At 41.1% G+C, this 275,731-nt stretch overlaps 2 protein-coding genes across 4 annotated transcripts; one reads left to right on the top strand and one right to left on the bottom strand.

Moving 5' to 3' along the window:
• Positions 1 to 33,673: 33,673 nt before the first annotated feature.
• unc5cb (unc-5 netrin receptor Cb) lies at positions 33,674 to 194,340 on the top strand. Of its 3 annotated transcripts, none has more exons than XM_053476365.1 (17): positions 33,674 to 34,304; positions 107,086 to 107,313; positions 121,060 to 121,203; positions 133,202 to 133,305; positions 157,722 to 157,902; positions 159,903 to 160,070; positions 163,083 to 163,247; positions 167,296 to 167,355; positions 171,932 to 172,123; positions 173,438 to 173,785; positions 177,315 to 177,402; positions 178,158 to 178,326; positions 185,405 to 185,638; positions 186,323 to 186,472; positions 186,596 to 186,760; positions 192,539 to 192,717; positions 194,142 to 194,340. In XM_053476365.1, the coding sequence occupies exons 1-17, from the start codon at positions 34,184 to 34,186 to the stop codon at positions 194,299 to 194,301; spliced, it is 2,856 nt and encodes a 951-aa protein (XP_053332340.1). In that variant the 5' UTR covers positions 33,674 to 34,183; the 3' UTR covers positions 194,302 to 194,340. The 3 variants fall into 3 exon arrangements, with proteins under 3 accessions (XP_053332340.1, XP_053332339.1, XP_053332341.1); XM_053476364.1 differs by having other exon boundaries at positions 107,083 to 107,313; XM_053476366.1 differs by lacking the exon at positions 167,296 to 167,355 and having other exon boundaries at positions 107,083 to 107,313.
• Positions 194,341 to 197,789: 3,449 nt separating this feature from the next.
• Positions 197,790 to 220,141, bottom strand: bmpr1bb (bone morphogenetic protein receptor, type IBb). The gene is made up of 11 exons (XM_053516033.1): positions 219,991 to 220,141; positions 208,087 to 208,237; positions 206,636 to 206,738; positions 206,451 to 206,553; positions 204,615 to 204,711; positions 203,644 to 203,782; positions 203,072 to 203,264; positions 202,690 to 202,987; positions 201,895 to 202,070; positions 200,634 to 200,764; positions 197,790 to 200,193 (listed from the first exon to the last, which is right to left on the bottom strand). Exons 1-11 carry the CDS (start codon positions 220,094 to 220,096, stop codon positions 200,068 to 200,070), a joined length of 1,623 nt encoding a protein of 540 aa, XP_053372008.1. The 5' UTR covers positions 220,097 to 220,141; the 3' UTR covers positions 197,790 to 200,067.
• Between the last annotated feature and the right edge of the window lie 55,590 nt (positions 220,142 to 275,731).

The raw sequence follows: 275,731 nt of genomic DNA, 5'->3' as shown, positions 1-275,731 counted from the left end.
ACTTGGTGTATCCTTTGTTGAGAAAGTTTTCGTGATGATTATGCACTTAATGACCGCGTGCGGTAATCTGTCATGGGACGTGCAATCGGAGCCGGCGCCATCCTCGCTCACTGTTGCGTTCGGAAGTTGTTGTGATTAATAAAGTTAGACCTCACAGGCTGCCCTTGACACACTTTTCCAAGGTGGGCAGTATGTTGACCTCGTCAGCTGGCGCGGTGCAGCTCCCCCAGGACAGTAAAGCCTCGCGCCCCTGCTGCATCGATCTTAACGCTCTCACCGCTCTCACTCCGACACCCCCCACCTTCAAACGCCTTGGGCTCACCTCCTGCTAACACCTTCCCCGGGTTTGATTAATGCATGTTTACTTCAGCAGGTCAAACCATTCATTCGTAATGTTGAGGAGAGTAAGTATTAAGCCAAAAAAAGAAAAATGAAACAGAAAAAGGGAAAGTGCAATTACTCAGGGTTTTGTGATGGTTATAGGAGAAAGCCACTTTTTGCAACAAGCGGTGAAAACTCATTTCTAAGGTACAGATGGCTTGAATTGTTGCCCCCCTCGCCCCTCCAAGGTTTCACAATTTCCCCTTATAGAAGCGTCTCTGCATTGAAGAAGGTTTTCTTTCCTGAATCAGAAGGAAGCTTGTTTTGTGCTGGAAGCGTGTTTGTCGAGTGTGCATGTGCGTACGTGTATTTATATTGGTAAGGGATCGAGGGAGATATTTGGACAGCGTTGAGGAGGAGTGAGCAAAGCCTGTGTGCCAGCGTTTGTGTGGGTGCGTGCCGCGGATAGGAGAATAAACAGAAGCTTTCATGCTCTTAAAAAGGTTACCGAGTGAATCTTTGATAGTGACTCATCCTTGACTTTTGGAGGCTGAAAGACGATCAGGTCCTCCACGGGCACATGGCGATACGAAAATGCCTTCTTCTGTTCATTGTCATTGGAGGTCTGTGTTCGTACAGTGTTTATCCTCAGGCATGTTTTCAATCGGTGCCGATATCTTTTTTTTTTCTTCCTGTTCAGCACCGCTTTCACTCACTCACTCTTCTTCTATACCGCTTTATCCTGTATTCAGGGACGAGGCAGGGTACACCTTGGACAAGGTGCCAATCCATCGCAGGGCACACACACACTCACACAGTCTTTCACACACTACGGGTAATGTGGAAACGCCAATTAGCCTAACCTGCATATCTTTGGACTGTTGGAGGAAACCGGAGTACCCGAAGGAAACCCACCAAGCACGGGGAGAACATGCAAACTCCATGCACACAGAGACGGGAATCAAGCCTGGCCTGGAATCGAACCCGGACCCTGGAGGTGCAAGACGCTTCATCCGCTGCTGTTTAAAATCGCAGGCTCCTACACGACGACATGATGAATAGCAGCGTATCGTTACAGTGGACATGGAGCCGCGTAGGTGTACTAGACGAACGTTATGCCACACGCCACTCTCGTTATCTCTGATAGATGAACACGGCACAAAAACCAGGGAGCCAGCTAATGATGTCCGGCTCCTTGAAAACAGAAAAGAGGTGACCTTCGAATCCTCCCACGACACGTTTACAAATGACTAGAGCGCCAATATACTCCATACATTCAGCACTTTGAAGGGAGCCAACGAGCATCGGAAACATGCTTTCCAGCTTCTGCCTGTTGTATTGTCAAATCCCAGTTTTATGGCTGATGTGATCTCTTTTACTCTTGTAGTTGTTACAAATTAAACTATGTAGCTGCCTCCTAAAGTTTAGTATCAGCCTGCAGTTGAGTTTCAAGAATGTTAATAAGCATATTGTGTGTCCTGAGACGCTGTTCTACTCACCATGGATGTAAAGAGTTATTATTTGACTCTGACTGTAGCCTCCCTGGTATCTCAATTCAGAGTGAACATTCTCCTCTGGTATCTCTAATCACGTGATTGGTTTTTGTTTTTATATAATCTCTTGTGCATAAGAATCATCCGCCAAAACATGGTATTGGTGCTAAAAAGTGACCAAACTGGGTCAATTTAGATTTCACATGAAAAGACATAAACGTGAAAAAGGTGTAGTATTCTAAAATGCTAAATTCTTAAGATATTGCAACATGAATTTGACATGGTTACGGACACTACAGATATTATTTTTTTATTTTGCACAAAATGCTTTGATTTAATTAACAATATTTACAGGTCAAAAGCTTCTAGAAGAAGTTTAGTATCAATAGTAATAAAGAAATATATAAAAAATATATAAAATGATCTCTCCAAAACGGCTAAGTTAGCTACTTGATATTTTTAGGGAAGCAAGGTTGGTCCCTTCCATTCTGCATAAATGTCAGAAGTACAGTAGCTGCTTTGGCACACAAGTTTTCTGTATTATATGTATAACATAAAAGAATCAGCACCGATACTGTGTTTTAAAGCATACACTCATCAGGTTCTGAAATAGTCAAATCTGCTCATGTGATCCCAGCCGTGACATTCAACAGGCAACATTTTTATGATCTGATTTGATGATGGCATGAGTGGCACCGCGGCTTATTTGTTAATATTGTCACCTTGCACAATGTCAGCTCTAAGTCAATACTTTTATGTTCTTGTAATCAATGAAATCAATAACCAATAATGTTTTATTAGAATGTAATTAGACACATGCAATGAGGATAAAGAAAAGTAAGCTGCTAAGAAGTCTAAGGAGAGACTGTGTCTTAAGTTCAACAACGGGTTGTTCGGGTCAAACTGGGACTTTTGATTGTGGCTGACTAACACAGTTATGAGAGTAAAACCAGCATTTATTTCTCTATATGATCCCCTGTTACGCTAATGCACTTTTCACCAGTGCTTGAATTGATTTCTTAGTACGCCGGAGCCATGATCAGGTCTGAAACGCTGGCCTCCCAGGACCTCCTTTAACACCCAAACATGTGGAAGTGTACAGTGGATGTGGCGATAACTACCAGCCGAGTTCCTGTAATGTGCAACTGGTGTCAGGAATGATTTATGATTATTTTGTCATATCCCAATAAATTTCATAACAAGTCCCTGTTTGATTTGAACGAAGGGAAAGTTCAGAATTGGCTTAGGCATGTGCCTTTTGTCAAACAGAGTAATAATTATAGATAATATAATGATAAAATGTCTGTGTCAAAAAAACAAAAGAAAGAAAGAAAGAAAGCGCGGACGCATCGTCTACAGTATGCCTCATGGAACCCTGGGGTAAATCAAAAACCTATCCAGCTTTTAAAGAACAAAGAATTACGACACGCAGTTTAATTCTACATCTGAAAGTGTTGATTTATTTAAATGTCCTGTATTTAAAAGGCTGCGAGGCAAATCCCAAGATTTATTTTAATGCACTCCTTAGAATGCGTTGCTGTTTCTATAGTAACAACCCGTTCACAGGGACTGCGAATCGACTTAGCGAGATATTGGCGGGATCTTCTCAATCGTGAGGCCTACACGAGATGAGTCGTAGCTGTGTGGCTTTTGTCTGTGCACACGTGCCCTCTCTCGGGTCTAGGAGGCTTGGCAGGTGACCTGGAAATGGCGTTTTGAGAGACCATGATTGATGACATCATTTCACAGGCAGTGGCCTCAGCTCCGGCGGCTTCTGTTTCGACGGTGATGGCGATGATGCAGAAAAAAAAAAAAAGAAAAAGAAAAAATTTTGCACGGTGTCCTGAGAGGATCTGTCTTCCAGGCTCGTATATCAAACTGAAAATCTCCTTGTTTGTTGGAATCTTCAAAGCAAACAGAAACCAAATGCCACGGAGGTGGCTCGAGGCAACTGATATTCCGGGAACAGGAGGAAAGATCTGTCAGCGCGTCTGTCTGTCACTTTCATGCACATGCTTTTGCGTTTGTACAGTCAGGAATATAGATGAAGGCTATCCTAAGTGAAAACATGTCCTCCCTGGTTGGTGTGTGTGTGTGTGTGTGTGTGTGTGTGTGTGCGTGTGTGAGGTCCTGTGTTAGGTTTCATGTGTGCTGACCTTCTTCTTTTTTTTATGAGTGTGGTAGAGCTTTGATCCCACTGCTGGAGCTGTTCACGCTGGACCTGCATCATGACGTTTTTAAATGTAACAAACTGACAGCAGCCCGGATACAGCTTATGGGTTTTGACGTATCACACAATAGCGATAAATTATACATTAACTTACTGTAAAGTTCAAAAGAAAAACGTTTTTTCCTAAAATGGCAAAGGTCACATGGCGTTGTTGTAGTTGGGTTTTATTGCTACAACATCACAGATGTTGTCCAGCATCTGTTTGGCATCTAGTTAAGCATGTTTGCATTATAATCATTATGATTAGATATACAGTACTGTACTCCATGTAAACGATGTCCAAGCTTTTTTCATTCATGCACTTTATAGCTTTAATCTATAATTTACTTTAAAAACGAGTGCATGTCACATGGCTCTTAAGTGCATGTGTCCTATTAAGAAGAACACAACTCCCAAGAGCACTACATCCACATTCCTGAGTTGCAGGAGTACACTAGTATTCCACTCACTCATTCTTTATAACTTTCATCCTCTGGGCACAAGAAAGAGGGTAGACACTGAACTACAGGGGTGCCAGTTCATTGCAGACCACTACGGCCGTGGGGCCTTGAATGGGTTATTGGGAAGGTCAGAGGGTTCGAGTCCCAGCACCACCATGTTGAGCCCTTGAGCAAGGCCCTTAACCCTATTATGAAAGAATCTCCTGCTACAGTAATGTACTTATCCTAGTGCTTGGTTTCCATCAAGGTAGAAAGTTTCCTCAATACACCAGAGCCGTGATCAGACTGAAGAAACCCTGGCCTCCCAGGAACTCCCTAAATGGTGAAAACATCTGGAAATGACTTAGATGGAGGTCATGAGTCTAAGTGGGATGTAGCAATAACTCCCAGCCGAGTTCCTGTAATGTTCACGCGGTGTTGGTGAATGATCGTGTGTACACTTCCAACGGACAGATGCGTCTCTTCCGCAAGTCGGCAGCATCGATTTTTTTAAGGCTCACGCGTTCCAGTTGCTGAATTTTCACAGGAACAACTGCAGTGGGCTCCGAGCCACCTTGTTATTCAACCTTATTTGCACCATTTGAGGCAAAGCGTCTCATCACCGTACTGTGCTTGAAATCTTCTGTAAATAAATCGCTTTAACGTCTTCATTCACAGGAAGTTTCATCACAAATCCCGGTTTGACTTGAACGCCCTGTGTGTGGGTTGTTAAATGCATAACTATTGAATTAAATTAAATTACGGCCATAATTGCTGTCAACGCTGACTCAACTACCGAATAAACACCTTCTGGCCAATCAGATTCTCGTACTGAACGTTGTCCTGGTAAAGGACGAACACACAACTTACCGGACTTTTATACAAACATAATGCACGCCGTGGGGGTGCGCTGCATTAAAAAGGCGCACGAGGGGAGTACCCTCGCTACACTGCTGCGGTTTATTATTTCCGTATAAGTGCGCAGTGTGTTGTGTGTTATTTCACTTTAGGATTAGGATGTTTCATTTATTATTAAACAACACTTTGTGCATTTTAACAGTTTATAGTTAGATTTAATGTTGTGAAAGTTAGTTCCTGTTATCACTCCTGTTATAGCTGCGATAAACAATCATTCCCTCAGTAAACTCTCTCTCTTTCTTTCTTTCTTTCTCTCTCTTTCTCTCTCACACACACACACACATACTAAAAAAGCACAGCCTGTCATTTTACCAGGAAAACAGAATGCGTAATCGAGACTGAGAGTGCTGAGAGTGCAGGAGTCTCACTTTCCATAAATGTTAAATAAACGTCTGCGAACAAAAAGATTCACCGCAGTAACGATTCTCCGAATTACTTTGTTAAACAACACGTTTGTAGATCCATTTATTATGAGTCGATGACGATATGTGGCGCGTCTGCTGTGCAAGACTCTGTGTGTGAGCTGTTACTATAGAAACAGTAAAGTTTTAGAAAATGAGGGCATGAATCTTAACCTTAACACCATACTACAGTGTTACTATGAAAATAATGCACACCTCGTAACCAATCATATGGGCAAATTTCGGAATAAATGGTTTTAACATAGAACATTGCCCTGGAAAACTTCTGACACCAGGGTGACTGTCTGTATAAATAAACCAAGGTTTGGTCTCAACTCACTCTTTCAATTATATCTTTACTTTTCATGCATCGGAGAAAAATGTTCTGTCTGTATATCTGTATGTCTGTCCAGCCAGATTTGTCACGACATCACGCAAAACTGGATGAGCAGAATTTATTAACTAAAAAAGAAAAAAGTTAAACTTTTGCAAAACTTTGATATTTAAACCTGCACCGTAAATGAAATTAAAATGTTAATTAGAAGTGAAGTAGTCATGTTCCAGATTATAAGCCACAAGTTTTCACAGCGTCCTGTTCATGCGTCAAACTGTGGGCACGTCTTAAATCCACCGCGGGACAGAATTTAATGGAACTTTTGCAGTACTTAGATATCGACCTGAAGTTTAACCTGCACCATAAGTGAAATCTGAATGTTAAGTTAAAGCGATGTAATGAACAGTTATGTGTCGGATCTACTTTAAAATAATCTACTACAGTAATGCGCTACTTCCTCAATGTAAACAAACACCTGCGTTAATAGATATTGATTAGAAAAGCTAAAGTGAATATTTTACTGGGATTAGTTCATATTTTCACTTTGGCTGAAATAACAGCGCTGAAGTGAATTTTAACACGCTGGAGTTGTTTTAAAACAAAACTTCATCTTTATTTAATCGATTTTTTTTTATTCTCTGTGATTCACTCTCTGATTACCGAACATGGAGTGTATTTATCTGACGACGAAAGATGAACTTAAACAAGGCGTGAGATACTCAACCTTACAAAAGTTTATTTCTTTTTATTAATAACTTAGAACCTGAATTAACAATTTCAAATAATAATATCACTGATTACATAAAAGCTGATCAGATTATTTTAAGCTTTAACCTTTTAACTGTTTCTAAAAACCCTTTAACCGTCCATGACGTTTTACTTACACTATTGTTAAATATTTATAACAGAATCTTTGAATGGCATCATTGTGCATTTCTATTTCTTCCTATTTTGCTTTCTAGCTACGGTCATTCACATTTACAGCAGACGTCCTGTAAATACACTGTGGTGTGAATAAGAAGTACCATACACTTTGTTTTTAGCATCTGATCTGCCCTTAGCCAGTAACACCACGTCTCTGGAACAGTCTGTGCCTCCTCTCTGCTGTTTTTATAGCAAAACTTTAAATATATTCCTATTTTCAGTTTAAATCGAGCCATGATGCTTTCTGTCTCTTTGGCAGTAACAACTTTAACAGAACGTGTTTGTAGCGTACATGAAAAATGGAGCGAGTGTGAGAACAGAACATTCATATTTGAAAATGTACTGAGGGTTTAAATCGGTTGAAATAAATAAATTGACTTGCCTTTGATTAAATAAAATGTCACTGAATAATATTTGGATTCTCTATTATATGCGAATTACTAGGTGTTAATATGTTCCCCTTCATTACCTATTTCATTTAGACACTTAGCGTGTGAGGCTTCGCAGAAAACGGCCGAGTAGTACATCTTACAATATTAATAACGAAAATATAATAAGAGTGAAGTTAAAAAGTATTTCAAAATGGATATTGCATGTACAGCTGGATATTGCATGTGCAGCTGTTCAAGTCAAACTCTTTTGATCGAGCCAAATTAACAGAACAGTTATAGGAGTTGAAACTCCCTTTATTTCTCTACAGTGTATAATACTCTGCTACACTAATACACTTATCCTAGTGTTTCACTAGTGCTTGGACACAATCAAGGTAGAAGGTTCTGTCACTATGCCTGAGCTTTATTTCTGAAACCCTGGCCTCCCAGGAACTCCTTTAATGTCCCAAACATGTGTAAATGGCTTAGAGCGAGATCAGGGCTGTATAGAGGACGTGGTACCGTCTCCCAGCTGAGTTCCTGTAACATGCAAGTGATGTTGATGAATGGTTTTTGTACAGCTTCCACAGACAGATGCGCCTCTTTTGCAAGTTGGTGACAAGGATCAGGCGTTCCACTCGCTGAGTGCTCACTGGAACAACAGCAGGGGGCTCCGAGCCACCTCGGCTGGAATCATCATTCATGGAAGTTCAATCTTCTTCTTTTAAATGTTTGCACTATTCAAATGTCAAAATCATTCGCCAGAAATTTTTATCACAAAGTCCCAGTTTGACTTGAACGCCCTCACACTTATTTTTTCTTTCACAAACCATTAAAAACTGTTGCACCGTATGCTGTGTTGCTTGTCCACGTTCATTTCACAAGTGATTTATCAATATCAATCACTACTTAAGAAGCGAAATGTGTGTAAACATGTCCTGATTTTAGATGATGTCATCATGCACATGAGGGAAAATATATTAAGCAATATTATCATGTCATGTTTCATCTCCCTGTCCCTTTACTATCATCAAAAACTGTTTTGTGCTGAAAAAAAAATAAGTTGAGGTATGTAAGATAAATGTGTTTTGGTTTTCTGTTTCATGTTCTCTTCAAGCAAACAGTTTTTCTCATAAAAACTAATAAATAATTGTTGACATAGTGAAGTTGTCAGTTTTATTTGATATTATATGATATATCTAAATATATATACAGTGTATATATATATATATATATATATATATATATATATATATATATATATAAAACGTAAATTACCCAAAAATCATATTTGCATGTCTCTAGCGTCTTTTTAGTGTCCAAATTTAAAATCTAAGAAAATGTTAAGATATTTAAAATTTGTTTTACCTCCTTTATATTATATTATTCATAGATTTTTTAAATAATTTCCTGGTTTGACCTGAACACTCTTAAAAAACATAATAACATATAAGCAGTATACATTTTTATATGATTTTGGTAATTTATAAAACATATTTCTTAAAAAATGGCAAAATTCAGAGTGCACTGTTAAGGCAATGTGTTTTTAAATAATTTTCGCGTAATATATTATATAAATGGATAAGAAATAAGACACAATTGTGTAAAAGCAAGATAAAAGTAGGTAACAAATGAATTAATGAATGACTCAATCAGTCAAATCCTTTTAAATCTAAGCTACCTTTCAACACTTTACATCATCATTATTATGAAATTAAATCATTGATCGATGAAGAAAATAGATCTTTGTCCTGCTGTGCTTCTCATATTATTTCTAAGCTCCAGTATCTCGGGTTCGATTCTAAACTCAGGTCAGTGTGTGTGTGTGTGTATATATATCGCCAGGCACACACATACACACACTCACAGGCTCATTTACTGACATGTGCATGTCTTTGGAATGTGGGAGGTAACTGGGGTATCCAGAAGAAACCCACCAAGCACGAGGAGAACACGCAAACTTCCATACCCGAGGCGGGAATCGAATGCGACCCTGCAGGTGCAAGGTGACAGTGCTAAACACTATTCCACCGTGCCGCCCAAATAAGATCACAACAAACCAATTAATCCCATTTCTAATCATCTAATCTAAGCAAAATTCTCTGCAAATAAAACAAGTAAAATTTTACGCTCAGAATTTTAGACAGAAGCAAAGATAAATAAACTTTATAATCTTCACTTGCAAGTATTCTTACTGAATATGAATGAATGATGGACGTTATTTGTTCTCTGAAAGTCTCAGCAACTTTAAACATCAGAATTATTCCTGCTCACAAATCTTATCACAGCTTAGACAGACCTCATAAATATATATATTTTTTCACTAATGCATCATGACATCATGACATCATGACTTTGGCCACTTTTTTGACACATTAAACTGATAAGGAAGTAAATCGATACTTTGACTTTGGCTTGTAAGTATTTTTTCCTTATAGGGCGTAATGGAGGAGGACAGTAAATAAGTGGATTGTGTGTTGGGGGGGGGGGGGGGGTGAGATGGGGGGGGGGGTGGATTCTTGACAAATGAATCCATTAACATTTTCCTGTGTCGCCTGGCACGGAGATTTGCCGTTTATGGGACAGAAAAAACAGGCCCATAAATCTGAGCTGGCTGTGTGCAGAAAGAGGCATGCGCGCTGCTGCCCTGGAATACACCAGCCCATGATGCAGCACTTTATCCCACCCAGAAATGGCATCTTTATCTGCCTAAATTAAGTTTTGATTCCTTGCCACATACGGCACCGCAAATCACTTTTAACACCGATATCAAGAGCTGCAGTAAAATATGCCTCGGGCAGTGGGAAGGGTGTGCTCGAGGGATGGGGGGAGGGAGGAGGGGGGGGGGTTGTACTGTAGGTATATTTTCTTTCGCATCTGCTTTTGTCTCAAGCCAGAATTCTCGCAGTTGCGCCTTCTTCTCATCTTCCTTCTTCTCACTAAGGCAAAAAAGAAGAAAGTGTCAAGGTTTACAGCCCGAATAAATTCCCAGTTTAAATTCGATTCAAAGCCCCCCCCCACACACCATAAAAAAGCAGTATATCAAAAAATAGGTTAGTATGACTTCTGTTTCAGTTGACTGCATCGTGCGCCACGCGCCAGCTCGGCAGTTTTGGGCCCAGGAAGATTGATGGAGTGTGTTCAAGGGCGCCGATGGCTCGCGCAGATTGTTAATGTCTTTGTTAAGTGAGTTGTGGAGTGATGGGAAGACTGACTGACAGGTCTTTCATCATTAAAAGGCTTTTGAGTGGCAGGTGATGTTAAAGTGCATGCCGGAGTCTTGAGAGGAGGCAAAATAGGCTTTATCAGTACAATATCAAGTTCTGAAGGAATCGCTTCAGGTGTGTTTTTTGTTCTGTGGGAGGCTGTCGAGGGCGAACACTCTAGTAAAACTGTAAAAAAAAAACAATCGTATTCAAGAAAATGCATCTCTAATGGTTATCTGAGTAAATGCAATAAGGTTTTAGTCCTTAATTCCACCTTTGACTCGTGTACACAGAGCTGCATCATCGCAAGCTACGGGGATTTTACAAAATGTATCTAGAAATCTAACAGGAGCATCAAAATGCACACAAACATTCCTGGCCAGAAGGCAAGTTTACAAAGGCGATTTTTTTTTCAGCTAATTCTTTTAAATAATTTTTTACTCTAATAATTTTATTTCACTAATAATTAAACTAAACATTTACATTTACAACCCCGGTTTCCTCCCACAGTCCAAACACATGCAGATCAGGCTAAATGGCGTTCCCAAAGTGCCTGTTATGGGTAAATACGTGTGTATTTGTGTGATATGTGAAAGATTAGCACCCTATCCAGGTTTACCCTGCCCCGTGCCCTGGGATAGTCTGGGATGGGCTCCAGATCCCCCCGCCATCTTGTATACAGGAAAAAGTGGTTGATGAGTAAGTGATATTTTCATTCATAAAATTTCCAGTGTTAATTTAAAACTTTCAGAGCTCATTTTTAGTTTAACTGAACCTGTATAAGCGCTGTATGGTGTTAATTCAACACTGAAAATTTTGCTAGGTACATCCACTAAATCCATACAATATAAGGTTGTATAAACTTTGGAATATGCAGACAGATAATGCGTCCTAAACTAATATAGAAATAAAATCTAAGCACAAATACATATAATAAATTATTACATAAATAATTTATTAAATAAAAAGTGTATATCTATTCATCCATCCATCCATCTAGGAACCTCTGTAGTCCAACTAGGGACCCTGGAGGCCAATGGACTGTGGGACGAGAGAACATGCAAGCTCCATGCACACAGACCTGAGACAAAAATATAATATATTTTAATAAGAATATATTAAACAATCAACAGATACACATACAGTAAAGATAGCAGCATTGTATTGCACTCCCAGATATGACCTGGTATACACTTTACTTAACATGTTAATGCAAATGTATAATCTGATTTGTCATTATTTAGCTACTAATATGAAGAGGTTCTGTTGTTAGAATGTTTTAAAGGTTCCGCGGTACCATTTCGGGTACAGTCTGTAGGCTCAGTCTACAATACAGACGTAGATTTACAAGCTGAATTCATTGTAGTAACAGATATTATATTAATGTGTAAAAGCTATGTGAGGCATTAATCCTTTTTGGAGCGCATACTCGTGGTTTCTGTAGAAATGTTTGTCCTTGTGTTATAACACGACTGCGCTATAGAACAAGGAATTACTTCTTTCATTATTGACTAAAAGGTGTAATGAGATTGTCGAACTCGTGAAGAATTGTATAAACTGTGTCAATATTAGGGAACGAGCCAGTGTGTGTTAGTGGTGAGATGGTGATGTGAAAGCATATGCAAGGTTATTAAGAGAAAGTAAAGCCGTGTGTATCACTATGATATCAAGTTCAGAAAGAATAGCTTTCAGTCTGCCTGCATTATTGCTCTCTCTCTCTCTCTCTCTCTCTCTCTCTCTATGTCTCTCTTCTGCATGTGTCTTCGTCTGATTAACGCTGGCACAATTCATTAACGTATAATGGCCCGTTAACAGGTTTACCACCGCATCAATTAAGGGAAAAACTTCCCCTAAAAGGCAATATGCAACAAGCACTTTGTTTTATTTATGCATGAGTGTCTTGCTTGTCTGGATGCATTTTATCTTTCCTCTTTTTATATCGCCGCACCTCCATTATGTACTAAAGAATCGGTTGATGCAGTTTTAATATGGTTCGTTCTGAGGTTGAACACTCAAGAGATGCATGAACTCCATTCTTTTACTGTAAAAAATATTTAATGAAATAGAACTGTCTCACCCAATAATCGGGGTTTATAAGAGTGTAGCCATAACCTGCTAAAAAAAATCTCTGAAATTGTCATAAATACTGGATCCCACATGTTTATGATGCATAAACTGATCAGCCATCATATTATGACCACCCGCCTAATATCGACTGGGTTTCCCAAGTTTTGGAGATGCTCTGACCCAGTTGTCTAGCCATAACAAGATGGCGCTTGTCACAGGAGTTACAGTTACCATATCTCATTACAATGGCACCTGGGAGTGTGTGGGATATATTTGGCGACAAGTGAACCTTGAATAAAATGGGCAAGCATAAAGATTTGAGTGACTTTAAAAAGGGCCAAATTGTGATGGCGAGACAACTGGGTCAGAGCAACTCCAGAACTGCAGGTCTTGTGGGATGTTCCTGGTCTGCAGTGGTCAGGACCTACCAAAAGTGGGCCAAGGAGGGAAAACTGGTGAACTTGTGACAGGGTCATAGGCAGCCACTGATGCATGTGGAAAGTGAAGGCTGGCATGTGTAGACCAGTCCAACAGAAGAGCTACTGTAGCTCAAATAGAAAAGTAAAAAGTGGCAGAATGTACCAACTTAATGTTAGGTGGGTGGTCATAATGTTATGGCTGATCAGTGCACATACATACAGTACAGGAAGCTCCATTACTGTAGCAAAATAAGCAAAAAGTTCACTCAAATCATGTACATAGGTTTATAATTTAATTATTTTTAAGTTGTCTGAAACTGCAAAAAAAAAAAAAAAACAGGTCCAGGTTAATTGGGACAGCCTTAAACAGGATTTAAATTAAAGTAAAACACACTGACATTAATCTAATATATTCTTGCCCTCTTATAGCATAACTCATTTATTGCATAGTTAAATGGCACAAAGGAGGAACAGCGAGAGACAGCTTACGAAACAAGAGGGGAAAAAACGCTTATGCACCGAGATTTTTACTTTGTGTATTAAGTTCATATAATTACAGAGATTTATATTTTTACTTTTTAATCCTGTAATATGCTGCTACTGCAAGGATTGAATAATAACAAAAAAATTACTTACCTTTTTGTGTGTTTTTCCGCTGTGATTTTAAGCCTGTGAGCTCTTATTCAATTTAAGAAGAAAAATGTGTTTACTTTGTCCAACATTTTAATATGTAGTCATTTTTATTTAGATGACCATGTTCTTACAGTAGTAAAATATATATTTTTTTATTTTTTATTTTATTGAATTTTAATGTATTTATATTATGAGTAAGTATCCTAATTTGTGTTTATAACCTAAAGACAACCCTTTTAAACTCTTTTTTTTTATTAAACATGGTTAAGATTTTAAGATTACTAAATTGGGAATTATGTTTTATTTTATACATCTGAAAAATCATCTGGGATTTTTTTTTTCTGTGACATACTGTTCAAAATCACCAAACATACTGTCCCATACTGTCCCAAAGCACAAAACATACTTTCTCATACTGTCCCAAATCACCGCATACAGTATACCGCCCCATACTGTATCAAATGACCAAACATACTGTTTGAACAGATTAATATTGTTTTAAATAACCAAATGACCACACTTACTGTCCCATAGTGTCCCAAATCACCACACATACTTTCTCATAGTGTCCTAAATCACCACACATACTGTCCCATCCTGCGCCAAATCATTACACATATTTATCCCCTGCTGTTCTAAATAACCAAACATGCTGTCTGATGCTGCCCCAAATCACCACACATACTGTCCCATACTGTCTCAAATCACCACACATACTGTCCCATACTGTTCTAAATAACCAAACATACTGTCCCATATCACCACACATACTGTCCCATACTGTCTCAAATCACCACACATACTGTCCCATACTGTTCTAAATAACCAAACATACTGTCCCATATCACCACACATACTGTCCCATACTGTCTCAAATCACCACACATACTGTCCCATACTGTTCTAAATAACCAAACATACTGTCCCATATCACCACACATACTGTCCCATACTGTCTCAAATCACCACACATACTGTCCCATCCTGCGCCAAATCATTACATATACTGTCCCCAACTGTTCTAAATAACCAAACATACGGTCCCAAATCACCACACCTACTGTCCCATGCTGTCCTAAATAACCAAACATATTGTCCCATACTGTCCCAAATCACCAAACATACTTTCTCTTACTGTCCCAAATCACCACATATACTGTTCCATGCTGTTCTAATAACCAGTCTACTGTCCTATGTTGTCTGACATCACCACACATACTGTCCCAAATTACCAAACATACTGACAGTATGAGACTGTCTCATACTGTTTTAAATGGCTAAACATACTGCTGCAAACCAGCAAATTCAATATTGTATACTGTCGTAGACCTTGGTACCCAATTACCAAACACTGTCTATATTACCAAATATGATGTCCACAACTGTCCCAAATGACCTAATATACTGTCCTCAATGACCAAACATGCTGTTTTATACTGTCCAAATGTACCAAATAGGTTGTCCTATCCTGTTCCAAATGATAAATACCATATGATAAATACTGTTCCAAATATACTGTCCATGGGTGATTCAATGTTTCCAACATCCTGTCCCATACTGTTCCAAATGATGAAACATACTATACAAAATTATCAATACTGTTGTAGTTGACCAAGCATAATGTAAAAAATTATTAATAATGTTCCAAATAATTGCTAAATTAATTGCAAAATAAAAAAATAAAAAAATAAATAAAGATCAAACTGTGCCAAAGCATTCTTACTCATAGTGTCTCAACTTACCAAACAAACAGTTCCAAATAACCAAACTGATGGGAACAGATTCAACATTGTCAAAAATTACTGTACATACTGTTTCAAAATACCAAACATGTTATTAAATTGTTTCACCCTTCTCCTTCAAGTTCTGGCAGAAACCCTAAGCATTTATGAAATGTATTGTATGATGTGTTTGGGTATTTGTTTTTACCCAATGGCAACAAGGCTCATGCAGTGTGGAAGTTCTAAACCTGTCCAGTTGTACAGTACGGTGCCGTAGACGTGTGTAAAGAACTGCAACGCGGTACATTGTGCAGTTTCATGAGGGAATTGACTGTTAAGAAACTTCATCAACTTGATACTGTTCTTCTGGAGATTTTGACTAATAAATTTCTTTTCTTTTTTATGGATAAAACTTAACAGCCAACATAAACTTCTTTTTGTCCGATAAGTGAACTGTTACATAAAATAATACTTGCTTCCTAATATGATACTTCCATGTACTGAGCTTTGCTGGCAATATTTCATTTTGGTTAGAAAATTTTATATATTTTTTGTACTAATATTATGATGCAGTAGTCTTAAAATAATAAACGTTAAGGATAAAATTAGTATTTTTAAAAAATGAAGTTGATTTACATGGTACTGTATATTCACTTTAGTTTTATATTAAATTTACAATAAAATTTTTAATTAAAAGCTTTAATTCTGCCCTCTAGAGGTTTAGTGCGTGGGAATGCAGTTTATGCACGCTGGTAGTGTCTCATTCTTCATTAGCAAACCATATCTCATTTTCATTTAGATGTAAATAAATATGTTCACAGAGCAATAAATGTGAGGATGAGCTTACACCCACTGTGTGTATTAAGCAGCCTCTGATGCATCAGTATGCACCCACTGCTTTTAGTCATCCCAGGGCCATAAAATAAACATACACCATCTTTTTTCGGATGGTGTTTCAGATATTATCCCGGCGTGACATAACTGCATTGTTGCTGAATGAGAGAAAATAACACCAGGAGCTCATGTAATGATCGGAATTATATCATGATACAAACACTAACTCTAAAAACAGTGTAACAACAAAGGAATCTGAAATTTGGAAAGTCCTTGGGGATCAATATACTGTAGTTCCTACCTATTAACATCAAGCAAAGGAATTTACTGTTTTTTTATGTCAGAAATTCTGGCACATAATAGCCTCTTTAAATGATTTTTATTTATTTTTATATATTTTTTTGGTTTACCAATGTAATGAGGATGTCGGACCCACCATACACTCAGTGTCCACAGCCCCATCACTGGCACAGCGGCAAAGCAATTTCCCCCCGTGGCTCGTAATTCAAATTGAAATGCCAGGGAGATGTCAGCCACTCATCGACATCATTGTTCGCTTCTCAAAAAATAAAAAAAATAAAAAAAGAGAGCTGATGAGAACACCAAGGTAAATTGCAGTTCCATTTAAATACAGCGCAATTTAGCATTCTGCCTTGTTAGTTGTTAAACTGACTACCACCCACTTGCTTCTAAAATCATCATCAGGAAGACAATAGAGAGTATATTTATACATACAGTATATGGTGGTGTTAATGTTATGGCTAATTAGTGTGTACAGTATATATATATATATTCCATACATATTCATCCATGCACCATAACCCATGTTTATCATTGCACTACTGTCTATTCCACACATATTTCTTCTGCATTCTGTAAATTATCTCATACTGTACATTTACATTACATATGTATTGTGTTTAATAAAGCATTTTATCTTCTTAACATGTCTTATACACTGTACAATGTTTGCACAGTTATACTGTACTATAACTACATGGAACAAGTACATGGGTCAGGGGTAACTCAGTGGTTAAGGCATTGCCCTACGGTTTGGAAGATGGCAGTGGTTACCACTGGTGGGGCCTTGAACAAATGCCCTTAACTCCTCACATGTATAATAAGATATATAAAAAAAATGTAAGTCATTCTGGATAAGGGTGTCTGCTAAATGTATGTTGCAATGAAAATACTCCTCATTTACCGTTCCACATTGTTTTTTTTGTTGTAAATAGACCACTTACACACTTGTTTTTAGATGCTAACTGCATTTCATTGGATCTCTACATGTACATCCATCAATCCAAGAACCTCTGTAGTCTGACTAGGGACCAGTGGTGATTAGCATTGTATTTATTAACAACCGTGGTAGGACCTCCAGTCAGCGTCCACATGTGCATTAGGCAATTATACAGGCTATTTGGGAACGCCAGTTAGGCTGATCTGCACGTCTTTGCACTGTGGGAGGAAGCCGGAAAACCCGGAGGAAACCCACCAGTCTCGGGAAGAGCATGCAAACCGGACCATGCACACAGACCCCGAGGCGGGAATAGAACCCGGACCCCTGAGGTGAAAGGCGACAGGGCTTAACATCAGCCATAACAATAAAACCATTAATGTTAAAAACATCTAGGTTTTGGGTTCCATTTGTTCCACTGTGAAAGCTCTGTCTCCTCAGGCTGTGTCTCCGTACTGCCTCTGGGGGTGTCCTGTGCAGTCAGGGACCAGGACATTGGCAGCAGATGCTTTGTGTGCTCTAGGGTGAAGGGTGTGGCCTCTGTGCATCAAACTTTTCAGTGGCCTTGGGCTGTTTGCTTGCTGAGCCACATGTGGGTTCTGCTGTGATGCACCGGGTGTTCTGGTGTCTTTCTATCATAGCTGGCATTGTTTTTTGCTTTTTTTAACAGTGTTTTTTGCTACATTGGATTTTCTGTCGTAAACCTTTTTGTAAATGTTCTTCCAAAATCAGGACTGTAATCGGTTTCCCTAAAAGCATTGTAAAGTTATGATCATTTTACCTACAAGAGGAGAAATGCATCTTTGGGGCTCTACCATTTAACAATGACCTTCGCACTGAGATGCTTTTTGGGAGAAGTTCATGCGTTTATGTTTCACTAAGATGGTTTCTTACATTTTTCAGACCCTGTATACAAGATACAGCGATATAGACAATGAGTGAGTGAATGGATTTGAATTGAATGAATTATTAACACTGTGTGTTAAGGTTATGGATGTGTCATTGTTTGGAATATAAAAGAAACAAAAACAGCTGTATGTATTAAAATTTTATACAAAGCATTACATGGATAAGCAGGCGTTCAAATGCCATGGTTAACTTCCTTACAAATCCAGTATTTCTCTTGTGTGTTTTTTTGCAAAAAAATGTACTTCTAGACAGTGAAGATTCAAAGGGTGCACTTAAATATAAAAATGCATTACCGTCCCAAAATGTTTTACTCCTCTCATACATATGAGGCCATATTGCCATCATTAATTTTATTCCTTCCATAACACCATGTACTTCTTATCCATTTATAGTTACGTTTAAAACAGTCTCTACATGTTATCATTTATGCTATGGCGTATAAAACCCCTTTAACTCTCCCGTTTCCCCCACCAGACTCCAACCTCTTGTTTTTTTTCTCCTCGTAATTTAAAAACGGCAGCTTGTCATATTACCAATAAACCGGAAACCCCACATCCTAGTGCAAAAAAGCAGCCTCCTTTGGAAAAATGCTCCATAAACGTCTCCTCAATGAAAACTTTCCATATTTTCCCTTATGTGGAGCTTATGAAAGCCAAGTCGTTGTGAATGAGCTGTTACTATAGAAACAATAACACATTCAAAATGAATGCAAGCGCAATGCTGCACCACTGTCAGAGTTGCTGTTGCAGAAAATTAATCAACACCTTCTGACAAATTGAAAGCGAAATTCACAATTGTTCTAAAGACTTCCGAGCATTTACATTCCAGTCTAGTCCCAGTGTAACAGCTCTGTCCTTCACACTCACTTTCTGTACTCGCACACAATAGTTATACAGACTATATCACACTGCTTCACGGCTGCGGCTGCTACCCTTTAGGACACACAACCTTCAGTGCACACTTTCTGATTACACCGGCTGCTACGAGGATATAAAGTGGAAATTGCACTAGATGAAGAAGACAGATTAAAGGAGCCTACCTTCGCTCAGTGTTCTATCCTCCTTCTTATTGGGGACATTGAGCAGAGGAAATGATGTCAAGGCGAGTCACCTTTAGTGTTCGCTGGGACAAAAGCGAGGCATTACTCAACAAAACACAGTACACACTCCTCCCCGTGTTCTCATCAGGGTGCTTGCTTCCTAGTTTTTGAAAGCCAGCAGGTCAGTACACACTGGCTTCATGAGCTTTAGTTAACATCTGCATACCACAGCGCTGGTCAAGAAAGTGTTGATTAATGGCAGCTCATGGGTTCAGAGTTGTGCACTCTTTTTAATATGTTACTGGTTCCATGGTAACAGCTGATTCACAGGGACTCATGTGGCACATAAACCAAGTCGTAACAATGAACGGATTCGAAGAAAGAGAAAAGCAGGACATGAAGCTCTTTGTGAGGAGACATTCAAAATTTATAAGACTTCATTCATTGTCAGCGTTTAATGTTTCCACTGTAGGAGAAGTCTTTGGAATGATGGAGTTGCTGGAGTTGCTTTATTTTTATTATTTTTTTTCGTACTGGAACAAAATCCCTAATAATAATCATTATTTACAGCAAATGTCAGCACAGCAGGACAGGCAGGTGGGATCATCGCAGGAATAACGCTAATCCTAGGTGTTAAATCAAGCAAAAATCAGACCATGGCACTATAAACTGGAATGCAATGCTTATACAGAAAAACAAATGACAAGAACAAATTGCAGGCCCTGGTTCGGTTCTCGGCGGGGGACAAAGTAGGTTTAAATGCTTACTTGTACTATATAGCCAAAAGGCAAAGAGAATAAACCATGGAGGTGCTGGACAGTCCTGTAAATCTTGTAGGTTTCTCTTTATGTCTCCACTTATTCCACTTTAAAATCCCCTTTGTTAAGTTACTGTTTCAAGGCTGAATCCCAAATAGAATCAAATGGAAAGCGAGCTTTAAAAGGTTCTTGACTCACCTTACGCTTTGTTCACTGTTAAAGTGAGCTACAAGCTAACAAGTAAAATTTAACATCCAGAAAGGATAAGGGTTTATATATATATATACGGAGTCAGCCCAAAAAAATGTATACACACTTCAGGCCATGAAAAATAGAATTGTGTGTATTATATTAATATAATATTAATTAAATATACGTATATAAAAAAAACGTCTAGCAATAAATTTAGTATTAAAATATTTATACAAGTCTTTACTTCACTTGTATACATTTTCTCCCTGAATTTAATGACACTTTGTCAGTACTTCGGTATCTGTTTTGGTATATAAGTTTAACCTGCACCATAAACAAAATAAAAAACGTTAGGTAAAAGCGATGTTCTGAACATTTATGTGCCACATTTAATAATCTACTTTTAAAAAAAAGTTACTAATGCACTACTTGCTCAATATAAACAAACACCTGCACCAATAGATATTAGTTAGAAAAGCCAAACTGAATATTTTTCCTGGGATTAGTTCATATTTTCACTGCTGAAATAACAGCGCTGAAGTGATATAAATGAATTAACTTTTTCGATTTCTGTGATTTCACTCTCTGATTACTGAACAGGGAGTGTATTTGGCTGATGACAAAAAAAAAGTACAACTTGGCGTAAACAAGATGTACTCAACCTTACGAAATTCATTTCTTTGTAGAGAGTTCTGTACAAAAAGACAGACAGACACGTACATGGCCTTTAACTTATTAAAGTTTATTAATAAACAATAATATCAGCTTATTTTTATCTTCAGCCTTTTTACTCTGTCTTTAAACTCTTTTCCCATCAATGTTGGATACTAACGTCACATCATATATACTGTATACCAAAACACTTACGTAAGATGTCCAATCTCTCGTTCCACACGTGAAGTAGTTTCCTTGTTCAGCACTTAAAGAGAGATTTGGAATTCAGCCGTGTGTTAGTGGCGTGTTAGTTTGTAGCTGACTGTAACAGTGAATGAAGGTGAATCAAGTTCAAAGGCGAGTAAAGAACCTGTGGACACGTTGGCGGAAGCTCGCGCTCACATTGATGAAAGTAGGAGTGATGAAAGCTCAAAATGCGTTTCAGATGCAATTCAGAAAGACATCGAAGTGATTACTAAGTAGACAAAGTGTGGTTGAAGATGATAATTAGAAGATGTTTTCTTGCTGTAAGTGCTACCATGACCAGTTTTGGCAGGCAGCCGCTCTCTGCTCTTCCTAGTACTGCGGAGTGTACCGGTCTACTTTCACCCGGTCTACTTTCACCCTGCCAATGCACCAAAGCAAGTCCCTGTGTTTGCACAAGTCAGTGAACTTATAATACCCAGCACAAGTGGGTTTGCTTAAGGAAGGGCATGCATTAGATAACAGATCACAGATGATGCGACCAAACCAAACGTGATAAAAACCAAAAGTACATGAAGACATGAAATACAGGTACACAACCAAAACACAAAAATTTAGAAAACTGAAATACATATAAAGTTGGAAATAAGTCTCAGTAACGTACAAAACAATCAATAAAAGCAACGAGAAAGCAATAGAAGGGTACGAATACACAAACAAATTATAGACTAAACCCAGAACAGGTACCCGCTTTAGGTAATGTGAACAAAAAGCACACAGAGTGAATGCAAAGCAAGACATAATAAAGTCGTAACAGTAACTTTAGTGCCTTATTCTTTAAGATCAGTTCTAACTTGTTGCCTTGGTAATATTTCAAAATGCAACCTCTTTCAAGACGCTGTGCTGCTCGAAATGTAAAAGTTTATTGTAACACAGTTTATATATATATATATATATATATATATATATATATATATAAACACAGCGAATATGTTATAATGAAGGTCTAAGTAGTTTTGACAGCTTCCATCACTTCATGAATTCTTTTCTAAAACTATTGTGTCAGTTGCCTAGGACACACTGTTGACACATTGATTCAGAAGCAGGTCAGATGGTATTGCATGTTAAGTGGTGGGTTTAAAAAAGTGCCAGGAAAAGTACATGACTATAGGAACGTAACTCATGACCAATGCAAAAAAAAAAAAAAAAAACAGACACAAAGGTTCTCACCTTAACAAGACTTAACAAGACAAAGAACAAGTGTGGACAAACTACACACCGGTGGAAACAATGCTCACAAGGCGTGAACAGGGAGAGACACAGCTTTTCTCAAAGGAGAGGTATCAGCTTTGTCTTAGATTTTGTGCACCTTTACTCCTAATTTAAATGCTTGAGTATTATGCAAGTGTGTACAAGAATCGGCACAAAGTTTTTGAAGATTGAAGATAATAAGAGTAAATAAGTAATAAAAAAAAATAATAATTTGTTTTTGTAAGTAACCTGATAACTTATGTTCACTTATGTGCATTCAGGGTATGAATCCTGTGTGTGAGTTTGCATGTTTTCCCTGTGTGTGTTGGGTTCCTTACAGGAAAAGTCATGCTTCTTACTTGCAAAGTCATGTAGTAAATAGCATTTACAAATTGTCAAATGTATGTGACTGTGTGTTGGAGTGGGTGCGTGTACCCTGGGATTAGGCTCCAGGTCCCCCATGACCCAGTACAACTGGTATAGACAATAGATGGATCGGTAGGTGGAGGAAAGAAGTCTCCAGTGTCAGCACTTTAGATCAGTCAGAAATAAAACTTTTTTCCAAACCAAAGCCTTTAGGATTAACTAGCTGTTTTATAACACAACAAACTTGTCTTAATTATTTCGAAAGAGTGGGGGAAAAGAAGCATTTGTAGAAACAACTCTTTAATGCCATTATGAGCTAAGTAACAAGAGGCATAAACTCATATGCCTACAGACGCTCTATAAAATGTAATTTACAAGGGCCATTCAAGTCAAACCGGGACTTTTATTTTACAGAATAACAGAAGAAGTAAAATCTACCTTTATTTCTCTATGTAATCCCCTGCTACACTAACACTTATCCTAGTGCTTGGATACCATCAAGGTAGAAAGATTCCTCAGTGTGACAGAGCCATGAGCGGACTGCCTGGTTCACGGCTGAAACGCTGGCCTCCCAGGAACTCCTTTAACGGCCCAAACATGTGGAAATGGCTTGGAGGTCAGCACTGTACGGAGAATGTGGCATTAACTCCCAGCTGAATTTCTGTAATGTGCGAGTGGTGTTGGTGAATGATTGTGTGTACAGTTCCTACAGACAGCTGGGAAGTTGCAGACAAGTTATTTATCGATTTTCAAGGATCGATACGGTCTCCTCTATAACGTTTGCGACATTGAAATGTTTTACTGCGGCTAGGCGTCTCATCATCGTACTGTGCTTGAAGTCTTCTGTTTTACGTCTTCATTCACAAGAAATTTCATCACAAGTCCCGGTTTGGCGCGAACGCCGTTCATTACTATAAATGAATAAAATGTATTTTTAAAATGTCATTTAATTATTACGTGTTGTAATGATTGGCAATTTGCTGTGGAGTTAAAGAAGTAAAATACTGACCATTATTACATGTAAGATTGTTTCATTTCTTACATTACAGAGTAAATATTGTTATTTATCTTTTGAAAGGGAAGAAAAGGTAAAGAATCTTGTTTTGGGCTACATAAAAACATATTGACTTATTGCTTAGATGATGACAAACCATATGTATTTACAGTAACAGTACAATAAAATTTACTTAGGTGAACTCATTGCCCTCTTTTTTTGTGTGTGTTTGTACAAACATTTTCTTAACTGTATGAACAGAAGGCAACCTACAGTACTGTACATGACTCAAGACGACTGTTATTAGGCAAGTTTCCTGACAGATTTTATAGCAGAATGTGAAATAAACTGCATTTTTAAAAGTTCAAACATCCCATATGCACACTCCTGAAGTTTTAATTAAAAGGAATAGCTTGGCCGTATCATGGCATAACCATGGAAACCACTGCTGAGAAACTCAATGTATTCCGCGCGCTGAGTGCCACGTCTAGCATTATACAAGCAGACCACCCATGATAACATCCGCCTTGTGTGTAAATGTGCTTTTGGAGTTGTCACTTATAAAGATTAAAGGAAGTGCTATGTTAATTGTCACACAGTGAGAAGGAGACTCTCTGATCTGGGGGCATGGCAGAGCTCCAGTGGCTAATATGTAGAAAGGCTGGCAGGAGAACTTATCTGTGAACATGTCCAGCATCAAAGAGTGTCATGTCGTGAGTTATACATAATACAAGAGCAAGTCGTGGCTTTGATTTTATGGCTTTTGATTTTTGTGTATTTGATAGGTCTGCCAGACATTAAAGCTATCCATCAGGAATTGCTAAAGTAGGACAAGGCCTTTTTGTTCAAGACAGGGTTCAACAGAAGAGAACGCCATGTGTTATGAACACACTCTTGGACAGTGTAGCTCACTAGTGAAGGCTGTCGGTTCAAATACCAGACCTTTTTTAAATCATAGTGGATAGCGCTATTAACTAGCACCTCCAGCATTGGGGAATTCGGGGATTGAATGATGATCGATTGATGCGTGGAGTTTGCATGTTCTCCGTGGGCTTGGTGGGTTTCCTCTGGGTACTCCGGTTTCCTCCCACGGTCCAAAGATATGCATGATACTGTAGGTTATTTGCCATTTCCAAAATTGCCAGTGTATGATTGGGTGTGTGAATGTGTGCGCACCTCATCTCCAGGCTCCAGGCTCTCCACAACCCAACAGAAGATAAGCAGTATAGATAATGAATGGATAGATGGTAGTTTTTACAAAATATTTTCTTTACTTGTCCAAGGTCAGGCCATCATAGTGCAATGTTGACCTACATGTCTTTTAGCTAACACGGTTTACTACCCCAAGGCCATGATATAACAGTTAAATGCAGGATGAGATATACATTCAAATTGCTTTAAGGCATTTGATTCTGAGTTTGTATCAAATCTTAAATGTATAATTTACTTTACAAGACTTGATCGATTGCAGAATATAGACCCCTACAGCCAAAGCCATCCCAGAAAACATTTCAAGTAGAATCTCTTAGCCTATATAACACTTAACAAACCAAAGACACATTGATGAATGCATTTTCAAAGTTGTGCTAGCATTAGCATGTGGATCCCATCCAAAGATCCATTAAGGAAACCTTATCTATCTAAAGATCTATTAAGAAACCCATTCTCTACAAGTGTAAAAGTACAAACAATGATTTGTTAGCATTAAAATGTGGCTTAGATTCAGGCAGACTATCCAAAGGACGATTGAGGAACATTTAACCATGCAAAGAAGGATCCATTGAAAAACTTTTTTCTTCTAAAAGTGTAGCTGTTCAAACTAACTTTTCTTAATATTAACATTCTGTTAGACCAATCTAAGCACCATTAAGCAATAAGTATCCATAGATCTAGTGAATATCCATTAACCATGATAAGATCCACTAAAGATCCAAAGATCTATTGAGAAACCAATAACTACACAAAGATTCATCACTTACACTATTTGCTTTATGTGTAACTTAAAAGTTGTGTAAGAATAAGTATTTGGTTCCCATTCTGTCAACCCATTAAAAGACCAAGATCACCTGAGGAACCATTAAAAGATTCATAAGGAAAGCCCATTATATTCTTTTTTTTTTTTTATTAACATTGGCATGTGGCTTTCTTTCTCTTAGTCCATCTCAGTATGAAATAAAGAACCCTTACCCGTCTAAAGATCCACTGAGGAACCCTTAACAGTCTGGAGGAAATCGTTTTTTCTAAAGGTCTGGGCACTGGTAGCTCTTAATGCTCTGGGGTAGTGATCAGAAAGTCAAGGGTTTAAGCCCTAGTTCCGCCAAGCTGTCACTATTGGGTCCTTGAGCAACACCCGCTCTGCTCGAGGGGCACCATATTATGGCTAATCCTGCTCTCTGATTCCCGCTTCCTAACATGCTAGTATATGAAAAGAAAATAATTCCACAAATAATCCTACGCGTAGAATAAGTACACACGTGGACAAAATTGTTCAATAATAATTCGGTCAATGAAAGAAAATTTTAACAATGGTCACAGAAATAACTTTAATCTGACAAAAGTAATAATAAATAAAAATTTTATGAATGTTAACCAATGAAAGTCAGACATTGCTTTTGAAGAGCGCCTTTTCCAGGCGGCATGTTTCAGCTCCTTCCAAAGATGCTCAATAGGATTGAGGTCAGGGGATGATAGAAGGTCACTTTAGAATAGTTTAATATTTTTACCCATGACCTGCAACTGAGACCAACTTTCTGACACTGGCCAGTACATTTCTTTCTAGAACCTCTTGTTAGTCTTGAGATTTCATTGTACCCTTCTGGACACCCTGTGCCAGATGCAGCAAAACAGACCCAGAACATAACAGAGCCTCCTCCATGTTTCACAGTTGGGACAGTGTTCTTATCTTGATATGCTTAATTTTTCTGTCTCTGAACATAGAGCTAATGTGCCTTGGCAAAAAGCTTTATTTTTGTCTCACCTGTCCAAAGGACATTCTCCCAGAAGCTACATGTTGACAAGCCACAATCTGGGCTTTTTACATTTGTTTTCAACAATAGTGTCCTCCTTGGTCGTCTTCCATGTAGTCCACTTTGGCTCAAACAACAACGGATGGTGCAATCTGACACTGATGTTCCTTGAGCATAAAGGTTACCTTAGATTCTCTTAGAACACTTTAATGCTTTAGAATCTCTTCAGAAGTCTTATTGGGCTCTTTTGTTGCTATTCCGATTATTCGTCTCCTTGATTTGTCATCAATTTTCCTCCTGCGGCCACGTCTAGGGAGGTTGCCTACAGTCCCATGGATTTTAAATTTCTAACTAATATGTGCAACTGTAGTCACAGGAACATTTAGCTGCTTGGAGATGGTCTTATAGCCTTTACCTTTAACATGCTTGTCTATAATTTCCTTTCGAATCTCTTGAGACAACTCTTTCCTTCTCTTCCTCTGGTCTGTTGAGAGTGGTACACACCATGTCACCAAACAACATAGTTAAGACCTGGAGCCCTATACAGTGTATACAGTAGGCGCACTGACTGATTACAAGATTGTAGACATCTGTGAGGCTACTGTATTAAGTGGACACACCTTGAATTAACATGTCCTTTTGGTCACATTATTTTCTAGGTAACATCATTTTTGTCTAAGCCTGTTCCATAAGTTTTTTAAACAATTCCGTTGAAGCGTGGTTAAAAAGCAATGTCTGACTTTCATTGGCTAACATTCATAGAATGCTCTTCCAAGATGGCGCCGGTGAGGTCGGCTGCCGTCACTACTGCTTCGACCACCTTTTCTTTGTTTTTGTTCTTTAAGTTAGTTTTTAGCGTTTTAAAACCAGTCAAATTACCACCATGGAGTACATTAGTTATGATAGAGACACTCTTGTTTCTATTGGTATACAATGTACTCACAATTCGACGTTTTTAACTCCGGATCCGAGCTGGCCGAGTGAGATCCTGAGGGAAAACAAAGGACGCAACGCGAAGCGGCGGCCCCGAGGGAAACGAGCCCGTGCACACCGCACACCTCTGCCTAGCATCCTGCTCGCCAACGTCCAGTCACTGGAAAACAAGCTCGATGACCTCAGGGCCAGGATAAAGTTCCAGAGAGACATTCGGGACTGCAATCTCCTCTGCTTCACTGAGACATGGCTGAACCCAGCGGTGCCGGACCACGCCATCCAGCTGGCCGAGTTCTTTTCGGTTCACCGCATGGACAGGACACGGGACTCGGGGAAGTCAAGGGGAGGCGGTGTGTGCTTAATGGTGAACAGCAGCTGGTGCAACAGCGTGAGCGTTGTTCCTCTCACACGCTCCTGCACACCAAACCTGGAACTACTGTCCATCATGTGTCGTCCTTTTTATCTACCTCGGGAGTTTACATCGGTCATAATCAGCGCTGTTTATATTCCACCACAAGCGGACACGGACACTGCCTTATGCGAGCTGCATGAGGCACTCACACAGCACCAAACACAACACCGGGACGCTGTGCTTATTGTGGCGGGGGACTTTAACAGTGCCAACCTCAAACGCGCAGCGCCGAACTTTTATCAGCATATCACCTGCCCCACCAGGGGCGAAAGGACACTGGACCACTGCTATACAACTGTCAAGGACGGCTACAAGGCACAATCTCGTCCACCGTTTGGTAAATCCGACCACGCCGCCATCTTCCTCATGCCAAAATATAAACAAAGGCTGAAACAGGAAGTTCCGTTTCAGAGGGAGGTCGCGCGCTGGACGGACCAATCGGTGGCCGCGTTACAGGACGCACTCGATGACGCAGACTAGGACATGTTCAGAAACAGCTCCTATGGTGACGTCAGCGTGTTTACGGAAGCAGTTGTGGGATTCTTGGGGAAACTAGCGGATGATACCGTGGAAAAAAAGACTATTAGAACGTTTCCCAACCAGAAGCCGTGGGTGGATAAAACCATTCGCAATGCTCTGAGATCTCGCACCGCTGCCTACAACACGGGACTCGCATCGGGGGACATGGAACCGTACAAGGCTGCGTCATACAGTGTCCGGAAGGCGGTGAAAGAGGCGAAGCAGCGCTACGGGAGAAAACTAGAGTCACAACTCCAACAGAGTGACTCTAGGAGCCTGTGGCAGGGATTAAGGACAATAACGGATTATAAAACACCAACAACCGGTATGACGAACGCGGACGCGACTCTGGCAGACGAGCTGAACACTTTCTATGCTCGCTTCGAGGCTGCAGCTAAAGACGCTAGCGATGCTAATGCTAGCGGCGCTAACGGCTGCAGACAGGAAGTCACTGCCAGCACCGGAAGCGTGTTCAACATCACCGAGCATGATGTGAGGAGAGCCTTCAGGAGAGTGAACACCAGGAAAGCAGCAGGACCAGACGGCATCTCAGGCCGTATCCTCAGAGCTCGCGCAGACCAGCTAGCACCTGTGTTCACTGAGATATTCAACATCTCTTTATCTCAGTCAGTGATCCCCACATGCTTCAAAGAGTCCATCATTGTTCCTGTCCCAAAGAAACCACATCCTGCTTCTCTTAATGACTATCGCCCTGTAGCTCTCACTTCAGTAGTGATGAAGTGCTTTGAACGCCTGGTCAGAGCCTTTATCATTTCTTCACTACCAGACACACTGGACCCGCTACAGTTTGCATACCGTCCAAACCGTTCCACGGACGATGCAATCTCACATCTCCTCCATACATCTCTCACTCACCTGGACACTCGGAGGGGGAATTATGTGAAAATGCTCTTCATCGACTACAGCTCTGCATTTAATACCATAATTCCCTCCACACTTACCACCAAGCTGGAGCACCTGGGACTCAGCTCATCCATGTCTCAGTGGATCTCCAATTTTCTGACTGGCAGACCACAGGCAGTAAGGATGGGCGGACATGTCTCAGCCTCCATCACTCTCAGTACTGGAGCCCCCCAGGGTTGTGTTCTGAGCCCCCTGCTGTACTCTCTGTACACCTATGACTGCGTGGCCACTACCAACTCCACCACCGTCATCAAGTTTGCTGATGACACTGTCGTGGTGGGCCTGATCACCAACAACGATAAGACGGCCTACCTGGAGGAGGTTGGAAATCTGGAGAACTGGTGCCAGAGAAACAATCTCCTCCTGAACGTCAGCAAGACAAAGGAGCTGATAGTGGACTTCAGTACAAAGCAGGTGAGGAACTACCAGACTCCCATCATCAACAGGAGCCCAGTGGAGAGAGTGGACAGCTTCAGATACCTCGGTGTTCACATCACGCAGGACCTGGCATGGTCCTGTCACATCAACACTGTGGTAAAAAAGGCCCGGCAGCGTCTCTACCACCTCAGACGCTTGAGAGACTTTAGACTGCCCGCCAAGGTGCTCAGGAATTTCTACTCCTGCACCATAAAGAGCATCCTGACGGGAAACATCACGACCTGGTTCGGGAACAGCACCATGCAGGACAGACGAGCTCTACAGAGGGTGGTGCGATCAGCTGAGCGCATCATCCGCACCGAGCTCCCTGACCTGCACTCAATCTACTTATATCTTACTATAATAAGCTTTAATTCTTTTTTTAAGGTCACTGGCGGTCGTGTAAGCATTTCACTACATTTCGTACTGTGTATGACTGTGTATGTGACAAATAAAATTTGAATTTGAATTTGTTTATTTATTATCACTTTTGTCATATTAAAGTTACTTCTGTGACCATTGTAAGTTTTTCTTTCATTGACCGAAGGGTACGAACAATTTTGTCCAGGTGTGTATATGATTTTTCTTCTGCATCAAACAACCCCACGAGTCAACCCACAGTTCTTTAACCATCTGAAGATCTATCAAGGACCCCATAACCATCCAAACAGCTACCAAGAACTCTTCTTCCTTAAAGCGTAGCTGTTTACAAACAATGTTCAGCATTACCATGCCAATTCCATCCTAAGAACCACTGAGGAACTCCAGAATTTACTAAAGAACCCACGACTATATAAAGCATTACCAAAAACTAACGATAAAAATAAATTCCACTAGTGTAAGTCACAGGATGGATCCCCTGTCCTGTATGTTTTAATGTTTTCCCTTCTCTATCACACTTGCTTTGGTTCATAAAAGGCTGTTAATTTGCTGATTAATTAAGTCAACTGTGTTTGGAGTTGCGAAAACACTAAAATGTGCAGGGCAAAGAGTCCTCCGGGAATCTGTGGCAAGCGAAAGCTTTTCAGGAAATCAAGAAAAAGTCTCATGTCTTAAAGCTTATGGAAAAAAGTAAGTTTATGTACATTTACTGATTTATTTGTCCTTATAAACTGTGTGATCAGCATTGTGGATAAATAAGTTACACTATTTTAATTACAAATATATATATATATTTGAGATTAAAAAATAGATAAAACAGTTTTTTTGAGCGTTTCATAGATACACCACTACTGTTTACCCAAGAGCAGATGGAATTTGTATGTTTAGTTATGCAATGCAGCAGTTTCCCCCCTTATTGAACCATAAAAATGTAACCTGCCCCCAAGATAGCAACGATTGATGAGGCCATATTGCAAGATACACCTTCTCTTATCACGGCTTCAGACAACAGGCACCAAGGCCACGGGGCCAAAAATCTGCATGCTCAGGTTATCTAGGCTTGTGTGTCTCTTCCTGCCATAATTATCGATTTTGCCCCGTGACCCGAGAGCACGTTTTCCTCAGTTAGCAGGGTTGAATGAATATCAGGAGAACAACGATAAGCAGTGCAAATGTACTTAAAAAGGGGCTTTGGTGATTAGATTCCTGACAGTCCCACTTCATCCAGCCTGCTTAGTAATCCAGACGTGGCTTAAAGGTGAAATATTAACATGATCATCGTTTCCGCGTTTCCGTCTTAATGTGACTGTGCGTTTTTTTTGTCTAACGCTCTGGAGAAATTAGGTCAAGAAAACAGTTGTTGGAAGCAGGGTGCAGATGTAGAGAGGGACTGCTAGACTTTAACATCTGTCTAGTTAATCTATGGGAAAAAGGTTAAATAATGATGTAAACAAACATCTTCTCTGCTTGCTAACTGTTGAGCCAATCCAACTTCACTTTATTTTAGCTAATCAAGGCATACAGTGTGTTTGTGTGTTAATTATACATTATTCAGTTTGGGTGTTACACAGTAGTATTAATAGTATGTATGTATAGAAGTAATGAAATTATTCAAAATTATAATGCTAAGCCTTCTGTTCTAAACCCTTTAAGTATCAAAAAAAAAAAAAAAACTGCTGGTACACTACCTCTTCAAAATTGTGCATGAGTGTGTGTGAGCATCCTGTACCATGTGTGTGTGTGACCTCTCCTTCACAACCAGCATTCCAGGAACAAAGCTGCCATGCACTGACACCAACAAACAAATGAACGAATGAATGAATGTATACATTTAGTTAAAATATTTGCACGTGAAACAGCACACTACAGTGGTACCTTACCGCACCTTAAGAACTACAATTTTGCAAGAAATTTGGCTGGGTATGAGAAGCATTTTGGGCATATGAGTGACTGAGCGGATCGCGCATACGTCCGTTTGTGCATACTTTTTACTTAAATTGGTAACTGGCGGCATGGCGGCTTAGTGATTAGCAGGGTCCGGATTCGTTTCCCGCCTTGGGGTCTGTGTGCATGCAGTTTATATGTTCTCTCCATTCTTAGTGGGTTTCCTCCGGGTACTCCGGTTTCATCCCACCGTCCAAAGGCATACAGATTGGGTGTTGCTAATCTGTATTCCCAAATTTCCCATAGTGTGCGAATAAGTGTGTGTATGTTGACCCATAACCACAGTTGTGAAAATGGAAATGAATACAATGGTCACTATTAGCCTCCATGGTCCCCAGTTGGACTACAGAGGATTCTAGATGGATGGATGGAAGTTGGTGAATTGGTAATATTTTTGGGAGGCTGGAACAGATTATCTGTATTTACATTATTTTTTATGGGAACATGCATTTTGCCGAGGTTTCTGTCCTGTTTTTACCAGTCAGTAAATTTAATACATTTTAAAAAAAAAAAAAAAAAAAAAGTGCACATTGCATTAAAAAAGGAATTAATAATTAATTTGCAATCTTTTTTTTTTTAATCTTCAGTTTAAACTTCTGTTTACTTCTAATTAAGTGCCCAATTCGCCTAATCTGTGTGTCTTTGGACTGTGTGAGGAAACCGGAGTACCAGGAGGAAACCCACCAAGCACGGGGAGAACATGCAGACTCCATGCATCGGAAATGAAACCTGGACCCTGGAGGTTTCCTACAATGTACCAAAAAAAAAAAAAAAAAAAAACCCCTGATATGCCACCTCCTTGAAACTGTGTACAAGTGTGTGAGCATCCTGTACCATATGTGTGTGTCTGTGTTTGTGTCCTCTCCTTCACAACCAGCATTCCAGGGACAAAGCTTGTCATGCACCGACATGAATGAATAAATAAATGAATGAAGCAATCTGGTGAAAATATTGGCACCCTACACCTAAAAAACAGCCACTACTCTGATATACGGGAACTTAGAAATGTAATGAATTTGAAAAAAAAAAAACGTAATTAAATCTTGATTTATTATAATTATTATTATTTGTATCTACATGGAATTAAGCAGCTTGTGTGCGGGCTGATCATCCGTTCCGTTATGATGATGTCCGCATCGGGTTTTCTCCTCGCCTATATAGTGTGTGTGTGTGTGTGTGTATATGTGTGTGTGTTCGTGCGCGCGCGCGTGTGTGTGTGTGTGCGTGTGCGTACGCGTGTGCGTGTTTTGGATTGGTGGAAGCGGCATGGAGCTGGCGGAGAGGCGCGCGCGCTGCTCGCCTGCTCAGGCACTCGGTTCAGAACGCGAGGCGCGCGCGCTTGACTCGGAGGTGCAGGGAGCTCGTGCGACAAACCGGATGAGGAGCAGAACTTCAGTGTCTCACCTTCAGCGGTGCCGCTGCTCGTACTGAACATGATCACGGCGCTGGACGGCTGATATATATATTTTTTTTTTCGTCGAGAAAAAAAAAATAAAAAAATAATAAAAAATCAACGCAGACGAGAGCGCGGAGGATATTCACGCTGAAGCGGTTTATATGTTTCGAGCTGCGGCGTAAAGGAGCCTCCTAGCAAGAGTGTTTTATACATACATATAAATATAAAAAAAAACAAGAACTTTTGGGTTCGGGTTTGCAAACCGTCCACCATTTATCCGATTTTTTTTTGCACTGCAGTGTAAAGTTTTGGGTTTGAACCTGACGCGCAGCGCGACTCCTCAGTCGAACCCGGCTCTGACGCGTCTCCGCCGGCGCGGTCTCTCCCGGTGCTGTCATGGGGAAAACTAGTGCAAAGACTGCGAAAGGGGACAGAGGGTGTACTGGATTCTTAGTGTCTCACGTCGTTCGAACGATTTTTCTCCTCGTCGCCTTCGTTGGTAGCACCAGAGCTCAAGGTAAGAGAGAGAGAGAGAGATTTCGCTTTTCGCTTTTGAACACGGACAGGCGCGTGCGGAGTGACGCGCGGTGTGCGTAAAGCGTTAAAGCGCTGATGGAGCCTGGCGAGGCGCGAGGGGCAAACTTCACTAGTGCCCACTGATGGAGGGCTGTCGGGGCCAAAAAACCCCAAAAACGACTATACATTACAAATACCACAAGTGAACGGGTGTCAGTTAAAGGAATGCGTGCTTTTGATCTGATTAGATTCACTTTTGATGTGATTGTTTTTTTTATAAACATGCATGTGTATCTATCTATCTATCTATCTGTCTACATACACGCATATATTTATATATCCATACTTATATATACAGTACGTGGGAGTGCACACACACACATACACACACACAAAAATTTATATATATATATATATATATATATATATATATATATATATATATATATATATATATATATATAGTCTATTTATTTATTTATTTTGAAAGAACTTAATAACAGTAAAATAAAGATGGCTGTTTTTTTTCCTGTTGGGAAAATTTTCTCGGCTGGTCTGTAAAACCTAAAGACATTTTTTAAACAAAATCCATCCATGCTAGACAAATATTATTCTATACAAGCTATTTTTATTATTATCATTATTATTATTAATAATAATATTACTAGCAGTAATGTCTTATTGCTTTTGGACTTGCAACTTATATTTTGATTATTGTTGTTATTATTCTTGCTTTTGATCTTGTAACCTATTTGTCATCGGAATGACCCCGCTGGTGCTCCTCACTTCTCTTCCTATTGTTCTGATTTTGCTCATGTATACAGTAGACACACATCACTTCTGTACAGCTCAAAACCTCCTTTTTGCCTTGTGTTTTCCCTTTTTTATCATACACGGTAAAACTTTTGAATAAAGCATTAGTGTGTGTGTGAGAGAGAGAAAGAAAGAGAGAGAGATAAATAGTACTGATAGGTGAAGTGTAATGACTTCGGAGTCATTAACCTCAATTCGTTCGCTACTCAGACTTAATGATTTTTATATTATATGTTCTGTATTTGAGCTGTGAAGCGTAAAATGTACTACCTGAACAGTTAATTGAGTTAATGTAACATTTAACATGTTTTAAGTTATGTGTATTAAATTTAGGATCACACAAGGCTTTGTTGGCACACACACACACACACACACACACATGCACACACATACACTCATGCTGCTTTGGAATAAGTGTTCACGTACATTCTTTTTAGCAGTTCAGTTGTTGATTTCAGGTCTCGGGTTGAACCTTTAAGTGTACGGTCCTTGAACGTCTCATTATTGAGACAGATGTGCTAGAGTGCTTGGATTACATTGAGACTCTTAATGGTTTGTTCTACAAACAACAATTACTTCCTACACTTTCTTTATCAAACCTCCAGATATTTGGGTCTGAATATATTTGATTTATAGGAATTACACATAAAAGATCAGAAATTCATATTCAGGTCTCAGGCATCGCTGTGTTCACTCACTTGGCGTATTTTCTACCTGTTCTCATTAATAATTCAGATGTGAAACTAGTTTTTTTGTTGTTGTATTATTTTAAAGCTGGATAGGATGGCGCGTCCCTCAGTTGTCTGTGCTTGTGTTTGTTAACTTTCAATTAATCTTGCCTATAATGCTTGACAAGGTTTTACATTTGGTCTCTTTGTGCTTCTCGTGATGCTCCAGAGTCATGTCTCTCTGCCTGGTATGTTCCAGATGTCACGTTAAGACACGAAACCGTCACGTCTTCATTCTTTGCCATTTAAAGCAGACACTGCAGGGGCCTCAAGGTTTAAGGGGACGGAGTCGATTCTTATCTGGGTAAACAGTCTCAGTCATCTCGTTGATGTCGAAGAGATAACGTAAAGACCCTCTCCTTCCATTAAAAGCCAGTTTGCTTAAGCTCTACTCTGGCAAATGTTTGGAAGAGGCTTAAACTGTCCCAGAGTGGAGCTTTCAGATAGGTCTAGTGTGTATGTGTATGTGCTTTTTTTTTATTTTTTTTTAGCTCAGTGCAGGTGGCCGACTTTTTGCTGATCTGGTAGTTATGACGATCACAAAGGGAATGTAATTATGCTCGACCAAATCCAGGACAACGAAGTGGGGTGGCGGGGTGGGCTAGGTTTACACAATGCTTGCGTTGTTGTCGTTAAATTTCATTTCATTCTCAAAAAAAAAAAACAATGTGTTGGAAATTGAATATGAAAATGAATAACCCTGAGCCAAGGCCATCGCTAGGACAGATAATATTTGCGAGAAAAACCGAGCCAATTCTAGTAGGTTCGCATGGTTAATGCTTAACATGGGAAAGGAAGAAGACTACCCAGCTCTGGTTTCTGAAGGACACTGCAGGATGACATAATCCTTCCATTCCAGACCCAGTGGCATCGACTACAAAGGAAACATGAACCAGGTTGCTTCGTGTCCATTAAGAAGTCAATATTCACTGAAAACATTGTTTGCACCTAATTAATGGGCTGGGCGTTAGATTTTTTTTCCATGTTGCCAAATAAAAAAATCGCTCAAGATGTCTTTACAGCACAAGGAGTTCTACTGGTCTCCTAACTGTAAAGGTTCTTTTTGCTCATCTTTTGCCCTCCTGCTCTGCTCCTCAGCTTTTCCATCACCCCTCTAATTTTCCACTCACTATCCACTTGTTTTAATCAAGTATCCCAAATCCAGTTTACGGTGGCTCAGAAATTGAAGTGCTCAATCCCAGATTGTCTCGGTGGTCTCCTGACACTGGTAGTTTCAGCTTGCCATGGAGAGAGAGAAAGAAAGAAAGTGAGGGAGCAAAATATATATATATATATATATATATATATATATATAGAGAGAGAGAGAGAAAGGAAGATAATAAACTAGGGTGGATCTAAAACTATAGAAAAATAACTGATATGTCAGGCAGAAAATGTCTGAATTTGAATGAACGGCAAGTCAGAGAGAGTTAGACGGAGCGAGCCGACTTTCTGTAGAATTTCACCAATCTCTGAGAATCCTTCATGGAAATGCTCGATGGTTGCTCTGGCACCCAGATGGAATGGCATAAGGATTTGGGGTCTAAAGTAGCCCGGCTGTCTGTTTGAATATGTAGATCCTCCGTGAAATCTGAAGACGCCAAATGTGTGTAAACGCTCCTTGTAAAACGTATTCGGGCCCTCTCTGACTCTGTGCTTAAGCTGTGCCTTCTGGTTAGCTTCTTTCTTTCATTATTCATCGAACAGTGTTATAAAACCTTCAGGAAGCATCGGGGAAAGCTGCGCGTGTAACGTTCTAGACAAGGGCTCCTTGTACGTCCTCGGGGCGCATAATGACCGCAGAAAGTCGAACCCGAACCGAAAGCCACAGAGCCTGCCGAGTCGGTCGTGGCATGATTTCACTTTTTCCGCTCCTCTTTTCTTTTCATATTTTATTTAAGATTTGCCCTTTGAGCTTTTGTTTACGCAGCCTAATTGCAATGAAAATATTCCCGCCACAAGGCCACGCATGCAGTCTAACACTCACTAAGTGTATGAACATCCGAGTAAGCATGAATGTTATTGCTATCACGTTATTACTCCTAGTATTTCCCTCGTTGCAAAAGACGTTGGCGTCTCTAGGGCACTGCTAAGGTTACAGCCGTCGCACAAAGCCGGCATTGTGCGCGCAGAAGACTATCACGCAACGGCCTAGCCTAGGTAATTCCCAAAGGATGACATGATGTAGGACCATTTTTATTCTCAGGTTTGGGAGGCCACGGGTGGCGCAAAGAAGGAAATGCCGTCACTAGAAATTTTAGAGCTCAGTCTCCTCTCGAGCTCTGCCTCCCTCTGCGAGTGTGAGTGTAAGTGTGGCCTGCTTGTTCCCATGCTGAGGAGATGGGATTTTTTTTTTGGTGATAATTACTGCGAAAAAGTAGCTTGCTGAGTTTGCAACTCTCTGTCCTGACGTCACATGAGGACTTGGGTATTACCCGATGCAAGAAACTAGCTGTTTCGCCGTCCAGCTGTGCAGGTACAGTAGGTTACCCAGGCGAAGGAGAAGGTAAAGGAAGCCGTCTCCTTTTCCTCGGGTCTTTGTTACTGAAAAAAAAAATTGGAGCTGAGAGAGAGAAGGACTGAGTGCAATTAATCACCCACTGTCACTGCCGTAACTACAGGGAAGGCATCAAAGTGCAAGCCTTCAGTTCTATTAGCAGTCCATTAGCGGAGGCCGGCACAAGTACCAACACTTCATGCGAATTCCAGTGCAGAAGTAACTGACCTGTCTGTCAACACTGCCAATTCCTCTCTCTGTAATGACTCCTCTATCTTCATTCATATACACCAACCTCTTTTTTTTTTTTTTTTTTTTTTTGAGGATGCTACATGAAACAGCACTGTGTGTGTTTCGCACCTGTCTGATGATTGCACAAAAAAATCACAGCCTGAATGCCTCTCTCTGTGAAACCCATACGGCTCTTTGTTGCTGCCCGCTTACGCAGGATCCTGAGCTTCACCGAGGATCCTCGGTGCCCAATTACAGGCATGGATCAGAGGAAGGTAATTGATGGTCTTTACTCTGCGTGAAGAGGGTAATTGTGACCAGGAAGTGGAGAGAGATGTGAGAGGTATTACCACTTAAGAGGCCTTTTTTCTTGGGGCCAAAGAGAAGACTGACATGGTTCCTGTTTTGGAGACAGACCCGGTCATTCACTTGACAATTTTTTTTCCCCTGGAATGTGACCACAGGAATTCTACATTGTATATAAAATACATCCTCGCCATTTATTTTTAGGGACAGACCGTGAGAATGAGCACATGCAAGATTTGGTGATGATGCTACTGTATAATGTCAGTATGTCACAGTACGCTTTTCTGAGTTATCATGCATCTTTTGAGTCATTTCTTATTATTAAATATTATATTATGTAAATATTTTTAAGATACATTTAAATATAACTGATTATTTACAAAAAAAATTAACAATTAAACCTTTTAATTTACCTTCAAATATTATTTTTTTTTTTTTTTATAATTCTAAAAAAATAAATAAAATGATTTGTGTAGACACTAAATGAAAATTAAAATATATATATATACAGTATACTAATGAAGTTTATGGTAATACTGTACATATCACATAGGATATAAATCCCTTTAAAAACCATCACTTTTAATATATTTTTGTCACATTGTCCAGACATGTATTTTTTTTTTTGCTTCTTCTTGAACCCCCCTGTAGTGAAAAGCCAAGCAAAAAGCTTGACCTGCATGTCCTGTACATTTCTATTGCGGATTGATTGCTAATAAGATGCGGGCGAACAGGGTTAAGAGTGTGCTGCATATTGCTTTGTTGAAGCCTGAAGTGCCACTAAAACAAGTGCTACGCTTTTATTCTCTCCTTCGCATCCTCCGATGGCACTCTGGCTACACGGTCTTTTGAGATGTCTACAGGGATTGCATCACTGAGTGGCACAGAGTGGTGTTAAAAGCAATTTGTTCTCCAGCCTACCTCACTGAACTGTCCCAAACCCGCTTAATGCACAGAAATAACACGGCTCACTAGACTGTTTTTCGCAGACACCTGACGTGCCCTTCAGCTGGATGGCTGGGTGTCGATTTAATTTAGATCAGTATATTTATTCAGTGCAAAGCCTCTTAGTATAGACTATTACTATTTCCTTTTTAACTAATGAGTTGCACTTGAGTGCTGGCCAAATTGAACCTTATTATCTGGCTTCATGTTGCATAATGATTAGCGGCATGAACCTCAGACGTCTACATGAGATGATTTAGATTCAGTGATTTCTTATTTAACGCCCTCACTGAATCGGCTATGATGTGATATGATGATTATATGATTTAATTAGGGCTAAAGCACTATAGGGTGCACAGGACTCTCTTCTTTTTCTAAGGATTTTTTTTTTCCACTCAAAGAAATAGAATTTTGTAGGGTTTTTACATAATGTTGTTTACACAGGTGAGAAATCCAAAAAAGTAGATAAAGATAAAGATTCGGTTTTCTCTTTAAACGACTCCAGCTTGTTAAAATCCACTTATACCACTTCAGCGCTGTAAAATTATTCAGGTTAACTTCTCGTTTTTTTTTTTTAAATGCTCATGATGCTAACATGCTAATACTAGAACTTAACTCTCATAAGACCTCATTACTGAGAAATATAAGAAAAGAAAACCACTGTTGTACTTCACTAATAAATAAAAATCAGTTGAATTTTGTGTGTTTACAGGATTCAGCATACAACTTTACTTTCAAGCAGCTAAATGGCTAATCATATAGCTAAACATTCTAATGTTGCTAGCATGCTAATACCAGAGCCTAAAGCTGAAGACGCAATTGTAAAGAAAAAAAAAAGAAAGGAAATTTTTTAATTCAAGAATATATATTTAATATATTATATTAAATGATATTATATTTAATTATATATAAAAATGATCTTTTAAGCAGCTTAAAGCAGTATATGCTAGTACCAGAGCCTTAAAACTCATTAAAAGGAGAAACAGGAGAGCTGAGACACTCTTCACTATTCATTTGGTTGAAAGTATGCAATGTGAGGGGGATTTGAGTCAAGTTTAGCATGGTTATCATTTTTAGCATTGTTATAACTTGGCTGAATGGGGCTGAATGGCTTGTCATGTAGCTTAAACGCTAGCGATGTTAACATCCCCTGTTGAAAGGCTTCTGTAACAAATAGACACTGCTGTTGTTCACCTTCCAGGAAGGCAGGGTAAAATTCAAACGATCTCCCCCCATGGGGCAATTGGAAACCCGAGAAGTTTCCTATCTCCAGTTTATCAGTGTGTGTTCCCTCCACCAGCCCCCCGTCTCTGTTATTCTTCAGCCCTGCTGACGGAAGATGAAAGCATAGCACAGATAAATGTTTGCGCTTTCCTGTTTTTATGGGGCTTAAATAAAGAACATACATTTGTTCCACTACTTTGAGGTTTTTCTCCCCCCCCCCCACACACAGCTCGTTTAAGTCCTGCTTTCCATTAAGGACATCGTACAGGTCTGTGATGATAAGAGGACAATGTTGGTGCCCCTACGGGCTGGACCCTGAGGTCAGAGCTGTAGAACGGCGATTGTGAGTCGGGTGGGTTTTTTTTTTACGTGCTATAGGCCAGGCTCTGTGGGATAATGTTGTGTAATTAGAGCAACCCTGCCTTCAGGGGGTGGGCCTGTTTGGCCTGATTGTAGTCCGTGTACGGCGCAGAACCTCAGGGCTCTTATTACTGCCAGCAGGTGCTTTATGGGGAATGTCAAAGCCGTTTGGGGGGAAATGCTCGGTTAACTTTTGGGGCGAGGTAAATGAGGAGAAAGGCTCTAATGTTTAACAGGCCTCCCGTGAGACATGTGCGTGTATGTCACGAAGGTTACGCTGAGGGTCTGCCTGGGCTTCTTCCTCTAATCTAAAGGCTCTGCATCTGGACTGTATCACTTCTCAGCCAGAGATAAAGCACTGCTGTCACGTCCTCCAGAATGGGGCTGACAAATCCAGGCAGATAAAGGCGCTCAAATATTTCAGGATCGATTTTTATAATTCCCTTCATAAATCTCGTTCTTGGTTTATGTACAGAAACAGATCTTTAAACTGCTGTGCAGGCCATTAGCAGACGACTTCACTAAATGTGTGTCAAAATGTAAATGATTCTTTTTCTCCCCCCCCCTGTCTGTTAAATGAAGTGCTAAATTAGAGGCACATTGTGTGATCAATTTTGTACAGGGAAGATGTGAAAAAGCTAGTGAAGAGGATGCACGCCGCAGTTCTTTTATCCTTAATTCATGTTTTCTCACATCGTTGCCGCGTCACGTTCATGCCGTCACTACATTTTCAAAATGGAAAGTCTAAACGAGAGTCTAGAGAGCCATGTGTTTATGTTTCTGCTTTTACACTCCAACGCCCTAATTTGCTTTTTTTTTCTTTTTTAAACGTTTTGCTGAAATCCCCTCATTTTTCTCGCCACACATATGCTCATCCCGGGTCTGAAACGCTGCCCTTTCTTTTTTCAAACCAGGCATTATCTTTGCTGCGGTGGCATTTTTGTGTGTTTGTGTTTCCTGCATGTGATGTTCGCTGCATGTTCGCTAAGCCTTGCACTCAGCACATTCGAGTACAGCCACGGCTCCACGTTTCGGTCTCCAGGGCTCGAGGAGCCGGGAAGTGCTTAACTGGGCCATGCTCGCTGGGGCTAATTTTACACGTGCCTGGGCGACAGTGGCACACTAGCTATTGCGTTTCCCTGATGAAGGCTTTCTGCATGACTTGCCTCAAGTTGTACCGGAGAGATGTGCTTATGACTTCAGTCCTGCGTTTGCATGCTGCCCGTAAAGGGACCAGGGGAGTGAGTGCAAATGACAAGCTGGCCGAGGCAAAGCCTTCATTGAGAGAGTTAACCACTGTTAATCACGACCGTGGGTAACGAGGACAGTTTACAGCGACTGGGACGCTGTTAATTCTGACCTTCCCTGTTAGCATTAAATCCAAGCCCGGACGGAAAAACACCGTCCTCGTCCTGTGATTACGGCTTGAAGGAAATTAATAGCAGGAGAAGAATCCAGAAGAATACGATGAGCAGATCTCTTTCTAAGCAGCAGTAGTTTACCAGCCCACACAAGGACCTCCAAACACAACGGAAAGTGGATAAATAATAAATCCTGTACTAAAGTACTAATCTAATGGATATGTTGAGCCCTGTGTAAAGTTGAGACTCAGCAGTCTGCAGCGGCTGGATGGGGACAGATAGCGAGCTTTTTTTTTTTTCTTTTCCTTTTCTTCCTTTTTACAGACTCAGAATAGCAAGCAACCATCTGCAATCATGTGTGCAATAGCTCACTACCTACCTCCCTGAAGTGCTTTCTATTTGCCACATATGCACATCTTTCCATTTAATATTAACTCCAGTTTTTTTTTCTGTTCAGAAATGCGGGCTTTTTCAAGTCAGGGGTCATAAAGTTGACCGTGTGAGGTGGAACACATGAGGTCTGCGAGGTCTGATGTAAACTGATATGCCATTATGCAGAGCGTTAAACATTCCCCTTGCTGTTCTTTCATCGTGAAACAAATGATTCACCTACAGTCTATGAAACATATGGGCAAGGGGGCTGCCGCTTTTTGGCCGTGGTCCGACTCGAGGAAGAAAAAAAAAAAGGCCAACAAACGTTCGCTCCATTCGCAGGTTTGATCTGTGGTAGGGCCTTTCTTACCAGGGAGTTGTCAGATTTGAATTACAAGTCATGAATGCTCGCTTTTAGTAGCCAAACACATAAATCTGGGCTCTACACACCTCTCTTATGCCTCTCATTTGTGAGAAAGGGCCTCTGTAAATCTCGCCGTGTTAGTTGTTTCAATAAACCGCCGAGAGTTCCTCTCTTTCAGTCGCGTTCCGTGTTTTATCAGAGGTATTTCAGTGGTTTATTGTGCAGGCTCGTGCCAGCACTGACGAGCCTCGCCAGAAGAAGCACCACTTGGGCTTGGAGGTAGAAGGGAGGGCTGTGGGTGTGAAGAAGAACAGAAGAAGGGGATGATAGCGATAGCACGGGCGCTCGTGTCTTACCCATAATCCCTGTAAGGAAGCACAGATTCGGAGACATTAACTCCAGCTATTGTGGATCACTTTGTTTCTGGTGCTCTGCTTTGTTTGCTGCAAAAGAACCTTTAAGACTGGAAGGAAAAAACAAAAGCAGAACGACATTAGCTCAGTCAGCATAAGCGAGCGTGTATTCACTGGTGGCAAACGTAACGTTTCTTTTCTCTCCTCTTGTCATGTGCAAATGATTTTGTATGGAAATCTGATCTCTTTTGTGCTGCTTATGGGGAGATTGGAATACAAGGGGCCTACTGTTTGCGGGCCTCGCTATGATTTGTCATTCTGGCAGTTGTTTCCACAATGATTGGATTTCAGGGACGTGGACTCGTGAAATATGGGCATAACTATTTACATTTTAAGGCCCAGACCTTTTACCCTGTTTCTTCTGTTTTGCTTCAAGAAGCTCTGGACAGAATGCAGGGTTTATGTCATAGAGGGCGTACAAATGATCGGACATCGAGAAGGTTCAGTGCTGATGAAAGTTGGCAAAACATAAAACGTTGTTAGTAATCATGGCTAGTCATGTACATGTCTCTTAGCATTGTAGCAAGATATAAGGCAACTTGTATGTACTGTACGTACATTATTTACATATATTGTGTTCAGTATATGACACGATAAAAAGCCATTTTGGTGAATCATTATTCTCTGAGAAACAAGGTTTAACTGTAGCAAAAATTTTAATTTGTAAACTGCTATATAACCTTATTTAAGAAGCTTTAAACATCCACATTTTTGTGGCCATCCAAGCTTGCAGATTTTCGAGCAAAAACCCATTAGTGTCATACGATCAGTGAAGAGAAGGAACTTCCCGAGCTACATAGAGGCTGCCATTAGTGGTTTAAATGTATAAAAGGGTTTTTGAAGAATGATGAAGCTAAGAAAGGGACCTTTTACACTCCAGCAGTCGAAAATGTTCTCATAAAAACTTAATCAACATATTACTGATACTAAATTGTATACTTAAATATCCACAAACATACCTGCGGATTGATTTATTAATTGCGCCAAAAACTGCAAAAGATGGATTTAAAGCATTTTGAAAAAAATTATGCTTTTAAACTTAAACAATTTTAACTATTTTTTGACGTTTTCTTTTTATTACTCATGTGACCAAAAATATTGTTGGTTTGTGATACTTCTTGTTTCTTCCTAAAACTGCAAAAATGAAATGATCTCATTTTGCTGTCAACCAGTTCACATATGAACAATTTAAGGGTGTTTTTTTTTTTTTTTTTTTTTTTTGTAATCACACCACATCTCTGCACTTAATTTAATGTATCTCGAAAGCTAAATGGCTGTTGTGGACATCTTGTTTAAAAAAAGAAATGCATCAACATTCAAAATAAAATAAAAAAAAAGAGAGAAAGATGGCAAGTCGATGCACTGATGAGTTATACGATCTTTCTAATTCCTAAGGCAATGTCGCATCTCATCTCGCCTCCCCTCTCTCTGTCTCTTCCTGTCACTTTTTCTGTTTGCTTTTATCTTCCTGGAAATCTCACCAAGACATTACAGACAAAGCGGATTTTTTCCACAGTTATTCTGAAATTATATCCTCAAAAAGCCCTAACAGACTTGGCACGACTCAGTGCCCCTTTTTTTTTTTTTCCAAAGTGCTCTCTGGTTTTCACGAAAAAATGACAATCAGGTCTCATAATCTCCAAATGACTATAACGCTCCCGAAACCGTATACGGTTGTACTTGTGTTTCGGTGCCATATTGTTCAGATTACTCGTGTGGGTTGATGTTCTTGCTTTTATGCGAAAACAGTAGCCCCATTTTCTTTCGCGCTTAGCCTCTGGAGAAAAAGAAAGAGCTTTTGCTTGAGCCACCGTGGGACGAAATAGCTGTTTCCGTTTCTCTGTGAGATATGCTAGAGATGAGGCTAATAATGATTTGCTAACTAGCACCACACACTGCAGATTGCAGCGAGCTCTCACGTCCCATGAGGTGAAACTTTTCAGCTTAGTAGTAAAATGCCGGTAATTGATTTGGACTCGCAGTGTGGCTCGTTATTCAAACAGACCCTTCTATGCAATAATGGGTTTGGAGTACAGATTATGTTTACCTTACGCTTTTTTTTTTTTTGAAAGAGAAATAGTAATGTAGGCCATATGCAGATTTCCGTTTGCATCCTCCGTTTTAACTTAAGCAGTAGGCGCTTTAGATTTTACCGCCTTTATTCTTTCAGTATCACTCTCTCTCAATTGGATCGAGTTTATAAGTAAAGGCATTTCATGGGCTGTAACTGGTCATTTTCCCCAACTGTATCACACTTCATGAATTTCTTCCCTCTCCACCGATCCAGTCTTACAGTAAGCAGGGCCGGGCCTCGGATTAGCCTAAGGTAGCTTTAGCCAGAAAGGCCCACTATTCTTCCCAGATCACAATACATTAGGTGAGAGGAGGACGAATTAAGGCGACCCGGCTTTATACATCATTCTGGTGGTCCCGAGCCAGAAGCCTTGTCCAGAGTTGTAGTGCTGCGTGGGGCTGCATGAGAATCACGCAAGTCGATGCCATTTTCCCTTTATTAATCTCATTCAGGCCTTGCTTTGTCTCATCTTTTTTTTCTTCCTTGCCCTTTTAAGATAAATAACCATTCAGCAAAAGGTTTCGGATGGTAATTGACAGGCCATGTTAAATAAATCCACTTGCCCTCTGCGGGTGCCTCCTCTTCTTGCCTTCCCCTCCTCGTCTTGCCCCATCTAATCTAACTAATGCTCTCTGTTTGTGTGCTGGAAAGTGAATTAAAAACAGCCTGACTCAATACCTGATCTATATCGCCCCAGCTAGTTGCATGCACATTAGCTGTTTCTCCACAGCTCCTGTAATTGCATTACAGTACTCCGAGGCTGTAACTATTAAGGACTTACACTGTCTTGGCTGTTGTTAATCATAGCCTCCGCAGGCCTCAAGGCTCTGATTAGGGGACTGATGGAGGGAGGGAACGGGGGCCAGGAGCCTGCCCCCAAAGCGCAGCAGAACTGTCTAGATGTTTCTGGGAAGTCTTGCTCTAATCAGCATCTTTCCTCTTGCCACCATTTTTCATTCCTTTTGTGATTCTCCACCCAACAACATGGACTGTTTCCCTTACTATTTTTTTTCTTTTTCTTTTTCTTTTTCTCCAGCTGCCCCTACTATCCGTCTTCATTCCGGCATCAAGAACATTCTCTCGACCACACCGTGTTTTTAAGCTTTTTTTGTTCCCCTGTGTGTTTTTCCTATTTTCTGATTTTGATAAGTGAAGGCAGATTTTTTTTCCCCTTCACTCAGGAAACGGCTCTGAAACTGTCTATTAAGTAGAAATATATCTCGAGGCACTCTCTGCAGTTTGACGTGCATAAGAAGTTGTTTTGCACCCGTATCCGTATTGGATTTCAAGAGAGGAGACTGTTTTAAGAAGGCTGATAGTGTCTGACTTAGGCGGGGAGGGTGGTGGTGGTGGTGGTGGGGCGTGTGGTGTATGCGACTTCTCACTGTAATCAGTAGATTGCTGCTGGGAGTCGTCTTTCATCATGCTCCCTGTGCGTCCTGCAAGGAGATGCGTGGCTCGCCGAGGATCCGCTTACACATTACAGACCCTCTACTTTTTTTTTTTTAGACTGCGAGGCAGTTTAGGGATACGATTTCTGGGTGTATAAACGTTTCTACTCCCCCACTTTGTTTTTTTTTTTTTTGTCGGTTGTATGTAATTTATCAAATAGCACTGATTTGGGGTTCGAGTAGAGTGAAGAATGAACATTCTGCTGCCATCAGTTTTTGCCTCTTTTATAGAAATATTGAAGTGACCCCAAGGTGCAGTGTTTTAAAATTTTATTACTTTCTAATTGTCTGATTTGTAATGATGGGCAATAGGGGGAGTCGGAGAGGAAAAGAATATCTGTCAATACTAGAATAGAGTGAAGAGACTCGCAGAACAAAGGCATTTCTTTCTTTTTATCTTCCTTTTTTTATTTAGTGTCCTCTATAGAAGCACAAAGACAACTCGATTATTTTGGTGCAGTCAGAAAGGGCGAAAGGCTGCAGCTCCGTGGCCCTGACGCTGCAAAGCAAACAAGCGCGCCCTACATGCAAACTCCCATGCGACCCCTGCGCCTGCTCCCCTGACCTCCACAAAGTCACTTAAATTATTATCTTCCCAGCCTTTTCTTTCCCAGAGAGCACAGTTGGTCTACCTGCCAGCTGACAACCCGTGATCAATTACAGCAGACAGGGGTATCTGTGTCTGGGAAGCTCCCCGGGGCCGGATTTGTCAGAGATCAGGGCAAGGGGTGTGGGGTTGGGGGGGTGTTGATCAGATATGCTTGTGAGGAGGGATCGCGGAAGCGTGGGGTCGGTCAACCATCTCACGCAGTCAGACAGACGGGAAGGTTGTTTCGTCTTTGGCCTCACTCAAAAACTTTTTTTTTCTTTTTTTTCAGTTATCATCTCAAATTATGTTTTTCTGGTATTTTGTTTGATCTATAAGTTTGAATTTTACATGGTTTATTTCTTTATTCGCTGTTGGATTTTAAACGTGGGCGTGTACATTAATGATGTTGTTTGACTAGTGATGCCAACCGATAATCATCAGATCATTTATAATAATTCGATTGTTTTGCATAATATTTCTCCGTAGCTTACAAATCTATTCATTTATACACCACAAGAGGGTGCACTTGCTGTTCACGTGGTGCGTCTGTTTGATTCAGTTGTTTAATTTGTCTTAAATACTGTAGCAAATTTGTTTGGCTTGTGATTCTAGTTTAGAGCGAGTGTCTAAAAAAAAAACAAATAATGTGCATCTTGTTATCATTTATTACTAATGATTTATCGATTTATGATAATCAAAATGTTAATAAACTTTTGTCCAATTATGTTATGCGTTCCATTATTTTTGACACCAGTCAGAAGTCAGCAACAGGTTTGTTTGCATCCTAAAATAAAAAATCTCAACATTACAAATGAGGATTAAAAACGAGGTTTGGAAAAAGACAGCTTAGACAGATTAAGGAAGCGATTTCTGGTCCAAAGACATAGAAAAAAAAAATCTAATAAAGTTAAAGACATGACGTTCGGTGAGTCAGTCTGGCTTTGACAAATAATCCCTCAGTGAGTGAAATCTTCGGACAGATCTGCCAGTGAGACGTTAATCCTCCGTGTTCATGCTGTTACTAGCCGTGTTCTCTCAGTCAGGTCAGGAGAGGTGGCCAGAACCTTCACTAACTACACCCCACACACATACACACACTTCTCGCTCTCTAACACCCCCCCCCCGCCCTCTTCCCTCCTCCATCATCTTTGCGTCTCGCTTCTCAGCTGTTCGAGCTCCCCACCCCGTCCACGTCTCGTCTCGGCACCCGTCTCCTTCAAAGGGCTGTTTGTTTTTTCCGCTGAAGTGTTTGCTTGACATTAGCCTTCAGTAATCCGGTTGAAAAGCCCTTGCCAAGCCGGCACCATTTTTTGCTTTTTTTTTTCCCCCGGAAATCTCAGAGACGGATAACTCGTCTGCCTAATTAAGCTCATTAGCATTGCTAAATCTCATCCTGTTACTCCTTATGACTAATTTCACATAGGTTGGTATAAAAGCCTGGTTGTGGTGTCATGTTAAATTAAAGCAGCTCCGGTACATACACTTGGCTGACGAGTTGGCATTTCCGTGCCTCCGTCGTTCTCATCCTCCTGATTTGATGCAGGTGAATGCCAGGGGAGGAAAGCGTACAGCTCCGTCTGACCCGTGTCCAAATGTTGTAATTAAATGCCTGAATACACTCAAGACTTTCTTCCGTTGGGAGAGAAGGACTAGAGACCTTCATCACTCCTGCGCTTGGATTACAGCGTTCAGGAAACCTGTTGTTTGTCATCGAGCCTGCCTGTTTAAGCCTGGTTCTTGGCTTGTTTTCACTTGGTACAAGGTGAAATATTCATCTTAGAATAAAAAATATCATCGCTATCACAGGATTAATCTAAACCAATAAAGACAAAGATAAAAAGTCGTGAAATATTTATTCATCATTTATTTATTAATATTTATTAATGAAGTCGAGCAAAAGACAAAAAACAAACAAAATCACAACTCAGACTTGTTCTTCTTTTCATGGGTCACAAAGATATTCATGTGTGCGCTTGTTAGTCAGTCACATGACCGTGATACATGTAGGGTAAGAACTCATTTTTCCTGACAAGTCCTCTTGAAGGGGACCTATTATGCAAAATATTTTGTTATTTTCAGACATTCCCACAGATCTCCAGTCTGCATGAACACCCCAAAAAATGTCAAGACAAACAAACATTCCTTGCTGTTTGTTGTTTTTCTAATTAAGCATTGGCCGGGGCTTAAACAAGCTCATTTTCAAGCAGATTTTCGACCCCATAACATTAACAGCACATACAGTGCATACATTAACATTGTTAATTAATTATATACTGCACAGTATATAGTAAGTAAACTGGTGATAGGGAAGCCTATCCCAGGAGACTTAGGACACCAGGCGGGGTATACCCTGGACAGGGTGCCAATTCTACTTTACTTTTATTTTTCTATTACTACAGGCAGTTTGGGGAACCGGAGTACCCGGAGAAACCCCACCAAGCACAGGGAAAACAGGCAAACTCCATACACAGAGGCGGGAATCGAACCCGGACCCTGTAGGTGCAAGGCGATAGTGCTAATCACTAAGCCACCGTGCCGCAGATTTATGCATGTATATGTATATTACATAACAAGTATTCATACCCCTTGAACTTAACACTCCTCTTGTCAGCTTTGCAGTTGTGCCATGGGCTTCATGATGCTGTCTGTTCACTAATGTTCACATCACAGAACAGCTTTATTTATACTGAAATTAAATTACGCACAGTTGGACTCTATTTAGGTGACTTATACTGGATGTGGTTAGGTATATCGGGGTAAAGGGGGCTAAACACAAATGCAGGCCACACTTTTCAGATATTTGTTGGTATATAATTTTGAAAACCATTCATCATTTTCCTTCCACTTCACAATTACGCGTCAATCACATAAAATCTGCATAAAATGCATTTACTTTTGTGGTTGTATCGTGACCAAATGTGGAAAAGTTCAAGGGGTGGGAAGACTTTTGCGAACCACTGTATGTAACACATTGGGAATTTCTGTGAAGGTCCCAGACATGGACAGTTCCAAAAAAACTTCTTCAAAGGGTTATTTGGGGGCGATCAGCAAGAGAAACAAAGAATTTCATATTGTATATACCAGATTGAAAAAAAACTGAATATGTGACCTTTAAATGCTGCCTGTATTTTCTTGTTTTAGTTCAACTGTTTTAACTGTTTTGTTTTTTGGCAGTCAAAAACCACTTTCTGGAGTGTCTGAAAAAAAGAGAAGAACACAAAGGGGATGCGCAGAGATTCTTACCGCAAGATATTTTTGAGTTTTTTTCCATAAAGTCGTTCATTGTGTTATTTATCGCGTCGTCATTATAAGATGACACGGAGAACTAAAGAAGCTAAAAGTGTAAAATGCAGTAAGTCAGGATTCAGGCAGTTGTTAGATCACTCAGCATGTGACATGGTGACACTGTAACACTCCTACTGGTGCTAAAAGTGGTTCGTAGCATGAATAATGTTGGATGAGTTACTGCAAGTCTTTTAGTGTGTGTGTTTTTTAGAAATTATTATTATGAAGAGAAACATGAGAAATGAGTGAATGATCCCTCAAATCCTCCACAATGGCTGCTTTTGTTTCACTCGTGATAACATAATTGAGCCCCAGGTACAAGCCATGCCGGCAGGAATTGGTTTTCGCTGTGTGAGGTGTAGCGAGATTCAATGTGCCATGTAGTAGCGCAAAAAAAAAAAAAAAAAAAGGGCAAATTTGCACATGGTCTTTCCCGTCTTTGCGTCGTTCTGGCCTTCAGACGGGAAAACGAGTCATACGTAAACAGGCCTGTTCTTCTCGCTACACGCATCTCTTAAACACATTAAAGCTGCAGCAAAGGCGCTGTGTTTGCTGTTGTTTGTATCAATTTGCCTGGTTTCCATTACATATGACTCTACCCACAGTCCACTCCGGGGAGACTGACATACTATACGCCACCACAAAAGTCACTCTGCAATCAGGGTCTGTTTACCAGCTCCAGGTCAAGATGCTCTTGATGGCGTCCCCCCCCCCCTTTCCCCACCCACCTCGCAGGCTTTCTGTGTGTGTGTGTGTGTGTGTGTGTGTGTATATACTGCTGGACACGCACGCAAGCTCTCCGTCATGCGCAAGAACGAGGTTAACCGGCTGCTTAAGGTCACGGCCAGTCGTCTCTTTTTCTGTAAATAAGAGCGAAACAAAAGGGCCCTTCATCAGCTTTTAGCGCCTCGTGGGCCGAGCTGCCCTCCAGCCCATTACCTCTGCCCGGTGTTTGTTCTTCCATTCCAAATATTGTTTTATCACTTTGAAGGAAAAACAGCAACAGCAAACCGAGGGTGTCTTAAAAGCCTGTCGTTTTTTTTTTTTGGAGGCGGTCTAGTTCCTCCAGTCCACGAGGCTCCTCACTGTATGCGGAGCAGGCACATTCGCTCTCTTACACACAGCTCTGAATTGGGCTTTTGATGCTGACTGCCCCTGACGTAAACAATGTAGCCTTTCACGGTATTTTCTCCCTTATAATTAACTTACTGAAACTCCCCCACCGCCCCGACGTTTATTTTCCCGGGCCCGCCTTCCACCAGGTCTGGAAAAGCCACAAAAAGACACAGGGAGAGCCTCCATAAAGAGAGAGAGAGAGAGAGGGTGTGTGAGAGGAATTAGACAGGCCGAAAGAGAGAAAGAGCCCCTATTGAACTTTCCTCGTCTCGTGCCCTTCCTGCGCCGCCAAAGAAAAAGAGAGATGACACAGCAGAGCAAGGTACCGGCACTCACAAAGTTATCTGACCCCAGTGTGCTGACTCCAAGACCCTCAATTCTTGTCTTTCTAATGTAGAGCAAACAGCTCTTGAGGGTGTAACCAAAAGGAAGAGAGAAAGAAAGGAAGGAAAAAAAAATTCAATACTGCAGGCAAGCTGGCGCCTCTAGAGCCTGTCATCTGTAATGCTCCCAAGAAACCCACTATGTCATACAATAATTGTGGGAAGACTTGTGGAGTATTTATATAGCGCTTCCTGGAAACAAACGAGAGACAAACGGCTTGAGTGTCCAGTAATAATGACTGGAGAGTCCAGTAATGGAGGAGAGTAAAGTATTTTAGTAGAAGTGTGTGTCTGTGTCAGGGAGTTAGCGCTGAAATTATTGTTACATACACACACACGTACTATATATATATATATATGAACCTTAATAAGTTTTGTGATCATACAATGGCAAAAACAAAAAGTCGCACATTTTCTAATCCCCTTAACATGGTTAAGGTTTCCCATGTGGCCCAGAAGACCTTTTCTCCCACAGTTAGAAGTGAAGCACAGTGTAATTAACCCTATAAAAATATCAACCAAGACGGTGGTAGTGCCAGAAGTTGAGCATAATTTTATTTAATTTTAGTTCTTACTTAAACTAGCCTGTTAATCTATCTGAGTACTACTAATAGTGCACTTGTATGTGTTGTGCATAATGTTAGATAGATAAAAAAAAAAAACATCATTGACATGATAAGGCACTGCTCTGTCCAGAACGATCCATTCACAACAAGTTATTATTATTATTATTATTATTATTATTATTGTCTAAATTGTCTGTTACGAGAAGCACAACAGATTAAAGGTCCCATATTTTACAATTTCTTTCTATAAGTTAACATAGGTCTCAGATTCCCACCAAAGTGTATCAGGTAATACTTCAGCTGAAATATTTCTCTAACAATGTTATTTTGTACATGCATTCCTCAAACTCCTTCTGGTTCAACTACTCTTCCAAACACACCATTTCAGTGTCTATATAGACATAATTAGCGTCTAATAATATGAGCTACTTGTAGCCCAAATGGAGGAGGGTTTCTCTCATATGAGGTCACATTAGCTGGAACATGTTATTGGCTTATTTAGGCTCCAACAAAATTAGAAAAAAAAACAAACAGCAATAAATGTTTTTTTTTTTTTTTTTTGTGAGTTTTGATTGCACATGTCCACCAGAGACCCAGCTAACTGTCTAGAAATGGCTAGATGAATTTTGCACAATACGCTTTTTTACATGCACTACCATTTACTTTATGTACATTGCCGGACAAACTTGGATTCTGATTGTGATTAATGGTCGGAAAACTAATGTAACTGGTGCCTTTAACAGAATGCGTGGCCCAGTCCTGGTGCTTGGTCCAGAGCTGCCACTTAATGTAATATCTTTTCCTCTGCCTCCCGCTTCCTCCTGTCAGAAGCATACTGTCTGCTCTGCCCTTTTCCTTTTATTCACAATTGATAAGCTTCATTCATTTATCATAGACCATACACTATAGCCACAGACCACAAAATAAGCATTATCGACGCATTCGCCTTCAGTAATGTGTGTTTCCGCACCTCTACACGACCTCTGTAGTCCTCCGCTGCACCACACTCCAGTGAGCCGTCAGCCTTAATTATCACCACCATTTACCTATCCGGCCACATCGGGATTGCGGATAGTGCTCTAACGTTTACTCGCTCTGACACGAGTCCATACTCCAGGCAAATTATTGTGCAATGCTAGGTCCTTTTCACGCGGGGCCTATCCACAGGGACGGCATGATTACTATAGTTTGCGGTCGGCAATCACTCACTCAACCAGCCCCCGACTCGACCCAGCGTCATGAATGTGGCTCTTTGTGTGGACAGCTTATTGTTTTGTTCTGAGATGTGAGGTAAGATATGACTTCATTAGGATGACGTGTTGAGACGTCTAACCATAACAATGTTTCATCTTGGGTCGAGTTGGTAAACTCCTCAGTTTTATGAAGACCTTTGATGAAAGATCAACTTAACAGGTTTGGCCAAATCATAATCGAGATGAGAAGACCTTCATTTTCAAAACTACCGCATTAAATTGTTAAAAGTGGTTCTTCCACCGGAGATTTGTCTCAATTAGATGCCACTGATTACCTTCTAAGATTCCTTCGCCCTGCTTATGTCCCTTTTTTTACCTAGCCGAGATGAGATGTCTCAGCCAGCAACTCTGTACAGCCAGTGCTGATGAATTATAGTTGACAAAGCTCTAGTACTGTTGCCCTCCCACCCCCATTTTTCTGCCATTTGCTTTAAAGAAAGTCTTTAAAAGACCTGTGAGGACAGCTCAGGGAGCGGCGCATTCAGGCAGGATATAGCTTCCCCAGTAGTCCGCTGATGCCAAGCCAAGGTGGTAGTTATCCTTGGGAAAAGACATTTCAGGATGCTGCCAAAAGCCATGTAGCTTTAAGGTAGGAGTAGCCATCACTGCGGACAGAGCCCTTGCGAGAAAAATTGGCCCTGAGAAACGTTTGTCAAGGGCAAGGCGATGGTGAAGTTCTCAACCCGCAACACCATAGCTAGGAGTGTACGCAGGGAGTCTTGAAATAAATTCGAGCCGATGTCTGAACTGTGTGGTGCTTTCAGTGGTACTTCAGTGGTTGCTGCTTTTAAAAACCTCTCACATGAGGTGAGAAAAGAAGAGCTCTGGACCTCTGAACCTGCTGAGAGTCAAAAAAAAAGAAAAATATTGCTTTATGGTAGCCTCAAACCTATTAATTTGTACCTCTGATTACACCTTTAGAGTGCTTTCACAGCCTCCGCCTGGGCAAAGTTCAAGCAAAGCGAAATTCCAGCTTAAAATAACCAAGCTTTTAATAGTGCCGCAAACTCCGCCATTAAGATGAGCATTGTTGAATTTGTAATTTTAGACACCCCCCGCACCACCTCCCTCCCTCCATAGAGCTTTCGAAATGTGAGAACGGGACTTCGCCAAAGAGATGCTGAGAGTTATTAGCAACAGTAAGTACTTAACCTCATCCAGACCTTCTGGCTTCCTCCCCTCTGGCTGAACTACTTACCCTCTTTTGCTTGGGGAACATGAGAAGAGTGGTCACCTTCTGGAACCCACTGCTCTAAATGATTGAACAGGTCTCGGTCTGAGAGTAAGGAAATGAAAAGCAAGGAGCGAGCCAGCGCTCCTGCACGGCCTGAACCGCACTACCTCCTCCCTACTCGCTGTCAAGCTAACTGGGAATGAGCTGAGCTGAGGCATCGGAGAGGGGTTTTGCCGTTGCCCTGAGCACCCGGTGTCAGAGATCAGCTCATTGTTTCCCCAAAAAACAGCCCGCTGTGCTACATCATAGACCTACCTGCTGTGTGAGGGGCCTCGGTCACTTCTTGGCGGCTCATGTATTTTTTTCACACTATTGTTTCGTTCAGATATGGCATGGTATAATGAGCCTGAATAACTTTGATAACAATGCCACTATTTACTTCATCCTGGAACACTCAGAACCCTGTATAGGAGCCTTTCGTGAAGTTCCTAAGTGAAGTCCATTCTTTTGAATCCTCACCACAAATATTCTCATCATGTTTTTTTTCCACGTCTGTGGTTTAAATTTGTTTTTGTAAGAACTTGGCTTGTGCACTGGGCACCAATGATTTGAAAGCTCCCGCCCAAGCACATCATCCATTCAGAGAGCTAAGCATGAGAAAACTAAGTGCAGCTTTTGGAAAAAGGTCAGATCTGAATGCTTTCCAGTTGTTGCAGCAGACTTGGGCCCTGTGCTGGCACTCATATATTCAAGTCACTCTGAATGGAGGCGTCCGCTTTGATAGTCTGACCTGCTTACCACCCAGTGCCTCCACGGCCCACTTTGATCAGCTCCAAATGAACTGACCAGTAAGGGAAATATTTATCATCTGTGTTCTCAGTTGGCCTCTGTTACCATTGCTTGAGAAGGTTTTTTTTTCCCTTTTTTTCCTTTTTTTTCCCCAACCAACCTGTTTTATCTTGAGTAAATGTTTGCTGGTATGTAGCCCTAAGAAATATTTCACTAACTTGCAGAAAACTTTCACCAAACTTTATACGGGGGATAAAAAAAAATCAATGTAGTGTATTATGCTAATCATATGGATGTGGAAGCCCAATGCAAATGAAGAGGATCGAGGGTTATTAATTTGCGGTGGTATTCTTTCTGTCGAGCCTTATGGGAACGTGAGTCCGAGAGTCCAAAAGACACCATGGCTTGACCTCGTTTTTTTTTTTTTTTTTAACTTCAAAAATCGTGTGGATTTATGAGTCCTCGGCTTCCCTTCGCACATGGGCTCCGAAGTGTATTCTTTTTTTCTTTATAATACCTTATTGTTCTCTTAATCCATGTGTTGTTCATGAATGTGCTCCCTGCAGATGGTATTCTAGGCATATGTAATTTATAGACGGTGTGGCACAGCCTCCACGGTAACGCTGAAACACTGTGCAGTCCCTATCAAGACCCCTTCCTAACACTGAACTGATTAATAGCCTCCCATCGCTGTGCCATTCATCATCTTTAAAATGGAGACAGGGAAAAAGGACATGAGAGTAAGGAGAAGCACAGAGCGGGGAAAAAAAAAAAGAATGCGAGATAGATCCTTTAAATCACCCTTTCTGTCCTCTTTTCTGTATCTCACCTTCCAATTTCTTTTCCAAGTGTTCTTGGTATCTTGCTTTTCCAGACACGGTATAATTGTTTGTCAGTGCGAGTGCGGTGCACCGGCACGCTGAGAAAATGCACCGTAGCCTAGAATAAGAGCTGGCAGAAAGGTGACTCACATATGTTCTCAGCCTGAGATGGAACTCTAGGTATCAAGGTCAGTTAGAATTTTTTATGAGGCGCATCCAAATTCCTCTGTTGTAGTAAGTCAGGGTTCATATGCTTTGGCTCGCAGTTATCAAGAAATAAAGAGGCTCGTTAGAGCAAATCTCAATTTATGCCTCTAATTTATTTTTCACTGCTTAATGTCAGCTTTCAGTGAGGTTATATGGCAGCCATCAGCGGTAGGAGTGGAGCAATTACGACTCCCATCTCCTCAAGGAGAGAAGATAAGAATGAGAAATGAGAAATCTACAGTATCAGACTTCATCCAGAACCGTTTCTTTCTTAGTGCTCCTTCCAAGTTGACCGGGGGAAAAAAAAAATGTAGGATTGCCCGAGCGCTCTAAAAAAAATTGGCTGAGAAGTGCTCGAGCTGACAGATCGTTCTTTTCAGGGCTCAGCTTGTCACAAGTATGTCCACATATCCAGTGCCCAGCGTTGGTGGCTCTGAGCTTGGCGCTGGTTCCAAACCTCCTCTGTGCTAATGCTACCCGAACTCCATCAGCCCAGTGTGTGCTCTGGCATGCCGTTGCAAATGTGCCTCCCCCATTTCTGTCCATGCCTACGCCACTGCAGGGCCAGACTGAGAACCTCCGGGGCAGCTGGTCTGCCTGATGGGTCCAATTCATCAAACTGGTGAAGGAGGGAGGTCCAAGGGGGCCCGTGAGCCGGGGGCCTGTTGTTGACTTTATTGTGATAGTTATTAAATAAACCCCGATTAGAGGGCAGCGATAAGAATGCTTTCAAGTTGCACAGTTGGGAGGTGCGTTCCAGACCTGGGCCCCAGCCACACAGGAGGAGATAAAGAATGAGGAGCGCATAGAACATGCTGAAAAAAAAGGACAAGGGGGGACAAAAAAAAAAGACGGAGAGGGAGTGTTAACAGTTATCCAAAAGACGGATGACTTGCCCTAGGCCTGGGCTGAATGTCAGAACACCCCTCACGGTGGTGCGGTGCAGCGTCCAGCCCCCCGGCATATACAGGCTTTCATTCCCTCAGCAGGAGAAGGGACAGCTGGGAAGGAGGAGGGGCAGGAGTAGGCTGACTCTTCAGTCGAGGTATTAACCAACAGCCAACAGTTGGCATGTGAAAATCAGTTCGGTTGTTCCCCCCGCTGCTGCTCACAATCCAGACTGCATTGTAATTGCAAGTCGCCTCCAGTTCTACAGTCCCCGCTTTCCACGCCCTGCCACCCAGCTGCTGGAGGACGAGCAGGCCCAGGCCTAGGAAGACCCCAGGGGTAAAAAGATGGCAGAAAATTTGGGACCAGTCCCCTCAATCTAGATAACAGCAATTGTGATTTGGGACTGTTTATTAGTTGTTTATAATTTTTTTTTCCATACAAGCATTTTAAATGCTATTTCTGTAAACACTCCCTGGACGCTTATTGTGTGTTTATTCGGAGAGTTCACCCACGTTGCTGAATGCCAAGTTCCAAGAAGACGGTGCTCCGGGCATACGCTGTGAGACCGGGATTGAGACAGCTGCTGAATAAGGAGTGTTCTCCGGTTCTGCTCCAGGGGACAAGGGCGGGGGCAGATTAAATGCAGGTCGGGGGTGAGTGGGTGGGTGGGGGGATGGGGGGTTCGTTATGCCAAATTATTAGTGTAGTGAATTACCCGTGTGGCGCTTCATTACCAATAAACAAACCTCAAAGACCAGTGAACACACACACACACACACACGCATTAAAAGAGAACTCCTCCCTCTAGCTTTAGTCTAATTGTCTGCTTAATTAAAACAGGATGGACAATGACAAAATCGTCTGCCATAATCAATTCATTCTGTCTCTTATTTCCTTTACATTAAATACATAAATCTGTTTTTTTATCCAATATCCCTTTTATCCAAATGCTTTGTGGACTTCCTCATTTTTCCATTTTGAGTGGTATGCAAGTCCTCAACAGTACAGGAAAATAAAGGAAAAAAAAACCAGCCCTTTTCCCCATAAGAATCTTGATCGAAGTATGAATAATAGTGTTTCAGAGACGCCAGTTCCACGTGGGAGCACGGAGCACAATGGATTCAGTAAACTACATTACCGAGCTTCTGTTTGGAAAAAAAGATGCATGGCTTCCTGTCAGCTCCAACATGGCGTTGTCATGTATCTGCTACAGCTATTGAGCGCCAATGTGAAACAAGAGTCCCTAATGTCTGTCTTAACGGCGCGAAGCAGTACGACGGCATTAACACACAGTGCAGGTTTGCGTGAACGGGAGGCTTGTTTCCCACATTTACAGTTGTGCATCTAAACAGGAAATAAAGAAATATCCAAGAATGTCAAGGAGTTTGGGTATAGACTTCAAAACCTGTATTGTTTAATTCAAAAATTGTGCTAGCTGTGCTAGAGTCACTAATAGGGTCTATGATCTGCCTAAGGCGTTTTCTATTGTTTTTGGAACTTTTTTAAATTAATACTTTTACCGGACGCCAAATAAGGAATAATGGTCCTGCTTTTTTGCCCTTTTCCCTTTTTTTTATTTTTTTGTCTTGGCTATATTTTTTCCTAATGTGATCTCATATAAGGTTGACCCCTACGACGAAAAAGGCACAAAGCGCTCCCCTTCCCCCCCAAAAAAGTTATTACCATCATCGTTATTTTTATTTTTATTCCACCTACTTGTAGTAATGAAGACGGGATTTAAATGCCCTCCAGAGAGGTGCGAGTAGCATTTGAGAACAGAAATAAATATAATGGGGAGCAGTGCTAGACCGAGGTAACCTTTTAAAACGTGTACCTGTCTGCCTTCAGTGCTTCGACCCAATAACAATGACAAGGTTGTTCAATTTCAGAGATCCAGTACTGGCCTAACATACAGCTCTATACAATCAAATACCATGGTATATTGAGAACAGTCAGGAATGTAATGCAATGCAATGCAAGCCAGAAATAAAATAAGTAACGATAATAATAATAATAATACTAATATTATTAATAATAATATTATTAATAATAATAATAATAAAGTTGATGTAATAAGTCAATTTACGTTTGCTTCAGAGTTAATTTGTTACAGTTATTTTTGTATGAAAATTATTTTAATTGTAATTTCCCCGGATAAAAGTCTGGATTAAAAAAAAAACTTTATTAAAGGTGGCCTATTATATATTGTTCACCTTTTAATAATTTCCATTAAGGGTTTCCAGTGTGTGTGTCTGTATTAACCACAAAATCGTTGCCTGCTTTTATCCTTTTTCTACTTTTGTATTGTTCAGGGTTTAAACAAGCAAATCAAATTTTCCCTCTAATGTGATGTCATATAAGAAAATCCCCCCCCCCTCCGTTGCTGCTGAGGGGCGTGGTTAATCAGTAGCTCATTTACATACACAACAAAACAGTGCATTTACAGGCGGAGTTTAATATAGGTCAGTTTAATGTTATTTAAAAAAAATAATAATAATAGAAACATATGGGACCTTTAAGGGTTATTTCGTTTGTTGGAATAAGGAAACATTTAGATATGGAATAAAATGCAATGAAAAGTTATAGTAACTTCACTGTAGGAAAAAAATCAACGACAAAGTGGTGTGGTGGAGCTTGATGTAAAGCGAAGGTACTGATGTTACCACCCTGAAGTCGTTTTCTAACACAGCAGTTGTTAAAAATTGTTCTTTTTAAAAAAGACACGTCTATTGTGTTGCATTAAATGTTGCCATATCTACAAAAAAAATGGCTTCTTTTATTACTTACGTTATCAACGTTAAACATTCCATCACCAGCCAATGTTTTTATCTCCCTTGTGAAATTAATGACAAAAAGTTATAGCTCTCTCATCCGACTCTTTTAAAGCACTCATAATTGAGAACCCTTCTAGAATTGCTAAGTTAAGCTCTCCTTACACATTACCATATCAGCAGCGTTACACGTTTTTTTTTTTTCTTTAATCGTCCTGAGAGTGCTGACAGTCCGCTTTACCAGTAAGATGTTGCTATAGAAACGATAACGTGATCGGACAAGAACATTAATATAAACCTGTGATTTGTCTTGCGGCTGCACCGCTGTCAGAGCCGCTGTTGTAGAAAATCAATCAACACCTTCTGATGAACCGGAATGGAGAATTCAACAGCGCTGTCGAGTTAAAGGTTACATATAGAGAGGAGATCTATGACAGAAAGAAGGATGTGCTTTAGGCAAGGGTTCGCAAGTAGGTCCTGTTTAGGAAAGGATGTCAGAATTCCCATGAGACCTGAATTACCATCGATAATAATAATATAACAATAATTATAATCAGAGATTGGAATCACTAGTCACCACCTGATACGATATTTTCACGATACCTAGGAACCGATTCAATTAATATCACGATTCAGTAAGCATCACGGTTTTATAAATATTCCCATTTATTTTTCTGATTTTGTTACAATTTTAAGACATAAAAATTATTAAAATTTTAAATTATTGCTGGCCTTTTTTAAAAAAAAAATTAAGTTTTATACCCTAGCTTTGTTCAACAGCTCCATAACTGGATTAAAATGCAGCCAGTTTAACATTTCATTAATTAAGTTACACAAAAAGCTGCATTTTTACTTTTTTGAGCAGCACTTATCTCTGTCCTCTGACGTAATTATTATTTCTAATTAAACTTGGCGAATAATTCACTCCTACCACATGGTACGCCAGTGTGGAATAGTTTAAAGCGCCACCTGTAGGATTATAAACAAACGTCAACAATTTTACCGCCTCAAAAATTGTTTGATCTGGAAGCCGACCTTAGGTGACCAGAAAGGCGCCTATATAAATAAAATGCATTATTATTATTATTATTATTATCAAATGCCTCCAAAGTCTTGAGCAATTTTGAACCCGTAGCTACGCGAGGCGCGTTAAAGACTTTTTAGCGCTCATGGCTGTATTGAGACTGGTGTAAGAGTGTGTAACGAAAAGGCTCCAATTTGGTCGTAGTAGTAGTAGTAGTGGTAGTAGTAGTAGTACGGTAGAGGGATTTTAATGAGATGAATGAAAGCCAGGGATTTAATCATAACCGCCTATGAGTTTATGATTTCGAGTCCCAGTTGAGGTGTAACAGGCTAATAATAATACGCTGTTTTTGCTTGTTTAAGGCAGCCCTGCTGAGTGAATATTATTTCTGGCTAGTTACTTTTCCGTCCGACTACCACTGCCGAGTTTCCCTCTGGATCTTCACGGCACAGACTCGACTCTTCTCTGGCGTTCGGGTGGGTTTTGAAAGGCTTTGTTCTGACGTTCCCCCTCTCGGATAAAACAAATCTCCTGTGCCAACTCGCTCTCCTCCCACTCCGCCGGGTGCTAACTCGCTGTAAATGGATTACAGTCGACCGACTCGTCTCGGCTTTTCGTCAAGTCAGATATTTAACAAAACATGTCAGTTTGTGCATGTGCATGAGCGAGGGAGGGGCTGCACTTGAAGGTTTGTGTGTGTGTGTGTGTGTGTGAGTGTGTAAGTGTGTAAAAGTCAGAGACGGGTATAAAGAAAGAAGGGATTGAGGGAAGGTTGTGTTTCTGTATTATCCATGTGAAAAGAGCTAGGGGGTGACGTTAGTGCAAAACTGTGTCCCTCTCCTCTATTTTAGTTCCTCCCCGACCGCCTTCGCCATTTTCCACACGGAGCGGCGCGCTCGCGAGCCCGTGCCTTTGAATTTTTCAGCGTTTTGTTCCGTTTGCATAACCTCCCTGCGCACTCTGCGCCGTTGTCAGTCTCACACGGTGGACCAAATCCACCCCGCACCTTCTGCTTCTTCTCCTCGTGCACTTGACGAAACGTCTTTGTCACAAATGTAATTACTGGTGATGGATCTGATTTCAAATGCAGTGTGGACGGTAACGTGCTTCACATCATCGCCGTCCATGCACTCTCTCTCTCTCTCTCTCTCTCTCTCTTGTTTTTGAACACTCTCTCTTTTGTAGAATTTTCAATTTCTAGGCTCATTTCAGCAAATCACCGGTTGCATTTGCATGCGCTGCAGGTTGTAGAGTTACATTATGATGAATGCGAATGAAGTTCAGCCCTCGCATAAGTACTGTTTGACTCGCACGAGCTCGAAATAAATAGGCATTTTCGCGCGTCCTGTTTAGCCGGGAAACACAATTTGTACGAATTTGCATTTGTCGAGAGGGGGAAAAAAACAACACGTACACACACACACACACACACATGCACAAACACGGTGACATTCCGTGGTTGTTGCTTAAAGTAATCTGATTACAGTTCCCCATCATGTGGGTTGAGAATATGAGAGGAGAAAAAAAAAAAAAAAACTGAAATTTATAATGCAAAAGAGCTCGGGAGGGAAAGGAAAATATAATTGAGGAGGCAGCGGGTTTTGGCGCTTTATCAATAATCCGTTCGCAATTACCGAGCATCATTTCCTCGGTATCGCGGCGGTCGCTTTCGCCTGGAAGAACTTTGCACCGCTGACAGCTGTTTCAACATAATTACCGCAGAGGTGAAAGACGTTTGCTGATGAGGTTAGGCTTCAGATAGAGGTAACGAAATGCAACTCAAAAATGATGGAGGTGGATGAGAGAGAGAGAGAGAGAGAGAGATATTCAGTCAGCGTGTTTTTAATATTCAGGCTGACATCTCACATTTTCAGAGTTCAGAGGCCATTTAACCCCGCGTCTATGCCTGGTGCAATATTAATGCTCTTAAAACACAGATGAGGCGAATGAGGGCATGAATCGCATGGGACTAGTGAGCAGGGATCATGACTGTACACAAGCACACACACACATGCGCACGCACACAAAATGACTTGCTTGTGCTGAGGGTTTTATGATCACGCTTTATTGTGAGGGGAAAATTTGGGGAATATATTTCTGCTCAGTTGCCTCACACACACACACACACACATACAAGTCAGGGCGGACTCAGCAAATTACTGAGAAAACACGTTAGCTTAGGCAATTTGAAAAACTCGTTTGGCTGGAGGTCAGCGAGTTTTGGAAACTTTTTTTTTCCAAACCTTATAATTTCTGCTGCAGTTTCTGTAAAATAGAGTTAAAACTGCTTTGCGTTACCAAGCAACAGCTAATCACTTCCAATTGTCTTATTTATAACCGCGAAACACCGTAAGGTAGCGCTTGTCTCCATGCAGACAATTCGTCTGATCTTGGTTGCTGGTCAACGTCTTTGTAAATGTTTTTTTTTCGCCCAGAGTTCCCCCTAGTTTAGTCGTATCCAGTCTCTTCCACTCGTCACATCAAGACTACAACTACCAGACAGCGAGCGAGGGCAAAGACTATTACGTGCCACGTCCAAGCCACATGATACGGCTAACCGCATCTTTTTGAACTGCTCGCTTATCCACTGGCGAACCCACTCGGAGAAAAGCGCTATCCGTTCCTTCCGCTTGCGTGAGCTCACAAATGCCCACGATTGGCTGTAGAGCCGTGACTGATGTGAAGCTATAAGTACTTCCCATCCCTCCTCTCCGAGACAGCTCGGCCAATCAGCTCTCTCTAGGCCCCATGTTGTGAGAAGCTACAGTACAGCATCACTCATGATTCGAACTCGCGGTCTCCGGATGATAGTCCAAGCACTTTACCGCTGCGCCACTCGGGGGCCCCGTCTTTGTAAACTCTCACTGAACTCGTAGTTGAACTTTTACTCCCTCTCTAAATCCTCCATCAAAAGTCGAAACGCGTGTTCTGAATCTCATACTCCGATACATTTCCTTTTTAGAAAACCTTATCCTTTTTGCTTCGTACCGCGTCTCAAAGAAAAGCTACACAGATCCCGACGCTCATGCACACATGCTGTATGTACAACACATAAATATCCGTCAAAATGCAATCAGTCACATCACTCAAACAGAAACCCACACACTCACTCACACACACACACACACACACAAATCCTGATTCATAATTATACTTCGCGGGTCGTCTGCAGTTACAGGCATGTGCTTTTGAAACAGAATCTAGCTTAAAGGAGATTAAAGGATAAAGGTGTGTTTATTTGAAATTCCCCAGCAGCCCCTCCGAGTGCGCTCCACTTCCCAAAAATTCCCCTTAAATACCTGCGCGTGTGCCAGAGGCTCTTGGAAGCGGCGTGGAATTTTGATCCGCGGGGAAATGGCAACGCGGATGCAGTTGGGGTGAGGGGGTGGAATCTGAATAATGAATAATTGGGAGGGTGTTGCAGTGTGTGGGAGAGGGAGGAAGCGATATGCATGTGAGGAAGGTAAAAATTTCTCAGACCTGTGATCATTTCCAAGAACACTTGACCCCAAAGTTTGGTTCATTTTGATGGGTAAGAACACGAACGTTCCAGACCAGACTCGGGAACTGTGCGTGAGTTCGTTAGATGATCTCAGTCACAATGCAATGTACTGATAGCTGACCTAGCTGACCACAGAAGTAGATCGCTGTCTAGATGCGACATCATCAGTGCCGTCTGTCTCTTCCGACATCTCCATGATCGGGAAGCACGTGTGCACCAATCTCATCCTCTGCCATAGGCCAACCTTATCGTTCTCTTCTTCTCTTGGGTTTACAAACCATGTGGGTGAATAGTGCCACCTGCTGTTTGGGAGAGTAAATGTTTCCTGGCCACGGTACAAATCAATTTTGCTTAAGGTGAAAAGTTAAGATATAGACTGAGATGGACAGAGAGAGCGATACAGCACGGGTTGGATTATGTGAACCGTATAAATGACAACAACGTCGACACCTCCTTCACCCCGGGAATAAAAAGAGACCTTGTTGATGCACGAAAGAAATCCTAACCAGCTAACAGGAGCCTTAGAAATTTGAGCTCAGGATATATACAGTTGTGTACAGTTTAGCTGTAGCTTTTCTTCTAAGGAAACTATGGGAAAGATCCTAGGATAGTAATATGGACCAGGGAAGCACATGGAAACCTCAAACAGTAACCCGAGCTCAGGAGACAACCGAAAACATTCTGCTAAACTTAATTCTGTAGTTTGGTTTGGTGTTCGATTAATATTGATGTAGGGTGAGGGTTTTGGGAAACAGTTAAAAAAACAACAACCCGTTACTGAAAGCAGAGACAAAATAAGACAAGATGACGACCAACACCCTGAGAGATGATCCGTCAGTGAGTCCACTTATCATCAGCCAATGACATCACCAACCAGACTGATCCTTCTGTCAAAGAGCTATATAAAATCATGAGTAGTGGTTGGTCCACTGAGACTCCCCCCACACACACACAAACACGTCTAGCACATCCCAGTTCCATTATCACCTTCTGATGGCTCAGCCATAATGGAAGTGACAAACAGACAGCTAATATCGTGCATTAATATTTCATATGTATATATATACGTGCTGCAAAATCTATATGCGTCTCGCTCGTATGTCTTTGTCTCCCACGAGCGTCACATCCAGCCGTCGGTCAAGCTAATGAAGGCGTTTCGGGGTGACAAGTAGCCGGGTTCCGTTTTTGGAAAACGCAATCTAGTTTTCCACTTTGGGCTTAAGTGTAGGTGGCCACGATGTCAAATCATCTCTTCTCCTACACCACTATTCATAGACAGTGTGGCTTAGTCTTCGTAATAGGTATTTAGGATTTATGCTTCCCAGAAAGGCTAAGTGCACTGTTTTCTGTGGCCGGACGTGGGCTGGGTTTGCAATCCTTCGCCAGTAATTGCACACTGACTGGAGAGATTGGTATCTCCTACCGCCCCTCATTTTCGTTCGAGAAAAACGGCAAGCTTGACAAAAAGACAGCGTGATTCTTGAGGATAGATTCCGGACCGTGCTGAGAGGATAGGCAAGAAGAGTAGGATATTATAACAAGGAGGGGTAGAAATGGTCTGTCTTTTTAAGACCTGGCTCTTATTTAAGATTCATTAATCATTCATGTCCCCCCTTGCATGCTGGCTGGGATGACATTGTTTGCGCTGGGCGCGTTAACCCCTCCTGAGCTCTAAACACCGGCGGGGGTTAAGTGTTTGTCTCTCGAGCACTCTCGAAAAAAAGAGGAGAGCTATTAGGCAGAGAGGGCAGAGCAAGATGGCAGCTGCCAGCCAGATGACAGAAGTCACAAAAGTACAGGTGGACCGGCTCACTCTGAGACTCGCTAATCCACATCCTGGTCGAATTTCTTAACATTCCACTACGCTAGCTCCAACCCTTTCTTTCAGCCAGTGCTTGGCTTAAGTTGAATTAGCACCGGGTTGAATTTCTCATCAATGTCATGTTTAATGTTAATGGAAACTGCATGTAGAATCAGACTGTTGTCACTTTTTTAGAGAGCGGTTTTAACTGTGCTAGCAATAACATCGTCGCACAATCATGGAACCATGGAACAAAAATAAAGCACTACCCAGCAAACAAGCACCATTTAAAACTTTGCAAATATTTCAATATTTTCAGGGTGGGGTTTTCCTTCTTTAACAGTGCTTTAACTTTTTATTTTATATACCTTCAGTCTTTTTTTTTTCCCCCTCACTGTCTCCCACTCCATCCCTGAGTACAGTGTTTTTCAGCGTGCTTGTCGTGTGTAGGCTGGAAACAGGATGTGTGCTGTTGCGATTTGTCAGCCTGTTTGAGCGACAGAGCTCTGATGAGGCCTGTGCCTGCGTGAATTGCGAGCGGCGAAGGAAATCATCACAACGATATCAGGAGGAGAAGGCGAAAGGAAAAAAAAAAAAACTATCATGAGTAATATGACCCAATTTCCTGCCATGCTTCATTAAAAAGCCAACGTAACATCTCTGTGATCACATTAATTTCCTAACAGCTTTATTTAATAAAATGGGACAAGGACTCGTACAGCTATTAGCATAATATGGAAATCCTGGTCATTACCGTCACGTAATGTATGAACCGAACCGAGCGCCAAATAAAGAAGCAGCAGGGAGTGCAGGAGAGGCGCTGTTGATCCAATATTGAGAGCTGATTATCAATAGGGAATTGGAAATTAGCCTGAGAACCAGCGTGAGGACGGAAATCAAGAAACGGAACGCTCTCTCCGTTTGGCAAAAACGCTGAAGCCGTAAGAAGCCTGCCTGGCTCCGCGAGCCTGCCGTATGGGCCGTGTAAATAACTAATTAGAGCCAGTAGCAATTTCCGTGATCTGCAAATGACTGGACGCGTAAGGGAGGGGGGAGGACACCCCGCTGCACTCCACCTCCCTCAGCTCTTCCTTCTACCGCTCGACTTTCATCTCGCCTCACTTATGGAGACATCTCATCTGGCTCCCTGCCTCTCCCCTGTCCCCTTCTCGCGCTATCGTTCTCGTGCACGCAGTCTTCTCATTTCCGCACTGCTTGGTCCCCACTGAGAAGAGCAAGATTGTTGCCTATTGCGCATAAAGAAAAGGTTGAAAAATTGCAGGCAGTTGATAAAGCGGTAATGGAAAACCTTCCTCACACGGGACCATCTTCATAGGGCACACAAGCACCCGAGGGTCATCACCGTGACGTAGGTTTTTGGTCTGTTTTGGCTTTGTTTTTTTTTTTAAATGAAATATGTTTACTGCGGGATGTTGTGCTCGAGCCATTGGTTTTTATGAGGCGTCGCTCATCATAGAGAGATAAAAGCACATCTTTGTAAAAAGTATCGGAAACGGTCTTTACTTGTAAAGGACATTCATCATTTTCTTGACGAAGAATGGTCCAAGGTTTTAAGAATGAACCATAATTATTAGCATTCTGTACTCAATTAACCATCCAGTTACTTATCTAGATGAATTCTTGGAAAAATTCCGATGTTGGCCCCAATGCCACAGTTTTCACCTTAAATGTCACCATAAACCATCGGGCACAAGATTTAAGTCGAAATTGTGTGGTAACCTATTGGCCCATAGATTTAAGACTAAATGGCAGCATAATCTAAAGGGCCACATATTTAAGCCTACACTGTAGTCTATAGGACCATATATTTAACCCTAAATGTCACAGTAACTGCTTGGGTCAAAGATTTTAAATCTAAATTGTACTGTAATCTATCAGGCGACATATTTTTCTCCCAATGCCACGGCAACCAATTGGGCCACAGATTTCAACCTAAATTATACTGTTACCTATCCGGCCACAGATTTCAGTCTAAGTGGCATGTAATCTATGGGGCCACAGATTTTATCAGGAGTGACACTACAACCTATCGGTTCACAGATTGCCCCTTAGTTTTTACTGTAATATATTGGAACACAGCTCTTGGCCATAATGATACCACTGTAATCATTTGGGCCACAGGTTCCAGTCAAATGCTACTGTAACTAGTAGTCCTCTGGCTTCCAGGCAGAATATCATTGTAACCAACTGGCCCATAATGCTAGTCAAAATGTCACTTTACCTTGTCAATTGATAGTTCCCAGCCCAAAGGTCGTTTAACCAATTGTGCCATGGTTTCAAACTGAAATGCCACTTTAAACAATTCAGCGCTGCTTGACAGCCAGAATGCCGTCATATTTAAACGAGGAATAATTTCTAGCCCACATTCCACTCTAACCAGTGAGGTCATAGTTTCTATCCAATGTCATTTTTAAACAGTTGGTAGATGGAATCTAGCTAAAATGCCACTTTACACAATCGGGCCATAGTTGCCACTTTAAGAAACTCAGCCCTGGTTTCCAGACAGAATGGCACTGCATCCAAGCAAGGATTAGTTTGCAGTCAAAACACCAGTACAGTATAACCAATCGGGCCATTGTTTCAATCCGAATTGCCACTGTATACCATTTAGTTCTTTTTTCCAGCCGGAATGTTGCTGTAACCAGTCTAGGCCCAGTTTTTTGTTTTGTTTTGTTTTCAACCCCACTTTATAGCGAAAAATTATCTGCTATCAATGAATCATAGTTTGCAGCCAAAATGCCTCTGTGACCTGCAAAGTGTAAGGGCCTGAAAAGCATTGGCTGCTTATCAGGAAGGAATTATGATTTGCTGTTTGGCAGTAGTCTTTAATCACTGTAAATGTATTTGATGCATTGTTCGATAAAAGTTAAACAAACATTCATTCATAAATCTTTCTATTCAATCATGATGCTGCATGATGCAATCACTAGAGCCCACTGCTTTAAACTCTCTCACTGAAGCGTCATAATGATTTTACAATGCTGTCGGGTAACCAAGCAAAAAGCTTTGCATTTCTTCTTTAATTGATTTCTTTACCTGGTTTCATGTAGTACACCAAAAAATATCGCTTTCACAGTGCTTTTGCATTAGAAGGACTAGCCAGTGATCCATTTCTCTTCGTTTATGATCAATGATGAGCTCTCTTAGCGAGGAGACAGCACTGCTGTTGGTGATTTATCGATTTTGTTGGAGCCATACCGCGTGCATGATAATGAGCGATTTAATACGTTGCAAAGCTGTGAACGTTGAAGTGTTCTCAAATTATTATAACACCGCCTCAGTGCCTTTTCATCGACTTCTCCTTCCCAGCTATCTTTTTATGTGGTTCGTGTGTCGAAAGCCACACTGGAATTACATCCATCTGTTTACAGGGGCTCGGGCCGGTGGATAAACAGTTAGCGGATTAGCATGTTGGCAGCAGCCAGACGAGTTAACGTGTCGGGAGTTTTAACACTTTTTATGGCAAAGAGGGTGTAAATGGTGGTGTAGGTTGTCAGGATATAGTATGCACATGTGTAAAGAATTTTTTTTCTTTCTTTTTTTGGACTTCGACCGATACTTTACTCTTATTTTACCCCTACTTTACAAGTATCTATTTAATTTGAAGTGAATAACATAGCATTGGAATTTTTTCGACCGCATGTTTTCATCGGTGTTATTTCTTTCGACTTTGGCGCTATTTGTCTAATATCCCTCGTTGTGGAGAGGACAGCTTGTTCTGAATTAATCCTGGTGAACCTTGGCACCGTACATCCAAATAGAAGGTCTTGACTGACAAATGCATATTTATAACTTCTCCGGTAATGCTTCTTTTTCTTGCCTGAGGGCTTACATCTACGCTTTGATCTTGCAATGTCTGTAGGTGCTAAATCAATAGCACAGTTCGACAGGACTCTGTTTCTGGGGCATATTTTATTTTCAGATCATCCGAATCTAATGCTGTTTTCAAATTCAAACAGTTTCCTGCCGTTACTGTACATTGCGGGAGCAGATACATTCTCTGCCAATTCAGGTCTGAATGTATTCAAGCCACTTTCCCCCTGCTTGACTAATCCCTATTGTGGGCAAAACCTCTCTTTCCTGCTCCTCTCGTCATGGTTTACTTTTGTCTCTTACCAAAATAAGTGAACGTCAGAAGAAAACCAGGTGACAGGCTACAGACCCGAGGACTTGTACTAATTACCTTGTTTAAACAAACTTGACATGGCTTCGAAAAAAAAGCTTTCAGTGCTCCCCCTTCTTCCCCCCCTTTAAAAAGCCATTACCAGGAAGGCGGCAGGAGGACAGCGAGGGGGCCAAACAGCTGTGTCACCATTACTGATAGACAGAGAACGCATACCTCTGTCTTCTCCTCTTTTCCTTTAACTCTCTCTCTTTGCTTCTACCTCATCTTTTCTCCTTTGAGATGGAGTGCTTTGAAGACCCAGAGCTAGATTATATGGTGCTTAGGGGTCAGGGCCTGTCAAAAACTGGGAGCTTTGTGAGCAGTTCCAGACTTCTGACAAGCTGACCTTTCATCCCTAGTAAACAGGAGCCAAATTTCAATGTTTATCACTCTGAGAGGGTCTGGGGAAGCGAATGAGGGAGGGCTAACACAGCAAAAGCAGCCAGGAAAAGGTGAGTGTATACCCTAAGGCCTTCACTTGAATAGGATAAAAATGGGAGAAAAAAAGGCCCCATATGTGCTCACCTAATTCTGATCTTCTGCAGTGTTTTACCAGAAGGAAATGTCCACCAGATAGAACGTGCTCGTATTTGAATATTTGCAAGAGCACGATGATAGAGATGTTCGTATGGGAACGGGACGAGATGGAAGTACCGAAGCGCCGCAGCATTAGGTAGAAATGAAGCGGATGTTGATTGACACTTGAGTGACATGTAGGAAACACACCAACTACAAAAGGACGCCCCTGAACATCACACATTTCCTGCACGCGTCCTTATAATTTTCTCATTAGTACTACCTACAACAGGGAGAGAATAAAGTGGGAGGAGAGGGGATGGTGGAAGGAGGAAGCGCATGAAAAATGATCTCATGAAAGTGGACTGTGTTCTTTGCTAGGGGAAATTACATTACCGTTATTGTTGACGCTGCATCAGTAAAGGCCGTCCCAGCTCCTTTGTTCCCACAGGCTTTTTTTTTTTTTTTGCAGCATGCTCTGCATCTTAACCTTTATTCTTCTTCAGCGAAAGACCTTGCTTCCTCCAACGACCAACCTTGCATTTGCAGTCACAACACGATAATATCTAGTCAGCTCCTGTAAATGATTAGATACGGTACTCGGTCCAACTAACTCGGCTAACTCATTCGCGGTTTGTTCCAGGTAAATTACGGCTCAATTATAGCTACTAGATACCAGGAGAACGCCGAGTCGCAGAGTCAAATGAGCACTCTGCCAGGCGTACGTGTTCGAGTCCTGCTATTGAAGCCTAATAGAGACGTGACAGGCGTAAGATTGAAGCTGAGCGTGAGAGAGGCCGAGGGAAGGACCTTTCGCTCTTCAAAGGGAAGTGGTTCTGAGGATAGCGCCAGGCGCAAGCGATCACACATATTGTAATTAGAGAAAAGACCATTATCTCACAAAGATGTTTTCCTTCACAGGCCAGCAGAATATTTGCCTTGAGGATTTGCTGCCGTAAGTTAATAATAGAAGTGTTCAGGTTCATTAGCGAATGCACTTCCAAAGGGCTAGATCTGTAATAGGAAAAGTCTTTTCAGCTCTCTGCACACATATATTCCAAGTCATGCAGCACTTTCTTTTTTCTTTTCTTTCCTCTCTCCGTCTTGTCACACTCACACTTGTAATCACTTTCTTTATATGCACTTTCTTTCCTGAGACCGAGATTAAGCCTTCTAATGAATTTCGAGTCTCTCTTTACAGTTAAACGTCAGAGCGACTGAAGAAATTAAGTCAGGGCAAATTTATCTCCAGTGATGTCGCTGTTTCTGCCATTTGGAATTAACACATTTATTAAACCAATGATCTGAGACGTTCCTTATTAATTGGCGAAACCACTCAAAGGCGCTGTTGGGAAAGCACACAGCAAAAGCTAGAAGCGAAACCCGGGGCTGTTAATTAGCAACCAAAAATCGCCCACTCGGTCTAAAGCCCCATCATCACCCCTTTGCAGTTGCAGATTAATAGCTCTAGCTCATAAAAAAAAAAAAAGAAGCTCATTTCGCATCTAGCCGTAATAGCTGCCGAGATCCTCGCAGGCCCACCGAGGGAAGTCTGGAAACAGTCGCAGCTGCACCAGGAGGCACATGGTAGTATCCAAGGTGGGGGTAGTGGGGGGTGTTAAGGTTTGCGTCCATGGGGCTTGGAATTAGTCTAAGTGCTGCGCTAGATATGGGAGGTGCTAACGAGAAGAGCAGGCCGCCGAGCTCTGATTGAGTTGCAGCTGTCAGGCACGTCAACGGCAGTCACTTTGGGCTGGACTCGCCCCCTGCGCGTGCAAACCTAGCCTGGGTGGTCACATGGCTTTCATTAGTCGGGGCAACATGCACACCGTGGAGTTAAACTGAAACAGAATGATTTTAAATCGTGTGCTGTTTGTCAACAAATTGATGAGCTGCCAAAAGGAATCGGTCGAGGTCACAGGAATGTATCCTAAGGATCGGACTCGAGTTACTTAACAGCAAAATGCGGCAGTGTCTCTGGGTTCCCATTCTGATTGGTAGTTTGATTGGACTCATTACCCTCTATTTTGTTTGTTTGTTTTAGCAAGTACCCCTTAACATCACCCTCTCCTCTAAATGATCCCACTCCACACCTCCGACCTGCCACCACCACCACCACCCCCAACTCACCCCTGCAGGCTGAGCAGTCATCTAGGCTAATGGAGGCACTTACCGACGCTTTTAAATCCCAACAGTTCTGCTTAAACCCTTATTGATGCTTGCATGCTCCTTGGCCCGTGGGCAGTTGAGGGGGGAAAAAACCATCTGTGGGGCTGTTTTTCACATTGTCAACCAAAAGCAATAAAGCAAAAACTGTTGTAGCAAAATGCCGTTATCTACTCAGACTCATAAACGGGGTTCGGAGTAGGGCAACGTTGTAAAAAAGTTCACTCCTGAACTCAGTTTAACAGGAGAAATTAACTACCTGAGGAACAAATGAAGTCCATAATGGCTTTCCATTATGTTCCCTAAGAAGACAGGGACCACTTAAAATGTTTAACAACATCAAAGAATTTAAATGTTTACAATAAACTTGCATTAAAACATTTATTTATTATTATTGTTTTTTTGGTCCTCACTTTGAGACCTAAGAGTGAAACAGGGACAATGATTCCTAACCAACTTGGCATTGATCCTTGTGGAAGGGTGACCCCCTGGAACGAGTTTCAAACGTTAATAATAATAATAATGAGACGCTGCTGCATTCCGACTGCCTGTACGTACAGTACACAGACTGACGAATCGATAAGCGGCGCAGCTTGTGGCGTGCGCGAACAATAAAAAGCTGTCACAACCCAGTGACGCGTGCTAACTCGCAAACTCAAACGCAGAACTTAAACATTCTTAAGGCTTTAAGGTGTAGGTTATTGACGGAGCATTGTTTTTTCCCCCCTTTGGGAAACCTTTAAAACATAATCGTACAAGTTAGAAGTTATGAAATTGTGAACCTTGGGAAGATTCAAGCATCTGAAATACTAGTCGTTGCAACACATAGCGTGAATATGAATATGCTTAGGATACATCTGCAATGCAAATAAGTCTCGTATATCAGCGCGATATAATCTATCAAAGATACGTTAATGTTTATGTCATCAGGATGCGCACCCGGTCCCTAGCGTTATTAGACAAAGTGGACATGTGTTCCACGTTAGCCGGCTGTTAAATTAAAACCTATAAATCATGCAAATGGAATCAAATACAGGGAAATAGGTTTGAGCATAATTCAAGCCAGTTCCTGTAGCACATGTTTCCTCTACAGGGAACGGGATACTGGAACATGTGTCCTGAACTGCAGAAGAAGTGTGTGTGTGTGTTTGTTAGGGGGGAAACGGGGACTGATGTACAAGCGTAAACACCCGTGTGTTTTGAATTTGCCACTGACCCGTAGCTTACCTCAACCTGTCACTTACAGCATTAATAGTCAGGATTTATGACCTCATTCGACCACGTTGTCGCTAAGAGAAGCGTTTGAAACATAAAAACGTGAAGTTTATTTTCCAGAAGCCAACGCTAAACTTGTTTTTCTAACCCAAAGGCCCGGCTTGCTCGACAGCCGTGCTGCGGGCTCATTAATTTGCATTCGAGCGCGGTCAAAAAAGCGTTCGTTCTTAGGCTGGAGTTTCAAGACAAAAGGAATAACACACTTTGATTAGAAACACGCCGGCAGTTGTGCTCATTAAGGCATTTAATTGCTTATTTGCATGGATTGTAGCGACGGAGATTCTTCGTGCGCAGCGCGAGACTCGTTTTCACATACATCACACAATAGCGAACAGATTTATGGAATCAGGGCTTTATTTTATTTATTCATTAAAAAAAAAAACAACACAAACACATACAGCCGCATGGGATGTGTTCAGGAAAAATGAGAATGAAATTGTTACGTAACATTTTGGTTAACTGGGAACTTTACATGATGCATGCAAGCAGGTTTGCAACAGAGCTGATCAGTCGAGTCCAGCACCTTGAATACGAGTGGTGGTCTGGGAAAAAACCTTCATATGGGGAAACTGGGAATTATATAGTATAAAGCGAACATTTTTAATAAGGATAAGTTTGTAAGGAAAAATGGACAAAGGTCACTTAAACCAGTTCACAGTTTACTAGCAACAAATCTGCTTTCATGAAATGGTATGTATGCCGTGGCTGTTCGAGTCAAACCAGGACTAGTGATAAAATTTCTCGTGAATGAAGCCGTAAACCCAGTTGGATTTTACAGAAGCACTGTACGGTGATAAGACTCCTAGTCGCAGGAAAACATTTAAACGGTGCAAAAGTTGTAAAGAAGGCTGTAAGTTTGTGAATGACGATCCCAGCTGAGCTGGCTCCGAGCCCACTGCAGTCAATCCTGTGAACATTCAGCAAGTGGAACGGCTTGATCCCTAAAAATCTACGGATAACTTATCCTTAACCTGCATCTGTCTTTCATATTACAGGAACGGAGCTGGGAGTTCCAGTACAGTCCTGCCGTCGCTCCCAGACATTTCCACATGTTTGCACCGTTTAAGGAGTTCCTGAAAGGCCGGTGTTTTGGAGCTGAAGCAAAGCTTTCTACCTTGATGGTGTCCAAGCACCAAGCAGTGAAATACTGGGATGAGTGCATTAGTGTAGCAGGGGATTATATACAGAAATAAAGGGAGATTTTACTCTCATATCTGTTATTCAGCACAATCAAAACTCCCGGTTTGACCTGAATGACCCTCCTGCATGTACAGTATATCTTTTTGAAGGAATAGTGTACTGTAAGTATATTCTAAAGATACAATTCATTACTTTCTTCATCTTTGGCTACACCCGTTAACGCGCGCCATGCGATCGCCGGACTGTTTTGCGTGTCGTAAAGGTGACGGAACCAGTCACCAGCCCGGCGCAACCAATCATACACCACTATATTCGATTTTATAAACAAATCTTTCCAACGCAATTCAAGTACTTTTATTTCAGGACTGTATGATCATCAAACGGCATCACGCTTTAATGTCTTGCGTCGACTGCAACAATCGTTCCCTTCACTTTTCACAGCCAACAGAAAATCAAAGCTTGACTGCTCTTCTGACAATTGATTCAGCTTCAGATCACAGTGTTTGTGCTGTGATCTCGCCAAGTCGAGATAAAACCGTGAAAAGTACAACGTACATGTGAGAAAAAAAATAATAAATCCTGGAGATTTCCAGTCCCGGTGTTATCCAATCTCGAGACGTTCCGACCGAGGCGACAGATTGATGCATGTGCGACTGTATTACCTGCATTAGCTTTGACATCCACCATCAGCCAGGAAGCACTTCTTCATTTTATTGATTTTTTTTTTTGTCCCTGCATTTTCAGCATAATGACCATTTGGCGCATTACTTGATAAGAGCCTTATTGAATTGCTTGTCAGAAATCATATGCATAAAACCTGCTGATGAATTAAGCTAAAGAAAATAGAGAAGAGCTTGTAGTAGTTGACTGCCAGGATGGAGTTAGTAATGGCTGTGCTAATGGCATTATATGGTTTAATTTTTTTTCTTAGGAGTAGAATAAACTTACTTGGTTCATTTCATTATTGGTGTTGTCCTGAAACACTGACATTCTCAAATGCACAACAGCTTCATCAAAAACGTTATATGCATTAACAACACTTAGTGATCTCCATCAAGAGAAATGAATCCATTTATTGGCATCATACCCAATCAATCACTCCTGGCAATTTGGAAATGCCAGTCAGCGTCAGGGAACTGGAGTACGCAGGGGGAACCGGCCAAGCATGTGGAGAACTCCATGCAGCCAAACGGGCAAGATTCGAACCCCCAACTCTGGTTCCTATGCTGTTTAATTATATAGATATAATTATAAATAATTAATATATAATTCATAATAATCATAATTGCATCAAGCTTTTAACTGTATATACAGTGGTAGACATCAAAGGCAGGATTGTAGCCATTTTTACACACAGAACCCACAAATTCGTTGTTAAGCCAGTTGCGTGTTTGCTTTCAAACAGCATGTGGCTTTTCCCTATTGTTTACCACCATGGTGTCAGCGTCTAGTGTGAAATGTACCACATGCAGTGGTGGCGCAAACGGTTAAGGGTCTGGGTTACTGATTGGCAGGTTGGGGAGGGTCAAGCCCCAGCACTCCCAAGCTGTCGCTATTGAGCCCTTGAGCAAGGCCTTTAACCCTATCAGCTCCATTATTATTGTTCTTCATTGTCGGGTATGTTTACATATTGTCATCCTCTGATACAGCAGAAGGCAGTATGGACCCAGTTCGTTGGCGAGCCACCATTAAACACAAAGAGAACTTTAAGTCAAAAAAAAAAAAGCCAAGCGCAAAGCTCTTGTGTGCCTTCCTAATTTATCAGATATGGTTGTGTAGGTCAGAGGATGAGATTTCGGAGAGGACAGATGACACTGATGACGTCACGTCCACTTCTGTGTTCAGGTACGAATCGGGTTCGATTCATGCCCGAGTGTACTCTGAATCATTCTCGAGACCACAGATACGGTTCCCGAGCACGAAACACTTGCGTTCTTACTGATCAAAAAGAACCAGCCTTCGGAGTCAATGACCATCATGACCACTGAATCAAATTCTTCTCAAAGTCAAGCTTCTGCTTTGCATGAATCATATATTGCGCCAATGATGAGGTTATATATCCTACAAGAAGGAAAATACAACAAGAACATTATTTTAACAAGCTCTCTTCCCAGACCTAGGCTAATACCCAAGGTAGGATGACATCTAAGTGCAAATGCCAATAAATCCAATAAGCCCAAGTCAATACAAAAAAGATCTGGAGACATTCTGGAGACTTGAGTCCTACAGCTCTATATTGGAATTCTAAATCATTACTTGAGTCTGCTGCAACTGTGTACAATAAAATCAAATCCTGAAAGGGAACTTCAGTATGAGAAGGTTGTCACAGAGTGTCGAGTTTCTATCCCTGCCTGAGTTTGAGTCAGGATTGTAGATGCCTTCACACGCTCTGTTATTTACTACGATCTCTAATCCTTCATTGAATTTTCCTTGTTTTAAAGTCTGAAGCAGCATGAAATCCTCCCACCAGCTGCTCAGTGCCTCAGGGTCACCTTCATGGAGCAGAGAGTACTCTGTTTAAAGCTCATAGTTGCACACTTTTTTTTAACACAATAGATCATGTATAAAAGCATAATTGCAGAGCATTCCAGTCTGAATTACTCACTCATCATCATCATCACCGCTTGATCCTGTATTCAGGGTCGCAGGGGGCCTGGAGCCTACCCCAGGAGACCCAGGGCACAAGGCGGGGTACACCCTGGACAGGGTGCCAATCCATCGCAGGGCACACAGACATACACATACTCGTTCTCAAACTGCCTGTAGTGTGTGAAATCAATTAACCTATGCTACATGTCTTTGGACTGTGGGAGGAAACCCACAAAGCACGGGGAGAACATGCAAACTCCATGCACACAGAGACGGGAATCGAGCCTGGCCGGGAATCAAACCCGGACCCTGGAGGTGCAAGGCGACAGTGCTAACCACTTCACCACCGTGCCAACCTAGTCTGAGTTTTTATTAAAACAACATTCCACTTTCGAAACATCTTAAGTGGCGAGACGTCCACTCACACAGCTGGTCTCCGTTCGGCAAGTCGTATTTCTCCGTTTAAAGATTTGATATCATTATTATATTCAACCAATATGGGACGAGGCAAAAGAGAAGAGAAATGTGATATTAAAAGAGATTAAGAAAGGTTTTTGATTCAGTGACAGCACAAGCAGCAGAAAATCCTCCCACTCAGCTGCTTTGCTCAGTGACCTTTCCAGGGCATGAAATTCTCTGCTTAGGAATGATGATATTAAGGTTTAAAAAAGATTTTATCCAAGAGCTGATACAAAATAAAGGAACGTTTTTTATTTTATTTTATTATTTTTTTTTTACAACCTTAAATCCTTCTGTTTCTGTCAGGAGGAGCCCTTGGGTGTATTATAAAGTATCTCCCATATCCAGTCGTCTTGATAACAGAATTACGACCACTGGACTTTTTAAACGGATGACTGAAAACAAAAGCGCTCATCTGCGGAGATGCGCTCGAGTGCGGAAAGAGATGAATGTCCTGTATGCTGATGAGAGGATGTTGGCTGGAAGCGAGAATTTGTGGGAAGCGGCGCACGACAGACAGTCCGATGTGGATTGCAGCTCCAGGAGCAGGGGGAAAAAAGCCCGCTGACCCATGGCAGGGTTCAATTAGCATTTGCAAATTACACCTGGTCTCCATGCTGCCGCGGTGAGAGTAGAGTGCCCGCGGAGCCGGTGGGCACAGCAGGGAGGGGGCGTGGGTGGCCGGTGGGGTGAGATGTTGTCGGTGTTATTGCATGGGTCTATGAAATATTAAAGTGGCAGCGCTGGCTCTCAGAGTCTCGTCGCTCATCAAAAATAGAGCATGGAACGAGGGGGGCGGTGGGGGGGAGCATGAATGCGAAGGCGAGAATGAACCAAAGAGAAAGAGAATGCCGAGGGCGTCGCCACACCACCCGAACTATAATGAGTTTAACCTTCGCCCTCATCCTATCCAGATACCAAATGACCTAAGCAGCTGTTCTTCTCTTGACTCGTGGAGAAGAAAGGTAAAAAAAAATAAAACAATGCTTTATCAGGGATTCTGAAATCTCAGCTGGCATTTGTAAAGCCCGCCTCTTGACTCTGCTCAGCACACAGGCTGTTCTTTAACGATAATATATTTATGCGTAATATATTAGAATTGAAGTCTATCTTTTTTTTGGGGGGTCGTCTTGTGCATACTTTATAAATGCGGAAATCAAATAGCAGCCCCTTAATTAAGCAGAGCGTGGACTTCAAAGTGGACAATTTGTTGTCTGTTTCTCCATTTACTGCTGCTCCGGCTCACATGGCAGACGAACAGACGATGTCTGATGAACCGTTTGAAGTGAAGAACGTGCTGCGAAACGCCGCGAATGAACAAAATCAGCGATGTAATTATCGTGCCGTCAGCGTATCATTTTCTGAAATTGGAAGGCAAACAAATTGTTACTTGAGGTACTTCCTCATGTGTGCCCGCCCGAGAATGGAAATGGCACTTAAACTGCGCGGCCTGGCCGTACACATCCAGACGCTGTTTTGGATTCAAAGAGGCATGCTGGGAAGGAAGCCCATATTTCCTTTTGCAGTTCTGATGTGGCTTTTGTGGCTATGAGCAAACCAGTTTTGTCATGCACAGCCTCTGTATGTGTACACTGGACATCCTATTGAAGCAACCCCTTTGGGGCGTCTTTGGTGGGAAGACACCATATGGCACCAGATCATGTATCCCTGTTTTGAATCATGCTGAATTTGCATTACATTACTAAGCAGAAGGGCAAATATGTGCGGTTGCCTGGGAAAGGCATTCACATGGGTTTAAAACCAGTATAGTAAACATGAAATGAGAACAGACAAACACAAAATTGCAATGAAAAAGACATAGCATGATTAAGTAGAAACAAGACAGTGATAACAAAACATTGGACTATGGTGTGGAAGGTTCCAGGTTCAAACCCCAGCATTACCAAGTTGCCCTTGTTGGGTTTTTGAGCAAGGCCCTTTAACTTCTCAGCTGTGTAATGATGATAACCACCCTTCTTAACATTTGGGAGAAATCTATGTGTATTTTAAAGAGAATTTATCAACAAAAACCCCAAATTTTGGTCATTAATAACTTCCTAGCCAGCTTCTTTAATCTTCACGAAAAACTGTGGAGGAAATGAGATTAAAGATAATTTGTGGTCTTTTTCTTGTAAGAAAAAAACCCCAAAACAACATAAAGCACTTACGAAAGTCCTGTGCACTATTTTTCTATGTGTGTTCCTGGTTTGTTCCCTCAAGAGGCACGAAGAGTGTAAGAACAGGAGGGGCATGTGTCCTCTGAAGGACAATTTTCCTGCCAGGCAGGATGGAGGTTTTAATGGAAAACGTCACTTAAGCTCCATTTGTGATTTTAGGCTGCCGGATGGCACCTGGGCATTGGGTTATCAAGTGGCACCACAGTGTCCGGCCGAGATGTCGCATTCTCACCTCAGAGAACACAGATGAGAGGTAACGTCAGGTCACTTTGAAGGACTCTCTAACACACCCTGATAGAAAATGGGCTCACTTTGCAGACGAACTTCATGTGAATATAATTCCCAGAAGCCGAGCCCTTTCCTCCCCCTCAGCCCCAGTCATTTCTTTCTTTCTTTCTTTCTTTCTTTTATTTTTTCATAGACACTCTACGTTTCTGTCTCATGGCACAGGGCTGATATGTGAGGCCTGCCTCGCAGAGGAGAATGGTTAGTAAGGACATCCCAGGGCGCTGCAGCCTTTCTCCCCCCACTTGATTAGATGTGTGGTCTTCGGCAGCCTGGAAATCTCGAAGGCCGCCAGGAGACGCGTTCGGGTAAAATTGCATTTTTACTGCGTGGCCTTTTGGAACTCCGGAGTGTCCATCATCATGTACAGGAGTAGACTTTTGCTCGGGTCTTGATGTGAGCCCATCCGTTGCTACAGCCCTTCTTGGCTCCAGCTGCTGTACTGAATTATATCAAGCCACAAATGGCTCAGCGTGGTGATGATAATCACAGTACAGTGGGTCACACGCAGTATAAACAGTTATAGATCCTGAAGGACCCTGTCACGAGGTGTGGGCTGTCTTCGGCAGCTTGTTCTATTGCCTTTAATACCATGGCGGTGAGATAGTGGCTGTGTGTGGGAGGACTAAGGGGAGCAAAGCCTATCGATCAGCAAAATTACAATATAACTGCGACTGTAATCTTGTGCGATGGCTGTTCGGATGAAATATAGTTCCTTGCCGAATGTATATTCTCTTTGTTGCTGGGAGGAAATATGATTTCACGCTCGTGTGTAGTGTTTGTGCGATTGTGAAACAAGCAGTCCATGTGGTACCAAATGTTTTCAATCCTCACATTTCAACCTTTTTTTATTTTTATTTTTTTTTATTTAACTCTAAAGCAGGGATCCCTTGACTTTAAAATAATAGATTATATTTATGATCTTAATTCCGATATAGAGCTCACTATTTTAATGTGTACAATAACATTGCATTCATTTCTATATTACATTCATACACCATAGATTTGTTTTGTTAAAGACCAGCTAATGTCCAGAGACACCGAAGTGGCTGGATGAATAGTGGAAGGGGCTCAGGGCATAAATCTACTCTCCCCCCCAGTCTCTGTCTGGCCAGTATTCTTTTTGCGATTAGAGCCCGAAAGTTATGATAATGTTTAGCGCATTCGCTGCTTGAGCTGTTCGCTGGAGCAGATAGTGCATTAATCACAGCTGTCTTGGCCGCCTGCCGCTGCCTGCTCGTGTGTCTCCCGCTGCAACTCAGGCTTGCCTATCAGAATAGCCCCACTCCGCAATAATTGAAGTCCCAATGCCCCACCGTCACCGTCTGTCTATCACAACGTGTGCGCGTTTGCGCACATGTGCATTTTTCCCCGAGATCCGCACCAAACGCGGGCTGTTTCAGGCTTGACTCATGCACATGAAGTCAGCATTATTTTAGACAGATGCCATCACACCGGGTATCTCCCAGCACGCAGGCTTTATCGGAGGAAGCGCGGGCGTATATGCACTAGTTATCCATTCCCAGGTTCCTCGATGATTCAAACACCGAGTGGCGAGATCTCTTCTTCACCGAGCCACATAAATATGCAGGGCGGCGACGTACGGCACCTCTCAACTTCAGCGTACTGCAGGAGGTGCTCGAGGACATCGAGGATCGGAACTTATAGCATCATTAAAGTTTTTGCTTCAGGACCTTGACACCTTAACTCATCTTTGCTTGATTCGTGGCATACAGATCAACGAAAGCACAGTTATGAAACTGGGACATTTGGGTGGGTTTCTCCAGACCAAAACTTCCACGTTTTCAACTTTGAAGGTGCGAGTAATGTGTGAAAGAGAGATAGAGAAGGAGAGTAGTGAGTGCGACTTAGTGACATCAAAGAAAAAAAGTGTGAGGCACCAAAATCCTTACAGGGCTCGGTTCAGACTTTAACCCATTTCCATGGCAACATGGCAAACCCGGGTGGATGCCTTGTGTCAATTAACCAAAAAATTTCCATGATCAATTTCTCATCAATCAAAAGTCTTTACAAATCTGTGATTGGTGTAAAAACTGCTTTTTGAGTTAAAACAAATGTCAAGAGTGTTTTTAATTTTTTCAACTGAGCCGTGTATTCCATTTTCATGGGACCGACTCTATAATCCGGTATCCGTCTCTTTCATGTGTTTCTTTCGTCAGATAGGCCTTTAAACATCTCCTTTGAAAGAGGAAATAGGATGACATGAAAGATGTCAAGCCAGATTGATGGATAAGTCAAATATTTGGATACATGAGTAGAGATTTGGTTTTCTGATTAGTGAAGTCAAATGAGGCATAATTAATATCTACAGGGATTGGGTGGCGGGACGATTAACCCCACACATTGAATTTGAACAGCCAGTTCCAGGCATGGTCTAGCAGGAGGTTGTTTTGGTGTTTTATAAGCAGTATGTCCCAGTGCTGATAGAATATAGATTATACAGAATATAACAACAATATCTATTATCTGTATATATTCATATCCGTATCTTTATTTCTGTACAGCAATTGGACAAAAGTGTGACTTGTAAGCAAGATCTTCTACCACTAATTTATGGAATCGGTTATATCTTTGGATTTATTAAGTTACCTGCTGAAACTGGAACTGCACCATAGCTAGTTTGTGCAGAAATCCCCCCATTGCACCTTTTTTTTTTTGCACAGGTAACAAATCAACATGTAATACCCAGTCCCTATTAGCTTCTTTCCACCTCAAACAAGCCCTGGCTCGAGAGGTGCTTCTCCATAGCCTGGTCTTATTGGTCTGAGTGTCAGTGCGTCCTCTAGTCAGCCAGCCAGCCAGTCAACCTGATGAGAATGGCCTTTCCTTTCCCACAGAGCCTCTTAATGAGATGGTGGTTGAAATCCCTTGCTCAGTATTTCTGCTGCAAAGATTATTCTCCTTGCAGCCTGAAGCCAAATGTGAAGGAGAAGAAAAAAAAAAAAACAGAAGAAGCAAGAAAACCACAATTGCCAACATGATTGGCAACAGAGTCTTGGGAAGCAGTGGGTTCGGTATGCTCCAGTGGGTTCGGTATGGTCCAATGAGCAATTTTCTTTGCAGGGAAAAAAGACGGTTTTAGAAACCGAATAAAATGGTGGCAAGTCTGGGCCTCTGTGTCTATCTCAAACCACCGTTGTGGCCAGACATTTACCCGCTGAACGAGAGAGGGAGTGAGACGGCAGCGTGTTTTAGTGGCCGTCTGTTCCAGGAGCTCCGTTCTCCAGGCAGCCGATCACGTCTACAGGGAAACGTCTTACAAATAAGTAGGAATGGATGCTCGAGTTTTAATACATTTGAGAGCACCTTTTTGCTAGCGAGACTGTTGACTGGTTATGGGTTGTATATGAGTCTGGAGACTCGCTGCACAATTCGGACGTGGTTCTGCTTGTGCCAGCTTTGTATTCACTCGGTGCTGATTCAGCACCTGTCTGTTCAGAGTCAGTTACGAAACAAATTCACCTTGCCGCCTACGACTGACTGCGATCTTGCTGCTTACAGTATGTTGGGTACTCAGTCTGTTTTGGGCTCGAGCTCCAAATATTTCAGACTGGATGGTGAAATAGGTTGTCTCAGAGTGGCCTTAAAAACCCCTGGAAGCAGCAAATGGTACAGACCTTTCTACTGTTATAACAAATCGACAGGTTTGCTGTACATCAAGCTATAAATTGGTGCAAAGTTTAATTTTTTACAGTGATACAGAAGCTATGATAAAAGTAATACGTATAGGCATTCGGCAGATGCCCTTATCCAGAGAGACTTAAGTCTCCGAAGTTGCGTCTCTGTTGTACCACTTTGAAGTTCGTGCACTCGACACAGAATCGGTTATGTCATGTCTGATCAAGCCAACTCCAGTCACAGCTGATCGACTGGTGTATATTTATTATAAATGTAATAAGTCTATTTTTAAATCATTGTAGCGAAACATGCATCGTCCCACAAAGAATCGTGATTCCTAACTGGATCATTCTTCCCCCCCAACATTTCTATTGTGTAATGTTTTGACTCAAAAACTCGTTTTAAACTATACCTGGGATCTTGACGTGGAGCAATAACAGATTTAATAATGCTGCGGCTTGAGCTCGGGTCTTCCGAGTCCAGCTTTGATATTACCATCATGATCCAGTTCAGGTTATTCCAGCCTGCTTTGACATTTCTTGCATACATAAGGTGTTTCGGGGCACAGGGGGCACGTGCTTCATCAGAAGAACCCTTCCTCAGGATAGTCTCGCTGTTCATGAGTTATGCATGAGGAACAGGATCCTCTGGCACTAAGAAGAGCTGGAGAAGGAAAGAGAGTGAGAGCAGGCAGACGAGAGAGGTCAGAGACAGACGAGAGGAAGCGCCAGGACGGACGCAGTGGCCTGGAAAGCAGCCTTTGTTTCCCGGCCACCGACGAGCTCCAGTGAGCCCTGCCTGGTGGCGCGGAGTGGCTGATACGGGGTTTGTTTTCTTTTACCCGCTGCTCGAGCCTTGCATCGTGGCAGGAGCTCAAACGTGACACGAGACAACTCGCATCTCTGCTCGGAATAATCCTACGTCTGGATGTGTGTTTGTAGAATAAAATTCCTAGCATTTGATTGTGTGTGTGTGTGTGTGTGTGTGTGCATGCTTTCAGACGTGTGACTCATTGTTTGTGTTCACTTGTCCTTTAAGTTTCTTGCGAAAAAGCAAATAGGGAGGTACAGGCAGTTTAATGATAGTGTATGGTGTTTATGGGTACGCATGTGCATGTGTGTACAGTATGTGCCAGAGTGATGTGTGTGTGTGTGTGTGTGTGTGTGTGTGTGTGTGTGTGTGTGTGTGTTTTGTAAAAGAGACAGAGCGGGCGGCCTGTAGGGTGTTGTGGCTGGCTGAGTGAGTGTTGTGACTGGCCAGTGATGCTTGCGTCTCCATCAACTCTCAGCCTCAATAGGGGATCCAAAATCTCAGAGTGTCTCTCTGTCTTTCTCTCTGAGTCTCTCTTTCTCTCTCTCTCTCTCTCTCTCTGTCTTAGTACCTGCTGAATCTTCTTTTTTCATCTCTATGTCTCTTTCACACCCTCTGTCCCTATATTTCCCTTATTGCGTCTCTTTATTTCTCTATCTGCCTGACTCTCATACCTCTTTGTCTCTGTCCCCTTTCACTCTCTTTTAAATATATCTCTTTATTTTCTCTTTTTTATCTTGCCCTTTCTCTTTTTTCCTTTTTTTCACATTTTGTCTCTGTATTTCTTTGCTGGTCTCCGCTATCTATCTGTCTGTCCGTCTGTCTGTCTGTCTGTCCGACTCTGTCTCGACCCCTTTCAGTTTTCTATTGCCATTACTTTGTACTCTACCCATTTTTCTTTCCCTGCTCCTTTCACTCTCTCTCTCTCTTCTATCTCTCTTCATACTGTATATCTATCATTTTTCCTCTTTAACAGTTTTTCTCTTGCCATTGTCCTTTTTCTTTTCCCTTTTTCTTTGCTATGATCCTGCTCTCTCTCTCTCCCTGTCTCTCTCTCTCTCTTTCTCTCTCTCTGTCTGTCTCTCATGCCTCTCTATCTCTTCCCTCTTTCACTCTCTCACCCTACATCTTTGTGTATCTCTATCTATTGCTTTCTCTCTTTTTCTCTCCCCTCTTCCTCTTCTTCTGTTTCTCAGTCTCTCATGCTCTTCACCTCTTTTCTGTCTCCCTCTCTCTCTTTCTGTCTATCATCTGTCTTTCCTTGTTGCTTACTCACTCTCTCTCTCTCTCTCTCTCTCCTTTTCTGTATCTCTCTGTACCCCTCTCTCTATCTCCCTCTCATCCTTGCTCTCTTCACCTCCTCTCTTCCTCTGTCTCTACACATTTCGTGTTCTGTCTTTCTCCTCTCTGTCCTCTGTCTGTCTAGTTTCCTCTTCGTATCTTTGTTTATCCCTCTCTCTCTCTCCCTCTCTCTCTCTCTCTTGCTGTATTTGTCGCTTCCTCTTGCTCCTTTCTCTTTTTGTTCTGCTCTCTGTCAATATCACTTGCTCTGGCTCTCTCTTCGTCTGTCCGTCTCCGTTGCTTACTCCCACTCACTCTCATTCTCTCTCTCTCTCTCTGTCTATTTTTCTGTACCACTCTCTTTCTCTCTCCCACAGTTTTTCCTCTTATTCTTGCTCTTTTTCTCTTTTTCTTCTCTCTCTTTCTTTATCTTTGTCTCTCTCTCGTCTGTCTGTCTCTGTTTCTTACTCCCACACCCTCTTTTTCTGTATCTCTCTTTGTTTTGTCTGTCATTGGTTTGATCTTTTCCTTGCTTCTCCCCTCATTCTGTCTCAATATTTCTTCATCTGTCTGATGTCTGTCTGTCCGTCTGTCTCTGCTTGCTTATCTGCTGCCCCCCTCCTCTAATGGCACTTTGCCCCTCTTTGCCCTTCTGTTATATCTGGTTGACCTACTTCAACAGTGACCGAACGACTGAAGAGAGGCCAGGTCTTTTGACTCCAGCATCTGTGTGTGTGTGTGTGTGTGTGTGTGTGTGTGTGTGTGTGTCTACTCCAGCCACCTCCCCTCATCTCCCGTCCACTCTCGCTCTCATTTTTACACTTAACACCTCCATTACTGGCACACACTCGAGCTCACTTCCTCTCGCCTTTCATCGTTTCACGCTGTACAAACAAACACCTTCGTCCTGAAACGCACACAAACACACACACACACACACACACACACACATATACACTCACAGGTGTGTGATGAACAGCATAAAAGATGGCGTCCCCCCCCTGACAATGACAGAATGAGGTGGAGCGGTTCTGCGGTCTCGCCCGCGGCTCAGATCAAGCGGGTCGTCTCATTAGCTTAGCTCGCTCTACCCCGAACCTGCCTCTCCCCGTTCCTGCGCTCACTTCCTGCCTGCTTCAGGCTCAGATTTGCCACTCAGGCTCTCACGTACAGCGCGTTGCATTAGCACAAACATCAACACTCTCCTCTCAGCTACACAGCCACCTACATTGTCTCTGATGAGTCTGAAGTGTGCTTAAAATCCGCAATCCTCTGATTTATCCAGACACCCCCCCCCACCCCCCACCCCTCCCCTCTCGCACACACTTCATCCACACAGACGGCCCGGGGTATTAATTAGAGTTGAAAAGAGAAAGCGGGGGAAAATGGGTCTTTTCGAGGTCGGGGATGATCTCTCGCGTTTTTTTTTTGTTTTTTTTCCTTCATGATTTTTTTTTTATTTATTTTTTAGATGGGTTTAGGGAAAAGAATGTGTGACAGAGAGAGGATTTTCAGCACACTTTTTTTTTTTTTTTACACTCGCTTAATTCAAACCGGAATGAATTTGAGATTGTGGGAGAAGAAGAGGGACAAGACACAAAGAGAGAGAGAGAGAGAGAGAGAAGAGAAAACGATTTGACTCTCTTGGCAGTGAGACTGACTCTTCACATTAGGCATGATTGATTCGGACTGTGCCCAGGAGCTCCCCCTGCTGGCCAGTGTTTACATTGTTGTTTTTTTTCTTTCCGTACGCGGGTACACTTGCGCGTCTCCGATACAGCAGGTGGCAACACTCTTACGCACCTTCCTTCACCATCAGCTATGGCTGTGTAGGTCAGAGGATGAGATGGGCGCGTATTACGTAGTGTTATTCGCGTATTGAGGAGTGAAATTACGTACAAACGGTTTTCAAAGGAGACCGACATCACTGATGACGTCACATCTAAACGGAGATGTACTTTTGTGCTTAGGTACGATTGGCTTACATATCTGATTCGATCACGCGTCCCTCAAGTTCCCGAACCTGGCACGATTGTGTTCTTACTGATCAAAGTGAACCAGACTTTGAGGTCAAGTGTTCTTGGAGACGACCCCAAGTCCCTGATGTGAAAAACGCCCAAAGAGCGTACCCGTCTCCTGCTTGATACATGACACATTTGGTTCTCGGCGTCCTACAGCTCGATTACAGTGACAAGCTCTGGCACATATGTCAGAAAGAGTGTGTGAGAGCGTGTGCGGGAGTGTGTGACGGGGTGTGAGGTTGTGCTAGGGGTCAAAGCTGTCTGATATACATGCTCGATTAAACTGTTTTGAGTTATGAGAGTCGTTTCAAGTTCAAATTGAATGTAGAAGTTGTAGAGATGTTAGCGTTGACGTCGAGCTCGAAGATCCAGAGGACAGTGCAGGTACATTCCCCTAGATGGGATATAAATTTTTCTTTCTTTTTTTGTTCTTTCTTTCTTTTTTCGTTATTTGTAAATATATTGACACTTTTACCATGAAGTGACATCTCAACCGTTTGGAAGAGGACAGTGCAGGTAAATAATCCTGGCTACCTGGGGATCAATGTATAAGATGCCCACCGTGTTTACGTAGACATGAAGAAAAAAGCAATTTACACCCCTGCTTTTATGAAAATGCATAACAACAAAGTATTAAACCAAGTGAAAATATTGCTTAACCTACAAACCACCAAACGAGCCTGAATATTTAGATTTCTATTACAAAATAAATATCAGAATCCACTGAAAGTAATGGTAATTAGAACAAGTGACGCGCGTCATTCATGGTGGATTGTTTCCTTCATGGAATGTCTCATTTTTCATTTAACTGACAAACCAATTGGGAAAAAAACATCTTTGATATAGTATTACAGTAAATGATCCTTATCAATCATTCCATTCCAGCTGTTCTTCCTTATTGTTATTTGGAGATTAACATCTGTCTTTTATTTATTTATTTATTTTAAGGAAATGAATGTGATGCCCAGACGCATACTGAGGCAAGGAGGTGTGAAAATCAAAAAGTCTGACGTGGTAATCGTTCTAATGAAGTTGAAGAACACTGACACATCTCTCTTAATGCCTGGTGATGTTCTTCAGATGTGTCTGTCTATATATATATATATATATATATATATATATATATATATATATATATATATATATATATATATAGACCGACACGTCTCTCTTAATGCCTGATATATAATTTATTTATATGTGTGTGTGTGTGTGTGTGTGTGTGTGTGTGAAACTTCCGTCCCTGATGAGCAGGCATGTTTTGCTGACTTTCATCTCCTCGCAGTGGCCTTTTGATGCCGCGGGTGAATTGGTCATCGCTAATTGCCTCCAATATTTAGCCTTCGTTTGATTTGCAAATACGCTTTAAACTTTTGCTCTCTCTCATCGCCGGGTAGAATACTAAACCCCAAAAAATGCTCTGATGCTGGTGGGCAGACCAGTGCCGAGTCATTCTGCAATCAGACGCGGAATATAAATAGTTTAATTAGGCTGTTGGTTCTGCACTTGGTTGGTTGGTTAAGCTCTTTGGGAAATGCATAAATCATAAACCGTAATATTTCACTTGAATGTGGTGTACAAGGTGGCGCATGGAGCTCACATCTCCAGTGACAGCATCGTTTTGTTTCCTCGTCTCGATACAAATGGTAATGCCAGTGATCATTACAGATCCAAATGCAAATATCAATACCACAAGATATGCTACAAGATATGCTGTAATGTTTTTTTTTTCATAGAGACAGATGATGTGCAAAAAATATTATATAATATTTTAATATTCATGGAAAATTACAAATGTTCTGCATGCATGGAATGCAGGAGTACACTACTGCATGATTCAGTGACAGACTGGTGTGACGTGAATTAGTTCCTCTTACTACCCTGAAGTGCTTTATTTATTTATAGTACAGCAGTTTATTTTCCAAAATGTCATTGTTGTTTTCTTTTGTCATTATTGTTTTTGTTTAAAAAATGTTTTCACCAAAGAAATGTCTGACATTTGATCCCTCTCTAGTTGCATTTAACGCTTTAACATTCCGCTCGCCTTTTTAGTGTCGCAAAATTTTGAGGCACTATAATTATACATGTTAAAAACTAACCTAAATGAGCCATCTCTACCATTTGGTTGAGATATGCAACAGTAGGGTGAAAACGTGTCTCATACCATGAGAAATAAAGTTGATTTAATGCCCAAAGAAATTCTTTCTTTCTTTTTTTCTTTCTTTTGTTGTATTCATTAATATATTGACATTTTCACCATGAAGTGACATCTCAACCGTTTGGAAGAGGCCAAAACAGGGGTCTGTTAAATGAATAACTAAATAAATTAATAATAAAAATTTGAATATTATAATTGTCCCTAAGAAAAGAAAAAAAAATTGAAGTGAGGATGTTAAAGGGTTAATATTGTGATCCTTCGGTAATCACTTATTATGACGTATTATAGCAGCTATAAACACTTCCTCCATCAACGGCCTTTTAGTTTTCTTTCTTTAAGTTAATCATTATAGTTGTTTTTTCCTGTGGACTTTCTCGTTGGATAAAGTTTATTTCTTAAAGTGTTTGTATTTCAAAAAAGTACAAATAGCAGTATAAGTTGTAGACATGTACATTAAAGTATGTATAAGAAGCACCAGGTTGCATTATATTCTGAACCTGGGTTACATTTTTAAATGAAAAAATGACCTATGAAAGGAAAAAAAAATACATATAATTGAAAAAAAAAGCTTAAAAGGGGTAAAATATTGAACAGAATTGTAATATTTTTGTTGTAAAACTGCCATCATTTAAACTGGCCTTTTAAACAGTAACCTTTTGTGTGTTCGTGTCAGTTCTCTCAAAAAAAACATTAAAAGCAGCCACTGCATTAATTATCTATTTTATCACGTGTGTCTCCATGTGGCCTGTTTTTTTTTTTTTTCATTCTTGAGATGCAGTAATGAGCGCCAGCTCGCCTCGTCCAGCCGACCGGGCCGCTAGCAGAGGTGGAGTCGTACAGGAGTACCACTCTCGCCAATTAGCAGCTGGCGGCTCAGTGGGCACAGTGTGAGGTCACAGGGCACTAGACGGTTCCTTCGAGTCGCTCGGCTCGGCTCGCTGTAGGAGCGAGACATCTCTCCCTCTCTCGCCACCCCCCCCACGCTGCAGCGCCGGCGTGACATGTGTGACAGGTGATGAGACGGCACGGGGGCAGTCCGGGTGGGGGGGGTTGCGGGAGGAGGGCAGGCTGCGAAGCTGTGGCTGGCACCATCATTAAATCCACACATCAGTCAGGCCGTGACCTCATGGCTCGTCTTCTCAGCTGCATTTTAAAAAGCTTCTGGGTGGAGCTGTCGGCTTTGTTTGTCAGCGAAGGCGACGCTAATGATGTTCATGTTTTACCGGCGTTTACCGACAACCACCCACGACCCGGAGAGATCAAGGTTCTCACATGCTCTGGCTATTATCGTTTATTTTTTAAATATTTAAATAAACTCTTTTATCTGTTACCTGTTAAAAGAGAAAAAATTGCCGTTGTTTAAAAACTGACCTGCTTTAAAAAAAATCTGAACAATAAATTTATTTATTTTGTTTTTTTTAAGGTCGCCCAAACATTTTGGTTTTTAAGGAGGTCGAATTAAGTGCAGATACAAAATTTTAAAAAAGGCTCCTTCTGAGTTTATATTAGGAAACAGCAGTAGACTAAACTAAGACTAAATGAGACTAAACAATAATATATAAATAGCGAAGACAGCCATGAGGCGCGGCAGGGCCAGAAGTCTGTATCGTTCTGTGTGTATAGAGTTTCATCGATCGTGTAGTTGATGGTGATGCACCGGCTCGGGGAAGTGCGCTGCTCAGCAGTACATCATGAAGCCGAACTCTCGAGCGGCAGACAGACAGGAGTCAGAGATGCTCGCGTGATCGCTCCGGATCTCTGCGTGGCCTGCTACGCCTGCGTACGTGCGACCGTAAATTAGTCCCAGGCGGTGACACGCTGCTCGCTGGGTAATTTGGACAATGGGGCATTTGACAGCCCACCCATCACAGAGACTGCGCCCCAGGGAGTCACATCCCTCTCCCTTGTTTTTTTCCCCCCTTCGGGTGATGGTGCCACGCTCTAAGTAGCAGCATCATTCTCCAATCAAGCAACAAAATAGCTTTTCATCCGGAGAAACCGAGCAGCAGTGAAGGGAGATAAAGTAGAAAGCAACAGATTTTCATATGTTTCCTTTCCCTCTGTTGTTCATAAGCTTCCCCGGATGCCTTTTATAGCCGAATCTCTGCGCGTGTCTGCCACAAAGTGAGACGCGTAAAAAAAAAAAAAAAAAAAAACATCCTTTTGCAAGGCTTCAAAGAAGAATGCCCAGCTTTGCAATTCCGTGCAACAATGCAGCTGTGATTGTACAAGAGTTGCGCCGAGGTTTATTTTGATATCATGACAACTTTGAGCTACTTTCCTCATCACAGTACGCGTTTTGTTTCCATGACACCCCAGGAACGGATTTTTCCACAGCGAGCGATGCGAATTCCTCCCAGTGGTAATAATGCAGGAATGTGTGTCCTTTTACGCCTTTCTCTCTCTCTCTCTCTCTCTCTCTCCGAATGGAGATCGCAGATACTGAAGGAATGTGATACGTGCGGTAATGTTTCTCTGCACGGAGACCCAGTGTGTATTTTTCGAGCATATGGTCCCAGCAGGTCACACACTGGGTCAGAAATGAGCACACGAACCATGGACGGGGGTGTCCTTGGAATGCCCTTTTCTCAGTTTAGACCTCTATTGCTTTCTGCCAGGTACCTCATCTCTCTCTCTCTCTCTCTCTCTCTCTCTCGGTCACTTACTCTATCACTCTATTGCTCCGTTCCAGGCCATGTAAGTCCCAGCCTTTTTAAAGACGAAGCGTCAGGCTTTTTTTTTTTTAATCCCTTGATCCTAAGTGAAGATGGAGCTCCAATCCCGCGTTTTCCCCTCACTCCGCCTCTGGAGAGACGCCAGCTCTGTGATGGCTTTCCTCCCTGTAAGGTCGCCACCTATCAGCAGAAGCTCCCTAAGAACTCGGGTTATGCACATTTCCAGGCGAAGGTCGAGCTCTTAACATCCTCAGGGGAAATGTGCCACACATCTTTCTGCGTGATCCGGTTTAAACTGGGTTCTGATTCAACGGGAACGAGTTGAAATCAGAATAAACGTCATGGCCATCCTGTTTTTTTTTTTCGCCTGACATAATCATCTCTGAGGAGCAAGCTCTCCATCTCTGAGGTCATACACCAGGCACGCTAATCACATGGCTTAGCTCTCTCCAGACGACCACACACACACTCTACTGCCCACACACACACTAGTTCTTACCTCTGGCTTTAACCACACAATTTTCCCCCCAAATAAACAGGTTTCCTATTCTTACCTCTGGGGTTCATGTATATATGAGGGTGAGTCAAAAATTATCCGCAGTCCAGATATATTAAAAACTTCTGTTGGTCGCACTGTCTTGTCAGAGCTTTCCATTCAGGGCTTCTGTTTCCCCCCAGAAGCGTTTGGATATTGGCAAATAAAACTTCAAATGAAGTGAATCAATACTGGTGACGAGACACGGATTCGTCACTACGAGCCTGAGAGTAAACGAGAGTATAGAAGGAAACATCCTCAATCACCGACCGAAAAAAAGTTCAAAAGTCACTGATCAGCTGGGAAATTATGCTTCTCTGGGATTTTCTGGGATTCTCAAAGGCCGTTATTGGAATATTATCAGGAAAAATGTTCAACAATCAACAGGACTGCTGTTCAAGAACGTTGTGATCTTCCATGACAGTGCACATCTGCAAATTTCAGCAAACTAGGTTTTCAGGTGTTAAATCATCCTCCCTATAGTCCTTGTCTCTTTCACCTGTTTGGTCCCCTGAAAGCAGCCCTACGAAGACAAAGATCCACTTCTGATGAAGACGTGAAGGCAGCGGTGCGTTCGTGGCTCGAATGTGAAATACGAAACCTTGTCGATCATCGACAGATTGAAAAGCAAGGAGGTTATTTAAAAAACAATGCTGGCCTTTTGTAAAAGTTAATTAAAAGGAATTCTGCGGATAATTTTTGACTCACCCGTGAACCTTTCCCTAAATACCACTGCTTTAACATTTGCAAGGAGGACTAAATCAATTTTTGCACATTAATCTTGTTCATACTTACCTACAGTATGAGAGGTGTGTGTGTGTGTGTGTGTGTGTGTAGTGGAATTTCGCAGTGCACCTCCACCATTACCACTTCGACACTGAACCCTGTTTGAATAATTCATTTTGTTTTATTTAACTCTGCGGGAGAATCCGAGGTCCCGTTAGGCCGGCCAGTGTAATGGAATGTTTCGCCAAGGGATTGATCGGACCCATCTCTCGGTTAATGATGCTGCCTTCTGAGTCTTAACTTTCTGATAAAGGGAGTGGTGGCTGGGTGGACACGTGTGTGTGTGTGTGTGTGTGTGTGTGTGTGTGTGTGTGTGTGTGTGTGTGTGTGTGTGTGTGCGTGTGTGAATGCACGTGTACTGTAGTTGGGCTGCTTTTTGCACAGTAGAAACAGAAGCGTGTAGAGGAGGGGTCAGCCAGATGCTAATGATGGTCGATAAACATTCGCATGAGTGGGTCTCCTCCCTGTTACTACTGCAAGGCATCCCATAATAAATGTCTGTGTTAGCGCTCGGAAGCCAGCAAAGAGGAGATTAAGATTTTAACTGGATTACTTCGCCCTTCAGCCAGCCCCCGGGCTCCGGGTTGAAGGCGAGCATATGTTTATTTATGAAACGGGTCATGTCGCAAGGCCGAGGGCACGCGCGCGCTTCAAAACGCATCATCTTTCATCTCGGCTGTATACGTTATGTCCCGTGCATCGTAAGTTCATCCTTTATCACTTTCTCTCTCTCTCTCTCGCATTCTTTTATTCTCAGCCTCTCTCTCTCACTCTCTGGGACAGGCACGATTTATGCTCGCGCCCATCCGCATTCACGCTCGACTGTCCTCAGATGGCAGGGGAAAACAGCAGCTCGCTTGATACACTGCCTTCTCGGGAACGATAAATCTGGTGATAGAATGGAGCTTATCTTTTACAATGTAGGGAGTGTCAGGGAGGAGCATCCTCCAGCTGCTGTCACAGCTGTCTAAAGCATCGGGGAGCAAAAGAAAAAAAAAGAAACAGGTCTGCAACTGTGGGTGTCAGGAGTGCAGCATGGAGTTATACAGGTATACGTACGTGCACTATAGGAAAAAGTACGCCGTAGTGCGTCTACGCAGTGACACGCGCTGTCCTGTGATTCTGATTGGTCAGAAGGCAAAGATTTGTTTTGATGTAACAGAAAAAGGAAGGTAGGTTTCTGATTCCAGTGTCAGAGCTAGAGATTGGAACATGGCACAGTAAGACTAACCAACTCCACTCCGTCACACCACCCTGTTATGGGTGTTAATTTCCTATAACGGCGCAAGCGAAGCGTTTTATTCCTCGCTTTTATTTCCGACCGCGCGAGATCTCCATCTGGTATTCCTAAAGCGTTCGACGCGATTTTCTTTCAGAGTTTAAATCAAACACTTAATTCCCGTCCTTCGTCCACGCTAACCTCCCGGAAAGCACTCCCAAGGGTGCTATCGAAAGTCATGGCCAAAAAGAAAAAAAAAAAAAAGGCAGTTTTCTTACAGCTTTTGGTGTTCTATCCTGCTCTCTGTGATGTGCTTCAGATGTAAAGGCACAACATCAGAAAATGCGTATTAGATAAACTGCTGATATTTTATTGCAGCTGTTGGCTATTTTTTTTTTTTTCCACTCTGAGAAAATCCATCGATGGATTTAAACCCTCTGAGATAGGTGGACGCTGCTCGAGGGAAGTCTCCCTTCAAGTGAAAAAGTAATTAAGCCCGATGACAGCGAGGTTTTGTTTCTGAGGTTCTCCGCTGAACCTGAACTAAGAGGCCCTGACTTCGACGGTTTACTCTGTCTGACCTCATGTTAGAAGAGTGTTTGTGTGCCTGTGTGTGTGTGTGTGTGTGTATTTTAAAGACGAGTATTTGGCCTTTGAAGATTTCAGAAACTGAGTGAACTACAAAGCCCAGACAGCACCACTGATCCCACCCACCCACCAAGTGCATCGTTTCATCTTAGAGGTGTAGTGTGGGGCTTTGTGGGCCTTGATCTGCATGGTGGCGCTATCAGTGTGATCATACCCTTACTCTGGGTGGTTATCAGCAGCTTCATCAAACCCATAGCTCCAAAAATTATCACACCATCCTTCCCTGTTTGTTTTTTTTTGGCTTTTCAGGGGAACAAAAAGGCCCTGTCTGTGCTGTGTCGCCATTCTGGCACTGGTTATGGTAGTACTAGTTTCACTGACACAAAGAAAGCAAACATTGGTCATGGTTTAAAGCCTGCGTGTGCACTTTGAAAGCGACGCTAATCGCTTCAGATGTTGTTTAGAGGAGAGCTGCATCTAGAGCAGAAGGACCTTAGGAGACTGTACTTCTCTGTAGTGAGATTAGCCCGATTGGCCTCTATATTCAGGACTCTGAAAGGATGGCAGCTTTTTTAAAAGTATGAATCATTCCTGCAGGAGCTATTCTGTTTTCATATAACCCTTTTAGACAAAGTCGTTGGACACAATTTTATAGCATTTCTCTCTCTCTCTCTCTCTCTTAAGTTAGGGCCCTAATTACAGACCTGAGGTACCCCTTTGGTAACATCGCCCGGATTTGGTGTTTCGATGTTTCAGATTGGGGAATGTAAGCTTCTTTTGGTAGTTTTGAATACAACTTTAATAAATTTTTTATTAAATTGTTTTGTGGCATGAATTAACGGAGCATGATGGTATACAAAAACGAAAATGTGGTCTTGACATTTATCCGTATTCATCACACACTCTCTACACTGACATTTGCAATCCAATTTAACCTCTCATTCCTTTCCCTCCCTGTACTTATATACTGTAGAAGTGCTAATTGCTAATGTGCAATTTGATGTATACTAGTTTTTGTGCCTGTACCATTTTCACATATCTGAAGTGAGATCTGAACATTTTTTGTTTAACATTTTTGTTGGTGTTCATTAATGTACATACTGTAACGTACCATTTTTTTTTTTTTTTTTTTTTTTTTAACTATGAAATAACACATATGAAGTTAGGTAATTCAGGAACTAGGAATTAGTAACAGCTACAACAACACCAGTTAGTTGTTATTTTAAGACATGAAGACTTGCAAGTGTTGTCATGTGCGTTTGCAAAACCCATCAAGCACCATGATGAAACTGGCTCCATCTCAGAAGACCATCTCAGAAAACGTACCTCTGCTGCAGAGGAAAAGTTCATTTAGAGGTTCCATCCTCAGAAATCACCAATTAACAACCAGCACCTCAGATTAGAGGCGTTATAAAGCTTTACAGAGCAGAAGTAGCAGATACATCTCAATATTAACTGTTTAAAGGAGATTATTGCAAAGGTTAGATGTTTTCAGTATTGTTTTACAGTGTAGAACGAAATACGAATCAGGAAAGACCATGGAATTACAAGGTGTCCAAACTTTTGACTGGCAGTGGTTATTATGTGAATTTGATAAAACGAATTATTGGAGGAAATCCGCAGCACTAGTTAATGCTAGACTGTATTCAGCTTCGTCTACCCTGTGTCTGGTATCTTCCTGTACCGAATAGTATGAGTTCGAATACAAGTATCATTACACCCACACAGTCCCTTTATTTACCAATACCCATAGTATACAGTACGGTAGAATGTTCTTCTAGCAGACCAGATCTATGGTTATGGTTTATGTATTCTTATTCACATGGACTATCTTTAAAAAAAGAAAGTAAATTGCAGATCTGAGGTACAGCCACTCTGTAACTGTACTGCATCGTTTGGATCTTTGGCTCAACCATAATTTTAGAAGATGATCAGTTATAAGGACCAACATTGTGCAACAAAACTTCTCTTTTCTTTCTCTTGACATATACAAAAATGGAAAGTAAAGACCCTGGAGGGTATGTTGCTGTGAATCTGTGGCAAAGGTGGCAAGAACAAAAAAAGAAAAACCTGTGTTCATAGTGTCAAAGCAACTCTGCGGTTACCTTTTATTTATTTATTTACTTTTACAAGCCGAATGAATTAATATAATCTGCTTATGCAGAATTGTGTAAACAGCAAGCACCCACATCTAAGGCCAGATCATTATTAATGACTATATTTAGCTGCAGAAAGCACCAGTTCTTAGACGTGAGGATAGAACATATTGAGAATAGGTGTGCATACTGTGATAATTTTTCATAAAACTTGCGAAATTAGATTTAAATGCCGACACGTTTGCAAGCTGCTGTTTACCGATTAATGGAAAATTTCAGAATTGGACATTGCTGGGAAAAATATGTAGTCTAGTGTAGATTAGTTCAGTAAGAGCAACTTGAAAAAACAAACTGCAACACCAACAAAAACCTTAAAACCTTCATCGCTGTAAAGCTCATTGTTCACTTTTTCAAATAGCGTAATTAAGACTGCTTTAAATCAACAAACGCGGTGCTAGAAGGCAAAACCTAGCACTGTGCCATGGCTATCTGGCCACAGTTTACACCCCAGGGCTCAGATTCTTTTCTGCCTTTTTTTATTTGTTTAGGAAGAAAGCAAGCTGGCAGGCCCCGTGTTAAGAGGGTGAGGTGTGGTTGAGTTCCAGTCTGACTGTTCCAAGATGGCTTTCGTGATAACAGGCCCCACTCTCGAATTACATCCCAGAGCGCCCCATCAAAGAGTGGCAACCTAGCATGAAGAAACACTCACACACATGATGGCATACAGATGGGGTGCAAAGGGTCCGCATGCCTCTTACTGCCAAGCCTCCTTACTCGATGGAGGTTGTGTGCTTTGTATCTGTTAGCTCCCCTTCCTTCCTTTCTTATACCTAGCCTCATGGGTGTGACAGGACTCCCTGACAGTGCGGTGACAGTACGGAGACAGTAGTGCAAGCTCAGTTGTGGTGTCTGCAGTGGAAACATGCCTCTCTTTTTATCACTGTCTATCTATACAGTATATCTCTTCTCCTTCTCTGGAAAGAATGGGCTGAAAGAAGAATGCAGGCTTGCCAACCCTAAAAAAGAAGAATCTATGTTCCTGCTGATTTTTAACTCGGTACCCAGTTATTGTACACACAACACTTTTTATATAGTCTTTTTACAACTTGCTTTTAGTAAAACTTTGCTTCCTTTGTGGAAACCTTGAGATGGTTTCACTGGGCCGACAGAAGAACAGAGCAAAGAAACAAAACTATAAGAGACAAAAATAAAAGTTAAACAGACCTAGAAAGTTTTAAAGGATTTTAAAACACGGAAATGGACTTGCTTGCTAAGCTAACAAATGTATAAGTAGCTCTAGATTACACATAAACAAGCTTAAAACAAACTTAGCTAGCTAAACATGTCCCGAACCTTCAAGTAACGCTTCAAGTAACATTAGACGCTAGACTCTAGAAAACTGGTCCAAGGTGACTCTCATAATAACGTGTCCCAGAGCACCCCGTGAAAGAGTAGCAACCTAGCATGAGTGAACCTCCCTCAGGTCAAGTTACTAAAGCAAATTAAGTAGTTAACTACTTTTGGGGGGTCAGAAGTAGCTTAGTAGTTAAGGTGGTGGGCTACTGATCGGAAAGTCCCAAGTTCAAACCCGAGCACCACAAAGTTGCCTCTGTTGGACCCTTGAGGACCCTTAACCCTTAAATGTTCTTACATAAAATGTAAGTCGCTCTGGATAAGGGTGTCTGCCAAATGCTGTTAAAGTAAAGCTAACTTTTATCTTTGTAAATAATGAATATTCACCTAAGGCAATGCATTTAAATATAACATTATGAGGTTTTCAGACGTTTTGTACAGTACAAACCTAACAGGAGGTACTGTAATGTTAAACATTAACAACATGTTTCCTAGTGGTCCAGTGGTCAGGGTGCAGTGCTATGACCACAACGACTAGGGTTTGACCACAGGTTGGTTATTAAATTGGCTATAAAGTCATTTTTGCACCATTGTGATGGGGCATTCATGCAAGGATATCCCAACATCATGTAGTCATTAATGTTCAGATCTCATTTCAAAAAAAGTAATTCTAACTTCAAAAAACAACCTAGTACCCACTGGTGTCCCAACGTCCACAACATTGTCAAATTCGCGTCATAACGTCTTGACGTCTTGCTGCTCAGATAAAGTAAGAAAATCGGTTTGGGAAGGGAGCACTGGTTGAAAGACTACTAATGTGAGATAATGAGAATGGGGGGCGGGTGGGTGGTGTTCCATGAATGTCTGTTTATAATGGAGAGTTCAGAACACCAGTGCATCTGTTTCATGTCGTTGGTTCACTTTACAGTTTTTTAATGGTAACTCAGACCAGCATACTCCCATGTTAAACTGAATGAAGGTTGGCGGGTCGGAAAATCTTCTGATTCCCACTCTTTTTTTCTCATAGAGCATGTTTATTTCAAAATAATGTTTCTGCTGCAGTGGAAGCTGGTGATTGCAAGTGCACACAGAATCCTTTCATGCGGCTGTCTGATCTCTGATATAGTTAAATGATAGGGAAGGAATGGTAGAGCAAGGGATAGAGAGAGAAATGAGTGTGCTGGGTTTTTGAAGGCAGTTTCTAGGTCAAGGTCTGGGATGCGGCTATAAAATTTTGAAATCTTTATCTGAGTAATGCAGAGGAAAGGACACTGTAAGGACACAGTGCAAAAATGTTTTCATTCACACATATGAAAGCTCTGGCACATCTAAACATTTTAATAGATGGCATGTATTTAAAAAAAAATCTGTAATTTTTTTTATTAATTATATTGTAATCTGTAACAAAAAATATATATTTAATCTAGGCACACTATTGCAAACTAGGTCCAAAATAACAAGCTTATCCGATTAGCTGAGGTTTGCAACAAAAACTTGTTAGCTAACTCAGCTAATAAATATTCAAACAGTCTTATTGCACGCTAGTCTTTGTTAGGAAAATTGGGTAGCTAATAAAGCTTATGATTATCCAAGTTTCTCTCGACAGTATACTCAAGCTATCAGGTAATGAGTGAAAAACATACTATAGCAGGCTAAATGTGTTAGCCAATGATTGTTCCAGTAATGCTAGATGATACATACAGATACAGATGCTAATGTCAAATGATGCTAGCTACTGTAATGAATGCTCCAGTAACTTAAGCTAACATCAGATCACTTTTGAAAGCTAAATCATTAACTTAGCTCATTATCCTTTTTTTAAACCTTTAAAAAAAATGTTTTTTTTTAAGTTACTTCCTTATTAAGGCGTCATACTAAATAAGAAAATGTTTTGTCCTAGCATTTTTTTTCCTCCAGAGGATATCATTAGGTAGAATTTAAAACAAAAAAAATCAGCTAATTCTGTTAGCTAATGAATGTTCAAGTAATTCTTGACGAAATGTTTACAAGTTAATGCCAGATAACATTAATATAAGAGAAGAACACTGGCTAACTGTGTTAACTAATGGTTGTTTATTTAATTCTTGGCAATACACACACAAGCTAACATCAGGTCATTTTGAAATGAAAACTAGTTAGCCAACAAAGCTATTTATGTGTTGTTTTTTGTTTTTTTACTTGTATGTGATACTTCAATGCAAAAATAATTCCAGTGCATATAGAAAGTATTTATTATCGTAATGTTAAAAGATACAGTTGGTTAGCTAATAAATGTTAATGCAAAGCTAGACTAACACACATGCTTACGGTACATTAGCAGACTACAGTAGCAGGCTAACTTATAGTTGCTAACCATCCCTTTTAATACTTATATCTGAGGAAATATTTTGCATTTAATGAGTTTAATTTTGCAACACAAGTTCTGTTATATAAAATCTAAAACAAATTTGGGTAAAAATGTTACGTTTATACATTTATACGTATGTAGAGCAACATCAAGCATTAAAGAGTCTGATATGTAAATATGTGGATTTACACAGGAATCGACAAGTACTGTGTTTAAAATCAATACTTGTGAGCACGTGTTGTTGTTGTGTGTTTGTGTGTCTTTAAAACTCTGTGTGGTGTGTCTGTATGTTTATCAGTCTGTGTATAATAATGATCGGCTGATGGGGCCAGCTGTTTTACTGGGTCACGGTTCTGGTCCAGGGCTAATAGCTGCAACCGAGCGTAAATTTGATAAAAACGTGCTCTTGCATTTTCCCAGATCCTGATACCCTTTTGCATTCTCGGGCATGCGGAAAGCTGATCCCCCCCCCCACAAACTCTGTTTCATACGTTTCAGTAAACATCAGGAAGCCCAGCAGGATGTTTAACCTTATCTGTAATATATAAATGCTGACCTGCTTTGGTTTTATACAGGCATGGTTATATTAGTTATATTAAAATAGCACAGTTAATACTCGTTATAATCATCTAGTTTATTAGAGAGATAAAAGTATATCAATTAAAAGGAAAAAAAAACTTCACTAAAAAACACATCCAAAAGCATGGCAGGTGTGTGGACAGATGTGACCGTAAATAAGAAATGAAGGGAACATGACGAGATAAAATCCTGTTTTCTGTTTAATATTTACCAAAAAAAAAAAAAAAAACTGAGCATAACCAATGTCATATTTATTAAATCTTCATTAGTGAAATTGTGTGTATTACATTTGGCGTAGGTGGTAAAAATCGTTTTAGCACTGTTCTGTTTCAAATTTAAAATGGCCAATTTTACAAGATAATACCACATAATGATTCAAATAGAGCTTGTTTAAAGCATCATTTTAAATGCATTTCCTGTTTACGATACAGTAAATTCACCCTTTCCTCGTATACCGCAGATCAAATACCTGTAACTCGCTCATATAAGTACATCCATTAAAGTTCCCATATGTTTCTATGATTTAATCAAGTTAACATAGGTCTCAGAGCTCCCTCAAAGTGTGTGTTAATGATCCAGGTAAAATAACTCACAGCAGCAAGCCAGGGGAGGGGATATTCTTATATGAGGTCACATTAGGGGATGATCTAATTGGCTTGTTTTTTCTTTAATTCAAGTTCTGAATGTCTAAAGATGACTAAAGTGAATTTTTGCATGACAATAGGGTTGCTTAGTTTAAAGGAATACTCGGGCACATTTCAAGCATTATCTCTGATCGCCTCATTTGCAATTACCACTAACAAGAACTTTAACGTGTTTCTTTGTACTGTAGCTTTAAACAAATCAATGGGAAACTCATAAATAACAGAAGCCTAGGGGCAGTTGTTGAATTCTGTTGAAAAAGTTTTTAAGTTAAGGTAAATATGAAGTTATTATTATTAGAAGATTTAAAAAAGGGTTTTATTTACCAAATCTGTACTTAAGCTCTTGAAATCTAAGTAAATTGTAAAAAAAAAAAAACTGTAAATAGTTGTTTTTGTTAGTTGCGTACATTCCTGCACGGGTATCCCATAGTACCATATTTTTGAAATACCAGTCAGTTGAAGATGATTTAATCAGATCTGGAGCTTCATTTTCAAATACCCTCGACTAAGGAATTAATAAAAGCATTCTCCAGGATTTTCTTTATTCAGCATCTGCCCTTAGTCTTCCATTATAGACTTGAAGGTATGACTTAAAAAAGTCTCTTAGGATTATTGCTTTGATAGCTGAATATATTGCTGCAAAGACTATGGCTCTTCCTTGTTCTTCTTCTCTTCTGCAGTATACACATGCCCTAAGGCTACTATAAAGCCTCAGCCTAGGGGTCAGCTAAAGTTTACCGCTCCTCTTCAATTAGCAGATGACTAGAGGCTGATGACAGCAAAGGTGTGATCCCACAGCATCCTGTGATGAAAAAAAGAACGAAAAAAAACAGACTCGATGCCTGGAGCGGCCTCGACGCTCCTGCTCTCCTTCCACCTTTTCCGTTGCATCTTATGCACTCTGCACTCTTTAGCCTTGCTCTCTGATTGTACGGCTGCACGCACCGAAATAGATCCTGACACACAGACATGGCTGTGACATCACAGGCCATATTGACACGATATTGTCTTCCTGCCCCGACAAGATTTGTTAAGACACAGTGAACTTGAGGATTGAAGAGCGAGCTGGAAAAACAAGTCGGTGGGGGGGTAAAGAATCGCCCATGCGGTGATTTAACCTTTTTGCCACAGGAAGTGATGCGCCTCCCTTCCAGACTCGTTCCTATTGGGGGGTAAATAATTGATGTCTAGCAGTTGGGTGTTAGGAATAGAAAACGGAGCAGAGGTGACAAATGGGCTCTGCAAATGGGTTTCCTCCCCCGTCTGCAGAGTCAAAGGCCGGATATTGAGACGGGCTGACAAACCTTGAGAGCCATCCTAGTGCAGATGTGTGTGTGTGTGTGTGTGTGTGTGTGTGTGCACGCACATGTGTAACATATTTAAGAGAGATTTTTAAGAAGCCTTTTGGCTGGTGTTCTCTGATCAAGAGGGAATTTCGAGAGATTCTTTGGACGTCCAGCGCCAGAGATTGAGTTTGTAAATGGGCTGATAAATATAGGTGTGCGTTTGATGGGGCCAGACAGCAGCCTGACTGAAACAGGCATGCTGATGAAAGAAAGCCTTAATTACAGAGGGCTTAACCATCTGCAGCCACCCAAATATCTGTGGAATTAAGTACACCAGAAGCCCCTAGACCGCCTGTGAAAAAAAACTGGGCTCTAACCGCAAGTGGCCTGGTTCGGGGGGAAATATGAAAAAGGTGCACATTTCATTTCTTAACAGCCAACACTGTCACTGCTAGTGGTTTCAAAGTGCTAACGGTAGCTGCGGTTCAGGGTGGATAGAGCAGGAGCTCGGAGCCAATGTGGAAGCCGTCCCAAAACCTCTCCGTGCCAAACCTGCTTGTATAAACATTCGCCTCAATGATAAATGAGCTGTGATGTTGCTCTGTAATGTATGTATCAAGTTTATAAGGCTGATCTTTATCTCTCTCTCTCTCACCAGCAGAAGATGACTACTTGGGATTGGGCGAGCTTCCCGAGACGTTCCCTTCGGACCCGCCCGAACCCCTCCCCCACTTCCTGATGGAGCCCGAGGAGGCCTACATCGTCAAAAACAAACCAGTCAATCTATACTGCAAAGCCACGCCCGCCACGCAGATCTACTTCAAGTGCAACAGCGAGTGGGTTCCCCAGAAGGAGCACACGGTGGAAGAGCGCGTGGACGAGACCTCCGGTCAGTACCACTAAGCGGAAAGTGTATTCATGATAAAAAGAAAGCATCCTCATGAGTTTAATAGAAGCAAATCATAATAAAAAAAAAAAGGCAAATTAAATCGTTAAAAAGTCGAATAAAAGTTTTATCTTGAGAAGAGGTCACGGGACACCGTTTTCTGTTGCACGATGTCGGAAAACTTTTTACGATCCACTTCGCCCGTAATGAGAGTGGAATTTCTTTGCAGGCTTCTTTAAACTAAAACGCCAATAAAGCTTGCGTGAGGCTGCTACTGTGCTGTTAAACACGATGTTTAGGTTTCGTGTCTGGTTCTTGAGACATCATTAAAGCTCAGACAGTGCTGACACTGAGCTCTTTCGTCTGACACAAAGCTACTAGTAGCAGACACACTTGGGACTGAGATAGAGAGAGAGAGAGAGAGAGAGGTCCCAAAAGTAAGCATAATGTGCAAGCTTTAGGGGAAAAATTTAGATTTTGTGTTTTGTTTAGTTTTTTTTGGAGTAATGTTTTAAATATAGAAGTCTAGTGGAGTTGAGGTTTTTTTTTTTTTTTTTAGGGCGGTGTTAAAAATATTCATTTAATAATGCAGTTCTAAATATAAAATGTTTTGTGCTTTGCTTCTTCACTTCGGCGCTAATCACAAAATGCTGCCAAAATAAGACGGGTTTACTGGAATAGTGTCCAAGTATTAAAACAGCATCCAGTTACGCTTTCTAACTTGTAGCTACTGTGAGAGTATTGTACGGTGTCACACAAAGCACTTTTTTTGTCATGCGATTTCACTTGACGATGGTTCACTTCACGAACTTTCCATAAAGAGTTGAATCTTTACAGTAAAAAATATTTCATCATACAGTACAATCCCGTAGGCAAGTCTGATTAGGAACTTAATGCTAATCCGCAAGCTTACTGTACTTAGTTAGTGATGTATTAGAATTGCAGTTCCAGCCATGATTTCTTCTGGGTACTAAACATGGTACGGTGGTACCTCTGCATAAGAACGCCCCGCCTCAAAAGAACTAAAATTTTGCAAGAAATTTGCCTCGGCATACGAAGCACTTTCAGCATACGAGCGCAAGAACCGGGCCAAAGCGACCGCCGGCATGCGTGCACGTCCGGTTTGCGCTTACATTGAGTTTACGTATTTTTGGTCGGTTTCTTTTTGCATTTTGTACGATCATCAGAAAAAGAGGCAACTTTCAGTTTCGCATTTACATTATTTCCTATAGGAAAATGTTTTGGAATTCAACGGAACAGAATAAATCCGTATTTTTATTCTGTAAATAAAAATGTTATCATTTCATTCAAACAAAAACTACTTCATCTACTATTCATCTATGTGTGTACTTTGCTTGCACGACATTTGCTTAACGAATCTGTTGCGCTGCGCTAGAAGAAAGTTCAAAAAAGATTTTTAGATAACAGCAAATAATCTGACCAAAATAAACATAGCCCTGGTAGGACCTTTCTCTCAAATATCTTTAAATCCGTGCTACAGCTTAACGAGAATACGCGCAACCTCATATAGTGCTAATACAATCTCATCTTCTTTGATTTGATTGGCTGACTCCCTCTGATAAGGAACGTCACACAGTAATATCTTGTAAAGGCGCTACTCCTGTGTAGTCCAAGTGGCAGCCTATTTTCGATTATTGTGCAAAATGTTATCTAAACGGCTCAACGGAGGCCATTATTTGCCGAGGGAATCTCTCTCTTTTTCTCTCTCTCTCTCCCTCTCTCTCTCTCTCCCTCTCTCACTCTCTCTCCCCTTTCATCGCCCTGTGATGTCTCTTTCCTGTCTGTGTATTCACAGGAATATTGACTAGCGAGTCAAGTTCTTTCTGGCTTGTGTCTCTTTTCACATCGCTCCCTCTCCCTCTTTCTTTTAGACAATGACAGATCTCAGTCGTCATCTGGTATCTCGCCGACGACCGACATTACGTCGATTAACAGTTCGTTAAAACCGAGCTGCCATCCTGTCGTAACGTGTTTAGCCCCTGATGAGAGTGGCATGTTTTTACGGCTCTTTCCGTGAAAGCGTCGTGAGCTGAATGCAAACACGTGCTTCTGCTTACTGTCTGCGGGCTCTTAATAACCAGCAGCTCAATAGTGTCTTCAGAGCACAGATAGGAAAAGAAAGTGCTTGGGAGAGTGGCGTGATTGCTACCTGTGGGCTACAGGGACAACTCAATTTCCCTCTTTGGCAGCTGAATGCAGCCAGTCAAATAGAGCCTGTTGTCTGTAATGGTTCAGAAGCCCTTGGGGGATTTTATTCTTTATACACTGTATATATATATATATATATATATATATATATATATATATATATATATATATATATATACACACACACACAGTATGTAAACTGGAGCACACTCGCGCTTAGGTAATGCAGACTAGAACACACAGTCATAGACACACTCACACTTTTGGATGCTTGTTAGAATTTCACCATTAGTTAAAATAAAACAGGGTAAAAAACCATTGTTGGAATAAAGTAAAGCATATGGCATATTGCTTTTTTTTTCTTTTTTTCTTCTTTTGGACGACAGATAACACAAAACATCCAAGCAGTGCTGGGAGGATGCACACAATTATATGTCTCTACAACGCAGCTAGTTTTGCCATATGCTGTATTTTAGCACCGTAAATGTACACTTATGATAAAATATAATGTGTAATATATATATATATATATTTCTCACACATTTATGGCAACAATAAGTGTCAGGAATTTCATGTTATCTTGCAACTAAGAACATCAAACAAACTATCAATTAAACGCCACCATGCTTTGTTTATATCAACCCTTTTTCTTTCTTTTCCCTAAATGTCTAAATGTTTGTTGTTCAGGTCGATGATGTACAGGCCGTATTTCCCAAACCAAATCCTCGTTCCTTATCTATTTCCTGTTTTTTACAGTAGTACAGGCGCAGGTGATTGACAGGTGCCACCAGCAGGTTGCCATTTTTGGGCCCTTGATTTATGCCCCTTAAACCTCAACTGCTCAGATGTACGACGTGATGACGATACGACGTAACGATGTAAGTCGCTTAAGATAATGGAGTCTGCCGAGTGATGTAAATGGCCATTCTTTCACAATTTATAAACAAATTTACGATTTACTACAAATTACTATTCTTTCAGATTTTAATAACGCGTCGGATAGTTCTTAACTCGAATCCGGTAATTTCACATTTCCATAGTTGTTTTCTTTGCTTGATGCACAACAGTAATCTGACCTTTTGGAAATGGCGGCTGTCTTCCAGGTCAGGTAGTGTAATTAACTTTTTATTTTATTTATTAATTTATTTTTATGGAAGGAGTCTCTCCGGACAACATTAAACAGAACTCTAAATCAGAAAAACAAAACTGGTACAGGAAAATAATCAGTGCCTCGGTGATGTGATGCTTCAGGATGCGTCACGTTGGTAAATAATTTCCCTAATCAAGCTGGAACATTTGAGTCGTTTATGAAATCTTCACTCTTACTCTGCGATAAGAAGATTTATCCAAGGTCGCCAAGACCACCAGGAGGAATAATATCGGTGTAAGCTTAGCTCGGAGCATATGATTTAAAAAAAGAAAAGAAAGAAACTGTAGTAGTAATGCCTTCCCAATTAAAAACACCTCCTTGATGTGGAGCTGCTGAGACGAGGGCCGCACGCTAATTTGACGCGAGTTGAGATGTGGATCGTTCTTCTTCTCCGAATCTCTCTTCGCTCACTTGCTCTTCCCATCTTTGTCTTTCCCTCCCTCTGTTCTCTCTCTCTCTCTCTTTGCTCTTTCGTCTCCATTCCTTTTCCTCGCGCTCCGTTTATCTCCCTTTATTTGGGCTCTGGGTGCCTCTGCCCACTCCACTCCTCTCTAATTTCCCCTGATTGACAGAAAAGAACCGCAGATAGAGGCTGGTCAATAGCCATCCAAGCCGGCAGAAACATGATCCAATGCCCACGCTCATCCTCTCCCCCTATCCTATCCCCCTTTCCCTTTCTCCCACTGTATTGGGCAGGGGAGTAGATTAACAAGCATTTAGGCTAGCAGCGGGCCGAGCTGGAGTGTTATCTGCGCCAGGCACCAGGCTCCGTGCTTCAGTCTTTCCCCTCTTTCCTCCTCCTCCTCCTCCTCCTTCTCTTCTGGAAAAGAAAGAAAGAAAGCCTATGCTTGTATGCAGGATCATTATCTCCCTGCAAATGGATTTTTTGGAAGTGGCTTCAAGGAGAAACACCTACTCAAATGTTCCAGCATCGATTCGCTCTCTCTCTTTAACCACCACCCCGGAGTCAACAAAAGGAGAAAGAGGTTTAGATTCGCACGCGATTAAGGTCACGTTTTGAAGGAATAATCGGATGGATGTTATTCAATTTTGTAACAGATTGTAGTAATTCTGTTACATCAGGTTTTTTTAGGAAATTACGCTGTTTTTTTTTGATAGAGCACTCATAGTAGAGTCGGTAATTCCATTACCCGGGACACATTTGGGTCCGAGCAATAAATAACCACATGGATACTCCGATGGGTGCTTTTAGCCGTGGAGCCAGCCTGACTCGAATATGTTGTGCACTTATCCCAAACAAGTGGGACGATCTGATGCTGAATGCTCTCTCTCTCTCTCTCTCTCTTTCTCTCTCTCTCTCTCGCACGTCCCCCAACACTTAGGCGCTGCCCGTGCTAATCTCCAGCCGGCCCATTGATCGCTACAAATGAACCTAAGTTAATTATGTCGAGTTGCAGTGGTGTAATGCACACCGTGGACATACTATCACCGCCCCCTCCGAATGGAAGGTGAAATGGAGCAAGTTATTTTGGAAAGGCTGGTGTGCAAAAAAAAAAAAAAGTAAAACGCCCTCTCTGTCTTCCCTTTTCTCCCTCCGTTCTTCTCTCTCTCTCTCTCTCTCTCTCTCGCTCTCCTTCCCTGCCGTCTCGTCTGCCTCTCGCAGATCAATAACATCCTAAAGCTAATAATGACAACCATGCTAATAAGGTATCCGTTTTCAGCAGCCAGGCCCACAGGCAAGATGTGAGAAATTACGTAAAAGCGGATTCAATCGGGAATCGTATCCGAGGAGCGTTTTTGAAAAATTCATAAGCGTGCCATATTAGATGACAGTTATTCCGTGGTGATTATCTCTTGGTTTTATTTAGTATAATGCTATAATGCTTTAGATCCAGACCAGGGGTATGATGTAATATGTGGTAAGAATATACTCGTACTCAGTGGTTTATCATTCATTTTCGTACTGTATCACTCACAAAAGGTTAAATTGCTACGCTGAGGAAGTTCTCGAGCTCCCGTAATGAACGTTGGCGCCGGTACATAAACAAGGTCAATTACGCCACGTCTCAGCGAACAGGAAAGACAGCTGCTCTTAAGAGAGTGTTGTAAAAAGTGACCCCCAGCACAGCGAGCGCTTCGCCCCCCCCCCCTCTCATTTCCAGCCTTTCAGACGTCCTCTCCGTCATGAGAGAAACCCGCGCTGCTCTAGTTAGCTGCATGTCTCTTTTAAGTCTTGTTCACGGGTTTGAGATCCTCCTTCTGGAGCAGATAAAATAATATGAATGAATCCGTGTGTGCATGCATGCGCGCACCTGTGCGTGTGTGTGTGTGTGTGTGTGTGTGTGTGTGTGTGTGTGTGTGATCATGCTCTCATTAGACGAGCCTTGATGTCCTGTTTTGTCGGATCAGAGCACGGCTACATCATCAACGCTGAAATACTGGAAGATAGCCAGGGTTTGAATTATAGCGAACCTCTCAAGGGGCCGTTTTCAGATTGGAAAAATAGTTGACATGACTTTATGCATTTAATAGGCTTGCATTAAAATTCATCTCTCTCTCTTCTTCTTTTTTTTTTTTTTTAAATAATTAAATCATTGTGCTTCCATTACAAATGATTCTGTAAGTATAAATATGACTTCGCGAAATAATGTAATTAAAAAACAAACTTTATTCTTGAACTCTGTTCAATCACATATAATAATAATAATAATAATAACAATAATAAATTCCCTGAAATCATTTTACAACAATATTTAATAAATCAAATAAGCCGCGTGACAAACATCTGATTTAATTACCGTTTTTTTTGTTTTAAATCTATGATGATAAAAAACAAAAACAATGCACAATAACCAGTATATACCAACGCTTTAATTAATGCCCATTTGGTAGTTAATTTTACCCGAAGACCTGAGATTAGATCGTTATCACCAATTAGAGACGTGCTGCGGAGTGATTCGCGCTCGTTTGCGTGGACTTGTTCTACTAAGCCCCTGGTTCGTCTTGTCTTCCTGTTAATGATGTTCGTTAAGTAACGGACACAGGGATGAAACACGCGAGGACGTGCCGTTACATATGGAAATATGGTTCGTGGTTGATTGGGGGGTGTTTGGGGTTGTGAGATCTATAAGTCCATATTGTCGCTGTCACTGTTGTCTCATGTCTTCGTTGTTTCTCGTCTCGGATTTCAAAATAATTTCTGCATTAAACAATACGCTTTTAAAGCATTTTTAACTATTAGTCTTAAGATTATTTAGAACAAGACCCCGTGTTTAAGCTGTTATACGCTGTATAAGAACGAACACCATAGTATTAACATGGTGATTTCTGAGGCGGGTGACTCCAAATGAACTTTTGTCTCTAGACGTCACGAGAGACAGTTTCATTGTGGTGCTTGATGGGTCAATACTGTTCCAGAACTGCTGAGCTTTGTGTCGTAAAATACTGTACAGTAACGACTGATTGCTGCTGCTGCTGCTGTTGTTTATACTTAATTACCTAATGTAGAAAATGAATCTAATGTTGTGTCCAAATGTTTGACTTGTTACTGTGTATACAGTTGCCAGCCTCATCATCAGATTAAAGCCGTTATGAAGGCTTTACAGAGCATGAGTAGAGACACATCTCAATATCAACTGTTCAAAAGATTATCGAATATTTTGGTAGAATGAAATAAGGACGTAGAAGGTGTATCCAAACTTAGTGGTGTGTAAAAACCTAGTGGGGAATATACAAGGAGGTGGTTCAGTTTTAGGGTTAGGGTTAGGGTTCTGAACCCTAGTTCTGAATGGCCATTGGTATTGCCATCATCACTCCCGCACTCGTTCTCTGTACCCCTTTATCCTCTGAAGCAAATGGTGAAGCAAACCCAGTGGAAACCCAACAAGCATGGGGAGAACATGCGACTCCACACACACACACACACACACACAAGGCAGAATTCGAATCTTTGACCCCGGTGGTGCGAGGTGACAGTGCTATCCACTACACCCCCGTCCTGTTCTCCAGACTCCAGTGTCTCAGTGCTCTATCAGTGAGAACTTCTCCGAGGTCGTTTCCCCTCCATCTTATTAAGCTCAAGAGAGGAAAAAGAAAAGCTGCTAGCGCATATGATGTATCGTAACATCCCTCCAGACATGTCCTCATATGTACAGTGTGGATTAAAGTCATTTACATACGCTCGGGGTGAGATTAGAGTTAGCTCCTATGCTTTATCGTCTTCACGTGCGACAGAAGATAACAGTCTGGATAACAAATTAGACGCGGGTGCGGCAGATAATAGTGTACTGTATATAACTGTAATGGTGTTCTACATAGAGCTCGTATGGAACAGCGAGGAGGCTTTTTTTTTTTTTTTTTTAAGTGTGTTTTATTTCACGAGTCTGCGTCATAGTTTATCAAGCGAAGTATCTGTTCCCTATACGCACACCACCCGCTGAGCTTTTACAGCTGTGAGCGCGCAGTGCGGCGGCCGCCCGCTGCAGTGTCATCGCACATTCGTAACTTTTGAGAAACGATCACATTTGTTTATTTATTTATTTATTTATTTATTCATTTATACCTAAGGTTATAAATGAGTAAGTAATAAAAAAGCTTACGCGAGAATGTTTTGGTGTAAGAGGCAACAGAAATGAAACCTAAACACATTTTCTGTACGCAAGATTACACATCTGGAATCGTATAAAAAACCTTTAGTTTCTAGGCCTAAGAGAAAGAAAATCTCCACCATCTTGGGTTCATGGAAGACGCATGTAGTTCATATAGTAAAAAAATAAAGTAAAATTTGTATTGTACTACATGACAAAAAAATTCCTGGCCTTACTTTGATTTTACTCGAAGTTCTCTTTAAAACATACAGTGCTACAAAGTTCTACACTACACTACATGCGCTTTTCCTCTTCGCCTCTCTTGCCTTCGTCCTACTCCCCTGTTTAAAGCGACGCCTTCTGGCTGTCTGATGCCGAACATGACGGCAAACACACCGGGGGGAAACCTTTCAGCTTGCCAGCAGCGAAGGACGAGCCGTGAGGATGGTGTGAGAGGTGGAGGAGTGGAGAAGAGACAGAGTGGAGAGGAAGCGCCATTTGCATGGAGGATTATTCTGGCTTTATTTCTCGGGCTGCTGTCTCTGGCTCTGCAAGCCAATCAGTGCTGGAAGCCACCTCCAGGGCTCACTGGGCACCGAGATGTACACACACACACACACACACACACTGCAGGACTAGGAGTCATGCCACCCTTTGCACAGTTTTCCATTTCGAAATAACGAAAGACAAAGAAAGAAAAAAGCGAGAAGAGTCAGACTCGGAGAGATAATGTGATACTTAGCGTTCCTGATTTGTTTAGCGATATCAAACCCTCATTCACGAATCGCTCACCTCTACCGCTCTAATCCGCCATGATCATATATAAATGAGCCTGCAGAGGGATGGAGGGATGAGAAATGAAGAAATGAGCGCATCTCTGATCTGGCCTTCATTCGATCGGAGGCCCAGCTGAACAGTAATCACCAGGGTTAGCAAACGGGATTCCGGCTCCAAATCCGGCTCCAGAGGCCCCGGACATCTCAATCATCCTGGCATCCCGGCGGATTGCAGGCTTCCATCCGGCTCTGCTTTATGAGCGTCGCGTTATTGCGGGCAAACACACCACGCACGCTGCTAATGATGGATGGATCAAACGCAGTCATGCGATATCTCTGGGTTTTTTCCCCGATAACTCATCTTGTTTTGCAATTTTATTTTGCTTCTTCATCCTTCCCTCACGCACTAAGCCAATTACGTGACGTTCCGCGCTTCCGAGCCATGACCCCGGAGTCCACTCTGGGAAACGTCACTTAAACTTCACCGCATGTTGTGTTAAAATGAGAACGATCCCATTATGTTTGTAGACAGGGTTTATTTTTAATGAAAGTTTGTCCATGAATCACAAACAGTCGATATGTTTTTTTCCATTTGCGGCGTTTGACAGACGCCTCCTTATCCAGAGCAACTTCGATTTTTATCTCATTTAAATCTGTGCTGTTGAGGGTTAAGGGCCTTGCTCAAGGGCCCAATAGTGGCAATTTGGCAGTGCGGGGGTTTAAACCAGAGACTTTCTAATCAGAAGTCCAACACCTTAACCGCTGAGCTGTCCCTGTCCCTGTTTGTGCTTATTTAGCTTTAAATTGGAGCTCCAAGTCAAAGGACACACACCACATACAGAATATATTGTGCAAGTACAGTAAATGCTGAAATACTTTCAACAATCAAACTTAGAGTTACGACTCCATTTCTTCCTGATCCAAGATGGCCGCCATGATTTTGAACTCTTACTGCATCTAACACGGTATGATGCATGGTATGCATGCATTTCTGATTTGCCATATTACATCATCTGGGGTGGACATTATACTGTACACTCCATACGCCCACTCGTCCTCTATGCTATGCATCTTAAATCAGGATTGAAGATTTGCAGACTGCTTTCTTTACCCGCACATTGCTTTTGCATTAGGCTGCAACACGTTTCTTTTATCCCAGTTATTTGCTTTAAAACAGGCTGGAGTTGCCATGGAGAAGGCTCGGGTCTGGTTCCCAGCCAATGGCCGAACAGGCAGGGGATCCATAGTGTCTCTACCAAATCTCAACAAATTGAAGGGGTTTCATCAGGATAGTCATCTGGTGGAAAAACCTGCATGGATTGGATGGTCTACTGTGGCCACACACACACACACACACACCTCACGAGTTTGCTTTAAAACAAGATCTTGGTGTCTTTTTAAACTGGTTCATAATTACGCTTTTGATGCGAAAATGGCAACCCTGACAAATACACAAAACCTCTTTTTTCAGGTTATTTTTTATTAAATTCAAGCAATCAAGATGTCATTGAATTGTAGACCTTCATCTTTAATTTAAGAGCTTTCACGAACATATTACAGTAACAATGTATGAATCAGAGCCTTTTATTTTTTTACAAAGTCTCCCCGTTTTTCTAGGTTCGAATGTAATTATACAATTGACTGATTGGCAGTTTGATGGCCATTTGTGGCCTGTTTCTTTGTTATTCCTCGGCAAATTAGTATATTGAGATAAAAAGCATGGTGTTAAGTTTGGCATGTGGCTGTTCATGGGAACTCTCAGTATGCAGCCCAAAGAGGCGTTGATGGAGTGATGGAGGCTGTTTCAACAGCCTAAAAAACAGAGAGAGAGAGAGAGAGAGAGCAGTGTTTCTTACAGGTTGGGAATACACCGGAGTGGGCTGGCATCGCCTGGCCGCACAAAAGTGGTCTACTACAAACAACAAATGCATATGACCTTCAACATAAAATATTGATATATTTAATATTTCTATTAACATTTCTGAGATCCCACCTACTGTACAAACCTTTCCCTCAATCTCCCCATACGTGAAGCAGAAGACCAAGTAAAAAAAAACTATATTAAAAACTAAAATAAATGTTTGCTGTACAGACATGGCACTGTAGCATGTAGCCCTTAACAACCAGAGCATTTTTAGCCTTTTTAAAAAAAATATATAAATATATATGGGGTCAGGATTGTGCAATATATAGTGACATGCTTTTTTTCTGCAAAACGTAGGAAATAGGGTGAACTGAATTTTATTTTAACTATACAAACATGACTGAAAAAAAAAACACATACTGTAAAGTTTTTTCTGTAACCAAAAAACAATAATCAGTTTGTGAGTTCGACATTTTCGCGAGGGCATTCACATATTCCGGTGGGAGTAAAATTTACACGTTTTCTACATGACGTATCAGAAACACAAATGCACAGTGAGATGTCTGAAACCTCCCCCGTAGACACCCACCGGCAGAACTTCCATATAAACTTTTTTTTCTTTTGTTTTTTTTAATTGACCAGTGCTTTGGATCCGTGCTCCCTCCCTTACTTTCTCCAAACTCCAGCATGGATCTGTGCGGCTTGAGTTTTTATTTTTTTCTCCCAATTTTCTCCCTAATTTAGTCGTGTCCAATTCCTCCCCGTCACTAGGGGGCTCCACATTAAGGCTACTACTACCACTCAGTCGGGAGGACCGAAGACTATCTGAACCATGCTCACGCACCATTGACGGCGGCGCAACACACTCGGAGGACAGCGCTATCCGCTCCTTCCGCTTGCGTGAGCTCACAGACGCCCCTGATTGGCTGTAGAGCCGTGATTAATGTGGGAGCACGAAGTCCCTCTCGTCCCTCCCCTCTGAGAGAGCTCGGCCAATCAAACCTCCGGCTGCGAGAGGTTACAGGATCACCCGGGAATCGAACTCCGGATGATAGGGCGAGCACTTTACCACTGTGCCACTCGGAGGCCCTATGTTTCTCTGCAGAGCATGTGCGACAGTCAGTAATTACTTCTTATTCTTTTTATGGCAGCTGGCATCTATTGCATTTACTGCCTCTCAGTACACACGCTCTGGCAGAATAAACAGGTACAGGAGGGTAAATGGATAGTAGTTAATCGATTGCTAATGCCGTTGTTCTCCTAGACAAAAAAGGGTGGGCAATTATACTTTGGCAGGAGAGAGAGAGAGAGAGCGAGAGAGAGCGAGCAGAAACTCTAGTGGCCAAATCAATAATTTGGCAAGTTCTTTAAAAGAAGGAATACACTGGCGAGCTCATAAACACCAAAACTAAGTGAAGGCCACAGAAGACCGAAATCCTTTACAAGACCTCACCAAGTCAATAATACTCTGATATTGATGCATCACTGTCGAAATCTACAACCAAGACACGTCTCAATGAACATAAATGCAAAGTAAAAAAGATTCAAGCTAAAGTTTACCCAAGTCTGGTACAAGATTAGTTTGTATCGGAATGATGAGTAGAGAAGAGTGTGGAGAAGGAAAGGAAGTGCTCGTAAACCAAAGCGTACTGTATCACATCATCTGTTAAACATGGTGGAGGCGATGTTATGGCGTGTGCTGAAGTGCACAGAGCTCCACAGTGCAGATTTCTGCTCAGTCGAACGCTGCAGTACGGACAGGACAGAGCGTCCATGCTTTACAGATAGATAACGGGTGAAAATATACAACAAAGCGACCCAGAGACAAAGAAATGGAAACGTCCCAGTTGAATTTCGTCCCACTTTTCACTTACTGAAGACAAAATTTCAAGAAGGAAAGACTGAATTAAAGCTGAAAGCCTTGGCTTCCTCCACACCTTCATGGCTTGATTTCTGATTCTTTGTGGCCGTGTGGTGGTGGAGGCTAAAATCCCCTCCAAATTCTTCTGGACTTGGAACGGCCGTATGTGCACATATGCAGTGTTTAGTTGAATAGACGGAAATGGAGCGAGCTTCTCACTTTAAATTGTCTGCTGTAAAAAAAAAAAAAAAAGCCTCTGACTCGGTGGCGGTGACAAATGTTGATTTAGTGACTTGCAGTGAAGCGTTGCAGTTTTTCGGTTCCACATAAACATCCTATACAGAGCTTTTAATCTGCTCTCAGTGCGGCTGCTGAATTATGTACTGACTCTCTACCTCTGTTTTCTCTCCTTCTCTTTTCTCCTTTCTCTTCACTTCCCATTTTTGCCCAACATCGATCAGTATTTCTCATTTCCGTGGTTTATCCATCACTCTTTTTCAGTTTTTTTGTACTCCATGGCCACATTCGTGTCTCTTTTTTTTTTGTTTATCTCTCTTTTGTCCCTTTTTCTTGTTGTCTTGTTTCTGTTCCTTTTATCTCTTAATCTCTTCCATTCCTCCTGCCCTTTATCTTTGTATCTCTCTATTCTCTTTTTCTTTTTTCTATCTTTGTGTATTTTTTATCCGTCCATTCTCTCTACTGACATGCCACTCTTTTTAACTCTCTATCTGTTTTTCCCTTTTCCTCTCTCTTTAAATCTTACTTTCCAATCTCTCAGTCTCTTCATTTTTGTCCCTCTTTCCATTTTCGGTCTTATATATTGCTCTCTCTCTCTCTGTTTCTTTCTCCTCTATCTCTCTCTCTCTGTAGCTCTCTCTCTCTTAATCTTAGTCTCTATCTCTTGTCTTTCTTTTTTCTCCCACCTTTTCTATGTCCATCATTCGTTTCCCCTCGTTGTTGTATGTGTTTTTTCATTCTTTCTATCCTCCCATAGCTCTCTTTTGTATCCTCCTTTGGTTTTTATTTTCTATTAATAGTGCTCTTTCTCTCCCTCGCTCTCTCTCTCTCTTTCTCTTTGCCAGTCTTTCACTTCACGTTTGTTTATCTGTCCATCTCTCTCTTGCCCTTACCTCCATCTCAATATCTCTGTCTCTGTTCATCTTTCCCTCTCTCTGTCTCTCAGGCCTGTCTTGCCACCTCTCTCTCTTTCTCTCTCTCTCTCTCTCTCTCTCTCTCTCTCTCTCTCTCTCTTTACACTTCTAACAGGAGCACTCTTTTTTTGTTGCTGTTGTTGTTTTTTACTCCACCTAGAATGATGTTATATTCTTTAAAGGGGTTTAATATCATTTTTTTAAATGATAATGTCTCTGTGTGTCTCTCAGGTCTGGTGGTGAGGGAGGCGAGTATCGAGATCACGCGGCAGCAGGTGGAGGAACTCTTCGGCCTGGAGGATTTCTGGTGCCAGTGTGTGGCCTGGAGCTCAGCCGGGACCACGAAGAGCCGCAAGGCCCACGTCCGCATCGCCTGTGAGTCTCATACACACACACACACAAACACACACATGGAAAGCTCTTCTTCAACCACAGTGGAAACAGTCTCCGAGGATTTCTCTCGTTCGGAGAAAGAAACAAGCCCGGGGGCAGAGAAATGGCCCACACACTTCACTCAGGCTGAACAGAATGTGACCGCGTCCTCCTGTGCTTACATTCTTTCTTTTTTTGTGTATCGCCTGTCTGTGCTGAGGTCATACAGGAAATACACAAAAACCACAAGCTATTGTCTGTTAAAATGCCACGCTTAGAGGGCGGCTGCAGAGAAGCCAGGCTTGTGGATACGTTGCTTTATATATATTTTTTCCTTGTTTATGTAGTTGCATATGTGGCAGTTTAGCAAATGTAAAAGCTCTAACGTAATTAGAGAGTCTTGTAAAGGTTTCGAAGGGTTCGAAGACTCCATATGCAGAGTTTTTTTTTTTTAGTCTCACAAACACCCGAACATGATAGAGAAGGAAAAAGAGAGATAGATAGATAGATAGATAGATAGATAGATAGATAGATAGACAGACTTTTATTGATCCCAAAGGAAATTACAAACATCCAGTAGCAGGGATGTTAATACAGTCGACCAGATTGTCAAACCATACTTTAATTAAGATAAAATGTAATACACAATGTATAATATATAATATACAAAGAAAAAATATAATAACATAAAAAAACAATTATGTGAATATGTGCAAAATGTGAGTGATTGAGGATCCATAATCAGGGGACAGACGAGTGCAATTTGACTTTGACGATTAAAAGTGACAGCAGTGCAGAAAGTGTGTGGTGCAAGACTCGTCTACCCACAATTGCCCGCAATTACCCCCAAAGCACAATTTTTTCTTATGGCTGCTCAGATTTAAGATGTTTTTTTTTTCTTTACAGAATGTATAAAAGTTTTTTATCGAGGAAAAAAACTATTCAGGTTCAGGTGAAAGCACTGTAGTCTATTTATAAATGTTATTTATTATAGTTTATAAACTATAGTTTATAATATAGCATATAAGGTCAAAAACAATGTTAGCTCCCTGCGTTGCCCACGGCAACCCAACATCCAGCTAGAAAAAGGTTATGAATTGATATGGACCATTTGCATGTACAGCTTTTATTAATTATAAATACTCTATTTGGTTGTGAACTTTTGAGAAAACTGGAGAAGAGAGTGTGTGTGTGTGTGTGTGTGTGTGTGTGTGTGTGTGTGTGTGTGTGTGTGTGTGTGTGTGTGTGAGAGAGAGAGAGAGAGAGAGAACAGGATGGTCACCGCAAGAAGAGAACAGAAAGAACATGGAAAAGAACAATAAGAAAGTGTCGTAGTGGTAGTGATCAGCACTGTGTCTCTGCAACTCTAGCGTCTGGGTTCGATTCCCACCTCAGGTCTGTGTGCATGGAGGTTGTGTGCTCTTGAATGTTCTGCATGTGCTCTATGATGGATTGGGTGTACCTGGGACTTATGGGATACGATCAAGTCCCCTGTGATCCTGTATATAGAATAAGTGGTATAGAAGATGAAGATTTTCTTAAGATAAATAAAAACAAACATTGTGACAAATAATCGTGTTACTTGAGCGATTGTAGTATTGGTGTTTACTAAACTATATTTAAATATAAATATGTGTTAATAATATTAACAATAAAATAATGATTATTATTATTAGCAAGATATTATACAGTACATGGTCACTTCTCGTTAGGGGATCGACCCCCCTAAAGTCAGATCAACAAAAGCAGGAACAGCATGGAGTTATTAGTGAGAAGTTTTTAGAGCTTTTAGAAAACAGTGTTGTCGCAAAAGCAGCTTTATATAGTAGGGAAAAAAAACGTGTCCAGACTTTTGACCGGTGGTGTATACAGTATGTAAGCAGACCATACAGTATGTGGCGACCCTCAGCAGCGGTTTGACAAGACCTCCAACCAGAAGTGAAGCATAAGGCAGGTCTGGAGGGCAGAAGGGGTCGAGATCACCGGTAACTCAAGAGTACTATGTGGAGCTTAATAGATAACTTTTTTAAAAAGTACAACTTTTTTTTTTTTTTGGTACATTCACCTTTAACTGTTGCTGCATACCGTCAAGTTATCTCATGTTGTATATTTCTGTCTGTAAGGTCACGTTCACAGTATCACCCTGAAGTGACTCACTTTTTTTTTTACCTCAATGTGATGCAGATCAGATTTTTTTTTCTTTAACCCTGTCTGAAAGCACAAACCTAATGTTTTTCAGGTCTGATCTGAGTCACTTTCATTTGCGGTCGTAGATCGGATACATAAACGATACGCGACCTGAATGAGAGGGGCAGATCGGAATTCATGTGACTTTTTGCCTCTGCGCATGAATGAGTCGCTCGCTGACGTCAGTCAGCACCAGAAGTGCTCAAACAGCTAAAGTGAGGTGTCTGGCTTTCTTCGTTCTTCTGGAACTTAACTAATACAGCCGACTAACCGCTTGCTGTCCTCCGAAGCAAAACCCCAAGCATATTTTTGCTGAAATCGAATGAGCGCTTGCACGAACTCATGATAAGTTTTAAACCAGATGACACGTCGTATCGACATGCAACATATACCTCGTCATGTTTCGAAGTGAAACGTTTCACATTATTACTAATAAAACGACTGATCTGTATAGCATGATAAGCTAGCTAGCTAAATATTATGACTTGCAAGAGCTGCGGTGTGTGTGAGTGGTTTTTTGGCGGCAGTATGTTGGCAAAAAAACTGTACATACAGTATACTGATGCTTTAAAGACCTGAGGGTTATGCTAGAAAGAATAAAGTATCTTTGAAAGAAAAACAAGTAAACAAATAATTCTTATTAGAAACACAATCTTAAGAGAATTAATAGTACTGGCAGGACTATTGTCCTAATATTTTTGCACTCCATATTTAAGTAAACTGTCAATAAAATGCACTCATTCCACCTAAATATGAAATAATTCATGTGTTTTTCCAGCATAGATGGATTGAAGACGAGCCCAGACCTGTTGCTGAATGAACATCCTTGCGATTGCTGTAGGGGCTGAATAACAAAACGGCCGATCGGTCAAAAGGTCTCACTCGGAAAAAGCCAAAGGCCTTGAATCTGGATGAACAAATATTAAATATAAATGCTTTCATGATCAACCTACAGTGTGCTACGTTCAGAATTGGACAAGATGAAGGAATTTCTGTAGGCGTTCCAGCATCCTGAAATCTACACAAAGCTAAATCCCTGTCTCTGAGTATCGCCTGCGTCGGCTAACGCGGCGTTGTGGGGACTGTTATAAAGCTTCAGCGTTGTCTGAGTGTGAGCTTGTTAGCTACAAAGACCTAGAGCCAAGAAGCACAACCTGATGATGTAAAAAAAACTCATCCGTACGCAGCAGGTAACAAGCATCAGACAATTATTCTGGAAGACGAAGTGGGTCAAAACAAAGCCTGACAGAAGCGGGAGTGTTGTAGGCACGGTGTGGGCGAAACAGCTGCATTGTTATGCGTCATCCCGTCTTTATCTGCGTATCAATTCCACTGCAGGTAAAGCCGCTTGCGAATCTGAGCGTGTGGGAATCCGTGTTTATACCTGACCGTGCCTAATGAGCTGGTGTGCGAGACACACACGTGCTCCCTGCTCTCTGTGAGATGAATCAGTCATGCTAGATAAACTGTTCTGAGATGAACGAGCCTTCCATGCAGGCTTAGATTTATTGTTTGGTTCTTTCTTTCTTTCTATTTTTTTTTTTTTAGTTTAGTTTAGTTTTTTTCCATCTCTCTTCTGTCCTTGTGCCGAGTGTAGACAGTGCTCAATCCGGGCATTGTGTTGTAATCAGATTTCCGCAGAACAGCTCTTGTCTTGTTCTAGCACTCTCCGGCTACTTATGGAGAGCGCCGTTATCAGAACTGGGAGGCTTACAAAGCGGGCTGATGGAAATGTCAAAGATGCGGGACATCCGGTGCTGAAACATGAGACAGTCTTGAAGCTTGGAGAACTTACAGTAGTCTAAAGTCTTAGCTGTAGACATTTGGCATTGACATTTTAAACATTGTAGTATTGCTACTTTAGCGCCAGAACCGACCAAATCCGACTTCCCAGTCCTTTCGTCACACTAGCGATCTTTTAGCTTAGAACTAAAAACAGTTTATATTGCTGTTTACAACATTCATTTTCTTCCCTATATCGGCCATATGTTAAGACAAGTTGCGGCATTTGTTCCTTTAACCACCTGGTGAAAAAAAAGAGTATACAGTACATGCACACTCCAGTTTCTACCTTGTGATTATTTGTGAAGGGTTATATTAAAAATATACGCCAGTCCTTAATCAACTTTGCATCTTAGTCATGTCTAAATGGTTTCTCCAATGGTTGCTTTCGTGTCCTGAAGGTGCCAGCCTGTGCCAGGGCGTCCCATCCGAAGCCGACACTGACAGGCAGCTCTTTGTCCGTCTTCTTCCCTATGATCTAAGACCGGTTTTATAGCTCGCGCCGGAACGTTCACGTCCAAGATGTGCCTCGCGACAGCAGGAAAGGGCGCTCTCTAGTGAGGGATCGCTTGCAGCCTGTCTCATCTCTCTAATTGGCTGTGATCGGCTGCCTGCCATCACTAACCTTTCCTTCAGATCTGAATAAATTCCTCATCCGCTCCTATTAAAATCTCCCCGAGAGTCTTACAGGGGGAAAAAAAATATTGAGACGCTCTGTCCGTGTCGGGAAGACGTTTTAATTAGCGGCTAAGCAACACTCGGTGCGATAAATAAGCGTGCATTTGTTGTTGAGGAATGGTGATCAATGTTAAAGCTATAAAGCAGGGAAGCTGTAAAAGGGCAGCAGCAGTCGGATGGCGGTTATTAATCGGGGGCGTGATTTGTGGGGCCACAGGCATCTGGGCACTTTCAGGGTGAGTTATACGAGGGTGCGCCGTTCGATTATTCGGTCGGCGGGAGACAGAAAGGAATGTGCTTTCTTTACAAAGAAAAAAAAATGAGATTGGTCAAACTTGACTGGTTCTGAGAGAGGAGAGAAAAGGAGAGAGAGGTGAGCGAAAGTGACAGGATGACAACAAAAGAAAGTCGACGAAGACGGAAAGGAAATGACAACACGAGAGAACAGCGAGTAACAGAATAGGACAGAAGAAGGGAGTGAAATGAGAACAGGTTGTTCAGTTGCAAGCCATTCCAGGCGGGACGCATGTAGGAAAGCGCAAAGTGCGCCGATTACCAAGTGACTCACGTGGGGAAACGATGCCTTGTCTGTTTCTTTTTCTGCCTCTGCACAAATGACTCAGAGTTGCTCTTGAATGTAGTGCGGCGATTCATTTTTAAGAGTCAACGTGCTTTTGGAACGGCACGCTTCCTGATTAAAAGTTAAACATTTATTTATGTCACTGAGCGTTTTCTTCTTTTTCCTTTCGGAAGTCACAAAACTGCCCGAGCCATATAAAAGCCTGCCGTGAAAACCAGATCGGAGGAAGAATCGGAGATGCAGAAGCTAAGACGTGCTCGAGGCATTTTGAGAGCTCTTATTCTGAAAGAGTTAGGTTGTAAAAAAAAAAAAAAAAAAAACTAGAACCCTGTGCTGGCACTTTTCACGGCAAGAATGTGGCTCTGCCCTCGAACCAGCTATTACCACTTTTATTGTTCTGCAGGTAAGATGCCAGCATGCTTCCATTCTCCACAGTGAACCGTAACGGTGCCAAGCCTTGTTTTGCAGCATCAGGATCAAACCAGTGGGTATAAAAAAAAATGAATGGAAATGGCCTATAATTCAGCAAGCTTGTGTAATTTACCATGACAAGTAGCCAAACACATCCACTTAGGGTAATTGTCCTCATATGTGGAGACTCGGCCTGGATTTCTGCGGTGAATCGAGGTAGTTCCACAAGAATGTATCCTCGGGCCTCTTTTTTTCCTTTCTTCCTCCAAGCTCCTTTGTCTCGCCGGGGATCATGTATACACAATTTAGGAGGTGAGCTTTCTTTCACAGATTAAGAGCTTTCTCTTTCTCTTTTTTTTTTTTTTTTACTTATTTCTAAACATTTTCCTTCTTCTGTCGCCCCCACATGCAGATACACAGCTACACCGTGACACAAACCTTTTCTTCATCTTGCTCATGCCGAAGTAGTCATTTTGTTCCTCGCATCTTGGCTTTTAATTTCACAGCACAAAGGTAGCTTTTAGCATAAAGGTATTATTTCAGCAGCGATGTAGAGGGAGGTTTTCCTTTTTCGAAGCCACATGGGTAGGTCAAGTGAAGCAACTTTCGTAATATTGTGTCTTTGTGTACTTTTAATCGAAGTTGGTTTTATTATTCACCCTTTTCCTTGGTTTCAAATTGATGCAGCTCGGCTGAAACCACCGAGGCTGAAAACGCTTTACAATAACCAAATGGCCCTCTACATCATTTGTCATTAATTTGTAATGGCAAAAGAACTTTGTGTTGTGCCACTACATATCACCAATGGCATTGTAATGCATTTTGTCCATTAGAGTAAGTAATAAATCCAGTGTTTTTTTCCCCCCGTTTGCTTATTTCCACTGCCCCCCTTCGTTCCCTTGAACATTATTCACCGCTCATATTTCTTCAAACTGCTGGAAGTGCACAAAAATACGGACACCACTTCTTGGAGAACCCCAAAGTGCTTTAACACGGCAACAATCTGGCTCCACGTGCCACAAAATGCGTCACTCACTAGAACTCCGGCCAATGGCATCATTTTCAGTGAAAGCAGGACAAAAAAGAGCGAATTAGGGGCTATTGAATCAGGGGAAATAACTGTGCTGATCAGACAGACATGCAGCTTCCAGCCAATCAATGATTTGAGTAAACTCCTGGAAGAACCGCGGGTCGAGGAGAACGTGCACATACTGCAGAAACTTTTGCATTCTTTTTCGAGAACTGACTCAAACTAGGCAATTAGTGCTTAAGAGATAATGTTTTCAAACCCAGCAGACAACTCAGTAACTGCCTACGTGTTATAAAAGCATCGGACTAAATAGATAAAAAAAAATGATAAAAACTCGGAAACCCAACAGGCGCTTCATTCGCAGCAGCTTCTGAGCTCGCACGTGGAGCAACACAGCCAATTAATTCCACCCACACTGGTCCGGGGGACCGCTAGAGGCCCCCGGGGGAGGAGGGGGCTGCCGGCGGAAGGCCATAATGGAATGAAAATGCTCGTAATTGGAGCGAGTTGTTTAAAGTGCCAATCCCAATGCAGTGCCGCAGCCGACTTGCCCAGACGCCGTCGCCGCTTTAAAGTGGGACCTACTATGCGTTATTACAGTAATGGCCCTCGAACCATGTGGGCAAACGCATTTGAGTAGACGGAGGTGCGTGCGCGCTCAGTGTTTGCCAGAAAGGATGGCGCTTTGTGACAGAGGACGCCATTACGATTTAACTTTCAATCTGACAAGTTTCAGATTGCATCATGGGATGACTCACGGTTTCAAAACCAAGTGATGGGGCAGCTGGTAAATGAAAGGGAGGAAAAAGATCTGGGCTGACATCCCACACAAACACTGTTTTGTAAGCAGAAAGCCGCAAGTCACTCCTTTTTCCTTGTATGTAAGGATAAATGAAAGTCACGGTCCAGGCTCAGAGATAGAAAGCGCGCCCAGGCCTGTAGTGGTGTCACCATTGTGTCAATGCAATTAAAGTGAATAGAAAACGTGTGAGCTGCTGCAGGAACAGTGACTTCTCTAGCACCCCATCTTTCCCTCTCTTTCTCTCTGTCTCTCCCTCTCACACACAAACACACACACACACATTCTTCTCTGTGTATGTGTGTGTGTGTGAGGAAGACAACCAGGCACGCAGTGGACAGACCCCTACAGGGCCACGTCATGTCGCTAGCTCAGTCTGCACAGACAGGCTGAGCGACCCGCTGTTTATCAGCGCCCACACACTTTCTCTCTGACTTCTCTTCCATTACACAGGAAGCCAGAGGCATCGCCGTTCGATGCTAAATTAGCCTTTGGTACAGAATTTCGGCGTGTGTGCATGTCAGGGGTGGGATACTCGACAACACTTCGAGGCATACCATATGTTATCACATATTTATATATTGCAAGTAAGCTGCCGGTGTTGCATGTCGTGAAAACCAATCAGTAGCTTTTTAGTATGGTATACTGTATATACAAATATTTGCAGATATAGCAATACTCACAATATTCCACAAACAGTGTATTCGGACAATATTTACTGCAATACATTGTGGTGGGTTTTTCTAGTTTATTGAGAACTACGATGATGTCCCCACAAGGATCTGACCGCTGTAACTTTGTGGGGATGTTTGTCTGGTCCCCATTAGGAAAATGCTTTTAGTAAAAAAAAAAAATAACAGTGGCAAAAAGTTTTCCTTTGGCTCCCTAAAATTGAAGTTTAGATTTAGATGTAGCTAAACATCAGTTAGCTGCACTAATAATTATGTCATTGGAAGGTCCTCACAAGGATGGTCAAACAGGAATTTGTGTATATATATATATATATATTTGTGCCCTTCCTGACCCAAGAACAGGTGCAGCAAGTGCACTTTCACCACATAAAGTGGGAGCCCATTTCCATGTCCCAGCTGAGACCATGATGAGGCTTCCAGTCACACTTCTGTAGCTGTGTTTTAGGAATATGAAAGATGACCCCTGCTCACGTAGCCATGTAAATCCAGAGCCAAAATGATAAAAACATTTTTAACAAAATCTGCTCTGTCTTAAGTATTAAGCTAGCACAGGATAAATACTCTAACAGCACTACGCAGGAATTCTGCAGTTGTAACAGTTCTCCAGCCATGGTCCCTAGGGAGACTGGATGTGCTTTTCCCTAGAGGACAGAAACTCACTTCTGAAAGTGTCCTTATCTGAGACTTTTTTTTTCCATCTTGTTGAAATAGCAATTGGAAAATAGTGATCATATCACATTTTTTACAGCAGTTACTGTGCTATGTATATAAAAGGCAGCCGGTGCACATCCAGTTTAACAGTAACCGCTCAGATCGAATAAATCACTCAGATATTAGGATTCCGGTTGATCAGATGATCTTCCCTAAGGCTGAACTTGCATGCTAGAGTGAACTCGGTCGAGTTTTCTTTATTAAGAAAGCCGTGCTTTTGTTGTAGACCCCATGCTGGTGTGAGCGCAGCCGGACCCAGCTTGGTTTATTGCGGAAAGGTGGAACTGATTGGATGGCGGCCCGCTGCGTACGTCGATGTGTCCACAGCACGCTGGTAGGGATTAGTAGCAGCAAGTTCCTGGCTTTGTTTTTCCCTCGGCAGCTTTACGCCTAATTCTTCAAGTTTGTGCGAGGCTTCCAAGCAAGGCTGAAGGACATTATCTGTGCATACTGTACGCTCACCAGCGTCATTATTAGTAATACTTGTGCACCTGCTCATTTGTTGAATTATTCTGTCAGTCAGTCATGTTGCATCAAGGCGGTATATACGTGTCGCGTGTTTCGGTTAATGTTCACATCATACAGTAGACCGGGGGAAATTCGGTGATCCTAGTGACTTTGACTCCGAATGCAATCGTTGTCGAAGTATCTTGAAAATTACAAAACGACCAAAAACATTCAGCAAGCAGCAGGTCTGAAAGATGAAAGAAACCCAGACTGGTTAAAGTGGGCAGAGCCACTCATTACAAACATGGTGAGCAGAAAAGCATCTCAAGACTGGTTGAACTTTAATGCAGATGGACTACAACAACAGAGGACCACAACATATACTGTAATGCATAACCTTTTTTTTCCCATTAGTCCACTTCCACTTCTGATTCCGGATACAGATAGTTCCTGTGTTACACACCTAGCGTGCATGAAATTCTTCCCGGCTTCTGTACTTCTTTCCAAAAGAATTCCGATCCAGACAGGTAAATCGTGCTCACACAGTTCTGGCTTTCATCAGACAGGCCGAGTGAGAAAGAGCCTTTCAGGTTTGTGGTCCTAAACAGGTTGCCGTAGGGCTTTACTTCGCATGTTATTACCTCCTCCTCCTCACGTCCTGACACCGCTCTCTGCCTACAGAACATAATATATATGTAATGAAGCCAGAAGCTAGCGGAGTGAGACTCTCTTCTTTGCTTGCTCTATTCTCCTGCCGGCCTCTCACCTATTTCATCAAGTGCAAGAAAGGTGGGGGGGAACTATTGGATTTTTATTAGAGCGGCGTAAGAAATCCTTCGCTTTCCCGCTAGGCTGGCGTGGTTGAGCGCAGGATGGGCAGGCGATGGAAAGATGGAAAGATGGAGAAAACCCGGAGGTGTCAGCGCCAGCCTCGGTCATCCATCACTGTCGGCCAAACTAATTCATACGTGAGATCAGGTTTGAGGCCCGAGGTGACTCCAACTGCCAATCACGCTGGCGGACAGTAAGATCAAGTGCTAGCAAGGAGACAGTTCACGTCTTCTGAAAAAAAAAAAAAAAAACTGCCTCCTCAGTAGCGCTATGATTTGCTCTAAATGGTAATTCAGCGTGCTCTTATGTACAAGTACCACAAGAAGTGACTCAATGAAGTCCTCATTGCTCTCGACCTGTCGTAAAAACGGTTTCTGACCTGGTATTCTAACCGTGTCACGAACGTTAATCAATCATTTTCCTCCAGTGGGATTACACCGTCCTGAATGTTCAGACAGGCAGCGGTATTAGTAAAAACCTTGCTGAATCGTTCACCGGTTGCTATCAGGGAGAAAGTGGTTGGAAGCCATTTGTCAAGCTGATCCCACTCTGCTCTCGGCGATAAAGTGAATAAAAGTGTCAGCAGATAAACAGGAAGAGTAGTCCTTAGAATTATTAACGTCAGATCCCAGTGTCAAGGCAGCAGTGCTACAGAGCTTGGATGCAGAAAACGTTTCCTTTCCTCACCTAAACGTTTGGGTTAACCTTAATTTGTCTTCGCGATCCAGGTCCTCGTCATACCAAAACAGTCTTCCAGAAAACCCATGACTGTAAATAGCTGCAATCAGTATGTTCTTCCTTTTTCTCCATCCGTACAGCAGTGCTGTACTGGAGCTGAAAGTCAAATCAAATATGTATCCAAGGAACCGGGGAGGCACAGGGCGGCGTGGTGCATCCAGAGTGAAAAATATCGTCATTCCAGCAGGTGCAGCCGCGCCCGCGAGGAAGCCGAGGACAGATTTATGAGCACCTGAGAGGGAAAAAAGGGCATGTGGATGTAAATATTGGATCCGTCTTCACCTTCTAATGACACGTTTCCAGAGTATGGCATTCTTAAAGGGCTGAGCTTTCCTGTTTTTTTTGTTTTTTTTCGTTTTTTTTTCTTTGCAAAAGTACGACATTGGCATTTGGCGTACGTGTTCAATTACAACCTTGATTTTCAGGGCATGAGAAGCAAGCGCTCCAGAGAAGAGTGTTCCGTGTGAATCGACAATTTAATTGCATTCCTGATGGGGTCAGAAAAGAGAATCTAACACATCTCTGGGAATATTTAATCGAGTTCAGATGAAATATGCGGGGAATAAGCATAACGAGTAGTTCTTTGAGTCGACAACGCTCGTGGTGAGACTCGGGTTTCTTTTATTGTGTGGGTTGTTTTTAAGCAGAAGGATTAAGAATCTAAAGTCATGTTAACCTTTAGGAAATGTACTTTTTCAAAAAAAAATTAGGAGTGCTGTTGCATCACAACCAATCATGTTCTGGTGTGCAAACTGCGGCCATGCAAAAGGGTGCAATCTTATCCATTGGTACATTGGATATATCAGTTAACTCTGACGGAGTTGGGTTGCGCACAGAAGGAGCAAAGTTTGTTTAACTTTGTAAGTGAAGTACGTTTTCATTGTAATTGCGTCTGATGATGACCGATAGCAACCGATTGTCGAGATCACAGAGCTGCTGTGCAGCAATGATCATCTTGCTTTGAGTTTCATGGTTCAATTTTTTTTCTCATTAATCGTCCAGTTCGCTGTCACCTGTCCAAACAAAAGGAAATGTGAGCCATATCAGCCTGATTCACAATCCTAATGTCTTTTTTTTTTCTTCTTCTTCTTCTTCTTCTTCTTCTTCTTTGCCAGATCTCCGGAAATCCTTTGACCAGGAGCCTTTGGGGAAGGAGGTGTCTCTCGAACAGGAAGTTCTTCTCCAGTGCCGTCCACCTGAAGGCGTTCCTGCTGCAGAGGTGCGTCATCTTGACCTCGTCCGCTCCCGTAGCGTGTAACAAAGCAACACTGCAGCACTCTGCTGATGAAGCTTATATCAAATTAGAGACTGGCTTTTGTTAGCGGAACAAAAGGCAAGCCAAAGTCCATGCTAGCAGACGAGCAGATAACTAAATCACTAAGCCTAAATGTCAGACATTGTTTAGAAACATTTGCCTCAGTGGCCACCTGTTAATCTGTATTTAGCTGCACGGGACATATTGATCTGGACATCGATTGTACCTGCAGTGGACTGTCAAACGAACTTGGCCTAAGTATACCAGAAAGTTCGAGCTAAATAGGATTAATACACGTGTCCTTTTATTTTATTTTTTTATTTTTTGCTGCAAAGCTTTCTATTTTCTTTGAAAAGGAAATAATAGGAAAGAAAAGAAAAGCCCTTAAAAGAAAGGCATGCATCTTTACGATGACAAAAAAAAAGAAAAGATTTAAACCCCTCAAGCGTCATGGCGAAAGGCCACGCCGTACCCCTAGAGTACAAATTTATGGAAAATCCATGAACTAAGCGTTCCGCAGGCGGCTTAACCAACCAAACAGACAGATTTGAGAGGATGGTTTACCGTTACATTCTCGGGCTGATTTTTTTTTATATATTTTTTTTTACTTCCCTCTCTGTCAGCCTCGTAAACATCTCAAAACGTGTCATTGTTAACTTTATCCGGTGGACTGTAGAACCCCGCTTCATCCCGTAACACTGGAATGCTAAATGGGACTGTGTGTCTGTTCAAAAGACGGTGACATTCTGCATCACATTAGAGTTCTTTATGTATGATTTCTTTTAAAAGGTCCTTAACAGAAAAGGTTTTTATTATAAAGGGGAAAAAAAAATAAATTGCTGGCTCAAGGCGCACTTTCTGCAGTGGTTTAAACGGATGGCTCGGTGCAGATAAGAAGCTCTTTTAAGTCCTGGTGCAGCGTTTGAAATGTAGCTCCGGATATTTCCTACAGACTTCAAATGTTTGTGCAGGATGTTCGCTTGCGCCTGGCGTAATTTTAATAAGCCTGCACAAACGATCTGCACCCGGTTTCCGTCTTTTCCGACTTTCCGTCTTATTGACGATATGTTTAATGAGGAAACAATTTGTAGTGTTTAGTTTGCTACGGAGCAGTCAGTAGCTATGGTTACATGGACGATGTTTCTTCAGTAGGTTGCGATCATTCTGGTTTTAGGTTCCAAATTAACTGTTTGCATGGATTACAGGATGGTGACGAGTTGGTGGAATTTCAAATTGTCCATGGCGTATGAGTGTGTGTATTGTATGTGTGTGTGTATGTGTGTACTGTATGTGTGCTTGTCCACTGCGCTGGGTTGGCATCCCATCCAGGGCGTACCCTGCCATCTGCCCTGAGTTTCCTGGGATAGACTCCAGGTCCCCAAACCCTACACAGGATAATCATTATGGTAAATAAATAAATGGATGTAAAGATTTCTATTAAGTTCTATTATTCTTTTATCTGAAGATGAATATAAAAATATTCTGTACTAAACTCTTGCACATGGCCGAACAGGTGGATGGATAGAAGACATTTTAATTCCTCTTATACTACTATTATACTATATATGCCAATGATTCATAATTTTTTTTTAAAATAAAGAATGCCATCTGCATTTCATCAGCAATGTTTGTTCTTACATTTAATAATGATTATAGCAATTATTTCCTTACCAGCTTCAAAAAATAAAATTTGTCATGTCATTAAGACATTCCATAAACGTTAAAAAACATGTCCAGATAGAAAACATTGCATAATATATATATATATAATCCTAGGTCTATATAAACAGTACTGTATGTTTTAGGGACCCTGTTTTATTGATTTATTTTGTTTCTTCATTACTAAGTCAGTCCAAAAAAACATTCCTGATTTCCAAACATTAGTATTCCCGCAAATAGGCCAGAAAAGAAAGCAGCATATTATGTAAAAGACCACTTTTTAAACAAAAAAAAAAAAAAAGAAGATAAATAGAAAGCTTCTGGGTTTTGCAGGCATGAAAAAAAAGCAGGTGTGACTAAGTGCTCGGGAGCACCGTGGCTGATCAGTTAAACTAAGCAGCTAATGTTTTATAAAACTGCACTAATTTTACCTGGGACTATATTTTTAAGCAAAGGGTCGTCACACCAATTATTGACTTGTTTCATTAATTACTGTACTGCTTTCTGTAGGGTTTTATATTTTTTTAACGGAGAAACTTTTTTTTGAAGACATTTTTGCTCTACAGCTGTTTTATTTATACTGTATATACACAGAAATTTCACAAGTGGACATTTTATTACTATAAAAGCGATAACGTAAAATATTACTGTCGGAGCTGCGGGTGTATATCGATACCACTTTCTGATCAGATTGGAGAATTCAGTGTGGTATAGAGCAGTGCAGCTTCTCTATTTTAAAATCTATCTTTATATTTTACAAGTAATCAATATAAACAGTATGAATAAAACCGAAACCTCCAATGCGCTTTTTGGAGGATCGTCTTTGACCGTTTGAACTTGCTGATCAGCATCTCAGAACCTTAACTGCTCATTCATTAAACATTATATTACACTGTATTATTACCCTCAGCTTAAATATAACATGAACATAATTACAGACATAAATAGTTTCTGTGATATATGTTTTTTTTTTTTTGTGGTCATTCCCATATCATGACACTGACTCCAGAATATATATATATATATATATATATATATATATATATATATATATATATACTTTAAGGATCGTCTTACAATGGATTCGGCACCGAGGTCTCGTGATGATAATATGGTATTAGGTGTCATTAGTGATTCCCATCCCTAAATAGTGTTTAAAAAAAAAACCTGATAAATGTTTGTTAGAGAAATGAAGCCATGACTGTTAGGCTTTACGTGTTAAACAGTTAATAAATAAACCGCGTGATCGAGCTGGATTACTCCACTGAGGGTTTTTGAACTCATATTAATATTACTGATATGATGTTCAAGTCATTTAGACATGAAAGTAATAATAATTTTTTTTTTAAGTGTAAGAAAAGGTTTGTTTTTGTTTTAATTCAGATATTTAGTCTTTTATTTACACTGCCATTGCACACACATATACACACACACATACAGTACACGCACAGACGCACAGATACACACACACAGGAGAATTGCTGAACATGCTCATTTTCATTAGTATTGTTTAAATTGCTAATTGAATGCGGAGGTGGAGAGAGCTGGAGTAATTATACGCAATGAGATTTGTACTTTACCTGAAATAATTAAAAGTAATTTCTTGTACTTCTACTCAATTACATTTGCACGAAAAAACAATCACTTGTACATACCGTGAGTTATATTTTAATCCCTTACATTACTATGTGTTTGAGCTTTATTAATACCGCAGCGCTATTCAGTTCCTGATGCTGATTGGTCGGAACACAGGTTCATGCAAACGCTCGCTAGAAGTCCTTAATGACCTGCATGATGAAATTCCACTGCAGATTAAAAGATGTGTTGATATGATGATATTTTTTGATTATGGAAGGAGTCTCTAGTTCCAGCACTTAGATATGAACCTGCACATTTCCAACCCAGGCACATGGCTTTGTGGGGAACCAACAGAACGAACTACCAGCTTGTTTTCACAATGTTTATACACAGTATAGGGTTTTATTAGTATAAATTAATAAAAAAATTTAAATAATAAAAAAAGTTCATCGAAACACAGCATCATTGGCAATTTCTTTTTGTAACCCGCCCGCCCCACCCATGAACTATTAAACAATTTAATATAGAGGCCATTTTTATTTTATATTTAAGTATTTAAATTTAAAGGCCCAATATTATATAACAAGATAACAGAGGTTTCAGCACTCGCTCGTAGCTTGGTCACATCCCTCTTTGTTTCGCTCCTCTTCCGAACTTGCTGTTTCAGTGTCTTTGTAAATGAGCTACTGCTGAGCCCCGCCCCCAAAAAACAGCTGTCCTATACTGTATAAAGGGATGATGTCACAGTTGGGGAAATTCTAATAGTAAATAAGTAGAAGATAACAAAAGCAGGAAATGTATTTACTCATGTTTTTGTTTATAGATGCACTTTGGAGATCCATCTTTTAGAAATGACTAAAAAGTACATTTTGCATAATAGATACCCTTTAAACAAACTTTTTAAATCCAAATGAAACCATTTAATTTGTTATTCATATAAAAATTTTTTTTTTTTACTTTTTGTTAGATTTAAGTTTTATTTTTTATTTTTTACCCTGGATTGAAATACATGTAGGGTATTTTGAAATAAAATGTATATACTGTATGAGTCAGAATATCAAGGGGGGAAAATGCAGGGAAATGCTTTCTAGCTAAAATCAGAGGGATGTCAGATGCCGATTTGAAAGCAGAGAGCCAGGATTTGATGTTGCTCTGAAAAGGGGCCTCGGCTGACCTGGAAATGGCCAGTTAAGTGACTGGGACTGCGGCGCCTCCACCGCTGATGGAAGTGCTGACAGTACTAAGCAGGCCATAATCAGCAGGAAGCTGCTCACCTCTGATTTTAGAAAATGGAGAGTGCTTTCTTGTTAAAAGAGCGAGAGAGAGAGAGAGAGAGGAAAGAGAAAAGAAGAACCGCTACAGAGCGACACCTGAGGCAAAACGGATTAAACATTTCAGATGCTAAAAAATACTAGAGATGTATTAGGAAATTAAAAAAACAACAACAACAACAAAAACTGGTGGTTATAGACATTAAGCTGCGAAGATATAACAAGATGAATAGAACTGAATTCCTGACAGCAGGTTGGTTGTGTTTGTTTTGTTCCTTTTTTTTTTGGCATTCATATCTTTGTCTTCTCCTGTACGCCTGATTGATATTTCTCTCTCTTTCTCTCTCGCTCAGTTTATCTCTGTCCCCTGTCTCTCTCTTTCTGTTTCTCTCTCTCTCTCTTTATCATGGTGGTTCTTGCAGCGAGGGCGCATCAAGCCAGAATGGCCGTAATGAGAAGTCTAGAATGAAATTACACAGATCATGCAATGCAATAAGGACCCGTTGTGTCTTCAGCGGTGTAAACAGCTTGCCTCGGGGCTGTGAGCGAGAGCACAAGTCTTTCCTCCTTCACTCTCCACACACACACACACACACACACACAAACACGTGTAATGTGCAACAGCAAAATCCTCTCTGGAATGACATCTAGCACATTTTGCTTCATTTCCCTCCCTCCCTCCCTCCCTCCCTCTCTCTCTCTTTCATCCTGCTAGGCAATTACATCTGGCGTAAGTGACAACAAGCTTGGAGTGAGCACTAAAAAACAAGACAATTTGATTTACTCCCTTCGCCGTTCTTTAATGGGATTGGCAAAAACGTTAACGTGAATGCTAAGAGGTCGCCAGCAGCTCACGAACCTTGATATAGAAGGGGTTTTTTTCTTTAGCAGAGAGCAGGAAGGGATTGGTTCATAGGTCAGTGATAGCATTGACACTGGACATCTGCTGCCCTGTTGGCACGACCGAGTGCCAGGAAGTGGCTGGGAGATCCAGAGAGAGAGAGAGAGGCAAAAACTGCACAGAATCGGACAGAGCCGGGGTTAGCGCCGCCTGCCAGGCCTGTCGGCTCACATCAGCTCCTCAGGACACTGAAGGATCTTCAGCATGATTAAACCGAAGGTGTGTTTCTGGCGGCACGCGGCGGCTTTTGTCATCACGCCAGATTAGTTCCGGGTGTATTTCATCCTTAGTTGAAAAAATGAAGCAAGACCTGTTTTTTTTTTTCTTCAAACAGTCGGGGGCTTTTGATCAGTATTGCTGTTAATTTTCAGAAAAGAAGTCAACAGAAGTAATACGATGACATCATGGCCTAATTTGCATATTCAATGAGTCAGCATTATTATTTGCATAACGAATCATATTACATGAAGGAGAACATATTTTCTGAAGACAGTAAATGAAAGAGATTTGTATTAGAACATAAATAGAGAATAAATGCTGTTATAGAAAAACAATCAGTAACAGCGTAGGGTAATGAAGCTTGATTTTCTGTGTGTGTGTGTGTGTGTGTGTGTGTGTGTGTGTGTGTGTGTGTGTGTGTGTTTAACAGTGCTGGGAAACAGTAGATTCTAACTTCTTTTTTATGGTGAAGCATTTGGTCATTGAACCACACATAAACTATTTACATTTTTCTGGGTTGCTCACTGGGACCAGTGGTGCTCAGTGTTTGGCCTTTGGAAACAATGTTGATAAGTATTTGGTGTGGTGGTAACAGATTGTGTTTACGTTTGATCATCAGTAATTTACGGTTGGTAAAAATAATGATTAGTGATTGGTCTTTGGGAACAGTGGTCATTGGTTTAAATAAAAATAATTGTGATTAGGGATAGTGTGTTGGGAGCGATGGTGGTCAATGGTTGTTGGGAACAGGGGCGATTAGTAAGTTTTGGAAACTGATGATTTGGTATTGTTGGGAACAGTGGTGATTAGTCATTGTTGGAAAACAGGGGTGATTGGGTATTGTTGGAAAACAATGGTGATTAGTCATTGTTGGGAACAAGGATGATTCGGTATTGTTGAAAACAGTGGTGTTTACGTAGTAATTTTTGGGAATAGTCGTGATTAGTGGTTGTCTGAAAGAGCAGTAATTAATGATTGCTGCACCACAGTGGTGATTAGTGATTGCTGCGAACAGTGGTAATTGTAATAGTTGGAAACAATAGTGATAAGTGATTGCTGGGAACCAGTAATGATTATTAACTGTGGGTAACAGAGCTGATTAGTGATTGTTGGAAAACCAGTCATCAGTTCATTGGAAACAGTGGGAGCCGTGGAAGTTTAGAAATCAGTGGTTGGTGTTTGGTGTTAGTGAATAGTGATGGTGATCAGTAACTGAGAATGAGGAAAGCTGGAGAGCCATACCAGGGATAGGACATTCTCTTACCTGTGTGCTAAATTTGTCACTAGGTGCCCCTAATATTAATAATAATAATAATAATAATAATAATAATAATATAATTTACACAAAAACGTGTCCAAAAGTCAAATCAAGTCATCTAAAATGGACTTGATTCTTGTCTTCCGCTTGTCTCTTCTTCCTCAGCTTCTGCCTTCTTTGCTTGTTTTTACAGTCGCAGGCGTCTTAAGTTTCACAAATCTCCCAGAGAGAAAACAGATGGCTTGCAGCTATGGCTGCATATGCATTTACAAAAATCTGCAATGATTATTCCTCCAAAAAGCGAAAATATCTCTCAACAGCAGACAGGAACCTGAAAGAGGGAGAGAGACGAAACAGGCTGAAACGCCAAAGCTATGGCTCTTGTTTGATCCACAGCATAACTCTTGCTGTGTGAAGAGAAGGGGGGGAAAACAATCTGATTAAGCAGGGATTATAGTCGAACACAATCGTCCACTAAACTTGTGTTGCTCATACATTACGTGCTTCCGTATGATTTAACTATCAGGCGTTTGGATCAGGTGTGCAAATCCCCAATCAAATCAGACTACAGTGAAGTATAGCGCGGCCTATAGCTTTGTTTTCTGTGGGTTTCTACTGTATTACACAATGAAGGTCTTATCAAAATGTAGCATGATTGCAGGGACTTGTCGTGTTTTTTTGCAGTATGAGACAGGATTGTACTCTCCACGCAGAAGTGATTAGGATTATGTAATGACAGCTGTAACATCAGTCAAATGTAATAAAAAAAAAAACCTGTAGAGTGAGGCATTATGCTAATGGCCTTCTGAAGCAAGCCAGCCATTGTTCGTGCATGAGAATGTCACCTGTAAATTTAGCATACAGTACCACCGCTTCCAATGCAAATGCCCGCCGCGTTGTTTGCCTCGGAAATGAGGCTTACGGAATTCTCAGTTTCGTAACCCGAATGCACAAGCAATCGGATAATTCATTTCCCCATCACTCAGGAGGCACATAAACATCCAGGCCAACTGGACTAACAGACTCCATTCACTCGGAAACTTATAAACTCCCTTCCAGGAAGCGTTTTGTGTGTCTGCGCTTCTGTCTTGACAGACGAATCCCTAGGCAAAGAGATGTATTCCAGTCTGCCCTTTGCCGGCCCAAGCTGGTGGAAGCGTCTTCATCTGATAGTGCCAGCACTTCCAAACCCCGTACAAGGAAAACAAGCTGCAGACATTTATCTTGGCGCTTTCTCCTGACCATTAAGAATGTGCATGACATACTGCAACTGTGGCTTTTTTTTTTTCTTTCTTTTTTTTTTCCACTGCAAAATAGCACAGCAGTTGGGTCATTCGTATGAATCATGTGCTGTGAATATATTAGAGCCGTTCATTCAGATTCAGTGCCTCTCTGGAGTTTTCTTTACATATGTTTCCATTCCACTTGCGTCTTTAATGGGTTTAATGACGTGTGAGAGAAAAGATTTTTGGATTTTAACATTAAACAGGAACATTAGTATTATTATCATTATTATACGTTGTTGTTGTTGTTTTTTTTTCTTTTCGCTCCCAGCTTGCAATTTTGTCTTCACAAGCATCCGTCAGTTCATTTTAAGAGATGAATTTAAGCTTGAGGGGGGTCAAGGATTTGAGGATTTGGCAACCCTTTGAAAAGCCATGCTTTTTCATTTCCGTCCATGAACTCTTTTATGTGCCCCGAAAGAGCTCGATCACAAGCAAGCGAAAAGCTTTTTTTTTTTTTTTTTTTTGGCTTTTCTTTACCCTCCTTTCATGACCCCCTTTTGCAAGAGCAGCGTCTTGGCAAGCCCATAAAATGGTCTTAAGACTGCACTGTGAAAGGAAGCTGTATTTCTGTTTCTCTCTTCCTTTTCTCATGGCTCTTAGAAACACTTGTCAGAGTGCTTACATAAAGACAGGGTTCAAAGGTGATGGCATGCTGATGCGCTCGCTGAGCCTGTCGTCATGGCAGTGGAGGTTTTCATTCAGGCAGTTGCTGGGCAGGCTGGGGTCCTGCCGGGTACTGGTGGGGAGAAAGTTATTGGCGCACCCTGGGGTAGAGGCCTACGGCGCCTCAGGAAAACACTGACCCATTTTACACAACCTAGGAGACGGCTAGTGGAACGTCCAAACCCTCGCTGAACGCCGCAGGAGTGCGATACCGTTTGCCAAGTTAGAAGCGTCTATGTGCACTCAGAAATCCAGATTTTTCTCTCTGTACAAACTCAGCAAATGCACTTGCATTTATTTTTCTTGGTTAACAGCAAAAAAGTTTTATTTTAGCAGGAAATTTAACACTTGCTATGCTTTATTCTATTCTATTCTAGGCTTTGGTTGCTAGCAAAAAAGGTTTTGCTAGTTTCCTTGGAAACATGTACAATATATACAGTAATAGTATAATGCACACAATATACACAAACATGATATAACAGCATAGGGTTAGCTAGTTGTCTAGGAGACAAGTACGCAAAGCTTGCTAGCTAACCCGTCTAATAGTTTACACAACATGATAATTACTCTAAGGTTTGCTAGCTTACTAACCACTCTAGTTACTGGTTTATATGATATACAGTAAGCCTAGTGCTAGCTTGCTAGCTTGCATGTACATAACATACCGCTATAGGGCTAGCTTGTGTGTAAATAACATACCACTATAAGGCTAGCTTGTGTGTACATAACATACTACTATAAAGCTAGCTTGTGTGTAAATAACATACCACTATAAGGCTAGCTTGTGTGTAAATAACATGCCAGTATAAAGCTAGCTTGTGTGTAAATAACATAACACTATAAGGCTATAGCTTGCATGTACATAACATACCGCTATAAGGCTAGCTTGTGTGTAAATAACATACCACTATAAGGCTAGCTTGTGTGTAAATAACATGCCAGTATAAAGCTAGCTTGTGTGTAAATAACATAACACTATAAGGCTATAGCTTGCATGTACATAACATACCGCTATAAGGCTAGCTTGTGTGTAAATAACATACCATTATAAGGCTAGCTTGTGTGTAAATAACATGCCAGTATAAAGCTAGCTTTTGTGTAAATAACATACCAATATAGGGCTAGCTTGCATGTACATAATTGTGACACTATAAGGCTAGCTTGCATGTAAGCCTAGTACTTTTATTTTATTTACAGGTTTTTAAACAAGCTAGCTAGCACTAACTAGCTTGCAAGAATATGTGTATGTAACAGTATAAAGCTAGCTTGTTAGGGAACCTGCCTACTAGCTTATACAATGTAATAGTTAGCCTAATAGTATTAGCAAACATTTTTGAAAATATTTACACAATACAGTATAATAGTTAGCCTGTTATTAGATAGCTTGCTAGAGAGACTTTATCAGGTAAGTTCTGTAAGCTTGATGCCACAATATTAAAGCTAGTCTAAAGTTAGCTAGTTAGCTAGAGCTACAGTAACTCAAATACACGGCCTTTGCACCAGTGGTGCGTAGGAAAGCATGTGTTATAATGTACAACACGACACACTTTGGGCTTTAACAGCACTGTAGCAGGGCCTACTGATGTCAGCCTAAAGCAGGAATCTGAGACAATAGTGAGCACAAGGTTTCTCAAACTAGACAGTTGAAGACTGGAACAAGAAAAAAATAAAATAAAGACATTAAGATATTCAATGACCTAATGATATACTGTGGATATGTGCTGAGACTTGTTTCTTCTAGTTACACAATTAGAAAGCTAATTTTAAAAGGAGCGAGGACTGCATGTAAGAGGGGTGTTCAGGTCAAACTGGGACTTTGGGTTGCGCAGAATAACACCACAATAATCAGAGTTAAAAACTACGTTTATTCCTTCATTCGTTCATCTTGTAAATCGCTTATCCTGTGTACAGGGTCACTATTCCAGGAGGAGGGCACAAGGCTGGGGACACCTGGACAGGGTGACGACATTTATTTCACTATATATTCTTCTGCTACACTAATGCACCTTTCACTAATGCTTGGACACCATCAAGAGCTCTTTCGGTACCCAACATGCACTCACCTTCCAGGAATGCAGGTGTTTGTGAAGATTGTGCGTACGGTTCCTGCAGACAGATGTGCCTCGTCCGCCAGTTGGCAACAAGTAATCCGTCAACTTTCAAGAAGCAGGTGTTCCACTCGCTGAATTTTTAAAGGAATGACTGGTGTGCGCTCCGAGACACCTCGGTCGGGATTGTCATTCACGGACGTGTGGCTTTCCTTAAAACTTTTGCACCGTTCAGATGCTTTACTGCGGCTAAGAGCCTAGGCACCGTACTGTGCCCAAAGTCTTCTGTAAATGTCAACGCCTTCATTCTTCTGCTCATGAGACGCCCCTTGTACATCAGCAAAGTGTGTTTGTACAGTGTTTGTTTTGCTTGACAGTAATTTATTATCAGCCCCAGTAATAAGACTGTGTAGGGGAGTATATACTTTTGCTAGCTAGCATGCAGAGCGGAGCGAGGAAGGGCACAAGGGATTGAGCGCTAACACATTTCAGCCTTATTATAATAAAATAGACAACGGTGTGCTTAACGTTATTTAATGCCGTTGTTCAATTAGGACTCTTTAGAGCTCGTTTATCTTGTTATCTACAATTTTGTTTGGTAGAGGTTCGCTGTAGTGCAGGTCCGCAGGGAATCCTTTTTTTGCTGAATTAGTGTGTTCATTGTAAAAAGATTTGCAATATTAATGAGGCAGCAAGTACATCCCACATCACCCCCGCACCACCACCACCCTTTTACATGAAACCTGCACACTGCTGAATCAGTCGAGGGTTCATCATTTGAAAAAGACTCAAGTTGTGACAGAGAATTCCCCAAGCTTGCTGCAGTTCTCTGGGCTTTTTTCGATCCTTTGTGGTATATATACTGTACTGTGAGTGGGAGTTCTTCTTGGTCTGGGCAAAGCTTGAATAGGACAAGAATGTGTAAAGTGCAAAGGGTGGCCTTTAGAGGTGAAAGGAGTGTGAGCAGAAAGTGTGAGTTCACTATGCGAGACCTGAGGGCATTACGCACTGGCCTGACTGACACACACCTCAACGAAGAGATGGCACAGGCGCTATTCCTGAGTTATGGATGAATACAACGGAGCTGGTGTTGGCTCTGTTTACGGTAGGAAAAATTTGTAAACTATCTTTGTTTTCTCAAAGTGCAGAAACTTGGAGAAAAACATTGCTGCTCCACATGGCATTGTAAGATGTGTTGTATTATTTACGTGCACGCCCACTGTTGTTAAAATTGAACATCAGAATGGAGAAAAGGTGTGATCTTAGTGACTTTGACCCTGGCGTCATTGTTGCTGCCAGACAGCCTGGTTTGAGTATTTCAGAAGCCGTTGATCTCCTGGGATTTTTGCACAAACAGTCTCTAGCCTCTCACAAACAAGCATTGAGCATGCAGTGAGCTGGCAGTTTTGCAACCAGAAACACCCTGTTGATGATAGAGGAGAATGGCCAGACTGGTTTATGCTGACAGGAAGGCTATGGTTACTCAAACAGCCATTTCCGTGACCATGGTAAGCAGAAAGTCATCTGAACACTGTTGAGAATGTTGAGGCAGAAGTCCACAACAGGTTCAGCCAAGCACAGGACCTCGTCAAGTGCGAAAATACAGTACATTGCCTGGCCAAAAAAAAATAAATCACCATTTTAGAAGCGTCAAATTCATGAAGCACTGAAGACATTGAGAATGAATTTACCGAAACTGAGTTAAAAACCCTTCATCACATTATCAAAACCTGGAAGGTTAGTGCTGAACCGTAAAGAAAAAAATCTTAAATGAAGCTCACTTAAACACTTGTTTAAGCTATGTTTAATAGTAAGAGTAAGAGCATTTTAACACACACACAATGTGATGAGAACTTTTGCAGGATTGGAACTAAACAGCTGTGTTGTCCACCAAGAAAACCACTTGTTAGTGAAACTCAATGAGCCCTAATGTTCTAGGGAGTGTAAATACTGGATGGACAAAGGTCATGTGGTCTGATGAGTCCAGATCGATTGTACTCCAGCGTGATGGGAGCATCAGGGTAAGAAGGCAAGCGCATGAAGCGATGCACCCATCATGCATAGTGTCCACTGTACAAGCCTCTGGACTCAGTGTTATGATCTGGGGTTGCTTCAGGTACTCAGGTCTAGACTCAATACGCAATAAAACGAAGTCAGCTGACAACCTGAATGTACTGAATGAATGACCACGAAACTATGGGGTTTTTTCTTCCCTGATGGCACGGGTATATTTCAGGAATCAAACTGTAAGAGAATGATTCTGGGAAGTTGAATGTTTTTCACACATGACCTGAACACCTATTGTGTTTTATATTTAAATATAATGATGATCAAATGGAATCTTAAAATGTTTTTGGCCAGACAATCTATATGTAATGTGATGCGTATATAATTCAAATATAAACATAATTCATATTTAAACACCTTTTTTAAGCTTTATATTAAACTCAAACTCAATGAAACACGGACTGTTTCTTTAAAAGAGATAATTTGTGTGAACAGTTTTCACAGGTGTGGTTAGGAGGTGAATGAATAAAACAGAAGGCAAATGTGCATTACAGAGATACAGATGAAGGATTTCTCAGATGTGAGTCATGAATAAGGCAAAGATATATGAGCGTCCTGTAAATGTTGCGGTTTGGGGAAAATTATCATTAAAAGCCCTTCTCCAAACCAGTCTCTCTCTTCACTCTGTGTAAAACCTCGGCAGTTTGATCAGTTTCTCTCAGCCTGGCAAGGTCACCGCTAACTCGTTTCTGTGTCCCGCCATAGATATCCATCGCACATATAATACCGAGTGCTCTGGAACATTCTGCAGTATTAATATTTATGCACATTGATTTGCTGCGCATTTCCATATTTTTGCTCGTAACAGATATGCAGACAGGCTTGTGCTACTCCACTTTGATCGAATCAAAACTCATAAACTTTTGTGTATCGTTTTCTGACAATTCTGCACGCCTTCGTAGACGCAATTCAATCGTAAACGATAAGAATAATAGACTGGAAGGGGAGGGAATAATAGACGCACAGAGGAAGAAAGATGAAAGGAACGAAAGAAAAGTTGGTTAGAGCAGTTCTGCTGATTCGGCAGAGATGGCGGTGATGTGAGAAGTTCTGGAAAAGACGACTCGTGTTTCGTGTCTCAGATCGCTCGTTCGGTTTTAAGCATTCTGGATATTTTGTTAGGGGCGGTTGTATAAACGCTAACGATTTTAGACAGATTAAAGAACAACATGACGTTCTTATCCAAAACGTCTGATGCCTGATTTATGATCTATGTGGATTATACTTGTATGGTTTAAGGGTCTGTGTCACTCTGCTATTACACCGCCAAACCGCTAATGGGTGGTGGGGTTTTTAAGGCCACTCTTTTTTGATGTACCATGAACAAAGCTGGGCTAATACTGTTGCAGCTGAAGCTAACAGATGTTAAACAATTTACCGAAATTACTGTACGATATTCTAAAATGGAAGTGTAAAAGAAGAAACCAGGGCATTGCTAGGCAAGAGCTAGCTACCTCTAGCTAGGTACTAGCTATATTAGTTTGCTATTACTATAATAATAATAATAATAATAGTAATAATCATAACAACAATTAAGGATGAATTAAGGAACCTTTTTAGGAAACTATTATGTCAGTTTGACGAAGAGTCGGAGAGTCAACATGTTTACCCAGCACTCACTCGCATTGTCTTTTATTCCTTTTCTACGCCAACAATGTATAAATAGAAACAATGATTAATTAACTATTGATGAAGTCTAATAGATTGTTCTTTTAATAGCGTTGTAGTTACATACAGTATCGAGCAAAAGTCTTCGTACAAATTTTGGTATAGATTTTTAGAAATATTTTTATGACTTTCTTATTAAGTCAGTATCAAAAAATTCCCGATTTTCAAACATCAGTATTCATTCATCCATTTATTTACTCATTCATCTTTTATACTGCTTATCCTGTAGAGGGTCGCAGCTCCCAGGTAACGTCCATCACAAGGCGGGATATACCCAGGACAGGGTGCCAATCCATCGCAGGACACACATGCACACACCACACACCTAATTACACGCTACAGCTAATTTGGAGGCAGCAGTTAGCCTAATCTGCATGTCTTTGGACTGTGGGAGGAAACCGGAGTAACAGGAGGAAACCCACCAAGCATGGGGAGAACATTAAAACTCCACACACACAGAAACGAGGTGGGAATCTGGAGTCGTGAGGTCACAGTTCTGAGTATTACACCACCATGCCGTCCAAACAGTAGTAATCCAGAGCAAGATTAAAATTTACAAAAAAAAGTATTTGTATGCCAGAAAAAAAGCAGCACATTATATAACTAAGTGATGGATGATGGATTTTGCATGCAAAAAATAAAGCATCAGGTGCAACATTTAAGGTCCTCAGAGGAAGTGTAGGTGGTTCTGCTGGATGCTTAGTAAAACTTGTTTCTTTTTGTTTCTTGTTTACTGACTTTTCATGTCACAGTCATGCTTGCTCTACAGTATTTATTTGTACGTGCCAACGACTTTTGGAAAGAAAAGCGTCCGCGATGTCCAAACTTGTGCTTCAGTGTGTTCATTTGTGTACCTGTGTTATGGAATGTCAGTATGGGAGAAAAAAAAAAAAGGAAAAGAAATGAAAATAGCTTCAGTTTGAAAGTTCACTTCCAGGAATATTTATTTATTTCTTCGTTCATGTTTTTTTGCTGATTCATCCAGTACAAGTTCCGCCTGCAGATATCCAGAGTTTAATGTTGTGGAACATCTGGAAAACAAGTTCTGAACTCTATAATGGTTTGGCCTCTTCTCCTCTCATCTTGTTTGCTATTTTTTTCCCCCCATTTTAGCTCCAAACCCCAAAACAGTCTAATTACATGTTCACCAGCTTCACCATCAGAACTTCGGTTTCAGGACCGATCCGTGCTTAGAAACAGTTCTGATCAACTCATGTTTAGTGCAGCGGACGGATGCGTCGATGGCTCTTTGGCGAAGCTTAGCATTAAACGGCATTACTACTCACCTGAGAAGAGTAGAATAAAAATAAATGGTGTAAAAACGAGCGAGGGTAAGGCGGGCCGTCTCAGCACACCTCAGCAGTCTGCTCGACCTTCAGTGTTAATTAGGACATCTGTGCACGGGCTATCCGGAGAGGCCTGGTGGTTTAGCCTCCTCTCTCTCTCTCTCTCTGTCTGCCTTAGTCTTGAGAGTGAGCCTCTCATGCCTGGCTCTAACAACACTTATTAATCACCTCTCTCTCTCCCACTCGCGCTCTCACACTGTGCGTGCGTGTGTGAAAGAGAGAGAGAGACTGAGTTCTCCACCTACTCTGCCTGTGCCCTGGCGTTTATCAAATAACTGTTGGTTTTGTGTCTCTGACTGAGGCCACATTTTCTTCTTTGAAAAGAAAAAAAAAAAACCACAACAACCCATGAACATATGAGAACTAAAACGGAACAGTATATCCGCTGAAATATTCATTCTGGTAGTTAGGATTTGTCGCAGTCGGCTTTGTCTTAGCTCAGCGCACCTCCAAAGCAAACAGGGTTGTTGTGAATTTCGCCCGGCTCACACCGTTAAGCCCCGTCTCGAGCGTGAATTATTCAGAAGGGAAGCGGAGCGGGCGAGACGACCGCGAAGCCTTCCCGTTCGTGTCATACGCACATCGCTCTCTGGCCCACAAATCCGAGCAATATGGAGGCGATTAAAGCGGGAGCAGATTGCCGTGATGTTTTCATTTCATTTCTTTGTTTTGGGCGCTTTCATCTGGAAAGCATCTTGGATCGCACCTCCCCATTACACACAAAATCACAGGCTAGTGAGAGCGCTGCTGTTTTTTGATGTCGCTTTCCCAGGCATAAGTCAAACCCTGGAGGAGACATTACTACGGTCTGCGTCGTGGCGGAGGGGAGGGCGCGATTGACACCGAGCGGGACGGGATCAGAGGGGAGGGTGGGGGTTCTCACTGAGAATTCTGAACGCCTTCCTGTTTGGATACGCGTACAGATTATATCAGTGGTGCTGCTGTTTAAAGCAGTCGCCATACTTACATTAGATATTAATGAGAGCTTTCCTTCTGCATCTGCCTCATTCCCTCGGTCAGGCTTTACACACGCCACACACAGACGCACAGGACAAAACAAATGAATGATAAATCAAATGATACTGCATATACACAAGAGTGCGTCAACACTCAGGCTGTAGAATTTTTTGCAATTAACTTTTAGGAAAGACAAATACATTACTTTTTGATATAATCTCCATCTGTCAGCAAGGGCTCGTATTCACTCATTAAAAATGTTTTAGGCTGAGCTGTGAGACACGAATGCATCGCTGTCTCCACTTCTTCATCAGAAGTGAATCGTCATCCTCACCGCTTTCAGGTGCAGCACGTTAGGGAGGATGATTTAACACCTCAAAATTAAGATTTTGCAGATTTTAAATTTTAGGGTCTGTTTGCGTGAGTAAAGTTTGCCTGCTTGGTGGATTTCCACCGGGTGTCCTCGCACAGTTCAAAGGTATCCAGTTTAATATTCACTCTGTAAATGTGTGTGTGCTTGTTGGCACCACATCCAGGGTGTACCCCGCCCCTGTACCCTGGGATAGATTTTATCCCATCCCCCATGCCACCCTTAAAAAATAGAATAAGCGATGTTATAAATGATGGATGGATGAATCGTCAGGTGTACAGATGTTCCTAATAAAGTGGCCAGTCAGTGCATCGTTCAGTCCAGGTTTTCGCACGTGCAAAAATCCGTTTGGAAAAGATGACAGACGACGGCCCGAATGCGGCCTCGCCCTACACACACACACACATGCGCGGACCGAAACACAGCAGCGTTCGCAGGTGCTGGAAATGAAACTGATGTCAGCCTCAGTCGATGCAGTAAGGACGGAATAATTGGCTCCTAATGTTTCTGTCTATTTGTGTAATGACCATTTGTTTTAATTTCCTGCATGAATATTAGTGCCTGAGCGAGCGATAATCAAACGTCCGCTTTCTCCTCTGTCTCCTAACTTATCTAAATGAAGACGTCACACTCTTTAGCGAAAGACGGCGCCGCTCTGTCGCGCACTGTTCCAGCGCTCACCTTTTCTCTCCGACTCTAATTTTCTTTTCTTTTTTTGTTTCGTTTTTGTAGAAGGTAAATATCCTGCTTTTTTGACATGTGGCAATTTCCGCTTTGTTAATGACAAGAAATGGGACAATTATGGATGGATTTCGAGCATCACCTGTGTGGGAGGGAGGAAGAGAGAGAGAGAGAGAGAGAGAGAGAGAGAATGGGGCCATGACAAAACAAGACGGAAAAGTGTCACTTTCCCTCAAACGCGGCCGCAAGTACACGTGGGTGTGTTGCTATGTGACACTTGTACGTGTTAGAGTTTCCACTTGCCATGATGCGGCTGGTTCGTTGTGTTTAAGAATTACACTGCGTACCCTTCAGATTCATGAAAAACACACACTCACAGCGTGAATAATTCAGCGATACACACACACTCTCGTCGCTCAGAGCAAGAGGAGAGACAGAGAAAAAACAGAGAGACTGGACTCCATGCTGTCAGTTTTCCACCATCGTTCTGAGGATGAGAAGGAAAAGGAAGCCTAGACGTTTAGGCATGGTTTAACGTCTTCTTCCTATCCGTTCAGCTTCACCAAACATCTGCACCAGCTGTAATTAAACACTTGACTCCAATAACCACCGGCACTTGCGGATATGTTCATATTTTTACATTCTTTACATCAACAAATAACGCGGCTTTAACCTAAATTTGGAATCTTAAATTGGACAAGATGAAACTGTGAAGCAAATGTGTTATTGATGTTAACTAGAGCTATGCAGTTTAATCAATTATGCACTTTAATTGATTTGTTTGTCAAGCGATTCAGTTAACTGAATCGATGGGTCAGTTCTCAATACAGAATCAATTCAGAATTATTATTAATTATACATTTTTATTACTTATTACCGTTTAATTTAAAATTGATGTAAAATCTACTACAGCTTTTGCAGAAAATACAAAGTATTTGGAAAATAATCTAGTTTTAAAAAATCAACGCTTTTTCTTCTTTTTAAATTATGGCTGGTTGATGTTATACCGCCACCTACTGGACTGGAGTGTGGGGTAGAAAAGTGTTAAAAAATAAATAAAATGCTTATCAGGCGGCACGGTGGTGTAGTGGTTAGCATTGTCGCCTTGCACCTTCAGGGTCAGGGTTTGATTCCCGGCCAAGCTTGATTCCCGGCTCTTTGTGCATGGAGTTTTCGTGTTTGGTGGGTTTCCTCCGGGTACTCAGGTTTCCTCCCACAGTTTAAAGACATGTAGATAAGGCTAATTGGCGTTTCCAAATTGCCCGTAGTGTGTGAATGTGTGGGTGTGTGCCCTGCGATGGATTGGCACCCTGTCCAGGGTGTACCCCGCCTCGTGCCCTAAGCCTCCTGGGATAGGCTCCAGTCCCCCCATGACCCTGAATACAGGATAAAGTGGTATAGAAGATAAGTAAGTCTTTTATTAGATACTTTTAGTAGTTTTCTTACTTTAACACCAATCAAACTGAAAATCACAATAGCCAAGAATCAGGTCGAATCGAATCGATAGTCTACGTACGAGTCCAAGCTCCAGTGTTCACTAATGAGTGTCTGCAAACTTTGAGTTACAACATGATGCAGATTAGAAACAAGTTATGTTTACAGTGTGAACGCAACACACTACATAAACAAGAGTAGAACTGAAAGGAAGCTAGCAGTTTAGTAGCATCTTCGCTGTTTTTTTTTTCAGTAGTTAAAACTAATTGGACTTTTTAAAGTTCGAAAAGTGATAATTTTCTATATTAACAGCTCTGATGATAGTTTCTACAAACATAACTCAGTTTATTTTGAATTTATTCAACTAGTTGAAAACACCTGAGAGATACGCTGCCGTGTTTCGTTCCCTACTTAGCATTTAGTTTGAGAACGGCTTTCCGCTTGTTTCCACAGTATGCTCTGTAGTTTTTTGTGCACTCATAAAGAAGCGTTATAGCACGGTGGCGTAGTGGCTAGCACTGTGGCTCGCACCTCCAGGGTCGAGGGTTTAATTCCCGCCTTGGGTTTGTGTGCCTGGGGTTTGCATGTTCTCCCTGGGGTTGGTAGGTTTCCTCCAGGTATTCTGGTTTCCTCCCAACTTGCCCATAGTGTGTGTATGTGTGTGTGTGTGCCCTGCGATGGATTGGCACCTTGTCCACCTGCCTTATGCCCAAAGTCTCCTGGGATAAGCTCCAGCCCCCCACGACCCTTTACAGTATAAACTGTATAGCGGATAAATGAAAAGAAGCCTAGCCTCCCACTTTGGCTTAAAACGCATTTGTTTAGTTTAGTTCCCAGATCCGGTCGGATCCGATGCTTCGAGCCTTTTATCTTTTTCATTGTCTCATTAAATTTTAAACGAGTTTCCTCACGTGTTGTTTGTTCATCCAACACTGGCGTCAAGCCTCAGAGCCTCTGAATGAACCCGGAAAGGAAAGTGACTGTAAGTAACCCGATATCTGCCTGGCATGCTGTCTCGCTGGCTGGTAAACATTCCCTCGCGCCGGTGCCCATGGCCTCGCGCGCTCCCTCACAGTTAAAACCGTCGGCTTCGGTTAGCGTCGACAGATTGCGCTTGGCACCGCTGCCGCCTGTGTGAAAGGTGAGGGGAAATTTGCTCGAAGCAGGAGAATATGGTAGAAGCCTGACTCTGCGTCGGACTCGAGACTCCTCAGGGAGCAATGGCAAAAATAACAGGATCAGCGAGCCAGCGGGGAGCGCGCGCTCCAATCAGCAGCAGAGCGTTACACTGCACGGAGACACACACACACAAAATTCACCTGCATCCAAACACACATGCGTTTTGGATTATTTAGATCCATCACAGTACATTTTTGAGGTCTTCTCTTCTCACACACAAACACACACGCTCACACGCAAAGGCAAACCACTACATATAAACACGTGCTCTACCATGCTGGCAATCACGAACATGCAGAGAAACACACACACACACACACACACACACACTTAAACACTTCCTTTCAGACTGTTTCGGGTTTGCCTGTTTGTTTTAGTAAACCGAGTGATGCATATAATCACTTCAGGCTGCCTGGTGTCCGGTGGATTTATACGTAATCCTCATTGATTTCACTCACAATCCGACTTCCTCCCGCTAACGCAATAACCTCCGCTGCACTGTACTTCTGTCACGTTAGCTTTCGACGGTGCTGTAATATATAGCAAAGCCATCCGAGTGCAGATGTATCCGGTTTTGTCTGACTCTTTACCTTCGACTAAAGCAGCGACTGACTGGAGACTTCCACTGAGGTCCATTACCTGGCGAGCGCGTTCAGATTTACGGCTCATAAATAGACGCAGGTCTGTCGCGGTGTCTCGTGGTCCGCTCAGGACGTACTGCATGTCTCGGCCGACCTGAAAAAAGATGGGTTTACGCAGGGCTTTTAACGTTTAAGTTATTGTCACAGGAAACCAGATGTAGAGATTTAGATCTCTAATGAGCAAGCCAGAGACCGGAGTGGAGTGGAGTGGAGTGGAAAAGCTTCCAGACACAATAAACACCGGAGAGTGGGATTATACATCATTTCCTCTTCAGCAGAAGTAATAAACAAAATTAAATGTACAGTATGATTATTAGCAACATTTGCATTCTTCGCGCACGAGGTCAGTACCGTTCACCCTGGACAGTTCAGTTCAACTGTTGGACGAAACCCATGCGAACCTCATGCACACAGACCCAAGGCGGGAATCGAACCCACAACCCTGGAGGTGCGCGTCCGCAGTGCTAACCAGTGTGCCACAGTGCCACCTTATAACTGTTATATTATCTACAAAAAATGTCCACAATTAAGCAGCATTTTCCAAATACTGATGAGTTGAGAACGACGCACAGGTCATGATCATGCTTAGACTATTGCAATGCAGTAAGTCCCCTACATATGAACAAGTTCCATTCCAAGAGCTCGTTTGTAAGTCAAATTTGTTTAAACATTGTCTAGGGACTAGGATACAAGTACTGTACTAGTATGATTTACGTTTAAAAACAGAGAAATGTCTCCCATTATTTCATTTCGCTCCATTCTCACAATTATTTTCACTTTTGTCTCCATTATTATTGGTTGCCGCTTCTTAGGGGGACCAGTTTTATCGCTGCTGCTATAACACTTGCTTCCGGACATGCTTGGCTTGTACTGCAATTGCAGAGGAAGCACGATGCATGCATGTGACAACGTGATTTAATTTCCGATCGCGTGTTCGTATCTTCGAAGGTTCATAGCATAAATTGTTCATATGTAGGGAACTTCCTGTACATCTATTTCAGACCTTTTTTTTGCATGACTGGGGACTAAACCCTCAGCCGTACTTGCTTGTCCCCACAGTGTGACAATGTGCAACACAGAACAGAAGAAGTGGCCCTCAGGAACGGACGAGCCTTTAGGGGATGTTATCAATCCCGCTATCAGCGCTATGGGAGTGCTGGAGCGTATAGAGTATCGCAGGATTCTGCACCAGCGTCTCAGAAGCAAGAGTCCAGTCAGCCTCGCATAAGCGCAGACCCACACACACACTCACACACATACACACACATGCACGCAAACCTATTAAATATTTATAAACAGTAATGGGAAGCGATAAAATTGAAAATTGCACATTATGTGCAAGAGTTTGCTCTTATCACAAGCTGATCCCTTTAATGACTTGGCGAGGCAGACTGGTATTTTTAGTGTCCCGCTAAATCAAACAGGGTCAGCAATGAATCTGTCTGCTCAGCTGTTGCTCACGCGGTGGAGCCTGAGTTCGTTCTCAGCCAGCACCTGAAGTTGTGGAAATTCAGAAAGCTGAAGAGTCGCTGCAGCAAGGCCACACGCTTCTCACGTTCATATCAAGCTTTTAAGCGTGCGTTTTCTGAATGTTTTTTTTTTTTCAATCCAAGGGTGACTCTCATTATCGCTCGTCCAGCTGGATCGTATCTTAAAGAAATGTCATCGAGTGTCTCGGTTTTAACAACTGTGGACAAAACTTCATGAAATGTGCAGAATAAATCTCGTCTGTAAAAACCTGATTTATTAATTTACTTATTTATTTACCTTCCCTCACGGAGGACAAAAGGGATTTGGTTAGCAGTGGATAAAGTTTCTTATAGACTCTTGTTATAAAGCTGGAACATTGGAGAGAGAGAGAGAATAAAAAAACACGGAAGAGAAAAAGAATTTGATAGGGGGAAAAAAAAGCGTCTTTACAACCTTCGGATCACATCTTTATCGTCAGTCGAATGCTTGCAAACTGTCCAAAGGGGGGAAAAATGATTCGGGTTTCATTTAGACACAGAACACACATCATCGAAAGGATCTAAAAAATTAAAGAAGGAGTTCGGCTGCAAGGTGAATTATTATTGCAGTAAAAACAATAAACCTTTCACATCCACCCAGAATTCCTCATGTTTTCTGAGGAAAATACAGACACCTGAAGAACCGGAATCAGGGCTGGAACGTAGGCTGATTCACAGCATGTTGCGCCGTCTTGTTCCTAAATATCCTTGAAATTCTATAAATATTCTTGTAAGATTATAGATCCGCATTATGTGACGATCTTATTACGTTGAAATCTTATGCCGCAACCCATTAGGTCTTCGTGGGAATGCTGTCGGAAAATCCTGAGACGTTTCTGTTTCTTTTATTAGTCAGTTAAACCGTCCGAACGACCGTTATGACCCGGCTCGGCTGAAGTTGTCCCGTCTAGATGTACTGTCTGAAAGCTTTTACAGTCTTAACCATCCCTTGTTCTCTCAAGTAATATATAGCCCTAGCGATGACCCGTAATGGTCAGCAGTTTGGACATGTCCACTTTCTCCCCTCTTCACTCGTCGAGCTGAGCGTGCATGCCGTCTGACCAAGCAGCCTCCAGAGACACACGGCAGCAACTCGCCATAGATTTCTGCCATCTCAGGTCTAGCACTGTATTGACCGGCTACAATCTGTAACGCTGCCTCCAGAGAGACGAGCAGCTTAAAAAAAAAAAAAAAAAAAAAAAATGGCTTGATTTATGGTCAAATAAAAGCTCCGAACAGTCCGGATACGACCTCAGGTCTAATATCGGCATCACCGGGAAGTGGGAACTCATAAGGAAAGGTCGAGGAGGCTGTCAGCTCCAAGAATAACACCGTTTTTCCTTCACTCCTGACCGTTTCTTTTGTTCGGGAGGGCAAATAAAAAGAGAACATGATAGGTATTGACGTTTTATAGAAGTTCGGGCTTAGCGGGCATAAACACCGAGGCGGTTATTGGACTTTATTGAAATGTAAGCCGGGGCTATGTGCAAATGCGGCTTTAAACGCTTCACTTTGATTTATGGAGGCAAATTGGATCGATGTAAAAATGTCCATATGAAAATGTCCATACGAGCGTGTCTGCTGTGCGTCTGCAGCGCCCGGTGCTGACTGAAAGACGTTTTCTTTTTACCGTTTTGTTTCTGCAGGTCGAGTGGCTGAAGAACGAAGAGGTCATCGACCCTGCGGACGACCGGAACTTTTACATCACCATCGACCACAACCTGATCATCAAACAGGCCCGGCTGTCCGATACCGCTAACTACACCTGCGTGGCCAAGAACATCGTGGCCAAGAGAAGAAGCACCACAGCCACTGTTATAGTCTACGGTAATTTAAAAATGGATTATTTTGTTTATTTTTTGTTTTGTTAAATGGTTTCACTTTCACTCAAATGAAATCCTTCGTGTTGATATTTTGGTGTTTCTAAGCATGTCCTTGGTCTTCTAAGCACCCGCGTCTTATAAGCCTTTTTTTTTTTCTTCCCTGAGTCTGATCTCGCCTTGCCGTTCCCCTGAGCTGGGAGATGTTTTCTTCTTTCATAAGGAGTGTTAGACGTGCTGACAAGCTGGAACTACCTCCTGCTGAAGTTCTCAGGCATTTCCTCGCAGTCTTAAAGGATTGGGAAAACTCGAGGGAAGTTTGTCGTCGAACACGACCCCGCTGCCTTTTCCTCTAATGGGATGACGTGTTAGGAAGTCAGAACAAAAACACACACTTCTAGTTTCTCTCTCTGTGGGAAAAAAAAGAAGATCTTCAGTAAGTCAGAGCTTCCCACCTACTGCTATCATAGTTAGTTTTCCTTCACATCAAATTCCAGAATCCTGCAACCGGTAGTTTTCGCTCCCCCTAGCCATAATAAATCACCTCCTTTTCCTCAGCTGGAGACTCGCTGGAATTGCTCCCGGGTCTAGCTTGAGGAATAAATGACCTCCTGTGTGAGAATACAGGGAATGGCGAAGACTTTGGAAGCAGTGGTGAGGTGTTCAGGCTGGACGGCAAATGCTTTAAGCGGAAAAGAGCAGAGAGATTACTCTTGAGCATTTGTGAGTGACATGAGTGACGATACAACTGGGAGGTTAAGGCTTAAGGTACTTGCTCAAGGGCTGATCAGTGCTTGGATTTGAACTCACAACCTTCCAATTAGTAGTCCAGCCTTTACTGAGAGACAGAAACATCTGAATAAACTTTCTCGCTTTGGTCACAATAAGAGAACGAGAGCATTGCCGTTAGTCATCTACCCTCTCCTTTTGTAGTTTTTCCAAAAAAGGAGATCCAAAAAATTCCTTCCCCCTCCCTCCGGATACGCCTATGGATGTTGGTGGCTCTCAGCAGCCGCTGATGTCACCAGGGTCAAGTTTCACCGCCGTCTCTCACTTCTGACTTCCTGTCTGAAGTCACAACGGAGCTCTAAATCACAAGCACAGCACTCAAAGCTCGGGGATTATCCCTGCTCCATTATTTTACATTTTTTTCCTCTCTATTTGCATTATACCTTTCTTTGTTATTGCTCTGAGAAATAAAGACATGGGAGGTTTCATCATGTGCGGCTCATACAAATCCAAATGAAGCATTTCCAAAAAAAGGGCTTTTTTTTTTCTTTTCTTTTTTTCTGTGGACTTTTTTCTGGGGCCAGAATATTCAGGCTTTTCTTTCTAGCCCAAAATGCAGACCACAAGGGCAGCATTTGAAGGGATTTGGTATCAGCTCATCCTTTCATAGAATGCAACGCAATCAGCCTTCCCGCAGCGCCCATGCCGTTTGGCACGACTGTGGCGTTTTTCCGGAGAGACTAGAGCTCAATCCGGGCGAGATAAGGAGTGTAAAGACTCATCTTCTGATTAGACCAGAAACAGCAGGAGGGAAGATCAGACTCGCAGAAGTTCAAGCAGAAGAAGAAGCGTCTGAAGGAAAGTAAAAAAGAAAAAAAGAAAAAAAAGCAGAAAGCCAGGATTTAACAACAACAAAAAAAAATTCTCTTCTTTGGCTTCTTGAAGTCTTTCATTCCAGTTTACCCAAAAGCACAATACTTCTCACACATCATGAAGAAAAAGTTGAGTCATTAGAAGTCCAAAGCCACAATGTGTTTCCCAGCCGCAGTCTCTTGGGCTGTGATGAGTGAGATGGATTTCGCCATTGTCTCAGGAGCCGTAGCAATCGTACATAAATAGCCACTGCAACAGAAAATCTTCTGGCTTTTTTTCTCTCTCTCTGTTCTCACCAATAGGAAAATAGAATGCATAATGAATAGCAAATGCTAGCTCTTTTGATACTGCTAAGCATTTAAAGTTTATCCAAACAAACTTTTGGTTCTCATTTTCTTGCGGTAGTGAACGGAGGCTGGTCGACATGGACCGAGTGGTCGGTGTGTAACAGTCGGTGTGGGAAAGGCTTCCAGAAGAGGACACGGAGCTGCACCAACCCAGCGCCCCTCAACGGGGGAGCCATATGTGAAGGTCAAGCCATCCAGAAACTGGCCTGCAACCCATTATGTCCAGGTATTGTGTCCAAAAAACCCAAATTATTATTTTGTCAGATGGGATTCGTTTTTTTAACCAAGCTAGAGTGGAAATCTTCGATTGAGATCTGACTCCTTGTTGGTTTATAGAGCCGTTATTCACAACTGAATATCATTGACCTTCACTTTAGGTTACTGGTAGTTTATTTACATTTACTTTATACTGTAGGTCAGTTTATAAGTTGTAGCTCATCTCCTACTAGGCACAAATGATCCCTGTCTATAGGTTGACACAATCTCTTATCAGAACATTTATGACCAAATTCATTTTAAATAAATGGACCACAAAGCTAAGAATCGACAAATACACCAGCTGTCAAAAGCATGTAAAAAGCAACTTGTAATTAACCTTCACAGTACATATTAATTTCAGTACTCAAATATCAGTTTAATTAGTTATATGCCAAGTCCCGTCTCTGAGTGCATGGAGTTTGCATGTTCTCCCCGTGCTTGGTGGGTTTCCTTTGGGTATTTTGGTTTCCTCCCCCATGGTCAGACATACAGATTAGGCTAATTGGTGTTCTTAAATTGACCATAGTGTGTGAGTGAGTGTGTGAATAAGAGTGTATGTGTGTATGCCTGCGATGGATTGGCACCTGTCCAGGGTGTATCCCACCTCGTGCCCTAAGTCTCCTGGGATAGGTTCCAGTCCCCCCGTGACACTGAATACAGGATAAAGTGGTATAGAAGATACCAGCCTATCCCAGGAGACTTAGGGCACGAGGCAGGATACACCCTGGACAGGTGCCAATCCATCGCAGGGCACACACATACACACACACACACACACACTATGGGCAATTTGGGAATGCCAATTAGAGAAGTCTGCATGTCTTGGGACTGTGGAAGGAAACTGGAGTACCCGGAGGAAACCCACCACACAAGAAGAACATGCAAACTCCATGCACACAGAAGTGGCAATGAAGCTTGGCCGGGAATCAAACCCAGACCCTGGAGGTGCAAGGCGACAGTGCTAACCACTATACACCACCGTGCCGCCAATTATTTATATATGTACAATAATATTTTGTCTACAGGATAAAGATATAGACCTTTTTCCTTCTAAAGTTTTCACCCACAGAACACATTAGTTCCAGGTTGCTATTATTCATTAATATACACCACCAGTCAAAAGTTTGTACACACCTCTAATTCCATGGTCTTTCCTGATTTTTATTTCTTTATTCACTGTAAAACAATGCAATCAAGCCATCCAAAAACATGCAATAATCTCATTTAAACAGTGAATATTGAATCTGTGATTTCTGAGGCTGGTAACCCTAAATGAACTTCTCCTCTGCAGCGGACTTGAGTTTTGGTCTCGCTTGTGTTGGACGGTCTTCATGAGAAGCCAGTTTCATCATGATCAATACTGTTCTTGGAAGAACGGATCCAGAGCAGCTTACAGCCACATCTCAAAATACAGTAACTACTTACTGTTGTTGCTGTTGTTATTTAATAACCTAATGCCATGTGTGTTATTTCATAGTAAAAAAAAAACAAGTATTGTTCTAGAATGTAGAAAACAGATCCAAATGTGTGTCCAAACTTTTGACTGGTACCCTATGTTTTTGAGCTGACCAGTCACCTCAAGTGAGTGTTTAAAAAGGCGAATCATTATTGTACAATACAAGGGATGTTCAAGTTAAACCAGGACTTTTAATTGTCAACAACTGTCTGATTCACGTCTGAAACATCGGCCTCCCAGGAACTCCATTAATGCCCCAAACCTCTGGCAATGTCTTGGAGCAATAAGAGGTCAGGACTGTACGAGGTAATGTGTAAGTGGTGTTGGTGAATGATTGTGTGTACAGTTCCCACAGAGAGATGCGTCTCTCCTGCAATTTGGTTATCTGAAAGCGTTCCGCTCACCAATGTCCAATCGCACGGGACGTCTGCAGTAGGCTTTGAGCCACCTCGCCCAGGATCATACAGCCTTCTTTAAGCCATTATCACCGCTCAAATGTTGAATTGTGGCTACGAGACTCATCACCGCACTTCTTTAAAAGCCTGTCGATTCAATCATGATACTGTAAGTCCCGGTTTAACTTGAACGCCACCTGTAATTGGATGATAAATATAATAACTTTGATTATGGTGAGTAGTAGGAGTGTGAAATGTAATGTTATGATGAAGTACCGCTGTCACTTCTGCCTTGGAAACACTTGGGAAAAGACACAGTTGTAGAAATGGCAGCAGTGTCAGCACCGCATGTGCATCTGGGCTCTGACATTTCATCAGCCTCAGCTAAAGATCTATAAGATTCCCCCCCCCCCCCACACACACACACGATTTCTCTCTGCACGGATCTCTAACACATTCAGTTGAATCCATGTAACGAACTTGACCAGACCAGGCGACACCACACTGCTCCTATGGATGAGTGAATGAAAGCTTGACCTCAATGTTAATTAACATCGACTTTGTTTTCCTGGTGTGTTTCATACCTGATTATTCACTCGTGCCAGCCTGAACGTTAATGTATCCTGCTTGTGCTCAGCCTCTAGTCTCGTCTATGTAATGAGAATCAGTATAGAAGACATTTTCAGTTCAGTCTGTGCAATGTGTTCATAATTGATGGTATCTGTAGCGGAGAGTCGTTTTAACCACTGTGCATCGTAAAGTGGCTTAGAGAAATGTACAGTACGACATTCAACCAAAAATGCTAATATACTGTATATTTTTGGCAACAAATTTCATTTCTTTATTACTGATTCATCCATACACACCCTGCACTTTTAGGACACAAATGCTTGAATTTCAAGCCCCAGAGTTCTTGAAGTCTTGGAGAAATCGATGATGATCTTGGTATCATCGATGTTGAAGAAAACATGAAGAACTTTTACTTATTTATTGTGAACTTCACTAATTTATTAAAAAAGACTAGTTAAGAGAACTCGTGATTCTGACATCATGCTTGAGCTGTGATTACTGAACAACGATCGCGTTTCTAGCTCCAACATCGTTACACATTCTGTCCCTGTCTTTCCAGTGGACGGTTTGTGGACAGAGTGGAGTAAGTGGTCAACATGTGGGACAGAGTGCACCCACTGGAGGAGAAGAGAGTGCAGCGCACCGGCCCCGAAGAACGGCGGCAAGGACTGCGAGGGCATGGTGCTTCAATCCAAGAACTGTACCGACGGCCTGTGCATGCAGAGTGAGTAACCATCTCACTTCCTCTCGCTTCTTCTTCTTCTTCTTCAGCTCACTTTTTTGCAACTTCTTCTAAGTTTCTTTCTTCTTTTTTTTTACTATATGGCTATAACATTTTTCCCTATTAAAGGACTAACCTTACTTATATTTCAATTTTCTCCTTATAATGTCTTATTTCCTAATTTTTTTTCCCCCGCTACCACTAACAATAAAGCAGATCTATAGATATTAGATGTGGGATAGATATATGATCCGTAGCCAGAGAACGAAAAACAATCCGATCCTTTGTTTAGTCTAATCAAGCGCGGAGACTAAATATAGAACACAGGAGTGTTAAATCACAGCTCAGCCTACGCAGCAATGCAGAAAGTAATTACCCCCGTCACAGCCCCGGCTTTCAGGAGCTATATTTAAAACAGTGATAAGTGATTATACTGTACTTAGAGAGAAGTTTTGGAATCGCTAAGCATCTGTGATTACTATGATCCGGAGTCTAATTTAAAAAAAAAAAAAAAAAACACGGAATTCAGCGAGCGAGAAGGAAAGGAGACAGGGGACCGCGGAGAGAGAGAGGGGGGGGAGAGAGGGAGGTAGAGAGGGAGAAGTCGCGCCCAAAAGTCACACACTAGATTTTGTATTTTAGATTTATTTCCTTTTATGGTTCGTAGGAGCCAATTATAAGTGTTGACAAGATGTCAAGTTTTTTTTTTTGTTTTTTTTTTTTTTATTCTACCTCTGTTGCACACTACACATCCAAAAAAAAAAACATTAAAAAAACATTTCTCATTTAGTGCTTTTTAATAATTTAATAAATTTATAGCATTTTGCTTTTTGTGTTGTGATGGAAATGGAATGCAATGGATGCAGAAGATGTAAATTTAACTAAGGAAAAAAAATCCTGCATGCATTTAAACCTTATGTAATATTGAAATGTTGAATTTTATTTTTATAAATTCTTTGCTTTATGCACATTTTATGGGGTCCGGCAATAAAAAAATAATAACATTCTTAATAATAATAATAATAATAATAATATCTTGTGATTAGAAAAACAGTGCCAGAAAACAGCAAAGCCACTTTTTAAGATGTAAAAGGGTTTCTTTCTTTATTATTATTTCGCTCATGATTAATTACAGTAAATCACGCAGTAAGCACATTATAACTTCATTCTGGCGTCACATCCCCGGGTTCTTTCCTCGGATCACGGGCGTGACGCGTGGAAAAAAAAACATCCTGACTGTGAACCGCCCTTCCATCACGAGACGGGAACCTTTAATGTTGAATAGATTGTACTGTCTGAACGTCACACTGCGGTGTAATTTATCACGATACCGATACCTTTTCGTCACACTTCCCGGCAGCACGGCCGCATTCTCTCGATGCGAAAGAGTATTCGATATACGAGACGCCGATGACTTTGAAAGCACTTTTCTGATCCGTGTTATTTATCCAAGCTTTACACGTTTGTGCTTGCGTTTTAATTATTACGGCCATCAAAAGCCGATTGATTAAAAGCACACGCCGAATTACACTAACGACGTTCAGAAATCCAATTAATGATGTCAGATTAATCCACAAAGCTCCTACATGCAAATGAGATAATATTAATGGCGCTATCGATTAGGAGAATCTTGGCGGGTCGATAACTCTGTAATCATCTTCCAAATAAAAATAAAAAAATGCAAAAAGAAGAAAAAAGACGATTCAAAATGCTCGATTTATGGGCTGTGATCTTTTCTTTTTCGTTTTTTTTTCTACTTATTTTTTTTTCTTGTACGAAAGCATTAGTTCTGTGTCAGATTGATGACCAGTTTGTGGAGAATATAAAACCCATAACGATATAGATTTAGGCTCACTTCCCCTGATTGATTTTTTTTTTCCGCTCTCCCAGAGTTAAAAGGGTGAAACCACTTATGTCCATGCTAATGACCGTTTCACTGTGCATTTAGGAGAAATCCACATTCTCTAAAAGCTCACATTATTGCAGATATCATTGCGAATAGGGTTTTCTGCGTGATATGTGAACTCGTGCTGCTCCAGACGGACCCTGATCTCACCCTCGGCAGAAGCCTTCGGCATCCTCACTAATCGCCTCGACAGAATTTTTAGACGTCCTCTTCCCGGAAAGCGCTTCTCCGGCGCGTGCAGACTAGCCTCGCAAATGACATGCCGGAGAGATTTCCTGCTCCTGGATTCTTGTATTTATACCGAGTTAAATATCTGCTTTAGGTTTCCCGCTCAGACTGATATCTCTCTCTCTCTCTCTCTCTCTCTCTCTCTCTTTCTCTCTTTCTTTTTTTTGTGCTTCTTCAGCAGTCCGTGTTTGTTATGATGTTCCCGTTGAGGGCTTTGATTACTCAACCCACAGACAAATGACATTTTCTTGACATATCGATTTTGCAGAAAGGCCAAGACAGACACGAACACAAGGGCAAATACAAGCCTTTTCTCCAAGCTCTGCAGCTGCGGCAGTACACAACATCCTCCCGTTTCTCAGTCTGCGCTTGCAGGGGTTTGTGTTTTCTATGCTGATGGCTGATCATCCTGAAAGTCCCAGTATCAATGAGCACTCACGTGGAGTGGCGTATAATAAGGGAATAATCACCGCCAGGCTGGTGTCTTTTCCGTCGCGCCTCCTTTTCACAGGCGCGAGTTCTCACCGGATGATTTAATAAGCGTGAAGTCGAGAAGTTCAGGGAATCGTTAAGGAGTGACGTCTGTCTCAACCGTCATCCAAACTGAGACCACTGAGAGAATATCTTGTGGAAAAGGTGTTCGTTTCTTTAAAAGAATCGACCCCGAGGTGCATCGAAGCTGTTTTTCTGGCATCTTATTAAAACGCTTTATATTGTTTGATTTTTTTTGTTTTGTTTTTTTTCCTTCAATTTGTAGCAGAATTGATTTCAGTTTAGGAAGACGTGACCGCTGTAAAGCCTTCCTGATCTCTTGAGACTTTACCGTCTGTCACTCGACACCCAGACGACGTTTATACAGCCGTTTGGCCCAAAACGGAAAAAAACTAAATAAAATTTAGGATGATTCCTTCTCACTGGAGTCTGACTTCACGCAGTGTGTGAGACAGATGTTCTGGCCATAAATCACATCACTCATTCCATATCTAACATCTATAACATCTCTGTTTCTTTCTGCTTTCTCATCACCTCGCTGAAGTGTTCCCCGATCCCCAGTCCTTCATGTTGGATTACGTGGCAGTAAATTCACCATCCGTCAAGCCGAGCAATCGATTCATCTGTTCATCGATATATATATATATATATATATATATATATATATATTTATATCCACCTGCCTTTCTCAGCTCACTGCATTCGCACACAAGTTTTTATTTTCCCTCAGTTTTTCAATTTATTTTCAATTGTCTTTAATAAAAAATAATAATAATAATTCTAATATTATATATGTACTATATATATTTATATCTATATATAAAAGCATCCCCAATCATCTCTCTCTCTCTCTCTAGACACCAGGCTTGTCAGGCCCCACCGCTCGCCTGTTCTAGTCAGTGCCGATTTGATTTAGCACCCTTTCCAGCATGCTACATTAGCGAGAGGCCCATGCGCTAATGGTGTCCATTTCTACACAGTGCGAGTAAGGAGAGGGGGTGAGAAAAAAACAAAAAAGTGGGAGAGAGAAAGTGAGGGAGAGGAGCGATTTCTCAGGGCCTCCTTGGCAGATGTTGGGCCCTAAGTGCCTTTGACTCATTGACTCACAGACTGTTTATCAGCTTAAGACAATCCATTGCGCGCGATCATTAGTCCTAATGAAGCACTAAAACGTGCCTGACGGATGGTGACATTGGCTCTCGCGCGCCCGTACCCCCGCCCCCGGCCCCCCCCCCGGCCCTCATCCGTCTGGAGAGCGGGAGCAGAGAAACGGCCCAAAGTGACACCAAATGGAGAAGGATGGCTGTTTTGCATTACCATTACTCTTGCCTTTGTTTCCGTGTCTGAGCTTTGTTTAGTCAAAGTTGTGTTAAATTTGATTTTTTTTTTCCACCCCCCCTATTCCCTTTTCTTTTCCTCCCTAAGGTTCCCTATATCAGAAGTCCTCTGAACCAAAAGGCAAGAGTGATGATTATGGATATCCATGTGAGTTTTTGATTTGATTTTTTTTTTCCTCTTCACCTCTTCCTTCTATATTTACTCATATTTTTTATTTCTCTCAACGTTTCACCCACTCTCCTTCATCTCACCTTTACTTTTGCATTTGTTTCATCCACTGAATGTGTTAAGAGTGATAGAATTCTCCAGCCTCCCTCTCTCTCCCTCTCTCTCACACACACACACACACACACACTGTCTGTAACTCTCTCTTGCCCGGGGGGCAGCGGTTGCTGCACTGCGTGCCTCTTTCACACTCGGCTGCCGAGATCGCCGGCTGAGGAAGACGAGCACCGACTCTGTCACCATCCTCACTCACTCTTACACACTCAAGAGCCCACCGCTCAATAACCCTATTGTTTTTTTTATTTATTTTATTCCCAGACTCTATTATTTCTCTTTCTGTCTCTACCTGCGATCGCTCATGTTCAAAGAAATGTATTAATCTAAGTGATACATTCGCGAGCCTCCTCCAAACCCCTGTACCTCGCCGTCTCTGCCCTCCTTTATCATCACGTTGCCAGGCTGAAGAGATATACGCGTTAATTTACCACGTGGAGGTTTTGCAGCAAAGCCGCATTCAGATCATAATCTCTGCGCTTTTATTGCTTTCTCTCTTTCTACTCGAGATTTGAGCTGCTTAACTTGTACCTTTGTAAAGAGATGTTTTAAAGCGATTTTTTTTTTTTTTTTTTTTTTTTTTTAAATGTCTCAATGTTGTAAGAGGTGTAATGGCTACTGAATGACTGAAGGTTGTTAATAATACGAAGCATTTCAGGGTTTCAGAATGGAAACGTGTCAGATTTGCACATCTTAAAAATAGCTTCGCTCGTAACCCAAACCTGACTCTTGCTACATTGGATAATCTCCGCAGAAACTCTCAGACTGCTTAGGCTTAAAATCTGGCAGATAATCGACACCCCTCTCGCCACCTCCACCGGCTTACCGAGATCACAGGCCGATCGATGGGATCAGTTTCTCCCGCACCCATGACCAAACCAGCACCATGAGTCAGGAGCAGAAAGCTCACAACTCACCCCTTTATCCGTGCCATTGTACAGGCTGTGTCCAGACTCGGGGAAAAGATCGCCGTGGGGGGGTGGGGGGGTCGGCATACGATTAATTCAATCTATATCGGATTGAGTGCGTGACCATGTAAGGTCCAGAGTGTGAGCAGTGAGCAGTGTGTGGAGTGTTGCGTAGAGGTCGGAGCAGTCAGGTTTAGAGGGCAAGGCTCCCATTAGGAAAGATTCATTTGAAATGTCATGGTGATTAAAGCCAAGCGAGGACCAGTGACGTGCCCAACTTCACATTGATTCTTCTTCTTCTTCTTCTTCTTTTTTAAAGGACCAATGATGTGATCTTTCTCACACACACATCTATATACTGTACAGTGTATATATAGACACACACAACATCATTCCTGTTTTTTTTTCAGTAGAGCTGCAATTACTAAAAAATCCGAGCAGCCTTGACAGGAAAAACAAGGCCGGGAAGCGAGTGAGCGCTCTCGTCATTTACTCTACATGTTAATCGAAAGTGTTCCTTTTACTCCTCATCCACTACACGCTCAAGTTTCCTATTAAACCTTTAAAATGCAACATTAAGCATTTGCAGGAAACATGGCTTACAGGGCAATAAGCGTTTTTTAAAATATATAATAAAGATGTGCAACAGAACTGCATAAAGTCAACTTTTATGGTTGCTACCTCCACCTAGTGGTCATGTCTAGAACTACTACGGATGATACTGACTACAGTATGTACCAGTTACTTTTATGTCCCCGGCTAATTTATGCACTCCCACAATCCCGCGCTCCACTTCTGAGTTTGGTGAGGGTGCAAATAAAAGGATCGGGCGCACACAGATCCATTTAGCCTTCCCTTGCCACACGCGAGGGGTTGATTATGTCCCATTTAAGGTTGATGGAGGAATCAATAGCCCTTACCAGCTCGTTCATGTAGGCATCGGCGCCGCTCCTCGTTCTGGTCGAAAGGGCTGTTCGTGTCGCCCCTGTGCTGTTCGAACACTTTGAAAGTGGACCCATTTCCCTCACTTGACAGGTGGCTTTGACGCCGATTCACATTCATCACAATTACCGCGAGGACAGAAGTGCCTCCTCGACGCAGACGCACGCCTGACGCTGGCCCTAATCACGGCTTGTCAGTAGGCGAATAGCTGCGGCCTGCGGTCCCGTATAATCAGTAATAGATTTTTGCAGCTGGAAAGAAACAATGGGGAGAGGGGAGGGGGAAAAAAAGAAAAGGGGAGGGAATATGAAACAGGAGGCTATTTTGAGATTTTATCAGCAAATTCAAAGTGAGGGAGAGAGTTTGGGAGAAATGTGGGTCTCTCTCCAGGCTGCTGATTTATTCTTTGTGTTTAGAGCCTAAACATACACATAATATTTATACACATTTTAATGGATTTTTAGAAACTTAAACTGGTGGGATAGAATTTGTCTCAAAGGGACGCTAATTTAATGAAGGGGATTGGACACGAATCATAAAACACATGTCCTATCTTCTGAGGGAGCTGTATGTCATTGTTGATTGTTTACGTAAAATGTATCTAAAGAGTCTCAAAGAGAAATTAGTGTATGCTGTAATGTAAACCATAATGGGAACTAACGGTTCTAGAAAACATTTCACAAAAGTGACACATGTCCTTGTGGTATTATTGAAAAAAAAAATAATTCTTGTTGATTATATTTTCCCATAGCATGACACACTTAGTCATCTCCATCATCATCATGGCGATCTTGAACCATTTTGCCTTGTATTACTTACATGATTCTTAATTTACATTCTAACATTCCTGACAGTTCTTGGTTTTTCAACATTGTGACATCACATGCTCCAATCATTTACAAATTGACCACGCATTAACTACAACATTTTAATATGTACTTAAGAATGACCTACTCTGCCCTAAGCTATGCTAAACTCATGCTGAACTGTCTGAAAAGTATTGGCTAAGAACTGTCTAAGAACTGTTTAAAAATTGGCTAAGAACTGTCTAAGAAATGGCTAAGAACTGTCTAAGAACTGTCTAAGAATTGGCTAAAAACTGTTTAAGAATTGGCTAAGAACTGTCTAAGAACTGTTTAAAAATTGGCTAAGAACTGTCTAAGAACTGTTTAAAAATTGGCTTAGAACTGTCTAAGAAATGGCTAAGAACTGTTTAAGATTAGGCTAAAAACTGTTTAAGAATTGGCTAAGAACTGTCTAAGAATTGGCTAAAAACTGTCTAAGAACTGTCTAAGAATTGGCTAAAAACTGTCTAAGAACTGTCTAAGAATTGGCTAAGAACTGTCTAAGAATTGGCTAGGAATTGTCAAGATCTACCTACCATCTGTTACAATGTACCTACTACACCTTACAACTGTGAAATGACAAAAACTGATTTCTCAACTAATAACCTAATTAGCTATGTTTTGTTTCTTAGAGCATATTCTTTAATAGTTTAGTACACAGAGTTAGGCTTGAGGATTTAGCTATTTTGGGGCATTAGCCCCGGTTCCTGTATGAAAGGTTTTAAAAGGGATCCAGTACTGAGAGCTTATGGCTGTCCACGTCAGCACTAAACAGGGAATTCAGGATACTTTATGCTCCATAATGAAGAGTCCTAAACCATCTAGAATTCACTACATCCATCTTCAATTAACCTAACAAATGCTATACGAGTTCATTTCAAACCTACGCCACTAATATAATATTTTTGGGCGGACTTGGATTTCTCCCGAAGCGCGTCACACCATCCTAAACTCCTGACGATCTCATATGATCTCAACATCGCACCAAATCCCGATCAGGTTCAGGAATGTGAGAAAGGCCCCGAAGTGAGGCACATTCTCCACTTGTCTCTGAGAACCTTACATTTAATATCATATGCAGGATTAAATCTTTTAAATTAAATCTTTTTTTCCATTTGAGGCGCAGGTTGTAATAGTGGAAGCAATGCGCAGGTAGAATAATGAATTTGCATTGTGATAAATACAGTGTTGAAAGTGTCTGTTAGGGGAAAATAAGCTGGATGGTTTGGTTCATGCTGGAGATAATTTCAAGGCCAGAGAGAGAAATGAAAATAAAAACAAGATGATAATAATGATGTTAATGTGAATTCGATTATTTTAGTCTTAAGAAAACTGATTTGGTGAATATCCAATACATATATATATATATATATATATATATGACTGTTATTTATGAGCGACAGAAGCCATCTAGGTTTTCATTTCTCAATACTTTCCACCTGCTGTATACACAACACAACACCTCATTCACGGAGCCTAAATGAGTGCCTTTGGATTCCAGTCAGGGAGCGGCGTTCGCTCAGTAGAAGGTAATGAAGTCCTGCATTTATTAATATCCCGAGCTATCTGTGTGAGAAGGATATTGGCACCCAGACAGCATCTCCGTCCTAATTCGACACAGTTTTAATGAAAGTGCTATCAATCAGCGATGATTCCTTTTGTTTTTTATCTCCACACCCTTTTAGTTCAAAGCTTTTGAGACTTATCTTTTTCTTCTTTTTCCTTTCCTATTTTTTTTCTTACCCGCAGCCGCCCCAAGCACAGACGACGTGGCTCTCTACGTGGGCATCGTTATCGCCGTGATCATGTGCCTGGTCATCTCCGTCATCGTGGCCCTCTTCGTTTACCGCAAGAACCATCGCGACTTCGACTCGGACATCATCGATTCCTCGGCTCTCAACGGCGGCTTCCAGCCGGTCAGCATCAAAACCGCTCGCACAGGTGAGACGGATCGTTTTTTATTTTCATTTTAATGATAAATTATTTGATGTTGTATTGAGTTGCAAAACTATAAGTGCTGAAAACAACAACAAAAAAAAGAAACCTTTACCCTGACAGAGGTGACAGATGAAAATTGAGAATTGATACGTGTCAGAAGCCTCACCCAGGAGCCGTGATGACACATTTCAATAATTCAAGCGTGACTCTTTTTTTTTTTCTTTCTGCTCCCACGGTGACGGGAGAGCACAAAAGAAAGAACGGAGCCGGGTGGAGGGAAAAAGGCATGTCGGCGACGTTTTTGCAGAGACACCATTAGAATGCTTGTCACTTTGATATGAAGGCAATCTGCGAGTTATCATGAAGCCATAATTAGCTCCGCTTGCAAGGCACGTTCAATGATAATTAGATATCATGCGCGTTGGGCCGACTGAAAGGTGTTGTGGAAACGAGGTAAACACCAAGGAATGTAGGCACACCGAGCTGTACGCGAGAGCTCAGCGGTCTCCTGACGCGCTTTCCGCCCACACCGAGGCGTAAAAATCGATACGCGGCATCTGGCGAGAGTGACAAACGGACAGCGGGTTGCAGTTAGCAAACTTTACGGAGCCGATTTAATATCAGAAGCAACCTGGTTAACAACACGACACGGCGTCCGTCACAAGCCTGGAGGAGAGCGCACTGTGCGATGGAAGTGCGATGTGCCGAGTGTGTTCTCCACAAGACCGAGCTTAACACTTAGCGTAGCACCCATCAGGTTGCTGTAATTGTTGTCATGGTGGCACGAGAGCAGGAATGAAACATGTGTGTGTGTGAGAGTGAGGAGAGGGCTGTGAGGAGGAAGAGCGCTCAGCATGGCCGCCACTCCCACTCAGCACGCCCACGCGTAGTCATCTGTGTACCTGCGAAGGGATTAACTCGTTAATAAGGATGCCATCTGCTGCCCGGAGGACGGCACCCAAAACTCTGACCCGGAGCTCTGAAGAAGCTATGAGGAACATTATATCTGCTTCAGAGGACTGGAGGAGTGCGGAAGAGACTGTGTGTGTGTGTGTGTGTGTGTAGAGAGAAGGTTGCATTAGGATACACTTTGACGCTGTATCTTCTTACACCTTCTTACACTCCTTTTCCACTGTGTCAGCAACACTAACCAAATATTCACCGAGTTGCCTGTATCCTAATATTCCAAATGTATTTGCCCCCCTCTGCCTCATTCATCAAAAGAAAAACATCACCATGAAACCGACACTGACTAGATATTAGAGTCCTAATTGACTTTCCTACTCAGAATGTTAAACTCTCCTCTCTTCCTTCTAGCCGATCTCCTGACCGCACCTCCCGACCTGACCTCAGCGGCGGCGATGTACCGCGGTCCGGTTTACGCCCTCCACGACGTGGCCGACAAAATCCCCATGACTAACTCCCCTCTGCTCGACCCCCTGCCCAACCTGAAGATCAAAGTGTACAACTCGTCGGGCACGGTGACGCCGCAGGACGAGCTTTCCGACTTCTCGTCCAAGCTCTCCCCCAAGCTGGCGCACTCGCTCATCGACAGCGACACTATGGGCCGGCGCAATCAGAGCCTGATGCGCTCACGAGACCCGTCCTGCACCGCCTTCGGCTCCTTCAACTCCCTCGGAGGACACCTCATCGTGCCGAACTCAGGTGTGTGACGGCTAGATGTTGATTATTTTCCAGTAACATCGTATTCTGAAGTGTTTTACTCCAGTAACAAGTACAACTTTTTATTTGTAGTGCATATTACTCTTTCCTACTTTAGTATAACCCGGCATGCTGTGACCTAAACGGTCCTACATTTGCACCTCTCAGTGTGAGTGTTTGTATTTAAGGTTAGTCACGAGGGCGACTCGTTCTCCCGGTGCACATCTTGAAGTGATCCAGTGGCGTGGAGTGTATATGCGAGCATCAACACATGCAGTCTGGACGGAGGTCGCACCGGTGCTGCCAGCCACTGATTGATGCTAAGCGGCTTAATGAAGCGCAGGCCGCGCGGGGCGAGAGAGACTCCGTACGACTTACAGCACAGATTACAGCAATTTTACGAAACGTTCCCAGGGTCCGCAAAGGACATCAGGAGATCACGAACCTCACTCCGTCGCCGTGTCCGCTCCAAATAGAGCCGATCGATTGAAAGAGTCCTGTTCTGACACTCATATAGTCATGTGTAAAAAGAGATGAGCTGCTTTGTGTACACACACTCTGCCTGAGGTGCTATTTATCAAGGTCTTACACCAGTCAAATACGAGACAGAGTGTGGAAGGGTGCCAGGGATCACTGTAAGTCTTACGCAAGGGTAATAATCCAGTGAACCCTGTCAGGCCTGGCGTCCACACAGCACTTCTGAAAGGCATGTGCGAGTCCTTCATCTTTCACTGTCTTTGTTTTCAAATGTCTATGTACTGTACCGTAAGCCGAACTAAACTAAACTAAACGTTTCTGCACTTTTGGTGAATAACGGCTAAAACGTTCTGGGCAGCTCTGATGTGCTGGGATTCAGCAGCAGATCACTCGAACTGTGTTTGTCACACTTGTTTGCCCGATTGGGATCTGAGAGAGTTTAAATGCCGATTCGGGTTCGTCTGCGAGCTGTGGTGCACTGGGAGTTCTGGTACCTTTCTCTCGTGACCAGCATTGACTTTTGCGTAGGATCGGACCAGACAGGAAGTCCTGCAAAAATGAGCCATGTGTGCCCATGATTTGGTCACCTGGTATCCTGGTATATAATTAATAATCACTGTTAATGTGTTATCGTTATGGCTTATTGGTGCCATTACTTTTGTCTTAATTTAACACTAAAGACTAAAAAGTCTTTGCCTTGGCACAATTTAAAACATATTTCATAATAAAATGCAGTTAAAGCTCGAGTTCAAGCTTAAGTTTACGTTCGTATCTCAGCTTAGACATAAAATGATTTGTTTGTTTTTTTAACATGAATAAATTTGTTTATTCGCATCCAACTTAATACATTGCCTTTAAATAACTCTTAATTTTTTAACCTTACGACCGCATACGACAGTATGTCAGAATTTCAACATTAGAACTCAGGACGGTCTCCACGACTCGGAGTTCAGCAAATCTTGTAAATTTTGTTTAAGATACAAAATATATTGTATACGCAAAAATATTACACTAGCTTGTTAAAGTGTCCATTTTCCAGGGATGCACCGAAATGAAATTCTTGGCCGAAGCCGAATAATAATGAAATGCTTGGCCGAAGGCCGAATACCGAACGCGGTGTTTCGCATTTTTTTCCATTTATTTTGCCAATTTATATTAATTTTTTATTAAATAGTAAAAATTCGCTTTTTACTATTTTGTGTTGCTTTTCAGAAAAATAAATCAAATAAAAAAAATACAATTTCAAAATATTTATTTAACACTGAACATTTTTTTTTTACATTTCAGCAGATATTATACAAACAAAGCACAATATAACTTACAATAAATAAATTAGTAAAATAAAAATTTAAAAATTTTGGCCATCTTTGAAGCCCCCCTTCTTGAATATGTTAGGCCTACAGTATAACTGACTGCTGAAAGAATGTAACTCTGTATGTCTACAACAACAAATGTGCATTAAATAGTGCAAAAAATGTGGATTCGGTGCTGCTGTTGCCGTAGCCGCCGCCGTGTCTTTCTCGTACTCTGCATGATGTTCGGGGTGTCTTGATTTTAAATGATAAATTAAACTTAAAGTGCTGTACGTTTTTGCAGATGCACCCCCTCTGGACAATTCAGCAGAACAGTGTCTGCAAACTGCCGCTTTCTCTGACACTTTAAAGTGCTTCCACACTGCTGACATGTTTGCTGCATAAAGCGCGCGCCTCTCACTCTACGCGGGTTACTATTTGATCGCGTCATTAAAGACGTCATTGTTCGGCAAAATTTATTCTGCCTTTTTACTTATAATTTCGGTTGCCGAACATTCGGTGCATCCCTACCATTTTCCCTGCTTCCGAAGCGAATCGAATACAGCATGATTCTTCCCGTTTCTGTGATGAGAAGGCGTGTTCTGCGGGACACCGGGCCTCGTTATCTTACGGTATCTCCGTGCTCAGCTTGATGCCCCCTACTCTCCCCGGTCGATAGTTCTCTGTTGGGTGTCCGTCTAAAGGCTAACCGAGTCCTCTCTTTCAAATTGTAGAAACCTGAGAGCAAGTCAACGACATTTAAAGTGACTTAATGCTGCATATCCGTGATATAACGGGATTAGAGCGCTTATCAGATAGAAGCCGGAAAGAGCGATCATTCTCACGTGACTCAAAAAAAGAGTGAGCAAGCACGATTAGACTCCAGCGGGACTGAACCGGTGCTACGAGCTCTGAGCTCTTGGGTGAATTCAAACAGTGTGTAATGTAGCTTAAGTCCACTTGTTCCAGGCGTCTCCCGGAGCATCACGCCCAGCCTGCAAAGATCTCCTCCAAGGTCCCGTCGAGCTCTAGGATGCGCGGATCGTTCCCGGCACGTGAAGCGCATGTGCAAGCAGGTGGTCGTAGGTCGAGAAGGTTTCGAGTTTTCTCCAAGGCGCCTCCTTACATTTACACGCAGCATCCGTGTACGTTTCAGCAGATGAATATTTCAGCAGGGCTCGGCCCGGAGTGAACCGAGAAGCGTAACAAGTCCAACCTCGGTGGGACTTTTCACTTCTGCTTCGGCTGATAACTTAAACCGGGAAGCGTGCGGTGAAAAATCTGCCGAAACGAACTACAAGTTGAGGTCAGGTTTAATTCCATCACAGCGCAGAGTGTTGAATAGCATTTAAAAACATGAAAGTTGTCAAAACAGGACTTTTCCTTTTGTTGAGTTCAGTAGAAGGACAAGCGAAAAAAAAAAATCAATGCTCTCTGTGTGAGAGCAGGAAGCAGGCAGCACTTTGCTGGAGAAAATCAACCCTCTCTACGGTGTCACATCCAAGCCTGATCAGGGGATTTCCACAACAGGCTGGCTGTGTGCTGTGTGGCCTTGTATCTATGTGTGTGTGTGTGTGTGTGTGTGAATGTAAATGACATTGACAGTGCTTTGCTCTTTGCACTTTGCCTGGCGCCGTAGTGAGCACTGGCAGACACGAGGCCTGGCAGAGGGCACAGCGTGGCAGAGGTCACAGTTTGATGACAGTTGCTCTGTGTCTGTGTGTGTGTCTCTGTGTGTGTGTGTGTGTGTCGTCTACCCGCAGGCGTGAGCTTGTTGGTGCCAGCGGGTGCTATCCCTCAGGGCCGGGTGTACGAGATGTACGTGACGGTGCACAGGAAGGAGACAATGAGGTAACGTCCCTCTCCAATCACGCCACAAGCAAAGCACTCCTGTAGTGTCTGACATTCATCAGCGCAGCCAGACGGGATTGTGGGAAATCGTCTGGCCGATCAGACCTCCCCTCCTCCCGACCTCCCTCTGCCACGCTCCGCTCTTTTTCCAATACCTCCTCCAGCTTGGCCCTGACTAAACAGCGTAATGAGAGCTGGGGTCCAAGTTACCGTTTCCAGTAGCCGAAAAAGTGCGTCTCTCTCTGTCTCTCTCTCTCTCTCTCTCTCTCTCTCTCTTTGTCTCTCTCTCTTAGGACCGCCGAGGCTCGTTACGACCCCAGGATGACCTGACAATAATCTCTGCTTCAGAAAGATGACTTGAAAACACAATTTTTTAAACGAACCGAGCCAACGTATACAGTCAGGAAAAATGATTTTAGGATTTTAAGAAAATAAATAAATCAAAGGCTCGCGGCTCTCCGGGGTTCACTTCTGAACAAACCGCAGTAGAACATGTTGTGGTGTAAGATCAGCACGCGAGCCAATCAAAACACAGTGAGCTAGTCTTTGCACCTTTTTCTAATCTTTGCGCCGTTACCATGGAAACGACAGCAGACAGAACAACTGCCAGAGCTTCTGTAGAGAAGGTCAGCGTTTTGCGAAATGTCAGAGATTGCTCGTGCTAGGTTCGTGTAAATCCGAGACGTAGCAGAAAATAGAGTTTTGTAACTTTGATGGAAGTGTGTATCGTGTAAACTTTTTGTATGTGTGTGTAGACCTTCAGTGGACGACACTCAGACTCTCCTGAGCCCGGTGGTGAGCTGTGGGCCTCTGGGAGCTCTCCTCACTCGGCCGGTCGTCATCACCATGCACCACTGCGCCGAAGCCGACAATGAGGATTGGCTCATTCAGCTGAAGAGCCAGACGCAGCACGGCCAATGGGAGGTGAGTACGCGTGACTCGGGGTATTTAAGCCTCATTTACGAGCCAGTGTTTACATCATGGCCGTGTACGAAGCTCAAGCGGGCGCGTTTTTGCGAGCTGTTGAGCCGGGAAAGCGTGTGCTGCTGCTAGATAGGCAACACCTCGTGGGTTTTTGTGAAGCAAGGAGCGAAATAAGCAAGCTGAAGAAGAGAGCCGGAGTTTGTTCGCACCATGCTGGGCGAGTCTCGGTAAACAGAACCCAGAGTTAATTAGATGGCAATGGAGAACAGTGTGTTATCAGGCAGACGGCGCGTGCCTCCGTGCGCCTCCCTGCGCCTCACACTCCAGGCTTCAGAGAGGACAAGATGGGCTTTTTACTTTTTTTTTTTTTCCCTCCTTGAGGCTCGTGAGCCGCTGATAGCGCAGGCCACCCGCTAGCCTTGTCATTAACCGGAAAAGTTATCGAGTTATCTGAGAGCGGGACCAGGGGCGTAGCTGCGAACAAAGCACCCGGGTACTGCCCTTTATTGTTATCACACGTGAACACAACACCAGCTCTCTAATTAGTCGTGCATGAAGCATGAATCAGCCTACGCAAGAGCTTCCCTCAAAAACAAGCACTATCTCTCTCTCTCTCTCTCTCTCTCTCTCATACACACAAACTATAACGCTCTGCACTTTGAATTATAAAAATAAAGCATCTCGGGACGTCCTGTGGTAGGAAAATAATCAACAACAGGTTGATGTGATGAAACACACACTTGAGTCGAAGTGAATTATTATCCAATAAGATGCTCTAATGCTCCATCTATAGCGTTTTGCAAAGAAATAAAGAACGTCATGTTCACTCGTTTGTTGTTCTGGAACTTTTATAATAAGCACTTTTTGTTATTTTGGTCCGTCCGCGTTCCATCTGGGGACGGATACTACCCACCCTGGGGATACTGTACATCAGACGTTTCTGTGGCGGTTCCTTAAGGGTTGGGGTTCCAAGCTTGACACCAGGTTGTCATTCACACTCTACCTGCATGTCTTTGGACTGTAAGAGGGAACTGGAGTACACTGAGGGAGGACATGCAAACTGCATGCACACAGACCTGAGGTGGGAATCGAACCCGGACCCTGGAAGTGCAAGTCGACGGCGCTAATCACTACACCACCGCGCTGCTAACTGTATGTTTTAAATCAGCCTCTCTTGTACTGTACAGTATATGCAGCACTCACACTGGAGACTCCTTCCATACTGCAAATGTCAAATAAACATCCTAAAGAACGTTTCAGCACTACATTTTACTTTGTTGAGCTTTGTTGTTTTTTTAGTTTGAGGTTTTGTTGCGCTTGCGGTCATTATAGGATGCCCTGTGATCGTGTTGTTGCTATAGAAACGATGACGGAAATGATGATTATTAGAACGAGTCCGTTAATTATAACTGATCTAGAATTGATACATTTTCGCTACTTCAGGTACGTCACCGCCGTACTCCGTACACACAAAGCCGAAGCAGATCGCGCGCGGACGTGACCGATCCCTTTTAGATCGCAGCGAGCAGCTGTCAGATTCCTCGCTCCGGCTTGGATGTGCATCCGCAATTCATCTCCCTTCACAGCCACGGCGCTTTCGAGCTGCTTAACAGCAGTCTGTGACCTTGTCTCATCTTATCAAACATAAAACACTCAGACCACTGGGTGGTCAGAAGAAAGACAACAACAACGAAAAAAAAAACTAGCAAAGGCCGGGATGTTGAAATAAAAACTAAAAAGGGCACATAACCACAAAGGCACGGAGCTGTTTTCTCTTAAACGAGATGCGTTTAAGGATTAATGGAAAAGAAACACAGTTTTACAGCTACTCCTTTTTTTTTTTCTTTTCTTTCTTTCTTTTTTTTTTTTTTAAACAATGTGGGAAGTCTTCCAGAGACCCTGTTGCTGAGAGACAGATGCACTTTTTATAGTTTCCCAACATAGTTAAAGATTTTTCAGGATGTGATACACAAACACACACACGCAAACACACACACACATTTCAAATGAGTTTTCAAGGCAGGACTGGAGGTGAATCGGGTCGTTTTTTTTTTTTTTTTTTTTTTAAGCAATAGAAATCACAATGAATCTTTACCCGAGTATGGCGGGAAAATTTGTTGATGCAAATCAGGCTTTAGTCTAATTAAATATGCACAAATTTGCATACTTGATAAAAGCTACATTTTTTTTTAAGGGTGAGCACAATCAGTGTGGAAATCATTTTCCCAGAAGAGTTTGTTGAAATTTAAATATATTCATTTCTATAAAAATAGCAAAAACGTTAATGGTTATTAGTCGGAATCGTAAAAGTAGTGTCCGTTTTATTCAGTTTTTATTTTAAAAACTTCACACTTTTGCAACCACAGTGAGCAAAAAAGAATCGCAAAGCTCGCAAAAAATTTCAGACGTTAAGGCAGATGGGCTTCAAAAGCTGAAGACCTCATTGGGTTCCAAGAACAGGAAGCACAGGTTCAACGAAACTGACCAGATAAAGATGATGGTCATAGATTTCAAAATCTAAAAAATCTAATGTAATAATGAAAAAAAATATCCAAATGATTGTTTAAGAAAGAATTGACGTGTAAGAACGGCGGTCGGAATTAGACCCGAGGGACTGAGAGGACGAGGCAGGACAAGAGAGGAAGCTGTGGGATGAAGGAAAAGAGAAGGAAAGAAGAAGAACGGAGGAGTCACTGGGGAGCGAGTGATTAAGGGCAGAGCTCGTATGGAGACGGAGTGTGTGTGTGTGTGTGTGTAAGAGGGAGAGAAAGGGTTCAAGATCCTGGTCTGTAGGGACTTGGTCTGCACTCGCTTGACTGAGCAGCAGATTACTCACACCACAAAGTCCATTTCTCTCACAATGCCATAAATCCTCCTTGCGCCCCTCCGTTCCAAAGCTTGCCTGATTCTGCAGAACAGCTCACTCTGACGCTGGAGAGAGAGAGAGAGAGAGAGAGACGCCTCGGCCCAAAATGTTTCTTCTTCTTGTCTTTATTTAGTCTTTTGTTTGTTTGTGAATAAGCAGACATCATGACAGCGTGAAGTTGATGGATGCTGATGTTGTGGCGCGAGCGCTAAAACCAAGCGTGCATTTCAACACTTTAAACAAAGAAACGCCTATCGATTAGATCTCACAGCGAGGGATCTCCGGCGGTGGCGAGTTGAGACGGAGTTCACGGCCGTGGTTTTGCACTTAGTGCCGAGGACGGAAACGCTGCAGCGCGTGCGGATAATAAATACCGCTTTCTCAGGCCGGCCGTGTCCGAGTACACAAGGGGAGCCTCCGGGTCGAATCAGGACGTTTGACTGTGCAGAAAAACAGAACACATGAGGATGTGTATGAAAGTAAAACCTACATTTATTTTTCTATCTAATCCCTTATACTGTGCACTAATGCACTTATCCCAGAGTTTTACTAGATACCATTAAGATAGAATGTTTTCTCGGTATGCTAGAGCCGTGATTAGACTGGCTGAAACACTGGCCTCCCAGGAACTCCTTTAATAGCCCAAAACAGTTGGTAATGGATTAAAACAAGGTCAGGACCGTACGGGGGATGTGGCAGTAACCCCCAGCCGAGTTCCTGTAACGTGCAAGTGGTGTTGGAGAATTATCGTGCGTACAGTTGCGTCTCTTCCGCTGAGTGGTCACAGGATCGTTAAAACCTTTGCACCGCTCAGATGATTTACTGCTAAGTTGCTTCTCTAAATGTCAAACCTTCATTCATAAGAAAGTTCATCACAAGTCCTGGTTTGACTCGAACACCTCTCATACGGATGAGAAATGCTAACTAGTATTTCCGCTCTTCTCCCATGATGCACTGCTGACTGCTTGACAGGAAATGTCTTTTTGTGTGAAGCTTTTTTTTTATTACTATCACAATCATCCAGGAAATAATTAAAGATTAAAAAAGTGCATTTTCAACTCCATCTTTTGTTGTATTTTTAAATTTTTTTAAACCAGCGTCGTGATGGATTGACTAAGGGCTTGGGTAAATAAATCAGTTCTGGAAGGCATTAGCCCAGTTTCCCTGTGCTGTTTCCTCATTATCTCGCTAACGCTGTGCAATCCGCCGCTCCCTCAGGACCTGTTACAGAGGCTAATGACCAGTCATAATGCTGCTGTTTAATGGCCAAGCCGACAATAAAGTATTTTAATTCCTTTTCTCTCTCTCTCGCTCATAATGGGATAAAATTAATGACAGCGCGAAGCCTGCAGAAGCGCCTGAATTATAACTAATGTAGAGAGAAGAGGCTCGGGCTCGAGATCCGACGACGCGGATGGTCGTTATGAAAGCAGGAGCGAGACGCGGAGAGGAGCGTTATTATAGGGGTTAACTGTGTGGGGTCCGAACTCTACAGCTGCTTTATAAATCAGGAACGTCTGTAGCGTGTGAAGCTCCAAAACTGATGTCCGGATCATGTTGAGTTTTTAATATGTTAATGACAATTTAAACTGATAACTATTACCAAAGAAAATTAGCGTTTATGTCTTGTCCATGTTGTTAAACCAGCGTTCAGATCTGCATCAGCGCCAGCCGGTAGAACAAGAACAAGGAGAGGAAGAATCGCCATTAGCGCCTGAAGTTCAGGAAAAAAAACAAAACACAAGAAAGGATAAAATGGCAAAGTGCTGGCGATGCAATTTAAAAATATTTTAATCACCCAAAATGTATTTCTGCATACACAGTAATGATAAAAGTTTTTTTATGAAATAATAAAAATCTTTTTATGAAATCAGAGCTACACAGAACAAACGGGAAACAGGAAAATTTGAAGAATATTCGACTTTCTGGGTCAGCTCGGTTCTGGATCGTTTTTGTTCTATGAATCAAGCATCTGTTATTATTTTTTTTAACTAATTGTATTTTTTTTTTGCTGAGAAAATATATATTTTTTAAAAGCCGTCAGTGTGTTTTCCTAAGAACCTAAAAACACAACACAGAACATTTAGTATTGTGTGTGGAGTCGCTAACATTTGCTAGCTAACACGCGTGAAAGGAGATTTTAGCAACGACACACTAGCTTTATCGACGCCTGTGTGCTCTTGTGAGTTTATTTCAGTTATGGTAAAAACTGCAGCAGACATTAATTTGTCGACGTTATAGACGTTGGGACATTGTTGGTATTTGGTTGTTTCTTATAGTTAGAAAGACATTGACCGCATGATGATGGGATAATGTTTAACAAACACTTTTAACAAAAATGATAAAAAATTACTTTAATATCGAACTGATTGGCTGAGCGGGACTATCACGTCTGATATTTCCGAAAGAAACAAAAACAGACACGACACTAAGGCCTTGTTCACACGGGCACGGGCGTTAAAATCGAGCGTTTTTCTTGCGTTCGTAGCGTCCGGTGAGCGCGGATCAAGCGCAGTGTTTTCTACACATCGAATCAATAAGAGTGTTCACACGGGCAAAATAAAAAGGCAAAATAAAATAAAATAAATTGTTGAAAAACATACGCCGAAATGTTCGCATTTCTTCATAAACCACAAAAAAAGCTTGAGAGTGAACCCGGTAGCGGCGGGCTTTCATATCCAGTTCCCGACACACTGCCCCCACAGGTTAACACACAAACTACAATTTGGGCTGCAGGCTAACGTTAGACAGAGACAAACGAACGCCGGTGTAGAAGTCAATCGATCGCCACTACGAAACGCAACATAAACGTCTAGGACGTTCAGAGCACGTTCGTTTATCCAAAAATGTAACGCCCGCGTGAACAAGGCCTAAAAAATGAGTGAAACAAGATACACACACCGTGTGCGAGAAGCTGTTAGCTGAAATTCTAAACCGTGTTAGAAACTTTACGGAACATGGATGTGCTCGGATTATCGTTAATCAGCATAAACACTCCTGATAAAGGTTCGAATGTTTTAAGTTTGCTCATTCAACATTATCTCGACGTCATTTTAGCAAATCCATTCTAACTTTGAAAAACAACACATGATAAAAAAAACATTTATCTCTGCTGCTACTTACTGTACAAGGAACGTTTACTGTTTACTGTTTCTCCTCCCACTACCTCTTCAACCTCATTACCTCATTACCTCAAAGTATTGTAATGTCGTGTTCTCGCGTTGTCACTTTGTCGCTGTTGTTTGCACATTTGCACGTGCACTTTATGTTGTCTCTTTTGTATAAAAACGTAGATAATTCTCTGTTAAGAACTCAAAATGTCAATCTGTCTTGTCCCAGCTAGTCGGCTAATTAGATCTCTAAGTTAGTTAGTTAGTTTCTATTAATTTAAGTTGTTAATTTATGTTGTATGTAGCATCTTGGTCCTGGAGGAACGTTGTTTCGTTTCACTGTGTACTAACTCTATATGGTTAAAGTGACGATGAAAGTCTACTTGACTTGACTTGACATTACAGAAACGTCGTTACAACTATATGACAACGCTTACCTAACGTTAGAGTTCCTCCTGGGTTAGCAAAGATCCTCTCGAATTTAAAGGTAAAATCCAGTCTCAGAAATTCGACATTTTCAGGATCAGAATCAGAAAGGGGTTTTATCCACCAAATTTGTTGACACACACACACACACACACACACACAATGAATTTTACTCTGGCTGTTTGTGGCTCTTAAAGTACAGACCAAAATTAAACACTGTGCATTTATTATAGACAAAACACTAATACACAGTAAACACATACTGTGGTGGTGTGTGTGATGTAACATTCAGTAAGTGTACTGATGAAATAAAGATGGGGGAGGGGGATCCTGAGTGTGTAACAGATGTACATAAAGTGAGTGTGCAAGGAGGTAAAGGTAGCCGTAGTTGTGCATCACATGTACTGTAACACGTAGTGCAAATAGTTTAAACTTTTCACGTCAAGGTATAAATGTATCCTATAAGATACAGTACCGTAGCTGTACAGATCCTTCATACTTTTATTCATTGTACACTCAGGCTAATACCGCCGTCGCACTCTGTACTGTATAACGCTAGCTAGGTTAGCTGGTGATTAGCGAGCTAGAGAGTTACATCATGTTATCTGATGCTGCACGTTTGTTATTCCTTTGACAAGTCAGCGGTTACGTGATGTGTTCCCCCGTGTGTGTGCAGGACGTGGTGGTGGTAGGGGAGGAGAACTTCACCACGCCCTGCTACATCCAGATGGACGAGGAGGCGTGTCACATCCTGACCGAGACGCTGGGGACGTACTGCTTAGTGGGTCAGTCGGTGAGCGCGGCCACCACCAAGAGGCTGAGGCTGGCCGTGTTCGGGCCCGTTACCTGTACAACGCTCGAGTACAACATCCGCGTGTACTGCCTGGACGACACGCAGGATGCCCTCAAAGTGAGTCACGAGCGCACCAGCTCACACACACACAGCTGTCAGACGGTACAAACACACACTGTTGTCATAAACTCGGGAACTGTTGAGTGTATAATGTGATAAAACTAAAACACATTATTATTATTATTATTATTATTATTACACCTCACCCAGCATATTATTTAGAATTGTGTGTGTGTAAATTACTGTACTTTATGGATTTATTCATGCAGCATTTCTTTGTGTGTGTGTGTGTGTATATGTGTGTGTGTGTGTTTGTGCACATGTTTTATACATGTGTTCATGCTTATGTTTATGGCTGTTTCTCATATCTGTGCATTTCTTCTCACCCTTATACATTTACATCGCACACACTCGAGTGTGTGTGTGTGTGTGAGAGTACTGCATGAGTGGGAGAGCACAGATGAGTGGTAGGAGGCTACAGGCTCGCATCCATGCTGCAGAGAGACGCATTTCATTTGAATAGAAAGTCCATCAGCCAACTGTTCTCACACACAGAGAACTCGGAGCTCGGGAAAATTTCATTCACGCCTTTTCTCGCTCTTTTGTTCGCTCAAGCCGGTTTAAAACTACCGCAACACAAGCACGGTGTTGGTTCTGAAGGTTCGTGTGGTGGTGTGTCTGAAACGTGCTACCTGTTATCAAGAGCTAATGGAGTGTGTACTGTGTGTGTGTGACCTGTAGGAGGTGCTGCAGATGGAGAAGCAGATGGCTGGGAAGCTCCTGGACGAACCAAAGACCCTGAACTTTAAGGACAGCACCCACAACCTGCGTCTGTCGCTGCACGACGTCCCGCACACGCAGTGGAAGAGCAAACTGCTGGCCAAGTACCAGGTACGAGCGTTAACCAGCGGATTCAGAACGCGCGGGGTGAAAGATTTATGGCTGCCGCTGGGGAGCCTTGATTTCATTCCTGTAATATAAAACGCGTAATGAAATACTACTCTTTTACAACAGGAGCTGGCGTTTCAGCAGGTATGGAGCGGCTCTCAGAGGAACCTGCACTGCACCTTCACTCTGGAGCGCTTCAGCGCGGCGACGGTGGAGCTGGCCTGTAAACTGTGCGTGCGCCAGGTGGAGGGCGAGGGGCAGATCTTCCAGCTCAACACCACGCTGTTGGAGGTCAGTCGTTCAGTCTAGAGCGTAATCCAATGATACAAGGAGCTCCTGCTCTTCTAGGTGACATCAGATGTGACGTCATTAGCCTTTTAGATGTCACTTTTGTCACATGTGACATCATTAGTCTTTTACCATGCGATATAAAGTGGATGAATCCATGAGAGAAGCCAAGGTGAGACCTTAGGTACTATTTAGGAAGTCCACAGCCTGTATTCACATCGCGATCACGAGTTCGATTCCTAGGTGATGCTGTAACCTCTCGCGGCCGGAGGCCTAGAGAGAGCTGATTGACCGAGCTCTCTCAGAGGGGAGGGTTGAGAGGTACTTCGTGCTCCCACATTAATCACGGCTCTACAGAGATCACACAAGCAAGAAAGCGGAGAGCAACGGTGGGTGAGCTCGCAGTTCGAAAAGATGCGGTCGGCTGGCATCGCGTGGTTCGGAGGAAACACCTGATAGTCTGCGGCCCTCCTCACTGAGATGTGGGAGCCCCCTAGTGACAGGGAGGAATTGGACGCGACTAAATTAGGGAGAAAATCGAGAGAAAAAAAAAGAATTTTCTCCTATCTTAGCTTAAAAAGTCCTAGCTGTGAGTCCTAGACTAAAAGTGATTTGGGAAACTTCTCAGAGTAACTCTGAGTAAGGAAAGAACAAAAACCTTTATCTTAGTGAGGAGGAGGTGTGGTTGTCCCCGTTGCTAAATAATTAAAAAGCCAATGTTGAAAATGTGTCTACGTTTGAAGCAACCCATTTTCACCCAGTAGTGACTATATTTAAGTTCTTACATTTATTTACCGTACAGACTTTATTACATGTAATTCATTTTAGATTGATGGGAGCAAAATGGATGACCTTTTCCCAATATATATGATTACAGGACAGTCTATTTAAGTAGCACTTTTGGATGGTTATGTACCCAATCATCCAAGAGAGAAAACTATATTGGACAGTTTTTACGTTCAGTGTTTGGAGAATATTTCTTCGTTCCGCCATTTTGTCCTTTGCTATAAAAACTCTTAAGCCTCTTAAAAGTCCTCCTTTCTACTCTTAACAATTTTTACCTTACCTTACCTAGCTGTTTCTAGTTTTAAGATTTTCCTTGAATTATTTTTATCTTTACAAAGATTTAATCACTGGGAGCAACTTTTAGGCTTAAGACGCTTTGTGAATACGGGCCCTGATGTTTAGCACGTCCATGGCGGACCACCAGATAATACTCTAATAAGCCAAACTCAAGAGGAAATAATATAGTAGTCTAACCTTAAATAGTCTAGCCATCTAATCCACACTCCTTTTTGCAGGAGTAAAGCATTTTACATTAAAGACGCTCATGAACACGACAAAGTTCATGTGATATGCAGCTCCATGATATCGCACTTTAAATTAGAAGAGAGCTCAGTGCGACCGTCTCTGAAGCATGTTTGTGTTGATACCTTCTCCATACTGTATGTCCAGTGTTAATCATAAGAATACAGTCGATCCGAAACCCACTGAGATGAGAACTCACTCCACAGAAAACAGATACACACTGGATGTTTATTCCTCCATTCTTAGTTTAATTCACTTCACTTCTATTTTGTTTATTTGGCGCTTTTAACGTTATTGTCGCAAAGCAGCTGTACAGAATCAAAAGGGAATGATGTAAATGATGGGATCGTCCCTGATGAGCAAGCTGAGATGTCAAAAGGAAGAAACCTTGAAACTCAACAGGGAACCATTTATTTGGTTCTTTGGATGAAATCAGGTAGCGGGGAATGATCTGTGTGTTAGGAGGCTAAAGTTCAATATAACAGTTGATGTCTTTAGGTTAAAATGGAGTCCAAGACTCTTCATCATTGAAGACTCAGGTAGACTGTAGGAAACTCCAGTCCTGAACTCCTCAGAAAACAGCTGTGAGCATGAGCCGAGGACAGGACCGCCGTCTTCATGGTAAAGTGGAACCGTCCCCAGTCACCACACGCTTCCCAGACAGACCACATGGGGCATCGATGTGACGAAATCTCCAACCAGAAGAGGGAAATCAGGATGAGTCAGACAGGACAAGAGGACAGATGTGGTCTGGATCACTGGCAGCCTGGGAGAGACATGTGTAGGACAGAGAGAGAGACAGAGAGAGAAGAGATAACAGTTATGCATGGTCACAGTCACATGGTGTATATTAAGTGACTGCCTGATCATGGTGACCGCGTTTTAAAGTAAAGGATAAGTTCAGAGGATTTCTGTGCATGTACAGTAAGTATATTAAAATACGTCTTAGTTGTTATAAACTTCCCTCCCTGCTGTCCTCCCTGGACATGACGTTTGTCACCCATAACGCAAATGAATCATTCAAAAATGTATTTATGAGTTTTTATTTTGGCCCCCATTACTTTTATTGTACTCGTAGTCAGTGTGACAAACGTCCAAGACCCACTGTACAGTATACGCGTCTCAACTGTTTTAGATTTAAGGCAGACTTGACTTTAAAAAACAACCAAACTGTCCCTTTGAGCTACGAGTAAAAGAGTAGAAAGTGAAAAGAGTAAGTGTGGAGGCAGGGTTTCATAAACACCAAGATTTTTATTTTCGAGTAATAGAGCAGAGGTTGAGGAACTCTTAGTGCCAAGATACCCACAGTTCTAGCTTTGTTTCTTTTTTGTTTTTTGTTTTTTTCTTCTCTTCAGGGTTGGCAGAGGTGTAGTTTTAGAATTTCGACTTGGATTTTAAAAAGCCACATCCAGGCAACTTATTCACAGCGAAGGGAAATTTAGACACCTCAGACAGACATGTGAAACTCCAGATGTTGAGAGGGGTGCCGCACAGCTGCCTCAGCATCATGAGAGAGGGCAAGAGATTAGAAGAGACTGCACGTGAATAATTTATTTAAAAATGAGTTGTTGGTCAGACGGGAGACTTTGGACGCACGGTTAGACACACTGGCGTTTTGTTAGCCTCAGCACTGTGTCGGTTCCTTCGGCAAAAACTCCGCGAAGCTCCTTCTGAGAGGATGAAGGCTAATCAGCCTCCTGTCCTTGCAGCTGACATCTGCACGCAACAGAGTGGAGTGATGAAGGTGTGGACGGCTTCCTGCGCGTCACTACCAAGCCGTTTGATTGCTCTCTCCTTCCCCGTGTCTCCAGTAATGGCAGGCCATCTGATTTCTCTCTCTCTCTCTCTCTCTCTCTCTCTCTCTGTGTGCTCCCGAGAGGACCTCCATGAGTGACTGGGCACTCGGCTAATTGTCATTAAGTCCTGAGAGCTGTGAGATTGCACGTTTTTTCGAGTGGTGTTGACTTTCGCTGCCTGGTTCCCGCAGGACCTCCCGCAGACTGCTGCTGCCAAAAGCAGCTGCTCAGGCGCGGCGTTCAACACGCCACGCCGCCACCGACGACTTCACAAACGATCGGAAATCTTCCGGGATAAATAATTAACACATAACGCAGTCTCTTCGGTTGCATACACGAGATTTCCGCTTTCGTAAATAAATCTGCAGATCGGTTCTGTCAGCTGTCTTATAGATGGTGAGGTGTGTTTTACTTGTCAGGTAGCTGGAGATGCTTCAGTCATTAAGTTAGCTTACTGGAACTCCGTCTTATGGAGTGTTTAGGCGTAATTAAACACACACACACACACACTCAGACAGATGAACAGATTGTGAAGATAGACCGTGGTGTGGTGCAGAGTTACTGATAACATGCTGAAGTCGATTATTTTCCCATTAACGCACGTCCTAATTGATCCAATCAGAGCAGGGAAATCAGGAGCTCTGAATTTAATGTAAGTTTATTTTATTTATTGTTGTATGATTTCCAAGCTTCACAGTAACCTCACTAGTCTAATCCATTTTGTCTCTTTATATCAGGCCCATTTATACCACATTATATCTCTTTCTTCTGATATAAGATTCACGTTAAACATTTATTCAGCACGGCGATGGTGCTGCCGGTCGTCCTCATCTCCGCCCGAGTGCAGAGACGTTGTTGCGGTTTAGCATCTCACGACCTTTTGTGCCGGAATAACTAAGTCTGAATGTGTGCGAGTATTAAAAAAAAAAACAGCCGTAGCACCGACCCCTGGAGCGAATCCAAAGCGAAACAATGCACGGCTTCATCGTGCAGCTCTCCACAAATAACACGTACATGTGAAGGACAGAGTTCAGATTATTATTATTTTTACTTGTGTTATTATTTATTTTATTTTGTCTTACTTCCTTCACATGTTGCCTTTAACAGGAAGGTTAAGAGTCACACACACACACACTCTGTAAGATTTCATTCGAAATTCATTTTAAGACTAAATCTTGTTTTTGTCACATTGTGTGTGTGTGTGTGTGTGTGTGTGTGTAATAAAATCTGCATTCATGAATATACGACGACTTCTATTAATTCTATTATCATATATTTTATTTTCACAAAGGGAAAATTTTTAAACTTTTACAGACTTATCAACCAATCACAGTCTTTGAATTGCTGCTTCATCCCCAGCAACCACACCTCCTCCTCACTAAGATAAAGGCTTTTGTTCTTTCCTTACTGAGAGTTACTTTGAGAAGTTTCCTAAATCACTTTTAGTCTAGGACTCCCAGCTAGGACTTTTTAAGCTAAGATAGGAGCTCTCCGAGAGAATTCTAAGAAGCTTTGTGAATACGGGCCCTGGTCAGTCAGTACATTCAGGTCGTCAGCTGACTTCATTTTTTAACGTTGTTGAGTCTCGACCTGAGCGACTGAAGCAACCCCAGATCATAAGACTGTCCCCGGAGACGTGTACAGTGGACACTATGCATGATGGGAGCAGCGCTTCATGCGTTTCCCTTCTTACCCAATCCTGTGAGTTCTCATCACATTGTGTGTGTGTGTGTGTGTGTGTGGAAATGTGCTCACTTTCACTATTAAACATAGCTCAGGTTTTTACTGTTGATAATTTTTTTACCCTACAACTTACCAGGAGTTTAATTGATCTCCAGTCATGACTTTTTTTCTTTTCGACACAGTTGACGTTTCAGCACTGTCATTCCAAGTTTTAAGGATTCTTAACCCAATAATATGACTCTTTAGAAATAGTGACTTTATAAGGCAGTGTTTATAATCTAATGGAAATAATGGGAATGTTTAGTACAGATTCAGTAAGCTTCCTATTCAGGGTTTGACTTTATTTATTAGCAAAGCGTACATTTTTTTTATTATTATTGTTTACGCTAAAAAGGTCAGAAATGGTGTTAAGCTCCTAAAGCGTCCTGTTCTGTTCTGTAAATGTTTGGTTTTGTGATTCTCTTGTAGAACGCTCCGAAGCTTAATGCAGGACGTCTAATAGCTGTTGGGGGAAAAAAAAATGCTATTTATAAAGTCAAGACAAAAAGATCTTAAACTTGACACGATATCAGCTTTAATTTTTATAATTACATTTTCCTGTATTTTAATTATTCCTTTTTATTTTAGTTGTATTTTTATAACACAGTAAATTATTTAGTTGTGTGTTATTTAATTTTCTGTTGAGCCCATTTCAGATGGAAATTTGCCCGAAAGTGTCTGCAGAATTTAAACACACTCGCTAATTAAAACCTCCAACCGCTAATGACTTGTGAAACATTTTTTTCAAATCATTTCCCTTATTCTTTAGTCTATTATATTAGGTCTTAAATCACATTTAAATGGTGTTAAAACGTTTAATTTGAGGTCTCACACACACACACACACACACACACACACACAGAGTATAGTTGGTTCTATTCAAACCAATGAAAAAACATCACAGTAGGGAAGTATTACAGCTGCTGAGGTGCTGCATCTCTGTCGCCCCCTGCAGGACTCGCAGTGCATCGACACGTCTCTGCTGGACCCGGCGAGTAACATCACCACACTGGTGGGTCCCAACGCCTTCCGCATCCCTCCGTCCATCCGACAGAAGCTGTGCAGCAGCCTGGACGCCCCTCAGACCCGCGGCAACGACTGGAGGATGCTGGCACACAAACTCAACCTGGACAGGTCAGCCGCAGTGTGTGTGTGTGTGTGTGTGTGTGTGTGTGTGTGTGTTTGGGTGTGTTTGTGTGTTTGGGTGTGTGTGTGTGTGTGTGTGTTTGGGTGTGTGTTTGTGTGTGTGTGTGTGTGTTTGGGTGTGTGTGTGTGTGTTTGGGTGTGTGTGTGTGTGTGTGTGTGTGTGTGTGTGTGTGTGTATTTGCTGAAAGACAGGCAAAGGTGCATACAAAAAAGTGCAACTAAATTCCTGTGCTCTCCTACAGCACTGATCTCTCTCTCTCCCCCTCTCTCTACCTCCCTCTCTCTCCCTCTCTTTCTCTTTCTCCCTCTCTCTTTCCCCCTCTCTCTCCCCCCTTTCTCCCTCTCTCTCTCTCCCTCTCTCTCTCTCCCTCTCTCTTTCCCCCTCTCTCTCCCCCCTTTCTCCCTCTCTCTCTCTCCCTCTCTCTCTCTCCCTCTCTCTTTCCCCCTCTCTCTCCCCCCTTTCTCCCTCTCTCTCTCTCCCTCTCTCTTTCCCCCTCTCTCTCCTACCTCTCTCCCTCTCTTTCTCTCCCCCCCTCTCTCTCTCCCCCTCTCCATCTCTCTCTCTCCATCTCTCTCCCCCTTTCTCCCCCTCTCTCTACCTTCCTCCCTCTCTCCCTCTCGCTCTTCCTCTCTCTCTTTTTCTCTCCTCTTATTTCTCTCTTTCTGTCTCCCCTCTCTCTCTTCCTCTTCTCCCTCCCTCTCTTTTTCTCTCTCTCTTTCGCTCCCTCCCTCTCCTCCTATTTCTCTCTCTCCTCCTCTCTCTTTCTCTCTCTCTCTCTCTCTTTCGCTCCCTCTGACAGCTTGTGTGAGAAGTGCAAACTGTGTTTTCAGTTATTGAGTTCACATCTCAGCAGGAGGCGTCTTATCTTCAGCAGCAGCAGGAGCCTAGGCCAGTGGTGTGTGTGAGTGTGTGTGTGTTTGTAAGTGTGTGTGTGTGTGTGTGTGTCCATAATACATTGAACCCCCCCCCCCCCCCCTTTTCCGTTCTTGATTTTTCTGTTTCCTGTCTCCTGGTTCCTCTCTTTATGGGAAAACTAGAAAAGCGGCAAAATGGGTTGTGATGTCACTAAATGCTCAGAATGGCTTTGGACCAATCGGTGTCCGATATGCTAATTATATGCAAAAATATTGTTAAGAGGATTTATCTGGCAGTCATGATGATGGATTTGATAATCCTTTCTCTCTCTTTCACTTTCTCACTTTCTCTTTCTCTCGCTCTCACTTTATTGCTCTCCCTCTCACTTTCTCTCGCTTTCACTTTCTCTCTCTTTCTCCTGCTCTCACTTTCTCTCTCTTTCTCCTGCTCTCACTTTCTCTTGCTCTCACTTTCTTTCTCTTTCTTTTGCTCTCACTTTCTATTTTTTTCTTTCTCTAACTTTCTCTTTCTCTCTCTCTCTCTCTCTCTCTCTCAGGTACCTGAACTACTTCGCCACGAAGTCCAGCCCGACCGGTGTGATCTTGGATCTGTGGGAAGCTCAGCACTTCCCCGACGGCAACCTGAACCGATTGGCTGCCGTGCTGGAAGAGATGGGTCGCCATGAGAACATTGTACCCATGGCAACCGAGCACTGATGCCCAACAGCGGATGATGGAAGGAGCGACGGGTGAATAACTGGCAGTGGGGGGGGGGGGGGGGGGGGGTGGGGTTGGGGGGTGTGAAGGAGCGCAGAGGACTGGAACACTGCAGCGGGACACACGGACACGGTGGCTTTTTCTTTCCCTCGCAGCCCAGCGCAGGGAGGGGCCGAGCGGCGACTCACAAACGCTTTCGTTACCACGGCGATGTGTACAACTAACTACAAAAAAAAAAAAAAAAAAAACTTGGGATTGGAATGGAGAAAATTCAGGACATATTGTACTTTAAGCCCTGTCTGTACACTTCCTGGTACAGCCTGTTTCTTTTACCTTTTTCGGTTCCTGTTTAGTTATTTTTCTTCTTTTTTTACTATTTGTCAAATCAGTTTCTTAGGAAACGCGTGACTTCTGCTGTCCAGATATTGGACCTTGTCCACTTTTTTCTCTGACATATGGGATAATCAGTAATAGACAGTGAGCACTGGGTGTGTGTGTGTGTGTGTGTGTGTGTGCGCGCGCGCATGTGTGTGTGTGTGTGTGTGTTTAGGCAAGGCCCCAGGAAAGAAGAATTAAAAGCATTGAAACCCCTCGAGTGCCATCAGCCTGTGTCAGTCCTTAACGCCTTCCCGTTAAAAATGATAGTTGATAAAAATTTTCCCTTTATGATGATGATGATGATGATATTTAATATTGCCTTTATTTATACTCATTTATTACTATTTTCCCTCATGCAGCGGCCCATTATGTATTTTTCCCCTAATCATTTTTCTACTATTTTTTTTAAAGAAAACAAACCCTGTATTGTCTGTTTTTTTACAGTGCCACCCAGTGGGCGTTCTCTGCAACTACAGTATCTTATTATTTTTTTTTCCTTCCAAAAAATATGCAGCTTGTAAATAAGCACTCAAAACCATTGTACATGTAAAGTTTAACAGTGTTATCGTTCTCTGGTTCTTATTTTTTCGGACGACTCGCATTTGTGCTCTGTATTTAATTGTAACTTTAATTAAGACACAAAAAAAAAGAAAAATAGCAGCTAAAATTGCTGGCTATTTTTTTTTTTTTTAATTTAACCAAGGTCATGCTGTTGGAGGTTTTGTAAACATTTCTCCACCATTACTGTGCCTGCTTTCTCTGTTTTAGTCTGCTGGGAGAAATCTGACCTTGACAAAGGAAATCAGGAAAACAGGCACGCAGAGGAAAAAAGCCACAGATCAATTACTGATTTAGTTACAGGTTTTTTTTATATAGATAAAACCGCATACTAATGCACTAAAACCATATCAAAAAGAATTATTATTATTATTATTAATAATAATAATAATAATAACACAGATTCATGATTACAGATTATCATAATAGATAATATTGTACACAGAAATAAAACACCTTGGCTACGTCCGGAATACCAGTTGTGGACGATATATATATATAAAAATAAAAATAAATAAATAAAAAAAACCTCTCTCTCTCTATATATATATATATATATATCAAAGCCATTTACATGATGCACAATAATTAAAGAAAAAAAGCTTCAAAAATGCGCTCAATTTAATAAAAATATAATTGTTTAATGGTAAAACATTCTGTAAATAATTAAATAAATAAATACAGAATTTTCAGAGTACGTTAGCTGCTATTAATCTGTTTATAATGATTAAAAATATATATTTTTATTTACCCGTGAGATCTCAGTATTGTGATGTACTACACTATCAGTATTATATCATGATATTGTTCAAAAGCTAAACACACTACCGGTAACTATAGCAACCTTACAACTGGTTCAGTTCATCATATTTTTTTTTTTGTATTATATCGTTTTATCCTTTTTATTCTTTTTCCACTTGGCATTAGAAAAATTCGGACGTAGCCACCAGGTGACCCGACATGCTGTTGATGTTTCTCAGTTTGCGGTTTAGGAGTGGCTCATGGTGACTCCGGTGCTGGGATTTAGTCCGAGCCAGGGCTGCTAATAAGACGAGAGTGCATGTCTCCCTCTAAACAGTGTATTTTACAGTCGCCACTGCCTTTTTCTTTGTTCTCACTCATTTTGGTTGTTGAAAATTTCTAAAGCTGTCTATGCAACTTCTGCACCCTTTCTAAAAACAAATAAACTAAAAAAAATAAAAAAAAACTTACTAACTTGTACATGCATACAAAGCTGTCTAGCAGTTGCATTCCATAGTTCCCATAGCTCTGGATTATTATATTTATAGTGAGGATGTTACTTATTCTTTTTATGGCACGTTCATGATGTAATTTGCAAAAACAAACAGAAAAAAAAAGACAAACAAAAAGCTTGCATCTCCTCTGTGAAATTTTCTGTACAAAATGTAAGAAAGAATTTTTAAACAAGTAATAAATTATATTTATATGCAACACTGAACTCTGGCCTCACTGTCTCCGGTTTGTTATGGAGAAATGTTTTTAATTGTCTTCTTCTTCTCCGAGCGTCCTGACGCTGCCACATGATGCACAGTGATAATCCTGATAGATTCCAGTAATACAACCGACCATCTGACAGTTGTTCACACTACAAGGGGTAGTGTTTCTCACTCTCTCTCTCTCTCTCTCACACACACACACACACACACACACACACACACACCAAAGCACCCATCAGCAAACTCATCTCTGGGTTTAAAATGCAGTGCTGCGTTCTGCTCAAATATGTGCCTTTTTAAAGTAAACATTTCATTAGTCTTCACAGTTCCAGATAACTTTCCCCCCTCAGTAATAAAGCAACTGTTCACACATTCTGTGAATATTGGCACTTTTCATTTTCTGAGCTCCGGGCTTTATGCTGTTATTTTAATATCCATGGACGACATTTGTCTTGCTCACTGCTTGGCCCAAAATAGCGCTTTTAATCTTTCTTGTTATTGCGGATTTTGCGGCACATTTCACAAGCGCTGGCTGCGGTTATTTACTCTGATTATAATTGGCCGTCCTGCTGAGGGGAAAAAATAAGCAGCCTCGAGTAGGGTTTTTTTCCTCCTTCAAGCAATACAACAGTATATATATATATATATTTTTTTGATCTGTAGAACTTTGATCTGGAAGCTTGTTCGTCATTTGAAGTTACAGGAAAGGACACGGCGTGTACGACTTTTAAGCCTTTTTATTAAAGGGGAATAGGAATGTTAGCCTGATACACAGCTGTTAAACACTCCGTTTATATACATACTGATGGAAGAGGAGAAACGCACCGATGTGTACTTTCACAACAATCCTTAACAAACTTCTACCTAATGAGACCCGAGTAGAAGAAAAAAAACGCAATCAGGCAGGATAGAATCAGTTTTTTGATGAGCGACTTCAGATGAACATCACCAGATCAGATATACCTTTTCACTTTAGAGAAAACAGTTGCCGTGTCTTCTTTCCATCAGTTTACCGTTCTAACTTCACAATGTAATAAATGTACATGTTAAATAAGGCATAAACCAACAAAACGGAGACGTTAGGGGAAACACAAGAAAACAAACATCTTTTTACTTATTCGATCCATAATTAGGAATATAATTATTTACATTCATATTACTGTACATTTTGTGTACCAGTTATGTACAGGGCAAAAAACACAAATGGCCTAAAAGGTAACAACAATGCCTACAGTAGGTCTCGTCTGCATCTTTACTGTAATAATTCACAATCGAAGCGTAGGATGGGCGATACAATGCTGAAAGAAATTGCGTCACAATACACATTTACACTGAAGTAGCGCACATGTGGTCGGTACCTTCACAACACTGACCAAATCAACAGCAGCTTTAGTGTACAGTCTCAGAGCTTTTAAATCTTTTTTTTTTCCTCTTGCTAACATACAGTACCCTTGCGTTTCAGTCATGGAATTTCTGGCCTTGGTTGGTAGACTGAGAACAGAACCAGAGATGAGATCAGGCTAAACTTACTCAGCACACTTGGTTTGGAGGTGTAGTTCGACAAGGCCAGTAAAACAGACTGGCATTGATGAGAGTAAAAATCACACATACTTCATTAGAAAGCAAGCACTGTGACCTTTACCCTATGTTGTCATAGTATGTAAGGACCCTCTTGTTCTTCTAATGATTTAGTTAATTGTTTTTCCACCATTCTGGGCTTTTTGAAGGTCTTAACATGTTTAAAAAGTCTTGAACATGTTGGCAGACAGGTTGGAATCTGCTGCCATTAGGATGCCTGGGAGTTTGAGATGTTAACCCTGGTACACATTTAGAGCTCATTGAGCTGAACAACTTCCTCATTTCATGTCCTGGGCTCTACTCGACTGGACGTCCGTTATTTTGGTTTGTTTGCATGTACTCCCCCTAGGGAATTTATACAATTGCCAACATACCGGGCCAATGTGATCTAAAGACATTGAGGATGCAAAATTGCAAGGGGAATTGTTATTACTTACACGAATTAGCCGTGACGACGCCATAAATTTAGGCTGAAAAGTGGTTAATAACTTTCATAGTGTGATGCTTTTTTTCCAGCATCTGGGGCTTTTTAGAGATATAAAAATAAAAATCCCCCTATTTCTATTTCAATTATGTCATAATGGTATCAGTATGTCGACTTTAAATCATGTGGCCGATGTGCCCACTGTCTTTCTGCTGCGCCCACATGGCGATGGCCCAGTGTGCTTGCGCCCACTCATGGTTGCTTGCAACTATATTATTTATTATTATATTTATTACTTACAGTACAACATGTACAACTCTCTATGTGTTCACTCTTACACCTTGTATCATGTTTTGGTGGATTTTGCTCCCATTGGATCCTGACTGTCCCGCCTCAAAGAGCACACAGCCTCGAGCAAAGATTGCAGGGAGTTTTCTCCAGAAATTGCGATCATGAGGGGGAGGGGAGGGAAGTCGGTATCAGAATTCAATATCAAATTGTGTAAGGGAAGTGTGTTAGGATATTAAAATGATGCAGTCGCCTATTCTGTCCTCAAAATCGCTGCGATTATACTTGACATGAAACGCAAGGATATGTATATTGATTCAGCCAAAAAAATGTACACTTCAGGAAAAAAAATAATAAGATATATATTATATTAATATAATATTATTAGTATTATATCACTTTCATAATTTTACAATATGCTGTATATCAATATATATATATAACGTAGAGCAAAGATTTTTTAAAAATATTTATAGAAGTTTTTCTTTTCCTGATGTGTGTACAGTATAATTTTTTTTTGGCTGACTCTGTGTATGTGTGTATATATATATATATATATATATATATATATATACATACACACACACACACACACAAATTTCGTATATAACAAGAATTAATACAAGTTTCATCTTCAAGTAATGGTATAAGATCTGCCGTAACCCTTTCCTCAACATAATTTTTTTTTTTTACTGTTTTTTAACCTTTTTCATTGAAGCATATCTTACGTCTCTTTGAGAATGAAAAAAAAAAAAACGTATTTAAATAATGAACAAAAATCAAGGCCAACAGAACGGTATCAGAAAGCTGAGACATTAAATAAAAGGTGGTGAGTGATGGCGTGAGGGCCGGTGGGTGCTCTCTGCCTCCTGTGTTCTGTCCGTCAGCGTGTAAGGAGGCTCTCTCTCTCTTTCTCTGGTGAGCGCCAGCAGGGGGCGCACTCTGTCCTGTGCTCTGCTGGCTGGGAGCTTTCACAGAAAGCAGGATTGGGTCGCTCTGCTATGAGCGGGGAAGAGCGGGACGGCTGTCTGTCTCTGCCTCCACCACATCTCTGTAAGTTTGTTGCAGCAGTCTGAGTGTCTCTTACAGTTTAATGTCCTGCGACTCGGACATTTTGGCCAGAGTTTTCTTTACCCTGAGGGCGGTGAGACGGGAGCCTGGGTTGTGTGCCCAGCATTCGCTCATCAACTTGCCCATCTGCCTCAGGCACTAGACACAGACACAGACGCACACACACGAAACAAACTTTTTAATACTTAATTTTGACAGTTTAATAATTAATCTCTAATCTTGCACACCTGCTGTTTCATGCACATCTGTGTAACAGAGGTATGTTAGTCTAGCCATGAGACCTCGAGAGACCTCATTTATAAAATATGGATATTAATATGAGGTATATATACATGTAAAATCAATTTCATTGCTTTAAATATATTTTTTGAGTGGTAAACATGATACAAAAAAACCTTAATTACCCTAAGCTTAAAAAAACAACACATTTTTAAGCCTCCTTGTCATGTTTGCGACTCATCTGTGGGCTTCATTTAAATGCCTTGGATAATACGAAGCTTTAATTCACTTAATCATGATTATAATAAAATATAATTGAGGACGGGAGAGGACAGAGACATTGCTTGTATAATAAGTACCTCATCACTGGTCCAGCGGTTGGCGAACGAGGGTCGCTGTCTCTTTATACACACGACGTCCCTCATATCCTCATAGGATGGATCTGTGGGTACCTGGTCATGGTAAGGTAACTGATACTCCTCCACAATTCCTATACAAATCAAACAGACATGTCCGTTTACCACTGAGCAATAATAATGATCTGCATTATTTATTCTATTTATGTATTAACATATCAAGGATTATATAACAGTTATAAGTAATCTGATTGGAAAGATGTATTCCATGAGTGCTGATATAGAGAACAACAGCCCTGGGATGTTTAGCCATATTATTACGCTGCTCATAATCGTAAAGTTGCCAGCTTAATGCTACCTTATAACTGAAAAAATGGACATTGCGGAACTATACTATATGGCCAAAACTATTCGCTCGTCTGCTTTCACATGCTTATGAACTTAAGTAACATCCAGTTCCTAATCCATAGAGTTTATATGATGGCCCCACCCCTTTCCAGCTATAACAGCTTCAACTCTTCTGGGAAGGATTTTACAAGGTTTAGGAGTTTGTTTATCAAAATTTTTGTCTATTCTTCCAAAAGCGCGATTGTGAGGTCAGACACTAATGTTGGATAAGAAGGCCTGGCTCACAGAGTCCGATCTAATTCATTCCAAAGGTGTTCTTCCTTACTTATTCCCAAACTGTTCCTACAAAGTTAGGAGCATGAAATTGCCTAAAATGTCTTGGTCTGCTAAAGCATTAAGAGTTCCTTTTACTGGAACTCCTGAAAAACAACCCCACACCAGTTCCAACATGATCCAACATGACACAAAAGCACTCTTGTAAGAACGGTCAGAAGTTCCCATAAACACTCCTAAACCTTGTGGAAAGCCTTTCCAGAAGAGTTAAAGGATGGGCCAACATTATATTAAACCCTATGGATTAAGAATGGGATGTTACTCAATTTCATATGCAATAGTTCATACTTTTGGCAATATAGTGTATTTGTGAGTATAGAGCCAAATATCTGATTAAATACACAAATCATACTCTGTTGATAGTAAATTTCATGTGGAGAACTTGTAAAAAAGTTGTATAAAAGCAATATCACACTCATGGTTTTGCTGTTGTACTGAATATCAGCATGGCTGTGATATCTTTGGGACCTGGGTTGGGCCCTTATGCCTGCAACCAAATCACAGCTGTGCGGACATTCGGTACAACAGCCAGGACCTTGAGTGTGATATTTTTTAAACATGTTATGGGCTGCTTCTCACTGACCTCCTGACACACATCTCCTAGCGATCTCCCACAGGATCAGGCCGAAGCTGTACATGTCTGCCATGATGTAGGACTGAAAGTGGTTGCGGTTCAGGGTTTCATCCAGTACCTCCGGGGGCATGTAGCGTTTGGTGCCCACTCGCGTATTAGGAGGAATGTCTACTTCATTGGTGTCACTGTGAAGACAGAAGAGACAAGTGTTACATCTTCAAGTACAGTATTTTATTTATTTATATTAATGACCTCATTAAAAAAAAAAAAAAAAAAGATTTTTTGGGGGGGACAATAGCAAAGTCTGTATAAGTTTAAAGAACAACATTCGCATATATTTTTTTAATCATCCGAAACTGCAGTAGATTACAAAAAGCTTATTCCTGTTGTACAAGGTGCCTTCTTTCATTACATCACAGCTATAAGCAACACTGTAAAAAAAATTTTAAGTCACACTGTGTATTAACAATAAAGCTAAAAAACTAGTTGTACCTTTTATCTAAAATGATTTTGATATCTTGCATTCAGACTTAAAAATAGAGTTACTTCCAGCGTGTTTTAGTTAGTCAAATATTTGCCTACCAGCACTATGGCTGTGTAAAAAAAAAAAAGGCTAGAAGGACATTTAGATCATTCAGACATTTAAAGAGTTATGAAAATGAATCATGGAAATTAAAGCTGCGCTCCACTGCCACTGCCCTTGGTGGGCTTTTTTTTTTCTTTTACAAATTCCCTCATGGTGAAGTAATGTGTTTCCTTACAGTCCGATCGACTCAAACTCTAATTTTCCTTGAAGTCGTGTACCTGATGAACTTGACGGCTAGGCCGAGGTCAGCGATGCAGCACGTGCCGTTCTTCTTCACCAGAATGTTTTTACTCTTGAGGTCACGGTGAGCGATGGCCGGTTTGCCCTGTGTGCCGAAGATCTCGGTGTGAAGGTGGCAGAGCCCTGAGACAGCTGAGTATGCCAGGCGCAACAGTGCCCGTGTATCCAGCGTGGTGGATTTGAGGTAGTCGTAGAGAGAGCCGCTCTCGTGGTAGTCTGTGATCAGGTAGAGTTGCGTCCATGAGCCCGTTCCCTTTATGTCTGCCGCGATGAAGCCTGCAGGGAGAAAACAGGATTTAATATGCTAGGATTTCAAACTAACTAACAAAGGAACATGATCACTGTAATGAACTACTTTACCTAGTATATTCTCGTGCCTCATGAGGACAGTCTGGTAAATCTCAGTCTCTCTAAACCAGCTGGCCTCTTCGGTGGTGAAGAACACCTTGACGGCCACCCTCTCGCCTCTCCAGCGGCCCATCCACACCTCCCCGTAGCGTCCCTTTCCGATCTGCTTCACCATCTGTATCTGCTTAGCGATGGTGCGCTGCACCTGCAGAGCAGAGAAACAGGCAGTCTTACAGAGTCTTACAGCTGAATGGTGAATTAAACTCAATTAGCAGCTATGATCTTAAGCAACATGGCACAGATCTTATTCCTCAATACACTGCGAAGTGATAAACACATGGTATGATAATCACACAACTCAATATTGCAGTCTTTAGAATAATTTGTTAAAAAAAAATTGCAAGAAGTACTTTATCTGTCTATACATAGCTCCAAATTGCTACATAAATGTAGCTTTTTTTTAAATAACTATTTCAGATGTCCAAAGAAGACATCTGGACAACTGTTCAAGGCATATTAGTAAGATAAGGCAAGTGGAACGGACTAAAGAACTACCACATTAAGATGCAGTTTGTGTCTCTCACCAGCAGGGGGAGTCCCGAGCCACTGCCCGAACTCTGTGACTGCTCGATCAGATCCTTTAAAGACTCTCCAGGAGGGATATATGTCTCATCCCGCTCCAGGCCAATAGTATACCGGGGCCTCAGCTCCTGACGCTTGTACCTAGAATACAGAACACAAATATATATATAAATATACACTTTTTTCCAGATGTTTCATGTCTGCGTTACTTTAATTTTAATTAATCATTAAATATTAACGACTGTTCAAATACATACGCAAGTTATGTAAGTAAACCCTAAATATGCTCCCAAAACACTTTAATTTCATTTCAAACTCAGCTTAGTACATTACTCTTAACAATAAAAAATTATGGACACTGTACAGTACTGTACTGCTGGGACTCCCGCAGTGCTAGAATTCAAAATACTGATGTCACCCCTATATGTACTGTAATTTATTCAAGCGTGTTTTCTTTGGTATGCGATGTCGTTTTCTTTGGTATAAGCACTGTCGGCTAAATACAGTAATAATTAACCATTCAAAGCCACGTTTTTCCACTACGGTTGCTTGTGTTCTCTCTACAGTACAAAAAATATTTAAACAGTATTGTTTTTTATATTAAAATTTAGCTCAATTTCCGTTACTATTTATGTTACAAAACTTGTAAATTATATTGTTCTTAATAGTTTTGCGTTAAAATACATGAAAAATTATATATTGGCACAAAAAATTTAAGAAGGAAATTTGCAAGACAAAGAACACAACAAAATGATTGGAAATCAGAAATGTTTTTTTTTTTTTTTTAAAGAATGAAGTTTGTATAAACAAGCTATAAAGAAGGGCCAAATAAAACTGGTTTTAAAAAAACTGGCAGGGTATTCTAAAAATAAATTGTGATGTGACCTAAATAATTTTCCTTAAAATAATAATTATTGAATTTTATATGTATTATAACATCCATACTGTATAATCACTATAGATGGGAATTTACCAGAAGTAACAGAGCACAAAGATGATGAGGAGGAGAAAGCTGCACACTCCTACTGAGATGAACAGAGCCCTCTTGTGGATGCTGTTGTCCTCGTCGTCTGCGGAGGAGTAAAAGGGAGAGAAAAGCTTTTTAGTCATGATAGACATCATACAGACTTCATTATTCTATTTTATTCTTATACAAGAGCTCGGTTTTGTGTGTGTGTGTGTGTGTGTGTGGAGAACACGGGCATTGGAAAGTGAGTCGTGATCGATCACATCCCCTTCCTGCAGCAGTGTGATCGGGTTTCCACCTGACGACACCAGTTAAGCCCCAAGGCTCTGCTCTCTGGGACTCTAGCCTTACTGCCAAGCTCCTGGCTGTCATGGGTGCAAGCGGACCCCATCCTTACACACACGCACACACACACACATAAGAAAATACCCACTCTCGCCTCATACACAAACACAATGCTAACTGATGCAGACCTTCTTGTGCTTCATCTCAGGAAGAATGTTGTCCTTCTAACTCTGATTAATTTGTCTCCAGTGTCATTGTTACAGAAATAGTGCAGCCTTGTTCTCACGTACACACACACACACACACACACACAATCACACACCCACCCACCCACCTGCTCTTCTCCACCCCTCCGCACACAGCCATGAATGTGAGAGCCGGGATGTCTCGCAGTGTGATAGATGGACAGATAGCTGCTTGGTGCTGAGGCTGGAAACCCAAGCGCTCCCTGGAGCCCGGCTGTCCTTTTCATTACGGAGTGAAAGAACAAGCAAAGACGAACGACTCTGGTTCATCTGCCACCCATCACCCCTCCGCCCCTCCCATCACGCGCTCCACTCAACGCGGCCTAAAATGTGCGGTTTGTAACGGTTTAACCTGTCACAAACCATCAGCCAGGAGCAGGACATCAGAGTCGCTCAGACTCAGTGAGACACAGGAACCGGAGCGGGTTTCAGCGTCTCTGTCTGGAGTGTTTGTGTGTGTGGGAACCTAATGCTGTATATATTTCTGTTGCTCTGATATTGTTTTTATTCTTCAATACAATTTAAATATCACATAGGTAACGAGAGAAGAACAGCTTCTGATGAGCTTGGCGAGATGTTATCTTAAATGTTGTGCTTATCTATATCCCAAATGGCCCACTTGCGGTCTTGCGGTCCATATTTGCGCGTGCCTCTGAGATCCTCGAGGCCGTAGGGTGTCCTGTTTCTTACTGTGAGGCTCGAAAAGGTGCTTGAGATGTCCTCTAAATGACCTTAACGAGCTTTTTCACTTTCCCAGCATTGCTCTTTGATAATAATTATTTGCTAGGACCAATACGGCAGATACGGGACAGCAACATGATATTTTTTTAAATACAGCGCTTTAAAATACAAGCTTTGAGCTCTGTCCCAGACTGACCAAAGCGCATTGAATACCACCACAGGACCTCGGGTGCCATTTGGAACAGGAACTCAAAAGGGCTGCTCACAAGTTTGACTGTATTAAACTGTGCTGCACCATTAATCAAAAAAAAAAAATAGACTTGTGCAATTATTTAACCGCAAATGGCTGTAATTATTACAGGTAATATACACATAGCTGGGAATTTATGTAGAGTTTGTTGATATTTTATGTACTTGTTTGTTTACTTTTTATCATTTTTAGTTGATAAATTATAATTGGCTAACAACCTCTTAAAGAGATAATTTGTTAATTTATTTGCTGTTATCCTAGATAAATACATTTGAATAAAACATGGTTTTTACATTTAATGGTTAAATATCGATGTTTAAATCACAAAAATCGCTGTGTGATTATTTTTTTTTAGTATTACACTATTTAATGGACCCTTACTAGGCATCTTAATTGGAGGCAGGGTTGGGTGAAGGTCTCGGTTGCAGTAGTCACGGTCGTTACAGCACTCCATCGCTCTCCTCATATTTGGGCTCCCTGTATCCTGAAAAGCAAATTGATTATAAAGTTGAAAACAGAAATAAAAACAAAGCATTAGAATAAAATTTTCTAAACACCTTCCTCACCCTGCACTGAAATTCAGAGCCCGCCAATCCCAAACAGCCTGACGTGATCACAGAGGGGTTGCCATCTTTCTCCTCCACCATGGTGAAGCAGTAGCCATCGGTTCTGTAAACATCAGCAGAATAAACAATATTTAAACTCTTATCACCATCAGCACCGAAAAACATCACTGCTGAAATTAGTCGTGCAGGAACTGAATAAATTTTGCCTTATGCAGAATGTATGCATGAATGCAGCCCAGGTTCCCTTATGGACATAAATGAAACCATGTATCAGTAACAGTTAGACTGAATTAAAATAAATTCTGACGCAAGCAAAAGTGAATGCATACAGACATTCCAAAACATTTATAGAGAGAGAGAGAGAAGTTCTTATTCGTCAAATATACATTTTACATTAAGTCCCCAACGTATGAACAAGTTCCATTTCAGGAGTACGCTTTTAAGTCGGTTTCGTTAATAAGTCTGACAAAGTGAGGGTTATATACCTTTGACACAGATATATATATATATCTGTAGACAAACTATTTTTATATATAAAATATGTAATATATAAATATATATAGTTGCAAGCAATGATGAGCGGGCCCAAGCACCCTGAGCCATCACCAACTGGGTGCACCGTGCACCACACAACCTGCATGATTTTTGAGCATATCAACATTCATTTTAAGTGGACATATCAATATGACATTATGACATGATTTTAGAATTTTGTTGTTGGTCCTTCGCCTGCTCCCGGGGCAAGGGGTCGCCACAGCGGACCATTCGGTCTACACATACAAGCTTGGCAGAGGTTTTTTTTTTTTCACCAGATACCCTTAAATAGAGGGAGTTTTATGTTAAGACCTTCAAAAAGCCACGGATGGTGGAAAAAAGCATCACACTATGATGTCGCTCAATGTAATGTCATTTAATATGATTTTACATGGAACCCACTTTTTTGGCATAAGTTCAAGTCGTTGAAGATTAGAAATTAAAGGTTATAAGATTTAATTTCGAGTTATCAAAAAAACCCTCTGCAATTTAGCATCCCTACTGTATTGAGATCACATGGGCCGTGTCACTTAGCCACTCAGGCGTCCTAATCGCAGCAGATTCCAACCTGTGTGCTTATTTTTTAAGCCCCCCCCCCCCCCCCAAAAAAAAACACCGTCAAAAAATAAGAGGGCTCTTCACACACTATGACATCAGCACTATCATACATCAACACTTTCCTAGAGACGGTGAGGACATAACCATGACGTCATCATGCTGATGTCATAGTGCCTGGGCCCTAATAATCCTTAGAAGAACACGAGGGCCCCTCACACACTATGATGACATAGTGCTTGGGCTCTTAAAATAATAATAATAATAATAATAATAGTAAAAAACACAGTGAGTATAGTCGAATGTGGCTGTAACTTAAGACCTGAAGGTTGGCACAATAACTACAAAGATGCGGTTCTAACCTGCAGATGTCGTTGTCATCAGGACATTGGTGGTAACATTGGCACCACAGCGTCCTCTCAGGAACCACCGGCGCCGAGCTTCCATTGTCCTCCTTTCGGCCATCCAGCGTCACCTTTCCAGAATTCCTCAACATTGCGTCTAGCACGTTCGCTGCACAGAGGACAAAAAAGGCAGAGATGTTTGTGTTTCAAACTCTAGCTCGATGGATAAACCAAATCAGGGTGCGTTGTTAAACGTGTTGCGTTCACACTGTGTGTGTTTGTCATGGCAGAAACCCAGACAGTGCTACTATGTTTGTAAAAGTCGGACCTGTGCTCTGTGTACAGCACCTGCCCCGAATCAGAGCACACAATCATGAAGAAAGGCCTTTTTGTGCTCCACATGAACAGTGTGTGTGTGTTTGTGTCTTTGTACACTGTGCTTCTTTGTAAAGTGCTACTTTATATAGCACCTCTACGCTGCACGATTCCGGACAATTTGTTCAATAGACGGCTTCGATGGTTAGTCATTTTTATAACCACGGCTTCAGGGAATACAAATGATCAGTAAGGCTTTTTTAATGGGGTTGCCTGAGTGCTACCTGGAGTCTAATGGAGTTTGGCTGTGCTAGAATAACAGACAGCTGAAGTGACCACAGAGGAAAGCGAAAGCTCTGGATTGTATATATTACACTCTGAAAATTCTAAGGCTATCTCGTACTGCATGGTTTTCTAACACACCATAAAAAAGAAGGAAAAAAAAGAAAAGGACGGTTATCTTTGTAACAAGCTGTCCGAGGACGCTGCGTGTGTGAATTTATAACCACAGCTTTTATTTATTGATTTAATGCGCTAAGACATTTTGGCACAAATCTATCACAAAACAATGTTGTTGTCATTTTCAAAGCTAAATATTTGTGAGCGAGTCAGGGTGTTAAACAGCATGAAAGATAATCCGGGCGGCGATAATGATGTCTAGTTCGCCTGAGCAGACATAACAATGCCGAAATAGATTTTCTAATCCTGTACGTATTAGCCTGGATGGCGGTGTGAGGGAGCTCTTCTGTGAGTTTGATGATAGAAGTTGCGTATAAATAGACTCTCCGATCGGCCGACACACTCTCTGAGGACCATGGTTCGATGACAGCGTAGTAAAAGATTGATCGAAAGATCGACTGCACGAGTCTGTGTGTGTGTGTGTGTGTGTGTGTGTGTGTGTGTGTGTGTGTGTGTGTAAGTAGTCACTGCAGGCACCACAGGCCTACCACCCCCAGCCTGCTATTCACACTCACTTATTGTAGGACATAAATCAGACGGCGTGGCTGAAACTAAGCCAACATTGATCCGCTGCCTCTCTCAGTAGCTCTAAGGCACACTCGGTTATTTCACCATCGCACTGGGCGCAAAAAACAGAACTGCCACTAAACACGAACACACACGCAAAATATTGTGATCTGAATGACCAACAGCAAAACAAACAAACAAACAAAAAATCTCAACAAGATAATTTCTAAAAAGCAAACCCCATCCTAACTGCTGTAAAATAAATAAACAACGCAAAACACAATAAAATCTTTCCAGATAAACAACTTGTCCAACTATTTACTTTCTCAGCGCAAAATTATTCACAAACCTTAAAAGTTCAAAAAGATACTGTATTTTAGGGTTACTTCTTCAATGAGGTTATATACAGTATTAGATGCATATACATGTTTAAAAACACAACGAGACAGACTTCTAAATCTACACAAACTCCCGTAAGAATACAAACGCTACTGTTTTGCAATAACCTGTGGTCTGAAGAGAAGAGCGCTGTCTGGCTGCACAAATTATAAGAACATAAACGACTTATATATATATAACTTCAAATAATTTTTGTGAAATTAATAAATGAAACTAAATCACGGTAGTGCCAACACTTTTGAAACCACTACATGCTCTGTACCTCTCGCAGATTTGAAACCAATTTTAGTTGTACACATGAAAAAAAATCAGAATTAGATTAAAGTTTACAAACATTTTATTTGACTGTAATACGTTTTACTCCTGTGAGGAACTTGTTTTATTCTGTTGTTTTTAAACAAGAAATATAGTTTTGAAGTTATCTTCTTGAAAATTTATCTTAAACATCTTATCTAGTTTAAAGATCGAAACTGACTCTTGCCATGGATATAGCTGTAGAAGCTGGGATGGCGTTAAAAACAGAAAGAAAAAAACCACTACATGTAGGACAAAAACCTACCAACACACTTTTTAAAAAAATATCACAACTGCTTTTATACGTCTCTAATTCCCCAGTTATTTGATTTGACTCTCTGCTGTGCGCACAAGACTACTGCACGTCTGTGAGCGAGGCTTTTGGGCGATCGTCCCCCCTGATCGTCCAGGTAAACAGCCTTCGCATGGCCGATCTCAAACACCTTCATCGCACTTTTGAAAATCTCCCCACGCTAATATCAACAGTTGCAGTGCGCAGATCGTGCATTAGGCGGAACAGCTTGTTGGTGTTGAGAGTGGGCGAGTAATTTGTAAATGAGTCAGACGCTGGCACCACATGGCTGGTGTGTATCTTTAAAGAGAACACTCCGTGTCGTGCTGACATGGGAGGCGGCGTGGCGATACACGGCCAGATGGCGTCGATATTGACTGAAAGTCCCCACATCTTTCGTGAGCCTCGGCGTTGCTGCGAGGTCCGTGGAAAACTTTTTTGCTGCCGGGTTTAAATAAAAAAATTAAGGAAGAGGGAGATAAAATCTACGCAATTCCCTAATAAAAAGTAAAACAAGAGGAAGAAGAAAATGATAAGGTGAATAAATATCCATCTTTAACATGATGTTTATTCTTCCATTTCCCCCCCCCCCATTAAGGACTCACACACTTACCCTTCACACGTTGTGTAAACCCACCTCTCTATATTTACTCAGCTTGTGATAGATGGCTGCTGGTGTTTTGGATTAGACGGGAGATGGGGTTAGGTGCTGAGCCCTGGCCTGGTTCCCTATTCAGAGGACGGGAAAGGGGAAAATGGAAGGGCCATAATGAGGGGTGTGGTTAGATTTCTAGCCCTACAGGCAGTCCTGCCCGGAACTGAGTTGAGAGAGAGTAGACATTAATAACACCCGCACTGTCAGGAAGACCTTTTAAAGACCTACGAAGATGTAAACACAGCAGGGGCCTCACAAAGGCTGAGGCTCCGCCGTTTTTACTCCAGCACCTTCAAATGAGGGCCCCTCCCTCGCTTTCTTTTCTTCCCTCAATTACTCACTCTGGATCATTTGTCATAAATAAAATCGAGTGTTTCGTTTTTTTTATTTTATTGTTATTAAATTTGATTGCCTAAATTCATGCCAAAATAATTGATAACACACTCTGACATGGTGTTGGATCTGCAAATTCTTTCAAAATTAGATAAAAATATGACCTCATAGTCTCCGCTGCTATTGAGTTATTTTATAATCCTTGGAAATCAACTGAACCATCCTTGTTAAACCATGTTTTTTTTTAAGTTTCTCTTACTGAAAGAAAGAAAGAAAGAAAGAAAGAAAGAAAGAAAGAAAGAAAATGAGAGACAGGAAGAGAGGTAGAGAAGGAGAGAGGTCATGCTTTGCGCACACACACGCACACACACACACGATCCCTCAGGGCTGGAGGATGATCTGTACCATTAGTCTTGTGGTTAATCAACGTACCAAGGCAACGCCACTTCCACCACAAAACAACTTTGTGCACACTGCTGAGCTTTTTAAGTGGGTAAAGCACTTTACTCCCTCTTCAAATGGGGGGTCTTCACGGGGACTTAAAGGGTCCCTAGTGCATCGCTGGAGTCCACTGACAAGGTATAAAAAAAAAGATGATGATCTGAGATTGTAATTTAAAACTAAACCTATGCCTGTGAACTCTTTGTATTATGACTATAATACAGAAGAATGTTTATAGTAATTAGATTACGTTAAGGCTCGTTTTGCCTCGAGGTGAAAAAAATCATTAAAAGAAACATGTCTAGTCAGTGTCTGTGTGAAGTAAAACAAATTTTTCCTCCTATGGCAATGAATGTTGCTTAGATCGCTATTAAAAGAGATGAATATCGAACAGATTGGACATTTATATATAAAAACTTAAAAAATAAAACATGGAGGTTAATAGGTTAATCCACCACATACGTAGCATGAAAGAAAAAAAAAACCCAAACAAACAAAAGACAAAAATCTGAGGAAAAAAATGCAGGAATCCAGGATCAAGAAAAAACCCACTGATTACCAACAGAACACAATGAATAAGCAGACGAGTTGCACCCAAGGCCGAGGTTTCATATTCAGAGCACCAAAGCACTTTGGATCTGTCTGTCAGCTTGTTGTTCCCTCGTACACACACACACACACAACTAAAAAAACCTGCTGAGATCAGCGATGACATCCAGGCAAGGTTGGACAGAAACCTGACTCACAAAACGACACGCGCACACACACACACACACACACACACACAAAAACACACACACACACACACACACACACACACACAACTCGGCGCTACATCAACGAGCAGAAGCAGAAACATGGGCATGAATCTTTCCGACAACATGTGGCAGATCATATCACTGTGAAGTGCTTCAAACTAAAACTGCACACACACTGACACAGCATATATCTGATGAGATTTAAGAAATAACAAAAAAAAAATAATGATAATAAACTTTTTTTTGTAAAGCTGTTGTGTGAAGAAGTGACTATGGAGGACAGATTTTCCAAGTGCTCAGAGTAAATCTCAATCTCCTAAGCCGTACGGTTTCACCCCCTGGATCGCACGTCTATCCATCATGCGTCCATCGTCTATCCCCCCACTCGCTCCCTTTAACCCCGCTATTCACTTCAAAGCATTCGCCACGTCGCCGACAAAACAGGGGCTAAATCATGAGATGCCGTGACAAACCAAAAGAAAGCTCTTATCCATCTTCCCTGTCTGCTCCAACCTCAGTCCTGCTCTCACTAGTCATGGCTTCTCCTTTTCACAGAGCGTGGGTATCCGGGATGATGAAGAGAGAGAGAGAGAGAGAGAGAGAGAGAGAGAGACTAATCTGTCCCGCTGTTCTGTTCGCTTACGTTTGCTTGACTCGGCTGTGTTCGTGGCCAGACCGGATCCCCCAGTGGCCGTGACCAATGGCTGAAGGATTTGTGGGGGTTTCACATCAAGGGAGAGTTTAAGATGCATGCAGAAATGCATCAATCTTTTATTAGTCTATCTGGTCCTGTGGGACACCAAGATTTTCCTCACTCTAGCAAGGAAGACTTCAAGAAAGACATGATTACTGTGTGGGGAGTAAAGAGATGTGGCCACGCGTGTGCTCAGACTTTTCTTGTTTTTTGTTTTTTTTGACTAACATGAATGAAACAAATACATTACAAGCTTTGGTACATCTAACAGAAAAAAAACATTTTGGCTTAAATGACTTGTCCGGGACAACATGTGGTTATTTTTATTCACTTAGGATTCTCTGTAGACTTTATTTCCCCTCACCTAAAAAACATTTGCTGCCAGTGATAAACTCCTTATGAGTTAGATGTTTACACAGATGTTTTAAGGTTCCTTCTTTATAATTTCTCTGAGAACAATTTGTCCTGACTGGTGTCAATCGTCTTAAAATACTTTCCGTATCATTTTTACGTTGTCTGATCATTAGCGGTACATCACATAGTGTCGCATGATATCATGATCACTGCGGTATAGAATAATTCAACAGAAGTTGCAAAACTAAACTCTTAATATTTTTAATTCCCAACTTAAGTATTGTTAGTTTGGCAAAACCCTTAGAGCTTATACAAGACCTTAAAGTTTTATATGCGCTCGGAACAAAGCATAATAAAGTGCATAATATATACAACCATAACACAGAATCCATGTGAGCTCTGATCGTGTTTCCCTGTGACTAAATGTTCCCATCTAGGAGTAATTTACATTTGGCCATTTAGCAGACGCTCTTATCCAGAGCAACTCACATTTTTATCTCATTACACATCTGAGGGTTAAGGGTCTTGCTCAAGGGCCCAACAGTGGCAACTTGGTGGTTGTAGGGTTTGAACCTGGGATCTTCCGAACTGTAGTCCAATGCCTTAACCACAGAACTACCCCTGGAGTGATGGGGGATAGAGACACCTGAAATGTATTCTTCATTTCCGGTGTGCTCGGGAATTACATTTTTACATTTCCCTGCAGACGACACCGTCTCACAAGGATAGTTTGTTGGAAATGGACGCAGGATTTTTATTGCTTTTAGGCGAATTCAGGATATTTCGCTTTGATTTTAATTCAGAACGTCAGAAGAGTTGAAGTGTTGGAGAGAAGTCTGTGTTTAAGCTAGCTAACCTCTGCTCTTGTCTTCTGAGCCACCAGGAGGCGATGTAGAGCCTCCAGTGCCTTACGCCACAACTATGAAAATGTTTCCTAAACTATTATAATATACTCCAATTAATAAAGCATTTGTTTTTGTAACCAACCTCCAAATACATGGGATCTTAAGACAAGCCTGTGGTTTACTGATGCACACTTTTTACCTAATGCTTTTCTGATGTCGAATATAAAAAAAAAAAAATCCAACTCTAGTTTGATCTTTTAACCATGTGGTTATGAACAAATTGTTCATCTTATTAAAACCGGTCCTTTAAGTCTACAGACACCTACAGTAGCACTACAGTATTTCTGGCATCTGACTAAAATGAATCGTGCTGCCTGCATGGATGGTAGTCTTTGACACTTGTACAGGTCAGCATACTGTAGACTTGTAGTGACTGTACAAATCCCAGCGCGCTTTGCATCTCAGTAAAATAATCTGAAGGACATGCTTTCACTTCTCATTCAGAGCGAACCCGTACGAGTGTGTTATCAAGGGGAGCAGCTGGAGCCGGAGAGGACTCGGCCTGGGTCATCACTCCCCTGTGGGGTTGTTAAGCTGATTTACCTGAAAAAACAAACAAAAAAAAAACACCTGTGCCATCTGATTGCATTTCAAAGGCATTTGTTAAAGTCTGTCTGATAAAGTGCGGTCTTTCTAATTTATCAGATAAATCAGATTTAGTCAGATAAAACTCTTGAGCCTTGAATTCCGCAGCTCACAGGAACATTTCCTGCTCTTTACTTTTGACGCAATTTACTTTCAACAGGGAGAAAAACACCTGCTGTGACATAATTTTTATGTCTTGTCTCATAGACACGCTGTAACATTAAATTAAACTGCAAATAGATAATCAAGGTGTTGATTAATAAAAAGAATAAAACACTTTAAACCGTGGTGTTATTTCATGGTGTTAACATTTACTTAGCTTTTTTTAACAGCACATTTTGTGTTTTGTTATTTAATTGTTTGTGCCCCAAATGTTCCTAATTTGATTCGTTTAGCTTTACAAAACAGAAGTACGACTAAGAACTGAGTGGAGCCGTACAAGAGAAAATGCTAAAATATCCAGTATGGTACTGTTCCACACCTTTACTTGTGTGGTGCAATGAGCAACCACTAAACAGAAGTAAAATCAAGATTCTAAAATCTTAGTGTTTCAAGATTTTCTGAAATTATCTGCGATAAACCCGAGCTACACGCATGTTTGGCTCACATGACAATAATGATAATAATAATAATAATTGTCATCCCGTTATAGCGTACTGGGACAGGAGCATGTGATGATGGCAGCTGATGCGTGACTCCTCCCAATCCTTGCGTTGTCTTCCACACCATGTTTAGACACAGGACGGTGGACCATGGTGGACGCTCTCTCCACCATCGTTTTTTCCATCGATATTTCTCTCTCACGCACAAACACACAATGCCGCAGGGATCCTGGATAAAGCCTTTCGTTTCATGAAGTGCCAGAGTCGGCGTCCACCTGTTCCTCGTCCGTCATGTGTCCAAATGTGTGAGACAGAGTATTGTGCAAGAAAAAACTGGACGAGCCCACAAGGTTTTAGAAGCGAATGTTTCCCCCCCTTTATGGTGTGTTTACATATACTCCTGTACAAACTTCGCAGTTTACACTGTTTTGCCATTTGTTACCACCAGGTGCTAATTAGGCCTACTTGTTTTTTGTTTTTTTTCTCAACAGGTTCAGCAAACAAATCAAACCGAACAAATGTGTCCCGACCACCTACTTTGTGCTCCTCTGTTTGTACGTTACAGGCCACTTGTTGCCTTTTTTAATTATCTGACGGCTGTGTATAATAAGTAGGAGTTCACCCTTGTGCCTTTTGTCCCTGCCCAGGCCTCCTGCTGGATTTACATGTTCCCGTCTAGGCACAGGTGCAGGAGACCCACCGCTGGACAAAAAAAAAAGCAAAAAAAAAAACATCTGAGCAGAGGATCGGGTTCTGTCTGGGGAAACCCGATCCACATCCTGTCAGGAAGTTGTCCGGCATAGCAGGACCACGGCTGCTGCTGCTGCTTCGCTTCTGTTCGTTTCTTTTATCACCCTCCTCCTCCCTCCCTTCCTTCAGCTTGTTCATTTAGTAACACCTTATAAACTCATCAGCTTTCTTCACATAAAAAAAGATGCCATACAAAATTAACAGAAAGTAGAAAGCACCTCTACTTTCTTTTAAAATTAAATTCAGGCTTATCCGAAGTGAATGACACACACACACACACACACACACACACACACACACAGACAGACTTAGCCTGTTGGCAGAGAAGCCTTAGCCTTGAAAACATCTGCGAAGTTAAGAGGGAGGGTGACGTCTTTCTCAATAATACTCCCAAAAGATAACTGTTCGTGCTAGCGCATTGTGTAAAAGAGTTAACTTGTTAAAGGAAGAAGAAAGACGTGTTTCCATGGCATTGCCACTTTGCACAACAGAGTGCTCTGGAAAAATCAGTAAAATATCTCAATCGAGCTGAATTGATGAAAAATAAATTTAGCACAAACTTCACTGGAGAAGAGCTATCAAGAACTAAATTTCCTACAGGATTTACATCTAGTTTATTCAATTCTTTCGTACGCCCATGGGCAATTTGATTAAATTACAGAAGAATAAAAAAAAAAATTGTTTCAATTATACTGGAACTCTAATGAGAGATGATTTCTGCAAAGAGAAGATTTTAATGGTTTTTGTTATTATAAAGCAAAGTAACAGAAGTAACAGAATAATGAAGTAATTTGCTCAAATAGTTCATTTGGTTTCTTTTTTTGGTTCTGAAATTTAGTCTGTGGGTGTTGGAATTGATTTCCACACAGCATCCACAAAAATCAGTGTTTAAATGTACAGAAAGTAAAAGAAATTGGTATATATAAAAAAATTGTTTGGAGGGAAAATTACTATCCTAAGCCATTTACATTAAAGATTTTTTTCAGTTATGCAGCAGAATTTTATTATTTTTTAGTTTAATTTTAATTGTAGAATACGGATACTATTTCCAATTATTTATCATTTCCTATTGAGAGAGAAAGTTGGACAAACTGAGCTCTAATGCTAGCTAACTCGATACTCAGTCAGCACGTTTTCACAGCACGATGAAACAAGACGATGGTTCGGAACAGGACTGAGGTTACGGCTAACACTCAGGCATTTGAGTACTTGATTTTTTAAAAATGGATTTGGATGGAATTGGATTCTGAATAAAAAATATATTCCTTTTCATTCTATGGACCTAAAAAATAAATTAGAACCAGGCAACACAATCCTGGTGACACTAATTCTCAACTTGTCAACGATATCGCGTCTACACATCACTCGGATCTATCGCTTTTGTCTATTTGTCACGTCCCCTCTGTAATAATCTCGTTTCTCAGATTGCTTTTCAACACATGTTGTACTATTTGGTGTGTGTAAACTTTTCTCCCTGATAACTGCGTGTCGTCTGATTTCGTGATTATGTGACCTTCGGTTTAAGTAAGCGACTGCATAAGGAAAATATTATTCCTATTATTATCTCAACTCTCCTTTCTCTCTCTCTCGCAGTGACTTACACATGCCCACACACATACTTAAAACTCACACCTAACTCCTGAAACTTCCTCAACCTGTCAGCGGGTCCGGATGGACATTCCCTACACTCGTTATTGCATACCTTCCTATTAGTTTCACTGGATTTACTAAGAAATTCATTGTAGTTACTTACTTAAGGGGAATAACTGAAAATGCTGAGACTTTAAAGGGCTTAAACAACCTCTCACACACACAGACACCAAAAGAAAGAGTGTCTGATCTCCTTAAGGAGTTCTGAGTAAATTCCCATAATGAAGGACAGGGTGAGATAAGAGCAGGCAGAGTTGACCTCGCTCACACTGCCGAGTCTATACTGCGATAAAAGATGCTTTTGGTGTCTGATACGTTTCCCAATGGCTTTGTGGTAAGAGAGAGAGCGTGTCATACAGCAAGCATGTCTGAACATTCACATAAATACGAATGTTTAGGCTCATGTGAAAGAAGCTGCTCCAAGCTCTAGTTACTAGTTGCTGTTATTGTCTTTCACAACGACAGCAAAAAACAGCTTGGAGCTACAGTACAATCACAAGTTATAAAATAATTGCTACAAGTGCAATTTAATTCATTCATTAACCTCGGTTAGTCCTTGAATGAAATGTATTTAAATAGCACATGTAGAAGTAGAAGAAAACTAACATTTGTGCTAAACGCTGAATCAAAAATGCATGTACAAAGATTAATACCTGAATCTTTTAACCACAACAATAAAAATACAGATAGTACTATTATAACTATTAGTGTGTTCTTGCTCATACGAAAAATAGTCCTGCATTATAAGGGGAAAAAAAGTGTCAGTATGTAGAAATGTGGCATGTGTTTGTGTGTACGTGTTTGTCCGGTGTGTGTTATGATGGTTGATGTGATGCATGCATGTACGTAAGATAGGTGAGTCAGTAAACCCTCTCTCTCTCTTTCTCTCTCTGTCTGGTCTCTCTCTGCAGACCTGAGCACTAAGCCCAGAGCAAACCCAGAAACCCAAACAAGACTAGAGATCTGGAGTGAGTAATTACTCAGGGAACAGGTGAGGAATGTATTAAAGAGCTGTCAATGTCACTGTGTTTGCTAAAGTCATTAACTCAGGCTCTTCAGCACAGATGTGTGTTCGTTGTTTTGCCTTTTTTCCCCCACCGTTTTATCATAAAAGCGCTCGCACACGTAATCAACTGTCTGCATACGCTATTAACCTTCGGCGTGTAGGATTTTGTGATTTTGTTGTAAAACAAAAGTCTGACTTGCTTGTTGTTTTTAAACGAGTATTAAATACTTTACAGATTAGAGTAACGATCTTCCAACTAGAACTGTGAGGGAAAGTAGTAACAGGTGATGTCATTTAAAAAAAAAAAAAAAAAATCTTAACAAGTTTTATACTTTAATCTAATTATAAATGCATTCACCTAAAAGGCCACATCAGTACTGTGAGCAGCTGAAAAGTTCAAGCCTTAAAAAGAAAAACCTCCACCAGCTGCAGGATATTTCTGATAGAGTCACATTTGAGTGCCAATTATTTTACACATTTTAAATCGTGCATGTGTTGGTTGTGTGTTCATTCTATATATACAGTATTATATACTGAAATATATATGTTTCACAGCTTGACACCCAACTGTGTGTTTAACAAGTGTCTGACAGCTGATTGGTTTTCAAAGAGCTCGCCGAATGCCACATGGGCACGTCAAAAGACGAAATCGATAACATATAACAGATAACGTAGCGTGTAGTGTGGTGCAATCATGGCTGCAGATTTGACGATCGATTTTTGATTTTTCTATCAGGATTTTACAGGCTGATTATCTCTACTGCAAACTTGTCAGCGCAACCAATACCAACTTTCAGACATTAAATATTGTGCAGACACAAAACATTTAACATAAAAAAATTCTTAAAGCGATACAGCCTATGCTGAAGTTAATTCTACAATATTTTAGCATCATGCACCCACGATGCTTGGCTGCTACTCACCATGAGTGAAGTTAGAGCTGATTGCCAGAAGAAGAAGATAAAGAAGCGTCAGAGGCCGAGCCATCAAAGAGTCTTCAGCTAGCGGCTCCTCTAACAACCGGGGCATGAGTGTGTGAGTCTCTAGCCAAAACTCTGTCCTCCACACACACTCACACACCTCTGCACTGCACTGTCTCCTCTGCTACTCCACACTGATGGCCTGGCTGGAGAAAAACGAGAGAGAAAGAGAGAAGAGGAGGGAGGGTGTTACTGTTACTGAGCTGCCCGCTCTCTCTCTCTCTCACACACACACACAAACATACCATCACACACACACGAACAATGTCACCCCTGTAGGTTTGGGCCATCCCACTCTGCCTGCACACCTCTCGCTGGGGTGCAGACCTAGGGAGGGATTAAAAAAAAAAGAAAGAAAAAAAAGGAGGCCAGGGGAGGAGGTCGAAATTCTGACCCTTAAAGACAGAGAGAAAGAGAGTGAGCTAAGCGTTTTTTTTAAATCACTGCTTTCTTTTGTCTCAGTCCATAACGCACAGAAGCGCACACAAACACACACAATACCGTAGGAAAATATTATTATATGCAAGTCTGTTTATCATTACGTTTTAACGCTTGTTTCTGTGTTCAGCTCATGCACCTATCTCCCACTTCGAGAGAATCGAAGGCCATTGATCATCTCTATTCAGAGACCTCCACACGGAGATGAATCACTTGGCTTTATCCCTTTCCGGCCTGCTGGGTGCCCTAAGGCCCCCTTGTCGCCTGCCATTCTCTCTCTTCTTTGGCCACAGCACTCTGTGAAGCCTCTGTGGAGGCGGATGACTGAGAGATGTGTATGTGTGAGAGCGGAATAGAGAGAGAGAGAGAAAAAGAAAACGTCAGCTATGGGGGTGTGGTGGTGGTGGTAGTAGTAGTGGTGATTGTTGTTGTTGTGTGGAATTCATGTGAACCGTTGATGTGTTCTGTGGTCTTATTCAGGTACTGTGACCATCATTGAGATCTCTTTGGAACACAGCTCACGTGGTGCATTTTGGGAGAGAGATGTGAGATCAGCTTGCCCTGCTGAATCGTCCAGACCGGTCACTTGGGCTTCAAGGAACTTCCATAAACACTCCTCTCCTTGCTTATACTCCCTAATGATCTTTCCTTACTCCAAACAGCAAATGGGCCAGTCAGTCCCTAAATGGCCATTTTTACAGCCTTCACACGGCTACATTTGGCTGGACGTATGTTAAGCAGAAGCAAAAACCTACACAGAGGAAAAACAATGAGCCAAGTGGAGCAGGGCAAAGAAAAGAGAACATGTTTGTTTTTATGATCTGTTCAGCATAGCAATGTTACCATCAGCGGTTCTATTACTGATGCAAATAACCTATGAAACGTGGGCCAAAACACACACACGGGCCTATTAAAGAAATAACTCTACTGCATCTGTTGTATGTGTGTATGTGAACAAAAACTGGCAGATTTCCATGTAGTACACACACAATTTTTTTTTTTTTAATTGGGAATGGTATTTTTGTTGCTACATGTTTGTTTAAAAAGACACACAAAATTTGAACGGTTTTTGCTCTCCCCAACTCATAACCTATACAGGCAACAATTAACAGCAAATTCCACTGAGCACATTCTTCTTGTATGCCTTATTACAAATATACAATTTAATACAATAAAAAAAAAACGTATTTCTCCCGCATCCCCACACGCACACTTATACATATAACACATCGGACTTCGGACATTTTATACATTCACTTACAGTACACACTGAAAAATTTTATGTAATTGTAGATGTTGGTATCTGGTGTACTGCAGTGTCTATATTTTGCACAATACACGTGAGCTACTTCTGCAATCAAAAGAATGTTCATAGTACCGCGGACCATTCACGTTAAAATAACGTGGAGTTAGTAAAGATGCAGGGCCAGGCTATTAAGACAGCCAGTAGTAGATGGAAGTAAATCGGCTTGACAAGCACAGAATTCGGCACTCAACCGAAGAGCAATGAGCAACCCCGAAAAAGCTATGAAGGCACAGATTCTTAAGTTACAACGGCCGGCGAAGGAATGCAAGCTAGCAGCGATGTTCTGCTTCATGCCAGAATTAACCCCCAAGACTGTGAATTTTTTTACTGGGGCAGATTTTGGGTGGGGATATTGGTGGGAGGGGGGTGTATAGTGTGTCAAACCATGCACTTCCTTCAACTCAACAGCTGCACAAAGCTGGGAAACACAATCGGGTTCCTGCCACCCAGAGGCTTGACATCATCGTGGCTTTCCTCTGGCTCTGTCCCCTGCACTCATCACCTCTGGTTCTGCTGAAAGACACCTCACTCACACTCACACACACACAACGTTTTACACATGTGCCCTCTAAAGCACTCAGGCCCCAGACACCAACTCATGATCACATCATCAGGCAACTGGGATGGAGAGACTTTGAGGACAGAAACAGCTCTATAAAACAGGCTAGATAAATAAATAAATAAATGCGGTGAGGTAATTACGCATCTGCAGAAGCTCCACACACACACACACACACACACACACACACACACACACACACACAGCCTGTTGGCTTTAATGGAAATAAATCTGCCTTTGAATAAAACTTTGGGAAACACCCTTACCTGTAAAAAAATATATATACTGTGTGCTCGTTACTTAATATCACTTTTCGCCATCAATATTAAGATATTTTGCTTAATAATGAATTTGAGCAAGTTTACAAAGTAAACCTAGCAAGAAAAAAATCCAGTCACAGACGATTTTAACATTATATCCAGAAACCACAGTATTAATTAGGCGCCATTAGCCATTTTTGTAACATAATTGAAATGAAAACATCCAACACCTAATAAGAGCTTTTCAGAGATTAGTCATTTCCCCCTGTGACCCCATGGACACACGCCCCGCAGCACACAGGTTCTCGCGACAGCTTGGCTCTACTGTTCCGCTTTCAATCTCTGTGCTCTCCAGCAGTGAGCCATCAGTAAGTGAAAGAGAGAGAGAGAGAGAGAGAGAGAGAGAGAGAGAGAGAAAGAAAAAGAGAGCATTCATGAATATGCAAAGCCAGCACAATGGGAAGCTGAAACGCATTCTCCGAGCGACGGAGGCTTTGAAGTCAGAAAAAAAAAATAAAAAGAATGCAGGTTTAAAAAATAAAGAAAGAAACTCCCAATGAAAAATAAGAAATTGTCACAGCAAGAATGGCTGTGAAAAGAAGTGGAAGACAACGAAAAAAGAAGACAGCGCAATGAGGCTTTTCTCCCCCTCTCTGTCTCTCTCTCTCTCGATCTTTCTAGAGAAAGAGGTGTTGTCTAGAGTGTGTAGTTTAATGAGGGAAAAGTGTCAGCTTGCCTCGCCTTGGGAAATGCAGCATAATAAAACAGACTTTGAAACCCCACACTGAGAATTACATCATCATTAAAACGGCAAGAGCAGAACTTTCTATCCCTGCATGATTATGTTTTTCATTTATTCGAATTGCGAGCTAATTTGAAGTGATTTTTAACAGGTGGAAATCGCAAATTCTGTAAATGTCCATGCTTTTGTCTGAACCGCATCGTAATGCACCTTCATCCAACAGGCTGCCTGCAAATCAAAAACATCTGAGCTTGAGCACACGCCAACAAAGAAAAAAAAAAAAGAAAAAAAAGAAAAAAAGAAGCATCTTCATATTTCAGTTCATGACAGTTTCAGTTGCATAAAGATTCACAACTAATAATTATATGTGTGTGAGGGATAGCTACAGGCCCACACAGTTCCTGTGCGGCCGTGCCAACTGAGGCAGGCATAAATGCCATCGCTGCTCAGGTCATTAGCATGCTCGACAGTAAACACCGCCGTTACCAAAGCAAACACGGCTCGAGGCAAACTTGTTGATTAGCAGCAAATAAAATAAAATTGAGCTGATTGTTTTTTGGCAAGTCTTTTAGCGCTTCCTGAGATTCCTGACACTTAAGGAAAACTTAACTGTCGATCCGAATCTTTAGCTGTGACGTGGTCATGCTTGGGCCTGAGGTGCTGCTGCCAGCATGTAGAAAGGAGTCGGACGGAAGTCGAGAAAACAAGCGCTGTCAGACTGAATCACATACACACTGCGTCTCGGTGAAAGCCAGGGTGTGCGGGGTGAGGCGGTTTTGGGGGCGATGTCTATGGTTGTAAAAATGTGAAAAATCACCTTAAAGGCTTCTCAGGCATGGATAAAGTTATGTCTTGTCGGGCCTGGTGGTCATTTTTACTACATGAAACCTTTATTTATTTATTTTTCTAAACTTATTTTATTAAACTCTGCTTAAAGCTAGACCTCAGACTGTTTACGTTCATGCGAGAAGGATACGGATATGGCTCGGTCTAAAGGATAAATAGATGAAGCTCCATGAAACTGCTTCCTGTTTAAAATAATAAAGAGTTTATTCTTTGTTTTATTTTCAATCAAAAAACAAGTAATAGCTGAGCAAAATAAAAAGCAGAATCAAAAATTCCGAATTTGGGGATTCTTAAAACGACCTTTAATGAGGTTTCCGGATGTCTGATAAAGAAAGGTCTGGAACAACGCTGAATAGAGAAGCAGCTGTCAGAGTTTTGGGTGTCTGGGTTGGTACTCAGCTTTACAGAGGAGCTTTACAGACTGCAGCGTTCCCACTGAAATCTGACGCGGAGTCAACTCTGAATTTCTGGATCTTGTCGTTTTTCGGCTCACCCCACAAATCCAGTCATACATTCAGCCTCTATCATTCATGGTGAAGTAAAAGCAGCTCTTTGCAATGCCTAAAGATTCTTTAGGATAGTTTGGGCAATATAAATAGACATTTAAAATGCAGTTGTAGGACAATGATTAATAGAGCAATGAATAAGTTAACTTATACCTTTTTAACTGTGATCAAACTCATCTACGACAAAGGCGTAAAAGTAGTTTTTGGATAAGATATCACTCTGGCAAACCAGTAGGTTTAATCAATTTCTTATACTTAAATCAGGGCTAATTGTTACATTAAATCACATATTCCATGCCACATAACTATAATTAGATACAGTACAGTGGTAGAACATTGACTCACAAACATCAGACCATGGTTCTACTTTTGATTCAATAATGGAAGTAGCTCACATGTATTGTACAAAAAAATAGATACTGCAGTGCACCAGATGCCAATACGATTATATACAATTATATACAATATTTTCAGTGAGTATGCGAATGTATAAAATGTCTCAAGCCCGGTATATTGTATGTGTGTGTGTGTGCAGATAGAGATACACACAGATTTAGTAAAAGAGTCTTAAAATTTAACACTATTTACTTCACAGGGCCAAGCCGTCTGACCTTAAGCTGTTTGTTTGTTGCTCCATTAACTGTGAAAAAAATGTGCTTGGTCCTGGGGGGGGCAGAAGACAAAGAGGAAGTTCTTTCAAATGTGTCGTGCTAAAAAAAACAGATTTTATCCATTTCACAAGTGCAGAGTTGGGGCATCGCTGTGGAACCTTTAGAGATTCTCCATATCTCAAATAAACCATACCGCCTGTGGCAGGACTTCAGGCTGTCAGACCCAATATACTACTCAAGTACACAGTAAACGGCCTTTGAGCTGAAGTCGGCATTGTTGAAGTAAGCGTGGCGGAAGACGAGGTGCAATATTAATGTGATTATGTTCGACTTTATGTACAGTTAAAACAAAATGGAGGAGTTTGGGCATTGTGCAAGTTATTTTACAGTGCCTAGGAAAAGTCATGGACTCTGGACTTGCACTATGAGAGAAGTCTTGAGAAAGTTTCATGAGTCGTCTCATGTCTGTGACCCATGATTTTAGTATCGTTCATTCATGGCTATGGTATTTTCAGTATTTTTAAGGGAATACTTTGAGTGAAGTGGGAATATCAGAGTGAAATAATTTTCCCTACTGGCATTTTTTATGGGACCCAAAGTACCTATTAGTGGACAACGGGAGAATGTGAATCAACGGCATACTTGTAAAAACTGTACAAACTTGGATTAGAATCTACCTTGTGCAGTGATATGGCAACCCTATGCTGCAAATCCTGATTTCACCTGCTGCTCCTGATGACCCAGTGGACCAGTGGAATATACCTGTATATAATCCCTTCATAATCACTCACTTTTGCAACAGAAGTGCCTTATCCAGAAAGGGAAAGAAAGAGCGAGAGAGAGAGCTGTACTTTTCCATATAGCTATGGCAAGATGAGCTAAAAGCCAAGAACAGCACTAGTGTTCCTCCAGGTCCTTTCTGCACCACACTAAGCCCCTCTCACTTGCTAAACACTAATGAGAGGAACACCTTGTTTGTGTTGAGCCTGGCTGCCAAATCACCACAGCTCGCTTTCCTCACTCTGGAACATGGTGTTGGATTACAGTAACTCAAATGAAAAAAGGTAGCCCGAGTCCGAGGTACCACCAACTGCTTCATTACAAGATATGCACAGGGTTGTTGTGCTTGTTTCAAGAAAAACCCTACTACATTTAGCTTTGGCAATACCAGAATGTTATTTTTTGCTCTTTCTATTAAACCCTTAAAACCCAAGCAACACAGATACTGTACATCACGGCAACACAACATAGTTCTATGGCGATTTAAAAAGTCTTATATAGATAAGCTCTTATACAGAAGATGTGTGTAAATGGGGAGGCGTCAGACTTCAAACTGTGTATTTGGGTTTTTTGGATAAGTCAGGTAGAACAATGAAGTCGGAAAAAAAGTCGAACTCTCAAAATTAGCATGTTGTTATTACAGCATTTTTTGGTCATGGAAACAACCAAAAAAGAACCATAAAAACTTGTGATCATGTGTAATATGTGCTATTTCTTTGCCTATGTGACTCAGTTTCTAATTTCATGTTTGGTGGAAGTTGCTTAAAATAAATTAAAGTTCAGTTCATCATATTGCCTACTATTTTGTGCTGAATAAAAGAATCCACTCTGTACTGCACAATCCTGCACCCTACATATGGTTCTTAAAAAACATACATACATACAAAAAAAATAAAATAAAAAATAGCAAAACAAACAATGGCTAAAATGCTCTGAGCTTTAAGAGCTACCGTTTGGAAAGTTAAAGAAGAGGTATTTCCTTAAAGAAAATGCCTCCAGAATAAACAACCCCCATGCTAGAGTATCTGCAAAGTCATGCTGGTTAAATTAATTAATCTGGCATAAGGTATTATCTAAACACTGCTTAAAAGCAGTGATCACTGTACCATGCTCAGAGCTGAGTAGTTGACTGTTGGTAGGGCAGGATGACATAAATAACAAGGTAGCCTGAAATTAAAATATTTTCAGAGGCTTTCACGATTTGCTTTATGCTACAGACTAGTACCTTGTGATTTTTTTAGAGTAACCCCATAATAGACAGAAAAAATGCAGTCTAGCATATAAACCACAGTTTCTACAGAGTTGTTTTAGACCTCCCTTTGATGCACAGTGTTTGAGGTAATACTATTAACCAGGCTTGACACTTTTCAGTTCAATTTCCATCTCGAAGAATTGTGATTAGAAAATGATTAGAAATCACCCCAAGAAATTAGCATTTTTTTTTATTTCTGACGCATGGATACTATCCACCTCATAATCCGCCTTTCCATTCTACTCTGTAGTTCATGAATACGATCTCTGGACAGACACTTTGGCACTTTGTCTCAGATTCTTTGCTATAAAACCATTCGACAACTGCTATAAGACAATCCTGTCATTACCTCTTCTGTCTGCCGCTGCTCCCTAAAGCATGGAGTATATATTTAACACAGTGTATATTTACTACCAAGTGCAATGCTCAATCTATGGAAGCTACAGTAAGTGAGGCGCTGAACATCTACATGACGTTGCTTTATATCTGTGACGAAAAAGACATTTTAAAATCACTGGTAGTTCAAAAGAGGTAATTAGTATTTCATTAGTCTTAGTGTTGAAATTAGTCATTGGAATGATTTGGAGAAGCTGAATTTAAGCAAACGAACGTAAAGATTTATTTTTTATTTATGTTCCTTTTTGTTTACAGGTCATGAATTGAAAAAAAAACTTAGACCTATGGAACATAGAAACTTTGTGGCTCAATACAAGCAGAAAAACCTTAGTGTAACAGAAGAACAGACAGGGCAAATACAGGTCTGTGTGGTGTAGTGAGTGAATCACAAGACCACCCGGCAACTCGTGAAGAAAATAACAAGTCTGACACCGCGACTATGGCAGAGCATTAGTAAGCAGTCATGGAGCATTAATACTTCTGCTCTTTTACTCCCACACAATGTAAGAGAGAGAGAGAGAGAATAATTATCTGCTGTGAATGTGAAATATCAAAAAGTTACTAAGGGGATTGGATAAGAGACCCCTGGCGCTAATAGTGCAGCACTAACCCATGCCATGCTTAGCTTTCGGATCACGCTAGGCTTTTTACATGAAGAAACTGAGAAACAGACACGCTTCTGTTTCAGATGGTTGTAAAACAATATTGCGAAAAGAATTATTACAGAACTTGAGTAATCAAAACTCCCTCACACCCTCTCACACACACACACACACACACACACACACACACACACAACACACACACACATACACACACAACCTGCCTATGAGGGCTTGGATGGTGTGCCAAGTGAACACAAAACAAGCGGAGCGGGAAAAGAGGAAGAATTTGCACACTTTAAACGAAGCTCCATTTTTGATCCCGTGTAATTAACCGAACAGTTCATAGTCCATAGGAAGGATAAATCTTTACGTATTCCTACAGGGAATTGGGTTAAAATAAAAAGGGGACAAAAGAAGGTGGTGGTGGTGGGGGGGGGAATAGTTGTGCCAAATGCACTTTTTAAATGAATGAATTAGAAAGGGTGTAGATTGTACTCAAAATGACAATACAAGTCAGATGTATTGATTAAATGTGACAAATAGCAGCATGGACACCTAGGGTGACTGCTTTGGCCCACTAACCCTTACTGACCCTTGTAGCTGTCTGACCGCATTAGGTAAAGATATGTGTCCATGTGACTCTGACATCTGCACTCCAACGTCCAGTTTATTTCCATAAATTCCCACATTAAACACATTTACACAGCAATCCAATGCTTAATTTCTTAAATCATGTTGGTCCATCCCCAAAAATAAATCTCCAAACAAAAGTGTTTTAGCTGCTTTCGAGCTTTTTACATTTTCCAAATGAACCCGACAACACGAGAGAGAAAAAGGAGGGGGCGTAGCGTTTAGAGTTTGTTGTGGTCTCGACCCCTTGACACGTCTTATAATAACAGGGGCAGGCAGGGAGGGAGATCAGCACGGGTGAGTGGCACCACACTGCAGGCCTGGCGTCACAAGTTCATGCCCTCGCTTCTATGTTCACACTGCAAAAACAAAAGGATTACACAGAGACCGCACTAACGAGGTCCCTGCACAACCGGGGGCGCCACCTGTCTCCCCTCGCCAATTAGAGAAGCGGGGACAAAATGGCCTGAGCTGCGAATGACCGGCGGAAAGGTGAAACGTCCTGAGTATGGGAAAACGGGTCAAACAGGTTCAAGCAAGTTGTGAAGGTTGCAAAAATGTGAAGAAAATACAGTACTGAGCAATAGGCTAGATTTAGATTTTTACATATACAATTAAACTACTCAAAATCCTCTCCATTTATCCTAACAGAATGCCCGATATCCATATAATGAATGTTTTATTTCTTACCGTACCAGGTTATTTATGATACATATAATGCCATAAAGCTTGACAGTTTTGGGGAATGTCATGTAATCAGAGTTAAATATCACAGGCCTGTGCAGAGACACATCACATAATTCTCCACACTATTGGGCGGTATATAGAGATGAGCAATCAACAACAGAGGCTTCTTGGAGGAACGGTGGTGGGTCTGGAAAGAACGCTTCCTCCAGGGTTAACAGCAGTTGTAATTATAGGGCGGGGGGACTGGGGGGGGGGGACTGGGATGGGTTGGTGTGTTTACAATATCACACTTTTTCTAACAAGCAGTAATTGCGTGTGTGTGTGTGTGTGTGTGTATGTGTGTGTGTGCGCAGAGTGCGTGTGTAGGAATGTCTGAATGCGGCCAGGCTACAGGAGGAGAGTTCACACAAGACAGAAGTTTATCCAACTGACAATATGCTTTATGTCAAATTAGCGGGAAAAAAAAAAAAAACATGGCAAAGTTCTGGTGTATGCTTGGCTTTTTTCTCTCTTTCTCTCCCGAAGCCTCTGGTTTAGCTTTCTAACAAACACTAAATCTGACAAACACTCGTTAAAAAAAAAGGGATTAGGATTGTATAGTCTTTGTGTTGTAGTATAACAAAAAAGACAGAGCTTTCCGGTGTGTCCTGAACAGGGAAAGCCTCCTGTGGAGACGTGACAAGACAACAGGGACATTGTCTGCATTTTTTCACTTAATCCTCTGTCGTTTTGATTCTAATTTTAATTAATTTTGTCTGTGTGTGAGCGCAAGCATGTCTGCATGTGTGCGTGTGTGTGTGCGTGTGTGTGTGTGCTTCTGTCAGAACAGGAACATAGTGAGGCTACACAATTCCTGTCCCACAGCAGGTGTGTAGGGATCATCAAGCACGCTTGGCTTCCCAAATATAGTCAAGCCCTGTTTGTCTTACACACACACATACACACACACACACACACACACACACACACAATTAGCTGTAGCAATGAGAGTTTGTCTGTTAATCTACTACAATGTTATATGTTTAAATTATATTGAAATGCCGAAGACAACCATAACGACTGAGAGTCAGAGTGAATAGGAAAGGAAAATCGATGTGACACTTGTAAGGAATATGTACTGTACAGAGAGAGAGAGAGAGAGAAAGAGTGAGAGAGAGAGAAAGCAATAAAACACCCTGTGAAAAATGTAAACACAGTATGTGGAAGCAGGTAGGTCGTTCGTAAGTCGGTTTCGTTTGTAAGTCCGACAAAGTAAGTCATAGACCCTTATCTCATCTACGCGGAGTCAGTGTGGTTTTCTCATGGAGGTGTTAAGTACGGTTTATCATGATTCACTGCGAGTTTATGCAGTTTTGGCATAATGATGACGTTTCCAATCTTTCCATTTTGGTGGTCCTCCTGGAAGTTTTTCTGGGCACACTTTAACCCCTTTAAGCATCGTTTAAATCCCACAGCCTACCTAAGTATTGTTGCTGGTCGCTTTATTAACACAGAAAAATGCACCTTATCACAAAGCTAAAACATTTTCAGCTGTTTTCTTAAACGTGACACTGGAATCAAATGGCCTCCACTGTCAGTAGATCTTAATTCAGATCTCTGAGCACATTTGGGATAGGGTGGTGCAAGAGATTCGCATCATGGACGTGCAGACAACAAATCTGCAACAATTATGTGATGCAGTCGTGTTGATATTGCCTGAAATCTCTTAGGTGAATGCAAACGGTGTTCCAACCCAGTACTTCATGTATAATAGCAATGACTATTACTGCTGTGTCTTAACAGCTTTAACATGAAATAAACTCAATCACATCAGCACTTCCACTAAACAAAGTGATCCCTATTTTTTTACACTATTTTACATCATTTCATTCGCCAATGTTGTGCAGAAAAGCATATTTTTTATGTAAACAATTTCATTTCTCATGTTGTGTTGTGTCTGTTAATCTCATATCGAGGATCAGCAGCTTTGCAGGAAACTATAAAGAAGCAAAGCCAAAAGAAAAAAAAAGGCTGATTGCTTCAAGAGTGCGGAGAGATGAGTGCTGTGTGTGTGTGCTTCAGTGAGTGTTTCGGTGAGTGAGTGAATGAGACGAGGATGTGGGACCCTGAGGTACTCTAAGATGCATTTTGCAGGTCAAAGGATTCCATCACCTACACACACATGCGCGCACACACACACACACACACATACAAAGAAACACACATATACACAAGGAGCTAAGAGAGCTTTGTGGAGAGCTCTCTCGGGTTTCTAGCAACCAGACGGGCCCTTGATGGATAGTTCCGAAGCGGAGGGAAACACGAAGCAGGGAGACCCCCGACTGCGTCAGTTTAAGTTGAAGTGTATTCGAGAGAGAGAGAGAGGGAACGGGAGAGAGGAAGCGCAGGAGATACCAATTGGGAGGAAGGCTGCTCTGGACAGCAGCGGAAGAAAAGATCAAGAGCATGAATTACAGCTAACCTTTCTTTGACTGAGTAAGTGCAAAGCTCACCGCCCGGAGGAATGCTGAGCATCTCCGCTACTCACTTACCTGTGTGTGTGTGTATGTGTGTGTGTGTGTGTGTGTGTGTGTGTGTGTGTGTGTGTGTGCGTGTGCGTGTGTTTGTCACCCCAGGCTTTAACCTTCTGCCCGAAACCTGACTTTTAAATCCTTAGATTCAGTCTACAAAGTCAGCCAAGAAAAATTTACAGGTAGTCCCCTACTTATTAACATTCGAGTTACGAATTTTCACAGATACGAACGGACCGCAGTTCTACAAATATTTATAGATGCTATGAAGTAGCTTATATGTATTAAATAAAAAAATAGACACTGCAGTGCAGCAGATACCAATATTTACAATTATATACAATATTTTCAGTGTGTAAATAAATGTATAAAATGTCTCAAGTCTGGTATATTGTATGTGTGCCCTGAGTTATGTGGGGGTGCCGGAGAAATGAGTCGGCCTCACTGGTTTTAGTGGATCAGTCTGGGAGCACGGTGATAGGAAATGTCTGTCCTGTAAAGCTGTCCTGATGGTGACAAAAAACCCTCAACAAGGGTTCACAGTCCAAAACAGCTCTTAGAAAAAAAGGTATCTGGGATTGCCCTCAGGATTTCAAGGCGCAAAAACAACACTGTTACATTTGTGTAGATTCCTTTTCTTATGCACCGTTTTGGGTTTTGGCCACATGATGGCAGTGTGGGGAAAGAGGACAGAGAGATGCTTTACATTGTTTACTCGTGTCAAAGTCGTATAAGACTACTTTGTCAGACTTAAGAACAAATCTGACTTACAAACATGTTCCCGAAACAGGACTCGTTCATAAGTAGGGGACTACCTGTGTAAACACACTTCAGGAAAATAAAAACTTGTACAAATATTTTAATACGTTTTTATATACTATATATATTGATTTATATGATAATATAATAATATGATAATATTAATATACTATTTTTCTTTTCCTGAGGTGTGTATACATTTTATTGGCTGACCTAATAAAATTGGGTCATGTATTAAAGATACATTTAAAGCAATCGATGATATAGAATTAAATGCACTGCAACACAATGTCACATAGTATTGTGTGTATCCCAGGGGCTCTTTAAACATTTCCAATACCTTTTTAGAAGTTACATAAACTCCACACATCCACTAAGTTTGGATTTAATTTTTAAACAATTTTAAAATAATACTATTAGGAGTGATGGTCCTATTCCTGAAGTGAACACATTTACTTTGAGTTTAGTGTTCTTTGTTGAGAACCACTGGTGTGAATCCTTTTAATCAAAAGACAAGGGTGTTCTTGCTGAGTGATGTCATATCGGCAGGCGCACAGGTCACACCTCTGTAAGAAACTCGAGCAGACGTATAGACACAGAAAAAAATGAAAAAAATTTTTTTCTAAAAATGTTAAATAAAAACCTCCTCAGGTCCTATTTAGGCCTTGGTGTGATTCTCACAGTTGACTGGACTCCATACATACTCTGAACCCACACCTGTCGTCTGACCTTTATTTTATCACCAAGTCTGAGAATCTTCCTTCCGCAACAATAATAAATAATGCATTGTAGATAAGCCTGGCTCTTCCAAATGAACCTGGCAGCTCTTGAGAAAGCAGATGTGTACACTACAGCGGCACTATCTTTTTAAATGCACCGTGTACTGTACGTGTATGTGTATTTGTGACTCCCTTCTCCCACAAACTTCAGCCAGATTGTGTTAGCAGAGCAGAACGTTCCGGAGATGTGTGTGCTACTTTATGGCCCCTGCGGCACATCTGATACTGCTCGCAAACCTCTTGTCTGGCCGCTTTGTTCTTCAGAAGGCCATGAGAAATGCTCCTTAGGTGTTTTTTACAAAAACATACGTCTCACTTCTAAATAGTACCAGCAATGTCCGAGCAAATTTCTTAAACACTTCTAAGCATTTTTTTTTGTTATGGTTTATAAAGTGAGACGGACACAGTACCCGTCAAATGTTTGGACATGCCTTTTATATTAACGCTACTTTTATTTTCTACATTCTAGAACAATACTGGGGTTTTCAAAACTATGAAATAACATATATGACATTAGGTAATTAAGTGACATCAACAACAATCACGGCGATGGCGCAGGTGCTTGGGCCGATCATCGTTGCTTGGCAATGATGTCATAGTGATATCTAAAAACAATAAAAACCCCAGGAAACTCAGGGCACAAGATGCAGTATACCCTGGATGGGGGGCCACGACATCACAGTAAATGAGCACACAAACTCGCACGTTACAGGCAATCTAGATGTGCCAGTCAGTCTACACCGCGTGTCTTTGGACTAGTAAAGGAAAACCGAGGACCCGGATTCAAGCTTCAAGCCCCCAACCCTGAATGGATGTGCTTGCGACAGTCCTAGACACTAAGTCACTGTGCCACCTAAAAAATTAACTAAAATATTAAGCCTATGAAACAATGATATTTTAATACAAAGATGGCAAATCAAAGCCTTTCAATAATCTTGTAATAGAAGTCTATGTAATACTTGTTAATTGCCAAAATGCTTCATTAATAGTACTAATTATGCCACATAAAAAAAATCTGTACGTATAATAAAACTGTAAAGTTTCCATTTATGCAATATTCATAGTAATATACAGTACATGTACATACCCCAGTGAAAAAAAAATACACTTTAGTGTATTACAAATACATTGAAATCCTCGATAGTACATTGCAAATATACTAACAAAAATTGTACCATTAGTTAATATATAAAAAGTATACTAACATCATGCTTTTACCAAATTTTGGAATTATACTTTAAATATACTTAAAAATAATTGTATTGTAGTACACTTTCCAAAAGTGAAAGGTTTGTTTAATTTCCAAAGTATACTTATTTAAACATGTTTTTCAATGTATTTTTGGTATATTTTAAAAAAATATGCTCAAAATAATCATTGTACAAATGTACAGAAAGTATACAAAAATGCGTGCGCATTTTTGATGCGTTTAGACTCGTTTTGGCACGCTGAAGCTCTTTCTCCCGCGCAAACGCCCTCAAACTCGTTTTTGTGCGCTGAAAATCACTTTTGCACGTTCAGGATAATTTCTGTGTTAAAAAAAAGAGACTAGAATCAGCACAACACCAGCCAGTCAGAAGCGGGAGGCGGGCAGATTTGGACTGTCTGTTTTCTAATTGGCTACCCAGGCCTCCGCTTCTAGTTTGAATTAACAGCATCGTTGAATTAATTGCATCGTTGCGTGCATTCGTTGGTATTGGTATTATTTTATTTTCATCGGAATAAGGTAAATTTAATGGTCTTTGTTAAGGTAGTTTAAAATTAAGTACATCGTTTAAGCTATAGAATGTATTGTCTAATGTTTTGTTGCTAAATCTTATGTACCTAGCTTGTGGTATAATGGCTCCGTAGCTCTCGGCCTGTTTTCAGTCTCTGTGTAACAGATAGAATTAATACACCAGGTTTAAGCTAATACTGTACCTGTATACTCTAATACTAATGTCTGTCTGTGTTCACACAACAGTTTAAATTTTAGTTTGTGTGTTGGTAAGACAACCTGACTTTTGTTGAACACAAATAAATTATAGTGCAAATGAAATCTGTTAAACTCATAAATAAAATCTGCCAAAATTTAGCATTTGTAAATTATCCTAAACATCTTTAGTGTACTGGTAATAAATTTGCAATAATGTAATATAGAAGGTTGTGTGTACTGTATGATATAATAAAGAATAGTTGTATTAACCAAAGTGTACTTTTTTAGTATTTGTAATTGTCCAGAAGTATAACAGCATGCTACTGCTGCAATAACAATATACTCATAGTATATTAATCATGTATTTGTAACACAGTAAAAATAGCTGTAATGTACTTATAATACATTAAATATATACTTACATTTCATTAATTACTGTCAGGTATGTACGTTAGTACACACACAGCCATATACTTAAAGTGTACTAAGTATACTTAAAGTTGTTCCACTTTAGCACACATAAGTATACCTAATACACTTAAAATTGTGCTTTTGTACAATTTAATTATAACTTAAATACACTTAGTACAAAATTAGTTGTTCCAAAATAGCAAACTTCAAGTATACAGTACTAGTCATTAGTCTGTCTGCAAGTACATTTAAGTATGCTTTGGCATGCTAGGATTTAATATACTTAGCATACTAGTATACACATAAAAACAAACAAGCAAATTTTTTTTTAAACAAACGCTTTACCTAATTGACTTGGCTTGCAAAAATTTAATCTATAGGATTTGCGTTGTGATTTAAATTATATTGATGTTTGGAAAGTTTTGTTGCTCTTATTTGACTAGGTTTAAATTCGCTTTGTGCCTTGGATTCTCGTTATACTATACCTTCTTATTATTTGACTTGGCTTGCAAATACAAATTTTGAGTACCTTTTTTATTTTTGGGGGGTATTACACATGTACGAATTCGCAGGCACAGCTACTGAATGAATAAAAGCTCAGGATCTAAGTTTTTTGTTAAAAACAGCCATAGTGGTGTTGAAGTAAATTATGTGCCGTGACATGCAGTAAATCTGAGATTTGTAATAAGTGAATATTAACCCAAATATTACAAGATTTTTCATGAAACAGCAGGATAATGTGAATTTAAATGCAGTGTTAAAGAAAGAACACCATGAGTGTCTGTGAAGTGTGTGAGCATGTTACTGAAAAACAAACTCTAGTCAAACTCAAAGCTGCATTTTTTGCCTAAATGGCACGCTCTCTAATTAAGGGAAAGAATTTGAGGTGCACTGAGCACTGAGCATTTATCTAAAGTTGATATAGTTTCTTATCAGAGAAAAAAAAAAAAAAAGGTGACTAAATCTGACGAATCTAAGGCGATCATGGAAGTTAATAAACGGTATGCAGCATTTGCATGAAATCAATAAAGGATGAAGTGCGTAAGGCAGAACATGTGTATGATTCTGCCAAGACACGTAATACAGGCGGGTGGGATCCCCTTACACAAGGGACCTGATGAAAACAGCCAGCTTTAAAGTATATCATGGGAGTTTGTTACACGAGATCATGGATTTATGGAGGAAATTAATGATAAATAACTATAAAGGATTAAAAATAGAAATTAAATTAAATCTTGAAACGACTTGCATTTCATTCAACCTCATGCAATTCACAGGAAATTACTGGAAAGTTGATATATTTACTACAAAGGACAAAATGCCTTCAGGCTTATTATCCTATGCTACTTTAACCCTGTGTTCTACTGTTTATTTTTTACGCACGTACTGTACACAACACAGAGCCACTATGTAAGGATTTCCCATGTTCCCTTTGTGTGACTATCTTGTGGGGTTCGATAGGGGAAAAGCCCTGCGCTCTCACTTCCTCACATCTGCCTCGAATCACAGAGGCACTGCGTTCTACATCATTGAAGTGCAATGGGGTGGAAATAACGTGACTGTGTTCATTACTGATGTCACATGAACTCTCTCTGATCTGGAAATCAGCTTCAAGATAGTACTTGCATCCAATTAACTTTGAATTGGAAAATGTAATTCGCTAATGTGTTAATTGGAGGAACATTTAAAACTTTAAACTGAGCTGTGGTGAAACAAACTAACAAACAAACAAATAAATAAATAATGTGACCGAACAATGTGTCCAAAAAGTCAGATGCAAGTGACGTTTTGATGGTATGATAATGATATATACTATTTATATACGATTAATTTATACACTACCGCTCAAAAGCTTGGGATCACTTGCAAATTTCTTTGTTTTTGTTTCGTGATTTATTTTCTACATTCTATAACAATACTGGGGATTTCAAAACTACGAAATAACACATATGGAATTAGGCAATTATGTAACAACAACAAAAACACTGTTATTTTAAGACACGAAGGTCAGCTGTTCTGGATCAGTTCTTTCAAGAACAGCATTGTGTCAAGTCCATTTACAAAACCCATTAAACACCATGAAACTGACTCTCATGAAGACCTTCACAGGAAAGCAAGACCAAAACTTACCTCTGCTGCAAAGAAGAAGTTCATTTAGAGTCACCAGCCTCAGAAATCACCAATTAACAAACAGCACCTCAAATTAGAGCCGTTATGAAGGCATTACAGATTATGAGTAGCAGATACATCTCAATATCAACTGTTGAAAGAGGTTGCTGCATATTCTGAACACCTTCAGCATTTGTTTTACAATGTAGAAAGAAATAAAAATCAAAAAAGACCATGGAGTTAGAAAGTGATCCCAAACATTGAAACACTAGTGTATGTATACAACATATATATCTCCCAGGTCACACAAATATATCATGTATATAGTTCATGTATTTTTTTTTTTTTTTTAATTACAAATTAAAATTTCAAATTAAAGCAGCTGATTTAAAATTAATATATGCTTTTTTTATTGTTACATCTCTACTAAAACCATCAGTATGAGCCAATATCAAAAACCTTACAAAACTATTTCACCTTCCAACTTGTCACAAGATGCGATATCTGCTATGTTTTCTCTGTCATCTGATCCATTGATACTGGTACTGTATTTTTGGAGTTTAGAATTTAACACTGTGTTCTTTATTTATGTATTTTTTTAATGTGTATATGTTCATGTATATAACTATGAGTATTGTACAATGCTAAACTGTGAATAGTAATATAATTTCTTTTCTTTGCAGGATGAGGGTGTTTTCCCATAAACATTCACAGAAAGAAGCCTAAATGAAAACATGTCTCAGGCTGCAATGAGATTGAGGCAGAATGCAAGATGGAAGAGGTTTTCTTTGTATCTAATGACAAAAGTCTGTGCAAGTAATTACCTAAATTGAGAACATCCTGAGTTTGCAATGTGACATCTGCCAACCTGATCATTTAGACAGATCGGCTTCCATTTTTCTTTCAGCCTTTCACAAGTCTGAGCACTGATGAGCTTGTCTTACAAAGGGGGAAAAATGTCAATAAATTAGCAAAGTGCTTTGACTTGCACATCATGTTGACATCAGGCGTCGGAAAGACAGCGCATCAGCAAACCTCTCGTTTGTCCTCTTCTGCAGTTCTCTCTGTCTGCAGCGCTTTAATATGATACTACATCAGGATGTTCTAACACCTAGAATGATTAGACTATAAAAGGCTCTGATGATCAGACTATAAAACCCAATTATGTGTGTTTTGCGTTGCTGTTGTGCCCGGTTCTGAAAACACAGGAAGTGGGTTCAAGAGAGTGGCAGGTCGAGGGGGGCGATCGATAAGTCTGGCTGTCTGTGGAGTGTGATGCTTTCCTCTTCTCTTCCTCTCGTCAAGGCTGTGCTTTTTTTTTGGCTTGCTAATGTATCTCTATATCCCTGCCATCTGAAGCTTTCTCTCGGCAGTCAATAAACACTGGAAACGCTATCCATCTCTAAAAGATCTCTCCCGCACTTACTGTAAAGCTCGGGGCTCAGCTTCCACACGACACGACGGGGGATAATGAGATGAACACAAAATGCTAAAAAAAGAACTTTATATATATATATATATATATATATGTTCTGGATCAGTTCTTGCAAGAACAGTATTGTCAAGTGCGTTTGCAAAACCCATCAAGCACCATAATGAAACTGTCTCTCATGAAGACCTTCCCAGGAAAGCAAGACCAAAACTTACCTCTGCTGCAGAGGAGAAGTTCATTTAGAGTCACCAGCCTCAGAAATCCTTAATTAACAAACAGCACCTCAGATTAATGGCGTGATGATGGCTTCATAGATCATGAGTAGCAGATACATCTCAATATCAACTGTTCAAAGGAGATTACTGCATATTTTGGACGCCCTCAGCATTGTTTTACATTGTAGAGAGAAATAAAAATCAGGAACGACGATGGAGTTAGAAAGTTATTCCAGACTTCTGAGCGGTAGTTGATACACTCATGGCATTAAGTAATTAGGTAACAACAACAACAATAACAGTCGGTTGCTGTTCTGGGACAGTTCTTGCATCATTGTGTTTTGCATTTGCCAACAAGGAAAGCAAGGCCAAAACTTGCAGTAATTGTGCTGCAGAGAAATTATTTAAAATTACCAGCCTTTTATGACATCTCTATTAAAACCTTTAGTATTAGCTAAGGTCCTGTCACAGGATCTAACATTGCCTATGTTTTCTCTGACATTTGAATTGTTCGTATTGACCTCCGATACCGCAACTTTAAATTAATACTGTGTCTTTTATGTGTTTTTTGCATTTTCTTTTATGCAGAACTACTGCTACAAACATGTATCACTGTGTATATGGTACAATGCAAAACTGTGAATAGTAATCCAATTGTTCTATATATTTTTTGTGTGTGTGTAGGAAAGAGTGCTTTCCTCTAGACTATCAAGAACCGTCTGTTCGCCCTCTCTAATAAAGACATGGTGGTTACAATCCCAAGACTTCTTTCTGTTGCTTTGAAGTAATGTGTTCTTGAAACACGGTTGTTGAAATACTCAGAGAAGCGTTTATGTGGGCTCTAATCTGAGGTGTTGTATGCACATCTGCAGTTCCTGAGATTGTTCAAACTTATCCTCTGCAGCAGAGGTAGCTTTTGGTCTTCCTTTTCCCTGGGATGGTCCTCATGAGAGCCAGTTTAATCTTAGCGTTTGATGGTTTTATAACTTGAGTATACATTCAAATTTCTTGAGATTTTTCGGTCACCTAAGCCTTATTTACCCTGTGTGTTCCTTGCTATAATATGGATTTGTACAGCAGTAGTATAGCACTATTGACCCACCCTTACTCTGCACAAGACAACTGATGGTCTAAAGCACAATAATAAGGCAAGGAGTGTCACAAATTAACTCCTAACAAGGCAAAGCTATGCACTGAAAACCATTTCAGTTGACTAGCTCGTGAATCTGATGAGAGAATGCCATGAGCGGTCATCAATGCTCAGTGTAGCTACTTTGGACAATCTAAAAATATAAAAATTTTTTTTTTACCAAATGTGTTCTTTCATAATTTGGATGTTTCCACTATCATTGTGCAACGTTGAAAATAAAAATAAAGAAAAACTACTGAAGGAGAAAATTTGTCCAATTTTGTTCCGAACCATCCTTTAAATAACACTCTTCGAGGGTACGTCAGAAACACCATATTTCTTCCTGTTCATTTTAACATCACATAAACGAACTGGTGACCAAATAGGTTCGCACTATGAAGATGCGCTGCTCATTACTTATTCGAGTGATTGAGTGGAGAGGTAATAAACGGTGTGATGGTTGTCTGGAGCCTACCATATCGGTCTGACTAAGGGGTGTGTTTGAAGCTCCATATACTGTACTGTGGAGGACATTGTACATTGTCCGTTTAGATTGCTTTGTCCTGGCGAGAGTTATTACAGGATATTCAGGGGCCTCTTTCATAGTGAATCACATTGTATATTAGCAACGGGAATCAGCAGGGAACACCCGATACGAAACTATCATATTACAAGATGGCAGTTCAATCTGTATTTTGAGATTCTGTACCATGATTTTATAAATGTCTAGATTTAATTAAAAAAAATATATGTTTGTTTGATTTTGTTTCAACTCTAAACAAACTCAGCAAATAATTATCTCACAAGACAAGCAAAACTTTTGAATATATTTTAACTTAATAAACAAGGTTTTGCACTATGAGCAGTACGTATACGCTTTGTCTGCCGAGTGTCACGTTATCACAACCCCCTCTTCCTTCTCCTCTCCTCTCTCTCATCCCACTCACAACAGGTATGATTCTTTTCAAAGGTAAAGTGAAGGGTAATTTGTTTTCTTTTTTACTTTATATTCTGTATTAATCATTTTTATATGAATGTTTTTGCTTTGTGGTACGAATCATCTGAGTTTCCATTGTTTCTTATGGAGAAATTCACTTTAGATATAAAAGTGCTTTGGATTACAAGCACACTCTGAAACCAAGGTTTAACTGTACTTTACTGTATCATTTCCCCCCCATCTCTAATATATACATATACACACGTGTGTGCTTAGAAATTATTTTTAGCATGCTTTACAGGCTAGCTGTCTGCAAAGTACATACTCTGCTTGACAAATTATTTCCACCCACACATTAATCACAGGAGTGTGACATGCTTGCCGATGGAGTGTTAGCAACCTGAAAGCAAAACGTCACAGCGATGAACGAATACACACTTAATCCTTTTGGATTTATGAATGGCTCAGAAAACTCCAGTGTAAAAAATACACAATAGACTTTCTATTAAAAATATGCAGATACTACCACACACACACACACACAAACACACACTACCTCTTGACCCTTCTGACCTGTTCTCAAAGATCAGGCTGGCTAAATTAGCAGCACCTGATGCGTGACGATGTCAGTCAGAGGCCCTCTCTATTCCCGCTGCTTCGCAATCACATGTCTGTCATTAAGGAGCTACGTGCTTCAAGCTGCTTATTTCCTCCAAAAACACAACAGATGACTAAAATACCATAATCGAAATTTTTCGGACGTTTCTGAAAGCACCACATGGTAATTGTTTATTCTGAAAGAGTGAACTCCTTGAGAAGGATGTTTTTGTGAGCAACTGATCCTGAAAACAAATTCAAAAGTCAGGGGACGTTACAACCTTTAGTTTGTATCTATTACTTGGAAATAGTTCATATTACTCTCAGAGCTAACTAAAGGTAGTCCGTTATGTGCCGTAAATCATGTTTGACCTGAAGACATTAAATAACAACCAAAATAACCTTAGAACAGAACAGACCGTGACAAAATAGCCATGTTTGTTAAACATTATTATAAACTCGTCATGATGAAGACATTAGTGAGTCAGTCTGTAACACTGCTCCGGCAGCCTCGTGTCTCATAAAAGAAAAAAGCTCCAGACAGTAAGGTCATAAATCGCCTGGGCTTCTTATCAGATTACTGGAGAATATCAGCTAGCTCGGTAGACACAATAATCGGACCTGGCGTGTCCAAGCGGTGCGTCTAATGCCATGAAGTTATCTTTTCTCTGCTGATCTCTGCATGGCCTGATGCCACGCTGTGCCCTTGAGCTTGTTCTAACAGAAAGGTGATACATCATATTTCATTTTGTACTGGAAAGAGAGTGCCAGTGTATGCTTTCCCAGGAAACCACATTAATCAGAAGATGAATGCTCGTTAAAGAGGTGACAAAGCAAACAAAAGCTTATGACGCACTGGGAGAAAAGGGAAAAAAAAAAATCCCTGATTACACATTGATAAGTAAGACACACTAGTGTTAAAATCTACTTAATGTAACACCTCAACAGTCAGGCTTAAACAGCTTAAAAAACACTTTTGCACACAGAGTACCATGTCAAATCAAAATAAAGCCAGAGGGCGATGGATAGTGTTATCATAGCTAATCCTGTGTAATTCGTTTCTTATCATTTCAGGTGTGCATTCATGGTATTGGACAAATAATTTACTCACCTACTGGGATAGTATAAAGCTTCAGTGTGCTGCCCCGAATGTTGCTAACATAATGCTAGTCTATGGAAAACGGAGGAGTATACGCCAAGCAGACGTAAACAACTAAAAACACTGAAGGGTGATTTGAATAATATTGATTATGTCCTTGCAACGGCACCTGTCGGGGAGTGGAATATCTTAGTCAGCAATCTAATAGTCAAATCTTGAAGTTAATCTGTTGAAATCTACTGAAATGTAAGGATATGAGGTAGAACAAGAGCCACACTGTAATGCCTAGACGACTGGACCAGGGCATCTCCAAAACAGCACTGAGTAAAAATCATTTCTAGGAAGGACAAGCAGTGAACCTGCAATAGGATCATGCTCGTTGATGCTCGTGAGACGAAAAGGCTAGCCGGTTTGGGCTCCTGCAGCATAAATTGCCCATAAGTTAAAGCTGTCTAATGGTAAAAAAGTGTCAGAACACACAGTACATCACAGATTGCTGTTTATGTGGCTACACAGCTGCAGGGAAGGCGTTTAACCGCAAAGCGGCTGCATGTAGTAAGTAAACAAGTCCTAAGAAATAACTGCGCGTCAGAGCTGATGGGTGTGGAGCAGCAGATTGTGTGCGGAACATGAAGTGCTAGAGTTAATGCTTCGAGGTTTGTCACATCACTCTAAAGCACTTCATGCTTAAACACAGCTAAAAGGAAATTCTAAAAGGAATTCATTTTTTTTCATGGTTGTCAAACCTACTTGCAATCACAAATAATAATAATAAAAAAAAATTAATAATAGCTTGTTTGTCCACCTATAGGTGTAGCTTTGTTTTTCTTTTCAAGACATTACTAACCATTTGAAGGTAAGGGAGAATTGCAATAGCTGATCTCCCTTCTATGACACAATTGCTCTAGGCTGGTGAAATGGACGTGTCGGAATCAAAGCTCCACTTACCACGACTATATGCGGGCCCAACAGCCTGTAATTATGCAATCTGGCAGGATTAGAGAGACACGAGAGTGAGGAGCCTGCAGAGGCTTTGATTACTGAAAGGCACTGAGCTGCACAAGGGGAGAAGACACTGCTATCACCACACAAAAATCGGCCCCTCTCTAAAGCCCTAAAGCTCTAATCCTCAAGAACACACCAATTGTTTCTGGCTGCCATCATGTAATGCATGTATGATATTATACCCAGCTTAAACGTTTTTTAAAACCAAAAATCTACAACCCGAACAATACAGGTAGTCCCCACCTTAAGAACATTCAAGTTACGAATTTCCATAGATGTATTGTACAAAAAATAGACACTGCAGTGCCCCTGGTACCAATATTAAAAATTATACACAATATTTTCTGTGTATGAGTGAATGTATAAAATATCCAAAATCCGGTATATTGTATGTGTGTTTGTGTGTGGGGGTGCGGGAGAAATGATTCAGCCTCACAAGTTTCAATGAATCAATCCAGAAGCGCGATGAATAAAAATGTTAGTCCTGTAACTCTGTCCTGTTGGAGAATAATCCAGATTTCGTCAAATCCTCTATTAAAAAGAGTTTGCAGTCTAATACTGTGGCAAACCACTCTGGGACAAAATGGTGTCCAGGATTCCCCTCGCGATTTAAAGTTGCAGAGACAACACTAATATATTTGACATGTATAAGATTCATTTCCGTTAAGGCAGTTATGCTTTTCGGCCACATGATGACAGTGTGGGGAAAGGGGACAGAGATTTAGTCAAGTGGATTGGAATGCTTTACATTGTACAGTATATTCGTGTCAAAGGCGCACTTTGTCGGACTTAAAAACTAATCTGACTTACAAACGTGCTCCCGGAGCACAACTTGTTCGTAGAAAGCAGATATTATTTCCCTGTGATAGATGCTTAAGTTGGCTTCATGCTGTCTTGGACACTTTGTGTTTGCGCCTCATCCTGTCTGGCTCTCAAAAGAGTTAGCTAGTAGGTCAGGATCAGCAATGAATCCATGCTATGAATTAGACTACACAATTCGAATATTAAAAAGATTTTAGAGGTTTATAGAGTTTTAGCAGATTTTTTAGCAATAAAAAACATTGCTTTGCTTGTAATTTAGTGTAACTTTCTAGAAAAAGGTAAGAAATCAGTAGCCTGAGAGTGCAAGCTTGCTGGCTAAACATTGTCCCCTAGGGGCCACTAAAACTCTGCGGATAGACTGTGAGAAACTACAGATACGCTGCAAGCAATTAAATTACAATGTGTGACTGAACTCAAGAGTCGACATTAGAATAAATGAAATAATGCTGCATTGTTGCAAGCCTGAAAAGCATTCCACACAATGAGCATTTTTTCCACACACACAAACACACACAAAAGTTTTCCAAGACAGCTGCTAATTAACAGTCTGATTTCTACAAGGACAAAGAAAACATATATTTTTCCCCTTATGCTATTTATATAGACACTATTAAACATTTGTATGAAAGATAATAGCTGATAGCACAGAATGCTATATAAAGTAGCATTTAAAGATCACAGGGGCCTATTAAAGGTTACTGGCTAACAATTGAATTTGTGCAATGCACCGAGATAAAAGGAAGGGTCACTTTTCACACGCAGAGAGCCGTCTGAGCAGCTGTCTGCTCCGAGAGTGGAGCTCTATTCTCGGCGGCGTGCGTGTAGAGAAGCAGCCAGGCCGTGTAAGAGGAGAACGGGGAGAATGAGGAGGAACTCCACAGCTGTTCAGAGTTTGTCCTGCATCTGCAGCAACTGTCATGCCGCCAAACAAAAAAAGAGAAGGACAAATGTAATCAAAGCGTCGGGCCCGATACACTCCTGTCTCCACCTTTTTTTTTTTTTTTTTTTTGAGGGTGCTATTTCGTATCTCTATTGGTCTTATCTCCCTGCACGCTAATGCGCTTAGAAATTACAGCAGCGCACTCCTACAGGCAGGGTGCTGTGACTAAACCGCTCTCCTCACAAATCATGTAACGCTATCAGGCATCACTCTAAGTGGATACTCGGGAGAGAGAGATAACATGCTCTGCAAAACAGCTCAGGACACAAACCCGATGACTAATTCCGGCCTGTGGATCAACAAGAAAAAAGCGATGATGGAAGTGGTGAAAACTTCTTTTGACAGCCCACCTGAGCAAGGCTTGGCCCTGCTCTACTTCACAAAAAGGTGTGGCGGGCCGTGGTTTTATGTGTAACAAGACACCACCGGATCTCAAACAAAACACTGCAACAAGGACATTGCTAGCTGAGCTACTCTGGCATCAACGACCTAAACTGGGTTCAGTTCAGGTACAGGAGACTGATTAAAGAAACGCATTTGAACAAATACAGGATATAAATGTAAAAACTTAGAGAAAAAAAAGGTCAACATTACAAGATGCTTTCATGTGCCTTGTGTTTATAAGGATGCTTAAGTTTGTTTTCACACAGTCAGTTATTATTTAATTCACTTTCCATCAAATTATTTAGATTTCTCTTTTATGACCTCATATAAGAAAATACCCCTCTGGCAGCCTGTTTCTCAGCAATGTGGTTCTCCGGTGGAGTATGTCTCAACAGCAGGGTTTTTTTGTTCTATATGAGACCTTCAAATGTTAATACTAGTTTAAAAGAGATGGGATGGTGGCGCAGTTATTAGTTGCTGTGGCCTCGCACTTCCAGGGCTGAGGGTTTGATTCCTGTCTGGGAGTTTTCATGGGGTAATCTGGTTTCCTCCCACACAGAGCGAGTAGTTTAAAAGATTTTGAATATATAATTTCAATATAATTTTTGGTTTTGACATGATATACTTTCTGTATTTTGGCTGATTGAGAGTCAAATCACTTAATCGAATCAGTGCCTTTGACATTCTCAGAGTGGATATTTGCTTTCCACCTGGATCTGTTCGCTGTGTATTCACCTGTTTAAAAAATACACAACAGGGTCAAAGAAGTACATGTGTGAATCCTTAGTGCTTTTTAAGCTGTACATGTACAGTAACAAGGAAAACAAAATCAAAGAACGAATGTAGATGAGATGCTCTTTTCTGTTGACATACCAACCACTAGCTAACAGATGCTAACAGAGTTGTTTTTAGGGTTAAATCTATTGCTGTGGAATTGTCATGAAAGTTTTTTTTTTTTTATGAAATTCCTCCAGATGACAAATGTAAGTCTTCTCGTCCAGCTCTTCTTTACTTAGATTGCCACTTGTACTGGAGATCAGTTATCATTAGCAGCCAAACTGATTCTTAAAGATGAAGTTCCAAGCCTAATGAACTGCTTAAATTTATATCTCAATGACTTTAAATATTGCATAAATTATTTCAACCTGAATCTTAATACTATTTTAATGAAAACAAGGTGTTTTTATTTCAGATAAAACGTATAAAATCTATATTTCCCCCTGGTGTCCTGTGGATTAAACATTTGGCCTTTAAAAAAAAAATCACCATGTTTTTATAAATACACATGATGGTAAATATTTAACTATTTAATATTTTTGTCTCAATGCAAAAGTGGTCTGGGTTTTTTTTTTTCACTGAATTCAATTCCTGTCTGTTGAAAGTTCAAGAACTCACGCTTCAAAGAGAGCTCTAAGTGTCGATGTTAATAAATTTCTTGAACAGTTGCATGCAGCAGTACCATAATTATTATTTGACAGATCATTTACTTCCCTCCTACCAAAGAACGTATTTAATGTTTTGGTGCCGTCTGTAGGAAATGAGCGTGGGTAATTAGAGGACATTAGTGAAGGGAAGTGGATTTTGGATAATTCTAAAAGATTTTAAACCTTTTAAGTGTAATTTTATCCATGTCTTTCCTTTTTTTCTTTTGAGTGATGTGTCAAAAGCAATGGTTTTCTCTATTTGTATTTATATCGACTGTCATAAACATGTTTTTTTTTTATATTTACAAAAGGAGCCACCTACCGTCTATAAAACCGAGAATTTAAGCAGACTTTATATTTCTATACAGATAAAACAACAACCAAAAGTATTTCAAATACAGTACATTCTTATTTTTATGTAATACCAAAATGCAAACGTATGAAACCTGGTATTACATATTCATGTACATAAAAAATAAGTGATTACTGTAGCCACTCTCCCTTATGGTTTAGTCTTAAATGGCCTTTGATTGGGCATAAAATTCACTACATTATCACTACAAGATCATAAATTAAGACACTAAAAAGCAATCCAACATCCTTGCCCTCCACTTGCACGAAGCTGTATTAGTCTGTCAGTGAGTGTAGTGACGTCAGAGGCTGTGAACCTGCAGGGGTGGGTGTAAACACCTAGATCTCCACACACGCTCCCACAGAGAGTCTGTCTGTAATTGTGTGTGTGTGTATATGTATGTATAACTCACTCTTCACCCACAGTATGTTCCTTCTCTCTCTCTCTTTTTCACTCTATTTCTTTTTCGCACTCGCCCTCTCTCCCCCTCCCACATTCCGACTGCACAAACATACGACCCGTCTCATAAACACGGTTAGCAGGCGCTACTCGCTGTCTCACGTTACCACCTGACAACAGGTTTAATCTCGCAGCTCTGTTCTCCCCCGACGCCCTTTAAAGGCTAGTGACCACTGCAAGGACGTTTTGCTCCATTCCAAACTTCTTCACTTAGCGCAAAAATCTAAATATCAACACACCATGTACACTATTCGGTCGTACGACATACTGTGTTACGTGTCACGGCTAAAGCCCTGTGGTAAAAGGTTTTGGGTTTCTCCTCGTACTAGCTCTCGATTGCGACATCGGAACCCAATCCGACTCGGCTGACACGCAGACAGAGAGATTAGCCGTGCTATTGTGTGTCGTGTAGTATGAGGAAAGGCCGTGTAATTGTTTTAATACTGTGACATAACAGCTTATTGTGCATACTCTTGTCTCAGGTGGACACACGGAAACGTTAGCTGCCTGCAGCAGAAGTCTCAAGCAGGCGAGACACGTCAACTGGTAGGAGAATTACAGGTAAATCCCTCCTTTCAACGTGCTGCTGATTTAACAAGAGAAGAGGTGTCAGTGCTGGCAGGTAGCTGGAGTTGCGCCAAGCAAAGTAAACAGGAACTATATGCCAGAGGGACTCGGCTTGTACCAACCCAGTGAGCCGACAGAAAGTTTGTGCTTGTGATGTTTTTGCCTTTTCTGACCACCATCTTCCAACAAGTATGGCTAGCAAAGCCAAGTTTTAGCAACACAATGTTTAATTTGTGAGCTCCAGTAACTCCATGCTAATACACATTAACGGCATAGACATGTCCCTGGAGGGTCCTCTTCCCACTGTGCCAAACATTAACAGCTCTCACATTAAGACAATATCTATTTGGAGTACGCCAAAGTGGATTGTAAGTGCTTTTTAATGTTTGGTAAATGTTTGATAAATCAGATGCATACAGAAGGCAAGTGTTTGTGTCATACAGTGTGACTGTTTTGGCTAATGAGATCTAGTTACCGGCGCGAGAGATTAAAGCAAATGAATTTAAAAAATGGCTCGACGGTTGAACTTTCGCACTGCTGTAATGGGAATCAAAGGTGCTGTGTTCAAAGATGTGTCACTTTTCTAACAAACTGCCTGTCTCTGTGCTTCTCTTTTGCCAGATGGTATCTGTCAAGAGGGAAGGACAAAGGGGAGTTTGGATAACGCCTGGGCACAAAAGAACTTAAAATAGAAGATGAGAGTATCTGTGTCTGGCCACCTGGTGTAACCCTAAAAATGATGGTATTAGAAAAAAGAAGGTAAAAAAAAAATCCACTGGAGTGAATTTCTCTTAAAGCATGTGAGTAGAGAAGCTGACCGTTTTAGAGGTTTCCAGACACTCTTTCTATGGCAAGAGATGGATTTTCTGGACATGGCTTCCCACTAGGCGAGTGCCAAAATAATTAGGGGGCACGACTCCCTCTCAGACTCTCTCTCCGGGTGAAGCCCAGGTCACAGACGGTTCGTTCCACAACACTAATTAAAGACCTTCTCACCTAACCCAACTTTGAGATGGAGAACAACAAGGCCGTCAAGGCTGTCTTCACGTCTGTGCCTACCATCGATTTTTTTTTCTGGGTGTTAAAGACATAAAGCATGGCGTATTCCCACCCTGCTAAAAAGCTGATTTTGCGATTAAAATAATCAGAGTTGCACCAATCAAATCAATTAAAACAAAAATATTTTTTGAATGCTGAAAGTTTTCTCCAATTAAACACCATGATGACAAAACAGTCCAGGTTTTCAGGCACGGTTTCACCACCTGCCAAATGTCTGTAAGAAGGCAAAAAAAAGGGAATGATGATGTAATCATGTTCCCACCCTGGGAGCTGAGGCCTCATGTGACTAAGTGAGAACAGAATAACAGCCAGAGACAATATGTGCATTCTGACGGTAATCCAACAGGCAATAAGCGCAAACACCTCAAACACACAGCATTTATACGAATACACACAAACTTTGTGCAAGTACACACGATTGAAACCTAAAAAAGTCAATGTGTTTCTCCCAGATCCGAGACAAAAGTGCTGATGCTGTTGATATCTGAAAGAACGGTGTGGGTGTGTTCCTTTTTTTGCATTCTCTGCATGGCTACCTCTCCTCCTGGCTTAACACTCTAGGGAAATTAAGCAGCACAAAACCACTGATGTCATGGAAGGAGAGTTCAGGCTACCGGTACACAGCGAACCCAAAATCAACACTGCTCAATTAAGGTGGGGGTGAGCTGTATTTACAGAAAGAAGATTTACTTGGAATAGGCTTGGTCTCCTTTGATAAAAAAGCTGCTGTAGCTCTGAGGTGACCCAGTGCTGTGCTAGAGCATGCTTGTTTCATTTTTGTATCCATTCAAGTTCACTTCGTTTCTGTCTAATTTAGTGTTACAGTCAAATCCACTCTGTTCCTTTTCCATATCTCTGTCTTTAAATGTGTTCCTAGGCACAAAGGTCACTACCTTCAGGTATTAGCTTACTACAAACACAGATAAAGCACTTGATTAACTTCAGTGCAAGAAAGACTTTCTGTAATGGAGAACGCTCGACACAGTAAGAGCAGACTAGCCTTCAGAGAAAAGTGTGAGGACTGCATCCTAATCCCTGATCTCTTGGGTTCTATCCAGAGCGTGAGAAAGTAAGAGAGAGAGAGAGAAAGAGAGAGCGAGAGAGAAAAGCTCTCTTAAGAATCCCTGATGAATCGTCACACGCATTGCCCCACTCTGTACAGCTTTAGAGAAGAGGCCGAAGAGCAGCTGAGGATTGCCATGCAGAAGCAGACCTGTCACAAACTGACACACAGCACCGACATGGTCATGATGGGTCAGGCTATATGATGTGCATTTCTATTCCACTGTAATAAATGATTAATTTGCTAAACAGCTTGTGGCCTAAAAGCAATTAGAAAAACATCTTATTCGGCTATCATGACCTTCCTCTCATTCATCTTCTATACCGCCTTATCCTGTATTGAGGGTCGTGGGGACCTGAAGCCTATTCCAAGAGGCTTAGGGCACAAGGCAGACTACATCCTGGACAGGTTGCCAATTTTATGACCTTCCTGTATTTCTTTATTTTATTTGTATTCCACTCCTAATTAGTAGCTCTAAAAATAAAGAGGGTAAGATTTACGACACGTGCAGAAGGAAAACAAAAACTACTCTTTACGACCTCTCTGACACCCAACACCACTGCTGCTCTCGCCCATACTTTCCTACTCGGGAGCCCCTATATCCCCCCCACCGACCCCTGTCTCCAAGCTCTCTATCTCTCCCTGTACCATTTTTCATTCATACACCATGAGACGACTTTCAGACACTAGGGAGAATGTGAATCTGATTTGACGGTCTTTCCTTTAACGTTTGGTAACAAAGCTTATTCAGGGTGCAGGGAAGAGGGAGAGACTGACATTTTGTCTCAGACCTAAGAAATTTTTTTGTTTAGTACAGAGCGTGGAAAAGAAAAAACTACATTGACTCCGGTTACAGTACTGGATACATGGTTCATGCATGGGTCACTTTTTTGGTGAGGTACTTAAGGTATTTATGTGATTTTTTTTTTTTAATTAAACATCAAATTTCGTTACGGTTTAGCATTCAACCTGTTATAGGAAATACACGCAAGCCATAAACTAGCTGAGGAACCTTTTGATTTTTAACCCTTAAAACTCAAGCGGCACAGATACATGCCGACAACACCGCATAGGTTAATGGCGATTTTAAAAAATCTATACAAAAAATCTATCTTACATAAAAAACCTTACCGTTGTGTAACAGGGAGGCTTCAGACTTCAAACAGTGTATTTGGGTTTTCGGAAATGTCAGGTAGAACAAAAATCATCACTACTTTTACAAAGGGTAGATTTTACTACTAATAACATAAAATAACGGAAAATGTGAACGAAGTTGCAAAAAATGCCTATTTTACGCTGAAAAAAAGGATATATCACTCTATGCTGCACAATCCTGAGCCCTTGGCTAAAATGCTCCGAATTTTAATACATAGTCTCTTTTATAGTCAGTCTCTTTTATAGTCCGTAAGATCTGCCTGTGTATTAATATAGAGGTAATGCTTAGGATAATGTTAAAGGGACAGGGATCTTTGTTAACCATCAACTGTAATGTAAGGTAATTTCTCATGTACTAGTCTCACACAAGAACATTTTTCCTTGATCACTGTTTTCCAACTCTTACCCCCCACTCACTAACTGTTCCCAATCCCCCAGCTTGAACATGAAGTCAGTAAAATCCTCATCGAATTCCATTTCATGGAACTGCTCATTGAAAAAAGACAGAGGTTCAAAGATTCCAAGACTCCCAAATCCTCTCTGATTACCCCTTGGTTCGAATGGCAATACTTAAAATGGGTGAAGGTTAACAGCACGGTCCGTAAAACAAAACACATGACAGCTTCCCGATGCCAAGACACGAGCACGGGCAGACTATTCAGGACAGCCAGGGACAGCTGTTCTGCCTTTTTATTTCTGAGAGGGTGGGAATGCATCATTCTGTCCACCGTCTATGTGATGAGCGAGTGAGTGAATGAGCCTGTGCTAAGGAAAGACCCCATTAATGACCGGTGGTTTTGAGAGATAATACCAAGAGTATAGATGAGATAATGTAATACAGTAGCCCTAACCACTACTGATGGTTGCATGCTGCAGGGAGGAATGTTAATCTTGCAGACACACACACACACACACACACACACACACACACACACACACACACAGCGGAGCTGGTCTCCATTCCAGGTCAGACAGGCTTTGCTTTCTGCAAAGGATTAAAGAAGAGGTTTTGAGTAGATCTCAGTTTTGCCAGATGAGGAAAGTCCCATTGCATGGAACCAAATAAGGTTCCTTCGCCAAACTGTGCTGCCTCACAAGCACTCCTGCCTAATAACTTAAGAAAAGCTAAAATAGAGGCCATTTAGAGGTGGTTGCTGGTAGCGGGCGAACAGCCCAATTTTGACCTACAGCAGTGGCCCCGGCTGAGAGCCAGCTTGCGTGTTGCTGGAAAAAAAAGGCTCTCTGTTCTTCTCATGTCCATTGCGCTCCAAAACCACCCAAGCAAACATCATGACACTGAAACAACAGCACCATAAAGTTTCACCTCAAAACCTCAGTCCAGAATAACACCGGCGCTAAAATGAGGGTGCTTCTTCCCTAAAACCTACAGGGTTTGACTACCACGACTGATGAATTACCTCCTTTTTACTGAGCGCAGGAAATTTCTGAAGCCAACATGCATTTAGCGCTAAAGAAAGTAGGGCGCACAGGGTTTCTCAACGTGCCTAATATTATTGTTATTATTGCTCCCAATAGGGAGAGAGAGAGAGAGAGAGAGAGAGAGAGAGAGAGAAAGAGAGAGACCAGCACAGCTGCGTTTGGACCTTGGGGTGAGGTGCACATGAGGCACAGGGGGATTTTCCATGCTATAAGTTGTCCAGGTATGTGTAATTAAATCTTGGGTTATGTTTTGAAAGGGCTGGGACTCATTCTTGCTTTTGTTTAGACTTCTGTGCACAGCCTTTAGTAAAATTATTGCAAAAGCCTAAAACATATGCACAGGATTTTAGCCACTATTGACAATGTATGAGTCGGAAAAATAATAATGAGAGTCGAGTATTGAAAATCTGGAACAAAAGCAATCCAATTTCCTGACAAACTCCAATGCTTAGCAGCAAAGCCCTTGTTAATTATGGCCGATCTCTTACGAAATATACAAAGAGGTCCACTGTACAAGGCAGGTGGAAAGCAAGAAAAACAGCTGTTCACACAAAAACTCAAAACCCGATTCAAAATAAGTGAAAAGGAAGAAAGGAAATTTCCCCCTTCCTCCTCCTAGCAACAGCATGTTATACAGTCAAACATAAGACTTTGTGCCCAGAATTTGTAGCTCTGTGATTGCTAAGCGATTTGTTTTACCACTAAATGCAGAACCGCGGCTGACAGAAGAGGTTTGGGACAAATTTTAGCTTAGAGCGCGCAATCATCTGTGAGGAAGTGGTAAAGTGAGGTGTAAGAAACTTGAACGTTTTCGTCCACCATCCTTACACACTTACGCTGCCAACTTATACACAAGGCTATAAGCATGCATTAACTTAAACAGAACTGATGGCACGTGCACAAAACTAACATGAAACATTCACATGTGTGGTTCTAGGAATAAATAGCATATTGTTATGTCTATATTATGGCTGCTCTGTCCAAATATTGGAGAACGTTTTCATTTTAGGACTGCTTTGGTTCCTGAATACACGCCACTGCAGGTCCCTGGAGGAAAGGTTAATTAATAAACCATCACACGGTATCATATGTTCCACTTGCTCAGAGGACTCGGATCTCTACATAGGGGGTCATTCTATATTCACAGCTATGTAATCCCACCCCAGGACGATTTAGTCAACATACTTAATGTTCTGGTCCTGTGAACAGATACAGCGATAGAACATTATCACAATAAATACAAAACCAAAATGTGATATTGCGACAGAATTGGCCAATTGGCAGAAAAGAGAAGAGGTTAAAGATGCACGCTGAGGTCGTAGGGAAAAAGCTGTGTGTCTCTGTGTTTGTGCCTGGGCCTGAACTTGTCTTCCAGGAAAACGATGTGGAATTATAGCACCGTTATCCCCTGTTATTGTTATAAATATCTCTAGGGCTTAAAGCTCCCCTCTGTCCAACTGAGAGAAGTAAGGAACTAAAAAACAAAGGCCTTAAATAGACATGCTGAGAAGACAAAATAACAAAGCCAAAAAAAGAGCGCGTCTCTGACTTCGGGTTGAGTGTAAGAAAATAAAAGGTAACAGCCAGCAGTGGTCCCATGCCATAAAGTCTGGAGCTGATTGATAAGAGAAGTACACAGACTCAGACTCTGCTCGGCATTGCAGTTGGCCCTGAATAGGTCTAAAAAAGTGTAGAAGCAAAAACAGGACCTGTAAAATAACCCAATATATAAAACAGTATGTTATGATGCTCCTGCTGCAGCATTAAGCCCATGCTTGTGGTTTGGCAATCCGTTTTCGCACAAAAATTTATATGGATTTCGACAAGCAAGCGCAATGTCATGAAAACAACTATTGCTGTTACCCACACTCGTCACTCTAACCTTAACCATATGTGTTGGCTTGTGAGAAATCTTACAACTTTGTGATCTTTGGATTGTGCTAAATCTGGATGCCAGTGATATGAATCCATCTGAAGCCCAGCGAGCCTCGGGGTGAAGAAGTCTTCTGGATCTTTTGTACTTTGTACTTACATGAGGCATGCAAAAAAAATATTTATATCACACCTGCCAACCACTGCAAGGTGCAAACCTAGAGACCTCGAACACACAAGCCTGGAGACCTCGAACACACAAGCCACCAACACCACATGCCATGAATCCTGGTGAGGGGAAAAGTCCATTTTATTTGGCTTAAAAGCTTGAAACTGAGTAGCTCCTTCTTAGCTTAGTATTCACTCGCAGTGCAGCTGCACCAGTACAAAGTGCTGCCAAGATCTACAAACTAAACAGCAAACTACAAACTAAAAAGCCTCAGACAAGCGATACCTAGTGTCAGCCGAAGCCAAATAAAGCATCTAATCAATGATAGGAGAAGAAAAATCAACTTGTCAATCGTGGATGCTGTGCTCACGAGGCTTAATTTATTTTGGCTCACTTTCTAATCCGTGCGATATGCACTAAAACCTGCCAGGCACTGCAGTGGTGCTCAGCCTGTGCGCAAACTCCCGAGTGTCTGTCTGCTATTAATACTGAGAGTGATCGAAGGAGAACCTGCCCGCTGCCCATTTTCCATCAGCGCCTCCCGAAATAGTGTTCGGTCAGAACTGAACAGGACTCATTGTTGGAGGAGTCAGAAGAAATGCTCTTATTTCCAAGCCATACACCACACCTGGAGGCTTAATTCTTTCAATCTTTGATCTATATCTGTAAATCTGTAATCTGACGTTCTATCAGATACTAATTTGCTGTTAGTTCAGAAAGTACTCAGATACCATCTTTTTCTTTTTTTTGTATTGTGTTCTGAATGTAATTTAAAATAAAATTACTTTTCGTCAATCACGTTTTTATTGCTGCTCTGATAAGTCATGTAATACATCTGGCAAAAACCAGGCATTATTCATGGTAAAGCATCTTAACCGCATCTTAACGCAGGGATGAGACATGTAGTCGAAAACTGAGCTAGGATGAATGCAGCCAAAAGACATCCTTGAAGAAAACTGGAATTCCTTTCAGCACAACAACAACCCAAAGCATAGAGCAAAGATAACACTGGCTGCATGTCGCTTAATGTCTGTGAGTAAACCAGCTAAAACATAACCTTGAAGGAACTTCTGTAGAGACCTGACGCTGGCAGTTTACACAGACACTCCCCATCCCAAATGTAACTGTACTATAGAGGATCATCCAGAAAGAAACTGGACAAATCCAGGTAAGTAAATCTTGTAGCAACCATGCCAAGAAGAATCAAAGTGCTCCAACTAAATAAAGGGTTTAAACACTACTCTTAATGAGAGTTAAGAAAAAAAAATCCTGGATGCTGCAGATTTTCCAAATGGTCAAAAAAATGCCAATAAATTACTATTACTATTATTATAGTTTAAACGCTAAATACAGTATGCTTTAATTTTATTTCAAACTCAGCTTAATACATTACCCTTAAAAAAAATATGTAAAGGTAAACCCATGTACTGTACAGTACTATACTGTTGGGTCTCTCGCGTTGCTAGAATAATAGCAAAAATACTAATGTTGCCCCTATATATGCTGTCATTCATGCAAACGTGTTTTCTTTGTTATGCACTGTAGTATTCTTTAGTAAAAGTACTGTAGGGTAACTAGAGTAATAATTCACCATCCCAGGTCCCATTTTCCTCTACAGTTGCTTTGTGTTCTCTCTACAGCACTAAAAAATGTAGGGCTGTAGCTATCGAATATTTTAGTAATCAAGTATTCTAACAAAAATTTTATCGATTAATCGAGTAATTGGATAAAATTTTATTTTTGCTTAATTAAACAGCAATGTAAAATATATAAGAAAAACAAAGATTAATTGGTTTTCTTTTTTAGAAAAATCTACTTTTATTTTTTAAATGCATACAGTATTTTATCAAAAATAAACATTGTCATTATTCACAATACAAGGAATAGCTTAAAGTTGACTGAGATGACTTAAGTGCATTACAGTGCGATACATTCTTATTTTAAAGCCTTTACTCAGATGCAAAAACTAAGAAAAAGATATTTCAAAAGACTTTAAGTATTAAAAAAAACTAAGGCACACATTAAAATAAATTTTAATATAATTTTATCGCTCCCTTCCATTTTGCAGCCTGCAACAGAACGCTCCCTCAAATCAATACACAGCTAACTGTCTGTGTCTCCTTCCGCTTTGTGGGTGACGTAAGCACTTCTACTTTGTCGGTGTTTACTGTCCACTTGCATCCGGAAGCGCACTGTGTCCCGCCAAACAAATGATTGTGCAAAAACATAAAGCAAGCTTTTAAAATTAATTAAAAGAAGCTTTGAGGCAGAAGATTTTGCCTTGATCATTTTTTGTAATCGAATTTCTTGAGTTACTCGAGGAATTGTTTAAGCCTTAAAAAGATTTTTTAATGAAATTTAGCTGAATTTATGTTAATACTTATGTTACCACAAAAAAGGCATAAAAAATATTGCAGAGGATATTTGCATTTTCCGTGGAATTACAGGAGTTTACGCAAACAATTATTTGTTAGGTCTAAGGAATAATCCGTGAATGACTGAGGCCGCAAACTCTGAACCGTAGGGGTTGACTGTATATAAAACCCAGTCGTTTTTAAACACAGTGCTTTTTACAAATATCACCTGTGTGATCTCATCTGCATTATGCAAATAAAAAAAGAGTTAATAATTACCAGCTGAGCGCAAGTTTAGGTAAAAGATGCAAAGTTTCTGTGTCCACGTGAAAACCCAGCATAGGTTCGGCCATGAGTGCTTCTTTCGACGTGTGGAAAACATTCGGCACATGTGAAACACATTTAAAATCTATCAGAAAAAAACAGGGCTGAAACAGACGGGCGGAGTGGGTGCGAAGGAATCAGGGCTCATCTGTTTTTCCTTTTTGACCCCCCCCTCCCTGCTCAGAATGGCACTCACTGTCAGAAGCGTTTAAAGGAAGTGTGCAGGCTTGTGTTACAAACGCATCCAGAATGGAAGCTTTGGAACAGAGAACAAAGGCGGGCAAAAAAGTCTTGTCCGATCCCGAAGATACGCGACAAAAAAAAAAAAAAAGATACGCCATACTCGTGTGACTGAAAGGTGTTTTTAACAGTGCAAACTAATCCGGTTCATGCTGGAACATAGAGTGTGCGCCTTGGGCCTAGAGTTTGGGCAGATCTGCTCTTCTGACAGCTTCTGTAAACACGCACTGCATCTGGGCCTCTCCAAGCTTCCACCATTATCACCCATTGTTTCACACAAACAGGAGGATTCTTTAAAGCTTTTCGGCCACGCTCGGAAGTCCTGTCACTGCACACCTGCAGTGGCTTTCCAGCAACAACAGACAAAAAAATGCATGGATATAGATGTGGAGAATAAATACGGTATGCGCCAAGATATACTGTACAAAGTACTCTTCTTTAAAGTTCCAACAATATTACCTTGCGCATCTCGGACACACACTTGCCTTTGTCGACAAGGCCACGCGTTTCTAGACGCACTTGTTCCCAGTAGTAAAAAGGAAGTTGTTTTTTCTGGTAATTGGTCTCTCAACGGAAGAAAAATAATTCTTAGTTTAGTATTATTTCTGCTCATACGAAAGCGGTCGTGAACAGGGACCAAGTTTGAAAAAGATGGCAGAACAATTACTGCCCATACCTGTCCCATTACCCCAATTTTACACCACCTGATGCCTACTTGTGAGGAATGTTAAAGAAGAGTGTGTTCAACTTTGAAGATCTGCCTAGAACTATTCCTGTATTACAAAAGCAAATCGTCTCCTTTTGCAGGAGTCTGCGGTGACCGTTGTTTCAGAATATGTTTGAGAATCTGAATGAACGATATGAACACTCGTCTACAGCAAGGCGTGCACACACACTTAGAACACTTACATTACGCACACTGTGGTAATTGTTGGTATTGTTGGTCTTTTTATTTCAGTACTGTATATTTTGGGGCATATTGTACCTGCACTGACTTATTTTTATGTGCAAATCGAGTATCAATTATTCTATGGGGATGAATGCACACACAGACACGCCCACACCCAAACCCACACAGCACTGTTTTTCTAAAACTAATTTGCAGATCGAATTATAATAACCTTCCAGGCTACCCTTAAGGAAACAACAGATTGCGTCTCACCACATACATTTCCCACAATAACTGATTTCTAACGTATCCTATTTGTGGATCATGCAGGGTCAAACTTGCTGCTCAGGGATGCTAATTAAATCTGCAACGTGGACAGGAGTCACATATTCAAAGATTACGAGAAAGCTCTGTAGTGTTTTCCTCTTACATTGTGCACCATAATTCCCTCTCTCCTTGCTTTCCTGAAACCCGCTGAGCTTTCACTGAGATATCTAAATTGGAACAACTGAGAGGATTTCCCAGTCCATTATAGTGCTCCTTCCGCGATATCCTGAGTGATCCCCAGCCTGCTCTGGCACAGAAACCTTGTTTAACTTTGCTTGTCTTTCTATGAAAGGTCTGATATAACCCAGGCCAACAGTTTGTCTTTGTCTGGAGACACATCTGACAGGCTGACGGCAAGAGCATGGAGCTTCGTTCAACCCCCCTTTCGGTCGCCAAAAGAAGAAATATCGCAGAAAATGCAGCAGAAATATGACACAGAGAAAAAAAAATTAACGCTGCATGTGATTGCTTGATTATTTTTAACTGATCCAGGGGCTTCCTATATTTTTTAGGTATAATTGAGGCAGAATGATTAATAAATAAAGCGAAAAAAAAAAAAACAGAAAACATTACACACCTTTACATGTTCACTATTAAGAATTCTCTACTTTTGCTGTTTGTTTTTAAAGCTTAAGCAGTGGCAACGCCAGAGTATATGAAACACAAATTAAATTACATCATAAGGCAGACATGAACCAACAGTATAGCTTTGAATATTAAAGGACGCATGCAAAGATCATACATTTGATCACTCCAGTGAGTGCTCTAGCTTTATTAACTAGCTTTATTCTGATCAATGTAAAAAAAAATCTGACCAGCCAAAGAAGAATGAAAATATATCAATAATGTAAAGGGAACTGGTCTGTAAATGGATCGAAGTACGAATCAATAGGTTTCAGTCTCTGGACACAGCTCTGTTTTATCTGCGCTCTATCTGTGCTCATTACTCTCTGTACACAAGCAAATTGCATTTCTTTGGCAATGTAACAAGCTGCAATGTAACAGCATGAAAACATATTCACGCCATCATCAGCAACATGCCCTGAGGCTCCCAAGTTGACAGGTACCGAGCCATTTTCTGAACGCACTGGAAATTATAACACAGCTATTTTGTCCCTTGTTGTCCTTACAGCAATTGACATTATGCACGCCTAAAAACCTGACACGATTTTAAATGTTTCTCTCATCTATATGTGTTTCTTTCTAGTCTGCATGTGAAATATGGAACTCCAGCATCAGGCCAATCTGATTAGTCATCCCAGAGCTCACAAAAATTAGATTCCAGACCATCTCTGCTCTCCGCTCTTCCTCCATTATTCTACTCACCACTCCCTCACTCCCTTCCTTCGTACCTCTAATAGCAGGAAGCGAATGCTCCTCGGCTCTCTGCAAGTGTGAGACCTTCCAGGCAAACGTCACATCGGCCCAGCAGCTTGAAGTAATTCATCCTCGCTTGCTTTCTCTCCCTGGCCTGCTCTCATCAGCCTAAAGACAGTGGATATCCTGTCCCCTGACTGCAGCTGGATTAATTGCAATTATCAAAGAGAGGGGAGAGCCCTGAAGGAGAGGCTAAACAAAAGTGGAACAAGATGACCCCCTTCCCCCCCAAAAGTACAGCGCTGCATGAATCTTTTTATCCCTATATGCAGTATCTTGCAGGAACTGATGGTCAGTTTTCTTAAAGTGATGTTACATCGGTCATTTATCTTCATCAATTTTTTTGTGAAAGAAACTGGAGAACATGGAAAAAACCCCACAAGGACAGAGGGAAAACATGAAGAACTTCATACATACAGGAATGCAAGACTGAACCAGGGATCCTAAAGTCAACCATGTTACATCTTTTCAAATCAGTTTAACTTTAAAGGGACAGTCTGATCAGCTTGATGCATACCAATTTTTTTATATTTCCATATTTTTCTTTTGATTCTGTAAAGTGCTATACAAAGTGCTATACAAATAAAAGTAAATTTAATTGAATTAAATTTAACTTTACTCTATTCGGTCCCCCAAGAACAAGGTTTAATGCAACACAAAACTGGAATTCTTTACAACAAACTTTTGTACAAACTCAAAGAGCTAAAGTACCGTTCGCCCTGAACAATATTTTTTGTAAAGCAACATTGCCAGAAGAAGTCTGAAGTAATTGTAATTGGGATTAGTGATTTCCAAATAAACCAAACTGTTCAATGTGTACGCATGATCATCACAATACAAACTTTAATACAGACTTACTGTTTGGCACAAGTTGTGCTTGGTCAAGCTCATGCTCATAACATGCACAGTATGTAGCTGAAAAATGTACAACGCCATTTGTTGAATTTCGGAATGAACTTAAGTTTTTACGTGTTACCGTGAAGTGCTTGAAATGAAGGATCATGTTTATTAGATAGATTTCAACTGCACACTCATAAGCGCGTTTTAAAAAAAGTACTACACCATCTGTAAATTTTTGAGATGAACTATTGATTTTTTTCAAGGTTGATTTTTTTCTTTTCATTATAAAAAGATGTTTTCCTTTTAAATTCAAAGTAGCATATCTTCTCTTGAAACAAAGCCTATTTGTTACCTTAAGGTCTGCCAAATACACCTGTGAAAACCCCATTAGTAGTTTTGGCATGATGCGAGCACAAACAGACAAACAGACAGACAAATATTCCAAAAAACATCTAAAAAAACATCTCCTATTACTTATCCTACATCCCCCCCAAATAAATTTTTCGCAAATATCTTCAATTTACGGACACAACAATTTTACGGTTTTAATTTATTTAAATAGAATAGATAGTTTACATAAAAATGTTTTTGTCACAAAGTTTCTCATTAAAACATAATTTTCTTGCTTCTACTAAATTTGATTTAAACAAACTATTGCTACTAATTTAACAAAAACGTGGTGGGAAAAAAACATATATATAGTTAAAAAATACACTATATTCAGTTGATAAGATATAAACAGATAAAATAATGTAATTTTGTATAATAAAATTATGTATGCATAAGTAAAACCACAGTAAATTACAAGTTAACTTTGTAGTGGACTATAAAAAAAACTGTAGAAATGCAAAAAGCTAATAGTCACAAATATACTGTTATTTGCATTTGCTGAAAACCACAACAATCACTAAATGTAATATTCTTCGCACCGTTAAAATTAAGCTAATCTAAAATAGCGCCATTTAACTAATCACTATTGCTCATGAGGTGAATGCGCAATGTGATGCTAGCGAGTAGCACGTGAACAGATCTAGCGCGACTGTCCCGAAGTTAGCAAACAGTTTAAACTAAAAGCACTTCAACTTTACACGATAAAGAGATCGCCACGATTCGCCATCCGTAACACCAACATGTTTTCTTTTAAGTGTTCGTGCATGACATGCCATATAAGCTCGGTCTTGCATAGCGTGCAGGTTATCGTCTTCTTAGAGGCGTTTAATGTAAATTGCTATCAAACCTTGGAGGACTCGGGGCGCGCGCTTTTTCCTGCAGACGCTTCTGTAACCTTCATTGCACGAGCGGCTGTGTATCTGTGTGTATTTGTGCATCTTGTGGTCGCGTGCCTCAGTGACGTGAGCAGCCCAACTAATCGATAACGGCATTCGTTGACAACGAATTTCATTATCGATAATTATCGATTTTATCAATTAGTTGTTGCAGCCCTAGTGTGCTTACATGATCAGAGCATTAAATCAAAATATAACTTGTTTAACAATGTAGTTCTGCTCACTGTGAAGCATTTAATTTGCATTTAATCTGAGATATAACTGAAAAAAAGGATTTTTCTCCAACTCTGAGGTTTGGTTCATCTTCTTATTTTGTCTCTGTGTTATAATGGGTTACAAGAATTCCGTCTTATCTATGAGTGGTTAGATGCTTTTTGCTAGAAGCCAATTAGAAATGGAGGCAAAATTTCCCTCCTGAAAACTTGTCACGTCACCTAATGTTACCCCTACGTGTAGTAAACATGCAGAAAGAATATATTTATTATAGCAAAAGAGAAAGACTCAAAGTTACCTACTGAACAGGTTATTTAAGATTTATTATCACCTCGCTATCATTTGATTTATTATTTGATTATCTCCAATTAGAAATTTAATTTGATTAGACTGGAATGAGTCAGATTGTTCCAATTGAGGTGTTTACATGATGCAGTTTAATTTTGATAGGGCTCTGTCGAAACTTTGCAAATACTTTGCTTTGGGGTTAAAACCTGAAAGACTCTCACCTCATTCGCCCTCGAAAGCAGCTCTATGAAGACAAAGATTCACGTGTGACGAAGAAGTGAAGATAGCGGTGCATACATGGCTCGCAGCTCAGCCTAAAACATTTTTTTAAGAGAACACGAAAGCTTGCTGATAAATAGACAAAATGTAGTGAAAAGCAAGAAGACTATGTCGAAAAAAATGATACATTTGTCTTTAATTAAAATAAATTCTACAGCTAGAGTGCAGATAATTTTTAACTCACTCTCATATATGAAGTAATAGTCACACATCAGACCACAGAAGAGGATAAAAAAAACATACTACATGATGCAAACTGCTTTCAATAAAAGTTTTTAAAAAGAACCAACACAGTATTAAAAGACTATTTGATGAAGGTAAGCAAAGCATCTGGAAATACCGCCCTAAGTAGTAAAGAGAGACTCCATGCATTACTCTCAGTGCGGCTTCTTGTCTACATGTCCATCAGAAATTCTCTTCAAAGAGTCTTGTGACACCATTAATCAGTCTGTGGTAAATATACTGCAACCATTATCCATTAAAACCTCTGAAACACACATTTTCCACCAGAACTTATTTTAAGCATGCTTACAATCAACAATTTGCAAATGACCAACAGTTGTCAGTGGGAGGGAGAGTGCTGATCCTTTCTAAGCCAACACCTTTTTCTTGTCTAGGAGCTGAGCATAAACGTTAAAACAATTTAAAACTCGGGCCTTACAATCTCTCCTTTTTTCAAATGGTTCCAGATGACAAAGTCTTCTGTCTGTCATTAAGAAAACAATGAAGCCGTTTGCACAATCCTACATGGGGGGAATGGTGAGCTATCAGAAAGTTTTTGGGTAAAATATTGCAGCTGTGGTGTCCGATGCTGACGTTGTCTGCTTGCGTTTCTATGACGAGTGTACAACACAACAGAAAAAAGGGGAGTGTATTTCCAAAGATAGGTATTCACTCTTTTTTTTAAATACATTTTGTTGAGACTTCACTTCTTTAATAAAATCAGTACTGGTTATTTATCTTAGCCTCCTTTATCAACTATGCATGAGTTCATTAAAAAAAACACCCTTAGGGCCAGAACTATAAATCTCCACTTAATGAGCACATGTATTGCTGCTAATTACACCGGAGATGTCCTTCACAAATCTCCTGCTAAATTTCAAGGAAGAAGTAGCAAAACCGCCCGAGCGTGGCGAAATAAAATTTTTGACATAAGCGAATTAATATGACGTGCCGTGTCTCTGCAAGGCAGAAAAATAAATAAATCCTTATTCGCAAAAAAACATTCTGTAAAAACGAAGCGCTTGAGGACCCGGCCAAGTCACTCGAGTGTGTGTATATTCTGAGAAATGAGAGGGCCTCAGGGCAGCTTATCCAAATAAATACGTTTCGGCATCGTGAACTGACAGGATTCATAATTTCTAAACCCCCGAGAAAGCTCCCTCTTCTAAAATGAGGACCCATTTTTTTAAAACCCAAGCTGAGGTCCAGGTGACAAACTTTTTGAAAGGGAGGCCGCATACGAGCTGCCGTGGGCCTCTGGGTATATGATGGACCATGCAAGTGAACGCGTAGGTGTTCGGGAGCAATGGTTATTGGGAGCAGCTTTGGGGAGGGGGGGTGGATGGGGGAAATGTGGAGTGTGGCCTCACACTCTAGTCACGAGTGGAACAGAAGGAAAAAGATAGAGAGAGACAAAGAGAGAGAGAGAGAGAGGTATAATTTTACAAAAAGAAAATATAAATAATTTAAAAATTGCATGTATCCATATACATCTAATTTATATAACTGACACACTCTAAGTTACGCCGGTGGTGTGTTAGTGAGCCAAGAAATTAAAAGTTTTTTTTTTTTTTAAAGCAGAATATTTTTCAGTGAAGATGAAGATTGTTCCTCCTAGTATAGCTGCACATAGCGTCCTAATTGTCATTAAAAATTACATGTTGACACTAAGCTACATCTCCTGCATTATATTTTTAGTATAATCTTCTAAATGATGTGCATTTATGGTTATTCGATTTAATTTATAGTCCTACCATTCCACTCACGACACTCTGTATAATTATTGATGATAATGATTTCGAATGAAGCAGTTTTCTGTAAACAAGCATCACCCAGATGTGAGTTTGATCACAGTGACATGCCAAAGATGAATGTGTAAGGAAAATGTCAGTAGAATTTGTATATGCTCATTCTGCAATTACATTTACCCATAAGCGCTGCTGATGAATAAGGGCTTTTGTGTCTTAGATGAACATTCTTAAGAGGAGCAAGAAGAGGAGCTTCATCAAATGAGCTTCAGGCAAAAACATACAGTTATTAAGAGACTTAAACAAACACTTGCATGACGTATTTTAAAAATCTGTTTTACCGTTTATCACATTTAGCACATATCAATCTAACTTAGTCAACCAGTCAGTCATTAAGCTTCGGTTAATTTTCATGATTAATGACGGTGATTAAACCAGACTGCAAACTGTGCTCTGAAATAAATATCAGTTCAAGTTGCTACAGCACCTTATGCACTTTTATACGTCATAATTGGATATACGTTGTCGAAGTCGAAACGTAAAGTAGTTTTGGAAAAGATTAGAATCCATGCATTTTTTCATCATTATGGCACAAGGTTTCCTTGTGGAGGGAGGGGGGGGGGCAGTCAAAAGCTCACAGGTGGTCGCTCGAGTTATAAATGAGAAAGAGAAACTCTGCTTTTGTTTCATTTGTTTATTTACAATACAGATGACGAATTACATGGTCTGATATTCTGAAATGCGTCTGAGACCTGCATTCAGACAAGCCACATTTGAGTCTTTTATAACTATTCTTACACTCTTTACTTAAAAAAAAAAAATAAAAAAGATAGAGACACTTTATAAACTGCCCTGGACTTATATTTTGTATGTTTTAATTGCAAAATTCTCTCATGTAGACGTACAACTCCGCTCTAATTAGTGATAGTAAACAGTTTTGAATGTAAGGATTTAGTTGTTTTTTTTAGACGTAGCATATGTAAATAATCACACCAACAGTAGAAAAGCTTTAGAGAAAGAGAGCCTGCTGGTGTTTTTAATGTGTTTAAGAAACAGGGATGTTTTGGATCTGATGTGAAATCTAAAAAAATGGGTAATCCATGCTGCTTCTGGGTAATTTGGGAACTCTTGTAATATTACACCTAAAAACAGACAAAAAAAATAGATTTTGTAAAGCAAAGTTAAGGTAAGTTGGTTAAATCGCGCTCTGTTATACCTGCCTTGCGCTGCATCTTTATGCCGGACAATATAACGTTGTGGTTGAGAATGTGCATTTTATTTAGCCCTGGTTTCGTATCCTTGAAAACATCATCACGCCGTATCTGAAGAAAGTAATCTACTAATACATTATGGTGCAAAAATAAAGAATTTATACTGCATGCCTCATTTGATATTCCTCTAATGGAGATTTCAACCACTACGACTTCCAGCAGCTAAAGTGCTTTGTCTGTTCCTGGCACAGAGAGTAAGAGACATTGAGTTAATCCTTCATGCAGCACCCTCAGAAATTAGTTCATAAAAAGTTGAAGATGAACAGACACGGATGCGTCACGTGCCTCCCCCCGCACACATACAAAAAAAATGTGCGCGCACACATACAAAAAAAATGTGCGCGCACACACGCAAATAATGAGGAGATGAAACGCCGGATGGGTTCACGGAGCACACTTACACTTCATGCTCAATTGTTTCCCTATGCGAGGGCGGCCGTGCCAGATATCAAAGGCCGAGGTGCCATAAATCTCTTATGCCTCGGCGTCCGCATGGCAGGAGGCAGACACGTTTAGTCTGCAGCGTGTGACACATTCGGGAGATAAGTCATCTGGGGAAGGGTGAGAGAAACTCAGCTCAGACTTACTCTCTTTTTTAGTTTTTTGCAGACGTGCTGCTCACACATTTTCATTTAAGGCGACTTTCCTTAAAAATGGCATCGCTGTTGGGTGCAAACACACAACGCTCAGTGCCATATGCCCCATAAACAGTTTCACAGCGTTTTTACTCACTCTGCCACTCTTGTGATGACTTTGGCTGAGATTTAATACTTTTAAACATGTCTCGCTCACTTAGTATGCCGTTTACCACAAACTGCAAAGTTCTTTTATTGCATGTGCTATTTAAAGAAACATTTGGTTTAAAAAAAAAAATCCCTAATTCATTGTTTGTCCTCCATTCATCAAACATATGGCTTTAACGACCCATCGTAACAACACCACTTTGAGAACAGGTATAACCTTTCAGGGTTACCCCCTCCCCCCCATACCTAAGGTCCAGACAACGTGGTCACCGATGGACTTTAATAACACTGGCACCTCTGTGCTCATTAATGCGGGGCAAGAATCTTCTCTCATTGGGTCGGCTCACTTCCTGCAATTACGAGTGCGGAAGCCAGAGGTGAAGGGTCAGCTAATGCGGCTAAGCTTAGACCTCCCCCAATACACACATATACATAAATACACACACAGAAACACACACACACACGCATAAACCCCCCGGACAGACTCCAAATGTGTGGAGGAGGGCTGAGACTGCAGCTGCTGACCTCGAAGCCAGAACAAAATCTTTCCACAGGCTGTTTGGGTTTGAAGGGTTCCTCACAAACAGCTAGCAAAAAGGCAAAAGAGAGCGAGAGTGAGAGAGAGAGAGAGAAAGAGTGAAATAGAAAGAATGACCTAGAACAACAGTCCTGTTGGGAAAGTTAAAAAGCCGTTGGGAAACGTGAGTGTTTTTTAATCCATCAGTGCTTGGAATTTCATCAAACAAGAGTAACTCTGTAAAGAGTAAAAAAAAAAAAAAACCTGCACTAAAATTAGAGCTTCATCGGCAAACCTTGTCCCTGAGGATACTGAGCTCTTTATGTCTGCTACGGGTGCAGCTGGAGCTTAAGATGGCAATGCGAAGCGGGCCTCTGCCTCCTTGTTATTCCTGCTTTACACTCTGACCTCTGCGGCTCTCTGGCAGGATGCTCTAGGCTCGGCTTCTACCTCGACAAAAGGAATTTCGAACGGCTCACCCTGCTCCAGCGACATCAGAAGCTTGTTAAACTCTCCCGGCAGCCCTTGGGGTATGCAGATTTCAAGAGTCAAGGGACGGGGCAATGGTAGATCCTTTTACTTTCGAGCACAATACAAAAGGAACACTGTTAGGGGGCCCACAATACCTACATTAATCTCTAAACTGTTGTGTTGAAACAAGTGTGAAGGATGATAGATTGCTTCCAGGACTGTTAAAGATAAGGAACATGCAAATAAAATTGAACATCAAAATCCCTTTTTTAGCATCAATTTTAGCATCAATTAAAGACTTTATATTTTTATATAGATTGCTATAAAACAGTAGTCTTGACTTATGCTCTGTGCGGTCAAACTAGACACGAAACTTGCTGTAAGAAGATCTTATTTAGTTGAGCAAAGCTCTGCATTAGACCAAAGAACAGAGCATGGCATTGTGTCACTCTCCTTCGCTATGTTTTTGCTACAATGAAATATAAGTGGTAAAACAGTGCTTTAATAAGCCGTGCGACTCGGCTTAAATCAAACAAGACTCAGAGCCAGACCACACAGATCTGCTGGAGACGCATTTCTCACACGAAAGCTGCCAGAAGGCTGCCCAAGACACACAGACACGGCCGCATAATGCCACTCTCTTGTTAGAGAGCGCCATAATGATGTGAGCTGCTATAGTTGCTGATGCATACCGCATCAACAACAGCCTGCACTAAAACTCAGCAATGGAACTGCTGATCAGTTACAAAACTAAGTAACAGCAGCAGTTTTAATGAACTGTGCCAGTGCATTTGACTTGCCAACATTAAACATTCATGTACATTAGTGCAATTACTGCTGAGAGTTTTGGCTATATATTCATAAATATAAAGAGCATCTGCCAAATGAGTCAATGTAATCAAGTTGATCAACAGTTCAGCACCACTTGCGTTCCTTTTGTGTTTAACTAAAAATACAGTTAGATATATTAGTTTTTATATTACATTCATGGCTATAAATGAAACAATTTGAAGTGTTTACGGTTTGTTTCGTAGTGGCTCTTCTGACCGGCTTCATGAACAGATGAGATACATCGATTTTGAACTTGACAATTAATGTGTACGCCTCTGTCCAAACATCTTTAAGAATTGCTTCAATTGTTGGCATTTCTTAAACAAGCCACGTAAGCAGTTTGAAGTCAGACCAGAGTAAATATTATGAAAAATCCAACAAGATCTAAAAGAACAGTTCCCGTTTATGACCTTTCTGATCTGTCTCTTGTCTGAAGAGCTGCCTTTAGATAAATATTTTATATAAACACATGTAATTTGATAAACCGCAACACAAGATCTACTACAGTACAGAAGCTTAACTGGTTTGTGAGTCTCTCAACAAGGTTTTTTTTTACATATATTTATTGGCTCTGAAATTTCTTTTTTTTTTTTTCCCGACATACAGTATGCAGTTCATCCTGCCAATTGACAACTCTTGGTCTATTCTGTCTAGACAGCCTCCTCCCAACAGGAGGACAGTGCAAAGCCTAGACAGAATCCACAATAACAGTCCTGTGCAAGCTATACACTACTATATGTGTGTGTGAAAAAAACTCACTAAGGGTGGTCAATTCATTGTATTTTGTAATTATTGTATAATTTTTTTTATTATCAGTTATCAACACATCAACACTTTATCAGTATAATTGTCCAAACAGTTGTCCTATCAGTGAGTTACAAAATCCATCAGTCTGTCACGTTTCATTAATATGATCCACATTTATTTACTTGAACTGTCTGCTGTGGTGATTTATGATTTTATTTATACATTAATGTAACGTATGTGTCTACATTAAAAAAATTACATTTAAAAATTATATTAATAAATTAATAACTATTAAATAAAACCTGACCGGACAACTTTCTTTCCTACTCTCTTCGACTGTTCTTTCTTCTCTTAGAATTTCCATGAACATTCAAAGGCAGTTGAATGCTTTCCTAGTATTGGCTCGATATCACATAATCTGCCTAAATTAGGGTGTGTTTCGTGTAAAATAGATGTAAATATCATGATGCTAAATTGAGGTGTGTCCTATTCATATAAGATGCAAATGAGGGGTGGTGGGGTACATTTGCACCGCTGATGCTCTCTAAATATTTTCTTTTAAACCAACATTTTGCTGTCATATGCCTGGTTTGTGAAATCAGACACAATCATCTCATGAGCTCAAGTTTATCTTTGTTTCTACTCAAATTCAAACAGCAAGGGCCAGTGTGCATTGCAGATTTATAGATCTGAAGAAATGCCAGGTTTTATATATATATATATATATATACTGTATAGGTTTGCAGTATTTAAAAAAAAAAACAGATTCTTCATTCAGCTGATAATGCCTTCTGCATAGGATGTTAAATGAATACTTCGGGGAAAATGACAATATTGACAGCACCCACACAGTAGTTGATCTAGATTTACCCCAACAGACAATATTTGGGAATCACCGTGTAAAATTATAAAGCAAAGAGCTTTTACACAAGTAACAAAGTTGCAAGGGAAGAATAATTCAAGTAAGAATAATTCTTAAGATTTAGCACCAGTTCATGAAATAAATCCCGCTATAAAACTATAACATTCCAATCACTTTCACTAACCTTAGCCCGTGATGCAATCCCAAGAATATAACATAGAACTAGTGTAAAGTTACATAGCACATGAAACCTTTCAGCGACGCTGTCTCATATAAATATCCGCTCATAACAAAATGCTTACATGCAGCTGGTTCTGGTTATTGTACTAAAAGGGAGGCTGAGAAGGTCTGAAGCTTGTTCGCTTATTTTGTTCTGAACCAAGATGGACAGTATGGAGCTCGTTTGAAAAAAAAAAAGTGAACAGTAGACAGTCCAGAGGGACCAGCAGGATGAACTGCCCTCCAATTTCCACAGCCAGCAAGGAGAGGGAGTGAAGAACAGCAGCAAAGTGAGTAGCTGCATGGCAGGAAGGAAGGTGAGGCGGCTGGGAGGGTACCTGGGTGTGGTGGTGTTAGGGGGTGTTATAATAGTTTTGCAAGACAGCAATCTAACTACCGCTAGAGAGTCTGGTAGGTTTTGTCAGTAATCTTGGATGTTAAGCCTTTTAAATTACACTGCATATAACCCAACCAGATTTCACCTAGCCAACCTGACAAGATTCTGACCACAGCACAAACTCTAACATCGTCCGGAGTTGTCATTTAGTTGTGATTAGGTTGTGACTTTGGCACCCAAACCACAACATCAGACCAACAATTGTATTATTATTGTTATTTTTATTTATTTTTATGTTGAAATAATGTTAATTGAATTATCCCAACACAATGCCGCTAACCCAACCGCAAAACAAAAGAATATAAATATGTTTGTAGCTTGTATTCAACTAAAATATACTCTTGATAGACTTGTATTGCTGATGCACTCGTTTTTTTCTTTAAGCTATTTCCTGATTTTAATGGTTTGGCAAATTGCAGTTTGCCATATGCCTAGCATCATGCCGAATTTACGTTAGCAGACACACTCTTTAATAATGCTACAACCTAAAGCATAACACACACCATGGTACATCAGCTTGAACATGATTAAGCAAAAGCTCTCAAGTTATTTAAAAGTGACTTAACAACCTGAATAAATGATTGCCTCTTAAGCTTGGCTAAATTAACAATTCATTAATTTAGCATTTACAGTACGTATACCAATTAAGTAACCTAGAGAGGATCCACAAATTTTGGTATGTGTGGAATGATGGACAGAACCAATCTTTGTTTTTAGTTGAGAAATATAAATAAATGTTGTTCTGACGTTGTATTTGCAGCATTGTGCTGGGGTTATTCATGTTCAAAGTTATCCCAATGTCGTTAAGTCATCTTTGGTCCAGCATCATTTGATCAAAGTAATTCTATCTTTCAATTATAACTGGAATTGCACTGACTGCAATTTTTTGGGGCAAAACGGACTTCTTTTTTTTTTAAACATCTGACCTGCTGATAACAATTCTAGCCAATTACGGTTTCCTTTTTTTTTTTAAGAACTATAAATGACAGCATAGACAAACATTTTTCTAAATAAAATCCAACTGAATACAAACATTTTTACCAGAGACGCAAAGGCATTCAGGTGCTTCTTCTGAGACACATGACGTCAGCTTTTTAAGACACATGACGCCACTGATTGGGAGTATTTTAGAAAACAACTGGATGAATAATCTGACAGTCTCTCACTTCTGTCAGGATGAAGAAACACTTGCAATTATCATGTTTCCCATAACAGTGCATTCAGTTTTCTGTTGCGCCACTCATAACCTTGTGCGCAGCTGGAACAGAATCGGTTATACCTGAGGCTGATTGGCAGATCACCATTTAATCACTATCTGATCGATCAGCGTATCAATAATGTTGCTACAGCAATGTGACAAAAACTCTGAGCTGGGACTTTTGCAACCAGCGACATTGTACACTGTATGTGAATAACATCTCAATCTGAAACTATTTACGCTTCCACAAGGTCAAGGCCCTCAAAACATGAAATCCAAGTTAGAATAATCATCGTTGCACAATAAAGCACAAACCAAAATCCAGTAATCCAGGTAAAGTACTGTCAGATCACTTTAGGTGGTGGTGTTTTTTAGGCACATAAAAAAAGATACTTTGATCATCTTATAACAAAGAAAGTAATAGATATTTGCTTTGTATGTAATAGAGTAATATTGTTTTTTTTTACCTTAGACAAACAAATAGTACACTTCTTTCCAAACCAGTCAATGAGCCACTTTCTTAAGCAAATATTCTCACGCTCCATTTTTTTTTTTTTTAATGATTGTTAAACAAACTGTATTAATTGGCTCCAGTCTAAAAAGCCTAGTTGAATTCTATAACAAACTGCAGTATTACATGAGTTTAGGGTACACAATTAAGCTACGCAAACGATAGACCTGTGAATAAAGAAAATTATGAAGAATTACATTTTTCTGATCATTAGTATGCTTCATTTAAGTCTTGCCATCACAACCACTGTATTTGTAAGTATCATCATCCAACACCATCCTCAATTTTCTGACTAGCAGTGCTCAGCTTTGACAGCTTTGCTCGTTATTTATTTTTCTTTGCAAAAGTACTACTTATATTTTATGTGTCTAAAAATGCAAAAGAAAATGTGTCAGCATTACAGAGGCTGCAGAAAGAGGCAGTTTGAGGAGGAGCAGCAGTGATGCACGGCCTCCACAGAGAGAGTTTAATCGACTCTCCCAGGCACTCTCACACAGGCACTAAAGATCCTTTCACAACCGCATCTTTCTATCTGATTTCAACCCTTTCTAATGTCTTCACATTTTTGAATGCCACAAACAAAAACAATATAAATGTACAAGTTATGATGCTATGTTCAGAAAAGAGCTATTTTTTCAGAAAGAGGCAGACTAAGTACACTTTGAGCCACTATATATATATATATATATATATATATATATATATATATATATATATATATAAAGGCACTTGAATACATTTTGCATCCCTGATGGGTTAATGCACTAGCAAGTGGGTTCGTTCCCTAGAGTACTCAGGGCCCTTGAAATCACGCCACTGAAGAAGGGTGGTGTGATAATTTAGCTAACAAAACGTAGCAGGAAACGTTCTGAAATTTATCCGGTATAGCGAGCTGTTCTATATGTATATGTGATGTAAAACATCCAAAGCATCCCAGAGTTCTATGATAACATGAGGATTTGAACAAAACGCACTTTAAAGGAAACATACAAGGTATTTGCATGCTTTTTCACGTGAGACGAATGCTCTCTGGCCTGCATTATGCTCTGAAGTCAGACGACGCTGCGCATGTGCGTCTGCAACAAAGTCTTAATTGTCACAAATTGCAGTAAACATCTGTGGTGATGTAAAGCTGTATAATTTAATTTATCTCTTGAGGCGGAGAGCAGGAGGAGCATACCTTAGTCCACACAATGGCACATCTGAGGGCAAAGCCAAGCACCTGATTGAATTATGGGAGCCTCGGTGGGGGCAACAAGCTGCAAGACATCTGAAGGAGCAAGCACAATAACACTTTAGTTCAGGCTGG

The sequence above is a fragment of the Clarias gariepinus genome, chromosome 17 (genome assembly GCF_024256425.1).
Source record: "Clarias gariepinus isolate MV-2021 ecotype Netherlands chromosome 17, CGAR_prim_01v2, whole genome shotgun sequence".
Taxonomy (NCBI): domain Eukaryota; kingdom Metazoa; phylum Chordata; class Actinopteri; order Siluriformes; family Clariidae; genus Clarias; species Clarias gariepinus.
Note: the sequence above shows the minus strand (reverse complement) of the source record. Positions and strands in the feature narration are given on the sequence as shown.

Coding starts and splice junctions, on each gene's coding strand:
- unc5cb (XM_053476364.1), top strand. CDS start 34,184: ATGGGGAAAACTAGTGCAAAGACTGCGAAAGGGGACAGAGGGTGTACT. Junction 157,903..159,902: donor AGCCACTGTTATAGTCTACG/GTAATTTAAAAA, acceptor TTCTTGCGGTAG/TGAACGGAGGCTGGTCGACA. Junction 185,639..186,322: donor ACACGCAGGATGCCCTCAAA/GTGAGTCACGAG, acceptor TGTGACCTGTAG/GAGGTGCTGCAGATGGAGAA.
- bmpr1bb (XM_053516033.1), bottom strand. CDS start 220,096: ATGCCCCGGTTGTTAGAGGAGCCGCTAGCTGAAGACTCTTTGATGGCT. Junction 203,783..204,614: donor TTTGTGCTCTGTTACTTCTG/GTAAATTCCCAT, acceptor TCTGTATTCTAG/GTACAAGCGTCAGGAGCTGA. Junction 200,194..200,633: donor ACCGCTGGACCAGTGATGAG/GTACTTATTATA, acceptor GTCTGTGTCTAG/TGCCTGAGGCAGATGGGCAA.